Source organism: Callithrix jacchus, chromosome 2 (genome assembly GCF_049354715.1).
Source record: "Callithrix jacchus isolate 240 chromosome 2, calJac240_pri, whole genome shotgun sequence".
In the NCBI taxonomy this organism is placed as follows: Eukaryota; Metazoa; Chordata; class Mammalia; order Primates; family Cebidae; genus Callithrix; species Callithrix jacchus.
In genome coordinates this window covers 114,167,242-114,410,749 of record NC_133503.1, presented here as the reverse complement: position 1 = coordinate 114,410,749, position 243,508 = coordinate 114,167,242, and the positions used below count along the sequence as shown (strand labels likewise).

General features: G+C 38.0%; 2 protein-coding genes and 1 non-coding gene across 13 annotated transcripts; 1 reads left to right on the top strand and 2 right to left on the bottom strand.

Moving 5' to 3' along the window:
• Positions 1 to 12,140: 12,140 nt before the first annotated feature.
• On the bottom strand, positions 12,141 to 12,247 carry LOC118151806 (U6 spliceosomal RNA). Its single transcript, XR_004740213.1, has one exon. It is a non-coding gene; the product is annotated as a U6 spliceosomal RNA (small nuclear RNA).
• A 47,238-nt stretch (positions 12,248 to 59,485) lies between these two features.
• Positions 59,486 to 203,854, top strand: LOC108590610 (uncharacterized). Of its 9 annotated transcripts, none has more exons than XR_013532211.1 (7): positions 59,486 to 59,812; positions 97,933 to 98,023; positions 170,938 to 171,024; positions 173,076 to 173,168; positions 173,622 to 173,822; positions 200,815 to 200,990; positions 201,364 to 203,854. XR_013532211.1 is itself a non-coding variant. In XM_078365148.1 (6 exons), the coding sequence occupies exons 4-6, from the start codon at positions 116,447 to 116,449 to the stop codon at positions 124,632 to 124,634; spliced, it is 447 nt and encodes a 148-aa protein (XP_078221274.1). In that variant the 5' UTR covers positions 59,487 to 59,812; positions 97,933 to 98,023; positions 115,955 to 116,150; positions 116,384 to 116,446; the 3' UTR covers positions 124,635 to 124,739. The 9 variants fall into 9 exon arrangements, 2 of the variants coding, with proteins under 2 accessions (XP_078221274.1, XP_078221275.1); XR_013532214.1 differs by having other exon boundaries at positions 59,487 to 59,812; positions 170,938 to 170,984; XM_078365148.1 differs by lacking the exons at positions 170,938 to 171,024; positions 173,076 to 173,168; positions 173,622 to 173,822; positions 200,815 to 200,990; positions 201,364 to 203,854 and adding exons at positions 115,955 to 116,150; positions 116,384 to 116,471; positions 116,719 to 116,773; positions 124,268 to 124,739 and having other exon boundaries at positions 59,487 to 59,812.
• On the bottom strand, positions 190,255 to 233,368 carry PCSK1 (proprotein convertase subtilisin/kexin type 1). 3 transcript variants are annotated; one of them, XM_002744754.7, is made up of 14 exons: positions 232,983 to 233,368; positions 229,351 to 229,455; positions 225,947 to 226,057; positions 223,612 to 223,758; positions 222,214 to 222,290; positions 216,357 to 216,445; positions 212,992 to 213,164; positions 211,072 to 211,284; positions 208,548 to 208,648; positions 200,769 to 201,002; positions 199,697 to 199,854; positions 197,796 to 197,929; positions 195,287 to 195,448; positions 190,255 to 193,303 (listed from the first exon to the last, which is right to left on the bottom strand). In XM_002744754.7, the coding sequence occupies exons 1-14, from the start codon at positions 233,160 to 233,162 to the stop codon at positions 192,929 to 192,931; spliced, it is 2,259 nt and encodes a 752-aa protein (XP_002744800.3). In that variant the 5' UTR covers positions 233,163 to 233,368; the 3' UTR covers positions 190,255 to 192,928. The 3 variants fall into 3 exon arrangements, with proteins under 3 accessions (XP_002744800.3, XP_017825265.3, XP_008990029.3); XM_017969776.4 differs by lacking the exon at positions 232,983 to 233,368 and adding an exon at positions 232,379 to 232,578; XM_008991781.5 differs by lacking the exon at positions 232,983 to 233,368 and adding an exon at positions 231,253 to 231,843.
• Positions 233,369 to 243,508: the final 10,140 nt, after the last annotated feature.

Here is a 243,508-nt window from a genome sequence, read left to right as displayed (position 1 = left end):
TGCAGCCTCAACCTTCTGGACTCAAGTGATCCTCCCACCTCAGCCTCTCAAGTAACTGGGACCACAGGTGTGCACCACCACACTTAGCTAATTTTTGTAATTTTTTTGTAGAGATGGGGTTTCACTATATTTCCCAGGCTGGTGTCGAACTCCTGAGCTCGAGCTAGCCACTTGCCTTGGCTTCCCAAAGTGTTGTGATTATAGGCGTGAATCACCACACTGGCCCAACCTAGAATTTAGACAGGTTTTTTCTTTTCTCTAGGCAATGCCATCTCTCCAGGTGAGAGGACTTGACAATCTGTAGAGAAGGCAGCCTTTGCAGAGGTGAGATGAGGGACTGATCCTGCCTTCTGGGGTCTCCTCCTGTCTCTGTCCCCTCCATGCTCAATCTAGTTTTACCTCTGGACCTCGTTTTCAGCTCCACTTTACTTTGGTGTACCTCTCACTTAGGCTATTATTAATCAGTATCTCTATAAGTAAATAGTTGCAAAAATTAAAAGAAATACACCCCTTCCCTTTGCCCCTCTCTTTGTTAGTGAATTTCTAACTTGGACAGCCTCATACATATTTGCTTTAATAGCTGCCCTCTGCTTCTCTGTGGATACTTACATAGTTTCTGAAGTGGAGACCAGGAAAGCAGCGCTCTCTAAGCTGCAGGGAGACAAAGCTTTCCTCCACGTGGCTTGCCTCCTCCTTGCGTGCTGGGCACATTCATTTATCAGCCTTTCCTTCTCACAGGTATCCTCGTGGTCACAGCAGGCTCCAGGAGATTACTTGTCTCGCTACTGAATTTTCTTTATATGATTTTTTTTCTAAGTATGTATGAAATTATAGTCCTGAACTTTCCTTTTTCATACACAAACTAATCATTATGAAGCCCAATAATGATCGCCAAGGGAAAAACCACATAGAGCAAAAGAGCTCAGACGTGGAGTGAGGGTGTTTGACAAGACATCGTTCCCAGACCTGTGGATACAATTCTCTCCTGGGGTCAGTAAACTACATTTTTATGACTTGAATTTGTTTTTCAGGATATTACATCATAGTTTCCCCAAAGCACAATTGTGAGCTGTAATATCCATTTTGCATGTTCCATATCATTCTTAGACTTAAAATTTTAAGCTTTGAGCATCGTGTCTTACTGGTCTGATGACTTAAACACGGAAGAGGTGAAGGTTTAAAGAAAAACCAGACATACCCCATGAGCCAAAGGGACTGGTTTTCTGTAATCTCTTTGATAAAAAGCCTTTGGCATTTTATTCTCATGGGTTATGTGACTATAGGGGTGGTCAACTTGGTTATTTTTTCTTGAATATGATAAAGGAGTGTGCAGGAGAGATTCTCTTTAAATTTGAGATATAAGTATGATTTCTTTCTCACTAGATAGAAGATGGATGTACCTCATCATTTCATGTTGAGAAAGAAAGACTTTGATGTTTGTTAAGTTAAAGCAGTCCTGTTCTTGGGCCAAGAAAAAGGAAAAAGAACAAAGGAAAGGACTGGAAACATTTGCATCTCAAAAAAGGATGGCAAATCTTACTTTCTGTCTTCTAATAAAAATCTGTTCTTCAAAAAGATTAAAGTACTCCTTCACACTAAAGTGAAAGTGACTGAGCACAACTTAAAACATGATTTCTTCCAAAGGAAGTTGTTTTACATAGACCAAATCTTTAGGTGAAGGGGCAGAATCTCCTAATCCTTGATGTATCTATATTTTTGGTCTGTTTGCTTCTATTTAAAATACATAATGAATTTTGTTCCAGAAAAAAAATATAAGGCCACATATTATACAATCAGAAAATAAATGTTAAAATAAATAATTGAGAATATTAGGATGACTTTAAGTATTGGGAGTTTTGGTTTTCAGAGAAAAGGGGAAATAACTGTATTTTGCTGTTGTTAGCAAACTCTTATTTTACCTTGAAATCTTAGCAGAGCAGGGATGTTACATAATTTTATGGTGAAAAAATAGGTTTCTCTCTCAGCTTCTTTGGGCATTTAGTACAGTTTACCATTCCAGCTTTAGTTCTTTGGTAGCCTTCTCTTTGGCTATTTATTAACCTCACTTTAAAGCACAACTTAATTGGTGTAGGAAAGTACAAAGTTCAGTTACTGTTACTATTGTTCCTAATTATGATAATAAATAAGGCCACTGTATGACTTCAAATGCCTTCTAAAACATAATATTTGTATATAAAGCAGTTAGCCTGAGGGCACCAGCTCTGAACAGCAGCTTTCTATGAGGTAACTGTGCAGTAACAGGACAAAGCTGCCCATGTTAATGGAATGTTTGCATAATACCTGCACTCCAAACTGTCCATGTGCTTCTCCCCCATCCTCCACCTTCTCCTTTCTCTGTTATTATCCTTAGAAGGACACAATGTCAAAGGAGATGAAATATTGGCCCCAGGGGAATCCAGAAGGAAGAAAGCATCCAAGATGGCAATTCCTCAAAATCCAGAATTCAAACTGAACACAGAGGAAAGTCAGTTTTTCCCCATTTGGAGTAGTGGAAAAGTTACCCTAGAACACTGGAGTAAGTTTCTAGGTGCTATGTCTGCCAACCAGAAAGCGATTGTGTTCCTTATTTGCCTTCCCAGAACCTAGAATAGTACCTGGAACATCGTATGTGTTCAATAAACAGACAGTCAGTGTAATGGGAGCTCTAAGGTACTTTTTAGATACAGGTACTTTTTCTACCTATTGATTGAAAACAAGCTCCTGCTCCTTATTATACTGTGCCAATCAAGGGTGCTCAGCTCTGGAATTGAATTGCATTCAAAACATATCTTCATCACTTACTAGCTATATAATATGGGGAAATTGCTTAGTTCCTCTGTGGTTTAGTTTCCTCAACTGTAAAGGCGTTATAAGTAAATGACTTATTAAATGCTTAGCACTAGACACCCTCAGCCTGATAAATGTTGGCCGGAAGCCAAAGTATGTTAGCCCCAGCTTGGGAAAACCTTAAGTCTGACCTACTATAAAACCATAAAGGAAGGTTCTTTTTGGCTAGAAATAATAGGAACTTAAAGGAGTTAAATGCAGATTCACATCTACTTGTGGCTTTTCAATTCAGGTAATAATGAAAAGAGCATTGAAAACGACTGCTTTCCAGAGGAAAGTAGGCAGATATTCAAAGTATTTTTGAGTCAGGAATATTGGTGAATTAGTCTCTTCAAAGAGATTTTTGGAATTATCTGCAATAAAATGAATTATTTTCCTAATATAATAAAGATAAAAATAATTTTTAAAGTCTTAAATATGAGATTTGACTTCGAAGTTATTTTTGTTTAACAAACATGCCATTCACTCAACTATTTAGCAACTATATGCTAAGTGTGTTTAGTGCTAGTGCAGGAATACGAAAAAGGGATAGTGCTTGTTTCTAATGAGTTTAAAGAATAAATATTTAGCTCAATAGTACCCTCCAAAATAGTTATCCTGGGATCCTGCACATTAATTCCAATATTGCTGCTGTTTCTCGACCCTTTTAAATGACTCCTGGGCAGTGCCTTCAGAATCAATGCAGGAGCCACACAGGAACAGCAGTGGCTGCTTTACTTTTTGAAAAGACCAGTATTCAGTGGATATTAAAAACTCATATTCTCCTTTATTGGTTGGTAAATGTCACAGCTCAGAAACTCCAAAGTGTCCATTTGTCCCCATTGCTACAGTTTCCCCTATGGGGCCACCTAGAACATTTCAAATACCTCATAATCCAGCTGCTGTAGAGTTAATAGGTGGATCTGGGTTAAGGTCCTCCAGGTCCCTGCTCCAATTCCACCAGTTCTGACTGCTCTGTGTTCTGCCTTAGCTATTGTTGAGTATGTTGAATATTACCCCTAATATAAAGTGTCACAGTACAACCTCCAATCTACTGTTATGTCCACTTTTTTCTCCCTGGTGCCCCCAGGCCTTCATTTCCTAGGTTGCTTTTAATTATTGAGGAGACAAATCCAACTTTAAGGGGCAAAGTTTGGTAACCTTTAAAGATATTTGTTTAGAATAAAATGAAACAGCCTAAAGACAGCTCTGAAAGAGAGGTCCTAAAATTGTTCTGAGCAAAGGATATGTCACTGAAGCTAGTCTGAGGTCTCCCAAGGTTACTGTTCAGAGGGGATGACATTCATTTCGTATGTAAATGCTGGTGCTTTTATGAATACAACCAATGATATCAGGCCAATTACTTTATCTTGCATATTAGATGAATGTCTAATTTTAGAAGAGTTGTATTTTAAAGTCACAAAATCTTCACTTAGGAGCATTCTTTAAACCTAATACAGTTTTTTCCAGCTAATATGATATTGTTAACATGTAAGTATGATAGGCATATTTATCCCAGTAGCATTTTGGAATTCCTCATACCCAGATATAAAAATAAAATAACTGAATATTTTTTCCAGTGACATTATGATTCAGAATTATTCAACTTTATTTAAAATATGACACAATTATGGAGGAAAGAGTTTTTCTCATGGGGAATGTAAATTCAGAAGGGAGTTGTAATAGATTTTGCTTGTTTTTAATAGGAGGACTTGCATGAGAAGATTTATTCATTTTTGCTTTGTTACAAGACACAAAAATAAAAAATACAAATTAGCAAAACAAAACAAAAATAACTTTCTGAATTCAAAATTATTGATTTATGGGACACAGTTTTTGAAAAGAGTGAATATCTGGTATTTGTGCAAAAGACAGCATTGACTCTAGGTCCCATTGGCTAGAAAGCTGATAAATGGTGCTTAACCAAAATTTTTACTCATTCAGCTGCTAAATCAGTGGTATGAAAATCAGATCTTTTTCCATAATGATACTGAATTTTGTAGATAGCATTAATACCTCCAATAATATTGACTATTGAACTGAGATGTATTTGTTGAATGAATGAGTGCATAGTTGATCATAATTAAGAATTAAATATCTTTTTGAATACTTTCTTAGGATTTCATTTCTTTTAAAGATAATTTTTATTGATTTTTCCTGCAAAAATAATTACAAGTTCATAGAAAATTTCTACAACTGAGATAAGCAAAAAGATTACTCACAGTTCCAACCATCCTGTAAATAACTACCTTAGCATCTTTGTGTGTGTCTTGACATCTATTTTCTGTTTTTTTAGGTGTAGGTGTATATGCCACCGTGTTTGATTTATAAAAAAAATCACATTATGCACAACTTTTTCTTTTACATAATATATCGTGATTATCTTTCCACATATGCCCTTAAGTAGTCTTCTACAGCATTATGTTTAGCAACTGCATTATTTCACCAGTCTTCTGTTATTGGGCATTTAGGTTGCTTTTAATTTTTTCACTATTATGGTGTAGAGACTTTTAGCTATTCCAAGAATTGTTTTGCTATTTTGTAGAATTATTTCCTTGGACAACTTAGTTAAGTCTATTGCTCCCTTCTCAGAATAATGGGTAAGAACACATTATTTCATAAAAAATACAGGGTTACAAAGGACATAAATTATACTGAAAGGGTTACCAAAATATTTTTAAAATTTGTGTTATATGTGTTTATTTGCCAACATTCGATCTAGTAGCACATTTAATTTTAACTAGTGATGAGCATAAATGAATTTTGATATACCTGAAACAATTAAAATATAAAAGTAGCTGCTGTTCTATTTATTTCATTGTGATTTGCTTCTTACATTAATAATAGAAGAAAATGCTAAATTTCATTGAGAGGTTAATTAAAGATATGCAATATTTTTTTTGTCTAAACTCATGAATTACCTGATTTTATCCACAAACTCTCATAGCCACATACCTCAGATTAAGGACCTCTGTGAATGTATCAGATGAACTTGGAAGCATTTGATGATAATAATAAGGGAGAAGTACCTATGCTCCCCAAAAATCTACAACATAGACTTAAAAAATATGGTACTAAACTTGGTGAAAGTGATGGAGGTTGTGAAAGCATAATCAGTAACACAAATAGACCAGGCTGATGAGTAATGGTGGAAAAAACCTAGGAGGAGTTGTGGGAAGCTAATTATGAGTAGGGTTTCGAAGGAATGGAACAGCAGAGAAAAACCCTGCTATTTCAGACTTCTAATGAAAAGACATTGTGTTATTGAAAAGGGGAGAATGATCTTTTCTCTTAACTTAGTAAAACCCAAATGTCCCAGTCTCAACAACAAATGACTGTCATATATTATCTTATTTCCTCTTAATACCCAAGTGATATGAACTCTAGTTGCACAGACCAGCCTGATTGCAGGAAACTGGCCTGTTCCCTCATAGGTTCCATCAACTTTCCAGCACTAAGTGTGTGCTGTTTTGAGTGTACGCAGGATAGAGCAGCTGTTTCCTTTAGGCATCCTATGAAGCTACCGCACAGCTATCTCTGTTGTAAAGACTTTTGTGAGGTCATTACATTGATGTACAAAGATGATTTTACCATCTCTATGACTCTTGGGTAAGGAGGACAGAGGTCCTCTTTGTACACTTAGCTACTTCATCCAAAGTGAAAACGAGGTCCTCTCCTAATTCCACATAGTAGAAACTAGGCTACACGTTCCCACAAAACTTTATGGAACATGGGGTGTGGGCAGGGGTAATATTAGGAAGTAACACACAGAATAGCTGACATCCAGGACATCCTGTAGCCATGTCCCAGGGTTGCTAAAGGGACTGCTCACTCTCTAGCTTAGTCTGGGAGTGTTTAAATCCTCCCAGGAGGCCCACAGAAAGGAGTGTTATCCTTCTCCAGTGAAAGTCCCTCTGCCCCTGCCTCAAGAATCACTCTATTTTCAGTTCAGGCTTCTCCTAGGATCGACAGTGGGAATACCATATAGGGAAGACTGTAGCTGCACCTACAGAGGTTGGCCTGTGATCTTCAGGGCTACACATAATTTACTTCAGAATTTATTAGTCCAGCATCTATGTATTCTGGATTATTTAGTTCTAAATAACATCATGAGTATGAATTCCAAAATTCAGCCTGTTTCTTTTTTCCACTTCCTTTCCAGTATGTAGTAAAATTTATATCTGCATATCCTTTTTATAGTATAAATTCAAGTCTTCTCAAACAACTGATGTGACAAGGACAAATACGCCATCTCTTTTGTTCATTTTCTAATTCAATGATTTCTTTTTTCACTCTTGAGTTTTAAGAGTTCTTTATACATTCTAGATACTAGCCCTTTGTTAGATATGTGATTTGCAAGTATTTTCTCCCAGACTGTAGCTTGTCTTTTCAGCCTCTTTATGGTCTTTTGCAGAGCAAACATTTTCATTTCGATCAAGCCCAGTTTATCGAGATTTCCTTTTATGAATCTTGTCTCTGGTGTCAAGTCTAAGAACTCTTTTTTGAACTTTTATTTCAGTTTCAGGGTACACGTGCAGGTTTGTTCTATAGATAAATTGTGTGTTAAGGGGGTGGTGTACATATGATTTCATCACTTAGGAAATTAGCATAGTACCTGATAGGCTGTTTTTCGATCCTCACCTTTCTTCTACACTGCACAAGTAAGCCTCCGTGTCTCTCATTTTCTTCTTTGTGTCCATGTTTACTGAATGTTTAGCTCCCACTTATAAGTGAGAACATTTGGTGTTTGGTTTTCTGTTATGTGTTAGTTCATTTAGGAAAATGGATGCCTGCTCCATACATGTTGCTACAAAGGACATGATCTCATTCTTTTTTTGGCTGTGTAGTATTCTATGGTATATATGTACCACATTTTCTTTATCCAGTCTACCATTGATAGACATTTAGGTTGATTACATGTCTCTGCTATTGTGAATAGTACTTTGATGAACATATATGCACATACGTCTTTATAGTAGAAAGATTTATATTCCTTTGGGCATGTACCCAATAATGAGATTGCTGGGCCAAATGGCAGTTCTATTTTAAGTACTTTGAGAAATCACCAAACTACTTGAAATTAATGGCTGAACTAACTTACATTCCCACCAACAGTATATAAATGCTCTCTTTTCTCTGCAGTCTTGCCAGCATCTGCTATATATTTTTTAACATTTTAATAACCATTCTGAATGGTGTGAGATAGTATCCCATGTGGTTTTAAATTGCATTTCTCTAACGATTAGTGATGTTGAGAATTTTTTAAATGCTTTTTGGCTGTGTATATATTTTCTTTTGAAAAGTGTCTGTTTATGTTTTTGCCCACTTTTTAATGGTGTTGTTTTAGATCATTAATTTAAGTACCTTATAGATTATAGATCATAGACTTTGTCAGAAGCATAGTGTGCAAATATTTTTTCCTGTTGTATGGGTTGTCTATTTACTCTGCAGATAGTTTCTTTTGCTCTTCAGAAGCTCTTTAGTTTAATTAGGTCCCCCTTGTCAATTTTTGTTTTTCTTACAATTGATTTTGGCATCTTCATCATAATATCTCTGCCAAGGCCTATGTCTAGAATGGTATTTTCTAGGTTTTCTTCTAGGATATTTATAATTTTCAGTTTTATATTTGTCTTTAATCTTTCTTGGGTTGATTTTTGTGTATGGTATAAGAAAGGGGTCGAGTTTCAATCTTCTGTATATGGGCTAGCCAGTTATCCCAGCACAGTTTATTGAATAGAGAATCTTTTCCTCATTGTTAATTTCTGTCAGTTATGTCAATGATCAGATGGTTGTAGGTATATGGCTTTATTTCTGGACTCTCTATTCTGGTCTTTTGCTTTATGTGTCTAATTTTGTGCCAGTACCATGCTGCTTTAGTTACTGTAGTTTTGTGGTACAGTTTGAAGACAGATAATGTGATGCCTTCAACTAGTTCTTTTGCTTAGGATTGTCCTGGCTATTTGGGCTCTGCATATTGGTTCTATATGAAGCTTAAAATCGTTTTTTCTAATTCTGTGAAAAAGGTCATTGGCAGTTTAATAGGAATAGAATTGAATCTGTACATTGCTGTGGGCAGTATGACCATTTTAGCAATATTGATTCTTCCTATCCATGAGCATGGAATATTTTTCTATTTATTTGTATCACCTCTGACTTCTTTGAGCAGTGTTTTGTAGTTCTCCTTGTAGAGATCGTTCATCTCCCTGGTGAAGTGCATTTCCTAGGTATTATATTTTTTTGTAGCTATTGTGAATAGGATGACATTCTTGATTTAGCACTCAGCTTGGACATTATTACTGAATGGAAATACTACTGATTTTTGTACATTGATTTTGTATCTTGAAACTTTGCTGAAGTTGTTCTTCAGCTTTAGGAGCTTTTGGGCAGAGACTGTGGGATTTTCTCAGTATAGAATCATATCATTTGCAAACAAAGATAGTTTGACTTCCTCTCTTTTTATTTGGATACCTTTTATTTCTTTCTCTTGCCTAAGTCTGGCTAGGGTTTCCTGTACTGTGATGAATAGGAGTGGTGAGAGATGGCATCCTTGTCTTGTTCTAGTTCTCAAGGGGAATACTTCCAGCTTTTGCCCATTCAGTAGGATGTTAGCTGTGAGTTTGTCATAGATAGCCCTTATTTTTTAAAAATATGTTTCTTAAATGCCTGCTTTCTTGAGAGTTTTTAACATGAAGGGATGCTGAATTTTTTTACTGCCTTTTCTGCATCTATTGAAATCATGTGTTTTTTTTTTGTTTTTGGTTCTGTTTATGTGATGAATCACATTAGTTTGTGTATGTTGAACCAACCTTGCATTCCAGGGATAAAGCCTGCTTGATGGCAGTGGGTTAGCTTTTTGATGTACTACTGAATTTGGTTTGCTAGTATTTAGTTGAGGATTTTTCCTTCTGTGTTCATCATGCATATTGTCCTGAAGTTTATGTTGATGTTGTGTCTCTGCCAGGTTTCAGTATCAGAATAATGCTGGCTTCATAGAATGAGTTGAGGAGGAGTCCCTCCTTTTCAGTTTTTTGGAAGAGTTTAAATAGAAATGGTACCAGATCTTCTTTATGTGTCTGGTAGAATTCAGTGTGAATCCATTTGGTTCTGGGATTTTTCTGGTTGTTAGGCTTTTTATTAGGTATTCAATTTTGTAACTCATTATTGGTCTGTTCAGGGTTTGAATTTCTTGCTGGTTCAGTTTGGGAAGTTGTATGTTTTCATGAATTTATCCATTTCTTGCAGGTTTTCTAGTTTGTGTGCATACATGTGTTCATAATAGTCTCTGGTTTTTTCTTTCTTTCTTTCCTTCTTTCCTTTCTTTCTTTCTTTCTGTGGGGTCAGAAGTAATGTCCCCTTTGTCATTTCTGATTGTGTTTATTTGGATATTCTTCTTTTTTTTCTTTGTTAGTCCAGCCTGCAATCTATCTTATTTATTCTTTCAAATAACTACCTTAGGGTGGTGTTGATCTTTTGTCTGATTTTCTGCATCTTAATTTCTCTCACTTCAGTTCTGATTTTGGTTATTTCTTGTCTTCTGTTAGTTTTGAGATTGGTTTGCTCTTATTTTTCTAGTTCCTCAAGTTGTGATGTTAGGTTGTTAATATGAGATCTTTCTAACTTTTTAATGTGGGTATTTCATGCTATAAAGTTTCCTCTTAATACTGCTTTAGCTGAGTCCTAAAGATTCTGGTATGCTATATCTTTGTTCTCATTAATTTTAGAGAATGTCTTGATTTTTGTTTTAATTTCATTATTTATCCAGAAATCATTCCAGAGAAGATTGTTTAATTTCCATGTAATTATATGGTTTTGAGTAATCTTCTTGGTACTGTTTTTCATTTTATTGCACTGTGGTCTGAATGTGGTTGGTATGATTTTTGTTTTTTATGGGGTTTGTTTTGAATTTGCTAAAAATTATCTTATGGCTGATTATATGGTCAATTTTAGCATATGTGCCATGTGCAGATGAGAAGAATGTATGTTCCACTATTTTGGAGTAGAAAGTTCTATAGATATCGGGTATGTCTATTTGGTTACATGTTGAGTTCAGGTCTTTAATATGTTTGTTACTTTTCTGCCTTAATAATTTGTTTATTACTGTTGGTGAGATGTTGACATCTCCCATTATTATTGTATTGTGATCTATGTCTCTTCACAGATCTCTAAGAACTTGTTTTATGAATCTGGGTGCTCCTGTGTTGGGTGCATATCTATTTAGAGTAGTTAGGCCTTCCTGTTGAATTGAACCTCTTACCATTATGTAATTTTCTTGTCTCTTTTGATTATTGTTTGTTTAAAGTCTGTTTTGTCTGAAATCAGAATAGGAACCCCTCCTTTCTTTTTCTGTTTTCCATTTTCTTGGTAGACTTTTTTTCCATCCCTTTACTTTAAGCTTATAATGTCATTGTATGTGAGATGGGTCTCTTGAAGACAGGATACAGTTAGGTCTTACTTCTGTGTTCAACTTGCCACTCTGTGCTTTTTAATTGCAGTATTTAGTACATTTACCTTCAAGATTAATACTGATATGTGCAAATTTGATCCTGTCATCATGTTGTTAGCTGGTTATTATGCAGACTTGATTGTGTAGTTGCTTTATAGTGTCAATGGTCTATGTACTTGCGTGTTTTTGTGGTGGCTAGTAACAGTCTTTTATTTCCATATTTAGCACTTCCTTAAAAACTGCTTGTAAGGTAGACCTGGTGGTAATTAATTCCCTTAGACCTAACAGATATCTCCTTTAGCATTTGCTTGTCTGAAAAGAATCTTTATATTAAAAGCTTAGTTTGGCTGAATATAAAATTTTTTTATTGGAGTTTCCTTTCTTTAAGAATATTGAATAAAACATCCCCTACCAATCTCTGCTGGCTTGTAAGATTCCTGCTGAAAAGTCCACTATTAGCCTGTCAAGTTTCCCTTTGTAGGTGATTTTCCCCTTCTCTCTTTCTTCCTTTATATTTTTCCTTTTATGTCAATCTTGGAAAATCTGATGACTATGTGTCTTGAGGGTGGTCGTCTTGTACAGTATCTCACAGGCATTTTCTACCTTTCCTGAATTTGAATGTTGGCCTCTCTAGTAAGGTTGGGGAAATTTTCATGGATGATATACTCAAATATGTTTCCAAGTTGCTTGTTTTCTCTGTCTCTTTCAGGGATGCCAATGAGTCACAGATTTAGTCTATTTATGTAATCCCATAATTCTGGGAGGGTTTTTTTAAAATTAAGATGTTTTTTCTTTATGTTTGTCTGATTGAGTCAGTTCAGAGAACCAGTTTTCAAACTCTAAGAGTCATTCTTCAGCTGGGTCTATTTTGAAAATTATGGAGCGCTTCATGAATATGTGTGTCATCCTTGTTCAGGGGCCATTCTAATCTTCTCTGTATCATTCCAATTTTAGTATATGTGCTGCCAAAGAGAGCACAAATCTAAGAACTCTTTGCCTAGACCTCAATTCCAAAACTGTTATTCTAATTTTTCTAACATAGAATGCAAAACAGTTTTGCAAATTACACTTATGTCTGCAATACATTTTGGGTTAATTTTATGTGTAGTAAAATGTGAAGTTCTTATTTATTTATTTCCCTATGGATGTCCAATTGCTCCAGCACCATATATTGAAAAGGCTGTTCCTCCTCCATTGAATTGCTTTTGCACCTTCGTCAAAAGTCTGTTAGGCATATTTGTTTGGCTCTGTTTCTGGATTTTCTATTCAGTTCCGCTGATATATGTGTCTGTCCTTCTACCAGTATTATACAATTTTGATTACTATAGCTACATACTAAGTCTTAAAATTAAATAGATTGATTTCTCTCACTTTATTAAAAAATTTAAAGCTATTTTTCTCCCTTTTCACATAAATGTTAGAAAGAAAGATTTTGCCCCTATCTACAAAATTCTGCCTGGGACTTTGAAAGGAATTGGTTTATGCCTAAATATCTATTTGGGGAAAATTAACATCTTTATTATGTTGAGTCTACCAGTCATTAAACACAGCCTGCGTCTCTAGTTATTTAGATATTTTTTTATTTCCTTCATCAGCATTTTGTAACTTTTAGCATACAAATACCGTTTATGTTTTGTTGAATTTACACTAAAATATTTCATTTTTTGAGTTATTGTAAGTTGTATTGTATTTTTAATTTTAGTGTTTATGCATTCATTGCTAGTATAATGAAATAGAATCAATTTTTATATCTTCATTTTCTATCCTGTGACTTTGTTGAACTCAGTATTTTTAGGAAATTGCTTGTAGATTCCTTAGGAATTTCTGTGTAGACAATTATACATACAAATAGAATTAGTCTTCTTTCTTTCTAATCAATGTAATTTTTGTTTCCTTTTCTTGCTTTATTGTACTAAATAGAACTTCCAGTACTATAAGTGAATAAGTGTGATAAGAGATGTCTTTGTCTTCTTTCTTACCTTTGAGGCAAAGCATTAAATATTTCATCATTAAGTGTAATAGTAGCTTTATCCAGTTGGGGAAATTCATTTTTGTTTCTAGTTTTCTGAGAATTTTTGGTATGAATGAGTGTTAAATTTTTTCAAGTGCCCATTCTCAAGTGGAATGATCATTTCACATTTTTCTTTAGTTTGTTAGATGGTGGATTCACTGATTGATTTTCAATATTGAACTAACCTTGCATCCCTGAAATAAGCTCACTTAGTCATGGAATATACTTAATTTATCCGAAATATTACTGAATTCTATTTGCTAAATTTTCTTAAAAACTTTTACATGTATTTCATGAGTGATATTGGCCTGTGATCTTTTTTGTACTATCTCCCTATGATTTTGATAACAGGGTAATAATTGCTTCATAAAATGAACTAGGAGTGTTATATTTTCCAGAGGAAACTGTGTAACATTGGTGTTAATTCTTCTGTAAACATTGGGAAGAATTCTCCAGTGAAACTATCTGGGCCTGATAATTTATTTTGGGAGAACTTTTAAATTATGAATTCAATTTTCTTGATAGTTATTGGACTACACAAATGATCTATTTCATTCTGAATTTGTTGTTGCACTGTGATTTTCAAGGAGTTGGTCCATTTCATCAAAATTGCCAGAGTTTTACATGTAGAATTGCTCACAGTATTCCCATATTATCTTTTTAATATCTGTAGGATCTGTCGTGGTATTCCTTGTTTTATTCTTAGTATTGTTAATCTTTTTCTTTTACTTTCTCAGTCTTGCTAGAGGTTGGTCAATGTAATTGATCTTCTCAAGAATTAGGTTTTATTTTATTGATTTCTTTGAATTATTTTTCTGGCTTCACATTCATCAATTTCTGCTTTATTTTCTTCCTTTTGTTTATTTTGTGTTCATTGTTCTCTTCTTTTTCTAGGTTCTTGAGGTAGAAGTTTAGGTTATTTATTTCAGACTTTTTCTCTGTTCTAATATAAGCATTTAATCCTGTAAATTTCCCTCTATACACTGCTTTAGCTGTGTCTCATGAATTTTTATATGCTGTACTTTCTTTTTTATCCAGTTCTTTTGGGACTTCCTCTGATCCATGGATTATTTAGAAATGCATTGTTTATCATTCTGTTGTTGATTTCTAGTTTACTTCCATTGTAGTCGGAGAATCCAGTTTGTATGGTTTCAATCCTCTAAATTTGTTGAGGTTTGTTTTATGGCCCAGGATATGATCTATCTCAGTGTAGGTTCCATGGGTTCTTGAGAAGGATGTGTATTCTGCTGTTTGTCTAGTGGAGTGTTCCATAAGTATCAATTAGATCCTATTTGTAGATAGTGTTAAGTTTTCTATATTCTTGCTGATTTTTTGCCTAGTTATTATGTCAATTGTTGAAAAGGGGCTGTTGAAGTTTCCAACTATAATTGTAGATTTGTCTATTTCTCTTTTCAGTTTCACCAGTTTTTGTTTCAGATATTTCATAACTCTGTTGTTTTTTGTACACACATCTAGGACTTCTATGTTCTCTTGGTAGATTCACCCTTCTAACATTACGTAAGGCCAGATTCAGGCAATGATCGATGCCTGTAATCCTCAGTGCTTTTGGAGGCCCAGGTAGGAAGACTGCTTGAGGCCAGGAGTTTGAGACCAGTCTGGGAAACATAGTAATATTCCATTTCTACAAAAAATAAAATAGCTAGGCATGGTGATGCACACCTGTAGTCCTAGCTACTGTGACAGCTGAGGCAGGAAGATTGTCCCAGCCTAGGAGTTGAAGGCTACAGTGAGCTATGATCATGCCACTGCACTCCAGCCCGAGTGACAGTTATATGCTGTCTCTAAAATAATAATAATGATAATAAATTTTAAAAACATTGTGTAATGTCACTCTGTCTCTGATAAATTTCTCTGCTAATAAGTCTATTTTAACTGATACAAATATAACTATTCTCACTTTCTTTTGATTAATGTTTATATAATATGTCTTTTTCTATCCATTTAATTTGTTATATTTATTTCAAATGTTTGAAGTAAGTTCCTTGTATACGGCAGGTAATTGAGTTATATTTTTAATATTTTCTGCTAATCTCTATCTTTAAATTGGTGTATGTAGACACACTTTTATCCACATATTTTACTTCTTTAAAATTCAATAATTAACTAATGCATATATAATGTACAAAATTTTAGAGATACCAAAGAGTATCTGATATCAAAAACACTGGACGGAGCCTGGTGGTTTATTCCTGTAATCCCAGAACTTTGGGAGGCAGAAGCAGAAGGATCATCTTGAGACCAGGAGTTTGAGATCAGCCTGGGCAATGTAGTGAGACCCTGTATCTCCAAAAAGAATTATACATTTATAATCTGAGTGTGATGGTACATGCCTGTAGGTCCAGCCACTTGGGTGGCCAAGTCTGGAGAATCTCTTGAATCCAGGAGTTCAACCCTGTAGTAAGCTATGATTATTTCATTGCACTCCAGCTTGGGTGGCAGAGCAAGACCCTGGCTCTAAAAAAGAACAACAACAAAAAAAATTAAAAAGTCAATCCCCTTCCATTCCACCCCTTTCTCAGTCCTCCCGTCCCCTTCCCAACAGCATGTTTTCAAGTTTCATGTTACCTTCTATCAGAGTGAGTCTACATAATGAAAACATATATAAGACTAAATAAACTATAAATAAGAACAAAGTTTATATACTGTTCCACCTGTTGCTTTATATATAATTAATAGCACATCTTGAAGATCTTTTTATATTGGTACATATTGAATACTGGTAACATTTAAATAAAAATATTTTCTTCCAACTTCAAAAGTCTTAGAAGCCAATCTCAGGAAGTATGTTCTCTTATAGAAGATTAAATCTAAAAACTTACATGAGTTGAGACATTTAAGGAGCAGAATGGAGATTATAATTTAAAATGAAATACGTAAATTGATAAATATTTAGAGCTTGAATAAGAAATAATTTTGAAGACACATGATGGAAATCTTATGGCATACATTTCCAGAGAGTTGTGAAGTTACTTACCAGCAACTGCCTATATGGCTAACAAAAATGAAATAAGACCAAGGAAAGAAAAGGCAATATTTTAAGTCAAAATTTAGCTCTGGAAACTCTGTAAAATACCTTATGTCATTATTACCTTCTATGCCCAAATGAAGGAAAACCTAATATCCCATGAAATAAAACAAAATTCTGCATCTTAGAAATTTTCTAAGTTCTGAATGAATTGCAAAATAAAGACCGGGTGATTCATCTATTTAAACAAAGAATTATTAGCTATTTACTGTGTTTCATACACAATTCTAGTCAATGCATAAGACAGACAAGGTCTCTGTAGTCTTTGAGCTTACATTCTGGGGAAGGCAGTGAGAGGAAAGAAAATTAAAACATAAAAACAACACAAAACAAAAAAGCCAGGTAGTGGTATGCACTATGATGAGAACAAAGCAGGGTTATGTCTTACCAAGACACAAGAAGATTGTTTTATAGTATTTGGTGTTAGAAACCATATCCATAATCCAAGAAAAAGTCTTTTGCTTACATTTCTCAAGTTTGCTCTGTCCTCCTCTGACCTCTTTCTGGCCACATTTTTAAAGCCACAGTGTAGTTCCACATTCTTGGTAAAGCCTTCTAAAATACTCCTGCCAGAAAGAAGAGAGTGCACCTGATGTAATAGCCACTGTAAGAACTGTATTGGAGAATGATCTGATTGGCTCGTGTAAGAGGGATTGGAGAGAAGAAGAAACCAAGCAGAAAAACCAGATGAGGAAAGTAAGCTAAATATTAACTATCTCAAGAATATTCCCAGAAGTGACTGCTAAAATTAAATTCCTGCTCATAATGAAATACTGTGCAGCCGGGGTTCTCAAACTTTTTGGTCTCAGGACCCTTATATCCTTAAAAATCATTGAGAACTCCAAAGAACTTTCAATTATGTGGGTATAACTACTGATATTTACTGTAGTATAACTTGAAACTGAGAAATTTTAAAAATATTTATAAACATTTAAAAATAATAAACTAATTGTAGGCTAATGTAAATAGCATGTTCAATAAAAATTAATTTTCCAGAGCAAAAAATTTAGTAAGAAGAGAGGCCTTCTTTTACATTTTAATATCTCGCTTATGAGAAAATAGCTGAGTCTCTCATCTCTGCTTTTTTGTTTAATCTGTTGCTGTATGTTTTATTTAAAGTACAGATCACCCTTGAAGAACATGAGTCTGAACTGTGCAGGTCAATTTATATGGATTTTTTTTCCACTAAAAGTTACAATGTGCCTGCCTCTCCGGCCTCCTTATTCATCTCCTCTACTTCTTCTGCCTCTACCATCCCTGAGTCAACAAGACCAATCATTCCTCTTCCTCCTCCTTCTCAATCTACTCAGTATGAAGATGATGAGGATGAAGACCTTTTTGATGATTCATTTTCACCTAATAAATAGTAAATGTATTTTCTCTTATAATTTTCATTTATTTATTTATTGAGACAGAGTCTTGCTCTGTCACCCAGTCTGGAGGGTAGTGACCTGACCTTGGCTCACTGCAAGCTTCGCCTCCCATGTTTAAGTGATTCTCATGTCTCAGCCTCTTGAGTATCTGGGACTACAGGCACATGCCACCACACCCAGCTAATTTTTTATTTTTAGTAGAGATGGGGTTTTGCCGTGTTGGCCAGGCTGATCTCAGACTCCTGGCCTCAAGTGATCTGCTCACCTCAGCCTCCCAAAGTGCTGTGATTACAGGTGTGAGCCACTGTACCTGGCCATGATTTTCTTAATAACATTTTTTTCTCTAGCTTGCTTTATTGTAAGAATACATTGTATGATACATATATAAATGTGTGATTTTACTGTTTATGTTACCGGTAAAGCTTCTGGTCAATAGTAGGCTATTAGCAGTTAAGTTCTGGGGGAGTAAAAACGTTATATGTGGATTTTCAACTGCATGGGGGCCAGCTCCCCTAACCCCCGCATTGTTCAAGGGTTAACTATATATGAAAAAAAATCCAACCTCACACAGGTAAGTAATAAATTGCTTTTTTAAAATGTGAATATCCTTCTTAGATAATACAACAAGACTTGACAAGTGATAGCGTCTTAAAGATTTGTTTCAGTGTGGATTCTGAAACCATGTCAATGAACATACCATATCATATGTAACTAAAATCCACTGGTCTATCTTGTACTTTGAGTGGATCTTTTAACCACACATGATTTTGTGTTATACATTGGTTATTTGGACAATATTCATTCACTGAATTCCTGAAATCCTACAAATGTTTCAATATTTTTTTTACATAATATTTTTTAAAATCAGGAAGTCTTCAAGTTAATGGTGGTGGATATGTTTTCCAGAATTCTAATTTTTGTTTGAAAGCTCAAGTTTTATCATTGGCATCAAATGCTGACAGTTGCTTTTCTGGAAGTTACAGGCACACTTCCTTTATTTTTGAGAAAATGTTTGTCAAGTACCTAAGTCTGAATAGCCACAGTTTTCCCATCATTCCTCCAAATAATTGCTTTTCATGACAAAAGTGACTAGTTTAGCTTACAACTCAACTGCTTTTCCTCATGAACACTTTTCATCCCTTGTCCTTTCCTTTCTGTTGCAGAAGTATTTTATAAGCACTTTACATCACACAGAAAATGTTAAAATGATATGTACTCAAGAGTTGAGAAGTAATACAATTGAAATTTTTTAATTTTTAATTTTTTAGAGACAAGGTCTAACTCAGTTGCCCAGGCTGGAGTGCAGCGGTGCAGTCATAGCTCACTACAGTCTCGAACTCCAGGACTCAAGTGATCTTCCTATCAGCCTCCCAAATAGCTGGGGCTACAGGTGTACAGCAACATGCTGCCTAATTTTTTAGTTTTATTTTTACTTTTATAGAAACGGAGTCTTGCTTTGTTGCCCAGCTGGTCCTGGACTTCTGGTTTCAAGTGATCCTTCTGCCTTAGCCTTCCAAACTGCTGGAATCATAGACATGAGCCACTTATGGAAAAGAATTGTTTCTGTTGACTGGTAGTGCATGATGTTGAACAATAAGAGAGTGATGACTAGAACGATTTGGTACTATTCCCTTGATTTGTGGCAGGGTACCAGCCATTTTTTTCCACTGCTGCTTTTGTGCAGTTAAAAAGGCAAATTGTGTCTTCCTGTAAGTAGTTTACTTCTGGATCATACTTGCAAACCACACTTTGAGAACAGCTACTGGACAAAAATGTGAAGGGATGATCTATTACTATGCACAACAATATGGATGAGTGTCAGAAATATAACGCTGAGTGATGGAAGCCAGACCCAAAATAATACAGGCTATGGGATCTTTTCTATCTAAAATACAAAACGCAGAAAAACTTAACTTTGGTGTTGGAAATTAGGAGAAGGGTTATCCTTAGGGATGCTGAGTGGAATGAGGCATGAAGCATGGGATGCTGTGAATGTTCTTCCCTGAGCTAGACATTGGTTACAGGGGTCTGTTCAACTGTGAAATTCATTAGCTGTATGCTTATAATATATACATTTTCTGTGTGTATATTTCAATACAAAATTCAGAAAATAACACGTTCTTGTGTTTTGTTTCTTACCTTAGTTAATTGAAAGTTCTGGGTGGTGGCATGTGAGTAGTAATAATCAAGAAAAAGTGACTCTTTGCTTTTTTAGATGCTAGTGATATAAAGTGTTTAGACGGTTTTGCCTGGGTTCAAATCAGAGTCTATCATTTTTAGGATGCTGTGTTACTCACACTAGGTGAACACTGGTCATGTTTCCTATGGAATTTTTTTAATGCAGTATATGTGGTGGATGCAAGCTGTCCATGGGTGTCTGACCTTCAATGCAATTTTATATTTTCAGTTGATTGTTGTATCTGGAAGGAGATCATAATGCAGCGGAAGCCATATTTTATGCCTGTGGTCCAGCAGAAGGGGCTGACTGACATGGAAATAATGTATTACGTTGGTGCTATGGCATAATGAACGAAAAATATTCTGCTGGAGAGGTAGAATTAGAACCAAAAAACATTTTAGGCATTTGGCCTTTGCTAAAATAATATTTCCCTCCCCGTCTTCTCTCCCACCTCCCTACACATTTAAGTTTTCTCCCTCTTACAGTTTGGCTGAGGCCCTGCCTCACCCACAAAGCCTTTCCCAACTTCTGCTGCCTGTAGCTACCTCCCTTCTTCTGAACTTAGCGCTCTTTTTTATATTGCGGATCCTCCAACTTATTTGTTCATTAATTCAATGTATGTTGGTAAACTTACCTAACTCCGACATGTGCTAGGTTTAGGATCCAAAGACAAATAGTTCAAACCAGCTGGACAGAGAGACAAATGAAAAGTTCACCTCAATACTGTCTGGCAAGTGTGACACTAGAGAGAGGCACAGCAGGCCAGGAGAACGCACTGGGAGTCACCAAGTGGGACACTATCAGGGGAAGCTTCGAGTCAGCCCTCAACTTAAGCCTTTGCTTTGTTACGTACTTCGTGAGGTGTTTGTCAAGTTACTTACAGTAACTAAATCTCAGTTTCTTTAGGTGAAAATTGGAGATATTAGGTGTTCCCATCTTAGGGGCATTGTGAGTGGTAAATGAAGCTGTATGCAGAACACCTACATAGTATATGCCTGGTACAGGTTAAATGCTCAGTGAATTTGAGATATTATCACTATTTTTTATGTGTATAATGTAATGGCCCATGTGATGAATTGTTTGAGCTATGTCTCAACAAATATATAATCTCAACTTAACTCAAATTTTTAATTTGTATTTCTTGAACTCATAGAGGTTCAGGCTTGGCACATAATCACATTCCTCAAGAACATCTTTTTTGCTTTTCTTCCCCATCTACTCCTATTATGCACTCAGGAGCTGGCCTTCCTAAGATTCTTCATTCGAAACTATTTTTTGGTTCTCGTATATTTTGCCTGTCTCATGGCCCCAAAGTGGCTGTCACAAACCTATGAGACAGGTATTACACCCATTTTACAGATAAAGGAACTGAGCCCCGGAGAGATACTACTAAATACCTTATCCAAGATTATACATCTAATAAGTGGCATCGCCTAGACCATGTCAAAGTTGTTGGCATGGTCAGGCATGGTGGCCCATGCCTGTGATCCCAGCACTTTGAAAGGCTGAAGCAGAAGGATTGCTTGAGCCTAGGAAGTTAAGGCTGCAGTGAGCTGTGTTTCTGCCACTTCACTCTGGCCTGGGCAACAAAGTGTGACCTTGTCTCAAATAGAAGGAAGGGAGAGAAGGAGGGAGGGAGGGAGGAAGCAGAAGGAAGGAAAGAGAAAAGTGGTTGGTGTGACCAACAAAAATCTAATATGTCTCAAATTCCTCATCTCTCATTGTCTCTACAGGTGACCCCACTCTCTCTCCTGCTAAAGGTCTGTCAGAGCCTGTTCAATGGTTTTAAGGTCACTTTCTTTTGGAGCAGGGTATCTGAAGCTGATGCTATATGTTGCCTGATGAATAGCCATTCCCCTCCCCTTTCTTCATTGCTGTTAAAGCCTGTCTCCTGCGACAGAGGCTGAAAATGCTAAACACTAGTTTTCCCTGACTCTTTGTTGCTATGGTGTGGGTCTGTGACTCAGTCCTGGCTAATGGGACATGAGGAGAAGTTTGCTCAGAGGCATCTGAAAAGGATTTGTCTCCTTAGTACAAAGATATTTAAGAGGAGTCTCTACTCTCTTCCTACCCTTCCTGTTTTGAACATTGCTTTGTGAAGACATGATGCTTGAAGCTGTGGCAGCCATCTGGCCTCTATAATGTTTTGTGTCCCCTCTTCATGTATTTTAATCTCAGATGGTAAAAGACACCCTCATGTATATTAGGACTTACCTATAATTAATTGAGCTATGCAGAACATGTTATGTAAATGTTAACATGACCATAGTAAAGAATAGAATATTTTTATGGAAATGTTTGTGAGGAGGAAGAGACCTTTGAAATTATCTAGATTATCAACTCTTTATTTTACAGAGAAAATAAACTAATACCTAAACCATTTAAACATCTTTCCTAAATTATACTTGGTTATTGATATAGTCTGGCATAGAAGCTAGGCCTTCTGACTCTATTTCAAACATTATCTCCATAAGACATTTCTTGATGAATAAGACATCACTCAGATGTAGCTGAGCTATTTAAAATATTTTTGACAAGTAAGTGACCATCTGAAATGATTCAATTTGATTCATTTTGTTTCCAAATAGTTCTAAGCTTAGTTGGCTATCTAGTGAGACTATCTGGCATTCTTTTTTTCTGAGATACTTCCTTGAGTTTAGTAAGTTGTTTGAAACAAAAGCACTATGATTTCAGTCATTCTGGAGCAGAGAAACCAACACTCTGTCATGCCCTTTCTCGGTATAGTATTAATCAGAGAAGGAAGAGCTGTCTCACTTCTCAGTGCCATTATTTGTAATTGTGTGTGTCACTAAAGGAGATTACAACTAGCTGTATTCACAACATATATTTTCAATGTTACATTCAACAGAGTTTAGGTCACTGTGGATGACTCGAATGTCACTTTGCCTTCCCTTAGCCTGTTGTGGATTGATTTGTAGTCTCTAAGAAGATATGCTGAAGTCCTAACCTCTGGCACCTAGAAATGTCACCTTATTTGTAAATAAAGTCTTTACAGATGTAGTCAAGCTAGGAATCCTTGTCATATTGAAGACAAGGATGCCCACTCTCACCACTCCTATTCAACATAATACTGGAAGTCCTAGCCAGAGCAATCAGGCAAGAGAAAAAAATAATGGGCATTCGAATTGGAAAAGAGGATGTAAAATTGTCTCCCTTTGCAGGTGCCATGATCTTATATTAAGAAAACCTAATGGGTCCATCAGAATACTCCTAAGGCTGGTAAACAAATTCAGTAAAGTTGCAGGATACAAAATCAATACACAAAAATCAGTAGTGTTTATATACACCAATAATGAAATAGCTGAAAAATCAACACAGCAATCACATTTGCAATAGCTGCAAAAAAAAAAATTAAAAATATCTAGGAATAAATGTATCCAAGGTGGTCAAAAATTGCTACAAGAAAAACTACAAACAGCAATGAAAAAAGTTGAAGAGGACACAAACAAATGGAAAAACAGTCCATGCCCATGGATTGGAAGAATCAATATCATTAAAATGAATGTACTGCCCAAAGCAGTATACATATTCAGTTCAATCCCTAACAAAATACCAATGTCATTTTTTACAGAATAGGAACAAATATTCTAAAACTTATATAGCACAAAAAAAGAGCCAGAAGAGCCAAAACAATCTGGAACAAAAAGAAAGGAGGTGGATGTAACAAACCAGCTATTCAAACTATATTACAAGGCTATAGGAACCCAAACAGCATGGTATTGGTATAAAAATAAACATGGATCAATGAGGAACTGAATAGAGCACCCAGAAATAAATCCACATATTTACAGTCAACAAAGGTGTCAAGAGCATACACTGGTGCTGGGAAAATTAAATATCCTATGCAGAATAATAAAACTGGACCCCTATTTCTCCCCATATACAAAAAATCAACCCAAGATGGATAAAAGATTTAAATGTAGGATATGAAACTATAAAACTACTAGAAAATACCATAGGTAAAATACTTCAGGAAATTTAATCTAGGCAAAAATATTATGGCTAAGACCTCAAAAGCACAGCAACTAAAATAAAAATAGACACATGGGACTATATTAAACTAAAAGCATCATCAGAGTAAAGGAAACCATTAACAGAGTGAAGAGACAACCAGTTGAACAGGAGTAAATATTTGCAAACTATTCATCAAACAAGGGACTAATATCCAGAACATACAAGAAACTCAACACAACAATAAAAAAAGCAAATAATCCCATTAACAAGTGGTCGAAGGACATGTATGTCTCAAAAGAAGACATACAAATGGCCAATAGGTATATGCAAATAGACTCAACATTCCTAAGCCCCTAAGCATCAAGGAAATGAAAATTAAAACCACAATGAGATATCACCTTACCCCAGTCAGAATGACTATTATTAAAAAAGATAAAAAATAACAGATGCTGGTCAGGATGTGGAGAAAAATAAATTGTTATACTCCATTGAAGGGAATGTAAGTTAGTACAACCACAATGAAAAACAATATAGAGATTTCTCAAACTGAAAATAGAACTACCATATAACCCAGCAATCCCTGCCCTCTATTATATATCTACTAAAGGAAAAGAAATCAGTGTATCAGAATGATACCTGCACCCCTATATTTATTGCAACACCATTCACAATAGCATAGATGTGGAATCAACCTAAGTGTCCATCAGTGGACAAATAAAGAGAACATGATATATATACATAATGGAATACTATTCAGCCACAAAAAGAATGAAATCATATCATTTGCAGCAATGTGGATGGAGCTGCAAGTTATTAGGTTAAGTGAAATAAACCAGCTACAGAAAGACAAACTCTGCATGTTGTCACTCATATGTGACAGCTAAAAAACTTGACCTCATGGAGCTGGGGCTAGAAGGATAAAGGACCAGAGGCTTAGAAGGGTGTGAGGGTAGGAAGGGGAAATGAAAAGATGTTGGTGAATGAGTACAAACTTACAGTTACATAGAAGACATAAATTCTGTCCAATAGCAGACTAGGGTGATCATATTTAGCAACAACAGATTGCATATTTCAAAGTAGAGAGATGAGAGGACTTGAAATGCTACCAACACAAATAAATATTCAAGGTGATGGATTAAAGTACTTTAAATGCATAGAATTTGTAATGATCAAGTCAGAGTATTTGGGATATCACATGTACCCCATAATATGTAAAACATTATTTAGCAATAAAGAAAAGAATTAGGTCATACTGGATTAAGGTGGGTCTAATTCCAATGATTTTGTGTCATTATAAGCAAAGGAAGATTTGAACAAGGATTGCTGGCAACTATCAGAAGCTAGGAGGTGTTCAGAAAGGATTTTTCCCTAGAATCTTTGGAGGGAACATAGCCTTCCTGGCACTTTGACTTCAGACTTTACACTTCTAGCCTCCAAGACTGTGATTGAAGAAATTTCTGTTGTTTTAAGCCAATCCATTTGTGGTACTTTGTTATGGCAGCCCTAGGAGACTAACACTCATACTTTTCTAGACTTGATCTTACATTAGACCCTGCTTCTTCTCCATCTGTCCTTGAATTTATCTCTTGAGAGATCGTCCATGTCCGGGGCTCACCCTTTTGTGTAATAGATGTTAATAGACCAGATAATAACTATCATGAGAATTTTCTGAGAATATTAAAACTTTAATATTTTCCATATATCTTCATGGAATTAACAAGCAGGTTAACAACAAAATATGACCGTGTACTGATATTAGATACAGAAAGAAATAGTGAGCTAAGCAGTTGGTCTGGGCAGAGTGGATCCTATAGAAAAATAATAGATTGTGATGGTTATAAAAAGGTAAAGAAAGGATCCTGAACCTCTCTAATCCACAGAAAGAGAAAAAAGGTATACATAATGTTACCCAGCACAAAAATACAGCCTCAGAGTCTCAACTAGAAGTCCTAAATCAGAACTATGGGGCTCACAACTGAAAAGTCCAGGGATAAGTTATGTAGGGTGAAGTGTAATCCACACATTTGGATAGTGTTGTCAGAACCCACTGTCCCTACTTTTCTGTGTTGCCTTCTTTAGTAGGCTGAATAATAGCCACCCAAAGACATTGAGCCCTAATTCCTGGAACCTGTAAATATTACCTTCTAAGGAAAAAGGAGTCTTTGTAGATGTGATTAAGGTAAGCGTCTTGACTTGGGGAGATTATTCTGTTGATCTGGGTGGGCCCTAAATCTAATCAATCACAAGTATCTTTAAGAGTAAGGCAGAGGAAGATTTGATATGCACAGAAGAGGAGAGAGCAATGTGAAGATGGTGGCAGAGATCTGATGCAGCCACTAAGGACCCCATTCTCCCATGGAGCATCTAGAGGAAGCAAAGTCCTGTCAACACTGTGCTTTCAGCCCATTGAAGTGAATACGGAACAGAATCCTGGCCCCTAGCACCAGTAGAGAGTAAGATTATGTTGTTTTAAGCTACCAATTTATGGTGACTTCTTATGGCAGCCACAGGATACTAATTTATCTTCTCAGATGGTGAATCATGGCCAGATGGGTTGCCAGCACCTCCCCTCTAGACTAAGTAAATTGGAGAAAATAAAAAAGCATTTCTTACTGTGACTTACACATGAGTTTCAGGATTCAGGATTTACTCTGAACTGGCCAACTTAGCTCATGTGCCCACCTCTAAGTCAATTGCTGTATCTAGGAATTAGGTGTTCTAACTGGCCAGATCTAAGTCATGTGCTCCACCTCCTGATTCAAGGATGAAGGTCTGCACATCACGTTGGTGGACCTTAGATGTTGATGGCATGGAGGTAACTTTTCTAGCTTCGATCTTACATCAGATTTTAAGTTTAAAATCAATATTACATATTTGGAATCAAATTAAAATAGCACCAATGTAGAGGTAGTTGTACCAGCTCTGTGTCATATACTAACAATGGTATTTAATAAATATCTCTTGACTTGTCTTGCTATTCATTTTTTTCCTTCCTTTCCTTCTTTTTCCTTTCCTCTCTCCCTCCTTCCCTTCCTTTTTTTCCTTGTTTGGTTAAAAACCCAAACAGATTTATGAAAATGCATAATAATAAATATACATTAGATCAGCACTTTTGTGTTCAAGACAATGTGTAAATGGGGGCATACAGGGATATGACAGTTGGGATTATAAAACTTTGAAGTATGCAATTTATACTTCAAAGCACACGAGGAACAGATAGAAGAGTTAAGTGAAAGTCTAAAAATAAAGAAAGGAAGAAGCTCATTTATGTTGCCATAGAAAGGAGGAGGGCATTGGGTTTATTTGAAATCAGTGAAGGTAAAATTATGGCTATGTTGGAAATTTTCTGAAACGTTTTTACTAATGAGTTATCTTATACCCACCTTATTAATGTATATGTAATAACTATTTTTTTCTCTATCTCAGATGATTTTCTTGAGAGTGTTGTGATTTCTGAGTCTTTGTAGATCTAACAGCAACAGATGTAAAAGAATACAAATTATTACTCAAAGATAGGCGTATAATTGTTAAACATTATCTATACAAAGTAAGTTGGGTAAACCAAAACACTTTATTCTTAAAGAGAGCTGTTCTATAACACAAATCTATTCAGGGAGAAAAACAAATTTAATTCCCACTTCCCACCTCATTATTCTTCCTTTTCTTTTTCTTTTTCTATGAAATTTTACAGGTCATCAGTTACTGCACTATGCATCTTTGCATCCCTCGGAGAAGGTCGAACTCCTAATAACTAATAAGTAACTAATAACTGTAGTTACACCTTGATCAGCTTTATTCTTACCTGTCCCCACCTTGCACTTCTCAGACAGGGAGATAAATAAAAAATAGCATTAATATGAGCATTTCTGAACCTAAAGAAATTCTTGCCCAGAGGTCTTAACTGCCCATTGGTTGTAGATGCAGAGAATCACGAAGGGGCAGAGCAGTTTCCTAGCCCCGTATAGACTGGGTATCTTCTCTTAGTTTATCTCCACCTGGCAACTGGTCCAAAGCCATTGTACCAATGACCAGTAGGAACTCTTTAAAACATAACCATCCCTCTGGGAGAAGGCAAATGGAGCATAAAAGACCAAATGTAGGCTGGGCACATTGGTCACACTTGTAATCCCAACACTTTGGGAGGCGGAGGCGGGAAGATTGCTTGAGCTCAGGAATTCGAGACCACCCTCAGCAATGTGGCGAAACCCTGTCTCTACAAAAAGTACAAAAACTTAGCCAGGGGTGGGTTGGTGGTGCCTACCTGTAGTCCCAGAGTCTCGGGATAGTAAGGTGGGAGGATTGTTCAAGCCTGGGAGGCAGAAGTTTCAGGAAGCCGAGATCACACCACTGCACTTCAGCCTGGGTGACAGAGTGAGACCCTGTCTCAAAAAAAGATTAAAAAAAAAATCAAATGTATTTTAAGAATCTGTTTTATTTTGACAGTAATTCATGTTTTTACCTTTTCTGCTTTCTTGATTTCTAGGTTTAACTTTCTGCCCCACTTGATTCTACCCAACAGCCTTCTTGGCTGCTCCTCCCTGGAATCATTTCCTGTCATGACATTTTTAGAAACCAAAATAACAGCATTTACAATATAACAGCTAAATATTCCCATAGAATATCTTGGTAAAACAAGCATTTTCGCATGGTAGTTTTTAACACACTATTGGCTATGTATTCAGATTGAACCTCTTCTGGGTGTCCACGGTTTCTGGCTAACCGATGGGCTGATTGCAGCATTGTTCGCTGTCGCTCTATAATCACATCTGGCATACAAAGCTGGTGGCATCCTGGCTTCCAGGCTCTTCTTGTATAGTGTCTTGTTTTAATTTCAGAACACACATTTATTCAGGGAGTGAGGGGGAGGGTGCTTTTAATAATAAGAGGCAGCTGTGTAATTCTCTGTGAAAAATGAAGCAGAAGTACATTGTAATATTACATGGTGCTATGAGATACCACAAATGGAATTTCAGTTGGACAAATTCAATACATTTTGAATTCTTTGGATTTTTAAAAAGAAGGTAATCACTAGTGCTTTTTTCAATAGAATTATTTACTTAGCCTTTTACATCTTGAATTTTCCAATTTAAATTTAGTAAAGCATAAACTCAGAGAGGTGCTGGGAATAATTTCCAAAGTGTCTGTAGACAGTGTTCTTAAACCACGATGGCAAAACCTCAAAAATAGATGCAGCTCCATCAAAGTTAAATTGAATGACTCAATGTCTGGACCACTCAGGTTTTTTTCTAGTTAGGGAAGGGGAGAGACTGTTCACTGGGGAAATTCAGAATCCTGGACAGAGGGAGTTTGTTTTGTTTTTGTTTTTAGAGAGGGGGAAAAAGTGCCATCACAGGAAATTAGAATAAAAACAGAAGCCTCTTTAAAATTGTAAAATAAGAGTCAGCTTCCTTGTTTTTTGTTACTTTTTATTTTCAAAAATTACATGTTAGCTTGGAGCTGAACCTTAGAGATCAGTTTACCCAACTTCCACAATTTATAGATAAAGCCATGAGGCTCCCTTTTCCCTCATGTGTCTTCCTTTGCAGAGCCAGATAATCACTTTCCCAGACTGCCTTGTGTATCATACAGGGGGTGGCAATGTGACTGAGTTTTGGCCAACAATATGTAAGAGGAAGTATGGTGAATTGTGTCACCATTAAAAATAAAAAACACCTTGGTAAAAATAATGTTCAGCTTCACTGGCTTCAGATATTTTGCTTGTGTGTGTGTTTCTGTGCGTGTGTGCATGTCTATGATTACAAAGGCCAGGAATGGCTTCATGTTTTTGAATGGGAATGTGATGCCTAGAGCTTAGTGACCATCTTGGACCAATGAGGTGGCAAGACTAATAATGGAGAGAGAACAGAGTAAGAGGATGGAAAGAGCTCAGTTCAGCCAGCCACTGTACCAAATCTGGAATATCCTACCTCTAATTTCTTTCTAGGTGAGGCAATTAATTGTCTTTATTTCTTAGGTCACTTGTAGCTTACAGTCAGTTTTTCTGTTACTCATATCTTTATATATTTCTAATTAACACACCCTGAAAGATTAATCTGCCCGTTTATAAAATACATAGTAGCATAGTCTCAGTTGGAATCCAGTTCTTCGAATTTCTTGTTTATTATTTTTCCCTTATACCATCTGCCCCTATTCTATCACCAGATTAGTCTCTACACGAATGAATGGGTTATTTCCTGATTAAACCTGTTAACTATGGTACTACAGTAAATTGTATTTGTCCCCTAGATTAGTGCCTGCACTTGCAATCCTTTTTGTTAATAGGCATACATTTTATAGCTTGTCTTTGCATGGAAAGGCCTGACAAGTTAAGAATTATTAGATGATTCATTTTGTTATTGAAAGCCTTGATTTGAGAAGAGGTAACCATTGTGAGTCATGTTAATATTGAGAGAATTTAATGTGTCAACATACTTGCAAAGTTGACTGTATTTCAAAACCTCAAATTCCTATCTTGAAAGGTGTTTTTAGGAACAAGTAGGTAAAATTACATTAAAATGGAAAAATGTAAGCAAGTATTTAGCAAAAACTAAAGAGTAACAATAAAACATATAGACAATAATCTCATAGAATATATGACATACTGGACCAAAATTATCAGAAAAATTATGCTGTCTTCCTGGATTTACCAATATTTTTGTGTAATAAAAATCTTATCTCATTGGTTCTTCTCTACCTTTAAAATAACGATTTTTATGGTATCATAGAACTCTAGGGTTGAAAAGATTAAAAAATTCATGTTATCCATTACCTGGCTTTGAGAGAGGAACCATAAAATCATTTTACCAGTTGAGAGTGGATGATTTTCCAAAGATTGTATAGAAAAGAAAGTTGTAAGTTTTCTGTAGAGAATAAAGAATAATCATTAACTGTATCAGGAACCCAAATGAAATCATATTTTAAGAGCAATTTTAGTTTGTTATGTGAAGGATAGTAGATGAGACTTTGCTCTTTCTCCTTCAGGTCCTTAGAAGACATTTTGCTTTCCCCTAGGCCATCAAATGACCTTTCACGGTTCAGCACTGTATTATGACTGCACTTGCTTTCCATCAGCAATGCCTTTCAGCATGCTTTCACAGTACAATGACTTAGTTTAGAAAGCATCCATTGGAAAAAGAGACATGATTTCCATGACAGTGGCAGCACTATAAAGAAAATGAAGCTTGGAGAGTCACAGCGATGCAGATGTTAAACAGTGGTATCTTCCTGAGCCGGATAACCACAACAGGACTATAGGAGTGTTGTATTGTAGACCATTTTTTTTTTAAGTTACAGTAGATTCTAAATTTAGCTCAACACATCAAGTTGTTCACAGTGAACATTACCCATGATTGTTCTGTATTGTGTTTTGAAGGAATAATGTTTCAATACGGTGTTCCTGTTTTTCACTCATAGGATTGATTCTCTGAATTAGGAGATATTTCTTCTTTACGTAATGTAAGAAATGTGAAGAGAAAAACTGAATTCAAAATCCCTATGATAATAGTTAATTATTTATTTGATGTAATTACTTTGACAGACAATCAATAAATTCTTCTTTTATCCTCCCCCATGTTCCTTCTGTTATAAAACAAGAATATTTCTCTTGTCCTTCTCCCACCTGGACATAGATAGCAGTTAATCAGTGACCTTTGTTATTTAGCTATTGAACTTGAGAGGTGTCAGGGATGGTGACAAAGAAGGCATTTTTCTTTCTTTTTTCTTTTTTTCTCAAGATGGAGTTTTGCTCTTGCTATCCAGGCTGGAGTGCAGTGGTGTGATCCCGGCTCACTGCAACCTCCGCCTCCTGGGTTCAAGAGATTCTCGTGCCTCAGTCTCCAGAGTAGCTGGGATTACAGGCATACACCACTGTGCCCGGCTAATTTTGTATATTTAGTAGAGATGGGGTTTCACTGTGTTGGCCAGGTTTGTCCCGAACTCCTGACCTCAGGTGGTCCACCCTCCTTGCCTCCCAAAGTGCTGGGATTACAGGCATGAGCCACTGTGCTTGTAGAAGAAGACACTCTCTTGTGCTCAGACATAGTTCTTTACTGTTTGGAGAAGGATAGATCTTCCATTTTCACTGTGACAAGTGACCAAGCCTACATGGAAGAATTTCTTATAGAGTCTGAAATGGGTTCTAGCTGATGTCCTGCAGTATTAGGACAGGGACTTAGGGTCCTGTCCTATGTCCCTGACTTCTTTCCTATGGTCAGAAGCTGTTGGACCTGCATTGGAGAGCCCCACAGGTATGCCCCAGGCATACGCACAGAGTCTTCCTTTGACTGCTCTCCAATCCAGGTTGCCTAACTACTCTGTAAGTCCTTTTAGGTCCTCTCTTCATTGGCACTGTCTTCTCTTTATCAATACTTCTGTAGTTAGTATTAATGCCCAGAGGCCGCCACATAATCCTAATAATTATCATCTGTAAAATTAAATAATTGAAACTTCCCGACTGATAGCTCTCTGATTACACCACTTTAAATCTCACTTTCCATTCATCCACATCTATAAAAATAATTATGATAATAAAATTCCTAGAGGAAAACACAGAAGTAAATCTTTATGATCTTTGGGTTAGGCAATGATTTCTTAGATATGACTCCAAAAATGTAAGCAGTAAAAGATAGGATTGTTAACTTGGTCTTCACCAAAGTTAAAAATGTTTACGTTTCAAAGTACACCATCAGGAAGGTGAAAAGAATGTCTATAGACTGGGAGACAATATTTGTAAATAACATGTCTGAAAATGGGCTTGTATCCGGGCCATATAAAAAAACTCGTAAAACTCCAAAAAGATAACTCAGTTATAAAAAAGGGGCAGATGATAAGAATCGACATTTTGTTAAGGAAGATTTATAACTTATCAACAAGCACATGAAAAGATGTGCAACATCATTAGTCATTAGGGCAATGCAAATCAAAACCACAATGAGATACTACTTCACATTCACTAGAATAGCTATAATCAAGACAATGGCAAGTGCTGAAAGAATATGGAAAAATTGGAACCCTCATACTTTGCTGGTGGGAAAAAATTTGGTATAGCCACCTTGAAAAACAGTTTGGCAGTTTCTCAAAATGTTAAACATAGATTTACCATATGACCTAGCAATTCTGCTGCTAGAATATATATCCAAGAGGACTGAAATTGTGTGTAAACAAAATCTTGTACATGAATGTCCATAGTAATATAATTCATGATATCCAAAGATTAGGAACAGCCCCAAAGTTCATGAACCGATGAATAAATAGACAAAATGTTGTATATCCATACGATAGAATGGTATTTGGCTATAAAAAGCAATGAAGTGCTGAGATATGCTACAACATGGATGAACCTAAAAATACGTTGCATGAAAGAAGCCAATCATAAGATACCATATATTTTATGATTTCGCATATACACAAAACAGAATAAGCAAATCTGTAGAGGCAGAAAATAATGGTTGACCAGAGTTTGCAGGAGAAGGAGAGAAGAGAATAGGAAGTGACTTCACAGGTACGGTTTTCTTTATGAGATGATGAAAATGTTTTAAAATTAGATTATGGTAATGGTTGCACAACTCTGTAAATATTCTAAATACTATTGGATTGTACACTTAAACAGATGAAGTTTATGATATAAATTATATCTCAATAAAGCTGTTAGAATAATTTTGATATAATAACATGAAAACAATGACATTGGGTAATATTTTATTGTGTATTACCTTCATTGTGGAATAACAATGATTAACTAGAAATAAAAACCTAAAAAGACAAAGAGAAGCACATTGAATTTTGGCAGTGACCAAGTTATTTAGCTTCTATTACCACCAACATATACCATATTGTATCTGGATATCAGAACAGATGAGATTACCAGTAAGTTTTGAAAAATAAAAATCTGATTTATATGCCTATACCAATTACAAGTGAATCCTAAGCTTTTTTTCTGATCAAAGCTGGGTTGGGGAGAAAGGGGTGCCAACAGGGCCATGGTGCTTTAAAGAAAATATGGTATATGTTGGTGGTAAAAGTACTAAAATATTAGAGATTCAATATAAATAACAATAAACTTTTCATACATACTATATCTGGAAAAGTACTTCTTATCTGGAGTCAATTTCTATCAGAATTTTGGGGAGAAGACAAAAAATGGAAATTGACCAATCCCGCCCTAGATCTATAAGTTGATATCTCTGGAGGATAAGAGTGATGGAAGCTGTGAATCTGCAATTCTAAACATGTTACTAAGTGACTCTGATGCAATTGGAGAAAACTGATACAAAATTGAAAGGCCTATTTTCTTTCTTTTTTCTTCTTTATTATACTTTAAGTTCTGGGGTACATGTGCAAAATGTTCAGGTTAGGTATACCTATGGTATACACATGCTATGGTGGTTTGCTGTACTCATCGACACGTCATCTACATTGGGTATTTCTCCTAATGCTAAAAGGCCTATTTTCCAACTACTGCTTTGATACTGGAAGTCCTAGTTAGCAAAATAATGTAGAAAAAATAAATAAAAACTACAAGGATTGAAAAAGAAATAACATTGTCCTTACCCACAAATATAGTTGTCTGCAAGAAAATCTATAGGAATCTTACGAAAGGACATTTGGAAAGTCTAAAAAAATCTATGGAGAAAAGATTTTTTTATGGTGTTCAGCAAGGTTGCAGAATACAAAATTAACAATAAAAATTTAATATGAAAAAATAACCTTGTATAAATGCAATTTTTAAAAGAACACAAAATTGAGGGGGATAGTTGGGACCAAGAAAGAGAGAGAGAGAAATTACAAGATTCCTATTAAAAATCTCACAAAAACTTTTCCTTTCTTCATGCATAAAATTATGAAACTTTATTTAAAGACATAAAGTAGATTTTCTAAGCAATTGGAGAGCATTCTGTGTTCATAGATAGACTCATAAAAGTATTAAATTCTTTGGGAGGCCGAGGCGGGTGGATCACGAGGTCAAGAGATCGAGACCATCCTGGTCAACATGGTGAAACCCCGTCTCTACTAAAAAAACAAAAAATTAGCTGGGCATGGTGGCGCGTGGCTGTAATCCCAGCTACTCAGGAGGCAGAGGTAGGAGAATTGCCTGAACCCAGGAGGCGGAGGTTGCGGTGAGGCGGAGGTTGCGGTGAGCCGAGATCGCGCCATTGCACTCCAGCCTGGGTAACAAGAGCGAAACTCTGTCTCAAAAAAAAAAAAAAAGGGGGGGGGGAAAGTATTAAATTACTCCAAATTTGTCTAGAAATTGAATGCAAAATTCCTAGAGGATGCTTGTAAAAATGCACAAAAGTGTATAGCAATTCTACTTCAAAACATAGTAATATATTTTAGAGAAACAATTGCATTTGTTAACACAGGTACTTATTACAGCATTGCTTAGAATAGTAAAAAAGGGAAAACTACCAAATAACCCACCAGTAAGGGAATTAACAAATTAACTGTGGGTTATTACTATTTGACAGTTAAAACAAAGCACTTAAATCAGTCAGCATCTATTCATATTAAAAATTCAAAAAACAAAATATTCCATGCAAAATGCAAATTTCTATATGTAGATATAATATCAACTATACAAAATTTAAAGACCCCCAAATACTGCATATTAATTCATGCATTCGCATGTAATTATGTAGTCTCGCATGGAAATTGATTCCCTAAAACTTCAGAACACATCTGAGGAATCAGGAGAGGAATGATACAGGACTGGGAGTCAAGCTTTAGCTGTATCTGGAACACCTTATTAAAAGAATAAGTAAATATGAAGCAAAAATGAACGAATGTTAATATCTGTTAGGTCTATGTGGCAAGTAACTTGTGTTACATTACTCTGTATCTTTAAAATACTTTAGAAAACAAAAATCAATAAACAAAAATTGATTCACAGAATAGAACATTCAATATGGATTAACTCTTAAATGAGCTGACATAAAGCCCTATATTGGCTAGATCCTATCATTAATATTTTCTATACCTGAAATGTGGACAGACGGCAGATACAATATTTTCTCCTTGAGAGATGGATGAACTGGAAGGTTTAATTACTTTCTTCTGGTTACATAATAAGTAGCTCTAGAAACAAATATTTTGGTCAATAACTTGAGTGTTTGGCCACCACACAGCATGTCAGAACACAATAATTAGTCTTTATAGTTTCAACTGTAAGATAACATATTTATATATATTTATATTACATATATGAAACAGAAACCTTGTATCTTCATGTATAATCGGACACTGTAGAACAGGAAGAAATAATCTTAAAATTTTAATAATATTAAGTTTTTTCTAATGCCTATTGTAGATAAGATTTTTCATTCTTACATAATTGCAAAACATAATCATTTTTTCAAGTAAGAGTTTTTGATATTAAGTAAAAGCCAAATATAAATTAAATCCTTTACTTAGAACATTTGATTTCCCTGCTTCTGAAGTGGGCACAAAAAAAAAAAAGAGGTGGGTACATAGGGCAAAGAGCACTTGGATTATATTCAGGAAATGTAAACTTTCCTCTAAAGTCTTTCACTGACTAACTGTGGCCTGCATTAATTCTTTGAATTTTTCAGGGCCTGTCAAAGCTTATGGAAGAAAGGATGTATCAAGTTGAGAGAAGAGCATTAGTCTTAAAATTCATTGCTTGTTTGGAACATGGCAAGGAGCCTGCTGGGGAAGTGTTCATGGAGGGCTGTAGTAGGAAATGTGGCTAGAGATGCTTTGGATTTTACTCTTTACGGCAATTGAAGATTTTTGAGGAATGACATTGTAATATCTGCCTTACAATTTGCATGGGAATATTGTCATTTTGCAATTGCAAGTAGTGACATACGCAGAAACCATACTGTATCAGGTCAATCAAGCAGTCATTTTTTTTCCTCCCAAAACAAGAAGTGAGGAGATAGGCCACACTTGGGAGAGCCTCTCAAGAAAGTCATGAAGTACCAAGGTTCCTTCTAGCTTTCTGTTCCACCAGACTCAGCTTGTGGATTTTGTCCTCATTTCTCATGATGGCTGTTCCATTTCTAGGCAGAAAGAAAAGGGAAATTCAGAAGTTAAGTGTTCATTCAGCTAAGTGGTCTCTTTTTCCAGTAATATAATAACTTTAATGGACGCTCCATCGCAGACTATGTTTACATCTCATTGACCAGAAATGGATCACAACAAAGTCTAGGAGGTATGTGTGAGGTGTGTGTGTATGTGTGTGTGTGTGTGTATGTATTTGTGTTTTACTGCTTTATTGAAGTATAATTTACGTAAAATAAATTACATATATAGAAAGTATGCAATTTGATAAGTTTTGATGTGTATATACTTATGCAATGATTATCATAATAAAGATATGAAATAGTTCAAGAAAGCTTTCATAAATGGGAACTTTGTTACCTGAACAAATCAAGCTTCTTTTAGGAAGAGGCAAATGGAAAAAAAAAATAGATTTTTGAGAGAGAACTAGTGGTGTCTGCCATGATTTCTAGACATAAATTTTCCCAAAGGTGTCCCTCTAAGAGATGCTCCTGGTTCATCTTGGTGGACCCCAGGAGAGCTTTTGGAAGAGGACCAGAGTAGGGCTTGCCTTGGGATCATTTCTAGTCTAAGTCTGCCTAGGCAGGCAGTATGATATAGAGGGAAGTATGGCTTTTGGTGTCAGATTGGGGTTCAAATCCCAGTTTTCATACTAACTCATTGTGTGGCTTTGAACAATTCAGTTCAGCAAAGAGTTAATGAGTATCAACTATATAACAACTACTTTCCATTCCCTGGGCATACAGCAGTAAAAAGGACAGACAGAGTCCATCTCTTCACAGAGCTTGCTATCTGGTAGTGGCTGAGCCTTTTCTATAAATAGGAGTTGTGGTGAGGATAAATTTAGTTCTTACAACATGTGAATGTTAGCTTAATGGTAATTCTTCAGAAGCTGTCCTAGATTTGGCTTCGTTCTACTAATACTTGAATTTGGGAGCTTGAATCTCTCCACTAGGAGTTTTGCTTGATTTTGGATTAATCCCAAGAGTTCTGGGCTTTTTTTGGAGCTAATTAAGGTCAACTATCTTTTCTCTCCCCACACCATAGCCCTAAACCTCTCTGGGTTAAGAGCACATAACCTACTTTCCTCCCTCTGGGGGAAGAAAATTTCTCAAAAACCTCCTTGGAATCTCAGAAATTCTCTGCCTCTGAAAATCCTTCTATTTTGAAATCTCTCAGGAGCTGGAGCCTATTTTTCCCACCCCTTCCTGTTCACTCCTCTGTGAGTAACTTGGGTTTTCAGATCTGCCCGAGGATGCTAGAATTAATCCTGGGCTTTGGATACCCCTATCCTAGATCACAAGATCCCAGATTTCTTTCAGGGGTATGAGAAAATGCTGTGAAGATCAACAGTTCTGCTTGCAAATTCTTTTGCTTTTCGATAGCATTGAAAATGTATTGGAATGTTATGATTACCTCTTATTAAGTAACCAGGATCTATCTGTCTGTCTCTATCTATCTATCTATCATCTATGTATCTATCACTGTTTTTGGAATTGCCTCCTCTTGGGAAATATTTAACAGTTTTGTGGAAATCCCAAATACCATAATGGTCAGTGCTATTCCTTTAAAACTCACAGTTCAGTGATGCATCCAGGAAAAATGGCTGCCTTTGCCAGGCTCCTGGATTTTCTGCCTTTAGCCTGGCTATTTGTTCCCTGGCCTGGCCCCCGGTGAAGCTGAGAGCTTGGTGCATCCTGTGTCCTGGTAGAGACAGGAGCAAGGCTCACTATACTTTTGTCTCTAATCTAGCACGGTTTCTTCAGGGACTCTAGAGTCCTTCCCTTTCCTTTGCCCAGCATGAGTGGGTCTGAAATGTGTGTAAACGGGCACTTCTGTGAATCCCGCTGAATTTTTAAGCAGACTTAAGGGGTAAGGAATGAATGAAAGGCTACACAAAACATTCTGCGAATGCCCAAAATGTACTGATAATCTGCTCCTGGCCCTGCGGTGGTTTCTCCCAAATATTGCATGTTTCAGACATGCTTTACTAAAAATCATTTATCTAAAATTCAAATTGAACTGGGTGACCTGTATGTTATCTGGCAGCCCTAAGTTAGACAATACTGTGTATTTATGACCATGAAGACTTACTGGACCTAGGTTCTTTTTTGACTGTGAAATAAAATACTCTGTTACATTCCTCTCCATGTGCAGTGTGATAATGAAATCTTGTCTTTGAAAAGCCAGGTAAAATGCTACGGCCTCTTTCCTGACCCCTCATCTGTTCAGTCAGAAGTAATATCTTCTTCCTCTGAATCCTGTAGCCTGTCTTATTTTGGTTGTCTATTTGACTAAAGTTGTATCAGGATTTCTCAAAGAGAAGCAAATGAAACCCAGATTCATCTGCTGAGTGAAGTTAGATGACAGCCGTCTCCCCTTCAGTGACTTGAAATCACTGATGTTTAAAGAACTAAAATGGCTTCAAGTCTGTCCACAATGTGGGTTCATATCTTTGTGTTATGGGCTTAGGTGGCTCTAACAAGGCTAATTCTGCAAGGGGACAGAGGTACAGCCTGAGAGGAGGGTTCTTGAATGGTGAGACACCTTAGAACCTTTGTATTGGTTTTGTTATCATGTGATTTGTCTCTGCTAGAATTTTGCTTATATAAATCTTATTCAAATGTGAGTTTAGCCTTTTTGCTGGGGGTGCGGGGATAATACCTATGTTCTAATTTTGTATGATATGGGAATTAGGGATTTATTAATTTCTCAAAATGGTGTCTAAAAGTTCTACATATTTTTCTAGCCTGTAGAAGCGACTATTAATAGTTTGGTAATCACCAATTACTTGGAAATTTTCTATAATTTGTATATAAAACTAAAGGGGCTTGGAACCATATTCTGGAAATAATCTTTGCCAAAGCTTTACATTCTTTTTGTCATCATTATCTATTTAGTTTGTCTGTATCTTATTGATTTGATTTTAGAAATTTGAATTTTTTTCTATAAATGTATAATTTTTGTTGAGACTTTCAGTTTATTTTCATAGAATTATATTTTCATATTTTTAACAATTGAAAAAAAACCAACTCTCAATCTGTTGATTTTTCTACTTACACATTCCAAATTTTTCTTAAAGCTTGTTTTTGTCCAAAGAATTTCTCAGGGAGTTGTTTTTGATTCTGTTCTTTTCCAATTCCTAATTTATTAAAATAGATTTTAAACTTTAATTCCTTCTTTTCACTTCCTTTAGGTTTACTTTATCCTCTAGTTAAAAAAAATATATATATATGTTTAATTAATATTATTTCTTAAATAATGAAAGATTATATGAATGTTACCTGAAATATTGTTAGACATCTCATAATTAAACAAAATGAAATGTAATGTTATTTTTGCAAATGCTCTTCAGAAAAATAGAAACAAGAAAATAAAGGTCACTCATAATCCAACTACCAAATTTAACATGTTTTGACCTTTGAAACATATTCTTTTAGGTTGTTTTCTTTTGTCTGCTCTTTTTCTTTCTACACATATTTTTTAAATGACATCACATTGTATTTAGGCAATTTTATATTTCTTTCCCTTTTAGATAATATTTTAATGCCAGAAAATGCAAAATTGTATCTTCATTTTTAATGGCTGCATAGTTTTCTACAGCTTGGATATATCATAATTATTTAAAACTACCCACTGTTGATGGATAGTAAAGCGTTTCCTGTTTCTATGTTAGTATCTTTTCTGTATAATGAGAGCTAAATAATTAATAAAGTAAAAACCAACAAAATGTTCCATTGGAGATGATTGTACATACCTGCTTAATCAGCAACATTATTTTTTTAGTGTGGGTTTCTAGACATAGAATTTTTTGAGAGTCATTGGGTATAGGTATATGAAAATTTCATAAATTTTTCCAAATTTCCTTTCAGATTATTTGTGTCATTTGCACTTCTACCAACTTGAGTGAGAGTGTTTACTTCATATATCCTGGCACCATTGGCTATAATTAATATAATCATTGCCAATGTGATAAACCTATAATTTTTAACAATTTCATTGTTGTTTTAATTTTAATTTTTATAATTAATGGTAAGGTTCAACTTTTGATAAATGTATTGCTCAATTAACTTATGCAATGGTTTATATATGTAAACATATATAATATACTTAAGCCATTTAAATAGTACATGGTATAAAATAAGTGCTATATAATGATTGCTATGTTATTATTTTATTTTAATTTAATTTTCATTTTGTAAATTGCCTGTAATTATTCTTTGCTACTTTTCTATGGATACTTATTTTTAAATTGTCTGTTAACTGCAGCTTTGAGTTCTCTTTGACCCCAGAGTTAATTAGAAGTGTGATATTTGAGGCTTTTCTGGGGGGGTGTATAAAATTTGTTAGTTTTCTATCTTAATGTTTCCAGCTTTGCTTTTTTCTACCTGGAAGCATGCTGTACTCATTCAATCTTGAAATGTTAAAATTTCAGGAGACGTGTGGTTTCTTTTCACTAATCTGTCTTTAGAGAGTCTTTTTGTTCTAACATCTTTCCATTTTCTTGTATTATATCTTTATCTATTGCTTCTATCTTATTCTCTGGTATTATCTGGAATATTAATTATTAATAACATTAGATTTTTCTTTTTATTATGCCGTTATAATATTCTTTCTCTCATCTTTTAAATATCTGTTCTTTTTCTCTGCATTCTTTTAAGTATATTCTTCACATCACTAGTTTTATTTTCTATGGTGTCAATGCTATCTTTACTGCCTTCATTCTAGGTAAGAGTTATAATTTTGCATCTTTTGGACTCCTTACCTTACCTGCCCTTTTCTTTTTGCTGCCTTTTACCTAAGCACACTTCTATCTAATTTGTAATTTAACCTCATTTGTCCTTCAATACTGTATGTTTTTATAATTTTATTGGGATGTGAAGCAAATGTGTCTAATATTTACCTCCTATTTCCTACATAGTAGGCAATTTGTAAATTTCACTTTGTTTTTTTATCTTGAATGTAATTATTATACCATAGATTATTTTCATAACTCCATATCAGTCTTTTGTCTTGCTGCTTATCATTTTTATTTGAGCAGTGGACTACCTATGTTTGATATCTATCCACAAACTGGGTAGGTCAGACTTCAGCTTTCTGCTATTAAGCTTGACTACAGCTGGATTTCAATCATACTGTCAGTTCACAGATCTGTCTCCCACAGACTGAGGGGAGGAAGAAGGAAGGTACATCAGCAGAGGAATATTGACTGTGCAGAGTCTTCTCTCCATGTTTGGTGCAGCTGCTGGGCAGGTGTCTGATTTCTGGGTTCAGCTTCTTTACTGCCTATTCTTAGCCAGCTTTCCTAATGCTTTATACAGTCTGCAGCTGTGTCCAGCTTCCTTCCCAACTGAAATCTTACTGCATGGTATGGCCTCTGTAAGAGTTGAGTGACTTCAAGAAAGATTTCTTTTATTATTATTATTATTTATTATTATTATTTTTAGAGATGGGCTCTCGATCTGTCACCCAGGCTGGAGTGCAGTGGCATGACCATAATTCACTGCAGCCTCGTACTTCTAGGCTCAAGCAATTCTCCTGCCACAGCCTCCTAAGGACCACAAGTGCATGCTACCTTGCCCAGCTAACTTTTACATTTTAAATTATTTATTTATTTGTTTAGAGATAGGGTGTGGCTATGTTGCTTAGCCTAGTCTCAAACTTCTGGCCTGAAGTGATCTTTCCATCTCAGCCTCCCAATGTGCCAGCATTACCTGCATAAGCCACCATGTCCAGCTGAAATACTTCTTTTAAATGCTGATGATCAGCCTCAGCAAATGGAAGCCAAAGAAGTATGTTTGCTTTCTGCTGTCATGGAGCCTCTAGCTATGAGATCTTGTCCCTCGAAGTAAGAGACTATGTACCGAAGAATTTGAGAGTTGTTCCTTGGTGACTAGTTTTATGGTATTTCCTTTTTATCTGATCTACTTTATTTATAGCTAAAACACCTCCAAGTTTCTCTTTTATGGATGGGTACTCCATAGTTTCTAAATCTGAAGGTAATTTTCTTTTGTCTTTTATTACCCTGTCAACATTTCAGTGGAAATCTGAGAATAGGAGATGTTAGGTATTTGTGCTATGATTCAGATTTTCAGTTCTTTTAACATTGCCCTATTGACTTGATCATAAAAGATGGTCAAAAAGAGTTGATGACTGAACAAAGAATGAACATTATTTTGAGCTTAAGGGATACTAATTACTTTATGTGACTTTTTTATTATTCTTGCATATGCTGAAATCTTTGAGGTTTCTTCATATTTCTTTTTTGGATACATCAAATGGCAATAATAATAGCTTCTCATGAAAAGAAACTGGGACTACTCTAGAAATAAGTTTAAAATTTATTCTTTATTTCTTAACATAAATCTTGGCTGCATTCCTTATATTTCTGTGTTAGGCACAACACATAGAAGGATAAATGAGGTATGCTTTCTACCCTTCTCAAATAACTTCTCATTATAATAGTATGATGATTTATTAGCAGGAACTTTTCTTTTTCTTTATAGGTCAAACATCAGGATTATTTTTATTTTTATTTTTTTACATTCACTCACTGCTCACTCACTGACTGATGAGAGAAACTTCCTGTCCTGTAAGCTCCATTCATGGCATGTGTTTTATACAGGTGTATTACTTTTTATCTTTTTTTGAGACATTGTCTCACTGTATTACCCAGCCTCCCAAGTAGCTAAGACTACAGGCATGTGACACCATGCCTGGCTAATGTCTTAATTTGTGTGTGTGTGTTTGGAAATGGGAATCTCTCTATGTTGCCCAGGCTGTCCTTCCACCATTGGCCTCAAGCAATTCTTCTGCCTCAGTCTCCCAAAATGCTGGGATTACAGGCCTGAGCCACTGCACCTGGCCTTATATCATATTTTTACAGTACCCTTTCTATATTTAAATATGTTTTGACACAGAATTTTAGAATCTACTGCAGTATTTAGTAAAATCACATGCTGTACAGGTTTGTAGCCTAGAAGCCGTAGGCTATAACATATAATCTAGATGTGTAGTAGACAATACCATGTCGGTTTGTCCGATATATTCTCTGATGTTCCCACAACAATGAAACTTCTCAGAATGTATATCAATTGTTTAATAATGCATTACTGAATTTTATGAGTATGGTTAATATCAAATACTGCTTTCTGAATGTGGCCAGAGGCACTCCACAAGTTAAATCCAATATGTCTGCATAAAACATCTTCAATACAAAAAATACAAATTTCAAAAACATCAATTTGGGAGTGATTATTCTCTTTGTTTTTTTGAGAAGGAAAGAACAAAAAGGAGTGAAGGAGAGGAAGAAAGAGGAAGAAAAAGAGGGAGAGAGGACAGAAATGTTGCTTTATTCTAAAAATGGGTATTAATAATGGCCAATCAATATTTCATTTAAACCTATGAGTAGGTGTGATGTGGTATTGACAAGAATGTATATTTTGTATATTTAAAGTGGAGAGCTCTATAAATATTTATTAAGTTTACTTGTTCTGGATCTGAGTTCAAGTCCTGGATATCCTTATTAATTTTCTGTCTCGTTGAGTCTAAATCTCTGTATCTGGGTGTTAGGGTCCTTAGCTCTTATTGTTGCATTGATCCTTTTACCACTATATCTTTGTTAAAATAGCTTTAAAATCTATTTTATCAGATGCGAGAATTGCAACTCCTGCTATTTATTTATTTATTTATTTATTTATTTATTTATTTTGCTCTTCATTTAGTCCGTTAATCTTTCTCCATCCCTTTGTTTTGAGTCTTTGTGTATCTTTGGATGTGAAATGAATCTGGATGTAGCGTACCATTGGGTTTTGACTGTATCTTTTGATTGGGGGATTTAGTCGATTTAAATTTAGGATTACTGCCATTTGATGTTAACTGGCTGTTTTATCCATTCGTTGATGTAAATTCTTCTTTATGTTGATGCTCTTTACTTTTTGGTATATTTTTAGAAAGGCTAATACTGGTTGTTTCTTTCTATGTATAATGCTTCTTTCAGAAGCCCTTGTAAAGCAGGCCTGGTAGTAATAAAATCTCTGAGTACTTGATTGTTCATAAAAGATTGTGAAGCTTAGTTTGGCTGGATATGAAATTCTGGGCTGAAAGTTCTGTTCTTTAAGGATGTTGAATATTGGCCCCCACTCTCTTCTGGCTTGTAAGGTTTCTGCTGAGAGATCTGCTGTAAGTCTAATAGGCTTCCCTTTGTGGGTAACCTGACCTTTCTCTCTGGCTGCTCCTAGTATTTCCTCCTTCATTTCAACCCTGGTGAATCTAATGATTATATGTTTTGGGGTTACTTTTCTTGAGGAATTATCTTTGTGGTGTTCTCTGTATTACCTGGGGTTCAATATTGTCCTGCTTTGCTAGGTTGGGAAAGTTTTCCTGAATAATATCCTGAAGAGTATTTTCCAGCTTGGATTCATTCTCTCCGTCACATTCAGGTACACCTATCAGACGTAAATTAGGTCTTTTCACATAGTCCCATATTTCTTGGAGACTTTGCTCATTCCTTTTTATCCTTTTTTCTCTATTCTTGTCTTCTCGTTTTATTTCATTAAGTTGGTCTTTGACCTCTGATATCCTTTCTTCTGCTTGATCAATTCGAGTGTTTAAACCTGTGCATACTTCTCGGAGTTCCCATATTGTATTCTTCAGTTCCATTAATTCACTTATATTCCTCTCTAAATTGTCTATTCTCATTAGGATTTCATCAAACCTTTTTTCAAAGTTCTTAGTTTCTTTACATTGGGCTATAACATGTTCTTTTAACTCACATACATTTCTTATTATCCACCTTCTGAAGCCTGATTCTGTTAATGGAATGTACTCGTTCTCCATCAAGCCTTGTTCCCTTATTGATGAGGAACTGTGATCCTCTTTAGAGGGAGAGGCATTCTGATTTTGAGTATTCTCAGCCTTTTTATGCTGGTTTCTTCCCATCATTGTAAATTTATCCACCTGTCATCTTTGTAATTACCAACTTTCAAATTAGGTCTCTGAGTGGACGTCCAAGTTGTTAATTCCCAGGGCTGAAATATGAGCAACCCACTGTGCCAGCCAAAACAGTGGTGTTAAGACTGATGGTGCTTTTCTGCCCAGGAATCTCCAGTTTGGCTTCCTTCTTGAGTCCGTAATAGGTGACTCTGCCTTCCTGGAGCTCCAAATGTCGGTCAGAAGGGGAACCAGTCCCGTTTACTCTGCACCAAGAGCTGCCACCCCGAGGTGCCGGCAAAGCTGCTGCACCAGCCACAAGAGTCGCGCTGGTGACCCGTGGGGCTCCTCCACTGGGAATCTTCTGGTCCGTGAGCGACAAAAATTTGTCTGAAAGTGTGGCATCTTCTCCTTCTCTGCGCTTTCACTGGGAGCTGCAATCCCGAGATGTTAGTGATCGGCCATCTTGGATCTCAGGAGTAGGATTATTTTTTTAAAAAATAGAAGTACTCAGCATAATTAAATGTCTTTTTCTCTCTGGCAATGGAGGGTTTGTTTATTTAAGCAAATCAATAAAGAAATTTTTTGCCAAGTGGTTACAAGAGACTGGAAGAACATTTCTCTCACTAATCCTAGGGTAATGGAAGAAGAATTTTCTTCATCTATGGTTCCTAGACTATGTGGAGTCAAAAAAAGTTACACTTGACTGAATTTACATTTTCTTTTAAGTTTTTTTTTTGTTGTTAAATACACATGATTTTTTCTTTTATTAGTAATGGCACCAATATGCAATCACATATTTACTTAAAGTACTGCTATATCTCTATCCACATATAGTAAAAGAAAAAATATAGATGCATTTTTTGGAGAAGATGCTTTTATTTTCTGAACTTTCTAAATGCTAGTCAGTGAATGCTGCTAATAAAAAATATTTTGCTCACCAGAAATAGAGATATGCATCCCTCAGAGCCAGGCATGTGGGTTTTATCAATTGGAGTGGATTTTGTCTGTGGATATCTGTGTATTTGGTCTGTTCAGACTCATTTAACTCTACTTTGGGTAAAACTACCCTAATCTCTCCCTATTCCATCTTGACTTGCTGGAAGTATCACATGAGGTACCCCTTACCAAATGCATGGGCACATGACTCAAGCCATACCTATGAGAGTGTTCTTTTCCTGAGAATTACCTACCTCATAAAACTGTTGTATGGAGTAAGTATGTTAATAACATGCAAAATATTTAGAAGCATTACTGCATCGGGTAAGCAATACATGAGTGCACTCTGACTATTCTTAAGCAGAGTGACAAGGTTAGAAGGTGGCTATAGCTGGAATATTCTCAGCACACTGCCCTAAGACACTCTCTTATTCCTCTACCTTGATCCCCAGAGCAGCTTAGTTTCTGTTCTTCTCAAAGTCTGATCATAAAGCATTTATTCCAGTTCTATAAACTACTTTGTATCTTTGCAATAAATTCACTCAATAAATGAAATGACTTTCTATTTCTTGAGATCCAATAATTTTGATAATTAAAGAGAAGCTCTCAGGAAAGCTCCAAACAGTGCAATTAAGCAATATTCCACAGGACTTAAAATTATTTGTATTTTGTTTTGAATTATGATTTCTTATTCCTTCTAAATATAGTATTGTATTATTCTGGGAAATATGGTAAGCAAAATAATTAAACCATAGCAGAATTATCCAACACAGAAAAAGTTGGAAAATAAAAAATTATGGAAATAAATCGCTGTTTCACAGTAGCATTAATTCTTTAAGAAAAATCATCATCACCACCAAAATTATAGATGCCAGACACTGTTTGGAGATTCACAGATATTATTTCCAATCTTTATAGCAAGTCTAGAAATAATATTTACCCTAATTTATTCATGGGAAAGCTGAATGGTGGAGGCTTGTTCATTAGTTATCAGCTAACTAGAATTCTAACCCAGTTCTACTAACTACAAAGCCTGCCCGTTCTTCACTAGAATACATTTTAGTTTTCTTAAATTGTGAAATGCTTTTTGTTTCTAAACTTGGGATGTTAATTTTAAGTGGTATGAAAATTTTTAAGTGGTGTCTATTCATTCTTCCATTAAATATTTATTGAGTGACTGTGGGTAATTAAGATATTCATGAGTGTGGGTAAATATCGTCTTGGGGCATGTGTTTTAAGTGAGGTAGCAAAATGGCATGCAGAGCAAAGAACTCTTGTAGATTATTTAGATTAAACCTAAAATTTGTCTATCAAAAGCAATGATAATAAGTATTCTCTCTTTAGTCCAGGTAATCAACACTCACAATTTATTTAAATAGACAACAAAAAAATCTTTCCTTTTTGTTTCCCTAACCCCAGTCCATCCTACTCAAATAACATGCATTCATACTGTGACATATTTAGGAACCTTTCTAAATTCTAGAGAATTTTAGTTCACTAAATTTTAGGCTTATGCTATGCAGTGAGAGTGTCAAAGCTTTTTCTTTGCTGAAGAAAAACTGGATAGAGTACCAAATATATCAATACTGGCATTAAGGTTTTAGACACACTTGTATAGGGCCAGAGATAAATAACCACAATACTAGCCTCCAAGGAGCTAGAAGGTAATGGTTGTGCAGAAACTGTTATGACATCTTTAGACAAAGCTGGCCACTTTATCTTTACCTTTTCTAGCACTCTTAACAGGGATCTAATAGGAATGTACAGAAAACTGAATTCTCATCTTTTTCCTTCCCTCAATTTCACACTATATATTCTCTCTGTTCAGCAATAGAAGGGAAGAGGTTAACAATTTGCTCCACTGACAACAGAGTTTACTTGGTTTACACAGAAGAGATTTTCTGTGTGTTCAGGGCTATCAGTGTTTGCTCTCTGTGTAATGGAAAGAAAAAACAAATAATGAGTAGACACTGGCAGCTGAAATACCAAAGAAGCATTGGTTCTACACATGCAGGAAGATTCTGCATATTCAAATTCATTACTAATGAATCATTTTAAAGACTTGAGCTTGTATTTGGAAAATCTATGCAGTTGGGGGGACTTATGGCACATTTTATTGTTCCTTGTTCTGTCTTAATGTCTTTGAACTTCTTAGGGTGCTAGGTATGAGACTGACTGGTCTTACATGGGAGAATGTGAACTCTGCATGTTTGCAGCACAGAGCCAGGCTGAATGTAAGTGTATGCCAGAAACAGCACCAACTACCATTTGGATTGAGTAGGCAGGTGACTGTAAATCCTAAAGGTAGAGGTAGCTGAACCAAGAGGCCCAGGCACTCAGAGAACCTCCCAAAACCTTAGTATCCCTGGTCAGAAGTTCCAAACTTGGCAGAGATTTAAAAAACACAGACTCCAGCATCCCAGCCAAACCTTCCAAACTAGCGTATCCAAAGGTGGATATTCTGGAAACCTGTCTTCTTAAAAAGTAACTCTGAGGACCAGCTAGAACTGTGAGCTAGCATTCTAAGTCCTTTGTGAAGAAGAAAGAGCCCACCTTTCTCACTCTACTGGCACAGTTGCTAGCTTGCAGGGTACACAAACTGGTACCAGTGTGTTCTTGAAGAGTAAGAAAGAGAAGTTGGAGGTGAGTTTCTTAGTACATCTACCTTTTTAAGACTCCTTTCCTCACCCCAGATTGCCAGCTTGACTCCTCAGTAATCTGAATTTGACATATTTCATCTATTTTCACATATCCTGGCTTGGCTTCGATCTGACAAACTCTTAGGTAGCTAGATAAGTGACCTTGTACTTTAAAGATAAATATTGAAATATAATCATTTTAGTAATTAATAGAGGTTCTAGAAAATGGGAATTAATCTATGGAAGGGTCAAAACTTTTTTAAAAGAATGTTAAAACTCCACCCTTTTTTATAGAAAGCATGAAACATTGGTACTTTTCATGGTTTGGAAATCTCATTACAAATATGGTTTATTTTACTGTGTTCTGCAATATATCAAGGAAGTCATTAAGTATATAGATCATTTATTTCTATGAATTTTATTTGGGGTTTGACTGGTTTTGGTTTGCTTGTGTGATGCCATTAGCTCTGTCTCTTCTTTAAGTGCCAGCTGTCTTGTACCACTGTCACGACGTCTGACTGGGCAGTACACATTCTTTCATTTTTCTGTTTCGAATCTTTGCAGGTGGTGGTATTCAACAGCCAAACCACATAGAATGAGGTCTTAATTAGAGTGAGCTGGATTCTGGGCAAAATTCTGGCAATCTCTTCTGTGAGTGAGGGTTCCAGCTTTGGGTTATGCATGTCATGATGTGTATTCTGGCTGCCTGGAAGGCTTTGTTTACTTGTTTGCTTTGCTTACCAGTGCATGACTGTGTTTCACAGGACTCTAAGTGGTTGGAGCAGTTAGTTTTGAGTAACTGCAGAGTTCATGTGTGTAGCACCAAATGTGGAGTGAGCGTTTGTGCATGAGTGTCAGCAGATTCATGTGTAACATGTTCAAACTGGAGAGAAAAGAAGCACTGCCCAGCTGGAATGGGGAGCGAGTGCAAGTCAGAACATTGATTTTTCTCTTTCCGTCTAAGGACATCAGCAATACTGGGTTCTGGGTTACAGCAGGAAGAGACTTGAATTCTTCCATTTTCTTTCTCTACCAGAAAATCACTTGGCAGCTATCATGGCAACACAAACCCTTGGCTGGTTGGTAGCTTAGGGAAACACAAGCGTGCTAATAATCAGTACAAAGGAAAGCATCTACAGTGTTATCTTATAGAAGCAAAGGAAACCTAATTGATGCCCAATCTCCAAAGAAAACGGCCACAGAGAAGCCATGTGCCTGGGTACAAGAGGGAGAACATTCTTGGCTTATAGCCTCATCCCTCAGTAGCCACTTGATGAGGACAGGCAGAGCCACGGACTTACAGGTGATATATTCAGCCAAGATTACCTTTGAGGTCAGTGAGAAGGGCTTCAAATTTGGCTTTCTTCTTTTTGCCATTAACATCATAAATATACCTACCAAAATCCTAGTTTCACCAAGCATGCTTGGTCTCCCCTTTAGTTATTTCTACAAATCGTATTGTTCTTTCGCTCTTTCTCTCTCCTTTGCTCTTTGTCCCTCTTGGACCCTTTTTAAAGTGTGTTTCATTTAAACCACTTGATGCACATTGGCTGAGTGCAAAGAGAGGGAAATCTCTTTTAATGACCCATCAGGCTTTCAATCTCTGCAGACCGCACAGTTCAGATTGAGCTAAATGAGATAGTATCCATGGTGCGAGGGGCGGAATGTGCCAGGCTTTTGTGCCAAAGGGAGATGAAACGTGTGCCATATATTTGGGCATGTTTAAAGGCAGTGATTTCAAAGTTCTACTCCTGAGTTTAGCATTGCTAATCAGCTTGAAGGAAAGAATAAGAATATACAAGAATAAGTGGCCAGATGGGATAAAACTCCAAAAGACTTTAAAACCAGACAGAAATGGGTTACAGTAAAAGGATGCTCAATAATTAATGTTTAATTTGTTGTAATGTCAGTAACTTTTGTAAAATAATTAAGCAGTCATTTCAACTTTTAAAGGACAAAATTTAAACACTAATGAGACCATATGTATAATAATTCACAATGAAGGAATTATAATGTGCCAACTTTTACATATTCATCATTGTGTGTTAGCAAAGTTCTAAGAGAAAAGTTTGGATCCTTTACAAAAGATGTGTTTTGTTTATGAAATATTGAGTCAATATTTGGTTTCTTAATTTTGTCATCAGATGTATTATGAAAAATTATTTCCTGTTAATGCTTTTAAGATTTTCTAATCAGAGGACATGCTTCTACTCATGTGTTAGGAAAAGGTCTGGCCTTCTGGTGGGCATCTCTACCTTCTGAAGGTAATTACAGCTGTTTGTGGAGAAAGGTTGGCCTTATAACCCCTCACTGGGGACTAAATATATGACCTTTGTCACATAGTTGCCGCATGCCATTTTAACCCATATTATTTCAGATTTGCTTTTCATGGGGTGATATTTAGAGACAAGGATAAAATTAAATTGAACATGAAAGAAGAAAATATTGGTGGAGAAATATTTAAAATTGACAGGTTATTGGCTTTCATTATTTTTAATTGGATTTTATAGTACCTTTAATTGATTTATAGTTTTACTATGATCTTTAGGTGGATATGCTGCTTTTAAACCAGATATAGACTAGTTATGGAGGATATAGTCTGTTCATGCAGGGACTCTGGAAGCTGCTGAGTACCAATTTTGGCATTACTCCCAGTCATGTAATCTTGAAAAATTATTTAAATTCTCTGTGCCTTATTTTTCTCCTTTAGCAAAGGACATAATAATACTATTTTCCTCACAAGATTGTTGCAAGGTTATAGATATGCAATTTAAAGTATGTAGTTCAGTGCCCTGTACATAGTAAAGATGCAACAAATGTCTGTAACAACCACTCAGGTTGTCCCAACTGCAAACCAGCCCAGAATGTTTATATGAATTCTGACAAATTGAAGACATTTCCAAAACTAACTGAAAAGTCAGTCATCTTTGAAAGATGCCAACAAGTGATATGAAAGTTAGCTAGATGAAACACAATAAACAAAGCAAAGCAATAAAATCCACTTCACAGGGACTCAATAAATATTCACTGTATCAAAGAGAATTGGATATTAGGCATTAGGAACTTATAGATTCAGACTCTCTGTGTTGGGTGTAGAAATTTAAGTAAATGTCACTACTGCCAACTGCCCCATTCAATGTTTTAATCTCCTCTACCATATTCCTATAGAGTTGGCACTCATCCTATGCTTGAACCCTTCCAGCAATGGTAACCTATTCATGAGAAGCTAGAGCTGGTTACTGAAAAGATATCTTAGGTTGAGCTGACAACTGCTTGTCCTGCTTTCGCCTGTCCTCCTGGTTTGGCTTCTGTGGCTCTCCATATGTCAGCGGCTTACATATTTGAATATAGCTATTTTCTGGTTTTCTCCATTCCCTTCACTTCCCAAACATAAATCCACAGTTCCTTCAACCTTTCTCAAACGACATGATTTCAAGTTCTCTTATGCTGTGATCGATGAACTTTGGAATTGAACTTATTTCAGTTAGAATTTTTATTTAGTTGCAAGTAAATAAAAAAAAGGTGTTCATTTTTCTCCCAGATAAAATAAATCCTGCATTAAACAGCCCAGAGCCAATGTGGTGGCTTAGCAAATTCATAGGGACCCAGGACCTTCTGGGTTTCTTCTCTGTCATCCTGAAGATGTAGTTCTCATCCTCAGGCTCTGAAGGTGACTGATGTCACTCCAGTTATTGTGTTCCCATTCTGTTCGCATTCCAGACAGGAAAAACGATAAGGGCAATAAGCAACAGGGTGCAACCTTCTGAGTCTGCCTCCCTATTAGGAAGCTCTTCTGGACACAGTAACAGCAACTGCTACTTATTTCTTGTTGGTCAGAATTGCATCACATGCTCAATCCTAATGTAAGGAAAGCACGGAAGTGTAGTTTTTAAGCAAGGTTTTCTTGCTACTTTAAATAAAAGCAGTGTTCTTCTAATACGCAGAAAAGGCAGACTAAACATAAGGCAGCCAACAGCAGTCTGCATCAGGATGTCCTCTTCAAATATCCCCTTTGGAAATGCAGCCTCTCTACTTTAACAATAGTCTAGACAGAAGATGACCCTGAGGAGTAGAATAAAAACTACACCTGTCTCTGGAAATTTGACTTCTGATAAAAAGGAGTCGATTAACTAAAATATCAGGGAAAAGGTACAGAGAAGCCCTTACTTGGGCAAAGCTTTGTTCATCCAACTTGTAAGCTCAAAGCCAATAATCCTAATATTAATATTTACCGAGGCTCCTTACCTGTTAAAAGTTAAAAGCCTGCTTGTTCCTGGACTACTTTCTGTTCTGCACTATAAATCTACAAATCTGCAAATGTAGTAGGTCCATAAGCCAGCTTTGGCTGGGCCGATTTCTTCATTAAGGATGTGATTTACTAAAATGCTTATCAAAGTTAAGTGGCATAGTTATTACATTTTAGGAAGGTGTAAGCCCATGTATAAAGTTTTTTATTAAACATGTATTAGTGCCACTGCTATTTTAAGAAATTATTCAAGTATAGTATAGAGTCTTGCTGGGAAGCATGGCACCTAGCAAGTTCATCTAACCACTTAGCTGTTAACTTCTCTTTCTGTCCCAAAGATCATGGATTTCATTGGAAGGATGAGATTCCTCCCTCCCCCAATAGCTATTTAGGAAGAAAAACAAAAAAATGCATGCTTGATCTACAAGGAGTTGTGGAAATTCACACCTGGTCTCTGAAAGTGAAAAGAGATGAGATAAGAAAAGTAATTGGTGTATCACAGACATCAACTCATATACACCTTCTGGCCACAGAGAGGCCCAGGCCTAGCTAGCTCAAGTATTGTTCATAGCAAGATGTCAGTGATAAAAACAATGAGAGGCCTTGTTGACTAAGTCTTTTTGAGTACAGGTAATGTGATTTGTAACTGACTTTTTTCCCCAAAAATCCTAGAGAAGAGACTCTAGTTGATTTTTAGGGCTCATTAGTTAAGGGATGGTCTCAGTGCTAAGAATGCTAACAATTAACATCACTTACAAGGCCAAATTAATGACTATGCTTTTTCTGTTATTTCTCCATGTTTATGTTCATGTTAGAATTGAAATACTATAAACTCATCTATCTGGTTTCCCAAAGCCCTGTCTTCCTGAAATAGACAAGAATGAAATGTAAGACCACAATCTAGGAATAGGTAGATGACTGCAAATTGTGTCTGACCTCTCCATACTCTTAACTCTGACAGAATTTTTTCTGATAGTCACTGAAGACTTCCTTTCAGCAGTTTTTCCATTAGCCCAAAGGAAGAAAAAAATATGGTCCAAAGTATGATTACTGATTTCCTCTAAATGCAATGGTAATTTCGGTAATAAAAAGGAAAAAGCCTGAGAATGCATTTTTGCTATTGCCTTGTAGTCATTAGGCTATGTTTTCTGCGAGTTTCAATTACTATTATTCATTCATTCATTCACTTATCTTTTTAATGAATGTTAATCATTCACTTAGTGCCCACTATATGCTTGGCATTGAGCTAAGTTCTGAACATGCAAAACTCTCTGAGAAATTGTTTCGGCCCTCACAAAACTTATGACTAAATGACGATTGATTAATTGATTAACTTACCTTTGATTTGTTTTTTGAAGTTCTTCAAGTGCCCGGAATTTATAGCAAAATCTCAAGGGAGTTAGAATAGGTATTAACAGTCCTATTTTAAAACCGAGGAAACTGAGGCTCACAAAGTTTAAGCAACCTATTTGGACTGCACAGAAAGCTGATAGCAAAAAGAGTTCAATGTTAATTCTTGATAAGCTTCACATTTTAATATAACTAGTTATTTATATATGAAATTTTATTATAAGAACATTAGCTGAAGTCTGTTTTTTAACATCTTTCAGTAATGATAATGTTCTGACCTAGATTTCTAAAATACAGGAAGTTCATCTTGCTTGATTCATGCATTGCAGATCTGAACTATTGATAAAATGGATGAAAAGAAATGGCAAGTGAATTTGTTAGTTGCTTTGTGGACTAAAATTTAGTGGTATCAGAATGACTGGAGTATGACAGTTAAGGTTTAATTCCTATCATTTGCCAGCTGTTGTGGACTTGGTAAACACGTATGGGCTATTAGGAAGTGTGTATTTCAAAGTATCAAGTCATATTTAAAGTATTACTTAAGAAAATGGGATCATATCTTCTGTGTTCTAAAGAGGCCAGAAACTTTAAAAAAAGAGAGACATTTTAATCTTTTTTATTTTAAACTTTCTTTTCACACAATTTTTATTTTTCATTGCAAAGTAGATTTTGTGGTGGTTGCTATCTTTCTTAACATAGTCCATTGCAAAGGAGTTTAATCTATCCAGGGCTAAAAAGTGAAAATACGGACATGGTCAGGAAATGACTTGTATTTGGGTGAAGAAAAACAAATACAAGCTTCCCAGGTGACTTTAGGGTGTCTGGAGCACTGGTTACCAAACCTGGCACAAACCTGGAACATACTAAAGTCACCTAGGGAGCGCGCAAAATAGGCTATTCCAAAACCGTAAGATCTCTGGGGGTGGGACCCAGGCACTGGTACTGTTTTGAAATATCCCTGGGTAATGCTAATGAGCAGCCAAGGTTGAGACTTGCTAGAAACTTTCACTTCTGTTGGAGAGCAAAGTCATCAAATTAAGCTAATTGCTACTAAAAAGTGAATGGCTTGTATTATTCACATTTTCCAAATCAGTGTCTAATGGAGATTCTGGCTAGTGAGACAAAGTATAATGAAGACTGTCTCATCTAGTTTGCACAACTGCATAGTGCCTAGTACATAAACACCAAATATTACTGGCATTATTCTATTATTGTTATTTAATTCTTTGACAAAGGAAGGGAAAAGAAGAAAATAAATATTGTTTTCAAGATTAAAGATTTTCTATCTTTAATTTGCATTTCTTCCAGTTGAATGTTTTGAAATATAATAATTTGAGTATCTGAAATGTAAAAGCAAGAGATATAATGTAGCATATTTTATTTCCAAGGAATCCTATGAAATTTCACCTACTTTGGTACATATCTTATCAAAGTCAATTTATCTACCTCTAGCATTTTGTAGAAGAGGCTAGGGGATATGTGCACAGTAGTAAAAAAGCAGAAAAATGTATTTTTCTTTTGGCAAGTCACAGGCATTCCTTGGGATTGAGGTGGGAAGGGGTGGGGTAGGATGTCAACAAACTAGTAAAATGTAGTTATAAACTCTTATTCTTTTTTAAATATGATTTGTAGTTCTTATTTGAATGTTAATGTATTTTAAGTATTTATCTCTGAACTAATTTAGGGCAAGAGACAAAACCTTGGTAACAGCATATGCAGCATGTCATGATCTTCCCAGTTGCTTCATGGAAAGGTTCATATACTGACCTACTCCTCTTACTTTCTCCAGAGCACAAAACTACCATAGATAATTTCTTCTTCTAGTATGTCTTTGTAATATTATTTCAGTAACTTTATGTTATTACTTATTTCAGAAACAAAATAGAAACAGAAAGAATAAAGGTCTTAATCTAAAGACTAAAGTAATTCACAAAGAGCAGGAAACTAAATTCCACACCTGATCTCTTTTGGCTTCTAGCTTTCTTTTCTTCAAGTAGATTTTATTTCTCCCTCATCCCTGATTCTAATTCTAATAGATTATTGCAATTTGTATCTATCTTTGCCATATTCCTTTATTTAATTCCTACCTCCATGTCTACATTTTAAAAAGTGGTTTCTGTATTCAAGAATACTTTATTACTTAGCTCTTGAGAGGGAAAGCTGGCTCTTAAATTTTCTTAAAATTTGCTTTGAATTTTACTCTGGGGACAGAAGTTGAAATCTTGCCCACGGTTATCATGTTAGTTACAAAGTAGGCATGGATTGATGTATGATAGGAGAAGAGTTTCTGATGTCAGGAATATTTCATTTTATTTTGGGAATTGGTGATGATTGAGGGTTTTTTTTTTTAATTCTGTCTTTATGAGTTCTCCATTAAAACACTATTTTTTATCTCTACCCAGAGCTGGAATTTTGTGTTGCTAAAACTATAGAGCCTAGTCCCACTTTTTTTCTCCTTTGTCAAGCATATTTTCTCATGTCTGAGTTTTCTCAGTTATTCTTAATCCTACTTACAATCTTTAGGTGGATTAAAAGTTGCATTTCCTTGTAGCATTTGTTGCAAACATCAAATGATTAAAAAACAAAGAGAATTTATTTTCCTACCATAAGCTTAATGACTCATATTCAAGGGCAGGATGGGGTTGTCTGGAGGAAAGAGGGAGGCAAAGAAAAGTAAAAAGTAAATAGCAGGCATGTTTCAGGAAAGCTGCAGCCAGGGCTGTTGGACTGAACTGTGTCGATGCTGCTTTATGATACGTGTCAAAATAAATGCAGGACACAGTTTTTACCTCAAAGCTTGGAATGTTGTGGTTCACTGATATTTAGGTAAAGGAATGTTACAATTGGAATAGCTGGCCCAAAACTTTCCCAAAATCATCAATTTTATTTATTAAACTGGCTGAAAATGAGAAGAGTGACAAGGAAAGGCACAGATCATTTATTTATTTGACAAGTTTTTCAGAGTTCTTTTCCCTGATAAAGCAGCGATGGCAATGAATTTTATTATGTTTAGTGAAAGTGTTTGCTTGGTTTAAATTGTTTACATATTTACTGTTAGGGCAGTAATGAAAGCAGGTCAGTCCAAATAACTTTTTTGTCTTGTCTGTAAAACACTAGGCAAGTTGCATTTTTAATGGATGACGACCACAGTTGTTATTAGGATTCCTGAATGAAGTCATGAAGTCTGAAAAAATTTTGGAACCCAGAGTTTTAACTCATGTCACAATTAGAGTAACTGCTTTACAGAAAAGGGCCTAGTCTAATTTTGAGTCTGTGGCTTGATTCTCACAAGTCTGATGTTCATTTTCCAAGGATAATATTTATAAGCCCATAATTAAGGCAGTACTTTAGTTAGACATGAATTGTAAAGAAAGAAATTCAGGTTACTTTAGGTTTCCATTCTTCAAATCCAGTGTTCTGTGCTATACTTTTACAGTTAAGTGTGCTACAAAATAAAGTCTTTGGGACCCTCCGTTAAATAGGTTTAAACTTTTTTTGGAACAAGATTTCTAAGAGACTTAAATGTGCAAGTGAGCATTCTGACTAAGAAAGGACAAGGCACGTAGCCTTTCCAGACCATTAGCAAGCAGTATCTATTCTCATCTCTCAGGACGCTGTTTCTCAGAACACAGTTAAGGAGAATTTATATGTAAATGTATCACCATCAATAGGCAAGGCATAACTGTATATTTATATAGTATATATGTAAGTTTGTATAATATGTAATGTATATAACATATATGTATAGTATATGTGTAATATATATTAAAGTTACTTATGTAAACTTACTTATATATAAGTACACATATATATTATATATATTACATATATACATATAGTATATATTACATATTATATATAAACTTACATATATACTATATAAATATATACTTTATACAGTATTTACATGTGTTTATATGTAATATATACTATATAAACATACAGTATATTTATGCTGTATAAATATACAGTATATAAACATACTACATAAATATACAGTATATAAACATACTATATAAATATACAGTTATACCCTGCTTATTAATGCTGATACATTCTGAGAAATGTGTCATTAGGCAATTTTGCCATTGTGCTAACATCATAGAATGTACTTACACAAAATTAGATGGTATGGTCTGCTACACAGGTAGGCTATATGGTATAGCCTATTGCTCCTAGGCTACAAACCTGTACAACATGTTACTATACCAAATACTGAAGTTAATTATGACACAATGCTGAGTATTTATGCACCTAAACATAGCTAAACATAGAAAAGGTACAGTAAAAATTTTGTATTATAATCTTACAGGACCACTGTCATATCTTCATTTGATCAAAGTGTCATTAGGTGGACATGACTATATATAAATATATGATCAAATATATTTGTTATTTATATATTTTTATCAATATTTATATATTAATATAATACTAATATATATATAAGTTCTTTATTATCTTTCTGTCTCATTTAGTCTAAACCTAATATTGTATTCCCTCTGCAGAAACCTGCATCACAAAGGGCCAGCACAGCAAGGGGCACCAGGAATCCAGGGACCGTTATTTAATTGATGGCACTGGCAGATGATGGTCTCTCTTCCACGCATGAGACATGGTGCAGGTCTGCATGATGTCGTCTTCTTTTCCCTTGTGCATTCTCAGAACAGATAGCCCAGATGGCACTGTGATTCACTGTAAAGCAGGAAGGAGATAATGCAGCAGCATCTGCAGTGCTGCCAGGAGGAACACCTCTATAGCAATTGGGTGGATCTTGGCTACCTCTGGGCCAATTCTCCCTGTGTAGATCTTGATGAAGAAGAGAGTTCTGGGGGTAAGAGCAAAATTAATTTGTTTTTACTTTATCTGAGTTTAGAAGGTTTCTGGGCTCCTGTTAATGTACATCAAAGCAGTTCTAGAGTCATCTAAAACTTGCTCAACATTGCCAGTGTGCATGTGTAGAGGGATCTCTGTAACTCTGTTGGGTTCTGATTAAATGTATTATAAATAATATGCAGGAATCCTAGCATGGTTAAACATCTAAGTTGGAAACAAAAGAAATATTTTCACTTGGGACACTTAAATATATCTATTAGATTCTACTTAATTGTTAAATAAAGGGATGTCTTGGGATGGAAACGATAAAAGGCAAGATTGCTGAATTGGCTGTTGATGTTGACATTGGTTGTTTAAAAAGATTGTTTAGGATTGCAGTCCATTCAAAGCTAGATGGGCATCATAAATTCAGGGAAGACATTCTCATGAACCTTCTCTTAAGAACCCCACTACTCATCTTTTGACTAACATTCGGCACAGTATCAATTTCATGCATTGTTCTTAAATGATTCGTTGGGTAACTGCTGACCCCAGAACTAAGTGATAACACTGCCTTCCCTTAGGTCAGTTCTTTGCTCATGTATTCTTCACATTCTACAAAGGCTTACTTACCATGTATAAGGCGCTGTGCACAGCACCCAGGAAAACACAGAGGCACACAAGGTGCACTCTTTCTGCCATCCACTGTTGTGTACACAACTAAACAGACTAAAAAATATGTGTGGTAAATTTCATACAAAGTCATGCAAAGGAAGTAGTAACCGCTCTTTTGAATGTGATCATGAGTAGGCAGATTCCAGCCACTAAAGGCTCAGCATGGGCCACCTTGTAAGTATGCTGCATGAGGACTCACAGTGCGTAACAGCATAGCAACCTCATTTCTTTAAAAAAAAAAAACCATGAAACTCATATTACTGTACTCTTCCAGGACTTCATTTTGCAACTTTCATGCACTCTTGAAGCAAAGGCCATAACATCATAACTTTTGTTTTTTTCTAGTAGTTCACTTTCTGAGCATGTAATTGGGTACTTGGTGTATTATAGGCCATTACCAGACCTGGACATGATCATGGGTTTGGTCTCGTGCTCACTGTTTTAGAGGCAAGTCTAAGCTCTGCCTCCTCTCTTTTAGAAAAAAATTGTTCTGTGATTTATGATAATATTTTAATGAATGAAGTTTCTACCTTTTGTTACTATCATCTTCATTTTGAAAAAAAAATTATAGTCATTTACCATATTTCATCCATTTTAAGATAAATGCTTTTTCACATTTTAACATCTTTGAAATCAACTGTATTTTGTAATCAATGACATGTCATAGTTTAGTTGGCAGCAATCCTCCTCTCCCTTTCCAAAGTTTCCTTTGGCAGCACATGCCTCTACCTGTGAAGCATTGGAAACCCGCCCCTCCCCACCATGTTTCTGGTACATGACACATTAAAGGAATTCAGTGATGGATGACATTTGGGTCCTACAGTTGTGAGAAAACCAGGTCACTTTATTTGATATCTTGACATACTATTTTGTCTTCTCCTAATAGTGTAGATATGAGATAATATTGGCTCATGAAGTGATACTGTTTCATGATGAATTCATCTAACATTTAGTGAATGCTATAAAGCATATGTTCTTCCCCTATGCACTATGCACCATGACCACATTTGAAGAGTATAACAGGTGAAAAACACAGTCTTATATGATGACTAAGGGAGGTGCCATAATATAATATACAAATAAGTACTAAACGAGGTCAGACAAGATAAATCCCAAGTGGGAAGAGGTTACTTTGGGCTGGGAAGAGTTAATGGAAGATATGAGAGGCGAACTAGGCTTTGAAAGTTATAAAAATATGTATGAGTAAAAATGGAGGAAGGGTAAGTACGTTTTTAGTACTAATTTTTTTTAGCATCTATCTTCATTCGACACAGCTGTACATGAATGCAAAGTAGAAGTGTATTTTTAGATTCAGAACATGTATTTGAAAATACAGCATACATTTATGAGATTGGCTCTTTTACTAAGAACCAGTTAGAATGTCTGCTTTTCTGGGAATTCTGAACATTTCTTGCTAAATTGGGGTGCCAAAAGAAGACAGCAAAGCACTGACTCACATTTGAGATGGCACAGGAAGGATTGGCAGGGCAGATTTAATTCCAGGGAGGTTTCAAGGGGACTTGCTGTCTTAGACTTGAATGTGAATTGAGTATAAACCATGACTCAGAGAACACTCTTGAACTGGGTAACATGACTAAACAATTATCAACCAAAACAAGCTAGCATAGGTCTCATTTATTTATTTAGCAGGTATTTAGAGGTCTTCTAAATAATGAAGCCACAGTTTTTGGAAGGTAGCCTTAGATTCCCTTGTGGTTATGCCACTTATGCCTCTGATCACAGTGAGCCCTGCTCTTCCTGAGATAGGGCTTTGGGATGCTGTGTTATATACAGCACTTAGTTGGGGGCAAATTTCTGTTTTTAAATGGTAAATTTCTGGTCTAACTTCCTCTTTCTCTTCTCCTTCATTTCTTTTCTCACTTCTTCTGACATTTTAGGGCTTACACTGAGCATTCCAGAGCAGTTTATCAATAAAGGTTGATGTTATTTCTTTACCTTTTGTGGTGCACTTCTAAACTTTTAAATTGAGCAATGAAGACCTGCTCCACAATCGTGTACACTAGATTACATTGCTGTAAAAAAATTATTTCTGTTTTCAGTTCTGTTTGGTCTTAGTGACTGAAAGCCCTGTGCGAGTATATTTAAGAAGCTTTCTTCTATTTAACAGTTTAATCTAGGCTTAGGACATCAAGTCTCATTTTCCTTTACATTTTTCTCCATATGCCAGAGGAGCAATTCTTAACCCTGTTGACATTAGACATTTTTACAAAATACTGTTGCCTGGGCTCCACCCATAGAGATACTGATTTATTAGTCTGAACTAACGTTTAAAACAAGCTATTAAAAAAAAAAAAAAAACCTCCTCAGATGAATAGAGAGCCAGGCTTGAGAACCATTGTGTTGGTAGTCTGGTCAGAATTAGGGAAAATCCATGGAGTCTGGTCAGAGAATTAGGGAAGATCCAGAGAGCAAGGCTGATCCAGTCTAGAGAATCATAAGGCAGAATTTCTTTAGCATTTAGAACAAAGACTTCTGTGGATATGCAGAACATTCTTGGACCCCAATGCTAAAATTCCCTTAAAGATTTCAACATCTTTATCTGTTTTCTGTCCTTTAGGTTAAGAGTAAACCACTCACTCACCTCTGCAGCTAATATATAAAGTATCTTTGTGAAAGCTAAGGAAATCCACACCTTTCTTAATACATTATTATTATTTTCTAGGCAATTGTCAGAATAATATACAAATTTATAATGATAACATTGTAAAGGGCACTTTATGGACTTGTATAGTGCATAGACTGCACACACAGCCACACCCTATGGCCCATCATGTTCTTGTTTTTCCTGCTTAAACAAGTCATGATCTGAACTGGTGACCTGGAGACTATAGGCATCAGATGGCAATTACTGGCAGGCTGACCTAGGCATCGCAATTAAGATAAAAGGCAACTTCAAAGTCTGAGATGATGGGTTAGATGATCGCAAAAGGCTCTGTGCCTCATAGCTCTGCCACATTGCTTAATTTAGCCCAGGTTGTTTGTGAAATGGATTTAAAGTTGACCAAGTCAGTGTCTAAAAGCTGTGAGTGAAGAATGTATAAAACTTATGGCAAATATGGCTTTGCTTGACAATGTTGGATGACTTTATTTGGTTACACAGAGCTAAAGACTAAAAGAACCTGCCCATCCTCAGCAAAATTGCTGAGTAAGGGTGGGCTTATTTTGAGATTCCTCAGCATCTTCTCTCTCTCTTTTTTTTTTGGTATGTTTCTTTTTAGGAGTAGACACCAAGAAAAGGCATGTGTTTTGTATCTCATTGCTTGGCCAGTGGGCTTCATAGATGATACTCATCTTCAATGTAGCTGCACTTAAGCAAGCTCTAGTGGTATAGCAGCACAGCCCATGAGAACTTCCTACAATGATGAAAATGTTGTATTATCTGTTGTTCTGTCATGGGCAGAATGCAAACCTTCCTCAAAGTCTGAGGAAGCTAAGAGGCTGAAGAAAGGCTGACAAATCAATTTTCTGAGAAAGAAACAATTAATAGAGACTTACAAACAGAAGCCATGTCTGTGTCTTGGGTGACAGTGGGATAAGATGATGGATCCCCATGCTATTTCTCCCCCAACCCAGGGCTTATATACGATAGGGAAAGGGTATACATAATGCAGAAGGGATGTGTAGAATAATTGATCTACAATAACATCAAGGTTATTTGACCTAAGAGCAGGATTTACAGTAAGTACTGGCTCTTACACAAGGAACAATTGGAACTCTTAGAGGCCTTCCTGGAACAGCAGTTAATCAGAAACCAACATGGCAGCTTAGCATCCAAGATGGAGTTGCTTTGGCCTCCACACCTGTGCTATCCAAACAAGTATACACTGGCTATATGTGGCTTTTCAGCACTTGATATGTTGCTGGTGGAACCAAAGGAAAAAAAAACCCTGAATTTTAAATTTTAAATACTTTTAGTTAATTTAAATTTAAATGGCTACATGTAGCTAGTGGCTACCGCATTGGACAATGCCAGCCTGAAAGATAGGTTTTATCCAGAGGGGAAGAAAACTAATGTTTGTTATGCACCTTCTAATTTTCAGGAACATTCTTATTATGATCACGTCTAATCCTTACAAAACCTTTTGAGGTAGATATTATCATTTCCACTTCATATAATGAAAGTAACTGGAGCTCAAAGAATCAATTACCCAAGGTCTTAGAACTAATAAATGATCAAATGAACGTTCAAACTTAGGTTGATTTGATTCTAAAGCCCACACTTGAAGTTTCCTTAGGGAAGTAATCTTCCTTGTGATGAATTACAAGCTAAATTTGTAGTAAAACAATAACAACTATCAAAACACTCCCACCAAAGATCACTGTAGAGTAAAAGTAGAATTCCAGAGAAGGAGTGAAAAGAGAATGTGTGGTGGCCCTGGGCTGAAGCAGCACATGTAGCAGATGGGAATGTGGTGCTGAAGGTGGGTTGGCAGGCAGAAGAAGGGTGCCAAAGCCACTGCACCCGGGAAAAAACAGACTATTCTCACTATAGCTTCCTCAACTTTTCATATGCGCAGAGTCCTGTGCTCTGTCCTTACTCTGTCCTTTCTTCATCAGATTAAAATCAGGCTTTCCTATCCTTAATAGAGCCAACAGAGAAGCTCACTTGCTAGTAGCTGCTTAGGACTGAGTAGAGGTATGTCTGAGGGTTGTCAGCTTCTTTTCAGTAGGACCCAATCCCTGACCAAGGATAAGTCTTCTTGCTCAGCTGGTTTTTCTCCCACTCCAAGTCATTTTTCTTTATGCCTCAAGATGCCCAGAGTTTACATTTATAGCCCTTTCTCCTTTATCCTATGTCCTCTAATATTCATGGTCCTTCCCCACAACTAGTGAATACATTAATCCTCTAGGCAGTAGTTCTTAGCCCTGTCTGCATTGGGATTAACTGGCACACTTTTAAAAATACAGCTGCCAAGGATCCACCCCAGACAAACCAAGTAGGAATTTCTGGCAGCAGGGTATATGGCCATCAGTATATTTTAAAATTCCCCAAGTGATTCTAATGTACAGACAGCCTTTTTTGATTTGCCATCTGCATGTATCCCAGAGTTCTACTTCTTTCATATTTTTAAGCCCAGGCATGAGATAGGAAGATTTGTGCATGGAGAAGGGTGGGTGTTGTGGGTGGTAAGTGATAAGCAGTTAGACAAGTAGCTCTGGGAAATGGAAGGTGAAAAAGAAAAGAGAAATGTGTCAAGGACCCCACAGAGGGTGACCATTATGGATGGGTGGAGCACAGAAACCCTGATGAAAGAGAGAGGTCTAGGATAAATTATCAGTATGGTAATTTCTCCATTCAACAATCATTTGGTGAGAATTTTTGGTGCCAGCCTCTGCCACAGGCATACAAGAAGAAAAGAAGGATCTTGACCATGTAAAACGTTGTAAGGTAGAGAATTAGTGAGAGAGAGAGAGTGAGACTTCGTTGACCAGTAAGAATAATCCTCATTTAACTACTTATATGTACTGTATTAGTCCATTTTTATACTGCTATAAAGATATTACCTGAGACTGGGAAATTTATAAATAAAAGAGGTTTCACTGACTTACAGTTCCACCTGGATGAGGAGGTCTCAGGAAACTTACACTCATGGCAGAAGTCAAAGAGGAAGCAAGACATATTATTACATGGTAGCCGGAGGAGAGACAAAGAGAAAAAGTGAAGGGGAAGTGCCACACTTTAGAACCATCAGATCTTGTGAAAACTCCCTCACTATCATGCAAACGGCATGGGAAAAACCACCCCCATGATCCAATCACTTCCCTTTAGGTTCTTCCCTTGACATATAGGTATTACAATTCACAATGCGATTTGGGTGGGGACACAGAGCCAAACCATATCATATACCACTTGCTCATTATCTAGCAAAATTAGCTTTCATACACGTCACTAAATACATGTCAGATTATCTTCGTTGTAAATTGCATTCAATTACAGCAATATCCTCTGTGGATGTCTTTTGAGCCTTTATGTGATTGGTTTGTACACAGTTTAAACAAATTACAGGAGTCTTGTTGCAATATCCACCTGCAACTTTTCTCATAAGATTGTGAGTAAAGTAAATGTTTATAACAGTTTCTGGCAAGTGTCTTGGTGTAAAACATTAAATAAGTCCACTTGTATTCTTTAGCACCCTACTTACTAATGCTTCTCTCTACCACATCACACCCAACAAGTTTTCATTTATAACTATAGCCTAAATCACAGTATTTATGTGCTCTGATGGGAACATAAATGGGAAAAGTAAAGCAAAACTACTTTCTTGATAGCCAGGGTCTGTATGTGTGGGAACAGCATTCTGTCTACTGTGAGCAGCATTAAGTGTCTCTATGGCTTTGTGCCTTCTTATTCTTGGCTTTAGCAACAGCATTCATATGAAAAATTGTCTTAGTTTTATTGTGAGTCATGCTTGTGGTGGGACCCTCTCATGGGAGAAGGGGAAAGTATGGAGGATGAATACTTCTATTCATCTTGTGGGCACTTGACTTCCTCTTTGCACCTTCATGACATAAATATCATACACATGACATTAGTTAGTTTCATCTGTTTTTGTACTTTGTATGAATGAAATCTTACATGTATATGCTTTTATATCTGGCTTCTTTTATTGGACTCCATTTTTGTGAGATTAATTCATATTTTTGTGTGCAATTATAGATGATTTACCTTCATAGTTGTAGAGTATCGATTGTGTGAATGTACTCCAAGGCATTTATTCATTCAATTAGTGATGGACATTTGGTAGTTTTTGGCTTAAGGTTATGCTATGAACATTCTGGTCCATGTGTTTAGGTGAATGTATATACACATTTCTGTTGGAAATATACCTTAAAGTGGAATTGTCAGGTAACAGGGTATGTATGTATTCAGTTTAAATAGATACTGCTAAACAGATCTTTGACGTATTTGTACCAAGTTTCCTTTCTACCAGTACCATATGAGACTTCTGCTATCTTCACTTGGCCTTTTCCATCTTTTATCATTTAGGCACTCTGGTATATGTGTGTGTGTTAGTGAGTGTTCTCCAGGGAAACAGAACCAATAGGAGGCGTATGTGTATATGTATATATCTGTGTGTGTGTGTGTGTATAATTTACTACATATATATGTATACGTATATAGTAAATTCCTTATACAAAGAATTGGAGACCCAGGAAAGCCAGTGCTGTAATTCAGTCCAAATCCAAAAACTGAGAACCATGGAGTTGAATTTGGAGAAGGCCAGCTGGAGTCCTTAAAGGCCTGAAAGAACCAGGAGCTCTAGTGTCTGAGAACAGAAGATAGACATCCCAATTTAAGAAGGGAGAGGAAATTTGCCCTTCCTCTACCTTTTTGTTCTATTGGGGGCCTCAACGGATTGCATAATGAGGGCAGATTTTCCTTACTCAGTCTCAGATTCAAATGCTAATCACCTCTGGAAACAATCTCACAGACACACCCAGAAGTAATATTTTACCAGCTATCCACACATCCCTTAGCCCAGTCAAGTTGACACATGAAATTAACCATCCCAGTGGAGTACACACTGTGGTTTCATTTTCTTGGTGCCTAGTAAAGTTGAACACCTGTCTTATTTGCCATCTACACATATATTTTGCTGTTTGTTTTATGTGGCTTTTCTAATATCATATAGACAAATTTCTTATTCTACTTTTACACTTAGCAATTTTCATTAGTTAAAAAAAAACTAATACAATGTCACTTCGGCTAACCTAATACAGTAATTTTCTCAAAATATTCAGTCTCCTGATAGTAAAGGGGTAGTAGGTGGGTGGGAGAGGGGGCTTCTCGTTTCACAGTACTTCATAGGAACAAGCTGGCTTTACTTCCTCCCTTATAAAACAAAAAACAAATAGACAGTACTAATATGACCAGCAATATCCCAGAACTCAAATATGAGGATAAAACAGTTCCCAGGGCCACAAGGAAGTGAAAAATCCCTGAGCAGATGGTAAGAGGATCTGACTTTCATATTTGTGATGCCCCTTCCCTAATCTGCCTGGAACCAGTGTGATGGAAATTACCCCCAACCCATGGTTTCTACGCTAGAGAAAGTGAGATCAAGGTGGATAATCAGCTTCCTCATCATCTTGGGTTCCATGGCAGAAGACCCGTCCCTGCTTGAACCCACAGGAAGCATTGGGAGTGACTGAATAAGGAAATATCCCTAAAGAGAGGTAAAGGCAAAGATGGGGAGGGCACCCGGGAACTCTGCTCTGTACCTGGACCAAAGGAGACACAAAATCAGAGTGACTACTCAGCAGCACTACACTGTAGAAAGTTCTTTCTACAGGTCCCCTGGTTGACACTCTTTGTTTACTATAACTGAGGCAAACCTGGGCTTAAGGCACCATCTAGTGCTGAAAAGGAGGCAGCAACCTAAAGAAAAAAAAAAGGAAGAAAATCAACAGGTAAATTACAAAGAATCTCTAAGCAAACATACCCATAAAAACTCAAACAAGTCACACAGAAGACTCACATATATAACTAATTCATTAATCCAATAATGTAGATCTACATCCATAATAAACAACAGCAAATAGAGCCATGACCTCTCCACTGGACAAAAAAAAGAAACCAGTAACTGACCACAATGAGATGGCAATATATGAACTCTTTGACTGAGAATGCAAAATCGCAGTTTTAAGTAAATTAAATGATATCCAAGATAAGGCAGAAAATCAATTTAGAAATTTTTCTGGGAAATTTTACAAAGAGATTGAAATAACTTTTAGAAATCAAACAGAAATCTCAGAACTGAGAAATGCATTTGCTGAACTGTATTAAAGTCTCTCATAGCCGAATGGATCAAGTGGAGGAAATAATTAGTGAGCCTGAAGACAGACTATTTGAAAATATACAGTCAAAGGGGAAAAATAAAAAAGAATGCAAAGGAATGAAAATCACCTACGAGATGTAGAAAATTACCTTAAAGGACCAAATCTAAGGAGTATTGGTGTTCAAGAGGGAGTTGAGCAAGAAAAAGGCATAGAAAATGATTTAAATAACTAAAAATGGAAGACTTTTCAAAACTGGAGAAAGAGGTAAATATCCACTTACCAGAAGGTCAGAGAACAGATTTGACCCAAATAAGACTGCCCCAAGGCATATGATAATCACATTTTCATAAAAGGACAGAGAGCATTCTAAAAGCAGTAAAAGAAAGGAAGCAAATAACACATAAAAGAGCTCCAATTTGTTTGGCAACAGTCTCCCTGAAAGAAACCATACAGGCCAAGATGGAGTGAGACTACATTTTCAAAGTACTGAAAGAAAAGCCTGCCATCTAAGAGTACTGTATTCAGTAAAGCTATCCTTCAGATATGAAGAAGAAATAACATTGCTCCAAGACAAACAAAAACTGAGGGAATTCACCACCACCAGATCTGTCTTATAAGAAATGCTAAAGGGGCGACTTGAAGTTGAGAAAAAAAATCCCACTAATATGCAAAAATAAAACATTTGAAGATATAAAACCCATAGGTAAAAATAAGTATACAAACAAACCCATAATCCTCTAATGCTTTAACTGTGGTGTGCAATTCACCTGTAACTCTAGTATGAAGCATAAAAGATAATGATAGCTATAGAAACCTGTTAAGATATAGGCAATATAAAATATGCAAATTGAGATAATGTAAAGTCAAAATGTGGGAGGTATGGAGTTAAAATATAGAGGTTTTTTCCTTTTATCTTTGCTTCTATTCTTTATGATCTAAGATAAATGGTCATCTCTTTAAAATAACTTGTTATATCTATAAGATGTCTTTTGTAAGCCTCATGGTAACCACAGTGTAAAAACCTCTAATAAATTCACTAAAAATAAAAAGCAATGAATTAAAACATACTACCAGAGGAATAATCTAGCCACAAAGAAAGACAATAAAAAAGGAAGAAAGGAAAGAAGAGTTTTAAGACAACTGGAAAATAAGCAACAAAATGGAAGTAACAAATCCTTACTTATCAATAGTAACACTGAATGTAAATGGGTTTAATTCTCCAATTAAAAGGCACAGAAAGCCAGCTGCAGTGGCTCATTCCTATAATCCCAGAGTTCAGATGGGAGGATTGCTTGAGGCAAGAAGTTTGAGGCCAGTCTGGGCAACATAGCAAAACCCCATCTCTACATTTTTTTTTAGTTAGCTGAGTGTGGTGGTACACTCCCAGTTCCTTGGAGGCTGAGACAGGAAGATACCTTGAATTCATGAATTTGAGGTCACAGCGAGGTATGATTGCACCACTCCACTCCATTGCACCACTGTACTTCAGCCTGGGCAACAGAACAAGATCCGATCTCTAAAAAAGAAAAATAAATCAAAAATAAAAGGCACAGCATGGCTGAATGGATAAAGAAATGAGATCCAACTATATGCTGCCTACAAGAAACCAACTTCACCTTTAAAGACCACACATAGACTTAAATTGAAGGAATAGAAAAAGATATTTCATGAAACTTGAAACCAAAAAAGAGCAGGAGCTGCTGTATTTTATCAGATAAAGTAAACTGATATGGTTTGGTTCTGTGTCCCGACCCAAATCTCATCTCAAATTGTAATCCCCATGTATCAGGGAGAGACCTAGTGGGAGGTGATTGGATCATGGAAGCAATGTAAACATTGCTTTTCCCCCATGTTGTTCTCATGATAGTGAATGAGTTCTCACAAGATCTGATAGTTTAAAAATATGGTACATCCCACCTTGTTCTCTCTTGCTACTGCTGCCATGTAAGATGTATCTTGCTTCCCCTTTGCCTTCCACCATGAGTATAAGTTTCCTAAGACCTCTCTAGTCACGTGGAACTATGAGTCAGTTAAAGCTGCTTTTATTATATGTAAATTAATCTCCAGAAGTTTTTTATGGCAGTGTGAAGACAGACTACATAGCCTAAAAATTAAAGACTATAAAAAAAGACAAGGAAAGTTATTCTATAATGAGAAAAGGGACAATTCATCAAGACAGTATACAATTTTGAATATCTATATACCCAACAATGTAGCTTACAAGTATATAAAGCAAACATTAATAGATCTAAAGGGAGAGATAGGCTATAATACAGTAAGAGTAGGGGATTCAATAGTCTATTCACAGTAATGGACAACTCATTCAGACAGAAAAAGAACAAAGAAACACTAGAGTTAAACTACACATTATAATAAATGAGCCTAATAGATTTTATAGAAAATTTCACCCAGCTGCTACAGAATATACATTCTTCCATCAGCAAATGGAACATGGAAGACTCAAATAGAAAAAATCATAAACAAAAAGAAAACATAACAGCTGAGGTCACAAAAACATAAACAGTAATTAGAGACTATTATGGACAACTATATGCCAACATATTGGAAAACCTAGAAAAATTTCTGGACATATACAGCCTACTAAGATTAAGCCATGAGGAAATAGAAAACCTCAACAAACCAATAACAAGTATCAAGATCAAAGCTGTAATAAAAAATATCCCATTAAAGAATAGTCCAGGACCTGATGGCTTCACTGCTAAGTTCCACCAAACATTTAAAAAAGAACTAATATCAGTTCTACTCAACCTCTTTAAAAAAATTGAAAAGAAGGGAATATATTCTGTGAGGTCAGCATTACCCAGATATCAAAACTAGATAAGGACACAACAAAAAAGAAAATTACAGGCCAATAATACTGATGAATATTGATGCAAAAATTCTCAACAAAATACTAGCAAACTGAATTTAACAATGTATTAAAAAGATTATTCATTTGGGATTTTTCCAGGGATACAATGATCGCTCAATACATGCAAATCAATAAACAAGACACATCACATTAACAGAACCTGAAACAAAAACCATATCATCACTTCAATAGATGCTGAAAAAAGCATTTGATAAAATTCAACATCCCTTTATGACAAAAACCCTCAACAAACTGGAAATGTAAGAAACATATCTCAAAATAATAAAGGCCATATATGACAAACTCACAGCTAATTGTAATACTGAATGGGAAACAATTGAGAGCCTTTCCTCTAAGATCTGGAACAAGACAAAGATGCCCACTTTTACCACTTTTATTTAGCATAATACTGGAGGTCTTGGCCACAGCAATTATGCAAAAGAAAGAAATAAAGGGCATCCAAATTGAAAAGGAAGAAACTGAATTACCCTTGTTTGCAGAAAATATGATGTTATACTTAGAAAAACCTAAAGACTCCATCTATGGAATACTATGCAGCCATAAAAAGGAATGAAATCATGTCCTTTGCAGGGACATGGATGGAGTTGGAAGCAGTTATCCTCAGCAAACTAACACAAGAACAGAAAACTGAACACCACGTTCTCACTTATAAGTGGGCACTGAATGATGAGAACACATTGACACATGGTGGGGAACAACACACACTGGGACCTGTCAGAGGGGGTGGTGTTGGGGGAAGGAGAGCATCAGGAAGAAGAGCTAATGAATGCTGGGCTTAATGCCTAGATGATGGGATGATCTGTGCAGCAAACTACCAATGCACACATTTACCTATGTAACAAACCTGCACATCCTGAATATGTAACCCTGAACTTAAAGTAAAGATTAAGAAAGAAAAAGATTCCACCAATGCTAGAATGGATAAAATAATTTGGTATCATTGCAGGATACAAAAGCAACTTACAAAAATCAGTAACATTTTATACACTAACAGTAAATAATATTAAAAAGAAATGAAGAAAGCAAACTCATTTATAATATCTACAAATAATATAAAATACCCCATAAGCAATTTAGCCAAAAAAGTGAAATATCTATATAAGGAAAACTATAAAACACTGATTAAAGAAATTGAAGAAGACACAAAAAAGGAAAGATTCTGTGTTCATGGATTACGAGAACTAATATTGTTAAAGTGACAATACTAACCAAAGCAATGTACAGATTCAATGCAGAAATAGAAAAAAAATCCACACATCTCTAACATGTATATGGAACCACAAAAGGCCTTAAATAGCTAAAGCAACCCTAAGTTAAAAGAACAAAGCTGTAGGCATCACAGAACTTGACTTCAAAATATACTACAAAGTTACAGTAACCAAATCAGCATGGTACTAGCATACAAACAGATACACAGACCAACGGAACAGAAAAGAGAACACAGATGTATATCCATGCATTTACAGCCAAATCATTTTTGACAAAGGCACCAAAGACATACAACAGAAAAAGGTCCATCTTCTCAATAAATGGTTCTGGGAGAACTGGATAACCAAATGTAGAATAATAAAACTAGATTGCCATCTCTTGCAATATACAAAAATCAAATAAAAAGATTAAAGACTTAAATCTAAGACTGGAACTATGAAACCACTAGAAAAAAAAAGCACTGAAGAAATGCTCAGGACATTGGAAAGGAGTTTTAGGTAAGACCTCAAAGCACAGGCAACCAAAGCAAAAAGACACAAATGGAGTTATATGACGCTAAAAACTTCTATACAGCAAAGGAAACAATTAACAAAGTGAAGAGACAACCCACAGAATGGGAGAAAATATTTGCGAACATCTGACAAAGGATTTATAAGCAGCATATATAAGGAGTACAAACAACTCAACAGCAAAAAAACAAATATTCTGACTTTTTAAAATGGACAAAAGATCTGAATAAACGTTTCTCAATAGAAGACATATAAATGGCCATCAGATATATTTTTAAAATGCTCAACAGCACTAACCATTAGGGAAAGGCAAATCAAAACCATAGTGAGCTATCACCTCACTCCAGTTAAAATGGCTTTCATCAAAAAGACGGGATAATGGATGCTGACAGGGATGTGCAGAAAGGGAACCCTAGGACACTGTTGGTCTGGATGTGAATTAGTAAAGCCACTGTGGAAAACTCTATGGAAGTTCCTCAAAAAACTAAAAATAGAACTGCCATATGATCAAGTAGTTTCACTACTGGGTATATACCCAGAAGAAAGGAAATCAATATACTGAAGCGATATCTGTACTCCCATGTTTATTGCTGCAGCACTATTCCCAATAATGTTAGGTCAAATAAGTGAAGCACAGAAAGACAAATATTGCATGTTCGCACTCATGTGAGAGCTAAAAAAGTGGATCTCATGAAGACAGAGAGTAGATAATGGTTACCAGAGTCCAAAAAGGGTAGGGAGAGGGGGGACGAATGGAGGTTAATTGTTGGATACAAATATACAGTTTGATAGAACAAATAAGACGTAGTGTTTGATAGATCAGTAGGGTGACTATAGTTTATAATATTTTATATTTCAAAATAGCTAGAAGGGAATAATTCAAAGGTTTCTGGGAAAAAGAAAAGACAAACAGTTAAGGTGATGGATATTCCGATACGAATACTGATTTGATTATTACAAATTATATGGATATATCAAATTATTTCATATAGCCCCAAAATATCTGCACCTATTATATATCAGTAAAGTATGGACAAAAGATCTGAACAGACATTTCTCAATAGAAGACATACAAGTGGCCATCAGATATATTTTAAAGATGCTCAACAGCACTAACCATCAGGGAAATGAAAATCAAAACCATAATGAGATATCACCTCACTCCAGTTAAAATGGCTTTCATCAAAAAGACAGGGGATAACAGAGGCCATAATTTATATTTATATAATTATGTAAATTATATATAAATATTATTTTTATATTATTATATAAATTATATATAAAATATTATTTATATATATAATTTATATAATAATATATAATATTATATATATTTTTGTATTTATATATATATAAAGAGAACAACTTTCTGCCAAGCAAAGAGGTGTATTTTATATTATTTGATGTATAACAAATGTGAACAGGTTCAAGGAAAATACTGCATTGCTTTTTAAATTTGAATAGCTGATATAAATCTTTAGATGAGATGAAATATTTTACACCATTATACCTTCCTTAAATGTCAGCCCTAATGCTAACAGAAGGAACAAGCCTAGAGAAGAACTTGTCCTGATGGAATTTGTTTCTTAAATGAGAACACTGTTCTAGGGTTGATATGACATTGATAAACTTGATGTAAATAAAATGAGCTATTGTTTAAGAGACCTTTTGTATTATTAGAATTCAACCTGCCACGCTGTTCTGTGAAGTGCCATCATGGAACTTCAGAGAAGCCTCCACAGTTAGGTGAGCTGGATAAGCTTGTTAACCTAGCCAAGAGATTGGGGCATTTGAGACTTTGTACAAAACCACAGGGGGAGTGTGACAGTTAAGGAAAGAATATCTTGAGAATAGTAGGAGTCAGAGAAATAGAATATCTAGAGAATAGGAGGAGTCAGAGAAATGTAAGTAAGATTGATTGTATCTCAAGTTTTCTGTTTTAAGCAAACACACAGTAGATTTATGGCCTGTCGATGAATGACAAAGGTATATAAAAGCATTGGCTTTACTTGTTAGAGAAAAAGGTTTTAGTTCGTTGTATATTGCTGACTGAACCTTCTTATACTTTAGGATACTTAAGATTTAAACTGATCCCATCCATGCCTTTTCAGATTGCTTGTGTGGATATTTTTGTATGCAGGGAATATCTTAATGAAAACATCAAATTCAAGACCAGGTTTCTCAAAGCTGGAATTTCTTTAAACTCTCTCATTTACTGGACAACAGTAAGCACAATGTAGATACCTCCTCACTGGTCTGTTCTGATTGGTCAGGTATCTCCCAGATTCGCCTTAGCAGTAAACGGATCAGTGAAGTACTGATAGGGCACTAAGGCTTGGTCATCTACCATCCTGTCTCTGTGCCTGTCATTCCTTTGAGCTTTAAAGGCTTTACAGTTTTGGAGTTGCCTTTTAAAAATGCATATTTACTTTGAAGAGGACACACCTGAAGTTTTTATTATCTGACATCTTATTAAGAACTTGCTAAAAATAGACCATGCATAGGAAAGAGGAGATGAAAGAGAAGAAATGAGTTAGAGCTCCAGTTTTGTAGTCCAGTGTCAATTCTGGTAAAATGTTACCAAAACCATTACTCCTAAAAGGCATACACATATTTACGCCTTATTCTAAGAGCATAAATTTGAGGATGAAATATATTTTGGAACAGAATTCAATATATGTGTTCAGACTTCAATAAATTCCAGTTTGTTTCACTATTAAAGTTGCCCTTAGGCCTCAAATAGATTTTGTGTGTGTGTGTCTTCATTTTCACCTATTACCTCCCAGAGATGATGGGTGCAACAATGAGAAGAGAGGAAGAGAACTGATTAATTATTTCTCTTTGTTGCTGATCTATGCTTATTCTTCTGGTCAGTAAAACTGGTAAGCTCCCCTCTGACCCTAAACAGCTCATGTTTCAAGAATATTTAAGAGAATTGTTCCGCTGTCTTTTTCATTCTGTAGTGGAAATTCCTGGCTCTATGTTCTGGAGAAACTTGACACAAATAATAAACAGGAAAGAAGCATCCACAGAAAAGATTACCTGATAAACCTCCTTAACTTCCAGATCTGCTTGCCTATGCCTTCTTTTCTCCTTCCAATCTGGAAATGCTTGAATTATACCTTTGTGGGCAGTGAACAACTTGTACTTTGGGGAAGGGGAGATGATGATCTGTTTGACATTTGCTGAAGTTACTCAATTATCACGTTGAGATGGTAGCAGATGCCATTCCCTGGAAGATATATTGACCTTTTATTTTTAAAGAAACCAGCCTTTAAGGTTTCAGATAATTGTGTCTGAGATTATTCACAGCTGGTCTGAGGCCCTTGCTTGTTATGTTAACAGTAAGCCATATTTGAACTCATCCCCAGATGTACAAAGTCTATTCACTGACTCAATGAGTCACTAATTGTCCTTAAAGTTTCATTAAAAGCAGAGACATTACTACTAAAGAACTTGCATTAGTCACACTTTGATCCAGGTTCAGTTAGATATTTGAGGCGAGAATTGACAATATAACCAATGATGTCAAAAAAGGGAAAAATGTGACAGAGTTGTTGGAATGTCATCCAGCTGGCTGCTGTAACGTGCTGCAGAAAGGATGGATATTAAATTATTGAAGGTAACGTGATGGTGTGTGTAAGCTCTCATGTTTTTTCTGTCTCCACCTCTTTTCCCTGTCCTCATATCTACTATACCATTCTCTGTTCTCACCGCTTTCTTATAAATAGCACATCTGCTCAAACATAGAGTTTATTTTGAAGGACACAGGTAATTAAAAAACTATTTATATTCAGATATTGCTTACCTAATTTACATAGCCCAGCAATGATGAAATACTAGCATGGCAGAATCTAAAATCGTTTGGTCCAGCTTATTAAGTTGTTATGATGCACATTACAGTCTCATTTGCTGTAATTAATTAGTGGAGAGAGGATAGAGCCTCAGCCTTAATTGCTTCTGTCTAACAAATGTTTTCGAGGAGATTTCATTTATTAAGAAGATCACAACTGAGAAGAGTACCCGAGCTAAACACTCCTATTGTTCTCCCTTCACTTTACATCCTTTTCCAAAAGGTATAATTTAAAATAAAAATTTTAAGCTCTAAGTAGAAGTATACATGGTGCTTCTTAGCCAGTGGTCCTCTTTGTGAAACTGATATTTCCTAACTCACCATGTTTACATGCAGTGTTTTTCTCCCAGTGGTTGCTGGTAGACCTTTGTGCTTTAACTCTCAAATCCTTAGGGTGTTTCAAGGATAGATTTGGGAGGAATGATAGGGCCCAATTTTCTCCTTTTCCTTGTCAAGCCACTAGAACAGAAAGACATGACAAGAATAATTTTGCAGAGTCAAATAGTCATATAAAAACCCATGGTAGGGCCAGGTGCCCTGGCTCATGCCTATAATCCCAGCGCTCTGGGAGGCCAAGGTGGGCAGATCATGAAGTCAAGAGATAGAGACCATCCTGGCCAACATGGTGAAACCCGGTCTCTACTAAAAATACAAAAAATTAGCTGGGCATGGTGGCATGTGCCTGTAGTCCCAGGTACTCAGGAGGCTGAGGCAGGAGAATCGCTTGAACCCAGGAGGCGGAGATTGCAGTGAGCTGAGATCTCGCCACTGCACTCCAGCCTGGCAACAGAGCAAGACTCCATCTAGAAAAGAAAAAAAGAAACCCACAGTAAAAATGTATAATATGTTGATATTGGGACTCTGAAATAGCATTATTATATTTGATGGATATCCATATTTTACATGTCAACATACACACAGCAATAAGTCTTTAAACTTTTTTTTTAACTCTTAATGGTTTTCAAGGTGGCTTTTTGCTGTATTATTTGGTCATCTTCCAAACACTGAAGCAGGCTGGGGCAAAATGTTATTACCTTTCATTTACAAAGGAAAGAACTGAGATTGAAGATAGTAAAAAAATGTGTTCTAGAGGACATAACTGCCTTTAGTAGAGATCAGAAACAAGCTTGGCCTCCAAACGGTCAGCCAAACTTATTCCTGTACCCTACTATTGCTGAGGATTCTAAACATACAGAAAATAAGCATAACAGATACTCTTGTATCTACCTCGCTAGATTTAACACGTTAGCCTTTTGTCTATTAGCTTCGGATCATTTTTGTTTTGGTGTTCATAAGGAAGTATTATGAATGCATCTGCTATTATCCTTTTCCCATCTGTTTTCCATCTGTCTTAACTATCCTTGGGAGTCACCACTCTTCTGAATTTGCTGGTAGCATTTTTATGAAGGTTTTCATACTTTTGTTCTATATATGTATGTTCCTGAGCACATATATTATTTTGTGCTTTAAAAGTTTACATACATGGAATCAAATGTACCATTTTGCAACTTTAGATTGGTCCTGTCTCTTCAGTAGTATGCTTCTGAAATTTATCCATGTAGATAGATCTAATTCATTCATTTCTACAGCTGCATAGTATTTCATTGTATAAATAAACTATGATTTATTCATCTATTCCTTACTTATAAACATTTAGGTTATTTTTCCTTTTCCCCTGTTTCAAAACAGTGTAGTAAAAAGCATCTTTGCAGAGTTCTTCTTGGCCACAGAGACAAATTTTCTTTCTAGGCCTAAAGGACATGTCTGGAAGTGTAATTAATGTGCTATGCACACTTTTCAGTTTTTCTGGGAAGTGGTGTGTTAGTCTCCAAAGTAGTTATACTAATTTGTTCTTCCACAAGCAATGTCTGTAGGAAATTCCCTTTCCCTGCTTTCTGTCTACTCATTGATGGTATCAGCTTTTATATTTTTTTCCTGTGATTTCATTGGTGTGTAATGACTTCTCCTTGTTGGATTGATCACTAATGAATTTGCCTATCTTTCTTTCTTTTCTTTTTTTTTTTTTACGGTCCAGAGTTCTTTTATTTTTTTTTAACACCTATGCCATGAATTCATAGGGAATAGGTTCCAGCAGCTCAGGCTCCTTCCCATTGGTTCTCACAAAGTGTGCTTCTCTGGGTGGAGCAGGCTGGTGCTTCATTTGGACACAGGTACCTTTCTCCTTGGCTTCTTTCTTTTTCGGATCATTTTCCTTCACACGTTTTAGGAAGCTATCTCGGCTCTTAGAGTGCTTGATGTGCTCAATATGCACATTAATTCTCTTGGCAAGAATCTTGCCCTTAACTTGTTTGTTTACAACAATGCTAACAGCATGCTGAGTAACATTGAAGACTCTTCCAGTTTTGCCATGATAACATTTGTGGGGCGTTCCTTTTTGAACAGTACCCATTCCCTTGATGTCTACAATATCACTTTTCTTATAGATTCACACATACGTGGCCCAAGGAACAACTCCATGTTTTCTAAAAGGCCTAGAGAACATATATCGAGTGCCTCTCCTCTTTCCCTTTGTGTTCATCATTTTTGGCGAATTACTGGAAGATGGCGGTTCCGGCCGAGTTTGCCTATCTTTCTTACACTTATTCATCAGTGAAATCTCACCTTCTGCAAATTAGCTGATTATATTATTTGCTTGCTTATTTTTTCTATTAAACATTTTATATTTTTCCTATTATTTCTGGCCTGATACCTATCAGAAGGAAGGCTGCTGTCTAATTCCTAAGCTGAAGTTTTCCTAAGCCACAGAACATCAAAGCCTCCATCCAATTCTAGAGTGGAGTAGCTGTGAGAAAGTATTTAAAAGAACCTGGTGTCTGTACCCAGGAGTTCACTCTATTTTTCCTCTGAGGGGTCGAGGGGGGTGGTGTGGTGTTGGGCAGAGCACTCATGAGGCCTGTAATAGTCTGTTTTCATGCTACTAATAAAGACATACCTGAGACTGGGTAATTTATTTTAAAAAAGAGGTTTAATGTACTGATAGTTCCATGTGGCTGAGGAGGTCTCACAATCATGGCAGAAAGCAAGAATGAGCAAGTCACATCTTTTGTGATGGCAGGGAAGAGAGAGCTTGTACAGGGGAGCTCTTCTTTATAAAACCATCAGATCTCATGAGATTTATTCACTATCACAAGAACAGTATGGGAAAGACTAACCCCCATGATTCAATCACTTCCCACTGGGTCTTTCCCACAACACATGGGAATTGTGGCAGCTACAATTCAAGATGGGATTTGGGTGGGCACACAGCCAAACCATATCAGGAGGCCTTAGTGAGGAGATAAATCAGGAAGTGGTGGGAGCTGACAATTTGGAATACCAATGGTACATGAGTTTCTTGTGGGTCAACTGAAGGTAGCCAGGCTTGAGTTATCTTAAGAAACCTCTCCCAGGAGCTTCCTCCTAGGTAAGGAAATCTCAGCAGAAAGCAAGTTTTTTGGGGGTCAAGACCTGAGGAGAACAAGAGGTCACTTGGAAAGCTCATTGTTGTAATGCAGAGGCTACAGGGTTGGGGGCTGGCTCTCAGACTTACTTTTGGGGATCTGCCACACAGAGGACACCAACAGCCAGATTTCAACATCATGGAGGTATAATGGAGATGTTCTTAATCATACCAAGTTTGCTGGGTCTAATGGAGATGTTCTTAATCATACCAAGTTTGCTGGGTCTAATGGAGATGTTCTTAATCATACCAAGTTTGCTATACAAAGAGCCACTTTGTAAACAGTCTTGGAGAAAGTGCTCCAATAGGAAGAAAAATAAATCTAGGAGATGCAGCCAAAAATATGGAAAATAAGGATGACTAAATAAATATTCTCAAGTTTATTTTGTCTTAAAAAATTTTAAAAACCAAAGGCAGTGGGTGGGTGGCATTGGGGGAAGCTTTTAAGAATCCAGAACTAAAATTCTAGATAAAATCAATGTGGAGAAGAGAGGAGTAGAAACAAAAGGGATGTGAGTGTGTGCTAAAAATATAGCCTCAAAATATACAAAGCATCATCATAAGTACTTTTTTATTTCCCACCAGAAGTATATGAATGGTCAACACTAGAAAATCTCAATGAATTTCAGTATATTTGTAATCTTATAAATAAAAATATATCATATGTTCATTTCAATTGATACAGGAAAATGGTTTGATAATAGCAGCCAGCTGGTCATGAGCGGGGTGGTGGTGGCGGGTAATGTAATAAGAAATTAACTACCTCCCTTCTCTTAAGGCTGACAACCTTACAGCTTTCAGTGGAGGATAGGGAGTCTTAATTTTGAATTAAAATAGAGATTTTTGTTTTCTTAGGTTGGGTTTTCTAGAAGCAGAGTCTGAGTGTGGGATTCAGGGGAGAACAAAATCTTAAGGCATGGTCTTTAGAAAAAGTCAGTAAGGTTAGGGATAAAGAAGGAGAAGCTGAGCAAGTATGTGATTTCAGGTGACGTCTGTCTAGCCTTGGCCTCATCTTTGGGGGACAGGTTTGCATGTAAGTTGCACTGCAGACTGCTTCTCCTAGAACTACAGGCTGGCCTTTTGTTCCTTTGTAGTCAGTCTTTGGTGTGGTGAGGGGGTCAAGATTTCCCAGGCAGTATGATACTTGCCAGCTAAGGGCAATTCTGAGAGAACCCTCTGGAAACCGTGCCTGGATAACCTTCACAGCAACTGAGAGATGGGTGTACCTGCCTGGTAAATGGAATGGGGAATGGGGTGGAGAACATGGTAGCTTCTGCCACATTGGTTCATACGTGCAGCTGGAATTTCTCATATCTGAATCAAGGATTATATTTTACAACTTAAAGTGATTGCAGGATTTTCTATATCCTAGGTATGGTTAGAAAATGTATGGGATTGCTTATTTCTATTCATGGGAAGAGGAAGATGTCCTCTGCCTATGAAAGACAGCAGAAGATAGAAAACAAAAAGAAAGTGGCTTTTTGTGATTATACCTCATAAGTCCTGCATGCTAAATATACCACTTGTATATACACACGCACATGCATATACACATGCACTGTGCATGTATGCACATGCATTTCGTATTTCATCATGTCACACACATGCAGGTACATGCGTGTATATATACATGTGAATAGATACATGCATACACACATTGAGAGGAGATAGACTATCATCATATCCTATAGCTTAGAAAAAACGTAGTCTTATAATGATCTTATAAGCAACCACTGTTAGCACCATTATTGTGTAAACACTAAAATCTCTACAGCTATTAATGCTATATCAAAAAGATGGATGATACTCATATTTTCTTGTCAGCATTGTATTTCTTTGAATTAGGGAAAGTTGAAAAGAGTATTTCTTTTTCTGCCAAATATCTGGAAACACTTGGTCTCTCGGGTGGACCTCCAGCCAAATGAGGATCTCTGTAGGAATGGAAGAAATCACACACTCTGCTCCAGGAGCCTCTGTTTGCCAGGTCACATTGCTTTACTTTGGATTTCTACCACTTGATCGAAGGTCAGTCCAGAGACTTGAGGCCCACCGTGGTGCTGCAGATGGCCGAGCTTTGCCAGGGAAATGTGTCCTCTTGTTTTTTTGCCAGGTATGGATCTGAGGATGAGATGTTTGCATCTCTAACACCTCACATTTTGTGCCAAACCAGGCCTGCACTGAAAGAAGAAATCCTCTTGCCAATTTTCCTTTATTAAAAAGATACTCCTTTCCATGCCCAAGAATAACATTATGGAAAAGGATAACCATTTAGCTATGTGTTTGACCATGGTCCTAAGGAATTCAGCAGGATCCCACAGAATTCCAAACATTGTATTTTTAAATTCATGAGCAAAGGATAAAAGGTACATCAATAGACATGAGAAGAACAGAGATGGGTAATTCTTTTAGAAGGCTTAACAGTGTCACCGCCACCAAGTATAAATGTTATGATGCTTATCTTACACCACAGCGATACATGGTATACTTGCATTGTATTTTGAGTAATAATAATATATGTTTCTTGGGAAGTTATGAAAACTGAGCTGACTATTAAGGATTTAGCATCTTATTTTGCTCAATGGAAAGACATTTAGCATGTGGTTTCACACCCAGTATTTAGGAGTTCATCCAAGTGCAGTGGTCCTAGATGCAGTCACCATCTTCTTTTAGAGTTCAGATGGCCCCACTAACATTCAGAATCTCCAGGCACACACTGCACCATTGTTTTCAGGCACATCCTTCAGCGCCAGACAACAGGCAAACACTAATGAAGTTCCAGGTAGAGGCATGTTGATTTGTTTTCTGTGGTTCAGAAACCATTTCCGTTTGCTTGAATAACACATTGTCTAAAAGCAACTTCCTTTCTCTTTCCATGGCTCCTTGAAATGGTAAATTATTAAAATCATCAGTCCTACCAGTGCCATAATGAATGAGAGGTGATCTCATATTGGAGGCAGTAAGCAGAGAAAAAGATTTTTTGAATTAACATCAATTTATTCTCTGGGACTAAAGGTTGTGGTTTTTGTTGCTGTTTGGTAATTCTTCCTTCCACTCCCCCAGTCCCCACACACACACTCCTTGGTTCCAAAATGGCATTATAAAGATGATTCATATTAGGATAACGTTGTGTTTCTCAGCCTACATCACTGCTCTGGACAGGTCACGAGTAAGAAGAGAACAATGAAATGACTAACAGTGAAGTAGAACTCACAAACAAAACTGAAGTTGCTTGAAAATAAAATTTTGCTTATAGGTGGGTCTTTGTACTGAGAGAGCCAGTGCATCCAGATTGGACTGCTGATCAGAAAATCTGGGTTTTGGCCCCTGCTCTGACAACAACATGACTTTGGGTGAGACCCATAACCACATTAAGCCTCAGTTTTCACTTCTGTAAAATAGTAAAACTAGTTACTGACTTTGCTTATTTCAAAGAATTATTAAGTATCAAATGAGATAATGTATGTGAAAATACTTCATGAACTGCAAACCACTTTATAATATAAATTACCAGTAGGAGAGAGCACGTGTTAAAGCTAGAGGTCAGATTTTATTTTTCTTAATTGTTGTCTTTTCGTATGTGTTCACACGAACACTAAGCTACTGTTATCTCAATTCCTTCTCCTAACGGGTCTCTGGCACTCAGTTCTACCCTTCGAAATCCTTTCAGTCCCTCCTGTACTTTGAAGCCAGGTGAATCTTCCTGTGTTATTAATTTCCAGGGAAATGTTTTTATACGTCTTGCAAGCCTCTGGAGCTCCACGTAGTATTTAAAATAATGGAAACAATATGTTCATGGCAAAGGAATAAGGTGGATGATAATATAATCCAGATGTCAGTTTAGACCTCTCTGTCTCTTGACAATCTGGAGATATCAAGATAAATTGATTCCGACTCCTAAGTCTAGAGCCCATAATTGGTCAAAATAATGTCATGTACATTATTGAGAGGATACTTTCTCATTGTTGCTAGATTCATCTGGACTTCTATTGTTGCATATGACAGAAACTCAAGTTTTAAAGTACTAAGCAAGAAAGTAAATAGGCTGGCTGGGCTGGTTTATTTAACTAAAAAACTCAAAACGTAGCATGGTTTCAGGCATGACTAGATCCGGTGACTCAAATTATATTAACAGAATTCTTTTTGGTTTTACTCTGCCTTTCTCTGAGTTGTCTTCATGCTCAGGCAATGTCTCTGTGCGTGGTGAACATGTTGATTAAGGAAATGAATTAACCAAGATTAATCAGCAGTTAATTACAGCTGCAAGTAACAGGAAAAATGTTAAATGGCTTAAACAAGATGGTTTATTTCTCTCTCACATAAGGATCTAATTGTAAACAATTCAGGGCAAGTAAGACAATTATGTCCCATGAAGACTTCAGCTTCCTATCATTACAGCTTTCAGCCCTGCTATCCCTCATTCAAAATGGAGCTCCAACCATGTCCCAAGCAGCAGATGCACGAGGAGAGAAGTAATGATGGAGTGTACAAAGCAACTGTCTCTTTAAAAAGATTTCTGAGAGCTCTCATATGACATTTTCCCTTACATGACATTTCAAAAAATACTGGAAAATGTAGGATTTTAGTCTATGTGTTGTATAAGACCATTTGCCTAGCTGAAACTGTATTATTATGAAAAAAGAGGGAACAGATACTGAAGAACAATTAACACCTTCTGCTAATAGAAATTCTATTAGCTTTATAAACTCCATGGAGAGAGCATCTTCTCAGGTCCAGTAAAAAATTCCTGTCTCCACTCCGATAGGCTCCACTCCAGTCCTATGCCAATTGTTGAACAATCACTGTCAGGGGTGATTTGACTGACCAGACCTAGCATGTGCTCACCCCCGTGTTGGCGATGAGGGTAGGGGCCAGACTGGCCACATACAGACAACATGGGATGGATTCCTCCAGGGGAAAAGCTACATGTGTGTTGGCAGTGTAGGGGTAGGGTGTCTAATACCAGCTAAAGGAGGCAGGGATGCTGGATTGCTGCAAAAAACAGATGTCCACCACAAATTCTGTCTCCAGTGTCAGCATGAGAACATTCTATTTTATCCTGTGTCAACTCAGAGACAAAATTCAGCTCCACTGAGTGAAAAAAGCTACTTCTATCATTTCTGTGCAAAACGGTCAGAGAAACATCTTTCCACATATGTCTAAATATGACAAAAGCCTTAATATTAGCTAGACAATGAGATGGGAACATTGTATTAATGCAACAAATCCTTGGAGTCGTGCAATGCATAACCTAAACAACCTTATAAGGCATCCCTAGATACTGTCATCAGAAATTTTATCCAAGTATAAATCACCAATTGGTATAATACTAGGAAGGATTTTTGTCTTTTATGACTCTTATAGGTGAATATTCATAATCACCAACTTGACCACCTATTGTATTTAAAAACACTTTTAAATTGTCACCTATTAAAGATTAACAATGAAATCCATTGTGGGGTTATCATAATTTTAAGAATAATTGCTAAATCTGCCATTCTAAAAGAAATGTTGATTTTATCAAGTTAGTGCTCTCCAACCTTGGCTGCACCTTAGAATCACCTGAGAGTTCACAGAAAAAAAATTGAATACAGGGTATAATCATTGACCAATTATATCAGAATATCTAGAGAGTGGGTACTTGCCTCCATTTATTTACAACACAGTTTTCATCAGATTTGCCTCTACAAGCAACTAAAATTGAGGTCTATGTAGGCAAATTGGTCTTCCCTAAACAATATTTATCTAAAATGGAGTATAAGGGGCTTCAACAGGCTCAAATATAAAGGGGTTCTGTGTCTTACATCCAGGCACATACAGAACTACCTTTTCACAGATATTTTGGTTATCTGGAGATGCAAGAACTCTCAGCATTTTCCTGGCCACAGACACCTAGACTCACTCACAAGATGGAGATGCAGGAACTCACTCCCTGTCCTTCCTTGATACTTTGATTGGCAAGTCTCATTCTGCTGTTTGAACCTGTGTTTCATCTTTACTGATAAACATTCTTAGCATCATTTTTATATGGTTCAGACTAAAGCTCAACACAGCATCCACTGTTTAACAATGGAAAGGAATAGCCTGAGCCCTCTCCTGTCCCTGGACACTTAGGGTGAGGCTCCCATTTATTTTAATATAGGTGCAGAGGACTGGCAGAGCCCAGAATTTGGCTGTATACCAAGAAATTATTAATGTATCTTGCTTGTAAAGTGTTGTAAATCCACCAATGAAACCATGTTTATTTAGCTTAGTTCCTTTCGCAAATGACTTCACAAACTGTTAGTAACTGAAGGTCAGGTTCAGAAAGAATTTATTCTTATGGTCTGCTCAGCATGCACAATGAAAGAAACTTATCAGAATCCTCCCACCCCTGCTCTTTGCAATGGGTTGGAAGGAGCCTCTGTGCTGTTACCACTGGACTGGGGTGGGGATGGGTGCTGTTGCACACCAGGTAAGAGGCAGCATTAGCACCATTGCTGGGAGGGACACAAGAGTCTTAAGGGCTCACCTTCTGTAACTGCTCACTACTGATTAATGAAACCCTATGTTTCATAGAGAAGAAAAGGAAAGAAGGTGCTGGGTGTGGAAATATAAGAAAGCACAGTATTCTTACAAAAATTTTTGGTGTCTCTGATGAAGGAGGGAGGAAAGATCAATTTGAGCCTGTCAGTACTCCCAGGGACAGAGTCCTCCCAGAATAACTATTGGCTGGATTATTCTTTTATTTCTCATCTTAATCATAAATCAAGTCCTCTGGGATTTTCAGACGCCCTGGAAGTGTCATGGATGCTGGAGTGCTGATAATGAGGTCTCCAGTTGCCCATATAGAACCCCTAGACCACAACGCCGCTGCGGCTAACCAGATGGGGTTAACTGTTGCTAAACTCCCTTGTTAAGGGTGATGGTGGGCTCTGTTTTGAGGCTTCCAGGGGCTGCTTCTAAGGAGCTAGGACTTCCATGGGGCCAGCATGTTGGAGTGGAAAGAGCCTGGGCTTTGGCCATCTGTGGCTTCCTTATTGTGAGTAGGCAAATAGAAAATACTAGCATTGTGTAAAAAGGACTCAATAAATGACATCTGTATGCCATGCTAATTGCATAGGGTAGAAAAGAAAATACCAGGAGGAAAGTCATAAATACAAAGTGGGTAATGAGTCAACAAACACCTTCCCAGGTCAATTTAATATAGGAAAGTAATTAAAGAGAAAAAGCTAGGAAACACTGACAGCTATAGTTTTAAAGAAGGACATGAAATTATTTCTTTTTTCTCTTAAATGAATCTTCATGGAAAGTCAAACTGGACTGATTCTGAAAACAGTAAATCTTTGGCTACCCATAATCTAGTTCATCTATACAAGTCAGCAAAATAACACTAGAAGGAGTTTTCTATTAACCCTAACTTTCCTGATAGTTCTGGTAACTATTTATACTGTCATAAATAATTTCTTCTTGGTTTTCTCATCTGTGAAGAGAATAAGAAACACTTTTCTTTTGTTTCCCCAGGGGCTTTCAAAGTTCCACTGAAATAGTATGTATCCATGTATTTACCTGATACACCTACTGTCTACTATGTGTCAAACTTTATTCCAGGTGCTGGGGATATAACAACACAGACTGAAGTTCCTGCTTTTATGGACTTTACATTTTAACAGTAGGAAAAAGATGATAAAGAAATAAACTGATAAAGGTATATATCAGGTGTTGCTAAGTAATGTGAAGAAAAAGAAATAGCTAAGGAGAATAGTATTACTAAAAAATCTTTATAAACTTTAAAGAACTGTACACATTTCATATTTTAACCTTAGGCTTGATTGATTAATAGGATTAAGCTCTAGGTTTTTTTTAAATCACTCATTACAAGATCAGCCTTCTTTAAAAGACCCTATTTCCCCACCATTTCATAAGTTCTGATATTGGCATGAAGCTGCTGAGAAGGGGCTCATTCCCCTTGAAAAAGAGAGAAATTTAAATCAGTGTCAAAATATCTAGGATTTGGGTGTCTCCTGAATCCTCATCCAAGTATTCCTCTTTGTCTTTGGAAAGTTTCTCTTATTTTTGCCTTAATTCCTATTCTGGAAAATGGGAGCAATCTTTTTTAATGGATTACTCAATGCTTTGTTTTGTTCCTAGGCCTGATGAAGATGGAATAAAGCTATCTTTATAAGCGCTAGGTATTAAATATTAATCTTCAATAGTGGTTATACTCAGTTCATTTTATGTAATTTCTTGATTAATGTTAAAAGCACACTTCTCAAACATTTATGAAAGTGCCTCTAAATGGAAGACATATCACTGAATAGAGAGAACAGCAAAACACTCCATTCTCCGACTGGGGTGGACAAAAGTGAATTACAAAGCGAGGCTGAAAAGCTAGTTGCAGATTTTATTTTAACATAGAAACAGAGCAGCCTCACCTACAAGGCTGAGTACTACCAACTTCAATTGGAAAGATGGCTAGGATATAAGAGTTGCCCTTGGGCATTAAGGTGCCAGTTTTGCAAAATCAAGGTAATGGAATTCAAATTAGTTTAGATACTCATTTCATTAAGCTGGGCCACTTTCAAATGAAATTACCTATGTTGACAGTATAACAGTTCATTACCGCTCATTCTAAGATGCTTTATATACTCTAGTTGCCACAAGGTAGCTGACCTACAGGAATATTTCCCAAGCCTATTAGCAGAGGCAAGACGTTATCTTTCTTGTCAATGAAAGGGGAGGTCAACGGATGGAAGGTGCGAACAATTATTTTAGAGAAGTCTTCCTTTATTTGCTCCCTGGACTCAAAGAACAAATGTTAAAAGACTCAATAGGGTGTTTTATAAGAGAATAAGCCCTTAAAGGGAGGGGCAAGATATGGACTGTGTTGTGGCTTGGAAACACCAGGTTTTGCACCAGTAACCAATATTGTTAGCTCTAAATTGTCCTTACATCTTAAGAAATCCAGGAATTTTTTCCTAAGTTTGTTTCTCCAAAAGTGTTTGATTTGTTTGAAGTGGGGAAGACTGTTGCGTTTTTATTTTTTTTTTAATTGCTAAGAAGGCTAGAGATTAGCATCACATTGAGATAATAAAACCTAAATCCAGTTTATAGTCTCAACATGAGGGTATTTTTAAAATAACATTTTTATTTATTATCACTTCCCTGATTTCAATCTATTCTATTTCCTCTTACTAGAGTGATCTAAAGGTTAATTCCTTTGCAGTTAGAAGAAAACAAAGTTGTACATGATACAAATATTAAAATCAACAGTAGTTTAATTTGGTGTTTAAATGTTTGCTGAAACATCTATTTTGTGAGTCCTAGTTAAAAAAAATTCTTATGCTGAAAAATAGAATTTTCTTGTTTGTGTGTGCATCAGAATTTTAAGTATAAAACTCCACATTTTAAAAATTAAGGGTTGTAGTCAAGTAGTCCATCCCATTTCCTTTTTCTTATTTTTCCTACTTTTTCTCTCTAGTTACCAACAATTGGGTATTTGTGTACCTGAGATGAGACAAACATCTTTTTTTGATCTGATGAATGAAACTATGCTACCCAATTTAATGGCGTAAGTGAGAGAAATTCTCTCAAGTATATCACATTCTTCCTCCCCCTGTTTTTTTCCACGGTCTTGACCAGAACTTCTCTCTCTCAACTCTTACTTCAATCTCATAATTGAAAAGAAAAAGAAAACATTGTTCCAGCTCATTCTGGCTCGAAATGGGGCTTTGAGCGGTATTTACAAAGAGTCATTTCCATGACAATATCAGAAGCCCTCAATTTCTATTCCATGTTATAAAGAGGAAAATTTCACATTCAAGCGACCCTTCAGACCTATATTTTTCCAAGGTGTGAGATTGATGTGAAATGAACCCATAAAGAAAATGGTTGGGAAAAACCAATAAGCATACCCTGGCTTTTCTTCCCTCGGGTATTAATGGGTTCTGTGTGACCCTCAGATCTATTTGCATTTGTCTTCTGTTGAATATAAGAACTATATAAAACACTTTTAGCAAGGAAATTGAAATTTTATCTACTTCTATTCTAGATTCTATTGAAAGTCCAGACACATCTAATAAAATAAAATCACATTTGTATAGGTAGTGGCACATTTCTCAGAGGTCAAACGTTCAAATAATTGAGGAATTTGCATGATTTATGTTTAAAGTGCAGTCGTATATGTTGTCTCACGACAGGGTGAGATGCTGTCTCAAAAAAAGAAAAAAAAAGAAAAAAGAACTGATGGAAGTCATCTTACATGGGAGCTTCAGCACTTTCTACAACCTTAGAAGCAAAGTTTTTTTTATGGCAGGATTATTGGGTACTAATTCTGCTTCTGATATTTTCCAAAACACTAAGTGCAGAGAGTGAAATGAAACATAAATGTGCTACACTTTTAAACATTTCACTTTTAAAAAAGCTGTTTTGTGCTTTAGGTGGAATTTCAGTCTTTTTTTTTTTTTTTTATTTTGCAGGAAGGGTTTTGGCTTTTAAATTGCACAGCAAATCTGACCCACAAGAGCAAGAAAACTGTGAATTGTGGGTGCACTTGGAAAGAATGCTATAAATTTCATTTTTATGTCTTTCTAAGCAAATACTCTGAAGAAAACTATATAGAGAAGGGGACTGTTTTTTCCTCCTCACATTTGGAAAGTAAAAAGTACTGTTGAATGTGAAGTTTCATAATATTACATAATTATTTTTGTTTTCTCACCAATGCCAGCATGCTTCTGGTGAGGTACAGAAATACTGAAAAAAGTCGTCTGAGAACCAAATTACCACTTGAAAAAAGTGTTTCCTGTAGCCTTTCCTCAGGTTTGCAGTGAGCCATTTCAGAAGATTTCTGAGCAGTGACACGGCAGCAAAGAGTGAAGTGATACAATAGTAATTACATAATTTGAACTAGATTAATATTAACTCCAAAGCAAATGTACTAAAATAATAATTACTTCTGCATCATTTTTATAACCTTAAAAACATTTTTATATGAACTATCTTGTTTTCCAAAAGACTGGGAAACTTTAGACATATGACTAGGTTGCAAGAATAAGTAAAGTACTGTGTTGGAAGTCACGAGGCAAAATGTTTTGGCTAATTCCATTTGTGTGGCCTAAGGAAAGTTGAATCCTTATGCCTCAGTTTCTCTATTAAAGACATGGGTAAAAAGACCTTTGGCACAGTACAAATGTTCAATGGTTTCTACATCTGCAACCAGATGAGGATGAGGAAAAATGGTAGTTGAAGAATCCATGAAAAATGAAGGCTTCTGAGAGTTTCTCTTAGGTGAGCTGGTTAATGAGCAAGGTTTTTTCCTTACAACCTGCTTGAGCAATTTTACAATCAATAGTTTGGACTGAAAAACCCACTGTATGGTAAGGAATTTTTTATTTCAAGTGTCACGTTTCATTTTTTGCTGCTGCTGTCCCACAACGCTCAATTTTGGAGCATATATGATTAAGAAAAAAAAAAACCCTTCGAATACTTTGGGCACAGTGGGTACTTGTTAGAATTGATAGTCACGTTCAATTATTTTTCTCCTTCTATGTCTTTTTTGTAAATATTTTCCTCAAAGTATCTGAATTTGCCTTGTGTTCAACAAAGAAGACCACTTTCTGGGAGACAGTGTGCTTAAATGAACTCAGGCTGTGAGGCTGGGAATTCTAATCCTGGCTGATATGGTTTGGCTGTGTCCCCATTCAAGTCTCATCTTGAATTTTAGTTCCCATAATGCCCACATGTTGTGGGAGGGACCCAGTGGGAGATTATTGAATCATGGGTGGTTTCCCCACACACTGTTCTCATGATAGTGAATAAGTCTCATGAGATCTGATGGTTTTAATAAGGGGAAACCTCTTTCACTTGGTTCTCATTGTCTCTCTTCCCTACCACCAAGTAAGATATGACTTGCTCCTCCTTGCTTTCTGCCATGATTGGGAGTCCTATCCAGCCATGTGGAACTGTGAGTCAATTAAACCTCCTTTCTTTATAAATTACTAAGTCTTGGGTATGTCTTTATCAGCAGTGTGAAAACGAACTAACACACTGGCTTTACTAAATATCCTTGGGTAAGTTATTTAACCTTTCTGACCCTCAGATTTCTCATGTGAAAATTAGAGGTTCTCATGTACAATTCTCAGCTTCGTTGTGAGACAAATAAATGAGGTGAAAAAATGTGCCTCACGTAGTGTTCATCATGTAAATTATTTTTTTGTTGTCATTGTTCTTGATAGAGGCAAGACTACTATATAGTTTTGTTTATAACTTCTTTGAAGATTTTTTTTAAAAAACTGAACTGACTAAATGCAGTGATCCAATGGATCGAGTCACCCAATTGTTTTATGTAGATGAAAGTAATATTTTTGTGTTCTACTTCAAGCATTGGCTTAAATTTTATCTGAAAACTTGGAAAGTAGAAATTTTGGACATGGGTTCAAAATGCATGTGCAAAATAAACATAACCTACATTAATTTTCTGCATCTTAATTTTAGCTCAAATTCTCATTCTTCTGTTTAAGCTTCACCCATCTTCCCATGGTCATATAAAGGATTTAGGGGCTTATAGAATACCAAGGCACAGAAAGAAAGAGTAGAAAAATTCTCCCTTAGTCATTGGTGTATACTAGTTCCTGCTGGGAACTCTTGGACAAAGCTCAGGAAAAAGTTCATTCTCCTCACCAGATTCTAAGATGGTTGGCAATTTGCATAAGGCAATGAGTGTAAGGTTCAGGATTTTAAGAAACAGACTATCAGAAGAATTTTACAGCAATTCTCCTTTTATTTACTGTTCAAAAAAAATTAAATAAAACTCAGACATCATCCACAGTGTTTTTTAAACCATTTCTTATGAGGTGTCATTTTTATTTCTTTGGTCTAAGCAGTAATGAAGCTTCCCCTATCCATCTGATGCTTTGTCTTTGTGAAACCAACAAAAACGAATGCATTCAGAGTGAAGCTCAAAGAACACAGTTTACTCACTGCTTCCCTTTGGGAGTGAAGTGAGCTGCCTTCCTGGTTTATATCTGAAATGGTTGACAGAAATGACATTTAATTAGAATGTTTCCTTTCTCATTTGGGGCAAGCATCTTTCACTCTCTAGTGGAAAGATTACAAAGTAGCAAGCTGTGGTAGCCAGCCTCTGAGATGGCACCTTAACTCCTGGTATTCTTGGTCTTGTATAATCCCCTCCTGTTATCAGTAGGTTTTACCTTTGTAATCTATAGGACCTTGGGAGGAAATGACAGTTGAGCAACTTCTGAAGCTTGCTTATGAAAGAAAATATGGCTTTCCCCTTGCCTTCTCTTGAATCTCTCCCTCTGGAGGAAAATAGCTATGATGTTCTAAAGATATTCAAGCAGCTTCACAGAGAGAAACTGAGGCCCCCACCAACAGCCAAGGTGAACATGGTAGCCATGTGAATGAATCATCTTAGAAGCAGATCTTCCAGACACAATCAGACCTTCATCTGACTGTAGTCTTAGCTGACATCTTGACGTTCAAGAAAGACCGAGCTAAAATGAAAGCATAGCCACTCCTAAATTCTCGATCCACAGAAACTGTGTGAGATAATAAACAATTATTATAATTTAAAGCCAGCAAGTTTGGGGATAATTTGTTAAGCAGTAGTAGATAACTAATAGACAAGCATATAAGCACTTTTACGAATAGATACAAAGTCTTTGTCAATAATCCCCTGTTTTTTTACATCCCCCTGTAATGTGTACAAATTGTTTTTGTAGAGAATGGCCCAAGTTTCCTGGTCCTCCACTCTCCAAATGACAGTCCATATTTGTCAAATTCATTTCTTTCCCCCAGAATAAAGATGAACACATGTCAGATTACCAAGAACTTTAGTCCTGGTCTTTCTGAAGCTAGACAGCTCAGAATTCTGTTGGTATCCACATGGCTCAGTTAACTTGTTCATTTCCCTCTCAATTCTATGGCAATCTTGGTGGAGGTGAGTGGGGCTTAGGGAAAATTTTTGCTGTTTTTGTGCCAAGCTCTTTCCTTCTCATTTAAATAGAGAATTTTGGGGAGAGGGGAGCATGGACGATTAGCTTTCTTTAGTCTCATCTGCTTAGGCTTAGCACAATTATGCCTTCTTTCCGGGAGTCATAGACCCATAGCATCCTACCTGTATGACCTTCCGAAGTCTCTGCTATCATGATCAATACAAGACTTATTCCCAATCTACGTGCGTGTGGGCATGTGTGTGTGTGTGTGTGCGTGTGTGCATGCGTGCGTGTGGTGGGGAAGGTGTGGAGATGACAGATATAGAATCTTTCTTTCCTGTTTCTTCCAAATAGTTTGTCTCTACTCTAGATATTTTCTACTTAATTTCTTAGGCATTTGAGAGCCAAATCTAGAACAATTGAGACTTTTGTGCTTTCTGCCTTGTTTTACCCTTCTCCTTAGGAATCCTCTGTTTGAATGAGAAGGAAAGAGGGAAACACTGGGAGAAAAAAACACGTATGTTAATATCTCAGATGCTATCCCTACACACATGTAACAATTCAATTAGCAGCTTCAAGCTTTACCCTGATTTTGTGCTAAAATTATATGTGAATAGAAGCTATCAAAAGGTTAGAGCAGGCATCAAGAATGAAATTTAAGCAGAGCTTAGAGACTTCTGTAGACCCTAGGTGTTCTGGAAAACCTGTAACATCCATTCTTAGGACTTCATTTCCAATAAAAGCTTCTCAGTTGTATAACTTAAATATGTTTTAATGTCATAATAACTACTGAATTGCTTTAAACCTTTCACAAATGTAGACAAACTAGTTCTCAATGTTATCTGTTGAATGCTCAGGCCACTGGTCTTATCACCTGCAGAGCTATTAAAAATGCTGGTGCCCAAGCTCCACCCCCAACGAGCCCGATTCAGACTGCATTGCCTCTGTTTTATCTAAGATTGTGTGACTTTGAAATTATTCCTTAAGGTACATATTTGCCTACTGAATAATGGGTTAATGTTCTTACAAGATGATTACGTTGAATTTGGAATTAATACTAAAGTTAGTAGAATGGGATGATCATTAACTGGAAGAATTTTGTCTGTTAGTGATACATACAGCACTAAATAATATACAAAGTTCTATCAAATAATAAGACTGATGTGCTGCCCACTGTGTCACGAGGATGACCCAAATACTGTCAGAGAATTAGAGTCAACACAGAGGAAGTGGAGTGAAGGGATAGGGAGCGACGTGTAATTCTGATGATAGCAGCTATTCACTTAAAGCCTGTATATATGAAGCAATAAATTCCCTTTTTGTTTAAGCCAGTTGGAGTTTGGTTTTCTGACACCTTCATTAAAGAGTCCCGATTGATATGGTTCTCCACAAATAGTTGTTGAATAAATGTTTGAATAGAAAGTCAAAGTATGAATGGGAGAGGAGTGCAAACAGCAGCTGACTCCTGCTGATGTTCTTCACTGGCCAGGGTTCACCTCTGTCATGTTGCACAATTCCAGTGGCCTCCATTCACATGCTCTAGAATCTGAATGGTGCCAGCCCCTCCCCCAGAGGCGTACAAGGCAGCCCTGAGGGGAGGTGATGGTGGAATGGCAGAAAATTTGAGGTTCTTAGTTCTCAAGCCTTTAGATCGTGGAGTCCCATTTCCCAGAAGTGGAAATGCAGATTTTTTTTTTTTTGAGACAGTTTCACTCTTGTTGCCCATGCTGGAGTGCAGTGGTGTGATCTCGGCTCACTGCAACCTCTGCCTCCTGGGTTCAAGTGATTCTCCTGCCTCAGCCTCCCGAGTAGCTGGGATTACAGGTGCCTGCCAACAGGCACCTGCCACCACGCTCTGCTAATTTTTGTATTTTTACAAAGATTAGAGACAGGGTTTCACCATGTTGGCCAGGTTGGTCTCAAATTCCTGACTTTGTGATCCACCTGCCTTAGCCTCCCAAAGTGCTGGGATTACAGGTGTGAGCCACCACGCCCAGCGTCTAGATTCTTTTGTGTTGTGAGTTCATTAATCTTTAGGGGTTCCTCTTTCTTCTCCTTCCAGAGAACTCTAGAAGCACTTAATTTGGCAATACTAAGGTAGTATGTAGAATATGTGTATTGTTATGACAGCTTAGGCCTCATCATCATATAGTGATGCATAATTTAAGTAAATGCCAGATTATTATTATTATCATTTGAGATGAAAACTCGCTCTATCACCCAGGCTGGAGTGCAGTGGTGCGACCTCAGCCTCCTGGGTTTTAAGCAATTCTCCCTGCCTCAGCCTCCTGAGTAGCTGGGATTACAGGTACCCACCACCATGCCCAGCTAATTTCTGTATTTTTGGTAGAGACGGGGTTTCACCATGTTGGCCACACTGGTCTTGAACTCCTGACCTCAGGTAATCCACCCACCTCAGCTTCCTTAGGTGCTGGGATTACAGGCGTGAGCTACCGCGCCTGGCCCCAGATTGTTTTTATTGTAAGTTCTATTTTATTAAAATATTTATTTTACTGAGTCAACTCATTTCTGACTCAATGTATTTCTATGAAATATCCAACTAGCTAACAATTTTTTAAAAATTAGAGAATTCGTGCTCTATCTCAGTGCATTGACTTGGGCTAAGCCTTTACCTCTGCCTTTGTGTTTATTTCATTCCTGTATATAGCTCCTTTGCACAGAGTCACAATGGTTTGAAGAAAAGTGCAGGAAAAAAACCTGACCTGTTGTTTCATTTTTAAATTTGCAGTATGTTTCTTCAATGTAGCTTACCTCAGAAAGTGTTTTAATGTTTTTTTTTTTCTTTCTAGAATCCTGTGAGCCCTGTGGCATAGTATTTAAGTGACTATTTTGGTTTGACTAGCATAGTTCGAGCTGAACCAGTTCTCACCGTAATATCCAGTAAGTTGAATTGCTTTTCTTTATCTACACAGAAGAAACACATGTTGTTGTGTAGGAAAGGAATTGCCAGTCTCTGAAAATTTCCCTCTGCAGTGTCTAATATAGAAATCTGTAAGCATTTATCTAGATTCTAGAAATATTTTCTTTTAATATTTTTTCAAGTGTCCAAACCTAAGCAATATGTATATACATATTTTCTCACTTAAGACAACTAAGTCATCAGTCAAGGTTGCCAGCGTTTCATTGACCATTTCTAGCCACCGGGCTTTGAAAAGTTCACCCTACCTTACATGGTAGAGGAAAGTAAATAGTTCTGTGTAGTTGCCAGCATAGAGCCTTCTCACTTGAAGTTATTTTCATTCTGTATTGAAATGCTCTATTTCTTGTAACATTAAGTCTTCAGAAATAGAGGGAGAGCAAGGCATATAATATTTGTCTGCTCATGTCACCTTACCAAAGCTACTGGGCACATAAGCATCTCCAGAGGAAAGCTTCATTAGTTGATAGGGAAACAGTCTCCAATGTTGTGTTTCTCTATTTGTGGATCGTTCACTACAAAGGGAAAAGCTGCTTCCCTGTGTTTGTTACTATGGAGAATACTGAAGCAAACAAACTAACAGAAATTCTTAATAAGAGACTCAAATGCAAAATAGAAATAATTTTCATGAATTAAACGAATTGTTACCTTGAATAACTACATTCAACCTAATAGTACTTTTTAAATCTCTCTTTTGAATCAAATGTCCCCCAGGGAGATGTAGTAAAAATGAACTACTACTTTTGTGCCTGAGTGGGATAAGCTGATTTTCGAAGGAGACATGCTTGACTTTGGTCCATGTCACACTATTTAGAGGGTGATGGAAAAGTAGTACAATGCAACCTTTTTGAACCAATGAAATCACTGAGGAATCTATGCCCTGCGATGACACACTTCTTTCAAAAATGAGTTTGATAATGACATTGACAATGGTAAACAAAAGTGTCTCTTCACTAATTTGGAGCCAAGACAAACTATTTGGAACAAGAGGTTAGTCCCTTATTGCCCAGCAGAATCAGAATGTATCAAATTTTTACTAACTTCGTCACCTCTGAATATTTTATTCTAGGAAATCACAATATGTTGATATTAACCTAAGAGATTTCTTCAGCTAATGATTGTTTCTTTCAAACAATATAACTGGGATTTATTTGCACTTTTTCCTACTTGCCAAACACAATGGCTATTGAAAAAAAAAATAAGCATCAATGAGACCAGAATGACAAAAAGTCCTATGAAAAATGTCACATAAAGCAGACTGCTAGTTTTAAAATATTGATAGTGGAAAAAATACATAAAATGGTATGTGCAGTAAGATGCTCAATTTTGTGTACAAAAGGGCATCATTGATGCACACATATATACATGCACACACACATAAACAGAGTAAATTGAAAGACTCTGAGTTAACAGTTGTTATGTCTCAATAGTGGTACTATGGAAGCTTTTAACTCTCCTTTGTACTTTATATTTTTCAAATGTTCTTACCATGAACAGTTGTTGCTTATAAAATTAGAGGGAATATAGATGCTACACAATTTTCTAAAGTTTTATGCGAATGTTTTCTATAGTTTTTCCTGTTTAAGAGAAGCTGTATTATTTCAAATATAAAACTAGCCAACATGCAAGAAATTTAATTGAATTTCAGATTCCATATTACAACATTTCTTTCCACAGGGTTTGCTACATTCTCAGGTCTGGTTGGTTCCTCTTATCTCTCTAATCATAGTCTTTTCTCTAAAAATAATACAATATCTTTGACTTTGCTGGTAACTTCCATTCTTCTCACTGAAAATTAATGTCTGTTAAGTCCCTTTAAAATGTCTTACAAAACATTCTTCCTTTAGGAGGTCTTTTCTGACTAAACCTATCATAGTTTGATTACTTTCAAATGTAAGTCTTCAGTGTATATGTATTAAATTCATAAGATACTACTTTATGGTTGTTGTCATATTGTTTTATAATTTTTGCAAATTATTTTCTGTTGAAGCATCTTTCTGTATCTAGAGAATAAATTCTCAGATTATAGAGGCTAGGTCTTTGCTATTTTTGTTACCTGCAAAACAACTTGAAGAGTGAATCTATACTAATTTCATGATGCTAAAAATAGATAGTATCAGGTGAAGCTAGAATCTTGTGAATAAAAACTGAGCAGAGACACTTGGGTACATTTCTGACTCCTAGTTGCTGGTTCAGTTAACTCTCTGTGGGTGTCTGTTCGGCTGTTGGTTGTATCCAGGCTATTGCTATACTGTGGGTTTGAAGGAAAATGTGTCTTTGCGTCTGTTCCTCAATTTTCATCACAGACTGGTTTTCAGTAACAGAAACGCTAGGAAGTTGTCCCAACTTCAGATTTCATAATGGCTTGCTGACTACCCTTTTGGGCCCTAACTGATGCTTTTCTATTGCTTCTCTACATTAGATAGTATTTGGTAATTGGGTTTGTATTACTCTGAATTTTTATGTCTTCTGGGGTCAGTTATAAAATCACAGGAGTTGTAAAACTGGAGTACATTTTCAGTGTGAACAACTAATTACATTCTCTTAGAAAGATTTTAATGCCCAAGATAGAAATTAGTGCATTTAGACAGCTTTCTTTTCCAATAGATTGTCACCGAAGTGTATAGCATTTGATAAAGGGTCAGAATCAGTTGGAAAGTTTTAAGCAGGGAATTAATATGACTGAGTGCTTGTCCTTTCCAGGAGAATGTTTTTGAAAGGGAAATTCAGTGAACAACTGTTTTATTCAAACAAATAATTCTGGGGAAAACTGGGAGGGTAGGGAAGGAAGCAACCTAATAGACAATGTCTCATTTCTTCTCTGAGTGAGGTTTTCCTTCATATCCAACCAGATATAGCAGTGCATGTTTCTGGTGGCTTTGCTGTTGCTGTGGCGAGCTGCTGCTGGTGAGGGAGAGAACTGGGGTGATTTCATCCTTTCCCTCATCCCAACCTAGGTGATTGACATGAAACAGCTCTTGGGATGAGATTTTTGCAGCAACTCTACCAACCAATAGCACACTTCTAATGCTCTCTTCATGTCTTGCTGTTAACTAAGCAGGAAGATAAACCTGAACCAGTGGGAATTAGAAATATATCCCTTGCTAGTGACAGAGGAGCCCAAGATGAACCAGGCTCAAGTAATCTGAAATAGCTATCATTTTTTGTTTTCTTTTATTCTGTTTTTTTTTTTCTTTTAAATAGTGATATGGCCATGCCTGGCTTCCAGGTTTGTGAATCTTAGTAGAATCAACAACATTTTTCTTCATAGTTTATTGTGTCTTTCATATAACATCCAGGAGCACTATATGCAGAACAATTTCTAAATAGAATGCTTCTAAGCAAGTTAGAAATGACTAGAGTTCATCTCCTATGGTCTTTTTTGTGGTGAGTATGCCTGTGTTCTCAGAGAATAGAGAAATATAGAAGCATCTAATTCACATTCATTTCACTCCAGCCCAACTCCATACACAGATCGGTTGCCACATGGTATATCCATGATGCTAAATAGAAACCTCACAAAACTTTAAACATTTGTGTGTAGCCTGATGGCCCTAGGCCCACAGGAATCTTTATATATATAATTGCATTTTAAGTTCTGGGGTACATGTGCAGATCATGCAGCATTGTTGCATAGGTACATACATGGCAATGTGGTTTACTGCCTCCATCCCTGTCACCTGTATCTGGCATTTCTTCCCATGTTATCCCTCCCCAACTCCCTACCCCCTGCTGTCCTTCTCCTAGTCCCCCACAACAAACCACAGTGTGTGATATTCCCCTCCTTGTGTCCATGTGTTCTCATTGTTCAGCACCAGCCTATGAGTGAGAACACGTAGTGTTTGATTTTCTGTTCTTGTGTCAGTTCACTGAGAATGATGGTTTCCAGGTTCATCTATGTCGCTATAAAAGACACAAACTCATCATTTTTTATGGCTGCTTAGTATTCCATCATATATATGTGCCACATTTTCCTTGTCCAGTCTATCATTGATGGGTATTTGGGTTGGTTCCAGGTCTTTGCTATTGTAAACAGTGCCGCAATGAACATAAGTGTGCATGTGTCTTTATAATAAAGTGATTTATAATCCTTTGGATATATACCCAGTGATGGGATTGCAAATCTTACACAACTCATTCTGAACTTGTTGGAAAAGAGGCTTCTCTGCAGCAATGGTGAAAAGCCTATAAGCCACCATTACAAAACAGGATGTAAACAATCCAGAGGCCTGGGCTCAGAATATTGTCTTTTTCCTCTTGTCTTTAAGTCTGATTATTTTACTTTCTGCTTAACAAGAACTGCTCATAGCTGAGTAATGCAGACCACCCTTGCTAGGCAATCCAATAAATTAATCTTTGTTTCAAATTGCTATTTGGCAGTCATTAACACAGGATAAGAGTAAGTGATCAACTAGATGGAAGAGACAGGATTCTGGATGCAGAAATGTTATATGATTTCATTGCTCATTGTTGAAGTTACTGTACTTACTTCTACAGACTGCTGTGAAGTCCAAATAAGTTATACAAGTAAAGTGCTTGGGTCAGGACCAAGCACATGGTAAAAATTTTAGCTATTATTATTAATTCTAAATATATTCTGTTGGGAATATTTTTTTTCCTTTTTTAGTTATTATTACACTTTAATTTCTGGGGTACTTGTGCAGATCTTGCAGGATTGTTACATAGAAATACACATGCCACGGTGGTTTGCTGCCTCCATCCCCTGTCACCTACATTATACATTTCTCCTAATGTTATTTCTCCCCAATCTCCCCACCTCCTGCTATCCCTTCCCTAGACACCCCCCCAACCCCTCAACAGACCCCAGTGTGTGATGTTCCCCTCCCTGTGTCCATGTCTATTGGGAATATTAGTGTCATTTTTTAGTGCCTGAGGAAAAATTTGAACTACATTTGACAAATATATAGGCTTTTGAAAACCGCTAACTCTGGGTTAAGAAACTTTAGTCTGTATGTAAGCTTGAATAACCTTTTCCATTGAAATTAAAACAAATAACAGTTGTAATGCCAAAATACTTGAATAAGGGTTCCAGATATTAGCTACTTTAAGCAATTTCAGTTAGGGAGAAAATTTGTAAAAGATGCAAAGCTCTCAGGACCCTAAATTAGGAGTGTGTGTGTGTGTGTGTGTGTGTGTGTGTGTGTATGTGTTAAAAATTAAAGACAGAATTCTCTATTTCTAAACAGGCCTATTAAATTTTTAATTGGGCTGGGCGCAGTGGCTCATGCCTGTAATCCTAGTATTTTGGGAGGCTGAGGTGAGTGGATCACCTGAGGTCAGGAGTTCAAGACCAGCCTGGCCAACAGGGTGACATCCAATCTCTACTTGAAATATAAAAAAAAATTTAGCTGGGCATGGTGGCGGGAGCCTGTAATCTCAGTTACTTGGGAGGCTGAGGCAGGAGAATTGCTTGAACATGGGAGGCGGAAGTTGCAGTGGCCAAGATTATGCCACTGCACTCCAGCCTGGGCAACAAGAGTGAAAAACTCAATCTCAAAAAAAAAAACATTGTAATCGATTCACTAGCTGGATCTGGGATCAAAGACAATGAAGCACCAAAAAAGAAGGCAATAGAAAAAGACTGAAGTATTCTAATAATGTCACTTTAAAGTGATTAGCCGTAGCATCTAGTAGCTAACTGAAATGGTTGGGGAAAAAATCACAGTGTTAGAAAATATCAAAATGTGCTCCTCTTTGGTAAAGTTGTATTTCATGGCTGTCCTGCTCCCATGCTCCTGTTGGGTGCAATCCTCTTTCCTCCTCCACAGCCCACTGGTCCCTGCTTTGTTGAGCATGCACATTTCATAGAAGCATTACTACCAGTAGCTCTGGGTGAAGAACCCTGATATGAAGTAATATTTATCATCAGCATTCACACATACATCCACAGCATGTGGTTTAGTAGGAAATTTGTCTACTAAGACTGTGTTTTATAATTTCAGTGCTATGTGGATTTTCTTTTCTATTTTATTTATTTTTATTATATATTGACAAGTTATAGTTGTATATGTCTTTGAGGTACAAAGTGATGTGATTTTTAATATAATGTGTAATGATTAAATCAAGTTAATTAACATATCCATCACCTCAAATATTTAACTTTTTTTTTGCAATGAAGACATTTGATATTTATTCACTTAGTGATGTTGAAATGTTTAGAACTCAATTAATAATTGTGTTCACTATACTGGGTCACAGATCTACCAAAAAATCAAATTTATTTCTCCTATCCAAGACTTTGTATCTTTTGACTGTCATCTCCCTATTTTCCCACCACCCCCATTCCCCAGCCTCTGGTAACTAACATTCTACTCTCTGTTTCTGAGTGCAAAATTTTTTGTACCACATTCAGTGTTTGTTTTTCTGTTTGACTTATTTCACTTAGCAAAACATTCTCCATTTCCATCCCATCCACGTTGTCACAAATGACAGAATTTCTTCTTTTTTTTTGTTAAGGCTGAATAGTATTCCATTGTGTATATATACCATATTTTCTTTATTCAGCCATTGACAGACATTTAGGTTGACTCCATAACTTGGCTATAGTGAGTACTGCCACAATAAAAATGGGAGTGTGTACATCTCTTCAACATACTAATTACAAATCTTTCAGGCAAATACCCAGAAGCAGAATTGCTGATTCATATGGTAATTCTATTTTTACCTTTTTTGAAGACTCTTCCTACTGTTTTTTGCAGTAGCTGTACTAATTTACATAGCCACCAACAGTGTAGAAGGGTTGCCTTTTCTACACATCCTTGCCCACACTTATTATCTTTTGCATTTTTGATAATACCATCCCAACAGATATGAGGTGGTATTTCATTGTGGTTTTAATTTCATCTCCCTAATGATTAGTAGTATTGACCATTTTTTCGTGTATCTGTTGGCCCTGCATATGTTGTCTTTTCAGAAATCTCTATCCAGATTCCTTGCACTTTTCTTAATCAAGTTATTTCTTTGCTTTATAGTTGTTTCAGTTCCTTATATATTTTGGATATTTATTTCTTATCAAATGTATGGTTCGTAAATATTTTCTCTCAATTTGTAGGTTATCTCTTGACTCTGTTAGTTGTTTCCTTTGTTGTGCACAATTTTCTTATTTTGATGTAATCTCATTTACCTACTTTTGCTTTTGTTACCTGTATTTTTGGGGTCAAATCTAAAATATTATTGCACAGGCAAATGTTGTATAGTTTCTTCCCTGCTTTCTCTAGTATTTTCATATATGGTGAGATCAGGGTTCAATTTTATTTTTTTATATATGAATATCCAGTTTTCCCAATAACATTTAATAAGGAAATGATTTGTTTCTCATTCAATATCCTTGTCACCTTTGTTAAAAATCAATTGACCATAGATATGTGTTCATTTCTGAGGCTCACGATTCTGTTCCATTGGTTGTTGTAATTATTTTTACACAAGTACCATGCTGTTTTAATTACTGTCACTTTGTGTTACACTTTGAAATTAAGTAGTGTGATGCTTCCAACTTTTTCTTTTCTTTTTTTCTTTTTCTTCTTTTTTTTTTTTGCCCATGCTTGCCTTTGCTATTGTTTTTTTTTCCTTTGAGTTCCACAGACATGTTATAATTTTTTCTATATCCATGAAAAATGACTTGCCTTTCCAACAGTCCCCCAGAGTCTTAACTCATTCCAGCATTAACTCAAAAGTCCAAGTCCAAAGTCCCATCTGAAACAAGGCAAGTCTTTTCCACTTATCAGCCTGTAAAATCAAAAGCAAGTTAGTTAATTCAAAGATGCAATGGAGTATAGGCATTTGGTAAATATACCCATTACAAGATAGAGAAATCAGTCAAAGCAAAGGGGCTACAGGCCCCATGGGAGTCCAGGCAGGGCAGTCATTAAATCTTAAAGCTGCAACATAGTCTCTTTTGACTCCATGTCTCACATCCAGGCCACACTGATGCAAGGGGTTGCAGAGCCTTGGGCAGCTCCTCCCCTGTGGCTCTGCAGTGCTTTCATGGACTGGCATTGAGTGCTTGTGGCTTTTCCAAGGGCATGGTGCAAGCTATTGATGAATCTACCATTCTGGGATCTGGCAGACAGTGGCCCTCTTTTCACAGCTCTACTAGGTGGTGCTCCAATGGGGACTCTGTGTGGGGATTCAACCCCATGTTTCCTCTCCACACTGCATTGGTAGAGGTTCTCCATGAGAACTCCACCCCTGCAGCAGTCTTCTGTCTGGTCATTTATGCATTTCCATGCAACCTCTGAAATCTGGGTGGAGGATCTCAAGCCTGAACTCTTGCCCTCTGTGCACCTGCAGGCTTAATACCACATGGAAGCCCTTGTGGCTTACAGCTTGCACCCTGGAGCAGTGGCCTGAGATGTATCTTGTGTCCTTTTACCACAGTAGGAGCTGGAGCTGCTAGGACATAGGGTGCCATGTCCTCAGGCTGCACAGAGTAGCAGGGCACTGAGCCTGCCCACAGAACTATTTTTCCCTCCTAGACCTCCAGGTCTGTGATAGGAGGAGCTACCATAAAAAGCTTTGAAACACCTTGGAGGTATTTTCCCCAGTGTAATAGCTATTAACATTTGCCTTGTCTTTACTGAAGCAAATTTCTGCAGCATTCCTGAATTCCTCCCTCAGAAAATGGGTTTTTCTTTTCTGCCACATGGCCAGGCTGCAAATTTTCCATTTATGCTCCTTTTCCCTTGTAAATAGAAGTTCCAGTTTCAGATCATATCTTTATTTATGCAGATGAGCATAGGCTTTTAGATGCAGCCAGGTCAGCTCTTGAATGTTTTGTTGCTTAGAAATTTCTTCTGCCAGATGCCCTAAATCATCTCTCTCAAGTTCAAAGTTCCACAGATCCCTAGATCAGGGGCACAATGCCACCAGTCTCTTTGCTAAAGCTTAGCAAGAATGACCTTGATTCCAGTTCCCAAAAAAGTTTCTTATCTGCATCTGAGACCACCTTAGCCTGAACTTAATTTACCATATCACTATCAGCATTTTGGTCACAATTTAAAAAGGCTCTAGAAAGTTCCCAACTGCCCCTTATCTCCCTGTCTTCTTCTGAGCCCTCCAAACTGTTCCAATCCCTGCTCCTTACCCAGTTCCAAAGTCACTTCCACATTCTCAGTTATCTTTACAGCAATGCCCCACTTCTCCAGTAACAGTTTTCTGTATTAGTCCATTCTCATATTGCTATAAAGAGCTACCGGAGACTGGGTAATTTATAAAGAGAAGCAGTTTAATTGGCTCAAGTTTCCACAGGCTGTACAGGAAGCATGGCTTAGGAAACTTTCGATCATGGTGAAAGGGGAAGGAGAAGCTGGTACATCCTACATTACTGGAGCAGGAGGAAGAGAGCAAAGGGGGAAGTGCTATACATTTTTAAACAACCAAATATTGTGAGAACTCACTCACTATCCTAAGAATAAAAGGGAGAAGTCTACCCTCATGATCCAATCACCTCACACCAGGCCCCTCCAATATTGAGGATTACAATTCCATATGACATGTGGGCAGGGACACAGAGACAAATCATTTAAAGTTCTAACAGTTTTTTTGGTGAAATCTTTAGTATTTTCAGGACATAAGATCATGTCATCAGCAGACAGGAACAGTTTCACTTCCTTTTCTATTTGGATGCCTTTTAATTCTTTCTCTTACTTTATTGGTCTGGCAAGGACTTCCAAACTATGTTGAATGTAAGTGGTGAGAGTGAGCATACTTGTCTTGTGCTAGATTTAGAGGAAAGGGTTCCAATTTTTCACTATTGAGTATAATGTTAGCTGTGAGTTTCTTATATATGACCTTTACTGTGTTGAAGTACTGTTATTCTATAGCTAATTTGTTGAGTGTTTTTATCATGAAAGAACATCATGAAAATTTTTGACAAATGATTCCCTTCATCTGATGACACGATCATATGATTATCTGTCTTTTATTCTGTTAGTGTGGTCTACCATATTTATTGATTTGTGAATGTTGAATCATCTTGCATCCCAGGAATAAGTCTCACTTGATCATGGTGAGTGATCCTTTTAATGTGTAGTTGAATTTTGTTTGCTAGTATTGTGTTGAGAACTTTTGCACTGATGTTAATCAAAGATATTGTCTGGTAGCTTTTACTTATGATGTCTTTGTCTGGTTTTGGTATCAGAACCACGCTGGCCTCATAAATAGGTTTGAAAATATTCCTTCCTCTAATTTTTTGTAAAAGTTTGTGGAGAACAGGCATTAGTTATTCTTTAAATGTTTGGTTAAATTCAGCAGTGAAGCAATCAGGTCTTGAGCTTTATTGCTGTGGATTACTGACTTAATCTCCTAGATCATTATTGGTTTGTCCAAATTTCCTCTTTCTTTATGATTCAGTGTTGGCAGGTTATATATGTCTAGGAAAAAACCATTTCTTCTAAGTTATCTGATTTTTTGGCATATGATAGTTCTTACGATTCTTTGCATTTTTGTTATATCAGTTATAATATCTCATATTTTATTTCTGGTTCTGTTTGAGTCTTTTCTCTTTTTCTCTTGGTTAGTCTAGCTAAAGGTTTGCAAATGTTATCTTCTCAAAAAAATTCTACATTTATTTGTGTTGATCTTTTGTATTCTAACTTTTATTTCATTTGTTTCTGCTCTGATATGTGTAATTTTTCCTTTTCATAACATTGAGATTACTTTGTTCTTCATTTTCTATTTCCTTGAGGCACAACATTGTTTATTTGCTACTGTGTTCTTTTATGATATAGGCATTTATTGCTGTGAAGTTTCCTTGCAACTGCTTTTGCTGCACTCCGTAAGTTTCCATATGTAGTGTTTCTATTTTTGTTTGTCTCAAGATGTTTTTACATTTCTCTTTTAATTTCTTTATTGATTCATTGGTTGTTCAGGAACATGTTGTTTAATTTCCATGTATTCATGAATTTTCCAAGATTCCTTCCGTTATTAATTTCTTCTTTTATTGTGATCAGATAGATACTTGATATGGTTTCAATCTTAAATTTTCTAAGACTTGTCTTGTGGCCTAACATATTACTGATCCTGGAGAACGTTCTATGTGCACTTGAGAAGAATGTGTATTCTGTTGCTGTTGCATGGAATGTTCTGTATATGCCTGTTAGGTCCATTTAGTCTAAAGTGTTGTTCAAGTCCAATGTTTTCACTTGTCCATTACTAAAAGTGTTGTATTGAAGTCTCATATTACTGTATTGCAATCTATATCTCTCTTCAGATTCTTAATATTTGTTTTATATATTTAGGTGTTCCACTGTTGGGTGCATATGCATATATATATATATATATATATATATATATATATATATAATTGTTAAATTCTCTTGATGAAATAATAAGTTTATCATTACATAATATCCTTCTTCATCTCTTTTTACAGTTTTTTACTTAAAGTTTATTTTGCCTGACATAAGCATTGATATGCCTACTCTCTTTCATTTTCTATTTGCATGTAATATTTTTCCCTCCCTTCACTTTCATCTAAGCATGTCCTTAAAAGTGAAGTGAATTTCTTATAGGCATCATATAATTGGGTCTTGGTTTTGTTTATCCATTCATTCACTCTATGTCTTTCTATTGGAGAATTTAATCCATTTACATTCAAGTAATTATTGATAGGTAAGGACTTATTGTTACTGTCATTTTGTTAATTAATTTCTGGTTGTTTTTTAGATACCTTGTTTCTTTTTTCCTCTCTTGCTGTCATTGTGGCTTGATGGTATTCTGTAGTAATATGTTTTCAATCTTTATTATTTTTGTTTTGTCTCCTATAGATTTTTGCTTTTTGGTTACCATGAGGCTTACACAGAACATCTTATATCAGTTTATTTCAAGTTGATAACAAATTTGATTGCACCCAACAACCTTACACTTTTACTACCCCATCGCTCCATTTTATGTTTTGGATGTCTGAATTTATAGCTAGATGAATTTTAAAGTTAATTTTCTTCCATGGCTCTCCCTTGATGAGTACCTGGTTGTAAACTTAGTGCCAGATGTCTCCTGAGATATCTCAGATTTCACAGTAGAAAATTAGTCTAAGGGTTACTCCTTTGTTGTGTTTCTTGAGACCTACTGATATTTCCTGTCTCTTTGACAAACATGTTCTTGACTCAAATTAGCTATTCATGAAAGAAGCACTGCCCTGTCTATTTAGGGAACACCTCAGGAATTTTACATCCCAACACCAGCGCTATCAAAACAAGAAAGATAAGAAATGTGTTTTTGAGGGGCAAGGCTGCCTGCCTTGGTGAATTAGTCTTGGTTTTGTGGTTTGAGACTAGCCTCTGTTAGTGTTCTAACTAAGAAAACAAAACAACTGGTGCAGACAGAAACTAGTAAAAGGAATCTTTCCATATTTTCCCTTTGTAGTATTCAGAACTACTTCATAAAATGAAAAAAGTGCTCAAAAACATAGTTAAAAGGCTACATTGTGCTAATATGCCTAAGTGGTCTCTTTTTAATAGTTTAATCTACATTAGCTATAGGTTCAGAGTTCCTGATCTAAACCATTAAACACAGAAACTAACCTAAGTGATCTTTCCTCAATTATCTCAAAGATGGGACATAGGACCTCTCTAGCTTCAGAGAATAGACATTTGTTCATTACATGCTATGGATGTTGTAGTTATTAGGGCTTAATTCTCTCAAAACTGGCTGAAAGTAGTTGATTGACAGTCAAGTCTACCACTAGATATATAGGATATAGATTATTGCCAACAAAAGGGTATAAGGATCAGAAGCCTTCAGTACTGAAAATGGTTAAACCAAAATCAAACAAAAAATCAAGATAATGGTTTCTTCAAGTTTTTTTCTGTCTTAGACATAAATGTTTATTTTGTTTTGAGATATAATTTATATACAATAAAATTCACTCTGTATGTTCAATTCAATGAATTTTGACAAATTTATACAGTTATATAACAATCACTAAAGTCAAAATGTGGATGTATTCCCTCATCATCCTTTGTAGGAGTCAATCTCCCTCCTCCACTTCCAGATACTGGCAACCACTGATCAAATTTCTGTTCTGAAGTTGTTTTTTTTTTCCCCAAATATCATATAAATTGAATCATCCAATATGTATTCTTCTGAGTCTGACTTCTTTCTCTTAGCATAATGCTTCTTAGATTCATCCATGCTGTTGTGTGTATCTGTAGTTCTTTTCTTTTTTATTGCTATACAGATACAACAATTTCGGTTTGTAAAATCAATTATGAAAAAAACATCAAATAGTTGCAGGTCTATCAGACATCAAAAAGACATTTCTGCTGTTTTGTTATCATTGAGCATTGGCTCTTCACCATGTTTTCCTGTCCATGCTGGACCGCTGAGCTATCATTAATCCTAAACCACAGGTATGCAGTACCCAAGCATACACGGCTTTTGTAGGCACAGGAATCTGCTTTTGAGCTTGCTTGGGAGCTTGGTATCACAGGATTGCTAATGGAATCATTAGAAGGGTTTTTGCTCCTTTATCAAATAGTGGGTTAGAGAAATATTTTGCTGATTATCTCTAAAACTGAAAATTTGTAAATTATTGCCTGCAATCTTCCAAGCCAGTCACATGTAGAAAATTGACTTTTGTCATAGTGAGAGGAGAATTAAAGTTGTGAGAGCTACACCACCAATTTACTTTTCATCCTTGCTAAAGTTGGGCATCTTTTCTCTTGCCTTTATTGTGATCACTTGCTTTTGTTAGTCTTCCTCTTGCTGTGGCAAAATGTTGGGTTGAATTAGGAACCTCATCCTTTTAATCTATTTGTAGTATAAGTGAAGCTGAGCATGTAGGGTTCCAGTGCCTCTTCTCCAGCTTTGACTAGACCAAGAGCCTTCTCTGCTACACGAACATGGCAGGATCCTTCATGACTGTTCATTTGTTTATTTGTTGTTGTTTTCTGCTGAGAATGACTTTGGCTTTCTTTTCTGCCTAATTCTTACTTGTTCTTCAAGACCAGACCAAATATGACCTCCTCTTTATGTCAAATTCCCTAAGTCTTTTTAGTCATACCTGCTGAACTCTTTTCTTGTTTTATTTTAAGACCTATTATATTGCTCTATGATAATCTGTTCACATTTTTGTATTCTTCCTAGACCCTGAACTCCTCCCAGCCAAGAAGTACATTCTGATTGTTACTGACTTAACATAAAGTACACACTCAATAAATACTCTTGACTGACCCTTTAAATTTGCAGTATAGCTACATGTAAATGCAGAGGTTTTCTTCAACTTCAAAAATGAATGATAGAAGCATTTGCTAAACAAGAAAGTATGCTTAGTAAAAGCCATTTATATATTAATATATTTAGGCAAAGTGGTGGTCATAAGATTTGACTGATCTCAGAATTGGATTTCTCTCACCCTCACGTAATCAGTATGATTATAAACCACATGTAATGGGAAAGAAAAGTCAAAGATTTCAAATAATTCCATGGCTCTTGTCTCCATTGTTAAACTGTGGTTTATATATAAGTAAGTACTTTAATCATATCAGCAAAATATTAGGGCTGTGGGATTAAACAATTGTTTAGCATGAGTAAGTCCCATGCAATATTTGAGACATTCTTGTAATAATAAAAAAGTTTGTTGTTTATCTTAAGTTCAAGTTTAACTGCATGCCCCTTCTTTTATATGACAACCCTAGCCAAAGTGAAACCTCCACACTTCACATAATGGAAGAACTAATAGGGAATACAGACAGTACTCTTGGAAGTCGGTTCAGAAATATATAATGAACAATGTGATGCCATGATTCCTTAGACCAGTCCATATACTTTGACTCAACAGCATGATAATCTTTGCCAGAGTAGAGTGCAAGACCAGAAAGTGAACTGAGATCAGAAAGAGAAGTGGGAGTGGTGAAGTCACTGACCATATGGTCCTTTGGGTCAAAGACGGCAGGATTTAAAGGTCTGTAACTATGGTAGATTAAAGATGGCCACAAATTCTTTGCTACTATTTTTACTAGAGGTCTATTCACTTCCCTTTGGATGTGGACGGGCTCTGTAACTGCTTTGACCAACAGAATAATAGCAGAAGTGACACTGTGCCAGTTTCTGAGCCCAGGCCCTAAAAATCTGTAAGTTTTCACTTCCTGTTTCTTAGAACACTAGTATCAAGATCTCTGAGCCTCCTTGTGAAAAGTCCACCTTCCCTGAGACTGCCATGCTGGAGTAGCCACATGCAGGCACTTTGGGTTGACAGACCCAGCTGAGTGCCAACTTCCTGCTGTCACCGTCAAGTGACATGAGAAAGAAGCTGTTGTGGACCATTCAGACCCACCTAAGAGTTGAACACCCTCAAGTGAGTTCCTTCAAGCCACACAGAAAAAGAAAAAAAAAACCCCACCCAGCTGAGCCTGAGCCTTCTCTGAATTTCTGACCCATGATATCTGGAGATACAATAAAATGATTGTCTGTTTAAGCTGCCAAATTTTGTATGGGGGCTTTGTAACTGTAATAGGTAACCAGAACAGTGAATATAAACACAAGGTTCCCTGATCACATGGTGACTTAAGAAAGAAGTACTTGCCATTGTTTTAGCAACTAAACTTCTCTATTTGTTTGTTTGCCAAGTAAATCTTGCTTAGAAAGAAATCTTACCCAGAATGCAATACATAATAGAGCTCAAAGTCAAGCTGCCTGAGCTGAAGCATAGCTAGGAGTCCAGAGTCACATCTTCTCTGTCTTCTCGCCCTAAACTCCCCAGATGCCAGGAGATGTTCTGTAACCAAGCAGAGAAACATTGTGAGGTATGTCTGAGACCTAACCTAAGAGGCAGATGAACGACAAGAAGATGTGCAAACCTGGGACTAGACGCAGAGAATATGACTATGGGGAACACAGCAAAACTGTCAGCATCAGATAAAGCTCTGCTTAAATGTGCGGAAGACAGCAAGAAGTCAGGGTTGAAAGCACCAACAACTGAGCATGCTGTAGCAAAGAAACTTTCTGAAGGTAGAGGGGGATCCCTGAGAGAATGCAGCAAGAATCTGAGAACCCTCACAGGGAGTGTCATCAGGAATCCCAAAGGAGAATGATGTAAGACCAGGACTGCGACCTAAGCTACTCAGGGATCAAAAGACTATACTAATTCCTTTGAGAGGAAAGATTAAATAAGACCACACCTGGGTTATATGTGCTGTAATTACTGATATTTATCTGACTTAATTGCCAAGTAAATCTGTTTCTAGTTTTACTTTGGCTCTTCTCAAATTAGGTCTTTTGTTTTCTGAATATTACACATAAGATCTCTGTGTAGATAATGTTGAATGAGAAGTACTGGAAATGGATGGCCTCAAAAGATTATCTAGTTATGTTCTTAGTACCTAAAGAGAGACTAGCTTTGAGTGAGCAAGGCCTCTGTATAAAAGACACTACTTTGATAACATATACCCAGGGAGAAACGTACAGCTTGAATGTTGCCACACACATTTGACATTTCAGAAAGCTGCTGGTTTATTTAAAGCAAGGCACATCTACATTATAAAGTTGTCATCCTGGCCCAGCGTGGTGGCTCACACCGGTAATCCTAGCCCTTTGGGAGGCTGAGGCAGATGGATCACTTGAACTCAAGAGTTCAAGACCAGCCTGAGCAACATGGTGAAACTCTATCTCTACCAAAAATAAAAATAAGGTAAAATAAAAAGTTAGCCAGGCATGGTGATGCACACCTGTGGTCCCAACAACTAGGGAGGCTGAGGCAGGAGAATCGCTTGAGCCCAGGAGGCAAAGGTTGCAGTGAGCTGAGATTGTGCCACCTGCACTCAAGCCTGGGCAACACAGTGAGACTTCATCTCAAAAAAAAAGTGTCATCCTATTTTAGAATAAAAGCCTAGTGTATTTTTTTCTGTATATACTTGAAAAATAATTTTATCTAATAAATATGTATGATGATCATAATAATTATTTAGTCATATTACATGAACCCTTCTTCCAAGGAAGTGCAAAGCTTTTTAACAAGCCACTTTTAAAAACTGTCACATCCTGTTGCATGCAGCAACAACCAGAGAAGCCCTGACTTCGCATTTTAGTATATTAATAGGCTCAATGCTTAGCCTAACCTAGGTGGAAGATCTTAGGAGTGTTTTATTAGGAAACAAAGTGAACATATAAAGGTTTGGTAATATCCACACCCTGATATTATTCTCAGTATACATCCACAGCCTACAAAGCTAATGCTCCTTCAGAGGCAATAATACCGCATGCTGGAAAGCAGATCAGCAAATAGCTCAAATTTATTCCCAATCCATAATGCTGACCACATAACAACAGAGAAACAGCCATGATAATGCTATCATGGCGTGGTGAGTTGTAACAATAGCTCAATGGCTTGATAGCCTCAGCAGTAAAATATCTAGGCATCCAAACTTTAAAAAAAATTACAGCAATTTTTAGTGAGAGCAGCAAAAACATATTTGTAACCATAAGACACTGATTCATTTTCTTGCCTGTTAACCTTCCTGCTGGAGCAATTGCTTCCCTGGCTGGATTGTTTGATGATGAAGTGATCAATTTCTGGACACCCAGCAAGTTGCTGTATATTTGAAACTCTCTAGGGCTGGAGGAGGCAATTATTTTCACTTCCAGCTCAGCTTGGTATGTTTAACTGAACACAAATAACTTTCTATGGAAAGTGAGTGCTTTTTGCCCATCTGTTGGCACACACATTTCAGAGATAATGGTAATAGCTCCACATGTTTTCAGGAACTGTATTTCTGGACTGATTAATTTTATTCTTGCTCTCACAGCTTTTGGTTCCGAAGGGACATAGTCTTCATATACCTCAGCACTTCCTGAAGACTTTCTTGGTACTGTTCAAAGTAAGATATAATGAGTTGCTCGGTTGCATACATTCTTTGCTTCATTGCTTGTTCTCTCAGACGTGCTATCATAACCAAGGCACATGGTGAGATGGAAAGACACTGCATCCGAAGTCAAGGGACCAAGGTTTCAGATTCTCAATACCACCGTTGCATGATGGCCAACGGACATATCACTCTGCACTTTGCTTCTTGATTTCTTCATTGAGGAACAGTAAAATGGTTGAGTCTGTTCCCGGCTGTCAGACTGCCAAAGGTATCAGTAGTTTGATTTCCTCTTCTTGAAAATGACATTAGTACTTAATGCTACAGTGTTTACTTTGTGCCTGGCCATTTACTAAGTGCTTTACACATATATTTACTCTTTTAAGACTCATAACAACCCTACCAGTAATGTGTTAGTACATTTTGCATTACTATAGATACCGAAGACTGGGTAATTTATAAAGAAAATATGTTTATATGTTTATTTGGCTCATGGTTCTGCAGGCTGTAGAAGCATAGCACCAGCATCTGCTCGACTTCTTACGAGGCCTCAGGAAGCTTATAATCATGGCAGAAAGTGAAGGGGAAGCAGGTATGTCACATGGCAAGAGAGATGCCAGGCTCTTTTAAACAACTAACTCTCATGTGAACTAACAGAGTGAGAAATTACTCATTACTTCAAGGATAGCACCAAGCCATTTACAAGGAATCTGCCTCCATGATCAAAACACCTCCCACAAGCTCCACCTCCAACACTGGGGATCACATTTCAATGTGAGACTGGGAAGGGGCTCACATCCAAACCATATCAGGTAAATGTTGTTATTCTCATTTTGCAGGTGATGAAAATGAAACACAGAAAAATAAAGAAACTTGTCCAAGCTTGTACAGTTGGTAAGAAACAACTTTGAACCCAGGGATTTGAACCCACGCAATCTGCTCCATAATCTGTGCTACACTACCTTCCCCATGGGTTGTTATATAGGTTAGCTGCACTATCAATAAAATGTATATAATAAGATCAATCCTACAGACTTCACAGGAGTGTTCTGTGTATCACAGTCACAATTGTTGTGAAAACAATATGAGATGAACTGAAAGTGCTTTAGAAACCATGACGTATTGTTACCTTCTCTGCAAAGTTATCAGTAAGCAATCTCACCTTTGGGTTCCAGAACTTTCCAGATGATATTAGGCAATAGAAAACTGCATCGCTATTTAGTCATTTAAGAAACTCCATGCCTGGTGCTCAAAGTGTCTGCTGTCCAAGTCAGGTGTCCAAAGCTAGAAAAAAGCCAGACAAAAGTTCCATCAATGAGCAGTGAAAAGCCCCGGGCCAACTGGGTGGTTTTTACTTTATGATACCAACAAGGAGCCTGGCTAGATATGAAGAGGTGTCAACACCTTTCCTAACCACCAAGCACAGCAGAGATCCCAAAAGGAAGTGGCGAGGAAAGGTGTTGACACCTCTTCATAACTAACCAGGCTCCTTATAACAGAGATCCTCTTCCCCATGCCCCATGTCCCTCTACTAAAAAAAAAAAAAATTTCTGAAGCCGTCAAATTTCATGCCCTGGTGAAACATGAGGGCTCTTCAGTTACTCCTCCTCCTAAGAAAGTTAGAGCATTCAAAGGAGCTGAGGCTGAGGACGGCTTATTAAAAAGGCTATGGCCTCTTTTGGAAAGGCTTTTGGTTTTTTTTTTTTTGTTTTTTTGTTTTTTTTGAGATGCAGTTTTCCTCTTTTTTGCACAGGCTGGAGTGCAATGGTGTGATCTTGGCTCCCTGCAACCTCCGCCTCCCTGGTTCAACCAGTTCTTTTGCATCAGCCTCCTGAGTAGCTGGGATTACAGGTGCCCACCACCACGTCCGGTTATTTTTTGTATTATAGAGACAGGGTTTCACCATGTTGACTAGACTGGTCTCAAACTCCTGGCCTCAGGTGATCCACCTGCCTCCACCTCCCAAAGTGCTAGGAGTACAGGCATGAGCTGCTGTGCCTGGTCGGCTTTTACTTTATCTCCTCTGAGCAGACTTGGGGCTCCTGGATTAAATCCAATTTAGAGTAAGAGAAAATCAGTTGGAATTAACATAAACAAAACCTGAATAAAGGCTGAATAAGAAAAACTCATTTAATTTGTTGCTCCCCACCACTCACTGCATGTTTTTTCTAGCTGTGGAACTAGATAGTCCCTTTCCCCTGAAAAACTCTATTTAACCTTATGTAATCCCAGCACTTTTGGAGGCCAAGGCGGGCAGATCACCTGAGGTCAGGAGGTTGAGACCAGCCTGACCAATATGATGAAACCCTTCTCTACTTAAAATACAGAAATTAGCCAGGCATGTTGGCATGTGCCTGTAATCCCGGCTACTCGGGAGGCTGAAACAAATCGCTTGAACCTGGTAGGTGGAGGTTGTGGTGAGCCAAGATCACACCATTGTGCTCCAGCCTAGGAAATGAGAGAAACACTGTCTCAAAAAAGAAAAAAAAAAAAAAAAGAATTGCAGAATAGTTCCAGTGGCCATGTTTCCTTTGAACAACTTCTCTTGAAGGCTAGGGGGATGCAGTTGGTTGTCTGCCATCTAAGATTTAAAACAAAGGTGGCATATGGGCAGCCTATAGTCTGAATCTGACAGTTCCCCTCCCCTCAGAAATTTAGTATGTTGAAAGATTTGGTTAGTCGTCACCATGATTCAAAAGTCAGATTTGTTCCTATAAAAACTAGATAGATGACTTAGGAGGAACTGGAGGATTGCAGCAGCAGGCCCTCATCCTTACATGGGTACAGTCTGATAAAGGTGAGAGTGGTTATCTCTCCTCGTTACCTGCCTGTTTCATTACTCAGCCATCTGCCTAGACATTGTATTCACAGAGCTCCACCTAGTTCCTAGTGACATTTGGGGCCAGATAATTCTTTGTGGTGGAGGCTGTCCGGTGCATTACAGAATGTTTAACAGCAGCCCTGGCCTCCACTCTCTAGATGCTGGTAACATCCTCTCACTCCTCAGCCTCTTACACTCCAACCCCACTCCAATTGTGACAACCAAAACTGTCTCCAGACATTGACTAGTGTCTCCTGCCTGAGGCAGTGGGAGTGGCTTCCGGTTGATAACCACTGTGTTAGAGCCTGCAAACTCATAAAACAGTATTGCATATTCTTACACATTAATATTGCTGCCTTCTTAGGCTCAAAGTGTGTCGGGATGGTTGTCTTGAAGTTTCTGACCAGACTGGAATGTTCTTTCCTTCTAAATGAGCTTTCTTATAATCATGGTCCAAGATCATTGGGCCATTAATTGGCACTTGAAGGAATTTTACAAGTCACCAGTGTCCTCATTTTATAGGTAAGAAAACTGAGTCCCAAGGAGGTGGATTGCCCAAGGTCACATAACTGGCTAGTGACAGAGCTTGAACTGGAAGCTAGACTTGAATTCCTAGCTCTTTACTCTTTGCACATCATAAACGGTTTGAGCTATAAAGAAAAATGTAAGCATGACACACAGATGCCCTGGTGTGTATATTTAACTATATTTATCATGGCTGCTCTTCTAGGTGACTTCAGGCCTGTTGTTATTATTTCTGTATACTGCCATACTATGGTACCACTCTGCTCCAAATAAACTGCTTTGTTAAAAAACAAAACAAAACAAACCCAACAGCAAGTGCTTTATTCACTGATTACCTGTCTGGATGACTTAGGTTAAAAACATGGGATTTAAATGATTAATCACAAACTACAGTGCTTTCAAACCATCTGCTGCCAAAATAATTTTTCCACTCTTTGTGGCCTGAAAGAATGGGTTCCCTTTGGTGTGCAGGACCCATAGAAGGGAGTCTATTTTATCTGGAGTGCCTTCTTTAATTTGGTGGTCTACTCTTGGAATTTATATCACTGCTCGACTTGGGAAACAAGGATACAAGTGTAATTCCTCAGCTACATTTTGGGAGGCTGCAGGTTGGCCCTGAGGGTGCTAGAGGCTGGTAAGCTGTGTAATGAGTCCAGGAGAAGAGATAGCTTTGCCAGAAGTGCTGGAAGTGCTATGGTTATTTGCGGGACACCAACAATGAGCTTTACCTCCCACCTCACAGCCTGCCCTTCATCCTTCTGCAACTGGGGGGGCCACAGCCCTTATCTGTTTAAATCTGCTTGACAAAGTTTCCCCTTTGAAAACTGACCTTACTGTTCATTCTTACTCAGCTTTTCTGATGCCTGGGTGCTTGTGGGGAAGAGAGAACATGCCATCTAAGACCCTTGGGAAGGGCCCAGCAATTAGATGTTTCAGGCCTTCCCATCCACCTAATGTGTAGCAGCTTCTGGCCCAGAGGAGAACAAGGGGGCAGGGGTGATATTTTTGATCTGTAGCAGGAAGAAACTTTGAAAAATACCATCGTTTGACTTTTTTGTTTCTCTCAGTGGCATGTTTTCCTGCCTCAGCTTCTGATATCTTTACACTCAAGTTCTAAATAACCCCACGTTGCCTCAACATATCAGAAAATTACTGGATTTCATAAAATGCTTTCCCCCAACTCCACTACTACACTGATGATGGTGGAAACCAGAGGTGGCTGCTTTCTTACCCTCAGTTGTATTCTTTCAGTATGGTGGGCTTATAAGGAGGAGAAAGGGACTCTTCCCTGACTTCTGCCATTATTCTTCCCATACATTGCTTTTGTTTTGTTTTGGTGAGTGTACAGTGGGATGAGGGCTTTTGTCCCCTCCCTGCTTAACCTGCCTACCTTGCTTTTTGGTCTGAGGAAAATTGACTTTTGCAACTTTCTGCTCTGACCCTTCAGTGCCATTTGTATAAACTTCAGCCTAGAATAAAGTCGCTGTTCAGTTGTTGAAGCATTTTGGAGAAGTGGGAGGTAAATTGAGGTCGCAGCAAGCAGCTATCTGTTCTGTCATGTGCCTCTGTGTATATAAGATATTTGCTGCCTTCTTCAAAGATGTTTTTACCTAACCACCAGAGTGTCTGATTAGTAAGGACACTTCCTAGTTTAACAAGTTACAGGGATTTTTAAGCTTTGGTTTCCAGAGAACATTGTCACTGAGGGGATTGTACTTTGAGGTGAATGCTTTATGTTGTTTCTTATGACAAGGGGTATTTTGTCAACAGTTGTAGCTAGACCTCCTGTAACTGTAAATTATCTGTTTACAAGTATCAGGAGCTGCAAAGAAAAGTAAACAATAGTCCTCGCTTTATTTTTCATTTTTATGTTCAGGTTCATGACTTAAGGAAATGGGGCAGGCACAGTGGCTCACACCTGTAATCCGAACACTTTGGGAGCCGGAGGTGGGTAGATCACAAGGTCAGGATTCTGAGACCAGCCTAGTCAACATGGTGAAACCCCCGTCTCTACTAAAAAATAGAGAAATTAGCCAGGCATGGTGGCAGGCACCTGTAATTCCAGCTACTTGGGAGGCTGAGGCAGGAGAATCACTTGAAATCAGAAGATGGAGGTTGCAGTGAGCTGAGATTGCACCACTGCACTCCAGCCTAGGCGAAAGAGCAAAATTCCATCTCAAAAAAAAAAAAAAAGAAAAGAAAAGAAAGGAAGGAAGAAAATGGGACAATTCCTTCTCTATTTTTTTTTTCTTTAAATTCAGGGGCTTCCGTGCTTGTTGATATCTAGTCAACACCAACAGCCGATAATGACCATTTACTGTTCTGGCCTATGTATTCATTTTTGGTTTTTAAGGGACGTCATATTAAGGAACTGTGTTTATAATTCAAATTTCAGAGCTATAGGGAGCCACGGAGGCTACACAGTTCAGTCATCTCATTTTATAAATGAAGAAATGGGAGCCCTGAGGAGAAGTTCTTTCTTCTGGGTTTACACAGATTATCTCCAGCAGAGGTGGAGGTAGAACCAGGCTCTTCCCCTCTAGACCACATGCTCTTTTTCATGAACAGTGCTGTTCTCCTTTACCTTCCCCTACGTATTTCTGACCTTCTTTCTTTGGCCTCTCTAAAATGTTATAGCACATGAAGTTCCCCAAATCCTGTTAATTAAAGCTTTATTTTTTTAGCAGATGGCCTTCAGATACTAACCCTGACTGCTTTAAAAAATAGCCCATATCTTATTGATAGAAATTCTCCAAGCTGATCTTTATTAAATTCACTGTTCCCTAGGACCCTTATCCTTTCCATCTGGTTATTAATTATCAGGCAATATCCTCTTAGGCTGTCTCTATTTCTTAATTACCTTATTAATTGTAATCACATAAATTGATCTCTCTGACATTCTAAGTCTGACTCACTGAGGAAATACGTCTAATATTCACGAGAGACTCCAACAATCTTACTATCTTAACTTATTATTTCCATTATGTAGAATGATATCACTAGAAGCCAGATGTGACTGCTGAGCTGAACTGGCCTTTATCCTAATCATAATGAGAATGTCCTTTAACAATTCTCTCTTAGCCTTTCTTGCTTGCTTAGACACACATGAGACATATCAGTTCATTTCCTCCCTACTTTCACTCTTCAGTCTTTAAAATAGAAGGAATTTTCCCCCTCTTATCATTTTGTGGGGATCCTTTATTTGCAACTCCAGGCAATTATGAGGAGAAAACATTAATATGAATGTATTTTGGTTTTTCAAGATTTTTATGGTAACACTTATAATCATGGTGGATCTGATACCCAATTAAACATTTAAAAAATTTTCAAGTTTTTATATACAAAAAAAGTCTCTTAATATCTGTTATTTGAGAACTCATTTGTTTTTCCTTCATGACAAGCAAGGTACACTACCATAACCCTTACCTTTTCCCCCAGGTTCCACTTAATTTTTATGAAGTGACAAAAGTAAAGAGTTTCTTATATATAAGCTGGTCATTGTTCCATATGATCCTTTCTATATTTGTATAAGAAATGGTTGATTGTTGCCAGGCATGGTGACTCACACCTATAATCCCAAAACTTTGGGATGGCAAGGTGGGTAAATCACTTGAGATCAGGTGTTCAAGACCAGCCTTGCCAACATGGTGAAACCTTGTCTCCACTAAAAATAGAAAAATTAGCTGGGTGTGATGGTGAGCACCTGTAATCCCAGTTACTTGGGAGGCTGAGGTGGGAGAATCACTTGAGCCCAGGAAGTGGAGGTTGCAGTTACCTGAGATCACACCACTGCACTCCAGCCTCAGTGACAGAGTGAGACCCCATCTCAAAAATAAAATAAAATAAAATAGAATAATAAAATGGTTGATTGGTAGGAAATCAAAGCTGAAGACTAGAATCTCCATGAAAAAAAGGGTTAGAGAATTCCTATGCATGCTTATTTGCATGCATATAAATAAATTTGGGATAAAAACAGCTCCAATTCATTCTTTCCTTCTTTCCTTCCTTCCTTCCCTCTCTCCCCCTCTCTCTCTCTTTCTTTTTTTTTCTCTCTCTCTCTTTCTTTCTCTTTCCTTCATTCTAATTTTTGTTTTTCTTTTTCCTGGGGTCTGGCTTTGTTGTCTATTGCCTAGGCTGGAGTACCTGTGGCATGGTCTCAGCTCACTGAGATCTCCACCTCCTGGGCTCAAGCCATCCTCCCACTTCAGCCTCCCAAGTAGCTAGGACTATAGGCTCACACTACTATGCCCAGCTAATTTTTATATTTTTTGAGGAGACAGGGTTTCACCATGTTGCCCAGGCTGTTCTTAGACTCCTGGACTCAAGCAGTCTGCCTGTCTCAACTCCCAAATATGCTGGGATTACAAGTGTGAGCCACTGCATGCAGCCTCCAATCTTTTAGAAAGAAGCAAATCTGTTTTAGTCCTTTGCAGATTCTGGGTATCAGCCCTTTGTCAGATGGGTAGACTGCAAAAATTTTTTCCCATTCTGTTGGTTGCCGAGCACGTTCTCACTCATAGGTGGGTGTTGAACAATGAGAACACATGGACACAGGTAGGGGAGCATCACACACTGGGGTCTGTCCGGGGGAAACAGGGAAGGGACAGCGGGGGATGGGGAGTTAGGGAAAGATAGCATGAAATGCCAGATATAGGTGACGGGGAGGAAGGCAGCAAATCACACTGCCATGTGTGTACCTATGCAACAATCTTGCATGTTCTTCACATGTACCCCAAAACCTAAAATGCAATAAATAAATAAATAAAAGAAGCAATATAAATTAACAATGTCCACGTCCTTCCACAAGCACTTGTATGTTCATTGTGGTACTGTTCACAATAGCAAAGACCTGGAACCAATCCAAATGCCCATCAATGATAGACTGGATGAAGAAAATGTGGCACATATGCACCATGGAATACTATGCAGCTATAAAAAGAGATGAATTCATGTCCTTTATGGGGACATGGATGAATCTGGAAACCATCATTATCAGCAAACTGACAAACAGAAAACCAAACACTGCATGTTTTCACTTATAGGCAAATTGACTCACTGGAAGACTTCCATCCAGATGGAAAAAGAGAGATCTCCAAGTCAGAAGGACCGCCTCATTTTCCAGTAGTGCTGAACTCCACCATGCAGACCATAAACCTCTGCTCCGTCTTGTCCCTAGTGTCCCAAATAAAATTTGTAAAAGGGGAAAACAAACAAACAACAACAAAAAACAATGCCCACATCTTTCATGATGAGGAAAATGGATCCACGAATGGAAAGATTTCTGTTTTGGCTGAGTACACAAGGACCCAATCTGACAATCCACAGGATATATTGAGTCTCTCCATGTATCTAGGGGTCTGCACTAGCGGTGTTCTACAGATACCACTATCTCAAACTATTCCCAACTGAATATCTTATCTTTTCACCCAAATTGCTCATTCAGTCACCCAATCAAACCTAGAACTTGGATATCATCCACATGACTATTCCTCACCCGCTATTACCTGCCAAACTGTCTGATCTACTCAGTCATTAAGTTAACTTATGTTGATTTGGTTTCCTTATTACTTTTCCTCTTTTACCCATTTCTTCTGGTACTGCTGCTTCGTTCAGTTCCTAGTTCGCTCTTTCCCAAACTACTGTGGTAATCTCCCTTCTGATTTCAATGGCATCTCATCTCACGTTGAATGACCTACAAGGTCCTCCGTGAGTCTAATGTCTCTGCTACCTAAATTTTCTCATCCTAAATTTCAGCGATGTTGAACTATTCGCAGGTCTCCACTTCATGTGATTTTATATCCCATGCCTTTGAATATTCTTCTTTTCTTGGAGTGTCACTCCCACATAATTGTATCTGTCAAACTCATATTCCTATTTTAAGACCCAGCTCAAGCATCATTTTCTAGAAAGACTTGCTGGAAGCCCAAATTGTTGATCATTCTCTTCACTGGGTCCCCTCTTTAATTTGTACATACTGCATTATTATACTTGGTAGCTGTATTGCCATTGTTTGCTTGCAGTCCTGTATCTCCTCTACAAATGTAAATGGCCAAAGGCAGGAACTATGGCTTTTCATTTTTTTGTCTTCGGCATCTATCACGTTATCTGGCACACAGCAGATTCTCAGTGAGTATTAATTGAATGAATGGAGATTTCAAGTTTTATTCTTCCATGATTTATGATGTTATACTTATTTTAGGTTTCAACACGGATTCAAATGTCAGGGGCCAATATGTTACTTAACCATTGTTTTTATTGGCCTGCTCAGAAGTCGCAACTGCTCTTTCTCTGGAATGGTTGAAGCAGGGATGGAGGAGAAGCAATCACCTTGTGCAGCAATGGAAATGGTAAAGTGCACCGTCTATGGTGATAGAGTAATTTGGGCAAGGGGATGGTTTTGGAGTGAAACTGATCTCAATTTAATTTCAGTTCTATTTATTATTCCATGTATGACTTTTTACAAGGTTATCTGACGTTTCCGAGTTTCAAATTTGTCATCTGTAAAGTGGTAATAATAATAGCACCTGAATCCCAAATTTGTTGTAAGAATTCAATCAAGTAGTCCGGGCACGGTGGCTCAAGCCTGTAATCCCAGCACTTGAGATTGGGAGGCCGAGGCGGGTGGATCATGAGGTCAAGAGATTGAGACCATCCTGGTCAACATGGTGAAACCCCGTCTCTACTAAAAATACAAAAAATTAGCTGGGCATGGTGGGGCGTGCCTGTAATCCCAGCTACTCAGGAGGCTGAGGCAGGAGAATTGCCTGAACCCCGGAGGTGGCGGTTGAGGTGAGCCGAGATTGCACCATTGCACTCCAGCCTGGGTAACAAGAGTGAAACTCTGTCTCAAAAAAAAAAAAAAAAAAAAAAGAATTAGATCAAGTAATGTGTATAAAGGACTTACTATAGTTTTTGGCATATAGTAACTTCTCAATAATAATAGTTGTTATCATTATCCTTACTTTTATTGCATTAACCACACATTAGAAAAAAGTATGATACTGCCTTCTGGTCCCCAAGGGATTCCTCCTTTAAAGATAAAATATACTACTGGGATCCTCATTCAATCTACAAAACACAGAAAATTATTTGAGGAACAATTGTCTCTCAAGAAAGGTAGCTAACCAGTGCCTCCCACTGTACAGGAGAGATGTTAATTCATGATTTACAAAGATTGTTTTAGGACATTAATTCTCTCCGCTTGAGAAAGGCAGAGTGACCCACAACACTCAGTGGAATAATGGGCTGAAAATGTCATTTTATAATTAGTAATAAAGTTTTCAAGACACTTAGAGACATCTCGGATCAGCACAAAATAAGAGAAGGTTTTCTTTACCTATACCTTTTAACTATGTTGTGCTTCTAAGGTAGAGAAGATCATTCTGTGGCCAAAGAACCAATTGGACCCGAGATCAGAATAATGATTCAACAACTTACTCTAGAGGTAACTTAGGGCAGTCCTTTATGCATGGCAGCTTCTATGTATTTATAATGAGGGTAAGAGTCATCCTGTTGATCTCACTCAGTCGTGGGCATTTTAAATGACATTCTATGTTTGGAAGTGCCTTACAATTTGAAAAGTGCTATACAAATCTTAGTGATTATGAAGAAGATTATTCTACTTTCCTGCCATCCTGCTTCCTCCACCAGATGCCCCTAATGAGCCCAGATTCTGAAATGAGGACACAGGTAGCTTTGGTTGAAATTATCAACTTTGTTAATTCTTTTGCTGCCTTTCATTCTTGTGCTTCTGGGCTTTCCTTGGCATTTCCACTGACTATTCAAGATCCCAGGTACTATTTCTAGCTGCTCTTCTGGAAAATTTTAAAAACTCCTAGCATCTGTCAGCTTCATCAAGCCACTTACCGAGTTCCCAAATCACAGGGAATTGCCCAGAAGGCCTGGATGAGTCTTTTAATGCACTGGACGAAGTTGTCTTCTGATTTGTTTTTGCATGTCAGAAGCATTAAGAATGAATTTAGCCTGCTTTTTTCTCTCTGTCTTTCTTTCCTCCTCTTTTTCTTTCTCTCTCTCTCTCTCTCTTTCTCTCTCTCTCTCTCGCTCGCTCTCTCTCTCTCTCTCTCTCTCTCTCTCTCTCTCTCTCTGTCTCTCTCTCTAACATGGCTACAGAATTTAATATCCATTTGCTACTAGGTTTCCTTTCTGGGCATTTGTGCACCCTTACTTTTCAGAGGAGCAGAAATCAAGGCAGATTCAGTGCCAGTTACCTTAATGGAGAAAAAGATTGACAAACCATCAGTCTTTCTCACTAGCTCACTGCAAGAAGAGATGTGACATAACCTCCAGCAGCATTTCAGACCATCTGACTTAAGACTTGAGTTAGTTAGGTTTTATCTCCTCCAAGAAAATAATTTGACCCTTCATTTCCAGCCAAGCTGCTGTATACTCATTGTCTAACATGCCATTTTTTTTGCTTCTTGATACTGGCTCTTTACTGGGTATAACTTACCTTATCTTTCTCATTGTGGAAAAGTGAAGCAAAACAGGAAGTCATCAGGTAAAGCTCTGCCTCCTCAATGCTTTCCAGACCCTTCCAGTTTCCATCTGAGATTCCCTTTCTCTTTAGCCCTATGGCATTTATTGTTCATACAGCATATTTAGAAATTAGGAAGAATATCTTATCTCTGTGTTATTTAGTAACTTTTAAAATAAATTATGAATTCTTTTTTTCCAACCCAAATGGCAAGAATCATATCTTAAATTTTCTTTCTTGGTATGAAATTTTAGCTGGCTTTATTATTACAAGTTTATTATCATTACTATCTATCATCTGCTGTTAGCAGCAGTAATGCTTGTGGATTCATTGATAACTGAGGGTCCAGTGGAGACCCTGGATCCTCTCTGAAACCATTTGGGCATGGGCAAGTGTGCAATTAGCCTCATTATTATACGAGGAAGAGAAATGTTAAAACAGTGTGATAACACGTGTGCTTTTAAATTGGTGAAAGTTGTGAATTTCAAAATGTCAGCATGTTACTTCTCTTAATATTTTGATGCAACCACAAAGCTTTCTCTTATTAGGAATTTCAACTCATTAGAAGAAACTGAAGCAAGCCCTTTCTGGCTCCCCCAGGAAAAAGCTGAACAAACAGATGGTCCTTACTAATAATGTCAACCAACAGGAGCCCCGGTCCTGCCCACAGAGGCTGTAAATTTTACAGGCATCCATGCTAGAACACAGGCTCCATGGCCCAGTTTCCCTGGGGAGCTGCAGCTAGAAATAACAAAGCCACAGTCATTCTTTACTGCATTATTGCTTTCTTTAGAAGGCACCATGTCCAGTAACACTAACAATAAGTCAGGCCACTCTTTATGCTCCTTACATTTTCTGCTCCTAACAAAGCTGTGATGGTTACTGTCAAGATTTAACAATTTCAGAAATGGTGTTGATGACCCAGATGCCTTTCTTTGTTAGCACATAATTCCTGTGGCATTAGCTATTGCCCATTTACTGAAGGATTTCTCCCTTGCTATCAGGTTAATCTCAAGAAACCCTGCAAATATTCTTATATTCAGCAGTCTGTGCTTTGTGCAAATTAGGCTCTGAACAGAGATTTGTTAAATTGAATTCTGTAAGAAGCATAACTCTATTTTCTGGGTTGGCTTAAAAGATGTCTTTGAATTTGAACATTTCTGTCTTTTTAAGACATTATTTTAATCATTAAGAATGGGCCAACTTGATTTCACAGTGAATTACCCATCTCTGATCTTTTTCTCCAGAATTTTAGTCACTTCTGCCAAAGAACAATGAGTCATGAACACCTTGTCATTACCCAAATGGTTAGGATGTCCTGCTTTGGAGATACTGGATAGTTGAACCATATGAAATTGCTGATATTTGGCCATTTGTTTTTATTTACAAGGACAGCAGTTTTATATGGTTCCCCCTAAGACTATTTTCTCCCTTGTTTGGTAAGAGTTAGCTGGGCTCCAAAATGTGGGTGCAAGAGAGGCAATTCCCCTTGGCTTCCCCCACCATCTCTGTGTCAACAAGGAAGGGAGGAGGCTCAGAGCCTGCTCATCTCTCACTTAGCTTAGAGGGAACATGCTGATGTGTCAAGGGGTTCATTTTACAGACAAATGTATTGGTTTGGATTTTTTTTAATGGTCACAACTTTTCAATAGCTCATTTTATTATTACTTCTGCTCACCCCTTTTTTCCTTCGTTCCTGCGCTGTTTATCAACCTCTGTACTTTTAGAAGGCAGCCAAAATCATGCTTTTAAGAAGGTTCTAACAATCAGCATATGACTTTAGTCACTCTAAAGCTTCCCTTTGATAGTGTCAGGAGGAGTTTTCCTTTCAGTCAAAGCTAATGAAAATAAGATGTGGTGGGAGTTGGGCGAATGTAGTTTGTGAACATCCAAGAATTCTTTTATGATTTCATAACGGCAAAGGTGTTATGTCTTGTGTTCTGAACACAGGGTTCTGTTCTTCTGAGAAGGTAGCCCTTTATATATGGGTGTGTGGACCCTAGAGTGACTCTGGGAGAAGGTGAGGAGTCATGGGTGCTCAGCATCGAGAGAGGAATAAGGAAAGCATAATTTCTGTGCCTGTCTCTGTCACTGGGATCCATGCCACAGCATATCTGCTGGGATTCTCTGCCTGTGACAATTATAAAATACTAGATCAGGAAGTGACCTTAAAAATAATCTAGGACAACAGTTGATGACACTTGCAAATCAGATAAAAATGATGGATTCCATCCCCAGAAAAGATTCTTGTGTTCAATTTTAGAAGGTGCATGTAGCTGAGGTGTGGACTGCAGGTTAAGAAACCGTGACTCAAGAGTCCTATCACCTTATTTTACACATGGGAAAACTGAGGACCAGGGAGATGGAGCGACTAGCCCAGATTATAAAACTTTCCATTGTAAATTGGGAACAAACTAAAACCCAGCTTAACGATTCCATGTATAGTTCTTCTTTATCTTTTCTTAAATATCAGATTACCTTCATTACTCTTGTCCCCTTTGTTACATGCAGAATTCCATGAAACCAAACTGAAGGAGGAGGTAGAAGATGACAGAAGGGAAGTATGTGACATTCCCCACTTCTAAGTTATGCAACCAGGAAACACAGGCAGAGTCTGTGACAACAGCAGTAATGAACTCAGTCAACTTGCTGAAAAACATTTCAGTTATTATAAACAAAAACACTACATCATTCATGTTTTCAGTTGTTTTAGGCAAAACACCAAATCATTCCTGTTTTTTAATTCAATTAGTCAGCTCATGCTATATTGCAGCTTATTCTCCTTGTTTTTACATGTTCACCAGCATATAAAAACATGCTTTTTATATATGCTTCTGTTTGTTTTCTGCAAGAAACTAGCTGAATCAAAGGTAAGCGTTTAAGGAAATTATTTTGTTGACAACATTACATATTTACTGAATCTCGTCTTTATCCTGGCACTATCCCTACCTGATGGGTTTATAGAGAGAAATGTCACAGATTTGGAAGGCTTTTCAATGCAGAGATTACAATGGATTAAATTCTTGTCTAACTGATTTTGCTTTTTCAGCCTTAGATGATAGTGAGATGGAGAGGAAAGATGGGAATATAATTCATGGGCTAAAGCTTGTTTCTTATCACACAGTCAACATGTCATTGGCAGAAGGTGGAACAGTCACACCTGACCGTTTGCTGCTTTTTCTATAGGAGAACTTTGTAAGAAGCCAGAAACCCCTCACGGCTCACCTCATCACTGGCCCTGCAAGTGATCTGGGATAAAGGAGGTCTCAGAGTCCCTCAATTGTAAAATAGGAAAATAAAATATGCCCATCTGTAACATTTACACAAGAGATCAATAAAAGCCTTCTTCTCCCAAAACAAAACAAAACAAACCTCAGGGGTAGCCACGGAGGGTAGCAGAAGTCACACCATTTATTACGAGACCATGTTTCAGCCTCGCATTTTTCCTTTGGGCTCACGGTGAGATACAGCTCATTCTGCAGCCAATGTTGTCTCTTGTTTGGGAGTGCCTGGAGCAGCGTTTCCCTGACTTATGGCTGTTGTACCTCACCTTCATTAACTTTGCCGGAATCGTTTCCTTTCTTTAAATTGATTCAGCCTTTTTAAAAAAAAATTAAGTAAATTTTTAAATGATAAATAAAATTAGTATTTCTCATCTTAGGTGGTGGGTGATGATAAAAAATATATATATTAAAATAAAAATGATTGTGTATCATGTTGCATGCAGAGTATTGTGCCTTCCTTTGAGATACCTGGTCTTAAGGTCCTAGAAACTGAGATGTGAGTCCAAACTTGAGAACAGAGTGATGACATGGAAATCTATGAATGTGACACGATGGGGTGGTTTTATCTCTAGGTGCAAATCAGAGAGAGGATAATGAAGAAAACTGTTGGGCTCACGCTTCAAAAAGTGATGACACTGTGTAGGCTCCTTAGCAGCTTCACAAGGACCTGCAGAGCTGTCCCACACCCCACACACCCACATTGGGGCTTGAATTTGCTGTGAAGGTATCGCACAGCCTTTTCTGGTTCTGCCCAGCCCTTTTTTTTCCTTTTCCACATAACTTGGTCTCCTGGCTTGGGTTCCATCTGTACCTTTGTCTCCAGCTAGGTGCTTTCCTTTTGGCCGCTGTCACTCGGCATGCTGATTGCTGCCTTGGCCCTTGTTGCTTGGCCTTTCTCTCTTGAAGGACCTGGGGCTTGAGCTGCTAATTTGATAAGGCAAGCCCTTGTCTTTTTATAGCATCTCTCCTTGCCATTCCCTGATTCTGCTAATACCCCATCAGCGAAGTGCAAATTGTTGCTCTTCCCCTCCCACTTCTCGGTGTGAAGCGATGACGATGACGCAGTTAGCAGGGGCAGGGGCTCAGGGCTCCTCTGGCTGTGTGCACTTCTAGGACTCAGTGTGTGCCAGAGTTAGAGAGACCTGTACAGTGTGTTCCTGGAGGGACTTTAATACAGGGAGGCTTTTGCTGTTTTCTGCACAGACTGATGAGGAGCTCTATGTTTGGAAAAGAGGCTTGGAAAAAGAAAAACCAGAATGAGCAGCCTTTTCCTGTTGACTTAGACGCCCTAGGTGGCTGGGCAAGTCCCTGACCTGCTGGGAGGCCTCAGTTTCCTCTTGTGTGAGTGAAGGGGATGGAAAGGAATGGGAGCCCGTGAGCCTTCTCACTTCTTTCTTTCTTTTTTTTTTTTTTTTTTTGCTGGCTCTTCCCAGCTGAAACCAGCATCCTCCTGGTTCTATTCTGGACAGCCTCCTGGAGTCAGGTGGGGCCAGGAACCAGGTCCAAAGCTGAGCCTCCTCCTTTCGGTTGCTGGAGGTCAGCTGTGGGTAGGGAGCTGGACTGCTCAAGCTTCTGTGGTGAGACCCGTGTGGAGCAACAGGGTGGGCAAGGGGTGTACTCAGCACAGTGATCCCCCGTGGGGGCTGCTGGAAAGGGTGTCTCTTCCAACTGAAGGCAGAATAAGAGAGAACAAGCTGAAGCTCTGCTAAGCTGTGTGGCCCTGGAAGCAACCCTTGGCCTCTCTGAGCTTCATTTATTCTCATTTTAAAAATACACGCAAAGGGGTACAGTGAAGCTTCAACTGGAGTCAGCAGCAGGTCCCTTCCAACATCAACATTCTTTGATTTCATGAGTCTATGACTCTATATTTAAAAAATGATTTTATGGGTCTCAGACCTCACTTCAGTACCCATTCCATACACTCCTCACTGTTAGCAAATTTGTCCCTACTTTGTTCAGAAAATTGAATCGTACTGGAGCTGGAGATTCTTTGTAATACTCAGGTGCAAGAAATGCCATATAGCACAGCTGTGTTGTTGTTGTTGTTGTTCCTTGTTAATTCAAGTTTAAAATTCTCCTTCCAGAGTGTGGCAAGGGTCAGTAGCAGTCATTGTTGGTGGTCCTGCTCTCCAGCGGCAGTCAGGCATCCTTGGAGGATTGCTCAGTGCAGAAAATTCTAGGAGAGACCTCTTTTCTCCAGCCTACCACAGTCACTACTTAGTTGTTTATTGTCTGGGACAGAAAGGTCCATTTAATGGCTGGAGGTTGTACTCCTAAGCCTGCCCACCCACCTCCATCCTTAGCGTAACTTGGGTGCGGTGGCCTGAATCTCAGACTGGGAAACTCAAGACCTTTCATATCCATAAGCCACCCCATCAGAGGTCCTGCCATCTTCAGGGAACTGTATTGGAAGGGCCTGGCTTTCAGCCTTGTGCACAACTTGCTACCACTGGCCCCTTTCTCTTTTCCAGATAAGTCACCACCATGGTTCTGTGACTCACTTCCTTCAGCGTAATGCCACTTACTCAGGTATGAGTATAGCCACACAGTAGGCATAGTAGTGACTATTTGTAGAATCCCAATTAAATAACCACTTCAAACAAAACCTAGGATGGAGTTGCTACCTCAGTGTCCCAGAAACTCATTTTTCACCCAGAAGTGCAAAAGTGATCCTCACCCTTGGAGGCAAGATCAGGAGCTCACAATACAAAGGCCTTGTTCATTCACTGGAGACTCTGCTACAGCATAAATGCAATATCAAAAATGATATCTCAATCCATTATCCTGCTAAAGAGGCGAATGAACACGAGCTCTTTCCATTTCTTGCCTCCCCCATTCTTACAAACAGAAGAATGTGAGCTCCACTCACACCCTGGATTATCTTTCTCCAGTTTCAGAAGATGCAGTGTCTCCTTTTGTTCCAGGCTGACTCCAGTTACACATGCCAAGAGCAGGCTCCACAGCCATCCTCCCTCTTGAAACATCCACCTTTCCTCTTGCAGGGGTGTGTTCTCTTCGGACTACAGACATATTCATCTCCTTCCCATTTGTTAAAAAAAAGAAATCTACCTTTGATCCCCATGTCCCCTTATTAATGTCCTATCTCTCTTCTTCTATTTCGTCCAAACATCTTTAAAGAGTTACCTATATTCAGTGTGCACATGACCACTTCATGGGCCATTCACCCTGCACCCGCTGCAATCTGGCTTCTGCTTTTGATAAAGCCACTCATATTTTAGCTGGAAAATCCAGTGGACAGTTTCCAATCTTTGTCTCACTGTATGTTTCTGAGCATTTGGCCATGCTGCTTGTGTGCACCACTCACCGTCCGTGATAGTCATGTTATACTCTCAGTTGGTCTCATTTGTTTCTGTTCTTTCTCAGCCGTGGGCTCCTCTCCCTCCACCCACCACCTACACCCTGGGGTTACCCACCTGTCTGTTTTAACCTACTGCTCTTCACATTACTGATATTCTTCTTGGGTGGATTTTCTACACTCAGGATTTCAGCTACCACCTGTATGGTAATGACTCTAATTTAATCTCCATCACCAATTTCTCCCTCAATCTTTAGGCTCACCAATTCCATCACCAGCTAGGCAGCTTGGCTTGGGCAATCTTCAGACATTTCAGATTCAATTGCTCAAAAGCTACATGTATTGCTTCCCTCCGACCTAAACCTCTATTTGTTGTGCTACCTTCTCTTTACCCAGTGACAAAAGTTATAAAATGTCTGCCTTGACTTTTCTCTTCTCCTCCCTCCTTTTATCCAACTGATCATTACATCCTGATGGATTCCCCTCCTATGGATTTCTCAAATCCACCCCCTCAATCCACTCCTACCACCACTCCCCTATCTCAAATTCACCTTCCCTTACCTGGACCAATATGACAGTCTCCCAAACGGCTTCCCAGTTTCTAGACTTGGCCTGCTCCATTCTCTCTCCAGAGCTACCTGAATAATTCATATATAAAACACTAATCTGACCCAGTCCCTCTCTTGCTAAAGCCGTTCTGAATTTACACGAGGAAATTCAACCTCCTTTGCTCTGCCTGTCTCTTGTCTATCTCTTAAACCTCCTCTCCTATCACCTGTCGCCTCCCCTATTTTGACTCCAACTCTCAACAGACAGTAGTTCTCTGCAAACCTTTGTTCTCTCTCTGTTCTCTTTGCTTCTTCTTTTACTAGCAAATACGTTTTACTTCAGTGTGTTAGGTTAGTATTATAAGGGGAGTTTCAAGTGCATTTTATATTAAATATTAGCGCCTTCATGTTTAGGGAGGGAGGGAAACAGAGGAAAAGCCCATAGCTAAATACACGTTTAAGTGGCATTCTTCTCCAACACAGCCAAAAATTGTACTGGGCCTGAGATATTTGTGAGCCCTGTTTGATTTAAAGCTGTTAGAAAGCATGCCAAACATTTTAAGTTTTTACTCCCATAGTTGTTGTAAACCGGGCAGAACCTGTCTGTTACGAAGAGTGCACTGCCCTCTAGAGGTTCCCATTGGGAGGAGCACATCAAATCCACAGTGTTAAGGCATTCTGCAGTTTCTTGTGAGGTGTTGCTGTAGACCTTTACTATTACTGTTCTTTGTCACAAACATGCTTTTCCAGATATCTAATTCTGAGTCACACATTTTTAATTTACTTTGGAATAGTATTTTGGGGTAAAGCACGTGATGAACCTCAAAACACTCAATTTGGAGTCAGGAGACATGACTTTTAGTTCCAGTTCTTCCTTTAATATCTGAGAACTTAAATTTCACGTCTGTTAATCATGTAGTAGAAGATCACACTTCAAAACTGTGAATCACTAGAAAGCATATTTTGGGAGTAAAACTGTGAAGAGTTTCATAAATTCAGTAAATATTTAATATGCAAGATCTTAGGATAAGAGCTGTTTTGCCGAAGTTAGGAGTTTACATTTGATCTTTACAATGTTAGATGAAAAGTTTTTTTTTTAAAGGCACTTGGGAAACATTCGGGCTTGCAATTTAAGTGGATGAATTTAACCCCGATGCCATGGAACCTTGAAGTTGAAACTGAGCTAAAACAACACAAAACTTACTTTGATTCCAAGAGTCTTCCGACATGAGAGTGGAAATTAGTCACACAACCACACACACACACACACACACACACACCTTAATATGCCATTAAGCTCTGATGCAAACCCCATTTAGCCTGGTTTTTCCTTTCCTATTTTCAATCAAGAAAGAAAAAAAGGAAGTCTTTCATTTAATGGTAAGAACCAACTATGGTCTTTATATATTTGCATAATAGTGACTAATTATAGGTAAAATTATATTTTACGTACTTTATTATCTTACCATGTTAATTGACATCGATTCATAGTATACCAAAGAAAGGAAAAAAATATTAGGACACCATTTATGTTCATAGTAACATTGGGAGTAAGATGCCACAAAGCCTAGGACACAGTTCTGGGAAACAAGATATCTGAATTCCTGTGATTCCATCCGTGTTTGGAGGGATCTGGGGACACCAGGTGGATCTTCTGTAATGCAGGCAGCCACATCTGTGCACCACGGTTATGATGATCACTTCTGTGGAGTTCAGTGGTGATGTCCTCTTTGGTATCTGCTTCCTCCAAGTTTAAAGCTGGCCTGCTGTGCTGGGAATCCAGCAACCTGAACCTTTTTCTTCATTACAGATCTAGACAGCTTTGGACCTGGTTTCTGATATCAAATCAATCGTTTTACTTCTCTCTTCATTAGTTAGTTTACTGTCTGTGTCTTTACAAAGTCCTCTGGGCATTAGCGAAGACATGAACCTAAGAGAATACCTCAAACATTTTGAACACATATAAAACATTAATACTCAAAATTTTTTTCTTATGCTTCTATAGCTAAGGAAAAACTTTTCTTTTTTTCTGTCTTAGCCTAGTCTACCCAGCATTCCTTGCTGGAGGCACAACTAGGATGAAAGTTTTGAAATGAGAAATGAAAGGAGTAAATAGACTTGAGTTTACTAACAGTGTCCATGTTTTCATTCCTGAAAGTTATGACACAACAATTGTTAGACCATAATCATTCAGAAATTCTAGGCATCATCTTCTCTTAGACTGAAACATTCAACTAATAAACAAAACACCAGACCTATTTTTATTCTACTCTCATATTTCAAATGCATTCATGCACTTCAAATTTTGGTTTTAAATATTGTTAAGGTAAGACTCTGCATAGTTCTTTGACTTATGACTTAATGCTAGATGCCACCTTATGCTGTTTTACTTCTGCTTTCTTCATGCTTTGCTTCATTCATTATACTATTCTTTCTTCTTCTTTGTAATCCTTGTTTATGTATTATTAGAACTTGTAAATTTCACTGGGTAGTGGTTACAACACAGGTAACTCATAAGGCCTAACAGGTATATTTAAATAATAAAAATATTGAACTCTGAGTCTGGAGTGGGAAAAGCTGATCATATTACTCGTCCCCCAAACAACTTTGCTCTGAGATTTAGTCTAAAGAGATTCACTTTTCAATAAGTAGAAATGTATTTTGTAGATAGCTTGCTGCTCATTCCAAAGTATATTATAATTCTCTTTCTGGAGGTAAACCCCTGGAAAGCGGGTGCTTGGTGAGCAATGGACACCCTGCCCGGAGGCCACGGGTTCTCAGAAATGCCGCAGAACATCCTGTTCCTGGGAGCCCGTTTGCCTGGTTGTTTGTGCTCTAGAGACTTGGCTTCTGGTGTTCCTGCTCAGACCTTTGGACTTTGGCAAGGCTACTTCTCATGTTTCTGTCTTGCTCTGTGTGCCATTCTGGCTTTGTAGGTGGCTTGGGTTTTTTGTGTTGTGACAGTGGAGGCTGCTTGGAGTGAGCTCCTGGGCACGGACTCATGGGCACACTGGTACATTTCAGTAACAGCAACAGAGCCTGCATTTGACTGGGAAATAATAACTATTACTGGAAGAAAAAAGTAGCAAAACATTATTTCTTAATATGTGCAAACATAATGAGGGGCTGGGTCTCCAGCTTTAACATGCTACCAAGAAAATATGACAACATATGACCCCAAAAAAATTACTTAATCATCTTGGTACATCTATAAAAATAGAACCAAATAAAAACAGTATAAATAATAAAATCTTCCTCACTGGGGTTTTGTGAAGGATACCAACTAGCCCTCATGAAGTATTGTGAGTTTCCTGGAAGGAAGGCCTTATGTAAGTTCAAGGTATTGGTATTCACTAATTGTTGGTCATAACATTGCACATGATAGATGGGAAATGGGAGAGTAGGAGAGTTAAGTAATTAAGCTAAAATCACCCAGTCAGCTGGGAAAAACCCAAAAGTATAAAGAGATCTAAATTTGTTTGTTGGAGGAATGCAGAAATATCTGGACAAAGCCCCAGAGTTTAAGTGACAAGGACACCTAACATAAAACTTGAAGTCCTAGGCATGTAGCCAAATAATACAAATATCCTTATTAAATGCAAGTGTATCCACACCAGTCAGTCCTTGTCCTTCCAGGAGAGCTAAGGTGAGTCCTGCTGAGGACAGAGACTCTTCTGCGTTTGATTTGCAGGTACAGCCAGTAGTTGACCCTCTGAGCCCAACGCTGCAGAGAGCACAGTAAACCTAGTAAACTGAGTGAGGCTGTCTCTCCAGGGTGGCCCTCAGAATCCCTCCTAGGTTCCTGATAGAGATAGGTCGACGGGTTATAGATGGAAAGAGACAAAGTGCCTTAGCTCTGTGCGTTAGGATCCTGTCTTCAACTCCCAGACACTTAAAAAGTCTTGCCTGCACTCATGGCCTTTCAACCAGGAAAGCATAACAGAAAGACGTTATGGTAATCAAATGGGAAAGACGGGGCAAGATTTTTTAAGCAGTCAGTGTTAAGAGAAAAAAGGAAAGCCATCTCTGTGCTGTCTAACTCAAGGTTATATTTTGCAGCCTCTAATGGCAACTATTAAACAAGGACGTACTCTTATCTAATTTGTGCTGTTGTCTTCCCTGGATCTGGAACATTTTCTGCGAGAATCCATCTTTATCTCTGGAAGCCTCTGGCAAACAGTCCCTTTCAGCTCAGGTCCCTTTGTAGAAATAACTTAATGCTGAAAGCAGCTCACCCCTTCTGCCCTCAGCCCCTTCTCTCCCCTACCCTCCCCACCGTGGTTAACTTGTTTTTCATCTTTGTTCTGAGTCGCTCTAGGCTGGTTCAATTTTTATTTCTGTTAACTTTTAATGAGTTAGTAATTCAATGGTCTTGGCTTTGAATCTTTGGAACTGCAGGTTGTTAGTAAGGATTGAATCAGCTTGTTGGCTCCTAATAGAGTCTGAAATCCAGTAACATTTACAGTGTGTTTGCTCATTCCATTGACTGCCCAGTCCCAGTAGGAGCAATGACCAACAGAAGAGAACCCAGGTAAATCCTCTTTGGTTGCCTAAGAGCTGTTGTTGTTTACTGCAGTTGTATAACCCCTTCTCATTGAAGCATCACCCTTCAAAGGAGGATGTTACTCCCGACTTTATCACTTACTTGACTTTATAAGAAACTTCCACATCTTCCTAACTAGTCAGCATGTAAGAATTGCTCCAAGCTCTACACAGTATATACTATGACCATTTTCCATTTAGAAATTAACTTACATTACAGCTATAAGTCTATATGTCAAACTTATGATGCTTGTTACTAAATGAATGATAATGGACACAAATGAAATAGTCTGTAATTCATATTCAAAATCTGTCAGGGCTATATTTGTCTAAGGAAGCTTCAATGAGTATACTTGAGATGCATATGAAATGAGGAAAACAATTAACAGAAATAGTTCAGTGGAGAAATCCTGATCCTAGGACTAATAAAACTAGATTTCCTTAAATCCAAATGCCTATAAGATTATATGCAGAATGATAATCTGTGTCCAGCATGTCAACAGTCATGATTCCCAGAGGGAATTATTTGCACTTTAATTCTTCTTAGTAATGGAAAGTTGTGTCTTCTTATTGTCATTCGAAAATATAACCTACCTTTCATTTAATTCAAGCTGTTCTCTTTAAAAGCGTTATTCTAGAAATCTTGATCACAATCTCCTCTCATTCCTGCCCACTCCCATCCCCGCCCACTCCCATCCCCGCCCACTCCCATCCCCCGAGCCTCCATCCCACCCCTCCACCCTGCTCCGTTTTGGTTTGTTGTTTTGGTTTTTACAAATCAATATATAACTCATTAAGGCTCAAGATACTATGCTTGAAACCTGAAAGCCAGCACGAAGGTCAAATTAGAAATAATTTTCTTTTGAATTTGAAGTCTCATTAGTGTAAGTGCCAGGATAACAACCCACAGTCTTCTTAATATAGTGGCTCCCATTTATACGCTGTGTCCTTAAACCACCTCTATTATCACTTTCTGAGCATTTTTCTTTCAAATGGTGCTTCTTTCACTTAAATATTCTTTAGATTGAACTTTCAGATAATGACTTCAAGTAGAAAACCAGTATCTTCTGTCACAATAAATGATATCCAGGAAGAGAAATAATGGTGAAAACAAGAAAATATTATTGAATTCTAGCTAGAAACATGAGCCTACCAAGGCACTGAGCCTAAATCTTTCTCTCCTTTTGTTATATGTTAAAGATGTGTTGAATACACTAATGGAGACTGTCTCTAGACATTATGATGAGTACACGGAAGTTTGAAAAGAACTTTCTCACAATGTGATTTAGTGGATTTAATACCTTCTCCCAACCAAAAATTACCTTTACCTTAGAAAACAATGCCTTGATAAAACCAACTCAAATCCCCTAAGTTTAGCAAGTGATGGTGGTAATGTACAATCCTCCATGTGAGACCAAGCTGAACCCATGGCTCTCTTACCCAAGATTCTTCTTCCTCACTAATTCTCACTAATATAGAATGGCTGCTACCACCACCACCACCACAATGCCCCTGGACATTCTGGCTCAAGCAAACACAGGCCTCCTTCCTTAATTCCTTTGGGAACACCTGGGAGGAGCCTGGAAATTTAAATATGACTTCATAGAGAAATAGGGTTATAAAAAGGAAATAAGTAGAAAACCCTAACTCATGTGGTTTTTTGTTGTTGGTTAGGAGTTTTTTGAGGCAGTGGTTCCCCAACTTTTAGCATGTATTGAAATCAGCTGGGGGCTTGTTAAAACACTGAGTGCTGGGCCCACCCCCACACTTCCCAGTTCTGCAGGGCTGAATTGGGGCCTGAGAATTTACATTTTGAACAAGTGCCTAGGTGAGGGTGGGGCTGCTGATCTGGAAGCCACACTTGGAGAACCACTGTCCTTAGGAGACCCTTCGCTGCCTGGCTTCTTCTGCTTACCTGCCTTTAAGCCAGGTCTATATTTCAGGTCTGTTTGGAGACTTGTCAAGGGACCCTAATTATGAAATGGAAAGGCAGCTAGTCCCATACATAAGATGAAATTGAATTCTCTCTTTTTCTTGCAAGCTAGCATAGATTGGCTCTTCCCTCATAGCTATCCATGTGACTCCTCCTCATTCAGATCTCCCAACCATATCTCCTCATTTCTAAGTGGTATAATTCCAACATTTTCACATTTCTGAAAATGGGATGTGTCTCACAGTCATGCTGCAAACACCCTGAGCCTACGGGAATCCTGTCGTACTTATTCATAGTGTCATTGCTTTCACTGAGTTATGTGCATTTTTGGTACTGCATAAGTTGATTTCATTGCCATTTAAAATGTCTTTAAAATTATGATGCTGTAATTGAGCATTGAGACAAAAAGTTATTGTGTATGAAGAAAGGCGTGGGAATAGGGCAATGAAGCTTACACTTGGTATTGAAGGAAATATTTTGTTTCTAGAAGAATGATCACAATTTCATATTTTTAAAAAGAGCTATAACAGTTTTATTTTAAAACAGCAACATGTACAATACACCCATACATAGTTTGCAATTATTAACATGATGGTGAAAATCTTTAACCTCATTAAAAAAAAAGACATTTTTAGATTTTAAAAATTCTTCTAGGCAGTACACAAGAGAAAAATTTGAAGACCTCAGCTGTAGATTGCAGTTTCCCAAATGGATCTCACAATATGGGCACCTAGACAAAACAAATTATTTAACCAGGGAGAGGAAAATGAGAAAGTAGGACAACTTATTGATTTTTTAAATAAAACGATGTCAAATGTTTTTAGTTTAAAGATTTGTTCTATATTCTGAAATTAAGGTGCTTTCTACTGTTTTGTGTGAAGTTAATGATGTTAATATATAATATGCTCTTTTTTTTCATTTCTACATTGCCTTTGAAAGCAACAACTATGTACTTTATGGGGCCTGCATAAGGAGGCTACCTATACATCGATGAAGCTGAGTTTCATTTTGCTACTGAGAAACACACAAAGCATGGCATATAACTTTCTAAGCATTGCAACTGAAAGCAGAAGAAATTGCCAGATCCTGCTAATTTATGAAATGCATTTCAAAGCCACTCAACTTACATTTTAGGCACTTCAGCACAATTTAATTGGCATTATTTTCTTAGTGGTCCAGAAAATAATGGTGTGAATACAAATGTCGATGTCTTCAACTTGATCAAACACTGTATTTTAAAGTTGTACCTCTTCCTTCTGATCTACTTTATCCTGCTTTACTCCACTATATAATTCACCGATTTACTCTAAATTTACCATCAGTGTCCTTCAGCTATAATATGAGCCCCATGAAGGCAAACATGTTTGTTTATTCATCCTAGGGTCTAGATACATCAATGTTCAATGCATATGTGTTAAATGAATTAATGACTGCAAGAATTAGACTATAACCCCTACTGGAATGTAATTTTACACTTACCCTTGTGATCTTGTTAAAACTAATGGCCCTGACTTTGTCAAGCTGGCAGCTTTACAACAAATCTACATTTTGGGTGTGTAGAAGATTGGCCAAGGGACAATATCAAAGACTAGTACCACAAGCCATAAAGCAATAATGAATAGTGACATTGATAGTTTCTAGTGATGAGTCCCTATGTATAGAAGGGAAGTGGGGATTGGGAGCAGGAAGGAATCAAGGATTATTCTCTTGCAGCCATACTTTATAGTCAAATGTGTGAAATGAATGGATGAGTAAATGCAATGTTTGACAATTTCTCTAAATATGATTTTTTCTCTTGTACTAATAGTCATATGTTTTAAGTGGTAATCTCATTACCTCTCCAAGACCAAGCAAAACATCAATCAAATGGTGTGAGAAGCAAATTCATGCATTAACTTAATCATGGAAGCAAGCAGTGGCTCATATGCCATGCAAAGAACTCAGATTCAAAGGAATGAGAATCAGGTAGCAGGTCGAGTAAATATTCTCACAAGCAGACCTTGACCTAGTGGGAAATTAAACATACTCTACTTTTCCTTTAGTCCTCACTTATTTTTGCTTAAGTTTGTGGGGATATATTGGCTTAATTTGCTTCTGACAATTGTATTTCTTCTTGGGAAAAACGGAACAAGTGACTAATACCTACCAGGTGCACGGTAGGTAGGCAGAGATGAATGGAAGCAGAGCCAACACATTTTCTGTGCCAAGTAAAATTCCCCAGGATGAATTACATTTCAAATTTGTTTGCATTGGTTCTTTCATTATCACTTACACAAATAGAGCTGAAATACCAGATGGTTAAGTACAGAATACGATTTAATGACTTGTGGACACAAGGGGTCAGCATTTGAACACAGATGATTTGGTTGACATCTTGCCTTGTTCCCTTCTGTTGCTCTATTCTGGCTTGCTGTGCTTGTCTGTATGAGGGTCAAAAGGGAAATGAAATTCTATTTGTATTTTTCAAATTGCTTTCTTTTCCACTTTGGAACTTTGAGATCTCTCTTTTAGATGGAATCAGTCTGTTATTGTCATGGGAGATGATATCTAGCAATGAGTCTTACCAGTTTCGCTGGCCCCAATGGTTTCAGCAAACTTCAGTGACCTCCAGATAGAAGCTAATTTACCTCTTCCCCAAAAAGCTCCTTAACTTGAAGAGTCCTTAATCGGTGCTTGCTTAATAAATGCATTGGGTGATACACTATTTTACTGATGCAAATCTGCCAAAAACAGGGGATATGTGATTACAGAGCTTGTATCTTGATTCTGAGCTTATTCTGAGCCTTTGACTTAGCATTAGGCTCCATTATAATTATAGGTCTATCATTGATCTGTTCTTTCACTTGCTACTCCTAACTCAGTGTAAATCCATACTACAGTATCTCTTCAGAAAAACTGTATCATTCCCATAATTAAAAATTATTACTTACGGTAAAACTCACTTTTTGGGGTGCACAGTTCCTTAGTTGGGTGTTACTGGCTCAGGTTCTCATGAGGCTCCACTTGAGATATCAGCCAGAGCTGCTCTCCCATCTGAAGGCTAACTAAGGGAGAATTCACATTTATTCATGTGGCTATAGGTGGGATTCAGTTCCTCATGGACTGTTGGACTGGGGACTTCAGTTTCCTGCTGGCTGTTGCTGGAGGCTTGCCTCAGTTTCTTTTCATGTCTCCATAGGGCAGAGTGACCCACATGACACAGCTTGTCTCCATGCAGGTGAGAAAATGAGAGACTGAGAGCAAGATGAATGTCAGGGTGTTTTTGTAACACATGTAGAAGTGACAGCGCATCGTGTTTGTTGTATTCTATTTATTGGAAGAAAAAGTAGAAAGGATTACATAACAGTGTGAACACCAGAAGGCAGGGATTATTGGGGACCATTTTAGAGGTTGTTACCATAAAGGCTGTCACAATGATCCAATTGAGAAATGATGGAGTTTGAATTTGGCTGGTGTCAGTAGGCTGACATCCCCCCATTGCAAAATATGAGTGACATTTAGAAATATAGAATTACTAAAACATGGTAGTTGATTGGTTATGATAGATAAAGGAGTAACAAATTTAAAAGAAGACTCCAGATTTCAGGCTTGAGCTCCTGAGTAGATGGCAGTACTATTCACTTATAATGATAGCCCGCAGGAAGGGAGAGATGGTGACTGTAGTTTTGGATATATTATCTTGCAGGTACCTGTGCGGTATCTAATTTGAATATCAGGCCGGGGTTTAGATATTCAGATTTGCAGCTCATTAGAAAGTTGTGGATCAGATGATAGACTTGGCTTTTGTCACCATAGAGATTACAATTGAAGCCTGTCTTAGGTCCAGTTTCTAGGAGCACAAGTTTCCCAAATGACAAGTGAGTTAGTAGGAATGAAGTGAATGGACTCTATTTCTACCTCTTGGCTCCTGTATTCATATATTCTACCATTGGATTCTACCGTTGGGTACACAGTACCACATAATGACCATTGATATAAGGTATTCACTACATCCTAAAGCAACACCCAAACCTCATAATGTATCGTCTCTAAGCTGGCACCTCAGTTGTGACTTTAAGAGACTGTTCCAATCTCTGTCAGAATAGTAATGTCTGGGATATATAGTATGTGGGAATTGGTGGATTACATACTCATGTACTGGCTCTGCAACCCTCCTCTGTCATAAGTTGGCTTCTTGGTCTGATGCAATATTATTCAGGATTCCACGTCAGTAAATCAAGTAGTCTGTGAATCTTTGAATAGCAGGTGTGAATTGAGGCACTGTGAGCAGAAAGGCAAACCTATACCCAGAAAATATGCTATTCCTGGATAAGACAAATCATTTCTCTTTTCAGGGTAGATAAGGAATTATTTGAAACTAAATGATGTCTTCTTGAGAGATGGTAGCATATTGGTCATTTTTCAGACAGGTTTCAGCAGTGGCAGTGTCTAGATCAGCATTGATGGGAGGGAGACCCTTCCACTGTGCTCACACAGAGCCTTCATTTGAATATCCATGACTATTCTTTGAGGAGGCCTGATGTGCTAGCCCTGGTATGGCCAGGGAAACCTGTCATTTACCAGTTAAGTTATCCTGTCTAACCAGTTCTGTAGAGCCCCTTCTCCAGTGAATAAACTCTGATGGAAAGTAATGCATGATACATAGTTTTCCCCTTCCTATAGGTCCATGAACCTGTTTCTCCTCCAGATCTCTTTGTTCCCAATTTTCTAATCCAAATGTTACAATTCCAAATGTTCCATTCTGTACTGCTCAGAAGTCCATGAGAGTGGCTTCCTTCAAGCCACTCTCTTCACACAAAGTGGATGACCAGGTGCACTGCTGTTCAAAGCTGGGACCTCTATAGGTGGGGCTGTCATGCAGCAGTAGTCTATTTTTGTTTGTACTAGCATGTCAGGCTGGTCTATTTGTGAATCAGACCTTGGTTTCTTTCTCTCGTTCATCTGTACTGGGTCCTCAGTTATTATATAGGACCATTTTGGCATAACCACATCTTGGGCCTTTAAATCTCCTCTTTAGAACTCTGGTGAAACTACTCTGGTATCTCCACCTCATTAAATGTGAGTCAGACTTATCACCCGACATCAAATTCCTAAGAGTCATCCCAACAATGGAATAGGACCAATTCTAAAGCCCACAGGAAGTCCTCTAAAGGGCAATTGGGAGCAAAAATGAACTAAAACTACGGAAGAGGCATAGAGACTGGTAAAGAGAGTTGTGCAGCCACTAACTGTGTCTACTACAAAGTTATAAGGGTGGATGATGTGGAGAGGGTGAAGTGAGAAGAGTGCAGTACTTAAGACAGAGCCCTCTCTACAACACCCCAATAGTTAATGATTAATAGAGAAAATATTGCCTACAAATAAGAAAGAAATTGAGTTGCAAAAGATGATGCCAGACAGTGTTTTAAGTAAAGGATTATTCTACTGAACTGGCAGATGCTGAGTCATTAAGTAAGCTGAAAGTTCAAATGTATTCATTGGATGTAGTATCATGGAGGTCAGTGATGACCTTGGCAAGGGCAGTATCAGTGGGATGGTGGGCCCAGGAGCCAGATTTAGAGTGAAGAGTGGGAAGAAAGTAAATAAACCCAAATAAAGAAAGGTACCAGAAGAAGGAAGGGAAGAAACAGGATGATGGATGGAAAGGACTATAGGATTAAGGTAATATTTTATTCTACTCCTTGTTTATTTTGATTTTAAGTTTGGAAAGATATGAATAATACCAGTTTGAAGGAGGTTTGGGAGAGAAGGAGAGAAAGAGAGAGGGAGAGATAGAGAGAGAGATTCATTGGTGCTAGATTCCTAAAGAGAAGACTCTAGGGGAAAAGATTGTAAGTCCAGAGGAAGGACTTGCTTTTGATGGTAAGGAACAATCTTCACATCGGAACAGAAAGGTGGAGAAAATAATAGCTTAGGGATTTGGTGGTGGGAATTTGAGGCTATATATTTCCAATCAGATGGTTTATTTTCCCCCAGTAGAAGACAGGGTCATTTGCTGAGAGTCCATGTGTTGGAGAAAGTAAGAGGATTGAGGATGGCAGACAATGTCTGAAAGAAAGGACAGATGGTGTACAGAGGTGGCAGGTGATAGAAGCAATGAAGAAGATGACTGTGAGGCTAGGTTCGGCATGCCCAGCATTTACAGAAGGTGGAAGAATACTTGTCTGAAACATGAACCCACACTTAGGGAATTGGGAAATACGCCACTTCTATTAAAAGGGCTGTAAAGAAAGTGGTATTCCACATGGGAAGTTAGGGTTAGTTATGAGCAGAAAGTGCAAGGAAGATGCTTTTGAGAATGTAGAAAAATTGTTTATCATAGGGCTGGGGTTTCTGAAGAGTAAAGTGAAGATTTTAGGAGTTTGGGAAGGATTTGGACATTAAGTCAGGAAGAAGAAAACGCAGAAATACACAGACCAACAAAATATTCTACAATTTCTAACCTGTGAAGGTGTTTTGAAAAATAAAGACTAAAAAGTAGATTGACCTGTAGTTGTTGAGGAAAGGGTGTGCTTAGGAACTGGCCATCATTCTGTAAGTGACAGGGAGCCAGTAAACTCCTTTCTGTTGGTGTAACTTTCACCATCAGGACTGAGCTTTAGTAAAATAGCTGCCATGTGGAAGTTGGAGTGGAGAGAGAGAAATTGGAGGCAAGAAGGAAACAAATAAGCTAGTGCAGTGGCCTAGGTGAGAAATAACATGAGTCTAATGTACACAAATGACCAGGAATAGAAACGTGGTGATGGAGTAAACTGGATAAATGACATACCCTTGATTGGCAATCAACTAAACTGCTTGATTTGTCAAATTATACTGGAAAGGTCATAATTGCTGACCTCATGTTTGTAAACCAAAAAGTGTCTGAGACAGGTCTCAATCAATTTAGAAAGTTTATTTTTCTAAGGTTAACAACGTGTGTTCAGGAGGCAAGTCTGTGGTTTCTCCAAAGATAATTTTAAGAGCTTCAGTATTTAAAGGGAAAGTGCAAATATTGGGGAATGAGAAATAAATTGTTAGAAGGTGTGGGTAGATAAGAGACAAACAGTTCCACTGTTTTGAGTCTTTGATCAGTCTTTCACCAAATACGCCATTTACATGTGAGAAGGTGGTAGAGAAATAGTCACTTATGCCTTCATTTAACTCAGTGTATCTGCATTTTACATCAGAGGAAGCATTTAGATATACGTTTGTCTCAGGTGAGCAGAGGGAGGACACAGTTTTGTCCTTTGTTACCCGCCTGTGAAGATAAGCTATCAGTTTACATTGTCAGGGTAAAATTCAACAGAACTGTTTTAGGGTAAAGCTCTTGGAGCCCACAAGGAACTTCCTAGTGGGTAAATTGTAAGGGACATAAGGAACATATGTCGTTTTTTTATAGTTGTAGCTGTCTTATTTAGAAATAAAGTTGGCAGGTTTGCCTAACACAATTCCCAGCTTGACTTTTTCCTTTGGCTTAGTGATTTTGGGGTCCCGAGATTTATTTTCCTTTCACACGTTTTTCACTATTCTCACTCCAAACTTATCCTTCCCCACGTGCCCCCAAATATCTTTCTGAGCCATGGAGAACTAATGTTAAAAGGAACAGCACATTTCCTGACATCCATAAAACTAGGGAAGAGGAATAGAACACAATTGCATAATTATCATTGCACGATCACAACTGGAACTGATTCTTCCAGCTTGAAAATGGCTCTTGGTTCCCCTGGTGACATTTTCAGACCTTCATTATAAGTGAAGAACCTTGGTAACCATGTCATACATTTTTCCATGGCCTGAAACATATTCGTTTAATGAGATGATGACCTTTATTTATCTACAAAATGTGAAACCATTAGCTGTTAACCAAACATACAGAGTGAGGTTGAGGCAGTAACTTGGGACTTTGAATCTCAGAATTTAGATTCTTTTCTAAACAACATTTGGACAAAGTGAAGAAAAATTTTTTCTATTACTAGGGATTTTGATATAAAAACACATACATCATAACTCCATAGTTGAGTGTGTATAATAGATTGTATAACTTTACTAATATTTAGTGTCCCACCTGTAAGAAAAATTTTTATGTATCTGACCCTTAGGTTTGGCCATGTGACTTGCTATGGCCAAAGAGATATAATGGCAGTGGCATGCATTTCCTCTTCCTGTGGAAGTTTAAGAACCAGTGCATTTTTTTTTGGCCATACTGTCTCTACACGTTGCCTCAGCAATGGGTAATTTAGATTGCATCCACTCTCTCCACCATTTTATCTCTGGGTGAGGACAAAATGACAGAAAGCAGAGCCCTCGACTGGCACACAAGGGAAATGTATTATAAGCAAGAAATAAACTTTGCTGCTTTAGGCCACAGAGATGTAGGGTGGTTTGTTATCACAGTATAATCAAGCTATCTCAATTTGTTAAGGGTGTATGTCTACTGCACACCTGTATTGCATATCTAGAATAATTTTTATAAGAAAGAAATACTGAGGGGAAAGGTAATGTGGGTGTAATGAGAAAAAACTGGTAGAAAACAGTCTTTAAATTGTCACTAGAAATTGGTGAAAAACTCACTGCTCTTATTTGTTTAACTATATACTGTTATAAAAGTGATCAAATATTTTGTTTTAAGTGCTTAGGGATGGAGAAGGTGGAGAAATTGGAAGTGCGAAATAATAAATGTAGAAAGAAAGGGAAACTTCTCCAGATTTTCTAAAAGCCTCAAAGAAAAGTTAACTAACAGAAATGGCTCTAACTGCAGAGACCAGAAGAACAGTTGGGCGAGTATTTTTGTGACTCCTTGACTGGAATTAGCCTATAGGTGTGTACCTCACCATGCAATCACATCTTAGAGGACCATTCCAACACTTAGAATATTGAAGAGGTCTATCAGATCTGCTCATAGTGTGATGGCCAAAGACTGGCTAGAACTCAAGAAAGTTCATGAAGAGCCTTTCTCCAAGGTGCTTAAGACTTTATCATGTCAATACGTGTCTTTTTAGTTAGAAAGAATTTGTTCTGTGTCTCTTGTTGTGTTCTTCAAAGTGAAATGTGTAATGTGAATTAAACAGTCTGATGAGAAAATCCTCTACCAAGAGGATAAAATCAGGACCTTAACTTTAGGATCACTTTGAAAAAAGTAAGCAAGAGTTATTTCACCTGATTCATGAAATTTGTTTATTTTCCATTGCTTTGCACATGTGTTTGTGGAAGGGTCTCCAAGAAATCGGACATAACGTAATTGTCTAGCAATGTACCAGGCAACTGTTTCCAGGAATTTCATAGGGTTTTAAAAATTTTCTTGCTTGAGAAACTTGGCATCCATGATCTGGTATTCTTTTAACACAATTATCAGAATAGAATAAATCTGCATAAAGGAACCAACATCTTGGTAAGAAGCACTTAGGTTTTCTGAACAGCTATGCGGTTAATGTGGTCTGGTTCCCAAATCTCATCTCAAACTGTAATCCCCACATGTCAGGGGAGGGACCTGGTGAGAGGTGATTGGATTATGAGGGAATTTTCCCCATTTTTTCTCTTAATAGCGAGTGAGTTCTCATGAGATCTGATGATTTAAAAGTGTGACACTTCCCCGCTTGCTCTCTTTCTCTCCTGCCACCATGTAAAACGTGCTTGCTTCCCCTTCACCTTCTGCCATGGTTGTAAATTTCCTGAGGCCTCCCCAGTCATGCAGAACTGTGAGTCAATTAAACCTGTTTTTGTTATAAATTACTCAGTGTCAGGTAGTTCTTTATAGCAGTGTAAAAGTGGACTAAATAGCAGTCTTACAGAGGCATGGTCAGGATTTGCTGACAATACCAGAAAGAGGCAAAAACTTACAGATACTGATTAAAAAAAAATACTTGAAGACTTATTTTTGAACAAGCACATAAACAAAAACCAAGACTTAGTTTATTATTATCTATAAGAGCAGGTGAACAATAACCATACTGTTTAGATGGGGAGATAGGGAAGTAAAAAAAACCCCAAATTTTATCTTCAGCTTAGCTAGGACAGCACTCCAGACATGTGTATATAATTTGCCTACTAATCACTTCCACTTAGATGTTTAAGTAGCATCTAAACTTATATGACCCAATTGCACCTTGATCTTCCTCATTCCTTATCCTGCTGTGATGGTTAACTTTATGTGTCAACTTGACTGGGTTGCAGAATGCACAGATCGCCAGTAAAACATTGTTTCTGGGTGTGTGCATGAGGGTGTTTCCAGAATAGATTAGAATTTGAATCTGTAGACTGAATAAAGAGAATCTACCCTCACCAATGTGAGTGCACATCCAGTCTATTGAGGTCCTGAATAGAACAAAAGGATAGAGGAAGGATAAATTCACTCTTGTCTTGAGCTGTGATTTTCATCTCCTTTTGCCCTTGAACAGCAGTGCTCCTGGCTCTCAGGCCTTTGCCTTTAAGGACTTAACACTATTCCTCTCCTTCCCCTAACCAAGGCTTTCAGCCCCAGACTGAATAACATTATCAACTTTCCTGGTTCTCCAGCTTGCAAACAGCATATTGAGAATCATCTCAACCTCCATAATCGCATGAGCCAACTTCTCATGATAAATCCCCTCTTGTCTATCTATCTCTATCTATACATGTATCTCCTATTGGTTCTATTTCTATCATCTATAAATGTATCTCCTATTGGTTCTATTTCTCTGGAGAACATTGACTCATGCCTGCTTTTCTTATAGTCCTCCACACCTCAGGATATTGAAACTTCATCCTTCCAGCTTCTTAGACCAAAAACCTTCTAGTCATGTTTGATTCTCTTCTTTCTCTCATATTCCACATTCAGTACATTGGTAAACTCAGTCAAGAATCTGACCACTTACTACTACCTTCATTGTTATCACTAAACCATCACCAGTCTCCTGAACCAAGCAAAAACCCCTGCTCATTTCCCCATTCCCAATCTTGTCCTCTTAGTAATTCTTTTTCACAAAACAACCGAGAGGATTTTTTAAAATTTTCTAAACATAATTTTAAAGTTTTTTTAAAATAAAGCACACATATACATAAACAGTTACATAATTTCACAAGGTTGTTACTGCAATAGTAGCCCCTTACCACCCTCACCACTCCATCTCTGTAACATCTCAGAGGCAGTTATTTTGAACTCCAACTGATTGGTATTGGCCGCATTTCATTAAATCAACAATGCCAGTGATTCTATGATGCAACAAATGCTGCCAGTAAAACTATGGTACACGAGTTGAAACGTATCCTGATTATGGAGATGTTGAAATGTAAAAAAAAAAAAAGTGTGTCTCAGAATTAATAAAACACGGTATTTTCATTTCTTTGAGTAACATGCTTATATATGTGTGTGTATGTATATTTACACATGCCTTTGCACCTATCGATGATATATATTATGTATTATATAAATTATATAATGTTAATGTAATATATGTTAGGCATATTGTTAAGATTACATATACTCATGTATATATTTCTTTATTCTTGAGCTTAGGCATTAAATGTTAACTTCCCATTATGGAAGATGAAGGTCTCCAATGCTTTTATTTATTTATTTATTTATTAGTCTAACATCTAATTTGTTTTTTATTTTTTCTTTAAAGTTTTTTATATTACATTTTCAATATTGGAGTATTTTTAGACACTAAAATATATTTTGATCATTTCAGATTTGCAAAATTTTACCAATGTCTCTGGATGATTCTCTTTCCAGTCTTTATAAATCTTTTTATTATTATTATTATACTTTAAATTCTGGGATACGTGCAGAACGTGCATGTTTGTTACATAGGTATACACATGCCATGGTAGTTTGCTGCATCCATCAACCCATCATCTACATTGGGTATTTATCCTAATGCTATTCCTCCCCTACTCCCTCACCCCGCAACAGGCCCCAGTGTGTGATGTTCCCCTCCCTGTGTCCATGTGTTCTTATTGTTCGACTCCCACTTATGAGTGAGAACATGCAGTGTTTGGTTTTCTGTTCCTTTGTTAGTTTGCTGAGAATGATGGTTTCCTGCTTCATCCATGTCCCTGCAAAGGACATGAACTCATCCTTTTTTATGGCTGCATAGTATTCCATGGTGTATATATGCCACATTCTCTTTATCCAGTCTATCATTGACGGACATTTGGGTTGGTTCCAAGTCTATGCTATTGTGAACAGTGCCACAGTGAACATAGATGGGCATGTGTCTTTAAAGTAGAATAATCTTTTGGGTATATGCCCAGTAATGGGATTGCTGAGTCAAATGGTATTTTGGTTCTAGATCCTTGAGGAATCACCACACTGTCTTCCACAATGGTTAAACTAATTTACGCTCCCACCAACAGTGTAAAATTGTTTCTATTTCTTCACATCCTCTCCAGCATCTGTTGTTTCCTGACTTTTTAATAATCACCATTCTAACTGGCATGAGATGGTATCTCATTGTGGTTTTGGTTTGCATTTCTCTAATGACCAGTGGTGAAGAGCTTTTTCTCATGTTTGTTGGCCACATACATGTCTTCTTTTCAGAAGTGTCTGTTCATATCCTTTGCTCAGTTTTTGATGGGGTTGTTTTTTTCTTGTAAATTTGTTTAAGTTCCTTGTAGATTCTGGATACTAACCCTTTGTTGGATGAATAGATTGCAAAACTTTTCTCCCATTCTGTAGGTTTCCTGTTCACTATAATGATAGTTTCTTTTGTGGTGGAGAAGTTAATTAGATCCCATTTGTCAATTTTAGCTCTTGTTGCCATTGCTTTTGGTGTTTTAGTCATGAAGTCTTTGCCCATGACTATGTCCTGAATGGTATTGCCTAGGTTTTCTTCTAGGGTTTTTATGGTTTTAGGGCTTATGTTTAAGTCTTTAATCCATCTTGAGTTAAGTTTTGTATTAGATGTAAAGAAGTGGTTCAGTTTCAGTTTTCTGCACATGGCTAGCCAGTTTTCCCAACACCATTTATTAAACAGGGAATCCTTTCTCCATTGCTTGGTTTTTGTCAGGTTTGTCAAAGATCAGATGGTTGTAGATGTGTGGCATTATTTCTGAGGCCTCTGTCTGTTCCATTGGTTCATATATCTGTTTTGGTACCAGTACCATGCTCTTTTGATTATTGTAGACTTGTAGTATAGTTTGAAATCAGGTAGCTGGATGCCTCCAGCTTTGTTATTTTTGCTTAGGATTGTCATGGCTATATGGGCTCTGTTTTGGTTACATATGAAATTTGAAGTAGTTTTTTCTAATTCTGTGAAGAAAGTCAATGGTAGCCCGATGGGGATAGCTTTGAATCTGTAAAATACTTTGGGCAATATGCCATTTTCATGATATTGATTCTTCCTATCCATGAAAATAAAATGTTTTTTCATTTGTTTGTGTCCTCTCTTATTTCCTTGAGCAGTAGTTTGTAGTTCTCCTTGAAGAGGTCCTTCACACCCCTTATAAGTTGTATTCCTAGGTATTTTATTCACTTTGTAACAATTGTGAATGGGACTTCACTTATGATTTGGCTCTCTGTTTGTCTATTCTTGGTTTATAGGAATGCTTGAGATTTTTGCACATTGATTTTGTATCCTGAGACTTTGCTGAAGTTGCTTATCAGCTGAAGGGGATTTTGGGCTGAGACAATGGAGTCTTCTAAATATACAATCCTGTCATCAGCAAACAGAGACTATTTTACTTTCTCTCTTCCTATTTGAACACCCTTTATTTCTTTCTCTTGAACACGCTTTATTTCTTTATTTCTTCCTATTTGAACACCCTTTATTTCTTTATTTCTTTCTTTAACTTCCTATACTATGTTGAATAGGAGTGGTGAGAGAGGACATCCTTGTCTCATGCAAGTTTTCAAAGGGAATGTCTCCAGTTTTTGTCCATTCAGTATTATATTGGCTGTGGGTTTGTCATAAATAGCTCTTATTATTTTGAGATACCTACCTATTTTATTGAGAGTTTTTAGCATGAAGAGGTGTTGAATTTTATCGAAGACCTTTCCTGCATCTATTGAGATAATCACATGGTTTTTGTCATTTGTTCTGTTTATCTGATGGATTATGTTCATTGATTTGCATATGTCGAACCAGTCTTGCATCCCAGGGATGAAGCTGACTAGATAGTGGCGGAAAAGATTTTTGATGTGCTGCTGGATTCAGTTTGCCAGTATTTTATTGAGGATTTTCACATCAATGTTTATCAGGGATATTGGCCTGAAATTTTGATTTTTTGTTGTGTCTCTGCCAGATTTTAGTATAAGGATGATGCTGGCCTCATAAAATGAGTTAGGGAGGAGTCCTTCTTTTTCTATTGTTTGGAATAGTTTCAGAAGGAATGGTACCATCTCCTCTTTGTACCTCTGGTAAAAGTTGGCTGTGAATCATCTGGTCCTGGGCTTTTCTTGGTTTGTAGGCTATAAATTACTGCCTCAATTTCAGAACTTGTTATTGGTCTATTCAGGGATTCTAGTTCTTCTTGGTTTAGTCTTGAGAGGTTTATATTTCCAGGAAGTTATCCATTTCTTCTAGCTTTTCTAGTTTATTTGCATAGAGGTGTTTATAGTATTCTCTGATGATAGTTTGTATTTCTGCAGAATCAATGGTGATATCCCTTTTATCATTATTTAATTGTGTCTATTTGATTCTTCTCTCTTTTCTTCTTTATTAGTCTGGCTAGCATTCTATCTATTTTGTTGATCTTTTCAAAAAACAAGCTCCTGGATTTATTGATTTTCTTGAAGGGTTTTTTGTATCTCTATCTCCTTCATTCTGCTCTGATCTTAGTTATTTCTTGTCTTCTGCCAGCTTTTGGATATGTTTGCTCTTGCTTCTCTAGTTCTTTTAATTGTGATGTTAGGGTGTCAATTTGAGATATTTCCCACTTTCTCCTGTGGGCATTTAGTGCTATAAATTTCCCTCTAAACACTGCTTTAGCTGTGTTCCCAAGATTCTGGTACATTGTGTCTTTGTTCTCATTTGTTTCAAAGAACTTATTTATTTCTGCCTTAATTTTGTTATTTACCCAGTAGTCATTCAGGAGCAGGTTGTTCATTTTCCATTTAGTCATGTAGCTTTGAGTGAGTTTCTTAATTCTGAGTTCTAATTTGATTGCGCTGTGGTCTAAGAGACTGTTGTGATTTCCATTTTTTTGCATTTGCTGAGGATTGTTTTACTTCCAATTATGTGGTCAGTTTTAGAATAAGTGTGATGTGGTACTCAGAAGAATGTATATCCTGTTGATTTGGGGTGGAGGGTTATGTAGATGTCTATTAGGTCTGCTTGGTCCAGAGCTGAGTTCAAGACCTGGACATCCTTGTTAATTTTCTATCTTGTTGATCTGTCTAATATTGACAGTGGGGTGTTAAAGTCTCCCACTATAATTGTGTGGGAGTCTAAGTTTCTTTGTATATCTCTAAGAACTTGCTTTATGAATCTAGGTGCTCCTTTATTGGGGCATATATATTTAGGGTAGTTAGCTCTTCTTGTTGCATTGATCCCTTTACCATTATGTAATGTTCTTCTTTGTCTTTTTTGATCTTTGTTGGTTTAAAGTCCATTTTATCAAAGACTAGGATTGTAACCTCTGCTTTTTTTGCTTCCCATTTGCTTGGTAAATGTTCCTCCATCCCTTTATTTTGAGCCTATATGTGTTTTTGCATGTGAGATGGGTTTCCTGAATACAGCACACCAATGGGTATTGGCTCTTTATCCAATTTGCCAGTCTGTGCCTTTTAATTGGGGCATTTAGTCCATTTACATTTAAGGTTAATATTGTTATTTGTGAATTTTCTCCTGTCATTATGATGCTAGCTGGTTATTTTGCCCATTACTTGATGCAGTTTCTTCATAGTGTCAATGGTCTTTATAATTTGGTATGTTTTTGAAGTGGCTGGTACCCATTTTTCCTTTCCATATTTAGTGCTTCCTTCAGGAACTCCTCTTGTAAGGCAGGCCTGGTGGTAACAAAATCTCTTGGCATTTGCTTGTCTGTAAAGAATTTTATTTCTCCTTTGCTTTTGAAGCTTAGTTTGGCTGGATATGAAATTCTGGGTTGCAAATCCTTTTCTTTAAGAATGTTGAATATTGTCCCCCACTGTCTTCTGGCTGGTAGGATTTTTGCAGAGTGATCCACCATTAGTCTTATGGGCATCCCTTTTAGGGTAACCCAACCTGTCTGGCTGCCCTTAACATTTTTTCCTTATTTCAACCTTGGCAAATCTGACAATTATGTGTCTTAAGGTTGCTCTTCTTGAAGAGTATCTTTGTGGTGTTCTCTGTATTTCCTGAATTTGAATGTTGGCCTGCCTTGCTAGGTTGGGGAATTTGCCAGGATATTCCTGAATGACATCCTGAAGAGTGTTTTCCAACTTGGTTCCATCCCCTGCTGTCACTTTCAGGTACATCAATCAAATGAAGGTTTGGTCTTTTCACATAATCCCATATTTCTTGGAGGTTTTGTTCACTCCTTTTCATTCTTTTTTCTCTAATCTTGTCATCACACTTTATTTCATTAAGCTGATCTTTAATCTCTGGTATCCTTTCTTCTGCTTGATCAATTCAGCTATTGATATTTGTGTATGCTTCACGAAGTTCTTGTGCTGTGTTTTTCAGCTCCATCAGGTCATTTATGTTTTCCTCTAAACTGGTTATTCTAGTTGGGAATTCCTCTAACCTATTTTCAAGGTTCTTAGCTTTTTTGCATTGGGTTAGAACATACACCTTTAGCTCAGAGGAGTTTGTTATTACCCACCTTCTGAAGCCTACTTCTGTCGATTCATCAAACTCATTCTCTGTCTGGTTTTGTTCCCTTGTTGGCAAGATGTTGTGATCCTTTGGAGGAGAAAAAGTGTTCTGGTTTTTGGAATTTTTAGCCTTTTTGTGCTGGTTTGTCCTCACCTTCATGAATTTATCTACCTTTGGTCTTTGATGTCGATGACCTTCAGATAGAGTCTCTGTGTGGATGTCCTTTTTCTTAATGTTGATGCTATTGCTTTCTGTTTGTTAGTTCTTTTTCTAACAGGTCCCTCTGCCACAGGTTTGCTGGAGTTTGCTGGAGGACTGCCGATCCTGTTTGCCTGGGTATCACCAGCAGAGGCTGCAGAACAGCAAAGATTGCTGCCTGTTCCTTCCTCTGGAAACTTCATCCCAGAGGGGCACCAGCCAGATGCCAGGCAGAGCGCTCCTATATAAGGTGTCTGTTGATGTTGACCCCTGCTGAGGAGGTATTTCCCAGACAGGAGGCACAGGGATCAGGGACCCACTTGAGGAGACAGTCTGTCCCTTAGCAGAGCTCAAGCACTGTGCTGGGTCAGCCGCTGCTCTCTTCAGAGCCAGCAAGCAGAAACATTTAAATCTGCAGAAGCTGCACCCACAGCCACTCCTTCCCACAGGTGCTCTGTTCCAGAGAGATGGGAGTTTTATCTATAAGTCCCTGACTGGGCCTGCTGCCTTTCCTTCAGAGATGCCATGCCCAGAAGGGAGGAATCTAGAGAGGCAGTCTGGCTACAGCAGCTTTGCTGAGCTGTGGTGGGCTCTGCCCTGTTTGAACTTCCCAGTGGCATTGTTTACACCGTGAGGGGAAAATGGCCTACTCAAGCCTCAGTAATGGAGGGCACCCTTCCCCCCACCCAGATTGAGTGTCTCCAGTCAACTTCAGACTGCTGTGTTGGCAGCAAGAATTTCAACTCAGTGGATCTCAGCTTGCTGTGTTCCATGGGGTTGTGATCCACCGAGCTAGAACACTTGGCTCCCTGGCTTCAACCCCCTATCCAGGGGAGTGAATAGTTCTGTCTCACTGGATTCCAGGTGCCACTGGGGTATGAAACAAAACTCCTGCAGCTAGCTCGGTGTCTTCCCAAACTGCAGCCCAGTTTTGTGCTTGAAACCCAGGGCCCTGGTGGTGTAGGCACCCAAGGGAATCTCCTGGTAGGCAGGTTGCAAAGACCATGAGTAAAGCATAGTATCTGAGCCAGAGTGCACTATCCCTCAAGACACAGTTCTTCATGGCTTTCATTGGCTAAGGGCAGGAGTGTCCTGACCCTTTGTGCTTCCCATGTGAGGCAATGCCCCACCCTGCTTCAGCTCACCCTCCTCTGTGGACTGCACCCACTGTCTAACCAGTCCTAATGAGATGAGCTGGGTTCCTCAGTTGGAAATGCAGAAATCACCCACCTTCAGTGTTGATCTCACTGGGAGCTGCAGACAAGAGCTGTTCCTGTTCTGCCATCTTGCCAGCCACACTCCTCTAGTATGCTTTTAAACATCTTCCTCATTGTCTTCCTTGCCCACTTATATAATTTGATTATATAAGTATCCACCATTTTCATAGTCTAATTATGCAAACATGTTGATAACTGAAGCTTATAGTATTCTTTAATTACTTCTCTTCCCCTGCCTTTCCTTCACTTCCCTTTCTGCTTTTCCTTGGGGTTACTAATTGCCATTTTTAAAAAATTTATTTAAGTTACTATAGAATTGACTGGGCATGGTAGCTCATGCCTGTAATCCCAGCACCTTGGGAGGCTTAGGTAGGTGCATCACCTGAGGTCAGGAGTTCGAGACAAGCCTGGCTAACCTGGTGAAACCCTGTTCCTACTAAAAATAAAAAAATTAGCTGGGTGTGGTGACATATGCCTTGCAATCCCAGTTACTTGGGAGGCTGAGGCAGGAGAATCACTCCCAGAGGCAGAGGTTGCAGTGAGCCAAGATTGTGCCATTGCACTCCAGCCTGGGTGATAAGAGTAAAACTCCATCTCAAAAAGAAAAAATTCTCTCAAACTTACTTTCCCATGTATAAGTCTCAGACACATTCAGTTCTTCCTCTCATAGCCTTCTTTCTGATTCACTCTAATAGGAAGTGGCTGATTTCTCAGCCTGCTGCAGAGTTGTGAGCTTGGTATTTCTGTCCACTATCTCTATGGATTCTTATTTTCTCTCTCAGTTAGCTCCTGTTCCTTGGATCCTATGTTTTCTTGGATTGTGCCCTCATATTAAGAGAGTTTCTATTATATTACTTTTCTGAAAAGGTGTGCAAAGTAATGTTTTTGAAACCTTGCATGTCTAAAAATAATTTCCTTCTACCCACACCCTTAATTGGCTAGGTATGAAATTTAAAGCTAGAAAGAATTTCTCTTAGTGTTTAGAAAATGTTACTCCATTTTGTTCCTAAAGCCCAGTATCACTGTTGCATAAAGCCTGTTTTCTCACCTTTTTGAAAGTGTTCTTTTCTTTGTGGTCAGAATTCTGAAACTTTACAATGATTTGTCAATAATTGCTTCAAGTATTTAATTGATTATTTCATCCATGCATCTTCAGTATTCTATATCTCTTTTTAGATGTGACTGTTGGCCTTACAGACTATTGTGTTTTTATCTGTTTATTTTATATATTTTTTCTATTTCTGATTTCTCATATTTTTGTTTAATTTTCTATGTTTTTTATATCTTTTACTGACTTCTTGATGGATTATTATATAACTTTCTTATTGAGTTTTTAATTGTTTTATTCTCCAAATTTGCTTTTTAACATTTATAAGAATTTCTTCTCTTCTCTCTCTGAAAATATCAAACATTTTTGGAGTTTTCTTCTCCTTGTGAAGCCTTTGTTCCTTCTAGGTTATTGTTTGTGCTTGTTGGCTTTGTTTTCTAACCTTCAGATTTGTGGCTGAAGATTGGGAGATCTGGCAGCCCTTAGCTGCCTCTTCATATTTAACTATGGAGCACCAAAAAGGTTTTTCAGAAGCTTTGTAGCAGGAATTCACTCTGACATGATCTGGCCCTCAAGTGACTCTTTGTCTCTTTATTCTGTTTTATTTCCCTTCTAAGCTCTCTTCCCTGTATGACCCACTATATTTTCATCTGTTAAACTGTTTTTCTTCAATTAGAATGTAAGGTCAATGAAAACAGGTTTTATTTTTGTTCTATCTCCGAAGTCTAACAACTATGGCTTGCACATAGTAGTTGTTCAATAAAATTGTATGTAATGAATTAGGTTAAATAATATGAAATTTCTGCTATTCATCTGGTTTCAGAATGGAAATTTCACACATTTCAAACTAAATAAAAGAGGATCTGAATGGCTAAGGATTATCACCATTTTCCTTGTGATATGAAACTCATTATAGGAGGTATTAATATATTTTATAGTTTATTATATATAAGGAATTTAACAAATAGTAAATGGAGAAATGCAAACTAAGAGAAGTTAAATGATTTGCTGACTTGCCTAAGATTACACAATATTAGACAGTACTGTATTAGAACCAGGACCAAAATTTTGTATGTACCAGGCAGTGTTAGATATTCCGGGGATACAACAGTGACTATAATAGACTTCTAGGGGAGGGACAGCAGGGGATGGGGTATTGTGGAGGGATAACATGGGGAGAAATGCCAGATATAGATGATGGGGAGGAAATCAGCAAACCCCACTGCCATGTGTGTACCTATGCAACAATCTTACATGTTCTTCACATGTACCCTGAAACCTAAAATGCAATTAAAAAATTATTCTAAAAAAAATAATTAGAATAGACTTCTGGGTCTTTCTGGGAGTAAGAGCAACAAAAAAGAAGCAAGCACCTATAACAGGGTATTGAATGAAATTGTTCTTACTTTCTTGAAACTTCAAAGGTTGAAAACTGAGCACAATATCCAATACGGAGCCTCATAAACTAAAGAGAGCAACATGGAGCTGCCAAATACCCCTTCAGGGCCAGACTGGTTCTTTAATTTTCACCCCCCTCCCAACTTCATCCAACCTATATACACAGAAAACTGAAATTCACGGGGGGAGGGGCACTGATTCACACTAAGGGATAGGCCTGGGGGTCAACAGTACTGTTGCTTTATCCCCACTCTCTTCATATTCGGGGTAGGGGTATGAAGAGCTGGGATTGTAAGTGCCTAGCCTGTCTGCTCTGACTACATGGTGCAGCTATTGCTTCAGAGAGATCTGATGTGGTGGAATTATGAGAGGACATGTAAAGTAAATCCACATGCAAAACAATAGAATAAAGCACTTGTGATTCCTATTTTCCCCATAGAGAAGCTGTGAGTAAACTTGAGGTGCTGTCTTAGAGATTCACCTGTTTATGATGTAACTCAAATTGGAGAGCCCCCAACCAGGTAGACCTAAATGAAGCTAAGTTAATGTCCATAATACATTCACTGACACTTGCAATTCCTGGTACCTGTCTTTATATTCAAAGGAAATGAAGAACATCTGTTGAGCAGATGGCATTCTACATAAGGGCCCATGAAATACACCTGTGTCTTGCAGGCCCCGGTTACAAAGGAAACAGCTGTTGACCTGGACCAGCCTGTGTTAGTTTTCCATTAGCTCATAGTGTTCACTGGGCCATCTGTAGCGTGGAGCTAAGTAAATGGAGTCACTTTTCCATGGCTGGCTCATTTCCATAGGTCATTATGTAGGAAGGCTGATAAAACATTATTGTGCCAAAGGATTCAAAAAAACTCAGGTTCTGGAAAAATTTCCAGAAAGGTCATCATTAACAAGTCTAGTCTATAAGCTCCCCACCTCCTGTAGATGCTGTACTAATACTGTGATAGCCCGTGGGGGAGCTCTACTTGAATTGCTGTCAACTGTTGATGAGGAATGGGGCAGAGGCTTAGCAAATTCACATTTATTTTCTGATATCGCACTTCCTGCCCTCTCTCCCTTTCTTCCTTTCTTCTTCCAGAAACATTTATTGTCAGTGACATGGAGATGAAGTATTTTATAAGGTATCTGGACCTTCAAGGTGCAAAATTATACTTTCCTTTCATTATCTTCCCTTAGGAGGCTCTGTGTCTCTTTCACTCATTGGACTATAAACTACAGGAAAGAAGGAACCGTTCTGGGTGTTGAGGTCTCCTTACCTGTCATAGCATCCAGCACATAGTAGCTGCTCAATAGGTACCCATTGGCTGAAAGTATGAAAAAGGAATCTTGATCATGAGCCTAGATAACCAGTCCATACCGGTCTTTAAAAGCACTCCAGATTTATAGGCTGAAAATGGAATTAAAAAAAAACAAAGACAAACAGAAGGAAAAAAATATATAAATCACAGCAGGTTTCATGACCACTACAGAGCTAAAAGTACATTATATTTGAATACTAAGGCAGTACACCAGGCTGCCTTTGTTATCATTGTTATAAACTCCTCTAGCTCACTTCCTGAGTTTTTCTTCCAATAATTTGCCCTTGATTAACTTTCTTTTTTAAAACTAACTTTTTTAAGTACCAATATTGTGCGGAAATGCCATGCATTTGTTTTCTCCAGTAAATTGCATGAAGCAAAGATCACCCCTATTTTGGAAATGGGAAAAATTGAAGCTCTCCGAGTTTAAGTTCTCATGGGTAGTAAATAGAATGGCTAGGATTGGAACCCAGGTTGACTGGCTGCTACAACACACTGTTAAACACCCTGTCAGGTGGCTTCTTTCCTTCAGGGTTCACTGGCTATACCTCACCTTTTAAATTCCATTTTGGAAAAAATTCCTGAGAGCTCTGTTTTTCAATCCTTTATTTGTTTTGCTTTTGTGCATGAATCTGATGACATGTAAGTTACACCCATGACCTTCCGTATTTTGCCAGACCTTGGCCAGGGATGGCTCTTCTAGCCAATGGATATCATGGTGGCTGCCCTCAGAAGGCATGAGGACCTGCAGGAGAAGGACTTTGGAAATTTGGACTTCACTGACCCAGAGAAAGAGAAGAATATTTCTAGAGAGGCCAGACCCACCAGGGACCGCTGCATTGGTCATAAACATGATACCGTGGGACTTAGGCAGAGAATGAGCAAGTCTAATCTCAGGGTTGAGGAGTAGCCAGGGGGTTCTTGCTATTTCCAGATTTAAACACTGTCCCTGTCTCTACAAAAGCAATACATCTTTCTGGGACTCCCCACACACCTTCCTGAGAAGCCTGTCAGATTCCTGCCTTTCCTAAGTCTGCACCTTGGAAACTATTCTTTTATTTCCTTCTTCTTCTGTCACCCTCTTTCCTGGCTTTACGGATATTTTCAGCATGAGCCACCATTGATGCTGACTGAAAAGGCCATTTTTTTGCATCATCATCTAGGAAGATTGCTTCCTGGGTGTCTCTTGCATCAATTTATACTTAACCCAATGAAAAAGAGCTTCGCAGATGATAGCACAATGTCCAGACTCATCTAGGAAAGAACATTGCTAATTAGGATATATTAATATCCTCTCTCTTGAACTGATTCTCCAGTTTTTTTGCTATCTTTCTAATGAAAGAATCCTTAGCGTCTACTTGAATTCAGGCATGCATATTTTTCTGCTATAATACTTTCTCTTCATTTGACAGGCAGGATTGTCTTACAAGGAAAAGCTGAATGCTCTGACAGCTGATTACGTTACATGCCTTTTTTATTCTGCTCCACAAAGAGAACTGGATGACAGTGATGATGACCTATGAAAAGCAATTAAGGCCTCAGGATCATTTCTACTTGTGGGCTGGAGATTAGATGACGGAGGGCATCAAGGGATTGTTTATAATGGATAATAGGTTCTTTGTGAAAGATGCAGGGTAGGACATGAAGTATCTTAGATTCTGTAGCAATGTGTTATTTTTCATTGCCAAAATAGGTAGACAAATGCAACAGAACTCTTTAGTGCTGGTAGATCAACTTAATCTTTTCTGCTTTTGCCAGCAATATTTCACAGAGGACGTGTCCATTTGTCTTTTTCAGGAACAGCCAGTTTTCCTCTGTCCCTGAGGTGTAGGACTTTCAGAAAATTGCTTCATACCTTGAATGCATTGCAGCCCTGTGGACATTTCCATAGGGAATAAAAGTGGCTATCCCTTCAAAGACAGATTTGCAAATAACTTAACATCTAAGAATAGAATCATAATGCTTAAGAGCATTACCTAAGCAGTTTTGTCATCTATGAGGCTGGATATGCTGGATGTGGAGCAGGTAATTTCTTTTTTTCTTTTCTTTTCTGTCTTTCTTTTTTTTTTTAAGACAGGGTCTCATTATGTTGCTCAGGCTGGGTTGCAGTGACACGATCACAGCTCACTGCAGCCTCAACCTCCTGGGGCTCACGCAATCCTCTCAGCTCAGCCTCCAAAGTAGCTGGGACTACAGGTCTGCACTACCATGCCTGGCTAATTTCTGGTATTTGTTGTAGAAACAGGGTCTTACCTACTTAAATTCATTGTTTTTGCTGAAAGACAAATGTTTTGCCTGTTCTGAGTGCGGGCAGCAGTTTTTGCCATTCAGTTTAGCATGTGAAGTTGATATAAAACATTAAGATTGGGCACCTTGTGTAGAAAACCTGCTACACTTCAAAGCAGAATAATTGCTAGCTACTCAGATACACTTGGTGGGGAAAATATGAGTTTCCATAACACCAAAGCAATATCTGCCTGAACCATATGTTTTCCAGTCCAAAACCAGGTTTTTGGATTCAAAACGTTCTCCCTCTTTCTTTATTTTATTCTTGCTAATATGAAAATGGAAAAACAGCAGGAAACATTTAGGACCACATAGTAGAGGGCCATTTCCAGAAAAGAAGCAAATTCATTGGGGTATCCCAGAAAATAAACCTTGATATGCCCATGGGTATTTGCTTTATTCTGGAATTTTGACACAGGGGAGGTGTAATGGAAAGCATCCTGGACTCAGATACTTTCTGATTTCTACTCATCAAGGTGTGGAAGGTAAGGATGGCAAACAAGGAGAATACTGTACTATGCATGAGACTCTCTGCACCAATCTGAGTATTCATATGTCAATGGGTACAATAGTTATTTGTGTCTGCTCAACATCTTTTGAAAATGTTCTCTTATGTCCTGTACATCTTTTGAGTCTTGTCTCATTAAAGTATGCTGCAAAAACTGCATCAGAATCTTTTGCTACTTAAGGTACAAGCACGGAGCTTAGATTTCCTCATTTGGATGCACCTCTACCAAAGACTGATGAGAAAGAGAGCAGTGTTAGGATGTGGCCACAGAGAGATTGATTTTCTGGTAGTTGTGGTGGAAGGGGGTGGTTCTGGTTCTTCTGGGTTGTGGTGCTGGTGTTTCTGGCACTCAATCTCAGATATGATCAGTGCTGAGCAGTGAGTGGTGGTAGCAGGGCTGTTTTTACTAATACTTTTCCCCAAAGGTAGAAGATGGGCATTATTTCTGTATTTCTAGCTGCTTAGCATTTTAAGTCCAATTCTCTGGCTCTTTGAGATTCTGACACTTTCTCACATATTCAATAAGTCTCATTTTGTTTAAATTAGTTAGAAATTATCCTATGATTTTCAACCAAGAGTCTTGATCTGAATAATGGAAATGAAAAATAGTAACAGAGGGGCAGTTTAACCTCAGTTATTATAGCTAGAAAGGATGTTGGCAATGGAATATTGACTGTGATCATAGAATAAAAGAATTTGATAGAGATTTTCAGATGTCTTCAAATATGGAAGTTGTTTTCTTGCTTAAATGAAGGAGTGTTTTCTCAACTTCCCCTACAGCTGTACAAGAAAAAGCATTACAGAAAAAAAATATTGAGCATTTACAAAAGTGTGGTAAATAGCATGAAAAAAAAAAAGTCCTAAATCATCATCTGCAATAACTTACTATTTGCTTTTTGGTGTATTTTGTTTGATTTTTCACTATGCACATGCATAGTTACTCTTACAAGTTTACTACACAATGTAGCTTCATTAAAGAAAAATTAGAAATGTAAAAAGCACAAAACCAAAGGAAAAGTCTCCTATAATGATTAATTTATGTGTAAACTGGCCAGGCTATATATTTCCTAAAGTGATTTAATAAAACCTAACTTAGGTGTTACTGTGAAAATATTTTAGCAATGTGGTTAGCATCCACAACCATCTGACTTTAAGTAAAGGAGATTACTCTCTATAATGTGGATTAGCCTTATCCTAACAGTTGAAGGCCTTATAAGAAAAAATTGAAGGTTCCCACAGAAGAAGAAATTCTGCCTCAAAACAGTATTATACAAATCCTGCCTACGTTTCTAGCCTACTGAGTTTTAAACTTGGCAGGCCCCACAATCCTATTATATATGTGTGTATATATATGTATACATATATATACACCCTATTAATTGTTTCCTGGAGAACCCTGACTGATACATTCCCCATTAAGACCATCACCCTCTAATTTCACATGCCATATCATGGTATCTTTACTAATTTTTTTCTTTTCTTTTCTCGGACCTCTCAGGGATGAATTCATATTTTTTTCTATACAGAGTCATACAATGCATAACAATATTTCAGCCAGTAATGGACCACATATACAGTGGCGGTCCCATAAGATTAAAATGGAGTGGAAAAATTCCTATTGTACAAAAATGTAGCCATCCTAATGTAGTACAATGCATTGCTCATGTGTCTGTGGTGATGGTGATGTAAAGAAAACTACTGTGCTTCCAGCTGTATAAAAGTACAGCACATATAATTATGTACAGTATATAATGTTAGACAATGATGATAGACAACTATGCTATATATATTTATATATTTATAATATATAAATGGTTTATATATTTACCATACTATACTTAAAAAAATTTTTTTAAATTTTTCGAGATAGTCTCACTCTGTCGCCCAGGCTGGAGTGCAGTGGTGAAATCTCAGCTCACTACAACCTCTGGCTCCAAGGTTCAAGCAATTCTCCTCCCTCAGCATCTGAAGAGCTGGGATTGGAGGCATATGCCACCATGCCTGGCTAATTTTTATCTGTTTATTAGAGACAGGGTTTCACCACGTTGGCCAGGCTGGTCTCAAACTCTTGACCTCAAGTGGTCTGCTCACCTTGGCCTCCGAAAGTGCTGGTATTGTAGGCATTTCCCACCATGCCCAGTTCCATACTATACTTTTAATCATTCTTTTAGAGAGTACTTCTACATATATATAAAAGGAATTAACTGTAGAACAGCCTCAGGCAGCTCTTTGAAGAGATATTCCAGAAGAAGGCCTTGTTATCATAGGAGATGACAGTTCCACAAGTGTTATTGCCCCAATGACCTTCTGGTGCGATAAGATATGGAGGTGGAAGACAGTGATATTGGTGATACTGACCTTGTGTAGGCCTAGGCTGTGTGTGTTTGTGTATTATTTTTTAAGAAGAAAATTTAAAAGTTTAATAAAGTAGATAAAAATCTTACAGAATAAGAATATAAAGAAAGAATATATTTTTGTACAGGTGTACAATGTGTGTTTTAAGCCAGTTTATTACAAAATATCCAAATAAAAAAGTTCAACTTTAATTTTTTTAATTAAAATTTTAATTAAAAAATTAAATTTATAAAGTAAAGGTCTACAAAAAGCTACATTTAATTTCTTATTGAACAAATAAAAATATCTATTTATGAATTTAGCACAGCCTAAGTGTATAGTGTTTATAAAGTCTACAGTAGTGTGTAGCAGTGTCTTAGGCCTCACATCCAATTACCACTTAACTGATTCACCTGCAGTAACTTCCAGTCCTTAAAGCTTTTAGTGGTTAGCACCTTATACAGGTGTATCATGTTTTAACTCTTTCATACTATATTTTAACTGTACCTTTTCTATATTTAGATATGTCTATATACACAAATATTTACCATTGTGTTACAATTCCCTCCAGTGCTCAGTATTGTAATTGTAACATATTCTACAACTTTGTAGCCTAGGAGCAACAGGCTATACCATGTAGCCTAGATGTATAATAGGCTATACCTTATAGGCTTGTGTCAATATACTTCATAATGTTCACACAATGATGAAATTGCCTGGTCACATTGTATTAGACTGTATTCCCATAGTTAAGTGATACATGACTGTATATGTGTGCAATTATTTACCCATTTATTTACAAAAATAGGATAATACCATTCACACTGTATGTTAGTATGATTTTCCCCCACTCAATAGTGTACCTTGAATACATTTCCAAATCAATGAATATACTTTTTAAAACATTATTTTTATTTATTGCTGCATTATTGACAATAATCAAGACATGTAAACAACCTAAATATTCATCAACCAATGAATCAATAAAGAAAATATATATATATATACACAATGGAATATTATTCACTCTTAACAAGGAAGAGTATCCTGCCATCTGTGACAATATGGATAAACGTGGAGGACGTTTTGTTACATGAAATAAACCAGATAAAGAAACAAATACTGCCTGATTTCACTTATATGTGGAATCTAAAATAGCCAAATTTATAGAAGCAGAGAGTGGAATGGTGTTTGCTAGGGAATGGGGAGGGGAAATTGGGAGCAAGAAATTGGGATATGTTAGTCAAAAGATAGAAAGTTTCAGTTACACAAGAGGAATAAATTCCGGAGATCTAATGTACAATGTGGTGACTACAAGACTAGCATATTGTATGCTTTACATTTTTTGAGCAGATAGGTCTTAAATGTCTCACCACACCAAAAAAAGGAAAAAGAAAATAAGAACAGTAACTATGTGGGGTGATAGATATGTTAATTAGCTTGATTGTGATGATTATTTTATGGTGTATATGTATATCAGAAATCAAGTTGTACATCATTAATATATAGTTTTGATTACTATACCTTAAAAAAAGCTGAAAAAATGTTCACCAGTTTTATAAGCAAAAAAAAAAAAAAAAAAACAAAGAAACAAACAAATAAGCCTCATGATTTTTAGTGCCAGTATATTATCCCATTGTGTGAATAATGCAATTTCTGAAAATAGCTCTAAAGATACCCTTTAAAAGTCTTAGAATTTGAACTGCTGGATGAATAAAATTTATATTTTAAAGACTTTTGGTACATACTGCCAAATTGCTCTAAAGAAAACAAATATCAACTTAACTCTTACTTATAAGTGTCCTTTCCCCACACTTTAACCAATTCATTTTATTATCATGCAAATTATTTTCTAATTTAGAACTTTAAAAACGTAAAATACATTATTAAAAAATTTTTTTGTGTTGGTATATATGTATTTTTACCTAATTGAGATTACAGTATATGTACATATGTAAGTAAATATGTGTTCTACTTTTAAAAATAGTTATTACAAATAATTTCTATTATAAAACTTTCTAATTCATTTTTAGTGACCTAATAACATTCCCCATCACAGATGTACCATAGTTGATTTAAGCATTCTGCAATTATACTCTCTCATTTTTGCCAAAATTTCTATTTCCTTAGGATATTTTCTCAGACTGGGATAATAGGCCCCCAAATTAGGAATGTTCATGAGCTTTTGATACCAGTGAATGTTCTTATTATTAGAATAAGTCTATTTATTCATCAATCTTGAATATTGGCTTAAAAAGTGGGAAAAACCTTACAAGGTGGTATGTAAGAGCAGAGCAGGTATTGCAATAAAAATGACAATGAGGGTTAATTTTGGCCCTCATCTACATTCATTTGCTATTTCTGTTTTTTGTTTTATAAATGAGAATGAGGGACTTGAAACAAGTATTTAGTGAATCCATTCACTTTGGGAAAGCATTTCCCAGGTTTCTACATTTGTATTAACTTACACTACAGCATGGGAGAAATAGCTAGAGCAACAAAAATGGAGTTGATAAAGTATATAAATTGTAAATATGAATTTTGATAAATTACAGATATGCACATAGAAACCTTTTTACAATTACCTGTCTTTTAGGGCCAGAGGATCTACTACCACAGAACCATTCTAGATGTCAATTCCTGGTAAGAAATGATTGGGAGTTAACAGAAGAACCACAGAGAGGTAGAGTTTGCTATGTTTATATTTGCATTGAAGTTATTTTAAAATATTAGTTTATCCTCCTGCACATACTATTTTTATTTTATAGCATACATGGAATCTATATGTTTGATTCTATAGCGTAAATTCCTTTCTTCTCAATCAGCCTTTTTGGCCGCTTTGTTAAAGATCACAGTGTAGCCACATGAAGGAAAACCACTCGAATCTGGGTTAGTCCTATCCATGGTGACAGTTATTACCTGACTGCCAGCGCTGGGATTGGATAGATCAGGTATATATAGCAGCCTGTCTTACAGAATGGTGGCTGAACAGGACCATTTCTGGTTCAATGTAGCCTTCCTTGGTTTTAACCTGTATCACATGGGCTTGTCTAAAAGGAACAATATCCCTTAATATTGAAAATTTTCTAACACAGCAATTGTCAAATTATCATCGACATACCCCTGGGGGTCCTGATTATCTTTAAAGGGTGTCTGCAAAGTCAGCATGATTTACCTAGTAATCCTGACACGAATTTGAGCTTTCAAATGAAATTAAAGTTTCAGAAAACTTATATCCACTACCTGAGATTGATAGCTTCTTAATACTTAGAGATTTTATTATGAAATTGGGAATGTTAACTAATGCAATTTAAAAAATATCATATGATAAAATGTGTCGATATTTGGAACATCTGTATAACTCAGTGAATCAATATTGTCCAAATAGCAATGCATGGGGTTACAAAATTATGCATGGATAAAAGCTCTATTCAAAGTTCAAGACAGACCAATGGATTTTAAGTTAAGAGAGCACAAAAAGTTTATTGGTCTAGTTTCATAGTCCACATCTTTTAAAAAAACAACTTGTTGAATCTTGGTGTAGTATCACAGAAGAGTATCCACAACTACGTTCCTTCCTTTTTCAAACATATCTATGTGTAGCTCCCTTTTCTTCATGTACTTCAACCAAAATATCATTTTGCAGCAGGTTGAATGCTGAAAAATATAGCAGGATCCAGCGTTCTTCTGTTAAGCCAGACATTGAAGAGATTTGCAGAAATATAAAACAATGCAATTCTTCTCATTAACATTTTTTGGAAATGTAATTATTTTTTATAAAAGTATGTTATTTATGTCAATATACAATGGGTTTATTATTGTAATTTTAGAATTAATTAATAAATAGATATTTATTTTTTTCCATTTTAAATACAGAAAGTTTCAATAGATATAGCCCGCATAAACAAAACCCTTTGGGGTCCTCAATAATGTTGAGTATGACTAGTTATATAAGTCCAAAAACTTTAAGAACTGCTATCCTAATAAATTGTTCTTGGATAATTTTGCATATGAATATCATGAGGCTCTCCCAAGCAAGGTAATGTATTCAGCAATAGATTAGGATGACCTCCGGCTTTGAATATAAAATTGGGTGTTATGGTCAATAACAGTCACACAAGTAATTAATTAAGAGAAGTCAGAAAGAAAAACACAGCTTTCAAAAGCCCCTTGCGTATTTTGCTCCTGTGTGCCCCACTGTTGGATGCGGTTACTGAGGTGTGCTGGTGAGTGCAGCTCTTGGTCTCCTAGGGGAGCTATTTGCTTTGCTTTGTCACACACATGCTCTTTTGATCTCAGATACTAGTGTCTGTCTGGCTTCCTTGTGGTTAATACATCTGACATATGGCTTGTTTCTTTGCCTACCTTTTATTATGTTATTTCACCGGGCTACTTTGAAATCAATATAAGCAATAATCGGCGGACTACAATTTGGTTTTAAGTGCATTTTCTTATCAAGATACATAGAGTTATATGGCATTCTTATGATCCAGTGCTTCAACTGATGGCATATAACGTAGTATTAAATAAAACTATACAGCCTGGCATAGTTAAGTGTATTATTACCTTGCATCAAACATAAAAACAGAAGAGGGAAAAAGGTATATAAGGCATTCATAGATAACTAAGCAGCTGAATGAAAATATGGAAAGATATTTCCCTGTTGCTTTTCTAATGTCACTACTTCACTTTCTCTAAGCTTTGGATTTCTCTCCACATTTCCTTTTTCCCTAGGACTCTGGATTCTCAGTTAGTGTTTGATACCATCTAAGGGTTCCATCAGTTTAGTGCTCACACAGCACTTATTAGCTATGAGACCTTGACCAGGTAAATTCAGCTGTTTGTACTACTACTGTGTTTCCCTCTCTGTAAAGTGGAGATAATAATAAGTGTATCTACATGACTGAATGAAGAATATGTGAAACCATCCATGTGTCCTGGGCTCAGCATCCTGCCTACCACCCCCAGTGGATCCTCCCTGGGTATCAGCTATTATTATTCTCTACTTTTACTCATTGGCACTTTCATCTGATTTGCAAAAGAACTATATTAGTTAATTCAACAGACACATATTTAATAACTGTTGCATACCAGGCATTGTGCTAGGATGAGGGACACAATGATGAATAAAAACAATGCTCATGAAAGCAGAGGGCATATTTATGTAGCATTTATGCTATTTCTGGTCTTTATCACACTGTCTGGCACAGAATACGTGTCTCATAAATATGTGCCAAATAAGCAAATAACCAACCTTATATTATTATTCTTACTTTGCAGATGAAGAAACTGAGACTTAGAAAGGAAGAAAGTCACCCAGGTAGCTGGTCACAGAATCCCTCCCTCCCTAGGGATCGAGGAAGAAAGTGCTAACACTGCCAAGTCATGCTGCTTGAGAAGGGTTAATCTGGCTTCCCAATTTCTATGTTCCAAAGCACATTACAGACCTGCAGATAAACTAAATATTCAACAACACTTTCCGTAAGTACTCATTCATGTCCACCTTGTTGGAGAAGACACTGTGCTAATCTTTGGAATATTGCAGTTAACCTGAGAGACATTTAGAGGATCTTCCATTCCATTCAGGGAGACAGCTATGAAATAGCTGGTTGTGTGTGTGGTTGCCTTGTGATAAACACTATGGAGATGCATATACCAGAGATTCTGACTTAAGCTGGTATGATGGTCAGAAAGACTTCCCTGAGGAAAGAATTTGTAAACTAAGTGCTAAAGAGTGAGGAGGAAAAAATTAACTGAAAAGAAATGGAGGAAAAGCATTTCTAGCAGAATAGGATGTTCAAGAACTTGGAGCATTCACATACTAGAGGAAGGCCAGTGTGCTATACCCAGAGGCTGAGTGAGGCAGGGAGATGACATGGAACTATGGGAGCAGGGCAGCTTCTCCAGAGCTTCAGACCCACACTAAGCATTTTTTTTTTAGATAGAGTCTTGTTCTGTTGCCAGACTGGAGTGCAATGGCACTATCTTGGCTCATGCAACCTCCACCTTCCTGGTTCAAGCATTTCTCCTGTCTCAGCCTCCCGAGTAGCTTGGACTACAGGCTCACTCCACCACGACCAGCCAATTTTGTTTTGTATTTAGTAGATACGGGGTTTCACTATGTTGGCCAGGATGGTCTTGATCTCCTGACCTCAGGATCCACCTGCTGCGGCCTCCCAAAGTGCTAGGATTACAGGCGTGCATTTTGGTTTTATCCTAAGTACTCTTCAGTGAGTTTTCAAGAAGAGATTGATGTGATAAGATACGCAATTTGGAAATATCACAGTTGAAAGAAGATGGCAGTGTGGACCAGGATGGTAGAACTGGAGACAAACAAGTGAGCAGGCTTGAGAGATACTCAAGAGGTTGGGTTCATAGATGTCTGACTTAGATCAGGGAGATGAGCAGGAGGCAGATCTGAGTTTTATGGGGTCTGAAGCTCACGCAATTGGGAAGCTCTTTCAGAAATGGATACTATATATGGGAAGGGCCTAAGATGACTGCCAAGCTCTTAGGCATTTCATATAGACACAGTAACACAGGTACGAGGAAGAGGAGGTATCTCTTCTCTGCACCTCTTTTTATTAGGAACCAACAGTTTTCTCAGAATCTTCCCCAGCATTCCTTTCACATGTAGAAAATTGGGTAGAAAAATAGATAATTCCTTCCAATTCTGAGACTCAGTGATTGTGATGGGAACAAAACATTTTAGGAAGTACACTCTCATCAGCAAGCTGAGAAAACAATCCACATCTGTGCTCTAGTGAAAAGATATAATTATAGTTCAATAAGATACTTTTGATATAATCATGCTGGGACAACAGGGATAAACGAAAGCTCTCCTGGATGAATTGGAATGATGGCCACTCCATCTGTTGTGGAAGTAAGTGACTGGGTGAGTTCCCTCTCTTCTTCCCACCTCTGAATAGTCTTCTCTGCCCTTGTATCACTGCTGCTGGGCTCTGGCTCATCTTCCTCACTGACCACAGTTGGCACCTGTTTTCTGTTAGCTGACTGGCACTGCAGCATTTTCCACTGGGGCAAGGAGAAGGCATGAGCTGTAAGCACTCAGAAGTAATCAGGAGCATGGGGCGACTGTTAGCTTCTGATGAGACCCAGACTCAAGCTGGGAAATTATTAATGGGAGGTATTTGACTAGGAGGTAGTGTCTTTCTAAGTGAGCTAAGAGAACACTGGTCCTTGAATATGCTCCAGGAGAAAGGGATTCTGTCTGGATAAATGCTGACAAATGCACCCCAGAAGAGTCTTGGTACACACTAGGATATTTAAAAAGCCATTAAGAAATCCTACAATGGAGAAATGCAAAAAAACTCAGGTTTTGTCCACAACTGTGCAAGACCAGGGCATCCTTTTTAAACACACACACCCCACACCACTGATAAATATGCTGAGGAATAGACTTGGAGAAACTTTTTAAGAAGGAAACATTAACATCAAGGCAGGAAGGCCAAGGAATGGGGAGACAAAGAGAATGGCCCAACATACTAGAATACTCCTAGAGTCAATGTGCTGGTTCTTAATATATCTTACCATTCCTGGGACTGAGCTACACCTGAGTTCATGGGATTGATTCTTCATCTAAATGTTGCTTGAGTTATTGTATTGTTCTGTTGCTTTCCAAGAATTTTGATTCATTTCAAAATAGGTCAAGGAGTGATGACTGACAAGGACAACTTCTCTCACACTTAAATTTATTGTAATTTCCAAAATTTGAAGTAAAGAGCAGTATAAACTCTAACTAGGTGTTCCTGGAAGCATGAGATGGCTCCTTAAGGCCTCAGTTAGCAAAATTTGGAAGGAAAGCGAAAAAGTGAAAAGGAGTGAAAGAGCAAAAAGATGGGGTTGGATAAACCAGTTTTAAAATTGTGGCTTAATTGTGCAAACTTTGGCAAATGATTTAACCTCTTAAACCATTTATGAATTTAAGTAAACAATGCACTTCCCAAATCTCAGTGTCCATATATGTAAAAATACTTCACTTGTAAGATAGTGCAAGCATTGGAAATAGTATGGCTTATTCATGAATTATTATGATTATGAAAATATAGGAAGTGTGTGCTTAATGCAAAGAAAATATTCAGTTAACAAAAGCTATTTCTATTATCTAAAATGATAGAAAAGAATCTACAGTGTAAGATTCCTATGGCCCAGGAAGGCATACTCTGATCATGGAGCAGAAGGAGCAGAGTGAATAATTTAAACTGTCATGTATATTAATGCTACTGCCTTGCAAATTACAAAGCAGCTAGGAAAACATTTATCTTACTCCTCATGAGTTTAAATTTGTATTTAATAATAAATATTTATTCCATACTATAAATATCTTCTAAAGTGTCATGTCACCATTTTTGTCTTGCTAATTTGGATACTGGAATTACTGCTAGGTCAAACTCTGAACTCTACTCCTTGCTGTCTTTATGACCTTAAGCAAGCAAACAAACCATGTTACCTCTCAGTGCGTCATTTTTTTTTTCATCCTCAAAATAAGGACAGTAATATTATTTTTCTCATATTTGTTTTATAATTCTTTTTTTAAATTATTTTTAATTGCATTTTTAGGTTTTGGGGTACATGTGCAGAACATGCAAGACAGTTGCATAGGTACACACATGGCAGTGTGTTTTGCTGCCTCCTCCCCTTCACCCACATTTGGCATTTCTCCCCAGGCTATCCCTCACCAGCTCCCCCACCGCTGTCCCTCCCCTATTCCCCCAATAGACCCCAGTGTTTAGTACTCCCTTCCCTGTGTCCATGTGTTCTCATTTTTCATCACCCACCTATGAGTGAGAATATGCGGTATTTCATTTTCTGTTCTTACGTCAGTTTGCTGAGAATGATGTTCTCCAGATTCATCCATGTCCCTACAAACGACACGAACTCATCATTTCTGATTGCTGCATAATATTCCATGGTGTATATGTGCCACATTTTCCCAATCCAGTCTATCATCGATGGGCATTTGGGTTGGTTCCAGGTCTTTGCTATTGTAAACAGTGCTGCAATGAACATTCGTGTGCATGTGTCCTTATAATAGAACGATTTATAGTCCTTTGGATATATACCCAGTAATGGGATTGCTGGGTCAAATGGAATTTCTATTTCTAAGGCCTTGAGGAATCGCCGCACTGTCTTTCACAATGGTTGAACTAATTTACACTCCCACCAGCAGTGTAAAGTGTTCCTATTTCTCCACATCCTCTCCAGCATCTGTTGTCTCCAGATTTTTTAATGATCACCATAATAACTGGCGTGAGAAGGTATCTCAATGTGGTTTTGATTTGCATCTTTCTAATGACCAGTGATGATGAGCATTTTTTCATGTTTGTTGGCCTCATGTATGTCTTCTTTTGTAAAGTGTCTGTTCATATCCTTTGCCCATTTTTGAATGGGCTTGTTTGTTCTTTTCCTGTAAATCTGTTTGAGTTCTTTGTAAATTCTGGATATCAATACATTGTCAGATGGGTAGACTGCAAAAATTTTTTCCCATTCTGTTGGTTGCTGATTCACTCTGGTAACTGTTTCTTTTGCCGTGCAGAAGCTTTGGAGTTTGATTATGTCCCATTTGTCTATTTTGGCTTTTGTTGCCAATGCTTTTGGTGTTTTGTTCATGAAGTCCTTGCCTACTCCTATGTCCTGAATGATTTTGCCTAGATTTTCTTCTAGGGTTTTTATGGTGCCAGGTCTTATGTTTAAGTCTTTAATCCATCTGGAGTTAATTTTAATGTAAGGTGTCAAGAAGAGGTCCAGTTTCTGCTTTCTGCACATGGCTAGCCAGTTTTCCCAATGCCATTTATTAAACAGGGAATCCTTTCCCCATTGCTTGTTTTTGTCAGGTTTATCAAAGATTGTATGGTTGTAGATATGTTGTGTTGCCTCTGATGCCTCTGTTTTGTTCCAATGGTCTACATCTCTGTTCTGGTACCAGTACCATGCTGTTTTGATTACTGTAGCCTTGTAGTATAATTTGAAGCCTGGTAGTGTGATGCCCCCTGCTGTGTTCTTTTTGCTTAGAATTGACTTGGCTATGTGGGCTCTCTTTTGGTTCCATATGAAGTTCATGGTGGTTTTTTCCAGTTCTGTGAAGAAGGTCAATGGTGGCTTGATGGGGATAACGTTGATTCTGTAAATTACTTTGGGCAGTATAGCCATTTTCACGATATTGATTCTTCCTAACTATGAACCATGGAATGTTTCTCCATCTGTTTGTGTCCTCTCTTATTTCATTGAGCAGTGGTTTGTAGTTTTCCTTGAAGAGGTCCCTTATGTTCCTTGTGAGTTGTATTCCTAGGTATTTTATTCTTTTTGTAGCAATTGTAAATGGCAGTTCATTCTTGATTTGGCTCTCTTTAAGTCTGTTATTGGTGTAGAGGAATGCTTGTGATTTTTGCACATTGATTTTATATCCTGAGACTTTGCTGAAGTTGCTTATCAGTTTCAGGAGTTTTTGGGCTGAGGTGATGGGGTCTTCTAGGTATACTATCCTGTCATCTGCAAATAGAGACAATTTGGCCTCCACCTTTCCTATTTGAATACCCTTTATTTCTTTTTCTTGCCTGATTGTTCGGGCTAGAACTTCCAGTATTATATTGAATAGGAGTGGTGAAAGAGGACATCCTTGTCTAGTGCCGGATTTCAAAGGGAATGCTTCCAGTTTTGCCCATTCAGTATGATATTGGCTGTGGGTTTGTCGTAAATAGCTTTTATTACTTTGAGATACATTCCACCGATACTGAGTTTATTGAGGGTTTTTAGCATAAAGGGCTGTTGAATTTTGTCAAATGCCTTCTCTGCATCAATTGAGATAATCATGTGGTTTTTGTTTTGGTTCTGTATATGTGGTGAATTACATTTATAGACTTGCGTATGTTGAACCAGCCTTGCATCCCTGGGATGAATCCTACTTGATCATGATTGGTAAGTTTTTTGATGTGCTGTTGCAATCGGCTTGCCAGTATTTTATTGAAGATTTTTGCATCTATGTTCATCATGGATATTGGCCTGAAGTTTTCTTTTCTTGTTGGGTCTCTGCCGGGTTTTGGTATCAGGATGATGTTGGACTCATAAAACGATTTGGGAAGGATTCCCTCTTTTTGGATTATTTGGAATAGTTTCAGAAGGAATGGTACCAGCTCCTCTTTGTGTGTCTGGTAGAATTCGGCTGTGAAACCATCTGGACGTGGGCTTTTTTTGTGTGGTAGGCTCTTAATTGCTGCCTCGACTTCTGACCTTGTTATTGGTCTATTCATATTTTTGGCTTCCTCCTGGTTTAGGCCTGGGAGGACACAAGTGTCCAGGAATTTATCCATTTCTTCCAGGTTTACTAGTTTATGTGCATAGAGTTGTCTGCAATATTCTCTGATGATGGTTTGAATTTCTGTGGAATCCGTGGTGATTTCCCTTTTATTGTTTTTTATTGCATCTATTTGGTTGTTCTCTCTTTTCTTTTTTATCAGTCTGGCTAGTGGTCTGTTTTGTTGATCTTTTCGAAAAACCAGCTCTTGGATTTATTAATTTTTTTTGAAGGGTTTTTCGTGTCTCTCTCTCCTTCAGTTCTGCTCTGATCTTAGTAATTTCTTATCTTCTGCTAGGTTTTGAGTTTTTTTGATCTTGCTCCTCTAGCTCTTTCAATTTTGATGATAGGGTGTCAGTTTTGGATCTCTCCACCCTTCTCTTATGGGCACTTATTGCTATATATTTTTCTCTAGAGACTGCTTTAAATGTGTCCCAGAGATTCTGGTATGTTGTGTCTTCGTTCTCATTGGTTTCAAAGAACTACTTTATTTCTGCTTTCATTTCATTGTTTATCCAGTCAACATTTAAAAGCCAGTTATTCAGTTTCCATGTAGCTGTGTGGTTCTGGGTTAGTTTCTGAATTCTGAGTTCTTACTTGAATGCACTATGGTCTGAGAGACTGTTTGTTATGATTTCAGTTGTTTTGCATTTGCTAAGGAGTGCTTTACTTCCAATTATGTGGTCAATTTTAGAGTAGGTGTGATGTGGTGCTGAGAAGAATGTATATTCTGTGGATTTGGGTTGGAGAGTTCTGTAAATGTCTATCAGGTTTGCTTGTTCCAGGTCTGTGTTCAAGCCCTGAATATCCTTGTTAATTTTCTGTCTGGTTGATCTGTCTAATATTGACAGTGGAGTGTTAAAGTCTCCCACTATTATTGTGTGGGAGTCTAAGTCTCTTTGTAAGTCATTAAGAACTTGCCTTATATAACTGGGTCCTCCTGTATTGGGTCCATATATATTTAGGATCATTAGCTCTTCTTGTTGTATCAATCCTTTTACCATTATGTAATGACCTTCTTTGTCTCTTTTGATCTTTGTTGCTTTAAAGTCTATTTTATCAGAGATGAGAATTGCAACTCCTGCTTTTTTTTGCTCTCCATTTGCTTGGTAAATCTTCCTCCATCCCTTTATTTTGAGCCTTTGTGTATCCTTGCATGCGAGATGGGTTTCCTGGATACAGCACATTGATGGGTTTTGGATTTTTATCCAATTTGCCAGTCTGTGTCTTTTGATTGGTGCATTTAGCCCATTTACATTTAGGGTTAATATTGTTATGTGTGAATTTGATAATGCCATTTTCATGCTAGCTGGCTGTTTTGCCTGTTAGTTGACGTAGATTCTTCATTATGTTGATGCTCTTTAGCATTTAGTGTGTTTTTGGAATGGCTGGTACTGGTTGTTCCTTTCTATATGTAGGGCCTCTTTCAGGAGCTCTTGTAAAGCAGGCCTGGTGGTGACAAAATCTCTGAGTACTTGCTTGTTTGCAAAGGATTTTATTTTTCCTTCACTTCTGAAGCTCAGTTTGGCTGGATATGAAATTCTGGGTTGAAAGTTCTTTTCTTTAAGGATGTTGAATATTGGCCCCCACTCTCTTCTGGCTTGTAGAGTTTCTGCCGAGAGATCTACTGTGAGTCTGATGGGCTTCCCTTTGTGGGTGACCCGACCTTTCTCTGTGGCTGCCCTTAGTATTTTCTCCTTCATTTCAACCCTGTTGAATCTGACGATTATGTGCCTTGGGGTTGCTCTTCTTGCCGAGTATCTTTGTGGTGTTCTCTGTATTTCCTGGATTTGAGTGTTGGCCTGCCTTGCTAGGTTGGGGAAATTTTCCTGGATAATATCCTGAAGAGTATTTTCCAGTTTGAATTCATTCTCCTCGTCACCTTCTGGTACACCTATCAAACGTAGGTTAGGTCTCTTCACATAGTCCCACATTTCTTGGAGACTTTGTTCATTCCTTTTTGCATTTTTTTTTCTAATATTGGTTTCTCATTTTATTTCATTGAGTTGATCTTCGGCTTCTGTTATTCTTTCTTCTGCTTGGTCAATTCAGCTGTTGAAACTTGTGCATGCTTCGCAAAGTTCTCGTGTTGTGTTTTTCAGCTCCTTCAATTCATTCATATTCCTCTCCAAGTTATCTATTCTTGTTATCATTTCCTCGAATCTTTTTTCAAATCTTTTTTCAACGTTCTTAGTTTCTTTACATTGATTTAGAACATGTTCTTTTAGCTCACAGAAGTTTCTCATTACCCACCTTCTGAAGTCTAATTCCATCATTTCATCACAGTCATTCTCCGTCCAGCTTTGTTCCCTTGCTGGTGAGGAGTTTTGGTCCTTTGTAGGAGGCGAGGTGTTCTGGTTTTGGGTGTTTTCCTCCTTTTTGCGCTGGTTTCTTCCCATCTTTGTGGATTTATCCACCTGTCGTCTGAGTAGTTGCTGACTTTTTGATTGGGTCTCTGAGTGGAAGCCCAGATTGTTGATGATGAGATATTTTTGTTACTTGGTTTTCCTTCTACCAGTCTAGCCCCTTCGCTGTATGACTGCTGAGGTCCACTCCAGGCCCTGCTTGTCTGGGGGACACCTGTAGCAGCTGCAGAACAGTGAGGGATGCTATGAGTTTCTTGTTCTGCTATCTTTGTCCCAGAATGATGCTCGCCAAATGTCAGTCTGATCAGTCCTTTTTGAGGTGACTCTTTGGATATACAGGGGTCAGGGAGCTGCTTGAGAAGATGGTCTGTACTTTATAGGAGCTCAAGTGCTGAGCTGTGAGCTCCGTTGTTCATTCAGGGCTGTTAGGCTGCTACGTTTAAGTCTGCTGCAGCAGAACTCATAAAACCCCCTTTTTTCCTTAGATGCTCTGTCTCGGGGAGTTGGGCTTTCTTTATGAGTGTCTGTTGCACTATCCTGCCCAGCTAGGAGGCAGTCTAGTCACTATTTGCCTGCTGAGGTTCCGACCTGTTGATGTGAGGTCCACCCTGTTGCTGCGGGCTCTGCCCTGCAGCCGTGGACTCCACCCTGCTGCCACAGGCTCCACCCTGTGGCGGAGTCTCTCTGTTATGGTGGGTTGCCTTGGCAACAGCAGGCTGCATCAGCAATGGGAGCGTACCTCAGTAGGGGCGGATTGCCTCAGTAATGGCGGACGCCCCTCCCCACTGAGCTGCACCGTCCTTGGTTCAGCTGTGCCCGCATGAAACTCTCCACCCAGAGAGTTTCGAATCTCCATTTTGTTTGTCCCTGTCGGAGTGAAACCCACCAAGCCTGCTTGCCTGTCTCCCTGCCTCAGAGCGCCTTTCTTTCTTTCTTTCTTTTTTTTTTTTAATTTGAACAGTTGGCTCTCTCCCAGGTGTTTCAGTTGCCTGCTGCTAGGGCACTGGGATCCGTGTGATTTCCCATGCAGCGACCCACTGTGCTGGCTCAAACGCCACTTCCCAGGAATCTCTTGGTCTGGCTCACTGTCCAAGTCTCATTTAATCAGATGGATATGCTAATCTGCCCTCCCAAATCTCAGATTGCCAGTTTAACAGGGCACCCGGACCAGTGTGCTTGTCCGGAGTGTTGCAGAGTGCCACTGCGCTGCGGCGCCGGCCAAAGCAGCCGCACCAGCCAAAACGGCTGCGCTGGCATCCCATGTCTCTCCTACACCTGGGATTTTCCCCGTTCTGTGGGCAACAAAGATCCATCTGGAAATGCGGCTTTGACTCACCCTCTGTGCATTCACTGAGAGCTGCGATCCTGAGTTGTTCTTACTGTGCCATCTTGAATCCCTTCTTTCAGCTGTTTTATAATTCTTTATAAATGTAATTAAACAATGTAAAAATTTAATTACAAAGAATGTAATTAAACAATGCACTATGCTGTGAGTATAGTTAAGAAAGAAAAGCTGTTTATTATTATTATTATTATACTTTAAGTTCTGGAGTACATGTGCAGATTGTGTAGATTTGTTACATAGGCATACATGTATCATGGTGGTGGTTTGCTGCATTCATCACCTATTATCTACATTAGGTATTTCTCCTAATGCTATCCCTCCCCAATACCCCTACCCCCTGCTATTCCTTCCCTAGCCCCCTACCCACCAGGCCCCAGTGTGTGATGTTCCCTTCCCTCTGTTCATTTGTTCTCATTGTTCAACACCCACTTATGAGTAAGAACATGTGGTGTTTGGTTTTCCGTTCCTGTGTCAGTTCGCTGAGAATGATGGTTTCCAGTTTCATCCACGTGCCTGCAAAGGACATGAACTCATCTTTTTTATAGCTGCATAGTATTCCATGGTGTATATGTGCCACATTTTCTTTATCCAATCTATCATTGATAGGCATTTGGGTTGTTTCCAAGTCTATGCTATTGTGAACAGTGCCACAATAAACATATGTGTGCATGCTTCTTTATAATGGAATGATTTATAATCCTTTGAGTATATACCCAGTAAAGAGATTGCTGGGTCAAATGATATTTCTATTGCTAGATCCTTGAAGAATCAACACACTGTCTTTCACAATGGTTGAATTAATTTACACTCCCACCAACAGTGTAAAAGTGTTTCTATTTCTTCACATCCTCTCCAGCATCTGTTGTCTCCTGATATTTTTATGATCGTCATTCTAACTGGTGTGAGGTGGTATCTCAATGTGGTTTTGATTTGCATTTCTCTAATGACCAGTGATGATGAGCATTTTTTTCATATGCTTGTTGGCTGCATAAATGTCTTCTTTTGAAAAGTGCCTCTCCATATCCTTTGCCCACTTTTGATAGGATTGTTTATTTTTTTCTTGTAAATAGGTTTTAGTTCTCTGTCTATTCTGGATATTAGCCCTTTGTCTGATGGGTATATTGCAAAAATTTTTTTCCATTCTGTTGGTTGTCAGTTCACTCTATTGATAGTTTATTTTGCTGTAAAGAAGCTCTTAAGTTTAATTAGATGCCATTTGTCTATTTTGGCTTTTGTTGCCATTGCTTTTAGTGTTTTAGTCATAAAGTCCTTGTGCATGCCAATATCCTGGATGGTACTGCCTCGGTTTTCTTCTAGAGTTTTTATGTTGTTAGGCCTCATGTTTAAATCTTTAATCCATCTACAGATAATTTTTGTACGAGGTGTAAGGAAGAGATACAGTTTCAGCTTTCTGCATATGGCTAGCCAGTTTTCCCAACAGCATTTATTAAATAGGGAATCCTTTCCCCATTGCTTGTTTTTGTCAGATTTGTCAAAGATCAGATGGTTGTAGCTGTGTGGCATTCCTTCTGAAGCCTCTGTTCTGATCCACTGATCTATATCTCTGTTTTGGTACCAGTACCATGCTATTTTGATTTTAGTAGCCTTGTAATATAGTTTGAAGTCAGGTAGTGTGATGCCTTCATCTTTTTCTTTCTTTCTTTCTTTTTTTTTTGCTTAGGATTGTCTTGGCTATGTGAGCTCTTTTTTGGTTCCATATGAAGTGTAAGGTGTTTTTTTCCAGTTCTTTGAAGAAAGTCATTGGTAGCTTGATGGGGATAGCATTGAATCTATAAATTACTTAGGGAAGTATGGCCATTTTCTTGATATTCATTCTTCCTAACCATGAGCATGGAATGTTTTTCCATCTGTTTGTGTCCTTTCTTATTTCCTTGAGTAGTGGTTTGTAGTTCTTCTTGAAGAGGTCCTTCACATCCCTTGTTAGTTGTATTCCCAGGTATTTATTCTCTTTGTGGCAATTATGAATGGAAGTTCACTCTTGATTTGGCTCTCTGTCTACTACTGATGTATAGGAATGCTTATAATTTTTGTGCATTGATTTTGTATCCTGAGACTTTGCAGAACTTGCTTATCAGCTTAAGGAGATTTTGAGCTGAGATTATGCAGTTTTCTAAATATACAATCATGTTATCTGCAAACAGGGACAATTTGACATCCTCTTTTCCTATTTGAATATGTTTTATTTCTTTCTCTTGCCTGATGGCCCTAGCGAGAACATCCAATACCATATTGAATAGGAGAGGTGAGAGAGGGCATCCTTCTATTGTGCCAGTTTTCAAAGGGAATGCTTCCAGGATAAGCTGGGGGTTTTGTTGCTGTTGCTGCTGTTGTTTGAGAGGGAGTCTCTCACTCTGTCACCAGCCTGGAGTGCAATGGTGCAATCTTAGCTCACTGCAACCTCTGCCTCCCAGGTTCAAGCAATTCTCCTGCCTCAGCCTCCTGTGTAGCTGGAACTACAGGCATGCGCCACCCAGCTAATTCTCATATTTTTAGTAGAGATGGGGTTTCACCATGTTGGCTAGGCTGGTCTCAATTTCTTGACCTTGTGATCTGCCCACCTCAGCCTCCCAAAGTGCCGAGATTACAGATGTGAGCCACTGTGCTTGGCCAAAGAAGCTCTTTTGTATTGTAATTCTTGGCATCTCACTATGCTGTAGAAATATTTTTTTGTTCGAAAACTTACTCAAATTTCCTTCTGGATGTTAGGAGAAATCCTTTCCAATTGGATGTAAGACAAAAATTAAGCAAATGATTTTCTTTATTCAATATCTTCTTTTCCCTCACTTGTTGCCTCTGGCTTTCCTTGGCCCGGGGAACTGCTTTTTGAGTCTCAACTGTCACTTCAAGGACTCCTCATTGCAGTTCAGTCTACATTGGTGAGATTAACCCCTTTCCAATGTAGCGTTACAAAAGGAAGGTTCACATTGGAATGATAATTCCTGAGGCCACACAGTCTTGGCCAGAGACATTTTAGAGTATTTTTATCTTCTACATTGATTCTTACATTTTCTCCTTTATTGGATTTGCAGATAAGAGGTACAAATTTAAATCTGTTTGGTTCTAAAGTCCATTTTCTTTTCATAACACCACAATAAAAACAATCTCATAAATAATGAAAACTAATATTTACTGAATATTTACTTTGCATAGAAACCATACTTGCCCAGCTGCAGTCGCCCATGCCTGTAATCCCAGTACTTTGTGAGGCAGAGGGGGGCAGATCACTTGAGGCCAGGAGTTTGAGGCCTGCCTGGCCAACATTTAGTAGTGAAACACTGTCTCCACTAAAATACAAAAATGAGCTGAGTGTGGAGGTGGGCACCTGTAATTCCAGCTAGTCAGAAGGCTGAGGCAGGAGAATCGCTTGAACCCAGGAGATAGAGGTTGCAGTGAGCCAAGATAGCACCACTGCACTCTAGCCTGGACAACAGAGCAAAACCCCATCTCAAAAAAGAAAAGAAAAAAGAAAAGAAACCATACTCAATTACTTCTCTGCAGTATCTTATTTAATCCTAACAGCAAATGCATAAAAGGTAGACTTCATTGTTGTAAATGAGTAAATAAGGCCCAGAAAGGTGAGGCCACCTATTCAAGGGCACATAGTTAGAAGGTGGTAGAGCCTGGATTCGGATTCATTTATGGCTGACTCAAGAGTCCACACTTCTAGCCTTTATGTTGTTAATGCATTTTCAGACACTTTTTGCCCTTTAATGATTAGAATAGTATCATTCACAGCAACAGATTGAGAAAAACTAACGTTTGTGGCTATCTGGTTTCTGTAAGTGAAAATAACATCAGCAGGTTCAAGGTCATTCATTCATGTCAAGAAAGCTTAGTAAATGCTGGTAAAGAATGACCAGAGCCAAGGGCATAGATGCTCAGATAAACATGGTGGGTTTGATCCACATCTGAGAGGCCTGATGGGATGGATAGAATGTCACAGGTGGGCTTTCTTCCTCCTAATTCTCTCTGGCAACGGAGTTTGAAACAGCCCATAAATTTCTCTATTAGTACAAGTCTCTCTTATCCTAACATTTTGGACTCAAAACTTATACTATTCAATAAGGATTTTCTTATCCAAAACAGATTAGCATTAGGCACCCTACCATGGAATTCTCAAATGACACTCTTTTCTATGAATGTGACTATGAGCTGAAAATTATGCATGATATGGAGGGAGCACTGGACCCTCCCCAAGGATGAGTGTTGGGCTGAGGCCTGGTGGTGTCTGGAATAGAAGTGATGATGCAAGAAGTATTGTAAAGTATGTAAGACAGAACCAAGGCCGGAGGCTACTCTCCTCTCACTGAGACATCATCTAGCTTTATATCACCTGCCACAGGGCCTACTAGGGACAGGGATGTGGGAATCGAAGGGATCAGTCATGACAACCCTCCAGGAAGAAATTTGAGGATGTTTTCCTCTATCCTTTTCTAAGAACAAGAATTTCTTTTAAGATTGGGATACCTGTCCAGATACATAATCAATGAAAATACTCTCAATATGGGGGTGTATAGAAATGGAGTGTATATGGATGTGGAGGAAAGAGAAAGTGTTTTCCAGGAAAGTGCTTTCCAGGAAAATTGACTGAAAGTGGCACACATGTAGACAGACCCAGTATAAAAACTCTCTGCCTCCCTGGCACATGCCATGAGAATGAAGGGCACATAATAACAACAGTCACCTCCTTACTGGTACATTAATGTAGAGTAATGCTTATAAAATGTGTGTATCTATCAACATACAGGCTTATTTAGGCTGTTCTCATCAGGATGACTCTGCTTTGTACTATGAGTTGGCTGTGCTTGGTTCCAGAATGTGGTTTTGATTTAGATCTGGTTCATATACATCTGTTCTGGAAATCAGGCTTAAGGGGAAGTAGCTCCTAGAGCACACTCTCCTCACAGTGCTGGGTCAAAAGCAAGAGCCAAGCCAAACTGTGTAAACACATATGTGATTCCTCTGCTTGCATCACATTCACTAATATTCAATTGGCCAAAGTAGATTGCATGGTCAACATCAGTGGTCCAGGAAAGTTTACTCTGTCCACAGGGACAGAGGGAACAGAGTGGATAATTCAAACAATCATTCATAGGAATGCTATAGCCTTGTAAATTACAAGGCAGTTAGAAAGCATTTCTCTTCCTCCTCATGAATTTAAACTTATATTTAAGAATTAAAGTGTGTCCTTTGTACATGTGCATGTATTTGTGTTTGTACTCACAGCATGCACATGGTTAATCCAATAGTTACCTAAAGGACATTCAAAAGAAAATAGAGGCCATCTATGGAAATTATTTTATACACACACACACACACATGCACATGCACACATATAACTACTTCTGTGTGTATATATACCTATGTATACACACACACACACACACACACACACACACATATGAAATTCAGCCTTTAAAAGATCTTGCCACTTGCAACAAATGGGTGAATCTAGAGTATATTATGCTGAGAGAAATACGCCAGACACAGAAAGAAAAATTCTGTATAATGTCACTTAAATGTGGAACTTTTAAAAAGTCAAATAGATAGAAACATAGAGTAGAATGGTGGTTGCAGTGGGGTGAGAGAGGTGGGGGAAATGGGGAGATCTAGGTCAAAGAGTATAATGTTGTAGTTATGTATGATAAAAGTCTAGAGATGTGATGTACAGCATGAGGACTATAGTTAATAAAAAGGATGGACATTTGCTTAAAGAGTTTTCTTAGCATTTAGTTGCTTTTACCACAAAAGAAAAAAGAAAGAAAAAAGGTAACTGAGAAAATGGATATGTTAATTTGTGTGACTGTAGTCATCCTTTCACTATATATTTATATATCACATCACGTTGTACACCTTAAATATGTACAATCAATCAATCAACAAAAGGAAAATAAAGAGATATCTTCAACTAATCCTGATGGAAAGAAGTCCTTCTAGAATTTCTGAAAGATCATTCTAGTTTGACTGAATGATTACGACTTATGAGAAATGAATGGATTCTGGGGGGAAAAACCAATCCCCAAGGGGTAAAAGGTCAGATTCTGAGATGGTGAGTGGAAATTCCAGGAATGGAAGTTTGAAGCAGGAGAGAGAAGTCAGCCTGAAGTCCAGATATCAAAGTTGGGAATTGGGGTCTGGCACAGTAGCTCATGCCTGTAATGCCAGCACTTTGGGAGGCAGAGGCAGGTGGATCACCTGAGCCCAAAAGTTTGAGACCAGACTGGGCAACATGCTGAAACCTGTCCCTACAAAAACACAAATATTAGCTAGGCATGGTGGTGTGCACCTGTAGTCCCAGCTACTCAGGAGGCTGAGGTGGGAGGATCCTTTGAGCCTGGGAGGTGGAGGCTGTAGTGAGCCATGATCACGCCACTACATTCCAGCCTGGGCAAAAGAGTGAAACTCTGTAGCAAAAAAAAAAAAAAAAAAAAAAAGTTGGAATTTTAGGAGTTCTAATGAGAGAATCTCTGGGTTCTAGTAACTAGTATGAAATCTAAAGTAACTAGTATGAAATCCTTAGTTACTTTACTATGGCCTGTCAACTAAGTCCTATTTGGTGAACTGCTGGAAATCATTTATGTTACATGTAATAAGTCCTTTTAGTTTAGTTTAGATGGTTTGTGAGTTTTTCAACATTTCAGTTGAGGCTCAGTCATACAACTTTGCATGTTGTCATGAAAGTGAAGGACTGGGCTAGAGAGGAAAATAAAACATACCTTATTCAGGTAGATTCTTAAATTAACTCCTTAAAAGCCCAATTTTCTAAAAAGGAATTAACTCCTTAATGTAAACTTTCAGCTTCTCTTTTGTACAGTTCATTTGGGAAACATAATAAAAGAGGGAGATCTTGTTTTTGTTGGAAACATGAGCTTTTTTTCTTTTGACTTAGTGAGAAACAATTTATTTTTCTGATTGATAAGTATATTTTACATACTCTGGTCAATACATCAAATGTATAATGTGGAACTTCCCTTAAGAATGCCAGGACCACACATGTTAAACTCAGCTACACATTGTATTAGTCTATTAGGCAAATGTCACTTCTAATATCACAATACATACATATATTTTTTTTCATTGACAGAGGACCATGCCTTTCAAAAAATATTTTATTGGCTGAAACTTTCTTATTCTCAGGAAAACTTTTGGTTATTTAATATAATTTATTATGCTCTCTAAAAGTTTGTTTGATAAAAGCATTGGTACATTAGAAATACCTGTAAAGAAAATATAGTTTAAAATTTCAGGGGAAATAGTATATAACTCTTCTCTTTTACATTTTCACAAAAATCCACACAGGCACTAAGAAAGACTGACAAAACTGTTTTATATCTGAATAATATACTCCAGGTTGGAAACATTTAATATGATTTTATTTAACTATTAAAGCTTCTCAAGGGTGAAACTTTGGCTACAACCCAATGAGTTAGTTGGGGTTTGAAACCAGAATATATTTTGTTAGGAAGAACCAAAAAGAAAGATTTGTACATCTAGCACTAGATTAGGAATGGGAAAGTGATGAGTTTTAATTCCAACTCTCTCATTTATTACCATTTACTGGTCAATCTGGGCTAATCTAAGAATTCTCTGGTCCTTTTTAGTTTTAATACTTTTTTATGTGCTCCAATATTGGCAATTCTAACACTTTATATCAAACAATATGTGAAACTTCCAAGGACAGAGTGATTCTGCAGGTCTTTTAGGAGAACATTCTCTAAGCATCGTGGGTATTGCTCTGGAAACACCCTTGTTCTATACAAATTCAAATGGTAGAAGAGTAGGTGAAAGTTTCTGTTACCAGCCATACTTCAAGCCAAAGCAAGTGACCGACTCTAGTGTCCTTTTCATGTACTTTTGACGTCATGAGTGACCTCATGAAGTTCAAACTTTATGGAAGAATTGCAAACAGCAAACTCAGTGGGAGAAAAGCAGCGTTGTAGGCGACTGGAGACTTTGTGAGCATATTGAGAGAGCATATTGAGAGAAGGAAGCTTGAAGCTTATTAATAAATGAATTAGTATTAGTGAGCATCCAGGTGAGGCGAGATTACAGAAGCAAATTCATAATTATTATTGTACAGATCCTGCCTAACAGAAGATGCCAGTGTTTTTTTTTCTAATGCATTTACACTTTGTACACATCCATTTAGTGTAGGAGTAGACAAAATCAAATGCCTACTGGATACTGCCCAACAAGGAATCAAGTGCATGCTCTAGGTAGCATGGAGCAGGGCACCATGGGGACCCAGAGCTCATCTAATCAGGCAGCTTCTACTCAGCTCCAGCTAACTGTTGCCATGAGCAAAGATGGGTGTGAGAATCAGGTTTTATGTGAAACATCATATTTTCAGTAACCACTCACATTTTTAAAACGTTTAGCATAACAAACAAAATCTACCTGAGGGGCAGTTAAGGTGTATGGGCTGCCAGCTTCTGTCTTCTGATTTGAAGCTTAGGAGCAATTTGGTGAGAATTTGGACACAATCAATTATAGATGGGGAAGATCCTTTCGTATCTAGGAACGAACATTCAGTTTCAAAGATCTAAGACACTCTGTTCTAATGAACACAGTTGGAAAAACAAAAACAAATACAAAACTCATGGTTTCTCCCTACTGTGAATGTTTTTCTGTTATTTCATTAGGTCTCCATGTGATCAGTGGTTTCCTGTTATTGTTGAAAAAACTGTGCCTAGGAATTTGCCAAGTCCCAAGTGAAAGTTTTTTTTTTCTGAGAAAGTGGTATAAGTCAGTTCTCCCAACATTCATTTTGCAGTGAGAAAGGAGACAGGTGTAGAAAACCTTCAGAAGAAGAGGAAATAGAGAAAAGACCAGGCGCACAGCACAAGTCACAGCCGCCTCTGGATCTGTGGATGCCTCTGGCACCACAGACATGGTGCACCAGGCAAAGAAGACTGTTCCAAAATTGCTCAAACCACAGCATTCAGATTTCAAGGTCTGTTTCTAGATTAAATAATCCAGCTTTTGCCCAACATGACCTGATTTCAACTCCAGGAATGAGTGGCACTTTGGAATAGAAAGACATAGGGAATGAGTCTTATATGAACTCCTTCATTAGACTTAACAAATACTTTCTCGGCATCAAAATTTGAAGAACCACATGGCCAAGACAGGAAACAAGCTACAGGAACAGTTTCTGTCTCCTTCTCAGTATTTGCAGATTATGCTTTCAAATGAATTGATATCTCAGGTTTTAGCTTTTCTTTTGAGATTTGAAATGGGCTCTAACGTAGTATTCTAATGTAGTGTAAAAGCTTTTTGTCACCAGTGACTCCAGAAAGAACAAAACACTTCATTTGTGTAGACAGGAAACGTGTTTTGAAATACCTATGATCAATTCTGGAAGTTGAACTTCCTGCTTGAGCTCATCCCCTTCACATGTAAAGTTTAGGGAGAAAAAGAAAAGGTACCACAAAGGATATTATAGGCATAAGAATTCATAACAAAGCAACCACTTCAGACACAAGCAAAATCTCAGGGTAAAGAAGAAGCATGAATATTCCCAACTTGAGACCACACACTTATTTTAATTTTCCTCATTCAGAATGTCCACCAGAGCTTGAAGCAGCCGGTCATCTCTGTGTTTATAAGGTTTAGTGTTATAAAAAACATCAACATAGTCATTATACAGACTGTCTTCAGAGTCTTTAAGCTGGGAAGGTTTGTTCAGCTTTTCCAGGGCTTCGTAGAAGTTTTCATAAGGGATGTTGGGCTTTGCACTTGGGGACTTCTTTGGTGATTGCTTTGGCGACGAGTTTTTACTGAAAGCACTTTGTAGGAGTCTCAGCATAGCCTCGGAAGGGGCTCCCTCCTCCAGCTTATCCCTCTGGCCCCCCACACTGCTGCTGGGGCTTTTTGACACCACGGGGTTCTCCTTAGGGTTCTCTTGTGTGGGCTGCTCCTAAAACACAGAATGTCACCCACGAAGAGAAGAAGCTTCATTATTTATGGCCAGGCAAGCTAGGTGCAACCCTAGCACAGGCCCACTGCCTGCTCCTTGAGATGCAATGAGGGGAGGGAAGAGAGTTTAAGAGCCACCTGGACTTGGGTTTCAATCCTCATTTGCCTCTGGGGTACCTTTGGTAACCTTTTTAATCTCCCTCAACTTCACCTGTCAGGTGGAATAAGAAAGAGTACCTCCATTTGTGGTGGTTTTGAAAACTGGGTGAGACAGTATAGGGAGTGCTCAGTATCTGCTGGTTCTCTTCACTTGTCAGCCTGCTGTCATGGAATCCATTTTGGGAAGCAGAGAATATCAAAATATCTAACAACTCATACAGAAGGCACCCACTGGTTGCGGTAGCATGGGAATACCTTCCTGCAGGAACTTGCTCTCAGAACTACCCTTTAGCCACTGAGTTTAAGAGTAGTCAGGGAAGAGACTGAGTTGCGTATCTAGGAATTTATGTTAGAATTATGTATTTGCAAAAATACGTATTGTTAAGTGAAACAAATGAGTTTGTTCCCCTTGAGTATAAAAGGTATATGTGCATGTGTATACACATGCACACATTTACATATAAATAAATGTCAGAGAGAAAAATTGAAGTAAATAGTTGGCGGGGTCGCTTTTTATTGCAGGCACTTTTTTTGAGAACTGGGTAGTCTGGGAAGGCGGAAGCTGGGGAGCTCAGAGAAGCCTCTCTTAGTCAACTGCTGTGGAAATGTTTCAATATTCTAACAACAGAAGGGTCCTGTTAACACTCCTTAAGGAATCTCAGAGGGAGAAACACTCACAAAGTTAGCCTGCTTCCCAGACTGTGAAGGAAAGTATTTGAGACTTGGGTCCTGAAGGGAAGCTGCTTTGAAGAATACAAAGGGGCTAGAACTGAAGCTGAGGCCTTCACAGTTCCTGGATAAGTTACTTGAATATGTACTGTGCCTCTGTATCTTCCAAAACGCCCAGCACAGAGCTGGACCTATTCAAAGCAGGGCATTCTGAAAATTCTGAAAACCTACCTATCACACCTGAGGCACTGTGCTAGCTGCTGGGATACAGAGATAAAGAAAATGTGGGCTTTTCCCCCCATCTGATAGGAGGAAGCCAGGACCACAGTAAGCTGAGACCAGGAATGTGAACAATTTACTTTAGCTATCCTCTGATTTTTTTTTGAGAAAAAGTGTGATCTATTGCTCTTCTTAGTGTTGCCAAGCAGTGTCAGTTAATGAATTAATAAAAAGAAGCCTACGTGATTTGGCCATTTGAGCTTTGTTTTCCTTTCTGCAAAATGGATACATGAATGTCTATCCTTCCTAGGTTATAGGGATTACAGGTTAATGAGACAATGTGGAAAATGCTTAAAAACAAAGTGCATCCCTGTAATCCCAGCAGTTGGGTAGGCCAAGGCGGGAGGATCACAAGGTCAGGAGTTCGAGATCAGCCTGGCCAATGAGGTGAAACCTCGTCTCTACTAAAAATACAAAAATTACCCAGACATTGTGGTAGGCACCTGTAGTCCCAGCTATTTGGGAAGCTGAGGCAGGAAAATTATTTGAACTCAGGCAGCAGAGGTTGCAGTGAGCCAAGATCACACAATTGCACTCCAGCCTGGGCAACAGAGTGAGACTCTGTCTCAAAAAAAAAAAAAAAAAAAAAAAAAAAGACAACTTTTTTTTCCCCATTTGATATCTGCCATAAATGGAGAAAATTCATGTTAGGAAATTTAATAATTTTGAATTCATTAATTGTGATTTCTAATTTCTGGATAAAATATCAAATGAAAAAATTTTTATCCTATGGAAAGTAAATAGTTCACCACTATCACTTCTTTTCCTCCCCATCGTGTTTGACTTATTTCCTGCTTGGGAGTTGGGTGCAGCTTCACTGACTACATCGTCTACAGTAGTTCAAAAGAGAGCATGGCAAGAACAGGGCCACACAGACCTCCTCCGGATCCACCATCTTCTCCACCCCTCTTCTGTCATTCTGAACGGTGTTGTAGGACGTGTACACACGAGGCTGCTTCATATGCTCTGGCTGAGAAGAGGTCCCATGCAAAATCAGCTTCCAGTTCACAATTCTTCCTTCATTTTGAATTCTTCCAGACTAACAAAAAAGCATACCTATATTTAGTATGTGTTTTGAATAGTATAAAACAAACTCATTCAAAATATCTAAAAAGGGTTTCATCATTAAAATCTAAATTTTAAGGTTCTGTGCATTTCATATGAAAGAAATAATTGGATTCACTCTTGCTATAAAAATTGACAGTTTGTAGGTTCAACAACTGAAAAACCTATTGCTTCATAATCAGGCATTTAATTTAAAAATCAGAACTCTCTATGTAAATCTTCTTTTCCATATTGGATGTACTCTTGAAAAGCTGACTGTATCTTCTATAAATATAATTATATTTCCCAATTATCAACTTATAGAAACATTCCACTGGGGAAAAAATCAGCCTCTATACAGTATTACAAATAGCCTCTAGCATTAATAAGCCCTTAAAAATTATGTCACATATATACACCATGGAATACTATGCAGCCATAAAAAACGAGTTTGTGTTCTTTGCAGGGACATGGATGAAGCTGAAAACCATCATTCTCAGCAAACTAACATGGGAGCAGAAAACCAAACACCGCACATGTTTACTCATAGGCAGGAGTTGAACAATGAGAACACATGGACACAGGGAGGGAATATCACACATTGGGGCCTGTTGGAGAGTGGGGAACAAGAGGAGGGATAGCATTAGGAGAAATATCTAATGTAGATGAGGGTTGATGGGTGCAGCAAACCACCATGGCACATGTTATGTAACAAGCCTGCACGTTCTGCACATGAATCCCAGAACTTAAAGTATAATAATAAATAAATAAATAAATAAATAAATAGGTCTATAAAGTTCAATTATAATAAATAAATAAATAAGGTCTATAAAGTTCAATTACAAAAACATTGTATATTTATGGGAATTGTGATAATTTTCAGAGGTTCAACAATTATAAATATGTTAAAATCTAAAATATCTTTAAAAATCTAGAAGTGTAAGATCAGATTTTCCAGACTAAAAATCTAGAGGTGTAAGATCAGATTTTCCAGACTTGACATGAAATTATCCCATCTTGGTATATAGATTTTCTTAGTTTCCTGATGGTGAAATTGAGTTAGAGAATAGAGGCCAAGTTCAAGAACAGGCCCATATATCAAGAATTTTTTTTTGCTCTATGAGAGCAGGACATTTTACAACTTCCATTTCTAAATCACAATTTTAGCAGTCTTTAGGAGAAATCTATCCTCCAAGAAGAAAACATGACAAATGACTATAAAATTTGGATTAATTTAATTTATATTCCAGGAACTTTAAATAATCTCTTTCCAAAAAGTTATCTAGGCCAGATGGGGTGGCTCACACCTGTAATCCCAGAACTTTGGGAGGTGGAGGCAGGCAGATCACCTGAGGTCAGGAGCTCGAGACCAGTCTGGCCAACATGGTGAAAACCCATCTCTACTAAAAATACAAAAATTAGCCAGGCATGGTGGTGGGTGCCTGTAACCCCAGCTGCTCAGGAGGCTGAGGCAGGAGAATCGCTTGAACCCAGGAGGCAGAGGTTAGAGTGAGCCAAGATTGTGCCACTGCACTCCAGCCTTGGTAACAAGAGCAAAACTTTGTCTAAAAAAAAGTTATCTAGGCATGTAATAGGCATGTAATTCTACACTGCTTGTATTTACTACACTTGTATCTCAGAAGAACACAGAACCAAAACATCATTCATTTATATTCTCACCTACAGAGAATGTTGGAGAAATGATGCAAAAATAAATAATTCAGCTATATTTGGCTTTTTCTAACTTTTACTCTGTCCTTTCATTTTTGTGACTCTGTGTTAAAATTACAGAAGGGCGTCAGAGAATGTTGGTCAACAGAATGAAAAAGAAATGAGAAATGCTTTTTGGTTTGTTTCATTTCTAAAATTGTTTTAAAAAGTCATATTAAATAAGATATATTGACAAACATTAAGCTACTTCTAAATAGCCACTGCAGAATAATTGTAAGCATGCCTTTAAGATGTGACTCTGGCAGAATGTCATACCAAAGTTGGTCTGAGCATTTAAATATCTTTGTGAATATGGTTGATTTTGGTGGCTGAATAGGTCAGATGGCTGGCTGCATGTAGACATGGGAACACTTGACTTTGCCCTACGGTCTGTCACATTGTTTATACAAGTACTTTTTCCCCCTTATAGTATGGCTGGTGCCTAGTCTTACTTTTTGAATATGATCTACATAACCAAGCAGTCGGGGCTTGAAACACTAGACTTTTCTCTTACGTTTACTAAGAAGGGGTACAATTCTTGAGGACCCTAATTAATGAAGAAATCAACTTAAAAGTGCTTCAAAGTATTTAAAAGTAAACTTCTGTTCTTTCATCCTTTCATTCATACTTACCATGTCTGTAATTCGCAAAGTCCAAGTACCTATGGGGTTCTCTCCCCATGTGTGAACAGACATGAAGTCCCAGTTCTTAAAGCCATTAGGAGATGTATCTCGTTCTCTTTCAGCCAACAGCACAGTGCTAGTTCCTATGCAACAAATACAAGTTAATGAATGTCCTAAGAACTCTGATAGGAATATAACACTCTAGCATATGATAACTGAAAATAAAAGCTGAAAAAGATGAGGTCTCCTAATTCTCTTTCAGTATAAGGATAGAGACATTCACAAGGAAACTATGATCTATAGTACTTAGTTTTTAGTTTTATCTATAGTACTTAGCGCATTGCCTGGCATAACAATGAATATTATTTGTTTCAATAAATATTATGGAAAAAATAATGAATGAATGAATGAATGAATGAATGAATATGTTGACTAAGGTTTATTCAAATAAAGAGAACTCAGAGAACTACATTTACAAATTGAATTAAAGAAGAGAGTCAAAAATCTAAAATGTATTTGAATGAAACTATCATTTCTGAAGTGTAAGAGGAAATCTTAAAAGTTTAGTAGGTGCCTGACTCCATAATGATTTAGAGATAAAAATTATCATTTAATTAGTTTATTATATAATCATTAATAATCATAATTATTTAATGCATTAATTTCTTAAAGATATGTTAATTTAACAATCTCTTATATTAAAAAACAAGATTACCACTAAATTTTCGACTCCAAGCCCTCTCTAGATCAATGAATAATAGTTCTTTTTTTATATATAATATATTTTAAAAATTTATTTAATGAATAATAGTTCTATGTGGAAGGGTTAAATAATTGTAGGTCTATCAATTAAGAAAGCATGCCACCAATATTTCAGGTTAATTCCAATACATCTAGAAAGCATAACTTCAAAATTAACAGCCTTTTCCAAACCTCTAGGAATTAATATTCAGGAGAAAGATCATAGAAATAGCTCATCTTCCGCACGTATCACCCACAGAAACCGAATTTAGTCAGTTGAGTCCTACTAAGACATAAAGGAGTATTGGGACTGCTCCTCCTGGTTGGATTACGGCTTCTGGTTCACGAGCCCTCTCCCATCCACTATCTTATCCGAATTAGCGCCTTTCAGGAAAAGGCAAATGTTTATATATCATATAAAATGGCCTTATTGTTATGGTAAATTTGTTAATCTTCTCAATCTTCTCTAATGGATCTGTGCACTCCTTGTATGTTTCAGTTATATCTGTGAGTTTGGTTATCAGGGTAACTTTCACTAATTTGTTATCTAAGAGAAAAGTGATATCAGTAAACTGGACAAGTAAACACAGTATGAAAATGCATGACTTCAGAAAAGTGTATTTTTTTTTTTTTTGAGACAGAGTTTCACTCTTGTTACCCAGGCTGGAGTGCAATAGCGGGATCTCGGCTCACCACAACCTCCGCCTCTTGGGGTTCAGGCAATTCTCCTGCCTCAGCCTCCTGAGTAGCTGGGATTACAGACACGCGCCACCGTGCCCAGCTAATTTTTTTGTATTTTTAGTAGAGACGGGGTTTCACCATGTTGACCAGGATGGTCTCGATCTCTTGACCTCGTGATCCACCCGCCTCGGCCTCCCAAAGTGCTGGGATTATAAGCGTGAGCCACCGCGCCTGGCCCCAGAAAAGTGTATTAATTGGCATTATTTCAATGGGCCTCATTCTCTGCTTATCAAAGGATCAGTAGGAATGGGCAGGGCAGAGGGAGCTCTAACATCAAGAAAAAGGAAAAATAAACATGTTTTTCAAAGACATAAAAACATCTACTAGGAGATTTTGTTCTATGAATAAACAAAAGCAATCAGTTATTTGAGTAACTCAACTTACACTTAAAAATTTAAATGGTTTGGAAGATTTTGTTTTTAATTTACCAGCAGCAGAAGTCAGTGTGACATGAAGGTCTCCTCTTCGGGAATATTCAATTGTTGCTTCAAATTGCACATGCTCCAGGGAATTGATAGCATTTTCTTGTCCGTCACAAGCTCGTGTTGGAATTTCAATGATAACTTCTCCATTAGCTTTCAGAGCTCTAAATACATTAAAGAATCAGCATTGAATAAAGTATATCCCAGCTTCCTTGCATTTTATGTGCATCTGTACACATCAGTCTTGACTAGATACTCAACTAAGCTTTTTGTCACTCCTTGTGATGTGTAGATTTCAGGATTAGGTATACATAAATTTTAATGCATAAGAAGATGGTAAGGGGCACTAATACTTAAACACAATGCTATTTGCTGTGGAGTCAAATTCAGGTAGATTTATTGTGGACCCAACAAAAAGACCCTCTTAAGAAAAAAATGATTTTATCTAGAAGGCCTTCTGAAGGCATGCCTCAAGCTTCTCTTCCTCGGATATTTTGTGTGAGTGCGTCTTCAGTATTATTTTGGTTGCCTTGCTAGAAATTACAAAACTCTCATAGCAGAAATTGCTTCTGTGGCAAGATGTGATTTGCCAGAGAGAGTCTGTGTAAAAGTGTATGATAAAGAATCCTTCATGGAAGAAAAGCCATGAATCACACAGCACTGTGACATGAAGCAAGGCTATTTTGGAAGTAGATTTTGAGTAAAAGTGGTTTTCAAGTACTGCATTTCATCAACCCTAAGATGGATTTTATAAAATAGTTAAACACTGAATTTGGAATGAATCTTAAAACTGATGATTGGTTGATCACAGTTTAACTGACAATAAAACAATGGTGCCCCTTGGACTGGGTGCTGTGTGGTAGGTGGACTACAAGAGGAACATGCAAATGTGTTAACATGATTTCTAGAACTCTGATCACTCAGTGAATTGCCATGGAGACCCACAGAGAACACTGGAAAACTCCACCTCCATCTACTTCAGAAGGGTAGTTGCAAAAAAAATCAGGCAGAGTGGCAAACACAGTAATAAAATTGCGTCATGGGCACACATGTGTTTAAAATTCCAGGAGATACTTACCTAGGCTGAAAGTCATTGTCCTTTACAACACACTCTTTCTTCTCAGGCACACTCCTCCAGGTCCTGGGATCAGCTAAATCCACTAAAGCTTTGGCATTTAGCAAGCCGAATCCAAATCGACTGTTCACCATCAAGCCTGCTCCATTCTTTTTCCATCCAGGGTTATTGGCCAGTGGGTCGTACTCAGAGGTCCAGACAACCAAGTGCTGCATATCTCGCCAGGTGAGATTTGGGCTGGAGGGGAAGTGACCCAAAGTGTCTTTCAGAGGAAAAATGAAGTCTTCTTGCAAAAGCGAGTGCTAACAATAAGCATCTCCATTCAGGGATTATGAAGTGCCTTTTGCTATTCTACTTATATTATTCTAGTGTCTATTACTGTTCATATATCCTTCATTTGGAATTCAGAATACAGTGCTGAAAACTTCTCCCTGTAACATGTAAGTTATGACTTCACCCCATGGTAAATAAGCTTTTACTATGAGTAAAATTCAGTCCTCAGCATTATAGAAGTATAATACTTTGTGCTTAATTTCTAATTACTTACATTTAACTGAGCAAACATTTTAAATGGTAACACTTTCTTTATGCCCTCTAGTCTCATGGTGTCCATCAAAAGCCTCAGCACTTTCAGCATTATGAACCCACAGAAGAGGCCCTGAATTCCTTCTTAGGAAGAGTGAGATGTTAAAGACACAGACTGGTTACCTACTGTAAACATGTATTGCCTTTTTCTTTATCTATCAGAAGTGTCAAGAAACTCTTAGCTGTTTGAGCTCACCGTTGCAAGGCACTATACTAATACTGTGAGGATATTCAAGGATGTGGTTCTTGTCTTCAAGAAGTTTACAATCCAGTAAAAAGAATTAAGGCTTTTCATAATTCTATCTGCTGAATGCTATATTCATAGTTTAATGCATTGTGGAAGTTCAGAGGAGAAAGAATTTCCATGGAATAGAAAGATCTCGGAAAGCTTTGTGGGGGAGAAATATTGGAGCTGGACTTTGACAGGGGGTAGAATATTAAGAAGTGGAGATAGAGAAGAAGGCATGAGGCCACTGGAGCAAAAGCACCAAGGTGGGACAGTGCAGATGTGGCCCAGGTGACAGCCTGGTTTGCTGGAGCAGGGAGAGCCAGTGAGGAGTACCGAGCTAGAGCGATGAGAACCTTGTGTGCCAGAAAGGGAGCTTATACATTATTCTTTAGGCAGTGGAAATCTGAGGATTTTTGAGCAAGTAAATAGTAAAATCATAAGTCTCAGTAAGATTAATTTAGCAACACTATAAAGATAAATCAGAGATATAAGGGATTGTTGGATCTATTATAATATGATGAGGCCTTCCTCAATCAACCTATTTAAAATTTCCACTCCCCCACATCATCCCGAGCTCTCTTATTCTGCTATATGTGCATGTTCTCCTTCCATAACACATACAGGCTTCTAACATGCTGGAACACTCATTTTCATTATGTATTATTAATGTCTGTCTCTCTGGTTCTAATTTAACTGTGAGAGGTGGTGACATCTTTATCTAACTTGTTCTCTGATGTGTAGCACCCAGAAGAATGCTGAGCACAGAGTGTAAGCTCAGCAGATATGGTTGGTTCCGAGACTGAACATGCCTAAGTGCTAACTAGCCCCAAATAGAACTTTAAAACATATTGCTCCTAGTCATCAGTCAGATTCTCAAACTTCTCCTTGACTTTGAGACCTGTATTGTTCTCTGAAGCCAATCAAGCATTATGTAATAAGTAGATGCCCCAGTTTTTACTCTTCAAAGTTCCCGTCTCAGCACTCGGTTGGAGAACAATCATCAGACAAGTCTGGCTCACTTTGCTGCCTTCTCCCCAGAGCCCATCATGTACTGGTTCAGAAATCCCCTGGTGACAAGAAAGGCCGTGGACACTCCTAAACATTGAAGAGTTCAGCTCCCGGTTAAAAATGGTGTGTGATTTTTTCGGGCCTGACCATAGGCTACTTGAAAGGTTGTACCCGGCACACCACACGGGGAAGCTGCCTTCCCACGCAGACACAGTGCACAGCTGGTGCCTCGCAGCCTCTGAGAGAAGTTCCCATGAAAGCCGCAGGCCCCGGCCCCGTCATGTTCGATCCATATTGACATTCCTAGCTGGTGAGAGCTTTCCTTTCTAGGTCCCTCGTCAGGCGCCTCTGCCTAGGCCTCCTGGTGGAGACAGGAGGGGAAACATCCAGGCACTTTCCTCATTCAGACTCTGCCTGATGCTTCTCCACTCCTGCACTCTCTTGGTTTCTCTCTGCCTCATACCCGAGAGTCCATAAAATTGCCGAAGCCTTTTGTTCGGATCTCCCTCAACAGTGCGATGACCCTCATGTCTGTGCTGAGCCACTCAACCAGTGTGCCAAGCCATGGGGAAAAGGAGCCGGGCGAGTCAGTGTTTTCTCCGGTTCAGACTCTTGCTTATATCACAGCAGTAAGTGATTAAACGTTCAGTGCTTTCATTTTTGGCTTGTTGCATTAATGGGTTACTCCACACATGACAGCTCAGCTCACCTGAGCTGAGCTCATGACAAACATACCACTTCACCCTGGAGAGGGATTGACAGAGGCCTTGGAAGGTCACCAGTTTAGGAATCCTCACTGAGTCCCAGAATGCTTGCCTTATAATCGCCTGGTACAGGTGTAAATAGAATAGAGCATTTTATTGAAGTGCTTGCTTCCTTCCAGTCTTTTCAAAGGAGTTTTAGGTAAAAGCCTCATATCAAGGCAGTCAATGGGCAACACACCAGTTTTCCATTTGGATCATCAGTGTGCAGGTGCGTGTATGGAGGCAGGAAGGAGGAAGCGTACTGAGGAGGCTTAAGGCAAGATACTGATAATCATGATTTTCACATATAGCACACATGTCCTATATTGCTGCAGTAGAGCCGTTATTTTATATGTTTGCAGGTTTTATTGTTTTAAAAGTTTCCTTTATCTAGTCTTTGCAAAATATTCAAGGAGCTTCATTGTCATGCAATTAGAAAAGCCTATTTTTCTAACAGAGCTGTTCTTCATTTGTGTGCTTGTGTTTTATAAATAAAAAGGAGCTGCTGACAACAGTGCAACTCATTCCTGACAGCCTTCCTTTGTTTAATTTGTGCTCGACAACATCCACAGTAATTAAATTTTTAAAAAACTGCATTGGGTTGCTAATCAAAGATATGTTTACAGAAAATAAGGGTATGCAATTAAACACTGAATTAAGCACTGCTTCTAATTAGAAGAGATGTAGGTAATATAATTTGGAGACAAAATTCCAGCGTCAAAAGTCTTCAGAACTATCTGGTTCAGCCTCTAATCATACCTAAATTAGCCCAGATCTGAAAGATTTTCTAACTTGGACTTTCTAACGTTTCACAACTCACGAAGTCAAGAATTTTTTTGTTGTGATTTTTTCCAAAGGTTTCAGGCAGCCCTGAAAGTCCATTTCTCTTTCTCCAGGCTTTAGCAAAACCAGAAGTTTGGCTCATCTGTTTGTTTAATATTTCTGGTGTGAAAGGATTCAATGGTTCACTTCAGTATTTTCCTCACCTATTAAAAAGTATTCTGATTCTTTTGATCTCTCCTCAGAAGGCTGAGGCTATTTTCTACCAGATTTCTTAGGTATATTCACTACATAATATAATAATAGTGCCACAGACATTTATGCAAGGAATTCCTTTCTCTCTTACATTTATTTCCAAGATGTACCTACTAACTATTCTAATGGGTTTCCACACAAACACAGTCGATGAGGTCATAGGAAAACACAGTGGTAACAGTTACTCTTTGTAGCATTTGCTTCTCAAAACTTGGTTAAGGTATTACTAGCATTAAAAAGTGCCTGGGAGATTTGTTAAAAAAAGGAATTCCTAGACTGCACATCAGAAACTTCTAGGCAGGTGCAAAGTCTGAATTAGTTGCTGGCAAAAGGACCTGGGAACCTGCATATTAAATAAACTCCCCAGGTGATGATTATGTATGCTGGTGCTTGAGAAACATTGCTTTAGTATAAGAAAGTATTTATCTGCACATACTTCAACCAGAAACCATTCCTTCTCCTTCCCTTTTCTCCTCCCATTCCCCAACACTCTGGCTATATAACATTTAACACAGCATATTGAGTAGTCTGCTTGTGACAGAAAACTTAATAGAAACTCATAAATGCATGTTCATTTATCAGCCTCAATCTTCTTAACCCTCCTTTATTTGAGGGGATGATAGGCTGCCATTCAACACTGCCTCTCCCTCACAGGGCTGGGGGAGGCTGCAAGGTGTGGTTGCTGATAACACAGGCTTTGCATTCAGACAGACTTGAGTTTGAATCTCTTTGTGGGATCTTGGTTACATATCTCAACCTCTCTAAACCTTAATTTTTTCAATTTATAAGTGAAATGAATAATTTCTATGTCATAAAAATGTAACGATTATAATTAATATTGTATATAAAGAGGTCAGCTGTGTCTGGTCTATAGTAAGAACCTAATCAATATTGGATGTCATTATTCTTGATAAGTTTAGGCGAGGGTTCTTCAGTCTCCATAGTTGTTCCTGTGGGACGGCACATGATTAAATGATTTTCTCATTCTTGAGTGCCTTGGGATGAAGCTTCGTCACATTTCTAGAAATTCTGGCATTCAGCTTTGGTATAGACAAGTGAATAGAGTCCAGAATAATGTCCAATTGAGAATAGACATCTTAATAATCTCCATGCATCTTGGCAGTAAGGATATAAATGTTAAGATAGATCAGTCATATCTATCTTTCTGATGAATTGAATCAAAATGAGGGGAATGAAGTTCTTATGATATGCACCTGGGAGATCACAGACTCTTAATATCTCTTAAATCATGAACATTGAGAATCTGGTGAAACCTATAAGCCATTCCCCAGAAATATGCAATACACACACTTATAAGCAATTCTGAATTTAGTTGCAGAGATTCATGGACCCGTTGAAACCTATTTGAGTGTTTCATAGAAATGAAACCTCTACTTTAAAGACGGTCCATCGGAGACTGAGATGAATGAGGCTAGATCATTCCTATATCATTTTCTCCTATACAGAAAAAGGAAGGATAAAATTAGCCAGTCGTGGTGGCACATGCCTGTAATCCCAGCTACTCGGGAAGCGGAGGCATGAGAATTGCTTGAACCTGGGAGGTGAAGGTTGCAGTGAGCCAAGATCACGCCACTGCACTCCAGCCTGGGTGATAGAGTGAGACTCTGTCTCCAAAAGAAAAAGGAAAGGGAAGGATTGTTTTCTTTATAGGATCATTTTCTACTATACAGAAAAAGAAGGCTTGAGGTTTTAGAAACCAAGGGTTGCACTTTTACAATTTCAGTTCTTACACAAAAGTGACATTATATCTGTTCAGCAGATGGATATTTATACTATATTGGTCACTATACAAGGATGGGCTAGGCATGGCCAGTTCTGTTTACATGCATCTGACAGGTGTTGGATAGAGAAGAAATGTTCTAGACATAAAATTTTAAGATGCCTTTCTTTTAGCAGCTCCCTGAGGTAGTAGTCTGTATTTTGAAATCTTAAATATAATAAATCTGTTGCACAGGATCCTATAATGCATAGGACCTTATTTTCTTCCAGTTGAGACCCTTCATCATTGAAACCAACAATTCACATTGGATTATCTATATATATGCTGACATTTTCAATCTCAACTCTGAGAATCTTAGGAAGGGAAGAAGTTTGAAAAAAAGCTCTGGTTTGACCCCTTTATTTTATAGATGAAAAGACTGAGCCCCACATGAAAATTAACTTGCCTAAGGCCACATAGATTGTGATAGAGCTAGAACTTGAAGTCAGGTATTCCTTGCAATTTTCACTGCTTGGACAATTTTTCTTGAAGTTTATTTGCATCTGCTGATGCCAGTCTCAGCTTGTGTTCATAGATTTTTGTCTTTTGTCCATCTACTTCCTATTGTACGTGAACTCAGATTCTGAACATAGCTTTCCTGGAGGGCCCAATGTCTGTATCTAATTGAGCAACTGGATTTGTTTCTTCCCTTACCAACATCTCCAGACCCTCCAAGTAGATGGACTCTCGGTAAAAGCCTTGCTAGACCTGTCTTGCTTAGCCACGGTGGCCATCTCGTAATCAAGATACCCAGGAGTATACCCCATCTCCATAGGAAGCCCCAGGGATCCTAGAGATAAACGGGACTCTCCTGGACAAAGGCTCAGCAACCTCAGGGCTTTTCCAGTTATGGCAAAAGGCCAAAATATTCTTCCCTTCTGTTATTATGAACCGAGTCTACTGAACGTGACAGGAGGACACTGCTTTGTTCTCTCTGGAGAATAAGTAATTTCTTCTAGGATAATCTCCTTATTAGGAAGGATAATAGTAACTTACAAGTTTAATCACTTCCTCTAATATGCAACCATAGCACCTGACTTGACATTTCAAGATTCGCTGTCACCACATATCAGAAAGCAGGAATGAGGGCACATAAAAAGCTGTGATGTGCAGTGTGAGACAGTTCCATTTTTTCCTCTGTGTTAAGTATTGGACTATTGGGTAATTACGAGAAAAAAAATGTTAAATCTTTTTTTAACATTATGCATGAAAATAAATTCCAGAGGGATTTAGAATTTAAACATGGTAAAGAAACCATAATAAAAGACATATAAATAAAGGTTTATCTAATTTGGGGTTGTGAAGATTTTTCTGAGCATAAAAGCAAAAGAAGAAGCCTTAAAGAAGCAGACTGACAAACATAACTACAGACATATTAACTTCATTTCATTAAAAATGACATAGAAACAAATTAAAAGGTAAATGTCAAACTTATAAAACATCTAGCTTTTGTGAACTGAGGCCATAAGACAAAACTAAGGCCATAAAGAAGCAATTACAGAAGACAAAGAGCTGAAGGGTATGAAATATTGAGCTTCATTAATAATTAAACACCAGAAGAGATACTGTTTTCACCTATCAAAATAGCAAAGATCTTAAAAGATGATAAAAGTAGTTTTGGCAAGATTTTGGAAACTGGCAGTTTCACACACATACTCCTGAGGGGAACAAAGTGGGATAGTCATTCAAGGCAGCATCTTGTCAATGTGTATCAAAATCATTAAAACATATTTGCCTTTTGACCCAGAAATTCCAATTCTGAGGAATTTATCAGAGATGATAATTAATTTATCCTGAGGAAATTATCAGAGATGACAACTAATATTTACCAACAATGGTTTTTAATCATGATTAGATGAGTTTACCAAAATGTGCATTTATACAATGGAACACTATGAAAAGATAAAGATTCTGTCTTTAAATCTCATGTCCCCTGATGTGGTTGTGTCAGCTCCAGGACTAGGCTTATATATTCAAAGAAAGGAGTTTTTTAAAGCCTGTTCCTAATACTGCCCACTGGAAGCTATTGAAACAAAATCCTCCTGGATGGAAATAAACAAAAGGCATTGTAGCTGAGTGGGAAGAAGATTTGAGGGATGGCATGAGTTTTAAAGGTCAAAGAATATTGACTTAGGAGAAAGTACATTTAATATAGTGTAGAATGGATTTTAAAAACAGAATACAAAATAATGTCTATATTAGGATCCCAATTTTGTAAGATGTGTGTGTGTTAAATCTACACTGAGATGTCAGCTATGGTTAGTGACCTCAAAGTGGCAGGAAAGCACTTTTTTTGCAGTATTCCAAAATTTCTTCTGTAACTGTGTATTCAGAAAAAAAAAATGTTATTAAAAAGGAGAATCAGGCTTTGTAAAGGTGACTAGAAGCTTTCTGGGCCTTACTTTGCTTCCAGGGCCAGAGCGAAGATGCCAGCAGCCAGAGGTGCGGAGGCCGAGGTGCCTGTGTGCGTCTCCGTGCAGTCATTGTGCAGGTCAGCGCTAGTCTGGATGGCGTCAGGAAGGAGAGAAAGACGGGGAGAACACGTGAGGAGTGTGAGCCTGTCTCAGGGGTTAATGGTACCAAAGGCTGCATCTGCTATGACCATGAAACTCAGCTGATTCGATTGCCTACTTTCTCCTCTAAACCACGGGCGGATGTTCGCCATCTGCTATTTTAGTTCACTCTCCTCTATATGCAACTTTTCCGTAATTCTGGCAGCAAGATGCCTTTTCTGGGGATAAAGTACTCCCACTATGAATATTTTCTTTTCTGAGATTCCCAAACGAAATGCTGTCTATAAAAAACAAAGTTTCAAAATCACTGTGAATCATGCTGGCCCATTAATCATCAGGTCCATTGTGTTTGGTCTGGCATATTTAGAAATTCTGTCTCATACAAAATTCCCTTTTGCCTTCAGATTGACATTTGGCTGCCTCTTCAGCTCAAGGATATGAAGCCATCCTGGTCTTAGCCATTTGAACTACTTGCACAAAAAATGCTTAATATGTAGTTTGCACTCACTGTTGACTAGATTTGATACCATGAGTTGGTGTCCACATTTGCACTTTGAGGAAAATGCTGGGTCTTTAAAGTGTGCTGGACTTAGTTCTGGGTTCAGATTCTCTAACAGATTTGTCCTCAGGCAAGTCGTTTGGCTCCCCATCTGTAAAATGTGATTTATAATCCCTGACTCACATGCTGAGACTTAACCAAAATGTTCTCTGTGAAAGTATTTTTACATGATTTTTCTTGCAAGTAAGGAATTACCCTGGCTAACTTTAGGGTAATGAAGAGATTGCTGAGAAGAAGGGAAGAAACTAAGAAGACTTCCTGTCTGCCTTAAGGACCACAGCACTGCTGGTTGGGCCAAGGGATTACTAACAAGACACCCACCCAGGCTCCAGCACTGAAGTTCTAACTCGAGATTTCGATGTGTGGGAAGGAGGTGTAAAAAAATAATTTGTTCTATTATCACCTCCACTGGCTTCCTGCTTGGAGTTGCTGAATTTCTCAAGTTATAATGGCTCCATTCCTCAGAGGGCTGCGGAAGCAAGGTTGCCCTTTTTACCTGTTGACGCAAGCAAACCCCCAGAGATGACTATGCTGGGAAAAAGGTTTGCGTAAGAAAAAGGTTATGTTACTGAGACTGTCTCAAATAGAATCCACCAGCTGTCTCTCCTAAGGCTGGCTTTCTTAAGGAGGGAGTTTTACAAAGATAGAAAACCTTTCTTCTGCTTCAGTGCAGGGTAGCCCAGATAAGGAACAGTCTATGAAATGGTGATTCTAAAATGCCTAACAGGCCATTTTCTAAAGGCAGCTCTGGATACCCAGGAAATGACAACAGCCAGGGGCTCTGAAGACAAGTGGGGCAAATGTCTGATATGCCCCTTTCAAAAGCTGTAAAATATGCCTGCCGTAAAAACCCCTGGGTAGAATGTCACTGTCTATTACTTGAGTAGCTGAAGAGATGCTCATGAGAAGCAGGCCCACACTTCGAAATTGAGACCACTGCTTCACTGACTAAACTAGGTTGCTGAAGAGTAATCCTAGACGAATGCAGAAGATGACATTCGTGCTGACAATTTTGTTGAGGTGCCATGAATAGGATCTTGCACACATTCCAAGGTCATTATTATAGGGTTTATCCAACCTCTAATTAGATCATGAGCTGCTATTTCCTTGAGATAGGGTCTATATACTTTAGCTATTTGGTTCTTTCTGCCTCAGGAGTCAAACTGAGGGCTTTACATTTTTAAATTAAAAGTGCCTCCTTTTGTTCTCAAAGCTCCTAAATGCCCCTCCAGCATCATGCCCTTGAAGGGAAATCCAGTAATTGCCCTTGGCCTTCTTACTCATGGAAGCAAAGGCACAGGCAAGTGAGGGCTGCAGGAGCTCTCTGAGCATACAACGTCCAGAGCTGCTTACCCAGATGCTGAGCAGTTCACCTCAGGGACACTGAGACTATTTTCCTGCAGGTCGTCCATTTTGAGGGCATAGCTGGTGTAGACTCTGTATTTTTATCATCTGCTACAGGGCAAGTCAGACTATATCCCTGCTATTAAAGGATCAGCAAGTACAAGGGTGATAAAGCCCAACAACCCTGAAATCTCCTTTAAGGATGTTTCCAGGGAGGCATCAGACAAGCAGAAGACATTTGGAGTCTCGGCTGTGTGTAATGACAGGTTTGGTGGCTTCTCAAGGCTGGGTTTAAAAATGACAGAGGGGAAGATCATCTTGGCAGAAGTGTCATTATCCCTGGAGAGAAAATTTTCTGATGGGTGCCAGCCTTTCAAGTAAGTAAGCCTGAGTCTCCCCAGCTGAGACATCAAGCGAATCAATCCTACCAAAGGTCAGTTAGGGGGATCATTTTGCATGCATGCCACGCTCTTCTACCTAAGCAGAGAGAAATAGACAAAAGCAACATACGATTCGCTGGTCGGTGTAATCCCCGCTGCTGTAAGAGGTGGCCAGCGTGGAGGAGCACTTCTCAGCATACCAGGGGGACAGGCCTTGCTGGGAGGCACTGCTGATGGAGATGGTGTAGATGCTGTCTGTGTAGCCATCACAGTCACAATTATCTCCCTGACGCCCCCCGTTTCCCGAAGCCCAGACGAAGATGGACCCCTTCCCCTGTCTCCCCTAAAGGAAAAGCCAGAATGCATATCATCTGTTATCATCTATTGGGGTCACTGTTATATTCCAATAAAATCTCCAACAAACACATGTGTGAGATTCTCAGAGATAGCTATTTGGGATTTATCTTCAAGTCCAGGTCTTTTGGCTTCAATGGTGGAAATCTCACAAGGCTGTGTGTTATAAGCCACTGGACTGTGGCCCTGCCAGTCTCAGCCCTCCTGGGGTAGGAATGAGTGCACGCTTCTCTTTCTCATGCAGATTCAGAATCTAGGCTTTTGCACTTACTCATATTTTCCCACCCTTCTCTTGGTTTATGTCACTGCACTTGAACCTTTGAACTTCCTCTCTTTCTGCTTGAATCTTCTGGCTGACTGATAGAATGACAAAATTAGGGTTTATTCAGATCTGCCTTGCAGCTGCATTAAAAGGGACTCTTCAATTGAATGGAACTTGTCAAGGCCGCCCTTTCTATGATTTTTCAATTTGTGCTCGCCAGAGTTTCTACTTTTGTTTCATCCTGTGGCGCACAAGGCTTTAGAATCTGTGCAGGAATACAGTAAATCCGAGTGACAGAGCAACCCAGCCAAGGCACGGGTATTCAACAGGCACGTGCAGAGCAGAAGGCAGCACGTTTCTGAACCTGAAGAGCATTTCCAGAGCACTTGGAAGAAGTCTGGGTAGTATTTTACTAGTGTAAAATTCTGAAAGCAGCAGGAAAATGAGGAAGGAGAAAGAAATGTCCAGAAATACTTTTAAAATAAGTATGCTAAAAGTAATAAATTTCTATTCAACCTCAGACCCAAATAGGGAAAACTCATTTTATTTATTTGTTTTTATTTTTATTTTTGAGACAGGATCTCATTCTGTCACCCAGGCTGGAGTGCAAATGGTGTAATCTCAGCTCACTGCAACCTCCGCCTTCTGGGTTCAAGCAATTCTCATGCCTCAGCCTCCTGAGTAGAGGAGATTATAGGCGCCTAAGGAGTCTAAGTTGAGACCACAGTTTTACTGTTTAAACTAGGTTGCAAAAGAACACAACCTAGTTACAGCTGGCTAATTTCTGTGTTTTTAGTAGAGGTGGGATTTCTCCATGTTGGCCAGGCTGGTCTCAAACTCCTGGCTTCAAGTGATCTGCCTGCCTCTCAAAGTGATCTGCACTTTGGCCTCTCAAAGTGCTGGGATTATAGGTATGAGCCACCGCGCCTGGCCACATATAGGGAAGACTTTCTTAACCCTTAACTTTCATCCCTCTGAGGAGTGATTTGGCTATCTAAGTGCATTTAAAATTGTAGGCCGGGCACAGTGAATCACAGCTGTAATCCCAGCACCTTGGGAGGCCAAGGCAGGTTGATCATGAGGTCAGGAGATTAACATCATCCCGACCAACATGGTAAAACCCCATCTCTATTAAAATACAAAATAATTAGCCAGGAATGGTGGTGCATGCCTATAGTCCCAGCTAGTTGGGAGGCTGAGGCAGGGGAATTTCTTGAACCCAGGAGGTGGAGATTGCAGCAAGCTGAGACTGTGCACTGACTGAACTCCAGCCTGATGACAGAGTGAGACTCAATCTCAAAAAAAAAAAAATTGTAAAGGCTTTGCTAAGAAATCTACAACAATGTTTTTCTACATAACCTAAGTGTTCTTTCTTTCTCTTCATATCCAAATGGTAAAGTTTCACTTCTTGTGGATCTACGTTAAGCATCTTACCTGTTTGACACCATATTCAAAAGCCTTCTGAGCTAGCCGGCCAGGCCCCTCCACAGTTTTCCCATCATCATTAGGGCCCCAGCTTGCACTATAAATATCCACGTGTCCAGGATTGAATCCAATTGAACTGGCCTCAATAGCATCCGTCACAATGCCATCCAGCATTCTTATGCCTGAGAAACAAAATAAACAAACACACACAAGGTCAATGTCAGTATGTACATGGACAAAGGCCCAATCCTCTTACTATTTGTATTTTTAAAGGACTTTAAGAGTCAAAAACCAGGTAACTGCTAGATGTCCCCAATTTCTGTAACCCAGCTACTGATACCACAGAAAGAAGGATCATGCCACTACCCTCATAAGCTTTCTTGTCGCACTTTAGAGATAATACTAAGTAATAGTGTAGGCAGCTGTGATTTTTTTTTTTTTTTTTTTTTTTGTCTCACTCAAGGCTCTGTTTCTAGTAGTACCACTGGGCATTGAGTTTGAAGTGAAGCAGCATCCTTAGATGAAAGGAAGTGGCTGTGGTTGTTGTCAATTACAAAATGTTTGATCTCCATCCCACCCCAATTAAATGGCACAATAGCATTCAGAAAGACCCTAAAGCAGCCTTCTCACAATGCACCTGCTCATGGCTGTCTCACAAATGACTGTGGCTCCAGTGCCACAGGAAGGACTTTGGAGAGGAAAGCATGTAGCTTAAAAAGATCTAGCCACAACAGAAAACTAATGAATAGGGAAAGCACTCTTGTTTCCAAGCCCTGATTAAAAATAGCCCAGAGGCCATCCTTTCATGTGTTTGCTAAGAAACATTTTCAAGAAACATGCTTCCTTTTCTTCTAAATAATCTCAAGGATGAAATCATTGCCATGGATTTCACTCCCAAGGGGGAATCATTTTTCATCAGGACAATATAGATGTGGTAGCTCTTTGTGCTTTCCAACAGGCTGTCACCCATCATCAGAATTATGAATTCAAGAGCCAGGAAGGCAAAAGCAATCTGGACAGATTACAGGCAGCTACCTGCTTATTTCTGGCCTCAGGCTCATAATGCAATGGAGTGCACAGCCTTCGATTTTCACAGTTGTTTACTATGGAGCAAAAAGTAAAATGATATATAATTGACATGATCAGTGAAAGCTGTATTTGTAAAAAAGAAATTGTTTAAAAATGCATCTAGGGCCAAGTGTGTTGGCTCACACCTATAATCCCAGCACTTAGGGAGGCCAAGGTGGGTGGGTCACTTGAGGCCAGGAGTTCAAGACCAGCCTGGCCAACATGGAGAAACCCTCTTTGTACTAAAAATACAAAAATTAGCTGGGCATGGCGACACACACCTATAATCCCAGCTACTTGGGAGGCTGAGGCAGGGAAATTGCTTGAACCTGAGAGGCAGAGGTTGCAGTGAGCCACGATTGCACCACTGCACTCCGACCTGGGCAACAGAGTGAGACTCAGTCTCAAAAAACTGTATTTAGAAAAAAAATTCCAGCTCTGTTACTTACTAGCTGTGGAATCTTGGGCAAGCCACTTACCCCTCTGTGCCTCAGTTTCTTCAACTGTAAAATGGAGATGATAACAGCTCATGTGAATTCAGGAGAGTCTATATACAGCCACCATTTCATAGGCTTTACATGTATGAACTCATCTAAACCTTACAATCACCATTTGAGGTGGGTGCTGTAATTCTCCTCACTTTATAAATGGAGAGATTGAGGCCAGGGAGGGACAATGACTTGCTCAAGGTCACAGAGCTTGAAATAGGAGAGCCAGAATTTCAGTCCTACCAATCTAGCCCCCAAATCTGTTAACCACCAGGTTACACTGCCTGTAATATGTTGTAGAGTAAGTAAATGACACACAGTAGGTGCTTAGTAAATGAAGATTATTGGTAAAAAATAAAAATAAAACCTTTGGGGCTAGACCATCAAAGAATGGAGTAATGAAAAAAATGAGTAGGCTTGGAATTGGGTTTCAGTTCTACACTGCCACAAACTAGCTGTTGTTACCTGGAGCAGCTTGCTTCTAATTCTTCCTCTACAAAATGAAGTGATCAGATGATTCTTTCACAAACTATAGCAGTTTAATTCATTATGACTTAAAGAGTGAACTGTTTTACCAGTTGATTACATAATTTGTGCTTCTGCCTTTATTTTTTAAAAAAATTAACAGAACACTTTGAAGATGTTAGTATCAAAGGAATCAGGAATGACACTTAAAATTCTAAAAGTGCCCTGTGTTCATGACAGATGTATTACATGTCAGGATGTATATTTATTTTGTTTCTAAAAAGGAATACATAACCAGATGCAAGGTGTACTCATGTAGAGTTTAATGGGATTTTATTGTAATTGACAATTGATTTTTTTTGCGATCATAGTTTTTGAAAACCGAACTAAACTTGAAGCTCACAACATAATGTGAATGCCTGTGGCAGGGACAGCATAAAGAGAAGAGACCATTTTCATCTTCTCTGTTGTTCCCTGCAGATCCACTTTCTACTCTTCTCCATTAGAACATGGACCGCAGCAATGGGCTCTCTCTTCCCATTGGGTTCAGCCAACTGAAGACCCCTGCAAGAGGGTGGGTATCAAGAGGAGAATGAGGTGCCTGTGCACCTGGATCCCCTTTGTCTAGAAGTAGATCTGCTGTTGTACTCAAGGCCTATCCAGCGGCTTTCTCCTGTGACCACGGTTTTCCCTCTGTTTGCTGGCGACTTTTCCTTCCCTTTGCTTCTTAAGGCTAAAGGTGGTAACATCTGTCAACCACTTGTTGGCCCCTTGTTGGTTTTCTCAAACTTTTGTAAACAGTTTCTTTATTAAAATGTCCTCAGTTGCCCTAATGCAGCTTACCATGTGTTTCCCCATAAAGACACTGATGAAAACAATTAGAGATTCTACTTCCTCGCTATCAAAGATAAAATTTGGCTACTTAATGTAATAATTATGTATTTTTTTTAATTTTGAAGTTGTTCTTTGCTAAAAAGTGAAGGACTTCTACAGAATTGAGAGGCAGGAAAGGTCTTTGCCTAAATTTACCTCCTCCTTCTGTTTCCTAAGCAAGCACTCAATAAGAAACCATTCTAAATCAGAACACAGAGAAAATTAGATTTGGTTCATATGCTAGTCAACATTTCCACATTTTTTTTCCTGCAGAAAAATGGATATTTTCAGCTATCCATTTTCTAGGAATCCATATCTATTGATTTGTTTGCAAATCATATTCAAGTCCTGTAGCAAGTTTTGCATGGAACTCTTTTTTTCTCCAGTTGTTAAAAGGAAATTTTACCCTCCCCCATTTACAATATGAGATGTAAGCCTCACATTAAAGTGCCAAACTATAGGGACAATTCTCTGTTTTACCTCCAACTTTGGAATTGTATGCAACTCCAACCCCACATTTGTGATTATTTGCTTGCATGGCAATTTCTCCTGCACATCTGGTCCCATGTCTGAGGATTAAAAAATAAGAATTATAAAACATACAGGAGAACAAACATTTGTTTTGCACATGAATGAATTCATGAGGCATAGATATATTAACTTTTTGTCAGTCTTGTTACTGTCTTTTCAAAAAAAATTAGTATAAAATAAAGCTTATGTTCAGATGAAGGGCACAAGTACTAGAGCCAAAGTATGTGACTTCTGCCATCCACTAAGGGTATAACCTTAGGTAAGTTGCTTGTCCTCAAAGGCTTGGTCACATGACAGATTATATGTAAAGCATTTAGAACAGTGGCTGGCAGATAGTAAGAAGCCAGTAAGTGTTAACTATTGATACTATTATAAGAACTCTGACATTCAGAAACAATTTCAAAGAAATGGTTCTGCTTTATACTTTTTGGTAGCTGGCTCCTCATTTTTCTCCCTAGTGACTGCCTTGGGTTAGGTTATCCTTGATCAACCTTAGTAGGATATGCTAGAACAACATCCCCTATTAAGCCCTCCTCGTTTCCTCTAAATATATGGCACACTAAAATGTCTGAAGATTATCTGTTCCAAGAGGAGCTTGAGATATTTGCAAGACATTACCAGCTAATTGGAAAGCCAAGATGCTCCTGAAACCCCAACTGGGCCCAGAAGCCTGAACATGATTGGTTTTGCAGTCAAGCAAAGAGGGCAATTTATGATTTCAGAGTATTTGGAAGAAAATTGCATCTTCAAAACACCAAATTCCACAACTAAAGCATCAAATCTAAAATTCCGAGGATAATTGTCTTTTCCCACCACCCTCTTGACTCAAGAGAGCCAATAAGCCAAAAGTCCATTAATGCGAATTCATTTATTTTATGATTTTATTCTATTGTGGAAACAACACAGAATGGTATAAAAGCTACTGGAGGCTTGGAGGAGCCTACCAGATATACCAACATAGAGAAAAAGAGAGGAAGGGTTAGCTCTGGGGAATAATGTCAGCCAGTTACATTTCAAGTCTACTAAACTAGCCATCTATTAATTCAGCATAGCATGGAATACAAAATTCCTAAATTGACTGGGCCATCCAGAAGAATTGTTTGACTTCTCTTTTTCCTAAGGTTGCAAAGATGATTTTCTCATCTCCTTCCACAAAATAAGATTCCTGCTCCTTCATGTTAATCCTGGTTAGGAATTCTAAGTCAGGACAATATAATTATCTTTAACTCAACATATTCCCTGATGCAGCAAACACCTGCTTCTTTTATGTATGCTAGCTCTTTCCTGTTTGGGGAAGTGGTCCTCCTGACTTTTTGTGATTTTTTTTCAATCATTAGGCTCCTCCTCTCAGGGAGCTTTCAAGGACTGATACAGATTATAGGGGAGAAACCCTACTCTTTCTTAGGAATCATGAGCTTGAAGTTCCAGGTGAGTCACATGGGTCTTGCTCTGCCAGGCAGAATTCTACTGAGTGAAGCCAAGTGGAGGCGAGCAGCACTAGAGTTGGAAATAGAGTGCTTGGTGTCCTGAGAACATACTGTCTGAGTTCTCGGATCTTGCAACATCAGAAACGAGAACATCCCTTGGGTGAATATTTTTTAAATCCCTATCATACTTAATCTTTGAGTTAGAATTCTTTCATTTGCACCTGAAGCTGTCTTGACCACACCCATTCCCTAAGAAAAGTGTGCACATCTGAACATACAGAAGGCACCTTGCTTTCTGGATGGCTAACACTCTTTGCCTTAATAGGAGGAGTAATTCAGTTGTCGTCTCTGAGAAATGTACTTCTAGAAGTCACCACTGCCTTCTTATATATTTTCATGTGTACAGGATGGGAGACAGGGTTCAGAATAGCAAAAGAATCCAGTGCAAGTCTGAAGCTTGAGCCAACAGAATCAACCTGCTGACAGACATCCCCAGGGTAGTTCTTTGTCCTAAAATATAATGCAGTGTGACAGCACCTATTATTTATTTCTCCTTGTATATGGAGGACTATTTCCTAGTGAGAGCGGCAGGAGGATCATGGTACAAATATGTGTTGACATGTTTTCCTCCTCTTATCCTCAGGTTCCACCTGCAAACATTGAGAGAAAGAGACTTTATGAAGGTGTTCCTATGTCATTCTTCATAGACCTGTAGCTCTTTCTCTTTTCTAAGTGAGGTGCTTCAGTAAAAGAACTCTCTATTGTCTTAGAACAATGGTAGTAACTGGCATTTAAGCAGAATGATGTGTTTAAAAATTATTCCACCAGATAGTTTAAATACTACCCTTATTCTGGTTAAAATATCCTTGTCACACTTGTTATTTAACCAGAAAAACAATCTGTAATTGGTGTTGAAATACTGAATACAGATTTATGCTGGCTTAGTAGTAAGTGTTACCTGCACTGTTAAGATTTTATTATTTAGTGATTCCTCTTTTGACTTTCAGAGTAGCATTCAGTTGTGGCTTCTATTAATCTCATTTACATGGTAATAAAAGACAATAGCAATACAGATAGTTTGAAGAGATAATACCCTTGGAATTGGGGTATAATACCTTTCCAATTGCTGTAAAGGCCAAGACAAAATGGGGCCATTCATTTTCCAAACCTAAGGGATTTATGTCTGACAACATGCTGGAAGACAACTCGATTTTTTTATTATACCTTTTGATAAATGATAAAAGCCACCTTTTTGGTTGATAGTCAAGAGGATCCTGAGAGAGAGTTGCTCATTATGTCATTTCTAAATAGCAGGTTCTGAACTGGCTCAGAAAATTGACTTGTCTTTGCTGCTCCCAGCGGAGATACTATTCTTGTCATGTTGATTTCTCACTGAAAGAAGGTCTAACTCAGTTACCAAATGAGAAGCTGTGATCATCATCATCCTCATCACAGCAAACACTTATTTAATTTTTTATGTGCCAATGTCCAAGCCATATATGTGTATATGTCCAAGTCAAATACCCTTGTCACACATGTTATTTAACTCATATATATACACACACACACACATATATACACACACACACACACATATGGCTTAAATAATGTGTGACAAGCATATTCTAATGAAAATAAGAGTAGTATTTAAACTATCTTGTGGAATAATTTTTAAACAAATCAATTTGTTTAAATGCCAGATATACAGATAGAGATATAATCTACTTCACTGTGTTAGAGGTATTAAGTGAGTTTATATATGTAAGTATATATATATATATATATATATATATATAACTCAATAAAGTATTATACATAATATATAATACAACATATAGAAACTCAATACCTCACTTTATATACATATATATAAATATAAAGTCATAGAACTCACTCATATAAACACATATAAATACAAACTCACTTAATACCTCTAACTCAAGGAAGTAGGTATTCATTTTCAAAAGATGATAAAACCTAAGCACGAAGAAGTTAAATAATTTGCTCAAGATCACCCAACTGTTAAGTGGCAGATCTAATATTTGATGTAAATTTGGCTCCCAAGTCTGCTCTCAACTGTTGGGCTATGCCATGCTCTCTCACTGCTATGTGGAAGGTTCAGAGTAGACTATGCTCTAGAAGAGCTTTCAGGCACAGAACAAATAGCATCATATGGGCTGCTTCCCTGGGGCCCTTGGAGCTCTCTGAGTTCAGGAAAATTTTATTTTATTATAATTGTATATATGAAACAATAATTATAAATGATGTGCTGTGAGATCCCCTTTGTTTTGAAGAAGGTTTGAGTGTTCCATCTCCTGACTGGAAAAACTCCAGAGAATATCATTTCATCAAGAATTTGGCCACTATGCAGCCGTCACACAAGTTATCACCCACACTGTATCCTGGGACCAGACCCAGGATCTGCCTGGAAGGACCATATACTGCCTAGGAAAGAGCCAGAGCCTCCAGCTAAGTTTCCTCAACTGCACCCAAGTGTCTGGGAACAGATTTCCCTTAGTCTTAACCAAGGTGGTAGAATGAAAGTTGTTTCTACTCCATTCTAAGAAGGCTAGCACTTTTTTCCAAGTACTTATTACCATTTCCTCAGGAAGTTCATTTAAGAAACACAGGAAGAAGGTGCATTGTCTCCCATTTTAGGGGAAGAAAATGAAGTGGAGGCAGAGAGAGGTAAGTGATTTCCCCAAGAGCACCCTCTACACTGGGAATTGGCAAAGCCATAACTTCATTACAAGGCTGTGCCCCTGAAGAGTAGATGTCCCTACTGGTCCTACATTATCCTGCTTCAGAAACATAGCAAAAAGTTTGTCTGAGGGTCCGCTGTAAGCTTTCAGACAATCCCACTTTCTTCCCAGGGTACCCCTGCCAGTGGGTCCTCTTCTACTTTTACTGGAATGTTTTCACCTCTAAGGGGTATTTGCGGTTAACCCCTTCGTTCAATCTCAAAGAAATAAATGGTACTGAATGAAGTCGTACCTTTGAACTATCCACAAGCCTCCCACTCTCCCCAAGGAAGAAATAAACACCCTGATGTTTAGGCTAAGTCCAGGTGCCTAGCCTCCCATCCTGGGGTTTGTGGCTTTCTGGAGAGGGCACAATCCAAAGAAAGAAATAACTTCAGTTCAATATTACTGCACCAGCCACTTGGGAGTTCTGAGGGAGAATAAGGGAGGGAGAGAGAGAGAAAGAAAGAGGAAGAGAGAGAGAAAGAGAGAGAGAGAGAGAGGGAGAGGGGGAGAGAGAGAGAGAGAGAGAGAGAGAGAGAGAGAGAGAGAGAGAGAGAGAGAGAGAGAGAGAGAGAGAAAGAAAGAGAGAGAGACACTTGTCTGACTCAAGTCGGGTAACAGTCCAAGAGACAGAGCCATACAGAGAGAAAAGAGAAGCACTTCATGTGACATATACCAAGAGCTATTAGATGCTTAGCTTTTTCCATCCTTACTTGTAAGCCCTAATTTTGTAGCAGCAAGCCCTAATATTGACCTTGGCTTTGATCATTTTGGTGCAAGTCTCTTCTACGTAGAGAAAATGAAGAGGAAAGTTTGAATGTCTTCTTGATGTCTGTCACAACACTGGTAAGAACAAAGATGTTTTCTCCCATGGGCATAGACACTTTGAGGGTCCACATGCCCCCAAAGTTTCTTTGGAGCTAGGAGAGAGGTTGAAAGTCTCTTCTCTCTGGGTCTTTCTTTGGCCTCTCCCTTTACAAGTTCTTGCTCTTGGCCTCTTTCACCATAATGTGGCTTCAAAGGAAAGCAAAATAATCTGGGAGTCGAGTGCTGTCTCCTCTCTCTTCCCTATGACCTTACAGCAGCAGGAACTCTGGAGAAGACTGCCAGCTGGCTCAATGCCCTGGAGACTGTGCTCGATTCAGGGGCCAGAACTTAGAAGTATTTCTCTTGTCTGGAGTCTGGCCATTCTCTTTGGAGAGAACTGGTGACGGTGATTGTAGCTACCATCGGAAGTTGTGGGCATTGTTCATATCTATTTCTTTACATATATTACTTGGCATAACTAACATCAAGCATGTTGCTAAAAGTAAAAAATCCCTAGAGGAATGGAGGGGAGGGGTGTACTCTTTATGTCTCAAACATTCTTTCTAAAGCTTCAACAGTTCAGTAACACTTGAGAGGAGAATTTCATAATGTAACAAGTTTAATGTAAATAAGGTTCTATAAACCAAAGGGAATATAAAAATAGAAACTTTGATTTCTGTTTTAAAAGCAACAAAATATTGTGTTATGATGTTGTGCATTAACGTTTTCTGAGGGCTGAAATGTGGATGAAATGTATGGTATGATTTTCGCAAACAAGATAAAAGCATTGTAAAGTACTTCATTTCATACAAATGCACCTTTACTCACTTGTTCTCATTTGTGGGATCATATCGGGGAAATGGATCATGGTCATTATCATTAAAATCATAGCTAGCATCTGGATCCTAAAGAGACAACAAAAATAACACTGTGGCATTATAAAAACAAAAAAAATCACTTCCCAGGCCTCTTACCCTATGCCTTGTTATCCTGGCCGATCGCTCAAAAGCCTGCATTTCAACGTTTCTGGCCAAGTCACTGAATATTTATTATACCCACAAACCAGGCAGAGATGATGAACACAGCCAGGTGAGCCAGCATTCAACTCTCAGTGAATGTTCCCAAGCCTATGGTTCATAGGCAACTTGTAGGATATTGGAGCTGGAAGGAATTAGAGTTTACTTAGTTCAGTCACCTTCGGTTTTCAGATGAGAAAATTGAGGCCCAGAGAAGTTAAATGATTTCCCTAAGGCCATAAAGCTACTTGGTGACACTTGGACACTCATCTCTCTTATGAATATAGGTGCAAAGAGGTGGCTGAGAGCGGGACTCAGGTCCATGGTGATCTCCTTCAGCCTCCCAGGCACACTAAATAAACATGTAATTTAATTCAAGAGAGGGTGCTTGAAATTCAAGACAAGCTTCCAGGTTCCACTCCCTTTTCCAGCCCACCTCCCACATACCATTACTGCTACTTTTCAATAATTTCCACATCTTTTGATCATTCCTTATTTCTACACTGTGCCAGTATTTTTCCTTCTCTTTTCCTTTGCTCTTTAGCTTGGAGTTATAGCTGGGGAATGTTGAACAGGTGGAAAGGATGAGAGAAAAACAAGGGACAACCTTAAAGATGAAACACCAGCCCCCTGATCTAAAGACCTAAGATATATGATGGCATCCATATTGTATCATAGACCAGAAACAATGAAGCAAATTGTTTTTATTTATTTATTTTCCCATTTCTAGAAAACCTTTCCTTTCTCAGCTTGGCATATCTGCCTTTGGTGGTATTCACTTTGGATTTTCATGGAAGGAACCACATTCATATAATTTTAGAATGTCAAGGATACAGGCCCATAAAAGAGGTAAGGAGGGAAACTGTGAAAATGATCTCGGGCAACAGGCTTGATTTGATTACTTTAATGCCCCATACACTGAGCAACTCTAAGTCACTGGATTTTAGTAATTTAATTGGTGTAGGTACTGCCCCTCCTCCCAGTACATATACTTTTGTACAATTTTTGACCCCACTGAATTATTTCAATCCCCACTGGTATAGAATAAGTTCATTTAAGCTACTGGGAAGTTGGGGAAGGGACAAAACCTTGGCCCATAACCCCAGGGACTGACACCACAGCAGCATCCCCTTGAAAAGAAGGGAAGCCCCAACTGTGTGTCTGCACAGAGAGCTCCCCAAGTCACAGTCACGAGAAGGCATACACTTACATAGTTGGCATAAATGTCCGTGTGATTCCACTCCAAGCCATCATCCAGTACAGTGATAACAACTCCTTTGCCCGTAATGCCTTTTTGCCAAACAGGTATCACATGAAGGTCCAGCTTGGGCAGGGCTGCTGTCATCCTGGTATCTTGCTGGTAAAGAAAAGACAAGAACCATTGGTAAAACTATAATTTGCTTGCTACAAAATGGGCACTTAAGTTCCAACCTGGAGACCCATCTTTCTTTTTCCTTGGGTCACTCTACTGTTTAGAAGAAGCAAATTCGGTGAAATGAGAAGCAAAGTTGAGAGTAGGGCCAAATGATCCCCCAGCATGCAGCTCTTCTCCCCATTGTCCCAATGGACATCACTTGAAAGGATGAATCACCTGCGCTCCTTCTCTTTGAACTACATGGCTTTGAAGAATTTTATCCCTAAATTTCTTTCATTTATAATAACATGCTCAAGCCTTTCATCTATGGAAGCTTTATTTGATAGTCTATGTTTTCATCTCCCCCAAAATCCGGATCCTCCGTTGCCACATTGAGCTCTCAATATATTGTTTGGTGCATAGTCATTCACCAATGTTTTAGAATTTTTCTTCTAAAAGAAAAGGCAGAACCTGGAATGCTCAGGAGACTGATTGCCTCAGGAATTGCAATGTACTAGCCTATTTTTAAGCATGAGTGATTTAGGGTGTATCTGTGAGAGGAGATTCAGTTTTCCTTTTCAAATACATTTTCTGATAGTGTGTAGGACTATACAGGAGAATAGTTGGGTAGCAAGGGAACACATTTCTAAGCATGTGGGAGAGAGATAGTAAAGGAATCCCAGGTACCTGGTGAAAGGGTCAATAAGAAATCTATAAATAACAACAATAAAAGGTGTCAGGAAAAGAAGTGCCCTCTTGGTGTTGTGCCCTCCTCCCCATAAAGAGGTTGGGGTGGGGTGACAAGTATTTACCAGGCTGGTATGAAGCCGAATCATAGGAGGCTGGAACTACACACAGATTGTTGGCTAAAGTCAGAGAAGAAGGCCTCTATGTCAGTTGCAGGAGCAATTATACAGTGTAGTTGTTAAGAGTGTGGACTCTGGAGTCATGAATTATGGTCCCATCACTAGCAGCCATGGATTTTAGCAAATTATTCTACTTTCCAATATCTCTGTTTTTCCATCTATTATATTGGCATAATTACTATTTCTACAACACAGATAATCATGAGAACAAAATGAATTAATTCATATCAAACACTTAGAATAGTGTTCGCCACACAGGGAATGCACAAGTGTTAACTGATAAGTCTCTTCTGCTGCAATGAGCAAGTACTTAAGATAGTGGCAAGAGGCCTGGCATGGTGGCTCATGCCTGTAATCCTAGCACTTTGGGAGGCTTAGGTGGGTGGATCACCTGAGATCAGGAGTTCAAGACCAGCCTGACCCACATGGTGAAACCCCGTCTCCCCTAAAAATACAAAAATTAGCCAGGTGGTGATGGGCTCCTGTAATCCCAGCTACTCCGGAGGCTGAGGCAGGAAAATTGCTTGAACCCAGGAGGCGAAGGTTGCAGTGAGCTGAGATCACACCACTGCACTCCAGCCCAAAGAAAGAAAAGAAAATACAGCGTCAAGAGAAACTGATCCCCTTTTCCATTCATTATGCAACAAGAGTATCTAAGCCTTAGCTTATGTTTGTCAAGAAAAATAATCTTTTATAAAATTCTCAACAATAAATCCTTCTATTAGCATATAGTGCTACCAAACAGACGTAACATTAAACAGAAGAAAGGACACCCTGAACATAGACAGAAACATTTAACAATTTCTCCACTTAAGGATTTGGTAACTATCTTAAAGGTAGAATGGTTTGCACATCTAGACATTTGCAATAGACTTTTCTTGTGTTCCCTCTTTTAGCCTCGTTATCTGTGTCATGTAAGAATTGTCATTCAGAGTTGTATATGCCACATTGTGTTCACTATACTCTGTCAGGGCCTTAAAGGGTTCTCAAGAATAACTTTAACCAAATGAGATTTTTGCCATGAGTACTGTTTTTTGGAACCCCTAATCTGTGAGACATGATTTTTCTGCATTTACCCCAAATACACTTAAGAAGCCAAAAGACAACAACCTCTCTCTTCACAGAAGCTAAAGATCTCTGTTTCAGACATCTTTACTCAGCAAAACAGAAGAGGCAGCTCAAGAAGATGCCATCAGCCCTAATCTCCAGATCATATAGCTCCCTATGAAATTCTCCATCATAAAAAAAATCCATGTTGCAAATGTAACAATATAAAGAAGACAGGTCCCAGAGCCCACCCACACAGTCCTTCTATAGGTACTTACCAAGTACCATTGCTGATTCCACATGGGATCATTGAAGAGATTTACTGCTGAGTCTCTTAGAGCTGAACGTTTATTTCTTTCTTTTTCATACTGTTGTTCAGCCCATATCACCTACAAGAATTTTTATAGCAAGAAAATCAAAAGTCAAATATCCATCTCTGTATCTTTCCTCTAACTATCCTGCAGTATCCTTTCCAACAGAGTTCAGGCAGCTCTGCAGTATTTTCATTTGACTACAGATCAAAACTGGCACCTCATTGAGAAGAAGGGATTGCCCACTGGGGAGATGAACATTTCCTCTATTACAGTAAAGTGCACCTTCAGGGGGAGGAGAAGCAGTCAGTGAAATGATAATTCCCTCAAATTATTTACATTGTGGTTATAGTGGAAGCAAAAGTTCAGTCTCCTTTTATCAGCAAATGGACCATAATACTCATTTTTATATTGAGGTTTCAGGGCTCCATGGATGAAAATTTGTCTGCTTTTGTGGAGTGAGTCAACAAGCCTTATAACTGCTGTTATAATGCTCTTAGAGATTAATTTCTCTTTCTTTACATACAAAAGGTAGAAATTGCAAATATTTTATAAAATAAGAATGGTGCTATATCTTTGCAAAATTGAAACTCTGCCTCCCCTGTGCTTCAACCTCTGCTTAAAAGTACTTAATATGAGAAACAGATCCTGGGTGATGAATGAGTACTACTGACCACGCACACTTACCATTAATTCAGTCTCATGTATTATGCAAAGAGATCTGACAATATGAAAATTACCTGCCCCATATTTACAGCATAATCCTATTATACTTGAAGGCTTGAGAGAGTGAGGGGCTCCCTTGTAGTTATATTCATTATGAGATAATTCTATGCTCTTATTTTTCTTGGTGGCATGACTATTTCCTACCCAAAGCACATCTTTTCTGCTGTATACATGATGACAATTCAGTGTATGGTGGAATCTTGTTAATGTGAGAGTATTCATGAATCAGTTCCAAAAATACAAACTGGAAAATAATTTGCAACTGAAGGATAAAACCATTCACTAAGACTGTCCTGGATTTTCAATTAAAAAATATACTGCAAACCTATTAAAAATAATGGGAAGAACTTGAAAGCTAGAAATTAGTCACTACGATTTATTTTTAAAGTGCTTGTATTTTCAAGCTTCATTGTTTTGGCTTAAAATACCTCAATGCTTGGAATGCTGCCCAACATCTGAGTTGATCTCTGGAAGCTGAGTGCTAGGGAACAAATACTAATCTTTGAGGTAGAGAGTCACTTACACTTGGAGATTTTATTACCAGACTTGTAAAGATATACTATAGCTGCATTTCACAGGGCTAATTTGAAGGAATATTATCCTCCATCAAAAAAAGAGCAATAAAATGAAAACCAAGAGCAATTTTTTAGAAATGGTATATAAGAGGAGACACTCGACCATCTGATCAGACAAACATCCACTTGTAAAAGACAGTGTTATGATTAATGTCATTAACTCAGAATCACATATTAATTTCTACAAGAGCAGGCTGAATGGCATAGAGGAAAATTGATAATGTCTTTCTATTATGCATAATAGGTATCATGTACTTAATTATAAATATACTTTTGATCTGGAAAGAGCATTAAAGATCATCTACTTCAACCTTCCAATACAAGTTTCTATGGTTCCAGAATGGTTCCTAAAATAAAATTATTCTTGAGCTAATTTTTTACAGTTATACCTGTGCTGGAGACTAAATTCTTAGCCTTTTTTCATAATGTCTTGAGGTTCCTCCCCAAAATCAGCTATCAAGGGGATAGCTGATTCTACTCTAAAGAGTAGAATGGATCATCTGTTCATTTTCATGTGATATTTTGAGTAAGAATAACAGTTAGGTATGCTCTACTCTGTCAGTTTCCTCCTATGAAAATGAGAAGAGAGATCAGTTTAACTTCCATGTGCATTAATGGGCATGCAGTTTGGGCATGCATTTAGGTAAAGAATGAAATCTCTCTCCTGGTTAGCCCAGGGAATAAGCCTAGCCAGAGTGCTGGAAGTTGTTCTGCTTTTCAGAGCCCACACGTGATGAGCTCTTTGCCTTGAAGTGAGTCAGGGAAGACCTCAGTGGACAAGAAGCTTCTGTAATAAGGTCAAGGGCCTCTGATTTGTCTCCTACATCAAGCAATAACTTGACAAAAAGAGCCAGCCATAGGTGTAGATGAGCTATAGGGTCACGGTCCATGGTCCTAATACAGAATTGTTAGGATTTGCTTGTTTCTTTTACATTTGAACACTGACACAAGCTATTCACTACTCTTAAAATTTGTCTTTTTCTTCTTCTTTTTAAAATTCTATCAGCTTCAGAATGAATAAAACAGCAAATTATTTTACAGGTTTCATTAATTCCATCTACTTTCAACAGTTCTATTACCTTTCTGACACTTTATATATATATAAATATATTTTTATATATTTTTTTCCTGAGAAGTTGAAATGATGTTTTTAATTCTCTCACCAAGAGGATCTCTCACCATAATTCTCCAGGGTGTCCTAGGCAACAAAAAATCATGTACACAGATATCAGGCCAATCAGGGTAAATTTTTTCCAGTATGGCATATGCTTGAGAAAAGGCAACTGAAATTTACAATAATCCAGATATAGTTAACATTTTCTGATGTGTTTGCTGACCTTGAAAATAGACTTCAAAATCAATAGGTACATTAGCTATATATTCAAATTGCCTCTACCTTATTTACTTGTATTTATTACACACATTTGCTTCTGTTACCTAGTCAGTGAACTGGGATACAAACAAGGATAAAAAGAGATCAGATGGTTTGGATCCAGCCATAGAATGCTTCTGGAAGACTTGGATTTACAGCTCTCTCATAAACAACTAGCTGCTTATATAGCAAAACCAAATAGAAATAATAGACTGTTTTTCAGTTACACTGAAATGTTATTGAAAGTAAGGCTTATGTATTTCTTTGGTGTCCCCACACTGGTGTTAAAGTGTTTGGTACATAATTGGTACCTAACAAAAGGTTGTTGATTGTATTGTCAAACATTTTTATTAGTGCTGCCCCTTCATTTTAAATATTCATTTTTATGCTCTTAGACTGAATTTGTGTGTGTACATATAAAATTAATTTTAGATACATATATATAACTCTGTATAAGATATAATTAAAGTACATATTTTTGTGTATAAATTAACCTTAGCTCAACCAATCCAACCCAATTTTGTTATTATTATATGCAATTATAATTTTATAGAAAGAAATTAGAAACATTACAGATAAAAAATCTTGGTCACAATAAAAAGAATCACATTTCCAAAATGCTTCTGTTCTTATTAGAAATTAATAAAGAAAGCAGATAAGTTAGAGTATTGGTTTGAAGACAAATGTACAACACTTACACGATCATCATCAGATAATCTCTTAGTGATATGAAGGGCACTCCTTCGAGACCTTCTGGGATGGTTTTTATGTTTGAATAAGTAGTGATTTTCAAGTGAACCAATCTACAAAAGGAAAGAATTAAAATAAATATCCACTTTCCCAAGCAAGTGTATATGGATTAGCTTAAAACTCAGCTAACTTAAAGATAGGCAACTTTTATTAAGCCCATTCCTTGTAGCAGAAGTTAACTTTTTAAAAACATTTATTTTAAGTTCAGGGCTACAAGTAAAGGTTTGTCACCCAGGTAAACGTTTGTCATGGGTTTTTTTGTACAGATTATTTCATCACCCAGCCGTTAAGCCTAGTACCCATTAGTTATTTTTATTGATCCCTTCCCTTCTCCCACCCTCCACCCTTCAAAAGGCTCCAGTATGTGTTGTTCTCTTCTATGTATTTATGTGTTCTCATCATTTAGCTTATTTATGAGTGAGAACATGCAATACTGGCTTTCTGTTCTGTGTTAATTTGCCAAGAGTAATGGCCTCCAGCTTCATCCACAGTCTTCATGAAGAAGGCCCTGATAGTGGTTTTGAGATGACCCTCAGAATATGATGGCTCGGACTCACAGTATATCCACTAGCTCACAGTGGGAGGCTAGTGATGCTTCTATTTTACACACATTGGAGGAAATACATGTTTTTTTGTGTGTGACAATATCATATTTAAAATGCTCATTTAATCAAATATATCTGGTCAAAGAACAATTGTAGTAAGCAGGCAAACACCTGGGATACTGTTTATGGTCAGAGCCTCTTTCCACTAAAATAAATTATTGTTGTTATAAAATGTAGCCATTTAATCCATGGTGACAATTGTTATTAGCTACTATTAGTGATCATTTGATTTTCCACTAATTCAAGGCTTCAGAGAAGAACATGCTACATTTAGGCAGGTGTTCCACTTTAGAGTGTGTATACTTCTCTGGGTAGCTATTGAAATATTTGATTCATTTAGAACTGTATTCATTGTTCGTCTGAGCTAGTCTCCCTTTACTCAGTACTAAATTTGGAGCTACCAAATCCTCTAGATAACCCTGCATTTTTAATATACAACAGTATGTTACAGAAGAACCATGTTCTTTAAATTGGTGGTTCTTATCGCCTAGAGAATTTTAAAATAGAGATGGTTAGGCCCTGCTCTAAGCCTGAACTTCAGTGAATCTTCCTACAAGCTGTCAATGGAATTGGGGTGAGAAATCAGTAGCCACAGAAAAAGATCACCAATGCTTAGCCCTGTTTTTTTTTTCTGTCAGCTGGTTTTTCTTCTTGTCATTACCTTAATCCAAGCTTTATCCTGAGGCAGTAAGGTGCCCAATATAGTAATGCTAAATTAGTGTTCGTAATATTAAACAAAAAGAGAAATAAGCGGAACCAGGAAAGCGCCATCAGTCTTCTACAAAGAATTACTATTCTAATAAAATAATTTTTGTTAAATTTGTTATAAAGTCTTTGTTAGTAATGCCTTTTTAACTAAAAATGGCTAGGGAAAAATAGTATTATAAATCATATGTAAATATAGATGGCTTTTCCCCACTATTTTCTAATGCTTTTGTGACTATGCTATCCCATACCCAAAGATCCTCCCAAGAATGTTGATGTATTGTTTTTTACTATTAAGATTTATGTCTGTTTATTTTGAAAAGCAATTCTCACATTGAGTGGCCCAGGTTTAGATACATGCCTAGAGCTAACAGGTGGGAAAGAGAAGAGGGATTTAGTTTTTGCTTCCTTCCCCAGTCTCCTCCTACACGGTTACTATTGCTGTTTAACCTTTCCGTAGCTGCTGAAGGAATACACAATTAAACCCCCAGTTTCTACCCCATAGGACATACATGATTTTCATGATGCCACAGTACTCACCAGCACAATTTCATCTGCTACTCGCCTTCCCTTTGAGTCTCAAAAATTCCCAACAATTGAGAGCAATTAACAGACTTACTACTAAGCTGTATTATGTCTCACTGTTTTCCCACAAGCTGTTTTCTATGCCTGGACTGTCTTCTCCAATCTCATTATGTTCTCCTGACAACCTCTGACTCCTCTTCTCCGGACAAATATTTTCTCCTTTGGGCAGTTTTCGCTCACCCCTCCAAAATTCCCTTCCACTTTCATTCCTTCAACCAATGAATATCCAGACTCCAAGTACAACTTCTATTATTACACAAATTACAATCAGTTGCAGTCATTTGTCTCTAAGCTAGTCTCCTCTAGAGTCTTGATTACGTGAGAGCGTTTCTTTCCCTCCTCTATTCCTCAGCCCCTAACAGGGTGCTTGGCACAAGGGCAAGGGCTGGCCGAAAGCTAAAGACTCATCTGCTCCTAGGACACCAGGAAGCCAATCTGCACTGATTTTCCTGCCGAGCATTTCAAAGACAATTTGGTTTATAAAGTTGAGAATAAAGCCTCGAGCAAGAGAAGGCGAATTCCCCAGCGGGTTAGATCCACAGAATCGCCAACGCCCCCGCCGATTACTCATCCGTGACTTCAGCGGCGTCAGAACCACCACCTCCAGGAAAAAAAAAAAAAAAAAAAAAAAAAAAACGCGCCAAAATGTTTTACAACTCCCTCCTCCCCCGCTTCTATGCAGACCAACTTCCCAAGCAGAGGGCAAGGGCTTGATTCACAGTCAAAGAAAGGAAAGCTCTAGCTTAGAAGTCACACTCCCTAGGGTCCCCTCGGAATCGCTCGGCTATAAGCAGTCTCCCACTTAATGTCTTCACGTCCACCCACCTCCAACCAGCTATCTATTGACCAAGGCTCCGCTTGGACAGGCAACAATAAGCTGAAATTCCCGAGAAAACGATTACGTACTTGGCTAAAGAACAAGAAAAAAACAGATCCCTTCCCCACAGTCAGTTCGGCATCTCGACCCTGCATTGGGACTGGCCGGGGAAAGTTATAAAGCTTGGACTTTACAAGTTCCCAGTGAAAATCCGGAGCTCCCAAGAGAGGCGTGGAGATAGATGGTCCTGTATCTTTAACCCACCATTTCTCCCCGCAGCGTCCCAGGCTACTCCGCGGCCTCCCAACCTCCTGGTCGCGAATCCCAGCGGCTGGCACTCTTCCAATGCCCTGGGCGTGCCCTTAAAGGCTGCCAGGGCGGACAGCCCCAAGCCTGCTTAGCCCCTTGCCTCAGGACTTGGATCTGATGCTGCCATATTGAAAAGAAGGCAACAGCCGGCTCCCGACGCAGACCGCCTGAGTCGGGGGATGGAGCGCACTGCTTCTCCCGGGGGCGCTCGGTTGGTGAGAGCTGGAGTGCATCTCAAGTTCCCATAACAAGCTTGGAGGGATTTTTTCTTCCAAACCGCGCGGGAACGGATTTCAATTCTAGAGCGGACAACAGTAAGCATAAGCCCTACCCAGCTGCAGCGGCTTCCTTCTGCTTGGCTGCACCCAGCCCAAACAGTAAATAATGCAAGCTTTCTCTCTCTCCTAGCGCGCCAGGGGCGAGAGCGGGAGCAGCTCCTTGTTCTTTGCTACACTGGGCTCCAGAGAGTGCAACCTGGGGCTCCCACTTGGAAGACCGCGCTCCAGTCCCGCTTGTCTCCTGGGGCCCCAGAAAGTTTCTTGAAAGTGGAAACTCTTACCTGTCCCAAAAGGTCATAGCCCAGCTCCTCGGCGATGGCCGAGGCTGCTTCCGGGCCCCCGGGGATCTCCGCCGCCCATTCATTGACAAATTGCCTTTTCGCTTTTGCACTGTTCAATGCACACCAAGCGCAAAAGAGGGCGAAAGCAGTGCACTGCAGAGTCCAGGCTCTTCGCTCCATGGCTCACACACTCGCTTGAAGACGATTGGGAACGGAAGAGGAGAAAGAAGCAAGACAGGAGAAAAGCCAGACAGACTCCCCCTTCCCACCCTCGGGCTCTGGACCGCTCCTGGCTCCTGGTTGCTCTGCGAAGAGCTAGGAGGCGCGCGAGGAGAGGCTGGGCGGCGGCGAGCGCTCAGTGAAGCGCTTTGGTCTCCAGGCTGAGTGGAGCCCCAGCCCTTCCCAGCCAGGATGGAAATGAGTGTTTACACGTCAAATCGACGAAAGCCATCTCTTGACGTCAGATCTACCTGGACTAAGATCTGAATGGTATTCCCAGCGGGGTGGAGAAGCGGCTAAAATAAGCAGCCAGGGATTAGGAAAAGGAAGGAACTATTTGCTGGGATCACTTAAGTCTGCTCCCTATCTCCCCATAAATTCTGTACCGTGAGAAACATCTTCACTTTTCAAAGAGAAGTGTCCCCATTTGAGTATAACTACCAAGAATCAAAGGCTGGGAGTGCTTTTTCTCAGTATTTGCTTTATTATCTCATGGGGGTGGGGTAATGGGGAGATGACAGGATTCTTATAATGACCCTTTGAGTATCAGCACCTGCTATGGAGGACAAGGCTCTTAGGTCTTTCAAATCAGAGAGAGACTAGGAGGGTAAGCAGAAGAAGAGAAGCTACTACTGTCCAAATTCTGTTCTAACTTGTCTAAGAAAATGAGCATGTCTCCGAGACAATGTTAAAGCAATACTTTTAAAAATGAATTTTAACCATTCAAACCACCTTAGTTTACAAGTTTGCTTCCTCCTCCCTTTTGTTTCTCAACCTTAATAAAACAATATCAATAGTTTACTCCAGACATCGCGAAGCCAGCGCCACCACCACCGTTTACGGTGTTTATCAGTAAAATGATTAATCATGTGATTTTTAAAAAAGGTATTTCTAAGAATTTGTCAACAAGGGGACCTAGGGTCCCAAAGCTGTTGTGTTGACTCAGGGAGGGAAATAACAGTTTTTATTTACCCCGACTTTCCATTTTTCCCTCAGTAGAGCTCTTCACTTTGGTGCTGAACTGGAACTGTGCCATTACTTTCCCATAAAATGCACAATGCCTTTTTGTGGAAAAATGGTTTCCTGTGGACGGAGAACAGGCAAACATCTAAACGAACCCTCCACCCCTCACCCGAGGGAAATGAATTCAGTTTCCCATGGTGCTGCCTATTCGAATCCTGAGTTTAAACCCTGCGGGAGATACCAGCGCCTAGTATTCAGCACCGAGGTCTGGACAGCGACACACGCAAGACTGCTGCAGGAGCTGGTCTGTCTCTTCTGAGCACCGTAAGACCTCCACCCTTCTGTGGCTGACCAGCACCAAGCTGTATTCCTTTTGATATGTGCCTTTCCCTCTTTTGAAGAGCAAAATAGAAAATTGGCCGCAGGGGGGAGTGTGGTTAGGTTCATGATCGTGACAACTTGTGTCCAGCTCTTGGGAACGTGTTGGACTCAGGCCAAAAGTAAAATAGCCGGGAGGTGAAAGTGAGAGTGTGCGGCATCTGGGAAAATTTTGTTTTAAGCTCAACCGCCTGAGGGCGCGATCTATACTGGAGAAATAGAAGAGGAGAAGGTTGAAAAGAAAGCATATGAACAGGTGGAGAAAGGAAGCAAGAGATGTTCCTTACAAGAAGCAAATGAGACAAGACTTAGTGGAGGATGGGTCTCCGTAGTGCTAATTTTTCATTTGTCTCCACTTTTGCAGAAATGTGCACTAGAGAATTTCTTTAAACATAAAGCATCTTTACAAAAACAAATGGCAATGTTAATAAGCCCTGTGATATGGTTAAGTGTTTTACAATAATATAATTCACATGAGATGAAATGGAATGGCCTCTGGTTCATAGCTTTGTTGTCTGTTTTGTAAATCTACATGTGTGAATGTTGATGGCTAGGTAAGCTGTCTTTTCCTCAGCCTGAGTTGTGGCCTCAAGCTCTCAAGGGTGTTTCATACTCACAGCAGACAGATGCTTACTGTGCACTAGCAAGGCAAGAGAAGCCCAGGGCAAATGCTTTATAATGGTAGATGTGTCAGAGGAGAAACATATTTGTCCTTTTCTTATTATTGTCCAAGTAAATCAGTTTGGCAGAGTGTTGGCAATAGGATCAGTGTCTCTCTCATTAATGAGGCATTTGTCTTAAATTGAGCACCACATAAACTTGGAATAAACATTTGGTTTATATACCTAATAGGGCAAACCAAACTCTCACAAAAATAAGGCAATCTCCTCATCCACACAATACATATATCAGTAACTTAATCCACTATTGTCTGACTGTTATCCTGTGAACCTCTTCGCCAGAACTTCTGGCATGCAGAAGAAATGAATTTCTGCCGAGATTAGAGGTGCAAGTAGACTTAGAATCTACTTTAACTTTTTGTACCAAGGGATAGTCATATCCTGATTTGTAGATCATGGTAGTAACCTCCAGGCCCATCATTGTTATATTTCATATCATGAATTGGAAGAGCCAATTATCACCCTTAAGTTGGTTTTAATAGCATTTGATTCATGTAATTAATTTATATAAGAAACCGGATACTCCAGAAACTAAAGAGGACATGTTTCCATTATAAGTTATCAAATGAGTGCCATGCCTCTTTCATGACTGCTCACAACTGCCCAGTGATACAGCTAAGCATTCATTAAGGTTTCTTGGAGAAAAAAACGAAGCTAGTATGAGCAGGAAGAATATGCTCAGAAAAGATCTATAGATCACCATATCTCTATAGTCTAAGGAAACAGATGTTTTAAACATTTTGTTACCATGAAATAAAACATATGCCCTTGGGCATACTAAATAATGTGCTCAATATATATCACAAAGTGGACACAGTGTAGCCATTTGAGCCAAGAAAAAGAACATTTCTAGCCCCACAGAATAACAGAATAATAGTCCTAGATTTTTAAGAGATGTTAAAGAATGGGTAAGAAAATAATGTAGGTTTAACATTTTCCATTTATTATGTAGACTTTCCTGTTTGCTATGGGTAACAGTAACTGCACATTAACTCAAAGGTGTAACAAATTAGTCTGTAATAAAACTAGGAAATTTTGGGTAGCAGAACACATTATAGAAGCAAACCTACCTATAGCAGTGTTTCCCAGCATAGAAAATAACAACATTTTTGTGGCATGCCGGGGTAAACCAGAGGAAATTTGAAGATACCTGTATGGAGCTGGGTGAAGAAATTCATAATATTTTCTTTACATGATACAATTATGATAACAAAACAAAATATAACATTTTGGGCAATACATTAAATTGCAGATTAGTAAGTACAAATTGAGAAACCTGAATATGCTTTCACCAATATAAGTTTTTTTCTGAAGGCTATATAACATTTCTAATTAAAACATTTTAATGACAAATTATCTTTTTATATTCTTAATAGCTGCTGCCAATGAAACTTTTTTTGCAAGACTCTATTTTAAATAAAACAGTCTTACTTTTTATTTTCTTAACAAATATACCATTGGAATTTTATATGAGGAAGCATATAGATTCAGAATCCACCTACATTTTATAGGTAAAGTATGACAAAATAATATTGAAATTGTAAGCTGAAAAATGCACACACCTTTTAGAGAAGTTACCATCCACCAAATTTACCACAAACTGAGAAAAGTATCTAGTATACACAAAGATGGATATTGGGGTGACCACCTAAAGATACACCTGTCAGAAGTCCCTTAATTACTTTCTCATGATAGCTCCTCCCATGACCAATTTTGGTGGGCATGCTATGCTAATTAAGTATTTAGAATATGAACTCCTCTAGCAGATCCACACCTTTCACATGATGGAAATAGACATGCTTGCAGCAGGCTGCTGAAGTAAATACAGCATCAAGGTGGTAGACATGGTTTGATTGAGTTCCAAGAGCTCAGCACAAGCTACTCACCTGGCCTTTCCAAGTGATGAGAAGGCCAAATATCTTGAGGAACATCTTTATCTCCGCTGGTTGGGATGCTCTGACCTATCTAAATGGAAGGGAAAGAGTAACAAATCAAAGTCTAAGCACTGCAAAGGCTTTAAGGTGGATGAATAATTATGAAGGATTTTTGCTGAATGAACTAGATCAACACAAAAATCTTGAATTTAACACAGAAATGAATTATTAAAATCAAAGCAGTGAGTGCCAAAAATTCCACTTGCTAGAAATAATGGATCTTTTCTAATGAAAATAGATAATTAACTGTGGCCATATACAAGTATTTAGGCTCTTTGTTTAACAGGTTTTTTAAAAATATGCATTTACTTATTGAGTTTCAGAGTATCCCTGCTTCTGCTTCCAGGCAATACTCTTGCTTCCTCTATGCTCTTGAACATTGCCATTTTTGTGTTAAAATCTCAGTGTTTAACTGCTTTCTCTGCTCCGGAAGTATGCATTTCTATGAGAATTATAGGCTTCAATGTTGAAAAGTGACCTTGAATATTATAGAGCTCCTTGCTTCTCAGAGTCTTGTCCACATATCAGCATTATAGGCATCAGTTGGAAACTGGTTAGAAATGCAGACCCTCAGCCCCCACCCCCGAACTACTAAATCAGAATCTGCATTGTTAATGAGTCCATAGTGATTCATATGCAATTAAAATTTGAGAAGCACCGATCTAGTTAACACGTATACATGACACTCCTCTGTGATATTTTATCAAGTTGTTAGGCAATTCCTGGTCTCCCAAAGCAACTCATTCTTCGGTTTGGATTGGCAAAAATGGTTACAAAGTCCTTCCTTATAATGATATTATACATTTCCTCATTACTACCTCGTCAAGCAAGCTCAATTTACCCTCTGGTACCACACTGACAAGTTTCAATCTCTTTTATATGTGACAGTGCTTCATACATTGAAGGCAGATTTTTATATCTTTAAATTTTTTCCACTACAGGTTGAACATCTCCAACCTTTGTATCACTTTGGCATTCTGCTTGCTCTTGTCTGGATAGAATATTTTAACAGAATTTTTTAAATGTGGCACCCAGAATGGAATAGTATAGTTGGCGGAATAAAGAGATAATTTATTTTTACAACTTTTTATTTTGAAATAACTTTAGAGCTACCAAAAATTCAAAAGAAAAAAAATAACAGTACACAAAGCTTGTATATACTGTTCATGCACATTTCCCAGGGGTTTACATCTTGTGTAACCATAGTACAATTACCTAAACCAAAACATTAACAATGATGCAATATTCTTATCTATAGACCTTTATACTTTTCCAGCTGTTCTATTAGTACATCTTTTTATATGGTCCAATATTCAATTAAGGCTCCCTATTGCATTTGGTTATTATGTCTCCTCCAATCTGGGATATTTTATCTTTGTCTCTGATGACCTTAAAACTTTTAAAGAGTACTATTCCGTTAGTTTATATTAAGGCCCTTAATTTTGGTTTGTCTGGTGTTTTCTAACAATTAGGCTGGGATCAAACACTTGTAGGAATAAGTGATATTAGGTCATTTTCATTGGCTTGTATCAGGAGGTACATGATGTCTGCATGTCTAATTACTAGTGATGTTATTTCTGATCACTTGGTTAAGATCATATCACATCAACCAGACTTCTCCACTGTAAAGTTACTATTTGAAAAATAGGATTTCAGTGTAAAAATTATTGTCAAACTCATAATGCAGAGAACCATAATGTGGTAATAGTCTCCAAATTTATATTTTTGGAGAAAATAAAAATAACTTCACTTTTATAGACATTTATGTTTGTGATGCTCATAACCTCTTATTCCACATCAGGAGATTTTTCTGTGAGATTAAGTGAAATAATCCATTTAAGGTAGTTAGCAGAAGGGGCGAGACAGAGACATTGCTTAGTTTGCTACTACTATTAATGCTATTAACCTATCACTTTCCATTTAAGATATAGACATATTTCCATGTCAATAACTGTTCGCTGGCATAATTTATTGCATAGTCTTCCATTAAATGAATTAAATATACTTTAACTTATCAAATATTAGGGGACACTTAGAGTGTGTCTATTTGCTTGGCTACCATACTTCCAGGTAAAGTTGGTTGATTAAATATATGTGTCTACTTTTACTCCCCACTGAAACCCCTCAAAAGCTACAGAGAAGGGATTCTTTTAAGCACCTAAACTCTTGAAATGAGGAGAACAGGAGTGGAAGCAATCACAAAATATTATAAAAGAAGAAAAGCAAATAATTTAGCAGAACCAGGAAAATAAAATGTTAATCCAGCAGCAGGGAAAGCCAAAAACTAACCCTTTCTATGCCTCAGACTCAGTAATTGGCAGGCACCAAACAACTTCACAATAGGATGAAAATAGATGGGAAAATAAAAAAGATAGCCTAAAGTCTATTTCAGAAGCAATCTTCCCAAGCTTCTATCATCACTCTTTATTGCTGAAAACTATCCCTTTGTCACCCAGTAAAGAGATTGAGGGTGTTTTCCCCAGAGAAATCAGGCACATTTACGGCGGAGACTTCACCGCCCCTGCCCCCACCACCCTGAAGCAGCTGTAAGAGTTTGGTCACCTCGGGCTTGCTTCCTAACAAGTGCCACTGAGTGATAAATAATAATGGACTGTCCCTAACTTCCCCTTGGTTTCTCACCTCCTTCCAGTGAACACAGGGATTAATCTGCTTGTTGTTTAAATTAATATAATCCTAGAAGCAGTTGTAAACAAGTGGAGGAGAACAGACCTTCAACAATTGTCTCTAATTATGGTTAGAAGAAGGACCAGTCTTGATCCCAGATATGACAGGCAAGAAATATATACAATCAGTAAAACTGAAAGAGAAAACAAAGGTAGTGAAGCAGAAGGGGCCCACGGCACATTACTTTAAAAGTTCTAAGTAAGCTTTGGATATGGAAACTCAGGAAATATCTAACAAAAATCTGGTTTTCTGGTTTCTCTTTAAAAACCAGAAAACGTTGGTCTAGAGACAGTGATCCCCACAATTCTCAGACACTGAGACAAAGTATCAATTTCTGCAATTATGTTTAGCCCACCTTTTTTTCTTATACTAGAGTTCAGAAATCCTTAACTCTATCAAACATAAAGGGAAAATAGCAGAGAGAATTAAGAGTTTGGAGCTTTTCTCTTATGCCTGCCTTATTCCATTCAATTAGGGTATCATGTCTCCTGGGAGCATGTGTGTCTCTAGCCCTTTCCTTAGACTCTGCTGTCCCTGTACTGTTCAGACCTGGCCACACTGCAGCTGTAGCTGTTTACTTACCACAAGAGAGAGAGAGGCTAAGACCAGCAAGCCCAATGGGTGCCCCATCTCAAGCAAAGATGTATTGGCCAGGTCTGAGTTGTTATATGCTAAGGAGAAGAGCTAGCAGGTAGCAAAAGTTAATTCTAAGCCCATGAACTTGGGAAGGAGATGGACTTGTGAGTGAGGGAGGTGGGTAGGAGAAATGGCAGCAGGGAGAGGGAGTCAGTTTAAGGCTACTCAAATTCTTCTTGCTCTCCAGTCAGAATTACTCAATAATTCAGGGTAAGGCCCTACATACACATTGGGGAAATGTCAGGGTTTGGCATTGAGAAAGCTAGGAAAGAAAAAGGTATGGGAAAGTGTTTCATGGGTGCAATGGTCGATGATACAGCTTCTGCTTTCCTACTGCTCTACAGCTGGAAAAAGCAGAGAAAATGGCTTTGATTTTTTATTTGCAAGGCTAGTTAAGAGTCAATGGAAGAACTGATACTATTTGATAAACTGCCCAAATGCTGGGTGAACATAATTTCAAAAAGCATCAAATGCAGATATAACAGCAGACTCAAAACAAAACACCTGGATTTGAATCTCTGCCACTTGTTAGCTGGGAACATCCAGACACATTTTCAATATGTCTTTGCTCTGATTTCCTCAATACAAAATGAGGGCATAATAGTAATATACCTGTTGAAGTTATTATCCATAACATACTTACAACATTGTCTCATACAAGTAAATGAGAGTTAATTTTATTGAGAGAATAGCATCCTAGTTACACAATAGTTTGTTACACACGTTTCTCAAATCCTGGAGCGGGGAGGCATCTTGGACAGAGAGATGATTTCAAAGTATGAAACTGCCTCAATCGAGAATTGGGTCTCAATTCTGACACTCATTTCTCACCTCCTTTTCTCCTTTTCTCCCTACTCACTAATTTTTAGTGTGTTCCTCTCCCTCTTTTTTTTTCTTTCTCCCATAATCATACACATTCCCAATTGACTTTTCCCATAAGCCTGTTGAGAGAGCCAGAGCAGGTTTTATTAACTCCAGTTCACTGAAATGCACATGAGTGAAGTCGTTTATCCACTGTTGACAGAGTGAACTTCATGCATCTGACCTGAGGACCAGATTCTTCCTCTTGGAGCACTTTGCATCTGATTTTTTGGTGGAGGATCAGCAGCGATGGGGTTAAGAGTTCTGGGAAGACTAGAAGTTTTCCCTATCTAAACACATTTATTGAAAGTGGCACCTTAGAAGAAAAGGGACCATATAAACTCATTAGTGTTAATTATACTGCAAATGTATAAAGTAAGAAAGCAGGTGTTAATATGTTTGACATTCAACATCAGCAGAGGTCACATCATGAAGCACACAGAGAAAATAGTCAAAGGGGCACTTTTTAATAATGTGCTTACTCCTTCACCTTGCCTGCCTCCTGATATTAGAAACAGCCTGTCTGCGATTCTGCTCATCGGTGATTGAGTAATAACACAATTACTTCATTTCCATTTCCCAACTTCCTGTGCGAAGGTTTGGATCCAGCCTACAAGAGCCATGATTGTAGGAGTATAATGAGAACTGGTGTTTATATAGTAATTTACAATATTCACAAGGATTTCCATCTATTGGCTTCTCACTACAACATTATTACAATTCCCACTTCACAGACAAGTAAACTAAGTCACGGACAGGCAAGGCTACCAGAGTTTGCATAGATAATCTCACAGACCTAACACTAAAACTCAGGTCTGCAGTGCTTCTACCTTCCATTTATATGGAATAGTTTGATGTTTAATATTTTGTGCGGATAAGTATTTGAGTCCTCTCTGCCCCGTAGTAGTATTGTACTTGGAATAGCTCCTGAATCTTCAGCTTCCTCGTGAAACAGAGGAAATAATACGGTTTACTATTTATGAGAATTGAATGGACTAAATCATGTAAAGCCCTGAGAACACAACGTAGCCCATAGTAGGTATTCAATAAAATCTAGCTGTCATTATGATTGGTCTGTCTTCTGCCATTTTCTTTGCTTTGCATTGAAGGGAACTGTCCATGATTTTAGATTATACTCAGAAGCCTTATGTTCCTAGGTTTCTGTTATCATAAACTATTATTACTATCTTTAGCTTTGGTAAGACCAGGAACCTGGAAACTAAGTAAGTTAAATGGATAGTATCGCTGGCATTAGTGCCCAACGTATTGTGGAACAATCATTTTCAAATGGTTTACCATACGTAATCCTTACCAGGAGTGCTCGTTTAAAATGCAGCTTCTTAAGCATCTCTCCTCCCATTCTGATTCTGGAATGGCCTGAGGCCCAGGAATCTACAGACTTCAACAGATATCCTTGGAGATCACAAGGAGCCCTGTGAAAAGCCCTGAACCGGTGTTGGCCCCTACCCTACTGCTGCTGCTGCTTCACTTTCTTCTCCTCCTCTTCTTCCTCCTGATCTACCTCCTGCTTCTTTATCTCCATTTCCTTTTCCTCCTTCTTTATTGTCATCACCATCATTCTCTTCATTCTCTTTGTCTTCTCCTCCAATTTCTTCTCATTCTTTTCTTTCTTCTCCTTCTTCTTCTTTTTGTAACCATTTCAAATAGGCTACTTGAAGTTATTTTCCACTATTAAGGTAGCTCTTTTGTTATCTCTTTGGAAAAAATGCAGCTGAACCTGGGGAAAAAAACAGAATCATGACTCAAAAAAAATATGTCTGTATATAACTTCCCAGGAGCCAATTAGGAAGACAGTCATTAGGTTGAGGTGATCCTTTGCTCACACATCACTGTAAGGCTCTGGCCCTCTCACCAAGAGTAAAAGAACCCACTCTTGTTTCCAGAGCTTATTAATGCTGGATTAAAATATAATACCTTGAGAGCACATTTTAATGTCTTTCCTGCGAAGATGCATAACTATATATGGATAGAATCATTGTTCCTACAATCCAAGATTACTTATGTATATCTATCTTTTGCTTCAAGCCAGCCAGGCACTCCAAGAACAATGTTAACAGTTTCTACATTCCACCGCAACATCCAACTTATTGCATCTAAATTCTGGGAACCTTGTCAAGAAAGCCAAGTGTCAATTAGGAAACTACTTAAG

Coding starts and splice junctions, on each gene's coding strand:
- LOC108590610 (XM_078365148.1), top strand. CDS start 116,447: ATGGCAGAAAGTGAAGGGGAAGCAG. Junction 116,472..116,718: donor AGAAAGTGAAGGGGAAGCAG/GTATGTCACATG, acceptor CTCATTTTGCAG/GTGATGAAAATGAAACACAG. Junction 116,774..124,267: donor TGTCCAAGCTTGTACAGTTG/GTAAGAAACAAC, acceptor TTTCACTTATAG/GCAAATTGACTCACTGGAAG.
- PCSK1 (XM_002744754.7), bottom strand. CDS start 233,162: ATGGAGCGAAGAGCCTGGACTCTGCAGTGCACTGCTTTCGCCCTCTTT. Junction 226,058..229,350: donor GATTATCTGATGATGATCGT/GTAAGTGTTGTA, acceptor AAATTCTTGTAG/GTGATATGGGCTGAACAACA. Junction 223,759..225,946: donor GGAATCAGCAATGGTACTTG/GTAAGTACCTAT, acceptor TTTCTTTACCAG/CAAGATACCAGGATGACAGC.